At 33.2% G+C, this 258,837-nt stretch overlaps 30 protein-coding genes, 1 long non-coding RNA gene, 2 other non-coding genes and 4 pseudogenes across 51 annotated transcripts; 21 read left to right on the top strand and 16 right to left on the bottom strand.

Annotated features, from left to right (window-relative positions):
* Positions 1-2,627: 2,627 nt before the first annotated feature.
* LOC133688259 (ACT domain-containing protein ACR2-like) lies at positions 2,628-4,564 on the bottom strand. Its single transcript, XM_062107687.1, has 6 exons — positions 4,494-4,564; positions 4,235-4,401; positions 4,062-4,129; positions 3,298-3,969; positions 3,094-3,198; positions 2,628-2,972 (listed from the first exon to the last, which is right to left on the bottom strand). Exons 1-6 carry the CDS (start codon positions 4,562-4,564, stop codon positions 2,628-2,630), a joined length of 1,428 nt encoding a protein of 475 aa, XP_061963671.1.
* A 3,773-nt stretch (positions 4,565-8,337) lies between these two features.
* LOC133688224 (uncharacterized) lies at positions 8,338-17,189 on the bottom strand. Of its 2 annotated transcripts, none has more exons than XM_062107641.1 (10): positions 15,616-17,189; positions 14,579-15,052; positions 14,182-14,483; positions 12,836-13,561; positions 12,471-12,749; positions 12,176-12,337; positions 11,155-12,093; positions 10,855-11,070; positions 9,689-9,949; positions 8,338-9,126 (listed from the first exon to the last, which is right to left on the bottom strand). In XM_062107641.1, exons 1-10 carry the CDS (start codon positions 17,033-17,035, stop codon positions 8,785-8,787), a joined length of 5,121 nt encoding a protein of 1,706 aa, XP_061963625.1. In that variant the 5' UTR covers positions 17,036-17,189; the 3' UTR covers positions 8,338-8,784. The 2 variants fall into 2 exon arrangements, with proteins under 2 accessions (XP_061963625.1, XP_061963624.1); XM_062107640.1 differs by having other exon boundaries at positions 12,471-12,761.
* Positions 17,190-20,110: 2,921 nt separating this feature from the next.
* On the top strand, positions 20,111-22,986 carry LOC133688407 (protein FAR1-RELATED SEQUENCE 6-like). Its single transcript, XM_062107884.1, has 2 exons — positions 20,111-20,348; positions 20,832-22,986. The coding sequence occupies exon 2, from the start codon at positions 20,832-20,834 to the stop codon at positions 22,842-22,844; it is 2,013 nt and encodes a 670-aa protein (XP_061963868.1). The 5' UTR covers positions 20,111-20,348; the 3' UTR covers positions 22,845-22,986.
* Positions 22,987-24,054: 1,068 nt separating this feature from the next.
* On the bottom strand, positions 24,055-26,668 carry LOC133688828 (vesicle-associated membrane protein 711-like). Its single transcript, XM_062108444.1, has 4 exons — positions 26,322-26,668; positions 25,185-25,375; positions 24,620-24,783; positions 24,055-24,478 (listed from the first exon to the last, which is right to left on the bottom strand). The coding sequence occupies exons 1-4, from the start codon at positions 26,536-26,538 to the stop codon at positions 24,388-24,390; spliced, it is 663 nt and encodes a 220-aa protein (XP_061964428.1). The 5' UTR covers positions 26,539-26,668; the 3' UTR covers positions 24,055-24,387.
* Positions 26,669-31,339: 4,671 nt separating this feature from the next.
* Positions 31,340-32,108, top strand: LOC133688886 (14 kDa proline-rich protein DC2.15-like). The gene has a single exon (XM_062108525.1). It carries the CDS (start codon positions 31,414-31,416, stop codon positions 31,807-31,809), a length of 396 nt encoding a protein of 131 aa, XP_061964509.1. The 5' UTR covers positions 31,340-31,413; the 3' UTR covers positions 31,810-32,108.
* Positions 32,109-40,535: 8,427 nt separating this feature from the next.
* On the top strand, positions 40,536-46,801 carry LOC133689326 (PX domain-containing protein EREL1-like). 4 transcript variants are annotated; one of them, XM_062109143.1, is made up of 11 exons: positions 40,542-40,675; positions 40,917-41,086; positions 42,030-42,140; positions 42,642-42,740; positions 42,931-43,017; positions 43,497-43,605; positions 43,763-44,571; positions 44,803-44,967; positions 45,117-45,359; positions 45,812-46,021; positions 46,301-46,801. In XM_062109143.1, the coding sequence occupies exons 2-11, from the start codon at positions 40,991-40,993 to the stop codon at positions 46,520-46,522; spliced, it is 2,151 nt and encodes a 716-aa protein (XP_061965127.1). In that variant the 5' UTR covers positions 40,542-40,675; positions 40,917-40,990; the 3' UTR covers positions 46,523-46,801. The 4 variants fall into 4 exon arrangements, with proteins under 4 accessions (XP_061965126.1, XP_061965127.1, XP_061965129.1 ...); XM_062109142.1 differs by having other exon boundaries at positions 40,536-41,086; XM_062109145.1 differs by lacking the exons at positions 40,542-40,675; positions 40,917-41,086 and having other exon boundaries at positions 42,650-42,740.
* Positions 46,802-47,865: 1,064 nt separating this feature from the next.
* Positions 47,866-50,496, bottom strand: LOC133689327 (adenine phosphoribosyltransferase 5-like). The gene is made up of 7 exons (XM_062109147.1): positions 50,127-50,496; positions 49,933-50,043; positions 49,462-49,554; positions 48,960-49,109; positions 48,780-48,838; positions 48,554-48,631; positions 47,866-48,210 (listed from the first exon to the last, which is right to left on the bottom strand). Exons 1-6 carry the CDS (start codon positions 50,215-50,217, stop codon positions 48,560-48,562), a joined length of 576 nt encoding a protein of 191 aa, XP_061965131.1. The 5' UTR covers positions 50,218-50,496; the 3' UTR covers positions 47,866-48,210; positions 48,554-48,559.
* A 14,727-nt stretch (positions 50,497-65,223) lies between these two features.
* On the top strand, positions 65,224-68,968 carry LOC133690282 (uncharacterized). 2 transcript variants are annotated; one of them, XM_062110514.1, is made up of 3 exons: positions 65,224-65,432; positions 65,516-65,615; positions 66,441-68,968. In XM_062110514.1, exons 2-3 carry the CDS (start codon positions 65,553-65,555, stop codon positions 68,691-68,693), a joined length of 2,316 nt encoding a protein of 771 aa, XP_061966498.1. In that variant the 5' UTR covers positions 65,224-65,432; positions 65,516-65,552; the 3' UTR covers positions 68,694-68,968. The 2 variants fall into 2 exon arrangements, with proteins under 2 accessions (XP_061966498.1, XP_061966499.1); XM_062110515.1 differs by having other exon boundaries at positions 65,520-65,615.
* Positions 68,969-69,114: 146 nt separating this feature from the next.
* On the bottom strand, positions 69,115-73,156 carry LOC133690283 (protein KINASE OF THE OUTER CHLOROPLAST MEMBRANE 1). 8 transcript variants are annotated; one of them, XM_062110522.1, is made up of 6 exons: positions 73,032-73,156; positions 72,841-72,932; positions 71,945-72,308; positions 71,758-71,849; positions 71,202-71,675; positions 69,115-70,299 (listed from the first exon to the last, which is right to left on the bottom strand). In XM_062110522.1, the coding sequence occupies exons 3-6, from the start codon at positions 72,305-72,307 to the stop codon at positions 69,348-69,350; spliced, it is 1,881 nt and encodes a 626-aa protein (XP_061966506.1). In that variant the 5' UTR covers position 72,308; positions 72,841-72,932; positions 73,032-73,156; the 3' UTR covers positions 69,115-69,347. The 8 variants fall into 8 exon arrangements, with proteins under 8 accessions (XP_061966506.1, XP_061966507.1, XP_061966501.1 ...); XM_062110523.1 differs by having other exon boundaries at positions 71,945-72,312; XM_062110517.1 differs by having other exon boundaries at positions 72,837-72,932.
* A 4,440-nt stretch (positions 73,157-77,596) lies between these two features.
* Positions 77,597-78,519, bottom strand: LOC133689954 (ATP synthase subunit b', chloroplastic). The gene has a single exon (XM_062110073.1). The coding sequence runs from the start codon at positions 78,381-78,383 to the stop codon at positions 77,721-77,723; it is 663 nt and encodes a 220-aa protein (XP_061966057.1). The 5' UTR covers positions 78,384-78,519; the 3' UTR covers positions 77,597-77,720.
* A 1,044-nt stretch (positions 78,520-79,563) lies between these two features.
* LOC133689130 (uncharacterized) lies at positions 79,564-82,352 on the bottom strand. The gene is made up of 5 exons (XM_062108889.1): positions 81,938-82,352; positions 81,713-81,812; positions 81,385-81,484; positions 80,815-80,906; positions 79,564-80,066 (listed from the first exon to the last, which is right to left on the bottom strand). The coding sequence occupies exons 1-5, from the start codon at positions 82,206-82,208 to the stop codon at positions 79,751-79,753; spliced, it is 879 nt and encodes a 292-aa protein (XP_061964873.1). The 5' UTR covers positions 82,209-82,352; the 3' UTR covers positions 79,564-79,750.
* A 1,013-nt stretch (positions 82,353-83,365) lies between these two features.
* Positions 83,366-88,188, bottom strand: LOC133687754 (UDP-N-acetylglucosamine transporter UGNT1). Its single transcript, XM_062107062.1, has 10 exons — positions 87,813-88,188; positions 87,113-87,189; positions 86,808-86,969; positions 86,581-86,714; positions 86,046-86,176; positions 85,910-85,954; positions 85,700-85,797; positions 85,110-85,217; positions 84,121-84,177; positions 83,366-84,016 (listed from the first exon to the last, which is right to left on the bottom strand). Exons 1-10 carry the CDS (start codon positions 87,991-87,993, stop codon positions 83,942-83,944), a joined length of 1,068 nt encoding a protein of 355 aa, XP_061963046.1. The 5' UTR covers positions 87,994-88,188; the 3' UTR covers positions 83,366-83,941.
* Positions 88,189-90,400: 2,212 nt separating this feature from the next.
* LOC133688877 (uncharacterized) lies at positions 90,401-92,895 on the top strand (annotated as a pseudogene).
* A 4,516-nt stretch (positions 92,896-97,411) lies between these two features.
* LOC133688262 (probable LRR receptor-like serine/threonine-protein kinase At1g56140) lies at positions 97,412-106,525 on the top strand. The gene is made up of 23 exons (XM_062107690.1): positions 97,412-97,836; positions 97,939-98,204; positions 98,311-98,401; positions 98,551-98,597; positions 101,863-101,997; positions 102,088-102,244; positions 102,328-102,399; positions 102,479-102,550; positions 102,681-102,752; positions 102,859-102,930; positions 103,141-103,212; positions 103,308-103,379; positions 103,484-103,555; positions 103,780-103,851; positions 103,963-104,034; positions 104,117-104,188; positions 104,296-104,364; positions 104,642-104,707; positions 104,850-104,894; positions 105,080-105,144; positions 105,292-105,668; positions 105,793-105,988; positions 106,091-106,525. The coding sequence occupies exons 1-23, from the start codon at positions 97,556-97,558 to the stop codon at positions 106,264-106,266; spliced, it is 2,691 nt and encodes an 896-aa protein (XP_061963674.1). The 5' UTR covers positions 97,412-97,555; the 3' UTR covers positions 106,267-106,525.
* Positions 106,526-106,980: 455 nt separating this feature from the next.
* On the bottom strand, positions 106,981-107,053 carry TRNAR-CCG (transfer RNA arginine (anticodon CCG)). Its single transcript has one exon. It is a non-coding gene; the product is annotated as a tRNA-Arg (tRNA).
* A 3,461-nt stretch (positions 107,054-110,514) lies between these two features.
* LOC133689027 (putative clathrin assembly protein At2g25430) lies at positions 110,515-113,134 on the top strand. Its single transcript, XM_062108729.1, has 2 exons — positions 110,515-110,838; positions 110,911-113,134. Exon 2 carries the CDS (start codon positions 110,930-110,932, stop codon positions 112,904-112,906), a length of 1,977 nt encoding a protein of 658 aa, XP_061964713.1. The 5' UTR covers positions 110,515-110,838; positions 110,911-110,929; the 3' UTR covers positions 112,907-113,134.
* Positions 113,135-118,744: 5,610 nt separating this feature from the next.
* Positions 118,745-128,522, top strand: LOC133689025 (dynamin-like protein ARC5). Its single transcript, XM_062108728.1, has 17 exons — positions 118,745-119,131; positions 119,223-119,387; positions 119,478-119,600; positions 120,005-120,226; positions 121,298-121,431; positions 121,548-121,640; positions 121,843-121,906; positions 122,108-122,156; positions 123,255-123,337; positions 124,553-124,710; positions 124,817-124,877; positions 126,082-126,144; positions 126,246-126,346; positions 126,746-126,803; positions 127,087-127,428; positions 127,878-128,042; positions 128,153-128,522. Exons 1-17 carry the CDS (start codon positions 118,832-118,834, stop codon positions 128,231-128,233), a joined length of 2,262 nt encoding a protein of 753 aa, XP_061964712.1. The 5' UTR covers positions 118,745-118,831; the 3' UTR covers positions 128,234-128,522.
* A 731-nt stretch (positions 128,523-129,253) lies between these two features.
* Positions 129,254-131,396, bottom strand: LOC133688268 (glycosyltransferase BC10). The gene is given in 4 exon segments (XM_062107694.1): positions 129,254-129,364; positions 130,064-130,871; positions 130,873-131,031; positions 131,377-131,396. Coding segments are annotated over 4 exon segments (1,098 nt in total).
* Positions 131,397-134,205: 2,809 nt separating this feature from the next.
* On the top strand, positions 134,206-136,784 carry LOC133689028 (uncharacterized). Its single transcript, XM_062108730.1, has 4 exons — positions 134,206-134,735; positions 134,829-134,943; positions 135,242-135,356; positions 135,663-136,784. Exons 1-4 carry the CDS (start codon positions 134,635-134,637, stop codon positions 136,553-136,555), a joined length of 1,224 nt encoding a protein of 407 aa, XP_061964714.1. The 5' UTR covers positions 134,206-134,634; the 3' UTR covers positions 136,556-136,784.
* Positions 136,785-146,167: 9,383 nt separating this feature from the next.
* On the top strand, positions 146,168-149,756 carry LOC133689024 (G-type lectin S-receptor-like serine/threonine-protein kinase SD2-5). Its single transcript, XM_062108727.1, has one exon. It carries the CDS (start codon positions 147,088-147,090, stop codon positions 149,536-149,538), a length of 2,451 nt encoding a protein of 816 aa, XP_061964711.1. The 5' UTR covers positions 146,168-147,087; the 3' UTR covers positions 149,539-149,756.
* A 281-nt stretch (positions 149,757-150,037) lies between these two features.
* Positions 150,038-153,792, top strand: LOC133689029 (putative L-ascorbate peroxidase 6). Of its 3 annotated transcripts, none has more exons than XM_062108731.1 (10): positions 150,038-150,365; positions 150,494-150,608; positions 150,971-151,098; positions 151,184-151,254; positions 151,457-151,499; positions 151,591-151,687; positions 151,919-152,002; positions 152,170-152,291; positions 152,723-152,789; positions 153,421-153,792. In XM_062108731.1, exons 1-10 carry the CDS (start codon positions 150,182-150,184, stop codon positions 153,521-153,523), a joined length of 1,014 nt encoding a protein of 337 aa, XP_061964715.1. In that variant the 5' UTR covers positions 150,038-150,181; the 3' UTR covers positions 153,524-153,792. The 3 variants fall into 3 exon arrangements, with proteins under 3 accessions (XP_061964715.1, XP_061964718.1, XP_061964717.1); XM_062108734.1 differs by having other exon boundaries at positions 150,038-150,353; positions 150,503-150,608; XM_062108733.1 differs by having other exon boundaries at positions 150,040-150,353.
* A 10,387-nt stretch (positions 153,793-164,179) lies between these two features.
* Positions 164,180-168,784, top strand: LOC133689638 (protein WVD2-like 5). Of its 3 annotated transcripts, XR_009841329.1 has the most exons (10): positions 164,181-164,452; positions 165,238-165,475; positions 165,558-165,809; positions 165,896-165,936; positions 166,174-166,245; positions 166,368-166,467; positions 166,563-166,634; positions 166,719-166,829; positions 167,934-168,439; positions 168,556-168,784. XR_009841329.1 is itself a non-coding variant. In XM_062109586.1 (9 exons), exons 2-9 carry the CDS (start codon positions 165,242-165,244, stop codon positions 168,369-168,371), a joined length of 1,266 nt encoding a protein of 421 aa, XP_061965570.1. In that variant the 5' UTR covers positions 164,180-164,452; positions 165,238-165,241; the 3' UTR covers positions 168,372-168,784. The 3 variants fall into 3 exon arrangements, 2 of the variants coding, with proteins under 2 accessions (XP_061965570.1, XP_061965569.1); XM_062109586.1 differs by having other exon boundaries at positions 164,180-164,452; positions 165,612-165,809; positions 167,934-168,784; XM_062109585.1 differs by having other exon boundaries at positions 167,934-168,784.
* Positions 168,785-169,963: 1,179 nt separating this feature from the next.
* LOC133687986 (uncharacterized) lies at positions 169,964-171,349 on the bottom strand. The gene is made up of 3 exons (XM_062107349.1): positions 170,785-171,349; positions 170,506-170,681; positions 169,964-170,404 (listed from the first exon to the last, which is right to left on the bottom strand). The coding sequence occupies exons 1-3, from the start codon at positions 171,199-171,201 to the stop codon at positions 170,239-170,241; spliced, it is 759 nt and encodes a 252-aa protein (XP_061963333.1). The 5' UTR covers positions 171,202-171,349; the 3' UTR covers positions 169,964-170,238.
* Positions 171,350-177,780: 6,431 nt separating this feature from the next.
* LOC133689991 (photosystem I reaction center subunit psaK, chloroplastic-like) lies at positions 177,781-178,577 on the top strand. The gene is made up of 3 exons (XM_062110119.1): positions 177,781-177,941; positions 178,046-178,126; positions 178,236-178,577. Exons 1-3 carry the CDS (start codon positions 177,858-177,860, stop codon positions 178,461-178,463), a joined length of 393 nt encoding a protein of 130 aa, XP_061966103.1. The 5' UTR covers positions 177,781-177,857; the 3' UTR covers positions 178,464-178,577.
* A 4,335-nt stretch (positions 178,578-182,912) lies between these two features.
* Positions 182,913-186,814, bottom strand: LOC133690230 (EIN3-binding F-box protein 1-like). Its single transcript, XM_062110458.1, has 2 exons — positions 186,565-186,814; positions 182,913-185,599 (listed from the first exon to the last, which is right to left on the bottom strand). The coding sequence occupies exons 1-2, from the start codon at positions 186,587-186,589 to the stop codon at positions 183,684-183,686; spliced, it is 1,941 nt and encodes a 646-aa protein (XP_061966442.1). The 5' UTR covers positions 186,590-186,814; the 3' UTR covers positions 182,913-183,683.
* An 11,623-nt stretch (positions 186,815-198,437) lies between these two features.
* On the bottom strand, positions 198,438-202,111 carry LOC133688725 (uncharacterized). 2 transcript variants are annotated; one of them, XM_062108310.1, is made up of 6 exons: positions 201,825-202,111; positions 201,599-201,721; positions 199,790-200,046; positions 199,376-199,463; positions 198,890-198,956; positions 198,438-198,798 (listed from the first exon to the last, which is right to left on the bottom strand). In XM_062108310.1, exons 2-6 carry the CDS (start codon positions 201,652-201,654, stop codon positions 198,745-198,747), a joined length of 522 nt encoding a protein of 173 aa, XP_061964294.1. In that variant the 5' UTR covers positions 201,655-201,721; positions 201,825-202,111; the 3' UTR covers positions 198,438-198,744. The 2 variants fall into 2 exon arrangements, with proteins under 2 accessions (XP_061964294.1, XP_061964295.1); XM_062108311.1 differs by lacking the exon at positions 201,825-202,111 and having other exon boundaries at positions 199,790-200,051.
* Positions 202,112-204,800: 2,689 nt separating this feature from the next.
* On the bottom strand, positions 204,801-213,183 carry LOC133689990 (phospholipase D alpha 1-like). Of its 2 annotated transcripts, none has more exons than XM_062110117.1 (6): positions 213,042-213,183; positions 212,788-212,927; positions 207,748-207,819; positions 205,770-207,633; positions 205,201-205,635; positions 204,801-205,096 (listed from the first exon to the last, which is right to left on the bottom strand). In XM_062110117.1, exons 2-5 carry the CDS (start codon positions 212,875-212,877, stop codon positions 205,202-205,204), a joined length of 2,460 nt encoding a protein of 819 aa, XP_061966101.1. In that variant the 5' UTR covers positions 212,878-212,927; positions 213,042-213,183; the 3' UTR covers positions 204,801-205,096; position 205,201. The 2 variants fall into 2 exon arrangements, with proteins under 2 accessions (XP_061966101.1, XP_061966102.1); XM_062110118.1 differs by having other exon boundaries at positions 212,788-212,930; positions 213,042-213,169.
* Positions 213,184-218,154: 4,971 nt separating this feature from the next.
* Positions 218,155-219,300, top strand: LOC133690232 (ethylene-responsive transcription factor SHINE 2-like). The gene is made up of 2 exons (XM_062110460.1): positions 218,155-218,370; positions 218,647-219,300. The coding sequence occupies exons 1-2, from the start codon at positions 218,246-218,248 to the stop codon at positions 219,146-219,148; spliced, it is 627 nt and encodes a 208-aa protein (XP_061966444.1). The 5' UTR covers positions 218,155-218,245; the 3' UTR covers positions 219,149-219,300.
* A 4,278-nt stretch (positions 219,301-223,578) lies between these two features.
* Positions 223,579-224,912, top strand: LOC133689374 (uncharacterized; annotated as a pseudogene).
* An 831-nt stretch (positions 224,913-225,743) lies between these two features.
* LOC133689373 (RNA-dependent RNA polymerase 6-like) lies at positions 225,744-231,720 on the bottom strand. Its single transcript, XM_062109215.1, has 3 exons — positions 231,568-231,720; positions 227,592-230,366; positions 225,744-226,822 (listed from the first exon to the last, which is right to left on the bottom strand). Exons 2-3 carry the CDS (start codon positions 230,307-230,309, stop codon positions 225,944-225,946), a joined length of 3,597 nt encoding a protein of 1,198 aa, XP_061965199.1. The 5' UTR covers positions 230,310-230,366; positions 231,568-231,720; the 3' UTR covers positions 225,744-225,943.
* A 4,414-nt stretch (positions 231,721-236,134) lies between these two features.
* LOC133688168 (SPX domain-containing protein 1-like) lies at positions 236,135-238,403 on the top strand. Its single transcript, XM_062107568.1, has 3 exons — positions 236,135-236,637; positions 237,160-237,286; positions 237,727-238,403. The coding sequence occupies exons 1-3, from the start codon at positions 236,341-236,343 to the stop codon at positions 238,164-238,166; spliced, it is 864 nt and encodes a 287-aa protein (XP_061963552.1). The 5' UTR covers positions 236,135-236,340; the 3' UTR covers positions 238,167-238,403.
* A 158-nt stretch (positions 238,404-238,561) lies between these two features.
* On the top strand, positions 238,562-238,634 carry TRNAR-CCU (transfer RNA arginine (anticodon CCU)). The gene has a single exon. It is a non-coding gene; the product is annotated as a tRNA-Arg (tRNA).
* A 1,864-nt stretch (positions 238,635-240,498) lies between these two features.
* Positions 240,499-241,456, top strand: LOC133688270 (probable carboxylesterase 6; annotated as a pseudogene).
* Positions 241,457-241,972: 516 nt separating this feature from the next.
* LOC133688482 (uncharacterized) lies at positions 241,973-242,805 on the bottom strand. The gene is made up of 3 exons (XR_009841160.1): positions 242,638-242,805; positions 242,458-242,566; positions 241,973-242,337 (listed from the first exon to the last, which is right to left on the bottom strand). It is a non-coding gene; the product is annotated as an uncharacterized LOC133688482 (long non-coding RNA).
* A 542-nt stretch (positions 242,806-243,347) lies between these two features.
* Positions 243,348-249,018, top strand: LOC133689543 (DEAD-box ATP-dependent RNA helicase 15). The gene is made up of 12 exons (XM_062109432.1): positions 243,348-243,507; positions 243,650-243,770; positions 243,918-244,018; positions 244,628-244,800; positions 244,898-245,129; positions 245,233-245,351; positions 246,229-246,285; positions 246,765-246,949; positions 247,678-247,822; positions 247,922-248,005; positions 248,090-248,153; positions 248,570-249,018. Exons 2-12 carry the CDS (start codon positions 243,655-243,657, stop codon positions 248,578-248,580), a joined length of 1,287 nt encoding a protein of 428 aa, XP_061965416.1. The 5' UTR covers positions 243,348-243,507; positions 243,650-243,654; the 3' UTR covers positions 248,581-249,018.
* A 1,843-nt stretch (positions 249,019-250,861) lies between these two features.
* Positions 250,862-251,682, top strand: LOC133688271 (uncharacterized; annotated as a pseudogene).
* A 1,801-nt stretch (positions 251,683-253,483) lies between these two features.
* LOC133688272 (probable polygalacturonase At3g15720) lies at positions 253,484-257,334 on the top strand. Its single transcript, XM_062107698.1, has 10 exons — positions 253,484-253,540; positions 253,721-253,849; positions 253,967-254,104; positions 254,193-254,339; positions 254,444-254,470; positions 255,568-255,775; positions 255,978-256,059; positions 256,646-256,754; positions 256,862-256,981; positions 257,077-257,334. The coding sequence occupies exons 1-10, from the start codon at positions 253,484-253,486 to the stop codon at positions 257,332-257,334; spliced, it is 1,275 nt and encodes a 424-aa protein (XP_061963682.1).
* The last annotated feature ends 1,503 nt before the right edge of the window (positions 257,335-258,837 follow it).

Here is a 258,837-nt window from a genome sequence, read left to right on the forward strand (position 1 = left end):
TTAAACTTGATAGTTAGCCACGTTCAAAAAATATGAATGTAACAATCAGTCAAATCCAAAAGAATATGGTTTGACAAATATGTCAGACTCAAGGTATCTGGATTTCACATTCAGCTAAGTTTAAAGTAACGTAGGTCTGACAATATCAGATCTAAGATGGTAGTTAGTTAAGTTCAAGGTAACATGTGCATGACAAAAATGTCAAACCTAAGGTACCTAGACTTAGCGGACAGTCAAGTTCAAAATATGCAGACTTGATAATCAACTAAATCTAAATTAAGTAACGTGGTTCTACCAAACATACAAGCCTAAAAAAACTTAGACATTACCAATTCTAAAACTTTATGTATGATTCTAAATGATCCTTTACATAATATATAAATGTTAAAGATATGATAAACCGTTATATCTCTTATCTAGAATAATTGTTCACATTAAGGTAATGATTCTTCTATACTTATAAGTATGTATAAGGTCTCTTAAAGAGTTCACCATACTTGTTGTCTCATTAATGATATGCATGTAAGAGTTTTTTGTTTTCTATTAATATCGCCGAAAGCAGAGAACTTTCTGGCTTTTTTTTATATATAAAAACAACAAAGTTCAGAGGTATAAATACCCTTTGAACCATCCAGGTAAAAGATTTATAAACTTTTTTTTCTAAAATAAATGTACAAAGACTTTAGAGCATTAATAAACTTGAAGTTATTAAAAAACAAACATCTTTGTCCAAGAAATTTAAAGTTCTTTGAAATTATTTATTACTTTAAATCATTAAATATATTTTCTATAAATATATTGACTTTATTATTGGAGGGTTTTTAAATCCTCCAATTGAGATTATTTTTGCATGTATTCAAGAGATGCAAAATTGATAATTGATGGCAAGTTTGTTTTGGTATTGGATTACAAGTTTATACTGGTTAAGTTCTTTAGACCATAGTTACGGAACCTGATGCAATTCCTAGGAATAGATGCCCCTAAACAGTATAACCTGAAACTTTTGGCAGAATTTGTTTATAATATGCTGGACATGGTAGTTGTTTGCTGGATATTTTCCAAATACTGTGTCATTTCTTTCTGTCATGGGTGAATATTTTTGGATGCTTTGGATGTGTACTGCATAACGTGTTAACTGAGGACTGGGTTCTGTGTCCTGTTTTCTGTTATGTCTGTCATTTTCATTTTCATTTTCATTCTCATTCTCATTAATCAAATCTATGATCTGTTCATCAAAAACTAATGATGAAAAAAATGCCCTGGAGAGGATTTTTTTCCATAACATTGCATAGTTCCAGCAGATGAGATCCAAGCCAATCGCTATTGAAATAGTTACTTCAATTTTTTTTTATGCTCCTGCAGAAATATACTACAGTTTTTATTTGACAATCTGCAATAATATGCCAGCATATTGAGCATTCTGTTGATCTATTTCATGATGCATCTCCCACTTTTTTTCCTTTAAATTCATGTGACAGTTCATATAAACTGCTAGTTGATGAGTGACTTGAGAACTAATGGCGACTTGAAATGTAGATAAATAACAGGAGAAAATAACATTAATATGGGATTTTAATCAGCATCATGCATGCACGCGTTGTTTTTCCATTATTTTCTCCTGTTATTTATCTACATTTCAAGTCGCCATTAGTTCAATTATTCTTTTAATTTCTTTTCATTAGTAATTACAACTGGAGTTTTTTTTTTTTTTCCTCACCACTTTTTGTTGTATATATATCGGGCCGGCCAGCTCAAAATGGAGCCCCAACCTTCAAATTTTCTTTTATTGGGCCATCCATGATGAAGGCCCAACCTTCAAAACTCACCGATCAGTGACGATAAAGGGCTGGTTACTATGAATGAATTGTTGGGAATGGTTTGATTGAGAGGAACAAAGCTTGAATGTAAATGATAAAAAAAAAAAAATATGTAGCTTCAGAGACCCACGAGAGTTAAGAATAAAAACAAAAAAATAGAAATGATATTCTCTTCCCTAAGAGAATGATTTTTCTAATGGCCATGGAAATTTAATACTGCCCCAATTGTAAATGCCATTCCTATCCCAAAAAAAAAAAAAAAACTCCATTTAGTTTTTAAAAGCATGAGATATATAGTTTCCTAAGCAAGATTGACTATTATTTTTATTTTTATTTCCAAATTATCCTTTTTATATTCATTTTTAATTTTATCTGTAATAAGATTGAAAATTTTAATTAAAAATAAAGGATATTTTGGATTAAAAAAATAGTTATGATAAAAACCAACCCAAGAACCCAAGTTAATTACAATCAATTATGAAATCATTGGGACTTAATATTAAGTTTTTTAAAACAAAAATATTAACTAATTACTTCATTATAAACACAATTTAATTTTATTCTAAAACTGTTTAAGAGATAATTTATATATTTGTCTCTCTCTCTTTTATTTTAAAATGTTAATTAATCACAATTCAATCCACCTTGTGTTAACCTACCCAATATATATTTTGAGTCTTGGATCATACAGGGTTTAATAATTTTGTATAAATCTACTCTTGGCTCGGGAAATTCACAATGAAATTTATTTTATATATGTACAAACCCTACAAATATGAACTACTCAATTAATTTTTACATCAAGAATACTTAATTTATTGCAATAAAGTTGTGAGAAAATCGTTCAAGTTGAGATTTGAGCAAGTCTCCAAGAGAGAAATGATGCCTTTCATGTGAGCTAATATTTGTTCTTCTCGTTTTGTTATCATTCTTGACTTCAAGATCAATTAGACCCATTTCTTTCTTCATTGACTTGATGAATCCCATATCAACTTCATTCCCTGAGACGTCTCTTACATAGAAAGCGTTCACTGCGTTCTTTCCTTTTGTTGCTATATCTGCTCGAACGACCGCGAGTCCGTGTTCTCGGAGAACCCTAGTTATGTCCGATAGTAGCCCTACTCTATTTTCTGCGCATAACTTCAGCCAAACACCCTGACACAAGAAGGAAAATCAATATGAATTGATCAAGAAAATTAAGTGGTGATGATCGATAGATATATAGATATTATGGATCAGATTCGAGTGATAATTTTTTGTTTTAACAAGAGCTCACCTCACAAACTCGACGCTCTATGGCAGCCTCTAGGCATTTTATTACCCGTTGTTTCTCACTTTCTGTGTTAAGTGGATATCCATCGTCATGTCGAATAAAGTATTCCTGTATCAGCAAATATTGTGGTTAATTAGTCATTGAGAGAAAAGATTGTGGCATAGGTCATGTTCAACAGCATTAGGATGTTCATATGTTAGAACTCACTTGAAATGCACGGCCATCATGAGAGGCAACTGAAGCATGGAAAATCACATATTGCATGTCAGTTAGTGTGCATACGATATCGAACATGAGTCTTGGCCGATCCTTGCACTCTATGCTAACAATTGAATACCCTTTTTGGTCACAATTCTCGATCGAAACAGCCATCTTCGTCCCTCTTTCGGTGATATTCATTTCGGATGAGCTTCTAGGCCCATCAAAATCCCTTACTGAAAGCATGAGTTGATGCAACCTCCTTTCTACGTTGGTCATGGTGCCTTCCCCTCCAAGAAATCCCCTGGTTTTCACTTCTCGATTCTTGATTTGGAATGGTCCAGTACTAATGCTTGGCTCCATGTTGGCACGGAGCACTGTGATTAGATGATCCTCGATGGAGGCTAAGCGGTGGGGGTCTTCGATTGGGGTGTGAGAGGATTGATCGGAAATGTACGCGACACAAGCTATGCAAGCATTGTGGCTCCAAGCATGGGCTTCCACAATGTTGCAATGAAGATCTGCCAAGGTAGCTGATATCTCGGAGAAGAGTCCAGGCCTATCGGTTCCTGACATTTCAATGGCCGTATGCTCGTTTGAATGGTCGGCTTTGGAAAAATTGTTGGTATATGCTCTTGCTTTAGGGGGACTTTGAGTACTCTCTCTTGTTGTTCCTATAGCCTGTAAGAAGTTTTTAGGTCGAGTGGCTCTTCGTTAATGACAATTACAACGACGCTAATCACGCTAGCTTGATGAAAGACTACATTAATTACCTGCTGGATACAGTTAATAACATTTTGATCTCTAAGTTTCTTGCCTTGCTCATCTTGTACATGAAAAACTGCAAGATCAATGCACAAATTAACCAATTGTTCTTCAACAAGGCTTGATAAGACCCAACAAAATAGTGTAAATAGAATGCAAGCAAATCCACAAAATACCCTACCATCCATGAACCACTCGGCATCAGAGGAAATATAGCTTTTTGAGATGAAGAGATTCAAATCTGTCATAACTTGCACAACCTCCAGGAGGAGGCCCTGCTTATTTACGCTATCCACCTTCACTACCGTGCAATCTTCCATGCTTTCATTGTCAATACAAACTCTACAACTGCAATGCAATGATGAACAACATAAGGTGGCTACATGAGCCTGCAGCTATGGATTGTTATAGGCTTCTGTATTGAAAGGTAAATTACTTACGTGGGCCCGTATATCCTCTCAGACAGATTATCAAAATCAGGATCAAAGTAAGGCCAACAAACATTCTTCATTCTGCCAAAAGAAAGATCGAGAATGTAAGAACTAAAAGACTCCGAGATCTTGGTTTTGTTTCTCCCTTTTACTAGCCTTTGAAAGACTTGTTGGCTCAGTGATGCAACATAAAGCTAGCAAATTGCTAAAAATAATCATAGTAACTGAAAGTTAATGTAGGTACTCTTGGCTTAACAGCTCATCAATACATGAAAACAGATGGTCAAAAAAAATCTACGTTTTTCCAAGAAACTGAAGGTAAAAAGAAAAAAAAAAATAGTACAAGCTTGTACTCAAATTGTAGGTGTTCTTTAATAAATCTAATATTTGTACAACATTGTGTTTTCATCAGTTCATTAAAAAAATCTATGTACTATCAATATTCAATCAATTAAACATTCATATTTTTTTAGTCAGTTAGGTATACTTTATCCAGATTAAAAAAGATAGTACTTCAATTAAACTTGAAAAGAAATTCATATTTTTTTTAGTCAATTGAGTATAATTCATCATAATGGTCTAGCTGGGTGAAACCAACATTCTATATATATATAGTTTATTTAGCCTAGAGACCCCCCTCCCCTCCTCTCTACCTAGCAACTAATGGGCTATATGTAGTGAATTACTGCAATTCAAGTTAAATATGGTGTATATATATCAAGAAGGTTCATGCAAAAACACATAACCAAACCATTGGGCTTGAAATTCAACCGGTTTCCATATTATCCCTCGTCAAAGGCACTTCGGGTATGAAAAGAAATTATATGTTAGCCATGCATAAAATGTAGTTACAAAAGAAGAAATTGATCAGAGATTAAAGAGGACGTCAAGCATAGTAGCTTACATAGATATATATCGCAGTGGTACAGTGGCCCTGCTGATTATGAAGCAACAATGCCCAGAAGAGAGAGCAGAATCAAGAAGCTTTCAGCCTCCCTGTCGAAGAAGATTAATACAAGACGAATTATGCTCTACGTACGTACGTACTCCAATATATGGGGGGAACGAGAGAGGGAAGAATGTTACTAGTTTGAGGTTTGTGCATGAAGTTTGATTAGCTTATATAGAATGTTAAATACTTGTGGAAGAAACTTATTGGAAGAAAAATCATAGAAAAGGGAACACGTACAAAAGTCAAATAATATTTATCGGCCACGTTTGTGTTGATTCCTTCCTCTTGAATGTCTTTGTCTTCATGTCTCACAATCATTTTCCCACATGCTTCCCTATGTTTTTGGCTTTCTTGGTGTGTGGATATACTAGCTAGTCAAATATCCCATGTTTATATATAAGAACAAGTAATTAGTGAAGAAAAATTTACCATCCTCTTTGATCTTCTCACTTAAACAATGGCCAAACACGTCTTTCAAATATGTGATCAGGAGGTAATTTAGGCCAAGATATGTGTCTGCGTGTATGGTAGCTAGCTACCCAGCTAGCAGGTCCTGCCCAGTTTACACATGCAGGAAAATTTTTGCTTTCAAGATATATCGTATCATTCTTTAAAAATACTTTTTATTTGAATCAATTCTCTAGTGTTGAATTTAAATAGAATGGATGAATTCATTTTATTTTTTATATTATTCTCATCGCTTTCATATTATTATTCTTTAAAAATCTTTTTTTAAAAAAAGATTAATAGATAAAAATGCAATTTAATTTACAAGCATCATACATGACTTCCATTTAAGGAATTTGAGGGGTTGGTTAGGGTTTTAGAGAAATTATTATATGGACTTATTGATTATAAATAAAAATTTAATTATAAAAAATAAAAATTTAACAAAATTAATCATATTATAAAGACTCATCGTACGTACGTAATTGTTAATAATTTCTTATTATACATAGTCGAGTCCATATATACCAGCTAATACAAATTATTTTGGTTCAATGAACAAGATAAATGTAAAAACAATTCTAGGGTCTTCGAAACTTAGGTTTTAGAGGAAATCTTGAATTGTGCTACTTGTATAGTGGATTGAACTTCAAGGACAGAAGTAACAAGTTCATGCAAATTACTCCACATGTGGGCTATTCACACCAAGAACAAAAAATTCTTGCCACGGTGAAAATTGCCTCTCACCTTCAACTGCTATATAACTTGTATGAATATGCTTCCGAGACTAATTGAAGCAATGAATTTTTTAATTTTCTCTTTTTAGATAACAGGTTTGCTTACCTTATGTCTAAAAATGGACAAAGAAATGTCCAATTGCCTATCATCAAGCTCTCTATGTACGTACCGGTGCCAAATTTTAGGTTACATCAATGATCTTATCAGCTGTGATGCTGTAAGAACTCCCGTGTTGGAAAAACAGGTGCCGTAACTTCCATAACGTGTTGATTTTCTTGCATGTCCCATCATGGTACGTTGGCAAAAAGGTCAAAGATAACATGGTTGGAATATCTATCCTATGATTAAGGATATTTAAGGATCGATGATGGTGATATGATCTTATCTGGCTGAGTCGTCGTGTTGTAATTTCTTCTGATGGAAGGGAACATTGTGGGTATGTGGTCTTCTCTTGCTGAACGTGTCAGCTGAGGTGGAGATGCAAATGCTGTAATTTCAATTGCAGCATTTGCATCGATCGATGGATGGATGAATGGAGGAATTAACTTCTTCTTACTTGCCTGATTTAGGACATTCATGCTAGGGCTAGAAATCAAAATGTAGATATTGTGTTTAAAAATAAAAATCAAATCATGTTTGGTTGAAAGGATAAAGATGAAATATAAAAATAAATTTATTTTTGAAATGAATTTCATATTTTCAAAACAAAAGATAAAGATGAGACATGTATTTAATAATAGTATTTTTTATTTTTTTGTTTCTAAAATATTTCAATAAAAAAATTTTAATTTTAAAATTAACAGTTTAAAAACCTAATCTAGAAAAAGATTCAAGTCAAATTAGAATGATCATCTCGAGTTAACTTAAAAAAATATATTGTTTTAACTAAATAGAATACATGAACAATCATTTTATCTTGTACGTCATTATCAAATATAATTTTGTTTTCATCTGGTTTTTTGTCTTTATTTTTTATGTATTGAAATAGTAATCAAATATACAGTAAAGAAGACGTCAATATTGCACTTATACTGTCAAGTTACTTATAGTTTAAAACCATAGGGAATTCACATGATGTAGATATCATTTGATGGTTTTTGGTCTTGATGAAATTTATGGCTATGCACCTCTGTGAACACTGATTGATCATTGTCCACCAACCAGGAAGCAACACAAGGATTGTTTTCCCTCCATTTCTGCAGCCGATTCTTTTTTCCTTTTCATTTTTATCCTTATGTGCAATTCAAAAATTCGTATCACTTCTGTTTTCAGAATTAAATTATAGTAAAGAATCGGTGCCAGTCAATCATCTTTGCTTCTATTTGATGCATCACGACATAATCATCACCCACCCAGGCTGGCTGGTGAAAAAAAAAGTTTTTCTTTTTCCACCAAAATGACAAAGCTTGAGGCCATCACTTGCGCCAGTGAACCCGGTCCTGTAACAATGCCTAACAACTAACTAACCATGCTTAAGTTGTTGATGCATTCAAAATATTAGACAAGAAATCTGAGACCCAACAGCTTTACTTTGTGCCAAGATCGAACATGTTCTAGCTCGCAACTGGACTAAAGTAGACACGCTAAACCAGTTCATTATAGTCGAAACCAAGAGATTCCCGCCGAAGGCAATCACATGAACAAGTCGAACTGAGAATCTCTGTAAACTGTCAGTGGACTCAAACGAACGAACCAGCCTCTGCCTATCAAAAGGGCTACCAGAAACACAACTTTACTTCTTGTCAAGTTATAACCCGAGAATCAAACTGGTTTTTCAACTAATTGGACAGTCGAGTTATAACTTATTTTCAACATTAAAAAAGAAGAGGAAAGGCTGTGTAATGAGATATGCCCATGATCGACAAAACTTTTCATGAGCCTTGCAATTAACTTTTATGAAAAGAAACAAAATAAGTATGGCATTTGCAACTGTTAGTCCTATTGCACTCACTTCCAGGCACTGCCCTCCCGTCCCTCTTTCATACGAGAGAGAGATGTGTTATTCACTTCTTTTTTCCTTTTCAGAGTGTTCCAACAGTTCTACCAGTTAAAATGCCAAGTAACTCGAAAAAGGAACATCCCTTCATATTGAGATTTCACCAGGCTGCATAAGGTGAAAAACTGCACCACCATTTGACATTATCAAACCTGTAATTGCGAAATTTATGTAAGGTTAAACCATGGACCAACTGTTCCATTCACGAGTCCATTGTTGTGGATCCCGACACCATTTGGAATCAGTGGAGGCAATCCAACTGCCATTGGAGGTGGAGCAGCAGGATACAATCCATGATTGTGGGGTAAGGTGTGGGGGCTCACATGAGGACTGGAGGCAGGACTCCCCTTGCACTGTTGGAGGGCATGAATCTGCCTGAGACCTTCCTCATGAATACGTGATATAGTCTCCAACTCCTGCATTGATAGAGCTTCCAATCCGGCTCCGTAAAGAGGGGCATGCCGGTTCATTTCATCTTGAACAGAAGCCTCAAGGGTGTGGATATATTGCTGAAAAGGAAAGGATGAGCATTAATCTGACACTGCTGCTTCTAATTCACACAAGGTGGGAAAATAACAAGTCTAACGTTAAAACCTGTTGTATGATTGCAAATGATTAATTCATATGCTATAGGTAAGAGCTTACATCATTCTAAGCTCATGCTGCGTGAAGCAGAAATTAGAGGTTTTATTGGAGGGGGAAAGGAAATAAAAGAAAACAGAGTCTGTCACTTGATAAGGTTATGTAGCAGCTCTGCTCTTGCAGTCAACAAATCAAGCATCAAAAGGGATCCCAAGTTTAATCATGCTTGCCCAAACCATTCGAGGAAAAAAAAAAAAGAAGTCTTATCACCTAAAACACTGACATTGCATAGGGGAGTTCAAATGGCAGATTATTAAGACAATCCTTTTGAAAACAAGGTAATGGTTTTGATTCTCAAAGACAATAATGGAGAACCACAAGCTTGATCAAGTATCATGACCAAGGCAGCTTTCTATGTGAGAACATGATTTGACATGACTGTGATTGTAAAATACTCAGGAGAGGTGTAAATTATGTAAAAGCAAAAACCTGGCAGGCCTGCAATTTTGATTCCATCCCATCAATATATGCTTCACACCTGGCAACCTGCTCTTCCTTCTCCCTCTTCTCTCCTTCAGTTTGCCCAACTGTTTTTGTCAATCTCCGAACCTCATCCTCCAATGACTGACGGATTTCCTCCCTTGTCACATTCTCTGTAGCATACCGTTTCAGTTCTTCATCAAATCTTTTTCGTGCAGCTTCAGCGCTCTTCAGCCTTTCAGCAAGAGCATTTTTCTCTTTTACTACTTTCTGCATGTTCATATATAAAATGCAGCACAACAGCAGTCAGCACCAAAGGGAGAAGAATTTATGCAAACAGCTAAAACTGTTTCCAGAGTACAAACTTTATACAGCAACCCTGACCAAAAAAATATTCTAAATAACATAATTCCATCCACCGATCTCAAGTACAAAGAAGCAAATTCTACAAGAATATATCAACCATGTATATCCACAGTGTTGATCACAAATATCAAGCAACTCACTATTTCCAAAACATTCCTCCATAAGAAAGCAGCATGATCAGATGTAGCACAGTAGAATAATTGCATCTTTGAGAATGTAAGAAATGAAGTTAAAAGCAAAAGACGGTGAATGGAGGGAATTTGTAAACGCCATTCTCTTAAAAAAGTCTCCCCTTGGACTGGGAATAATGGAGGTAGTTATTAACTTCATAACTATTGAAGCCAAACTTCCAATCATAACATTCTAATTAATTTAGGAAACTATACCCTAAGGATATACAAGAAACTTGATAATAACTTCATTTCCCTCCCATTCTCTAACCAAACAAAGAAAATTATTTAACTAGCATTTCCCTAGTGATGAATCGAAACAAGGAAAGAGTCTTTTTCCTTCCCTTTCCTTAATTCCCCCTCCCTTCCACTCCTCCCAAGAATTCCCAGACAGCACGCCAGAAACAACATATATGCCCTTTTCTAATTGTGAATATAAGGCCAGATTGGCAGCTGCAGATCATTTGATTGGAATGAAATTTGGAATGGGTACACAAGACAGAAGGGAGTGGCTACCTACTAGAGCTTCGACCAGACAGCTAAGTTAGTATTTCACTTGAGATAAGAGACAAGTCATAATGGATTGATGTGGTAAAAAGAAGTGGATTCAAAAAAGAAGGCAGTATCTTATTGTCTTACCTTCAATTCATCCCGTTTTCGGGACTTCAATTGGGAGAGCTGTGTCTCAGCATCATGAAGACGGTCTTGAAGAACTTTTTTCTCAACTGTCAGCTTTGTGATTTCATCATCTCTCTCTGAACGTAGCCATTCAAGCTGACTTTCAACTTCTTGTATTTGTTCAGAAAGTTCCTTCTTTTCCCGAGTGAAGCGATCCATCTCAGCCTTCATTTCAGACTGTCATTTGAATAGTGTTATTAACATTAATAAACACCCATATGTAATTCCCCATATGTTTATTAACTGAATTATATGAGGTACCTTTAGCCTATTGTTAGTGGCCTCACAGTCACTCAATTTTTGAGATAGATTTGCCTTCTCCCGAGCCATATTGGAATTTTCTGCTTTCCTCTCATCACGTATACGAATAATTTCATCTTCACTAGCACATAGCTGGTGCCAGAGAGCTGCCCGATCAACATTTGCAAGTTCAGCAACCTCCCGCATCATGCTCAGAACAGGTTTAACAATTTCTTGCTCCTCACAAACTAAAATAGCCAATATATCCAAATCTAAATCTACATCACAACTATTATCAGTAGTACTGGTGGCACGATCAACAAGTCTCTTTAGCATTCTCCCTCTATAGGTCTCATTGGCATACCATTTAAATAGTATTGTGTACAGCATCTTAACAAATCCCTTCACACAAAGGTCTCTAGAAAGAGCCAGTGTCTCAGCAAGACCAAGAACAACAGAAAAATCATCGCGTTGGACTCGCAGCTGTTCACTGGCTTCTTCCTCTATTATAGCATCTGTGTGCTGAAAATTTTCATTAACAAATCTGGCATTAAAATTCAATCTTTGAGCAAGGCGTCTTTCCAAGACCATTGCTACAGATTGAGCCATAATTGCTCCTCGAGCTACAGCCCTCTCAAATGTTTGAGAAGCCTCAACAGCAAGGCAAGGTATGGATAACATCTCAATCAGGATATAAATGTCAGAAAAATGACATCTAAAATGGAATGTCTGCTCATCCACCACATGCAACCTTTCAGCAGCCGATGCATTTTCTCCAAACAAGAAGAGGCCACAAGGCAATGTTGAGCAGCTATCACCAAGGGCATCATCACAATCAATATCTCTTAGTATGGTTTCAGCAACATCTCCCCAACTATTCACAGTTCTGCTCAAAAAATCTAGGACAAAAGGAGACACATCAGCCCCCAAGTTTTTTAACCTAGTGCGAACTGATCTGACCTACAAAAGAAAACAGAGCAGGTTAAATAAGCATTATCATGTCGGACAACAGAATAAGATATTCTGAAAAAGAAATGCATACTGCTTCCGGGAGATGTTGACACTGGGATGCAGCCTTGAATATAAAATCTATGGTAGCAGCAAGAGGCTCATCATTTGAATCAGCCAAAAGATCAAAAGACTGAATTAAAACGTGCTCCCACACATCACTGCCACACTCCAGTTGACTAAGAGCACCAAAAACCTAAGCATGACCATCAAAATCACACAATAAGACAACTGGCAATAGACTTAAAAAAGAATTGCATGTGCAGTTGGTCAGAAATGAGCGGGAATCTTTCAAAAAAGTGTTCTATTGTATTCAACAGTTATCTTACAGGTATCCACAGTGCAGGTTCTGCATCAGGCTTTTTAAGTCTTTCAAGAAGTGCATAAGCCGCCAATGGATGCTCTGCATGCTCAACCAATTTGGGAATCAAAGAAACCAGGTCTGGCTGCAGATGCTTGGGAGCTTTATCCAGTACAAGAGCAATCTTTTGTGCAGACTGAGGTCTTCGTCTTGGCTCTGGGCAGCCTTGTGGAACAGCTCCGTCTAGGGCTCTCAGTGAGTTAACAATCAGTCCCAAGAGCTCCTCAGATTGTTCTGGCCACTTGGTCTGAAAGTTCATCTTCTCCAATTAATTAATATAAACTAAAATATTAGTCAGGAAAAAAAAGTTGCCAGTTACGCAGAAACCCATACCTTAGAGCGAAGAGAAGCATTTTCCAAAGCACCTCCTGCAGTTGTTACTGGTGGATAAATAGGCTGTCCTGGAAGAGCTTGTCCAGGCATATCAGTCCCATTTATGTCAGAGCTTTGTACAGCAGATGCTCTTTTAGAATCATCTAGACCAGAATCCAACCTTTCATGTACAGGAAATTGAGCGGATTCAGTTGCTCCACTTCCCCTGTCAGATTCCAATGGGCTGGCAGCACCACTGCCATCAAGAGAAGGCTTTGAGTGCACATCAGAGGAATCATCATTCGAACTTCCTTCCGAAGGTTGGCAACATTCAACCATTATGTCCAATAGTAAATCTATGATTGCCTGCTGCAAAACTTTAACTCCCATCAACAAATTCATCAAGCTGGGAGAAGATTCATCAGCCTTCGCAGCCTTCTTTCCATCATTGCCACCAGAAAGCTTGGTTGGAAGAAGCAGCTTCTTTACTTTAGCTGGTTCATCAAGATAAACACGTAGTCCAGTCAGAAAACCAGCAATTGCACCGGCATCCATTAGAAGCTTTTCTCTTAAGGTAACCTGAGGCTGTGAAGGATTATCTCCGTATGTGAGGTGAAACCCAGCTCTGGAAAGAAGGTTTCTAAAGATATCTTCTTCATCTCCACTATTTCCTTCACTATCTTCAGAATCAATGAGTTCATCAGGATCAGTTGTTAAAGCATCCTGATCATCCTCGGACGCCAAAACCTAAGGGAAGGCAGAACACACATAAACATCTAGCTAGCATATGAAAAAGAGGACAGAACAAAATAAAACATGTTGCTTCTAATCTCAACAAATTGTACAAAGTACAGGCTATTGAAAATAGGAAGATGCAGAGAAAGAGTAAATCTTTAGAACACAAAAAACACACGCACAAAAGGTAAAAGAACAAAAAATCAGAACCAATGAACTGGTACTAAAGTCATGAATTTTTCTATTGTTACATGCATTTTCCTGATGTGTATTGTGGTGCTTATAAATATAATTACCAACATGTGGGACGGGCTGGTGGGGTTTGGGGATGGAGGACAACTACCCCCATTATGTATTCCAAGGCCTATTGGCCTATAGATGAACCAAAACAAATGATATTCTTATAATTCTGAGATAAAAGAACTTAAAAGAGTGTAAAATCTAAAACGCCTGGCTGATGTAAATACAATAGATTTTAAAAACCTGGACACAAAGCTCTCCGTATACAGAAGGTTAAAAATCATGTAAAAACATAAAGCAAGCACATGAAACAACTGGCATATCACCATACAAGAATCTCAAAGCACAAAAATAGCAGGCAATAATAAGAGAAGAAGGACCATATTTCTAACCTCTAAATCTGAAAACTCGAACCATGGGCAGCAATCTAAAATTTCACATACAAAAACAACAGTATCACGTACGAGGAACCCTGCATCTGTTTCCAACATATCTGACACCTTCATGAATTGCAGGACAGAATTATTCCATGTCTTTGTACAAATAGATGACTCCTTCCACACAGTCTTGGCTGGATTTTTTTGATTCACAACAGCCATCCTGTATCTGACCCAAAAGTTTTTATCTGGATCACTACCAACTGACTGATCACTCTCTAAATATATGCATATGGTGTCAAAGGACTCATACACACCTGCAATGGGAAAAATAACGACCATCAGTTGAATGAAGAAAGAGGCAACCGCAGCCAGAATTTCAGCTGAGAGGGAACCAGAGATAACTACCCACCAATCCGAAGCTCACAGCCACCAGCTTGGAAGAACTTGCTAAATATTTTTCGAGTTTCCATTATTTCTTTGAAGGACAAGAAGTTCTCCACCTTCCATGTAAATGAACTTCTTTTCCCAACCTTGTCAATCTGGGAAGTGCCATTAGTTGACTCAGTATCCTGATCCGTAAAATCTTGCATAATGGATGTTTCTTTCAAAATGAGAACCTCCGCAGAGAATACAACGGTATCTTGAACGAGAAACCCAGAGTCTTGATCAAACAGGCTTGTGAGTGTCACGAATTCACGCCAACCCCAATCTTTTGCAGCTTTGGAATAGCGATTTTGAGATTCCTTTGTGACAGACTTCTCTTCCATCCTCTGGTTGACAACTGACAATCGATGGCTCACAAAACAACTCCAATCGCTAGAAGTATTTCGCAAATCTGTAACTTCAAGAAACACTGAAAGATGGCATGGTGGCTGAGACTGCCCTGATACCATCAAGCATATAGGAAATTCTCATCAGTTCACTCTCCTAGAAAACTGTCAGTTTGGCTTACATATTATCTTGAATCCATAATTCATGTAAGTAAAGATAAGGCTAATTATAAGAACTGTCAGTTTGGTATACATATCTAGCAATTGTACAATTAGCTTAAAAAAATAAAGCATTTGATTCAAGAAATCCTTCTCTTTCCTATTACAGCCTATGAACCAAAATATAAGTAACAAGCTAATTATAAGCAGTAAACAACAATGCATAGTGTGTGGCAACCCCTTAGTCCAGTTAAATGAGTTCATCACTAATTGGAAAAAAAATTATGAATCTACTTCAAATAAGTCCAGCATAACAGACAATTATCAACAATAAGAAATAAACTCTATTATGTTTACACAAGCACGAACTACTACATCTCAACTATCCATATGAGGAATTAACAATTAGGGCAAGATTTTAATAATAAAGTCGAGGCATGCCAAAAGTCCACAACATAAAGATATATGAGTAACTATAAGTTCATAACTAGATATTATTAATGAAAATCTTGCATACCTCGAGGATAAACAATGAGTCGGCAATCCCGGTTCCCAATCTGAAACCTCCTGCTCTTGATGCAAAGACCAGTAATCTTCCTCTTCTTCAAAAGATCCTTTAACCTCATGAAATTCTCAATCCTCCAAGTGAATTTCCCCATATGCCCATCAGACTTCCTTGCTCCACTCCCAATCCTCCCTCCAATTAACCCCCCATTCTTCGAAAAACTACTGAACTCCTTAATCACATGAAATGAAGTACTAAACACCGCAGTATCATCAACCAAAAACCCCGACTCGGCCCCAATAAAATCAGCCATCTTCATATAATCATTCCACCCCAAACTCGTATTATCCCCACTCTTATTATCTGCTGCAAACCGTCCATATGAATCCCTATGCACATGATTACTCCCCCCAGCCTTCTGATTCAAAACAGACATTCTAAACAAACACCAACAACTCCTATCTGAAACAACCGTCTTCTCCGTATCCTTACTCTCCAAACACATAGACAGGTAATCTGTTCCATTCACGGAGCTCTGATACACACTAATCCTCAAATTACATTCCCCTGCTGGAAACACCGGACTCATTATCTTCTGAGTCTTAATCATTTCCTTAAACAAACTAAAATTATGCACTTTCCATGTACATTTCCCACTTAACACATCCGATACCGGTCCCACAGCTACCGAATTGGACGAAATTGATAACGAAACCCCCGTTTGCACCTCATTATTACTAGTGCTGCTGCTACTATTATCACGCATAAAACTAACAGATTCGTTTAAAATCAAAATATCAGCGGTGATTAAAACGCAATCATTATTAAACAAATAGCCTAATTTGGAATCAAATACGGTAGAAGCCGGGGTAAAATCACACCAACCGTGTGATTTTTTCTTACTGGAAAACCGATGCCATGAATCACGGTGTATGGTTTTGGAATCATCAAGTGGATTAACAATTGATAAGCGGTAACTAGCAAAACAATCCCATTTTGACGATGATGTACCGCGAGGGTCCATGATTTGAAGATAGATTGAGATGTACCCAGGCAAAGCTTGGGAGTCACCTTTAGGGTAAATTAATAAACGGCAATCGTAACCTCCTACTTCAAAATATTTACTCCATAATGCCCTAGCTTTAACACGTGGAAAACTCTGTACCGTCCATTTGCAGGTTGCGGAATACTCCCCTCGCCGATCGATTGTCACGGTTTCTGCTGCCGCTCCGTTCGTTCCGTCTAGCGTTGTCCCCACGGTGATATCGTCGATTGTCGAGGTTGTTGTTGTCGTCATTGCTGTCGATGATGAGGTGCCGGGAGAGGATTGGTCGGAGTGAGAAGGTCTAGGGGCAGATGATGAGCAGGTAGAAGAAGTGGCTGCCGCTTCCATTGAAGTGGCGGTGGTGGTGCTGCTGCTGCTGTGTTTCATTGTTTGTTAGGGGTTTTGGTGTTTGGAGTTATTTATTTATTTATTTTTAATTTAATTTTCTCTATATAGTTTTGTTCCCAAAAAAAAATTAGAGAGAGAAAGGAGGTGAAAGAGAGGAGGGATGTGTGGGCGTGAGGGTAAGAGAAGAGCCTTGGGCAGTGAACGGCTCATTGTAGTTAACATGCGCTTCTTCTTTTTTTCGTTTTTTCTCTTTTTTTTTTTTGGGTTTTCTTGCAGTCAGGATCCGGTGTGGCGTGGGTGTAGGTTTTGTTTGTGTGAGGTTGAGGAAAATTTTGAGGTGGGGTCCACGTTATGGGGCCTGGTTATGATGCACATGCGTGGGAGTGTGGACAGTAAGCCATAAAGGCAGCTAACTTTTTTATAAAAATATTTTATGTATTTTATTTCTATGCTATTGATATATTTGTTTTGGGATTTTTGTAAAAAAATAATAATAACAATAATACCAGCACCATTATTTCAATTTTTCAAAGCCACTATCTAATCTTGAAAAAAATTATAGATTGATCCTCAAGTTTTTTGTTTTAAAAATAAATAAGTATTTTTAAAGAAAAAATAAAAAATAAAATAATACTAGATCACTCTTAAAAAATCTATTAGTTTTATAGAAAACTACCCAATCTGATTTTGAAAAAAAAATTATTAATTGATTATCAAGGTTTTTGTTTAATAATAATTAAATATTTTTAAGTAAGATAAAAATATTTATGTGTTCAGTTTTTATTATTTGATTTGGGATTTTTGTAAGCAATAATAATAAAAATAAGAATAACATCAATCTATAACAATTATACCAACACCATTATTTCAATTTTCCAAAGCCACTCTATCTATTTTTTAAAAAAAACTATAGACTGATTCTCAAGCCTTTTGTTTTAAAAATAAATAAGTATTTTAAAAGATAAAATAAATAATAAATAATATTAGATCACTCTTAAAAAATCAATTAGTTTTATAAAACATTACTCTATCTAATTTTGAAAAAAGAAATATCAATATTTTTGTTTTAAAAAATAAATAAGTATTTTTAAAGAGAAAATAAATAATAAATAATATTACATCACTCTTAAAAAATCAATTAGTTTTATAGAAAATTACTCTATCTAATTTTGAAAAGAAGTATCAATATTTTTGTCTCAAAAATAAATAAATACTTTTAAAACAAAATAAAAAGCGAAATAGTATCAGATCACTCTTAAGAAGTCGATTAGTGTGACAGAATTAATTAACAAAACTGTTTAATCATTTACGAATAATCCTTAACAAGATTAGCAGCACAAGAAATCTCTTTATTTCTTGTATATTTTAACAGTGGAATATTATTAGATTCTTCCCGGCCACCATAATTAATCTCCCACTGCATGGTCTAATTCGATTGAAGGATTATGGTTGTGATTTTATTGAAATTTCGAATGTTTGGAATTTTCTAATTAGAGATTGCCTCTTCGAGCAAAAAAATAGAATGATGATCCATTTAAAGGAAGGATACAGAAATTCCATGTTGTTTTTTTCTTCTTCTTTTTTTCATTGGACCACGTCAGGGATTAGCTAATATCAATTTGACTCTATCCATAGGCGATGATGATGATTCTCCTATCCTATCCTATCATATGCGGGTGACGTTAACGGAATGACTGAAAATCATGACGATTCAGTTTTTTCCTTAGCATTCACTAACCGGAGGGAATAGCCTAACCTAAGCGGGCTACAGTTTCTTTAAGTATTTTTTTATCCCTGAAATTAATTTTTTTAGTTTATTTTTTATGTGTATTTTAAATTTTTTTACATGGTTGTGTTAAAAATAAATTTTAAAAATTAAAAAATATTATTTTAATATATTTCTAAATAAAAAATACTTAAAAATTTATTTATATCGCTTTTTTATCTCTTGCTTGTTTGAGAATATAATTGTGGTTGCTTTACAAAGTGTTTTTTACTTAAGAATATATTAAAATAATTTTTTCAAAAAAATTATTTTTGATATCAATACATTAAAATAATTTAAAAATACCAAAAATATTTTAATTTAAAATAAAAAATAAAAAAAAACTAATTTTTTTATAAAGTATTTTTAAAAGAAAAAAACAAATAATATCTTAATCTTTTTTATCGTAATCCAGACCTTATTGACACAGGGCTTATTGGTGATTGGGCTTTGCTAGGCTTTGAGATCGTGTAAAATGAAAGGTTTTTTGAAAAAATACATAAAGTATCATAGGCTAGCTTTCATATTCGAACTTGAGGTATGGAGAGAGCAATCCTCCCAATGCCAAGTAATATCCACTGGACCAACTCTTTAAGATGGTGTTAAATGAAAGCGTTTGCACCAAAAATGGAAATTTATTAGTTGATAGGGATTTAAATAAATATAATAGATACTAACTCTTGCTGATCCGAATAAATAATTTATTTTATATTTATTCTAATGAAAAATAAATATAGAATGAATACTGTTAAATTTAACTTTAAACATGCTTCAAACTTAGCTGAAGGTATAATTTATATCATATATATGCACATGTAAAATATTTATATTTTTAAAATTTAATATAATATATAAATATTTCAATATTAACATATTATATATTTATTATTTATGTTAAACAATAAATAGTATTTAAATGGATCAATACAAATGGTAAAGTGTCATACGATGTATGTTTGTCATTGTAATAGTTTTTAATGTTGCATTTTTAAAAAAATAGGTTTAAAAAAATTATAAATTATAGTTTTTTAACTAAAATTTAAAGTGAAAATTTTTAGTAAATCTCATATAAAACTGTAGTGTATATTGACTAATTAAATATTTTTAAATTTATAATTAAAGTATAATATAGACAGTATCATGCTACACCACATCCAGTGGCAAAACTAGGGGGCAGCAAGATTTTTTTGTTTTTCAATCCCTCTTTGAAAAATTACATTTTTAGCTCTAAAACAAAAAAAGAAGATTAAATTTTGCCCCTCCTAATTTTTTTTTCTCCTGATTTATCCCCAAACTAAAATTTATTAGCTCCGCCACACCACATAAATAAACAAAGGTGGAAACACACACACCCTGCTAATTTGCAAACTACAGGACCGAAAAGCGAAAAAACACAATTACCAGAGAAAAAACACTGGTTGTATATTTATAGCCTTTTCAGGCCCCACGTGTCGTTCTCCAGAGTCGAAAGATCAACGAAACCTCTGTAAGCCCGAGTGTGACTCGCACACTTTCCTTCAACGCCAACTCGGACAGAACTCACTCCTATGTATTCACCGTCGATTGCTGCCTGACTCAGTAATCACTGTAAGATCCTCCAAAATTCCCCTTCAATTTCAATTCGCAGCTCATTTTTTAGAGCTAAAAAATCAATCTTCTTTGCTTTTTAGGGTTTCAATTGATCATATCTGTAAAAAAATTGAGATTATTTAACAAGAATCTTAAATGTGAAGTATGTTTCCTAAGGACTGGATAATACTGCTTGGCATATTTTCTACTAAGCATCTTAAGCATTAAGCATGTTTTGTAATGTAATCCTTTTAACTTGGGCTACACTTGTTACAACAGACCAGATTGTGCTTGGAAAATAAGCAAGCAAAGGATGCTATAATTAGTTTATTGGTGGTAGTTAATATGTTCATTTTGATGAAATTACTGTTTATGGTCCTGTCTGGCCTTTCACTGTGAAGCTTGATATTTAAGGTTTTCAACATTGTTTTTTATCCTATCCATGATACTTGGTATGTATGTTTTGCAAATTAGTGTTTTTGTTTTTTCTTTTGTGTTCAGATGGAAGAAGTTTGTTTGAATAGTGAGCCGGTGTTTGACGAAGGCGATGACTATGAAGTTGAGGGAGACAGCAGTGCAGTGGGATGTGACGACGAAACTGGTGAAAATTGTTCGAAGAAAGAACGACCAGAACCGACTGTGGGTTTGGAGTTTGATTCTTTTGATGAAGCTTATGATTTTTACAATGTTTATGCCAAGGAACAAGGTTTTGGCATTAGAGTGAGCAACTCTTGGTTCAGGTCAAAGAGAAAAGAACGTTATAGAGCGAAACTTAGTTGCAGTAGTGCAGGTTTTAAGAAAAAGAGTGAAGCAAACAATCCAAGACCGGAAACAAGAACTGGCTGTCCTGCAATGGTCGTCATTAGGCTAGTGGACTCTAAAAGATGGAGAATAGTTGATGTTGAGCTTGAACATAATCATCCGGTGAATCCTCAAATCAAAAGGTTTTATAAGTCTCATAAACGGATGATTCTTGCAGCAAAAAAAGCACAACCACCACCAGAGCCTGTCACCGAAGTACACACTATCAGGTTGCATCGTAGAGCTCTCATGAATACTGGGTGTAATGTGTACTTAAATGCTGATGAAAGGGGGCATGTTGATCATGTTGATCACTTCAAACATTTGGAACTCAAAGAAGGAGATGCACTTGCAGTATATAACTACTTCTGTCGCATGAAGTTGACAAATCCTAACTTCTTTTACTTAATGGATCTCGATGACGAGGGGCGCCTGAGGAATGTGTTTTGGGCTGATGCTAGGTCCAGGGTTGCATATGGTTTCTTTTGTGACACGGTAACAATTGACACAACATGCCTGGCAAACAGGTATGAGATACCTCTTATTTCATTTGTTGGTGTGAACCACCATGGACAATCTGTGTTACTGGGATGTGGCTTCCTTGGACACGAGTCTATGGAGTACTTTGTCTGGATTTTCAGGGCATGGATCAAGTGCATGCAAGGGCATCTTCCACAGGTTATCATTACTGACCAAAACAAACCCTTGCAAAGTGCAGTATCTGAGGTTTTCCCAAATGCTCGTCATTGTTACAATGTGTGTTGTATCACCCAGAGAGTTCCAGAGAGGTTGGGAGGGTTGCAGGGATATGAAGCCATCAAAAGACAATTAAATAAAGCTGTCTATAATTCCCTAAAGATAGCTGAGTTTGAAACTTCTTGGGCTGACATGATCAAGTGCCATGGTCTTGGTGATAATAAATGGCTTCAAACGTTGTATAAAGAAAGACAAGCGTGGGTTCCAGTCTACTTAAAGGACATATTTTTTGTGGGAATGATCCCCATCCAAGAAGATGAGAGCTTGAATGCCTTTTTTGATGGTTATGTACATAAGCATACATCGTTTAAGGAATTTGTAGATAAGTATGATCTCGCCCTACACCGTAAACACATGAAAGAAGCCATGGCAGATCTGGAGTCCACAAATTCAAGCTACGAGTTGAAAACAAGATGCAACTTTGAGGTGCAGCTCTCTAAAGTGTATACAAAAGAAATCTTTAGAAAGTTCCAGTCTGAAGTTGAGGGGATGTATTCTTGTTTTAACACAAAACAGCTGAGAGTTAATGGACAAATAGCAACATACATAGTCAAAGAACGAGTTGAAGTTGCAGGAAGTGAGAAGGAGGTTAGGCATTTTGAAGTTTTATATGATACAAGTCAAGCAGATATCCGATGCATATGCAGTTTGTTCAATTACAAAGGTTATCTATGTAGGCACGCCTTGAACGTGCTTAATTATAATGGTGTGGAAGAAGTCCCTTCTCGCTACATTCTGCCACGTTGGGGCAAAGATTATAAGCGCAGGGGTCTTCTAGATCACAATTCCGGTGACGTTGATGTGGATAACCCAATTTACTGGCATAATCTTCTGTATAGGTATGCCATTCCAGTTGTGGAAGTAGGAGCAGAGTCTTCAGATCATTATAAGATTGCATTGCAAGAACTGGAAGAGTTGTTGAACAAATTCAATCTTGCAGAGGACAACTTGGTGTAAATTCCTATATGTAGAAACTAGCTAGAAATTAGAAAACGCCGATTTGTAAAACTTCTTGCGGTGTCTATTATACTGTCTTCTCATGCCACTGGTGGAAGATATGCATCTTATACGAGGTTTCCCGTGTCTTTGATTCTTTGAACTTGTGGCAAGCGTTATTCTAGTTTGGTCATTGAGAATGTTTTTGCCATGTTCTATCGCCTTGGTTCACAATGCAAACAGCACTACACAGTAAGTTCAAGTTCCAGGACATGGTTTTGAACTAGTCCTTCCTATGTTAGTTTTTGTGTTTTGAATGATGTTTTCTCAAAATTTGTATTTTTTTTATTGTTTTGATATACTAATATCAAAAATAAATTTAAAAATATATTATTTTGATGAATTTTCAAATAAAAAATATTTTAAAAAATAATTATTATTACAATGTTAAATAAATTCAAGGCACAACAAAGATGCACCTTCAATTGGCAAACAAGGAAACTTCTTGCAAGACACCAATTACACTTTGTACAACTTCCATTGGTTTGTTATTGTGATTGGATTGTGTTTTTTTTTATTATTATTATTTTAATGTTTTAATATTAAAAATAATTTTTTAAAAAAAAATTGTTATTTTAGTACATTTTCAAATAAAAAATATTCTTTAAACAACAACATAAAATAAATAATATTTTAGCTAATCATCTCCAATTTACTCCACGAATTACCTCCTCCAATTTACTCCACGAATTACCTCTGAAAGGCTTCTTTATATTTTTTTACTTCCACCGAGGAGGCCAAGACGGCACGATTCATTGATATAACGTGGTAATCTTCAGGGATGAATGGCTGGGTATAAATATTTGCAAATGAAGAACATGTGCTGCAAAATTGGTTAGCACATGTACTAGAATTTAGAAGTCTCCCTTGTGATGGGGCAAATACCTTGATGGAGTTTCCAATGTGTTTTCTTATATATTAAGCTCCTGCTTAGTCTCCCTTAGTTTCTTAACGATGGCAAAATATGTCAAGCTTCATTCCACAGAAGATGCATCTTTCTGAATGGAATCAGAGAAGAAAAATAAACAAGATTCTGGAAACTTGACAGGCGCTTCCCCTCTCCCTTCCCGTCGATAATACTGAAAGCAGCACACACATGAAGGGCTTTTTTTGACATAGGAAACAAGAGACATGTATAGTTATACCTTAGCTGAAAAGATTCACAAAAATATTGGTACTCAAATAACTATTATATCAATCACATGCTTCAATAAACATACAGCCTGCATCACTTTGTTTCCACAAGGGCAGTCTGTTAACAAGAAGTGCGAGCACAGGCCCGGATAATTCAAGTATTTCACATTGCCTGAAAGAAGAAATTTAATACAACTCCGAGGAGAGAAATTTCAAACAGAAAAACCGAGAAAAATAAATTAATTAATAAAAAAATGCAAGCACAAAGCACACCAGATCTCACTCAAAAGTTGCTCTTTACTGAGAAAAATAAATTAATTAATAAAAAAATGCAAGCACAAAGCACACCAGATCGCTCAAAAGTTGCTCTTTACTTTCGGCATGTAGGCAGTGTAACTCCATGGCATACAACGGCCAGCACAACGTAGATAATCACTAGAAGTAGTAAAATTAAAGCAACCCTGCGAGACACAAAAAAAATTAGTCGGTGAGCAAGAAATTCAAGTATCTCTGGTTTCAAGTGGGTAAATGCTGAAAGAAACTCTTGAAATACATTCATGCATGTAGTTAGACATCAACAACAATTCATTTGGAGAACATACGTGAGCTTGACATTTCTCCACCATACTGCGCTGCTGAAACGACGAGCTTGCTTTCTGAAACGTAAGGTGTTTCCTTGCATGTTGGCGGTTTTATCTACCAGCAATTCCAAGCGATCACCTCTCTCCAAAACTTTGTCAATGTTCTCAATCATAACATTTCGCACCTATTACAAAACAATTGCAAATTTTGAAATTACAAGTTTGTTTAAAATGAAAAACTCAGACAGGATCCTTCAACTGGAAATTTATAGAATAATTATTAAGTGTTAAGAGTAAGTTTCCATTCTAACTAAGATGATAATAATTGTGTATATCCTTCATATACCATTAATTTCATTATTCAGTACCCAAGTAGGACTCGAGACCACGGAAAAGTCATTCAACCTGACAACACAGTTTGACAGAGCGACTGGACAGCAGAATGTCGAGACCACATTTTAAAGCACAAAATCTAAAATAAAACATTATTCCAGACATCTATCATGAATTGGTAAATAATTAAAAACCATCCTCAAAATTCATAAATCGATCCAAGAGACAGCAATCATGATTCAATCAAGCTCACCTGGCTCATTTCACCTTTCAGTCTATTTATCCTATCTGCATTCGGATCATTAGTGTAGTACTGCATTTGTTGGCTCAAAACTCTTGAGAACTCATCATTCATGGCATAAGCTTGAGCTGTAATAACTGCACGTCCATAAGTCCTGGCAAATCTCTGATGAATGTCCTCAAGAAATGCAAACGGAATTCTTCCTGGACATAAAATCAACATTATCATAACTTTTTCCCATACAATTTACTTCTTATATTCATCCCAAGAATCCAACAATCTAGAGGTGCTAGACCCACTTTAAAATCAAAGGCGAAGCATTCAATTTTATATGTCAAGTAAATAAAGTTATGAACTTTTAAATAAATTCACTCATTCTCCAAACAGGTATAGCTTGACTACTAAGAAAAGCATTAACACAGCTCCCTAAAACATCAAAACGCAGTAATTGTGACAGTGAATGACTTGCCTTCAGCTAAAATATCAGAACTTTCCCGCACGCAATACATTTCCGATCCTCACCTAATCCATCATAAACCTATACCCACCACAAAAATCAAATGTCTAATATTCAAATAATCTGTAGACTTGATAAGTTGCAAATTTTTAATGATTTCACACATCGTAGCTTGCATCCTAAAATCCAGCGATTAATTCCTAGAATAGTTCTGAACCGACCCAGCCTGACGGGTCAATCCGCTGACCCAGGGCTGGAAAAACCCGGATTTTTTCAAGCCAAGTTGTTTCATTTTTATTTTTATTTTTTTAAAGTCTGGGTTGACCTGGCCGACCAGCAACATGGGCCTTGGCCGAGTCGAACTCTAGGTCGGGTTTACTAAATATGATTCCTAGTCTTCGCCTAGACGAGGAGATAAACTTAATTTCAGTTGCCCACAAACAAGTTTGATAATACCACTAAACAAAGCTATGAAATTTCTAACAAATTCAACTAATTCTCCAACATGCGTAGTAGCTCGAGTCCAAAAATCCCATGTTTCTTTAATTGTCATCCATCCAAGGCAATATATAACATAATCACAACGAAGAAATCGTAACTGAGATCCTAAAATCCGTAATTAACAAAAATTAAATTAATTTATGCGAAATTAAGTGGGAAAAAAAAAACAAGGGGATTGAAAAAAATCTTACTGCCGGCGGTTTCATCGGCCATGCAAAGAACGGCGAGGCCATCGGTGCGTTTAACATGAAAAATATAACGATCTTGAGAGTAAGAGACATTGCTATCATCATTGCCAGGTATCTTATCCAGTATTTGCCTAGCAATCGCGCTTGCGTTCGTTGCTGTAGAGCTGAACTCCGCTAGCACCACCGATCCCCTTGCCACTAGCGCGTACAGGATCGCCATTGGGATCTAAACGGAAGCGATGAGCCTGCTTGCTGTAAAAAACAGGAGAAACCGAGGGAAGGGGAAGGGAATTGAGTGGGATAATATTATTAATTAATTATTAATTATTAATTGAGTGAGATCGGATTGCATTTTAATCAGTGTCTCGAAATATATTCGATTAAAAGAATATAGAATATAAAAATAAATTTATTTCTATAATAATTTTTATTTTAAAAAATATATAAATATCTTTGTCTATGATAATGGAAGATTACTATAATGTTACGTCAATTCCATTTATTTATTTTTCCATAACGTTCATAAATGACTAAATTTTACATGAATAATGCAAGATAATGGAACACTGCAACAAATTCTTATACTCAGCAAATTTCAGGTTTGGTTTGTGTGAAGGTGGTTAGGGCATGTGAAAATCATAGAGCCTTCTTGTAATACTTTAATTTAAAAAATAAAATTAATATACATAAATAAAATCATGGTAATTTTCAAGAATATATTTTAGAGGTTCTCCTCGGATTTTTTTACAATTTTTTTGTTATTTTATTAATATAAATAATATAGTTTTTTATATACAAACTCTTTTTAAGCAATGTAAGAGATTATAATTATTTTTTATATTTTCATATATAGTTAACATCATAAATTTAATTTTTTTGTAAATATTTAAATAAATTATTAAAAAATAGTTTTCAACAGATACCAATATAAAAAAATAATTCATATTTTCAGAATCATCTCTCAAATTCACTTCCCGACAAACTATTTTAATGCATCACACGCCATTTTTCCTAGAAAATAAAAGGGACAAGAAAGTTGTAGTGTTCTCTCATGAACTGGACCCACTTGACAAACATTTCTTCTGAACAGAACCATCCCTTGACCTAAATAGGTAACTATTGGGTCAGAGGAACAAGCCAGGACTCATCTGGCTAGGCAACACTATCGAGCTTCGGTTCTGTCAAGTGGAATCAGCTGTCCCAGTAAAGCAGTTGTAATTTTATATATATATATATATATAAATTTTTTTAATATGTATAATCAAATCAACTTGTATATAACTCGACGAATTTTACGAATCATGAAATTATATAATTATAGATACTTGTACTGTTTGGTTGGTGGTTCCATTATTATTATTTTAGGTTAAAATTTAAAAATTTTTTTATTTGTTAGGACTGTTTTTTTATAATGATATAAAAAATAATATTTAAAAAATAATATCATATTGGAAAACTATTATTATCATATTTTTAAATATTTATTTAAATTCAGTCTAACCAGCTTAATTAATTTTAATGATGTTTTTTAAAATAAAACAACATGCTTCAATTATTTTTTATTTTTATTTAAAAATATCATTTCATTAAAAAACAATAAATACAACGTTATTTTATGATTGGTTTAGATTAATTGGATTTGGTACAGAAATAATTATTTCTGAAGGAGTAACAAAAAAAAAAAGAAATTAAAAGTCCAGAAATCTTCAATATATAGGAAAATCCTCCTGTTTCTACTCGAAATTACAGGCAATCCATCATTTTCTAAGCAAGTCTCTTCCCAGGATTGAAAACAAGGGAAATAGCAATTTCCCATTAATGAAAAACGATAAAAATTGAAATCTCTTAGTTCACATCAAAGATAAATGAAGCTTCCTGCATCAGACACAAGCCATGTCACAGCCATTTTACATTTATGGCTATACCATGATCACCACCAGACAAATATGCATAGACAGTGTCTGTGTATACACAATTAATAAGATGCTGACATCTCAGGTTTTTTATTATTTTATAACTGCTTATTTATTTTATTTATTGTTTTTTTTAATGCTCATTTAATGTCTTGTTAATGATGTGGGGATTTCTTTTTATTACTCTGGTTATCTCAGTGAAGTAACACTTTACTTTTATATTTTTTAAAATTACATTTTATATAATAGATACTGGGCTAACACTAAATTTTAATTTTTTTTTAAATAAAATATTTATAACTTGATTTTATTTACCTTCTCTTTTTTCCCTTTCCTTTTCTTTTTTTTTTCTCTCCTCCCTCTGCTTTCTCCTCTCACATTTGCCTTTCCTTTCATCTCTTCAAAACATCTCCCCTTCTTTCCTCTAGTCTTTCTATCTTAATTTAGGTCCATTTCTCCTTAATTAGTATTTTAAAAAAGAATTAATTTTTTTTTATTTCAAATTATTATTTTTCTAGTGTTTTTAAAATATTTTAATGTGCTAATGTAGAAAAACAAATTTAAAAAAAACTTTATTTTGATGCATTTTCAAACAAAAAACACTTTAAAAAGCAACCGTTACCATACTCCAAAATATCTTTGAATGGATTTCGTCCCAGGGTTGCATGATTTGGTTGACTTGTTATTTGTTGTGTTTGAAAATGTAATAGTGATTGAGGTTTAAAGTGTTTTTCACTTAAAAATATATTAAAATAATATTTTTTTATTTTTTAAAAATTATTTTTAATATCAGAACATCAAAAAAAATTGAAAATATAAAAAATTTAATTTTAAACAAAAAAACTTAAAATTTAAAAGAATATAATCTAAACACACCATTAGAGAGAAGTTTCAAACTATCATACTGATGAAATGATATTCATATATATGATTATATTTTGAGATAATTTTGATATTTTTATTGGATTTTTTTTATTTTATTGCTTCAACATAACTTAAAAAATATTCTGCATGGAAGTTTAATAAGGTTTTAGATGACGATGATAAATTAAGTGAAAGTTTTCACATGTTAATATTATGGTACTTGTTTTTTAAATTATTTTTCGCTTGAAAATATATTAAAATAATTATTTTTTTATCTTTAATATTGGTACATCAAAATAATAATAAAAAACATTAAAAAATATTAATTTAAAAATAACAATTAGCATTCCAAACACTAGCCAATCCCTGTTTAAATCTTAAAATACTCATAGTAAAGTTAGGAAAATCAAGAAATATAATCATTTGACTTGATTCGTTTTCAATAAACATAAGATGATCATCTTTAGGGTGATTTTTTTGTCAACAAATCCTTCTTTTGCACTTGTATTCTATGAATGACAAGAAGTAACTATATATGTAGAATATATATTGAGAATATAAATAATAGTAATAACGAATTTGCAAAATGCATATGTTAACTAATAAAGTGTGATTACCTTGGAGTCTCTCTTCTTCATACGTGGATTGGTAGCATCATTGGAACTGCTTCATCCCAGTCAAGATCTATAAGAGAATCTACTAAAATTCTACTTCTTAAAACGTGATTCGAGAGACTTGAATTTAGGCATTGTTTGGAGTATGGTTGAACCATATTTTTTTAAAAAATTTATTTTTGAAAAATTGAATTAATATTTTTTATTGTTTTTAGTGCTATATCAATAACAATAAAAATATTATTTTAATATATTATTTTAATAAAAAAAACACCTCAAATATGATCTTGGTGGTCAATCGAGAAGGAATTTCACAACAACTCTCTTATGCTCTGGTTTTTTTAGCCGAGTATGTGCAAATTATCATAAAAACTGAAAGTAACTAGGAGGTCTTTGAGACCGATAAGAGCTCAAAATAACCCTACCATATGTATTTTTATAAAAGTTTGTTTCTTTTTTTGTTTTAAAAATATTTTTTATAATGAAATATTTTTTATTATTTTCTTTACTTCAAGTTAATTTTTTTTAATATTTTAAAATTATTTTAATATATTAATATTTAAAAAAAAACATATACCACCACCAGCTACAGCAAATAAAAAAAAATAAAAATTGCAGGCGCTAGTATATAGACCTTGGTCCCTAACTCATTTGCCAAATCGAAGTCAACCCCTTCTTGAAATGTCTTCCTCTTGGCATTGTGAATGTGTAGTTCCTTTAAATTCAACTGCGAAAAGAACTGATTCTAGAAAATCAGAAAGTCTCCTAGAGTTTTTTTTTTTTAATCTGGAATGTCCGAACCAGCTTACACATATCATAATTAATTTTTAAATTTACTAAATATTTTTTAAACTTAATAAACATATAAAATACTGCAAAACAAACATAAATAATAACATTAGAATCCATGTGAAAATAAAAGAAACAAGTCCTCTTTATCCGATGGGCCACAACATTATTTGCAAATGAAATACCAAGGTTCATTTTACTGAAAGCGAGAGCCCAAGAGCGACGAAATAAGATTCTAAAAGAAGTGGCACGGTAAGACGAACATCAGCATCCAGGACACAGACCTCTGCACAAGCATTTCAATCACCATTGGCCAGTCCGGCAGCAAATTATCCATTTCATGTGACTTAAAACATGTATAGTATACGGCTTCAATTACTGGAAAAACTGGACGAAATACCACGAGACAAAGAGTGACCCACAAAGGATTCATGTTGTCACAATTCACAACCTGGATTCCACTATACAGCACATAACATCGTCTTGTAGGAGTGCAGCTTTCGTATGATGCCTTGAAAGTAATCTAGCTGCAGCCAGGCACAACACTAATGGAGCTTATAATTATCTTCATTGATCCGTGGGGCAATTTGGATTTTGGTCTTCTCTTGACTGTGATTAGAGTAATCAATTACTAATACTAAATCACTGACCGTGATCTTGAAAATGAAGATTTGACCCAGAACAGGGCTAATTAAAAGCTATTACCTTAGGACCAGAGCAGAAGCATACAGCTTCTTTTCCATATGCAAACAAAAAAATGGCAGGTACATTATCAGCCCTTTCTGCTCTCTTCCACTCATATCAATCTCACAATTCCCACCACACAATTATCCTTTAAAAGAGGCAAGTCTCCCCCAGAATCCCACTGAGCACTTGAAATTCAGAGCAGTACAAGCCAGCACTCTAGCTATAGCCATGGCTTCCAAGAAATTCATTGCCACCATTTTGATCTTCTCCCTTCTTTTTCTCTCAACATTTTCCAGTGCTTGCGATCCTTGCCACCCCAAGCCAAAGCCAAAGCCAAAGCCAAAGCCAAAGCCTTCCCCCCCACCAGCACCAACTTGTCCTAAAGACACGTTGAAGCTAGGGGTCTGTGCTGACCTCCTTGGACCTGTTAATGTTGTTGCTGGAACTCCACCTTACAGCAAGTGCTGCAGTTTGCTTGAAGGCTTGGCTGACATGGAAGTTGCCTTGTGTCTTTGCACTGCTATTAAAGCTAATGTGCTTGGAACCAACTTGAACGTGCCCGTCGCTCTCAGTGCAATTGTTAGTGCATGTGGCAAATCCATCCCTCCTGGTTTCCAATGCTGATGAAGGATGTTTCTGGCACTGGCCCGTATTATTGTTTCTGTTTTGTGCAGCAGCTTGTAAGAGCGGCATGTTGCTTGATGTATGATCTTCTAGCTGGGTTTAAGATCTTAAGGGTTTCTCGTGCATTCCAAAAATGTCTTAGAGGAAGGGCAGGGCTACATTATCTGTGATTTGTTCAAAAAACTAGGCAAGCCCGTTTGCCCAGGCCTCGTGTACTTTTCTCATGTTTGTTGTAACTCCATCAATTTCTTCTGTATTATCTTGAATTAATTAGCCAGTTGGGTTTGGGTGTGCTTTAACTAGACTCCTTCTTCTTCTTCTTCTTTTAATTTTAATTTAATTTAATTTTAATTTTTTTATTTTTATAGAGGAGGCGATGCTTTTACTCTAACCATAATTTTAAAATCTATTTGATTATGAAAAGTATTTATGGAGTTCAAGAACTCAAATTTTGTGTAAAAGACTTGGATTTAGAAATACATTAAATATATAACTTTAAAATTAAAATTGTTTTTTTTTTCCAAACCGCAGCAGCTAGCAGAAGCTATCTAATAATAATAGTTAGGCAGAAATATATATTACTAATATAAAATCTTTATTACATGGAATTAGATATTCTCATTGATGAAAAAGTAAATTACTGGCAGCACAAATTTAATTGGCATGGTAAAAACAAATAATTCACTTATTGCAATACGGCATCTGAGATCTAAATGGAGAAATACCCCTGGACCTGGAGGCTAGATAGCTGCCTACGAAGGCAATATATGGCGTCCTGCTATAAAAAATTATAAATTAAAACCACGTTATTTTGATTTGTCTAGTTAACAAGTTATATAACCTAGGACCAGGTTTAATTGTTATAATCTAAGCATGAAAAACACCTTTGGCGTAGACACATATGAAAGGGCTGTTTGATTTTTACGTAATTTTTTTAAAAAAATTTAATTTTTTTTAAATTAATGTTTTTTTTAGTATTTTTAAATTATTTTAATATGCTGATCTCAAAAATAATATTTTAAAAATAAAAAAATATATTATTTTAATATTTTGTTCAGCAAAAAAAATATTAAAGTGTTTTTAAATTATTTTAATATGCTGATGTTAAAAATAATATTTTAAAAATAAAAAAATATATTATTTTAATATATTTTTAATTAAAAATATATTAAAAAAAATTCTATCATATTTCTAAACACTCGTAAAATTATTCCCAAAATATGTATCATGCTTCTAGATGCTTCGCAATTAAAATCTAAAAGCAACTTCAGGGTGTGTTAAATGAAAAAGTTAGAATAACAATAAAAAAAAATTAACTTTTTCTAAAGAAAATGCTATTAAAATATTTTTCTTTTTAAAAAAATATTATTTCTACATCTCTCAAAAAAATCAAAACAAATAAAATAGAACTATAAAAAAATAAATCAATTAAATATAATAATGTAAAAAAAACATCAAACACATTAAAAAAATATACAAATCATTTGTTTTTTTTCACTTTTAACTTTTCAAATATATAAATAATTTATTTTTTCCATTTTTGACTTTTCAAATAACTTTTTCACGTTGAAATATACATAATTAAAAAAAAACATATTTATACTATACAATTTATCTCTTTGAAATTAACATCTCAGATGGTCCCGTGGTACTCCAGCACATGAATATTACCGCACCAACACCGGACTTATCGGCATGGAACTTTAAAATCCTTTTGACAGGAAGCCATAATTAGCGTGCAAAACGAGGCAGAAGATTTATTACCAAGGCAGTCCAATCTACCTTATGTACTAATTTTGTATTCCGAGCCAAAACAGTTACTCCACAGTTTATATCTTGTTTTTCTTTTTAATTTTAAAAAAAATTTAAGATGTTTTTTATTTTAAATTAGTTTTTTTTTTATTTTTAGATAATTTTAATGTGATGATGTTAAAAATAAAATTTAAAAAACAATAAAATATTATTTCAATATATTTTTAAATAAAAAATATTTTAAAAAACTACTACAATAATAATAATAATAATAAATATACTCTAAGAAATGAGGCAACCACCTGGTACTGAAGTTGGTTCACCACTTTGACTACAACCTTTACTCTTACCAAAATGGCGTCCCCAATCCATCAAGCAATTCCTCTTTACTAGAGCTAAAACCATTAACCTTTCCATCAGTCTTTCAACAAGCAATAACTTGGTAGCTAGCATGGTGAAAAATTGATGTTCAAATTATCAATGTCGGAACATTTATCATGGGAAAAGGCAACACCTAGAGGAGCCCCGTGGTTCCAATCTGGGATTGGAGAGTAATTGTTTTCATTTTGCTATGAAAAGTCTACTTTAAAACTCTATTTTGTGTATTGGATTAAAATAAATTTTGAGCACGAACAAGAACAAAAAATATTGAGGTTAAAAAAAAAACTATTCGATGTTATTATTTAATTTGGCTTAGCATTTAATTTTAAAATCTTTCGACTCAATTCTTTACCTAATCTGAATTTAAAATTAAATCATATGAAGTTGTTATGACATGATTCGATTGACTTGGCTAGTCCAAAGCCAACCCAAACAACTATTAAAAAAAGTTGAGGATGAAATTAAAAAAAAAATGAGAAAAATTAAAAAAAAACAATCTAATTTGAAAAAAAAAGAGCTTTATTGTTCATATAAATAGTTGGCAAACCCAGTCACAATTGGGCTTGACAATATGCCAAGTTCTAGGCGCGTTGGGTTTGGCGTTGACCAAACTCAAAAGATGATTGAATCTAATACCATTAATTCTATAAATTTTTATATAAAATCATATATGAATTATTTCTCAACAAATAAGTGAAATATAACTCACTATATAACTTAAAATATCACAAAGGTAAAATTATATTTAAGTCCCTCATCTACACAAATGACAAGACTTATGAACTATAAATACACCATGGGATCTTCAGAACAAAAATTCACAATCTTCATTCTCTACTGTATATATATTTTCAGAGCATTTATATCTAGAATATTATTGTATTTTTTCTCTAAAAAAAATACTTATTTAAGTATAAAAAAGTTTCTACTTCAACAAAAAAAGACTTTTTGCAGGTATTAGTCACAAGTCACGCTAGTTTATTAAACACCAAGTATAAACTATCAACCATCTTAACCAGAGAGAATGAATGAGATCTTTAGAAACCAATTAATTAATCGATTATTCAATCTAAAAATATTGTTTCTAGACTACTTGAATTTTTAAGACTTTATTAGCAACCAAAAATAAATGATAGTTTTATGGTTAATCTTTGCTTCTGTGAATTTTACGTAGCAAAATTATGTAAATATTATGTGCCTAATTTGTTTTTTTCTTTCTTTTGTTTAGTTTTTATTATACATATTTAAATGCACTATAATTAACCAATAATATATTTTTTTATTGTATTCATATCATGTAAGGGAAAATCTCTCTTTTTTTTCCTTTTCCTTTAAATTATATTAATAAAAAAATTGCATAATTAAAAATTCACTAAGCTAAATATATGTTATAAAAATAGAAATTCTCAATAAAAAAGCAAAAACAAAATTTCACTAATCCCAAAACAACTCGAGGAGTGATAACTAGTATATGAGCGCATTTGAAAGTGTAGTAGCAGTTGTTTTTTAAAGTGTTTTTTACTTAAAGATATATTAAAATAATATTTTTTTATTTTATAAAAATTATTTTTTATATTAACATATTAAAATATTATAAAAACACTTTTAAAATACAAAATAAATTGAAATAGAATATGTTTCTGGTCAAAATCCTTTTTATATATAAAAGCAGCAGCGTGGCTAAACCTATTTAGAGCGTGTTTGGCAGTGTGGTAGTGGTTACTTTTTAAATAGCTTTTCGTGCCAAAATACATGCCAATGATGTTTTTTTTATTTTTTAAAAATTAATTTTGACATCATTACATCAAAACGATTAAAAAAGTACAAACCACACTTAATTTTAATAAAAAAAATATTTTAAAATTTAATCAAACACGGATTCAACCGCAGAGCCAAACAACATGAAAGATAAAATTTGTATGGCGGACATGAAATTTCTGAGATATTGATCTACTTCCTCTGTAGCTTATTAATTTCTTTGAGCCTTCATGTACCTCCCCGAATAATCCCCCCTGGAAACCAACAACATACATGACCATCTATGACTATATAAACATATATCCTTTTGGTAAAAATGAAGACCAGGTACTTGCTGTACTATATATCATGTCAAGGCGAGCACGGCTTGTAGATATATATGGGTCTCTTGGTGATTTTCCACGGCTTTCTTGAACTGTATATATTATCAATGGCTTTTTACAGACTGGAAGATGGTTTCCATGGAGAAGAATTGTCACAAAAACAGTTCAAGAAAGCCCTGAAAAATTATTTAGAGGATCTAGTTTATGTCTATACAATGGCTGGCAGGAACGGCTCTCCAAAATATATATATTTACAACAAAATTCTCTGAATTCCACTGGATGGAATAATATTGATCCCTTCTCTTTGATGGCTTTCTTATTATCTTAATGTAGGCTCTTTGCCCATGTATCTCTCCATCTCTCTCTTTTCTCACCTGCAGAGGTTCTTCTGATGCTGAGAGGTTGGTTACAGTACAGAGCTTTGACAGACAAGCTCCTTTAATTAAATTATTCATTTACGATTCTTTTCTTTCCTTTCCAGTTTCCTCTCTATAAGTTGCAGATCACGAAAGAGAAGACAGATTGCATCCAGCAAATCATAATTCATGGGGTGCATGCATTTCGCTAGCTGGATTTTTGTTGAATGGTAAAGGAACTAGTGTAGTCTGTGTAGATGTGGGCATCTTTACATTCGAATTAGACTTGCGCACACAAGAGTTTATATATACAATAGAAAAACAATATCTTCAATCTAGATTCTAGATTATGGATCCTTCTTGATTAATATACATGTTTTGCTTGACTTACACATTTTGGACTTTAACTTGTTTGCTCATCCATGAGAATCCTATTTATTTAGCTGGAAAAGGAAGGAGAAGAGCGTTTTCCATTTTATTTTTAATGGATATATTTTTTGACTTCAAGTTCTGTCATGGAGAAACGGAGAAACATATTTTTAAAAAAAAATCATCAAAATATGATATTTGAACACAAATTTCATTTTTCTAATTTTCTTGAAAAAAATGAAGTGATATTCCATTAGGCCAAGTATAAATAAGATAAAAATATAATAAAAAAATATAACCCTGTAGAGGATCTCCAAGGATCCAATTGTTTTTGTCAAAAGAATTTATAAATAGCTCAAAATCAACTAACCAGTCTCCTGCTACGTACATTCACATATCAGAAAGCATGCTGCACCTGAAGATCAATAGATATGCAGAAAGCAAATTAAGAGCTCATTACCTTTTCCACGCTTAATTAATCAATAGATTTGACTCATATGTTTAAATGCAGAAAGCAGCTTCCTATGAAGCAAATCCATTGTCCATGGCATTCATCATCTTCGCAGGCAACAAGTTCCAGTACGTATATGATTTTATCTTAGACGTTTGGAATTAATTTCTTCAGAAGAGCAGCTTTGCATATGATCACATAAAGGATGCAGTGAAGTTATAATTAATATAAACCTAACATGTATGTATATAGAACTTATAACATGTACTTTTTTTTTTTTTTTTAGATTCGAGGAAACCCCACCCTCTGAAAAGCGCACTTTGTGGGCCCAGATGAGTGAATAAAACCCCGGCTGTCCCAGGCTCTTATAACATATACTACATACGGTAGTTATGCATATATATATGATAAAAACTCTATTAGGGTTTTGGCATATTTGGGAATGTGTTCTCAATTTGGTTAATTTTATACTTGAATTATCATGATTTATGTAGATATTATTCCTTCGTTTGATTTGAATGTTATTATTGACCAAAACTCCTTTAAAAAATCAATTTTTGATATCTTGACTTGAAACTCATATCATATATATACTAGTAAAAATTCAATCTACTATTAAAAATAAATTTTAAATTTTTTAGGTCTAGAAGCATTTTTTTTTAATGTTTCTTGAACATTAAATATAAAAAATTAAAAAATAATTTATAATGATTTGAAATTTTGTTGGGGGGTTTTAGAAAAATCATATAAAATTTATCTTCTTAGTCTTAGCAAGATTTTCAAAAATATTATTTAAAAAAAAATTCAAGCTTATTTTTGTATTTTTCTAATTTATTGAATCTTTATTGTCTAGAATATATTAAAAAAATACTTCCCAATTTCAATTCAAAGTGGATTGAATTTTCATTAGCATCTATGAAAATATTAATTTAAAAATACCAAAATATGAAAAATTTAAAGGGGGATTTTTTATCATACCAATGGTAATTCAAGAAAAATATTGATCAAATTAATAGTATATATAGTCCTCAATTTACCACAAACTCAATAGTTTAAGGGAAAAAAATATACCGTTAAACCAATAAAAAATAGTTACGAATCCCGGAAAGCTTATTGTTTGTCGTTTTTTTATCAGCAATATTCTATGTATGCTGGATCATTGATACAAGTCTGAGATTAAAAGGGAACTTGAAATTAAACCTTCTTGTGATTTGTAAAAACGATATCAATGTTTAATGCGCCGAAAAATATTTAATTAACTAGTTAGGGTAACCTTGAAAAGATCTCTTTCCATAATTAACTCTTGTGGTTTCTCAATACATATAATGCAAGTGAAATTAACTATACTTCCAGCATGAAAATTTATTAATTCATGGATATATTATTTAAATTTGGGATCAAATAAATATATTATTTAATCAAGATTGTTAATTTATCAAGTATTAATTTATAGAGGTTATATTAATCCTTTGGCTCAACATTACCAAACATCCGGTGTTGTGTTCTTTGAAATGCACCTATGATGATTAATCATGGCAATATTAAACATTCAGCATTGCAATTGAAATTTAAAAGAGATTGAAGTTTATATTCTCATATATATATATATATATATATATATATATATATATATATATATATATCAAACATACACATGAGAATTACAATTATAAAAGATTGACCAATAATAGACTATTTTAGGCTCGAGAATAGTGATATGAAATTCTTGCGTAAAGAAAAGAAAACTATAAATTAGCCCCGTCCAAAAAAATAAAATAAAATGAAAAGGGTAACAGTTTTCTTTTCAATTAAAAAATTGTTAAACTTAATAATTAATTTGAAAACTCGTATTAAAATTGATTTTGAATAAGATATCAACATGATAAAATTAGATGAATTGATAAATTCTATCGTACTAAAAAAAAAATTATTAACTATGTTGGATTCAGTGATCTAATAAGGTTTTTTTTATGCTTGGATCAATAAAAGAGTTTATAATAACAATGTTCGATCCAATGATCTAATAATACAAATTTTTCTGGTAAAATAATATAATTTATTTTTGTTATAATTTTAAAACACGACACATGAAAAAGTTATAATAAAAAAATATAATATTAAATAAATGTTGCATTTTAAATATCAAACTATTAATAAAAAGAATTTAAATTTAATAACATATTGTGATTTAAAATTAAAGCATGATAAATTATCACGCTTCAAAATCTTAACATCGTATAATATCATAGTTAGAAGCTAAAATTATATTATTTTATTATCATTTTCAAACTATGTTTTTCCTTGATTGTTATTATTTTTATTTTTTATATTAAGTAAAAAAATTAATTTTCTAACTTATTTTTATATTTATTTTTTCTAGACATTATAATATAATGTTTGACTTTGTAACAACAATTATTTTTTAAAATGTTAAAAATATATTATAATATTTTTTTATTTTTTAAAATTTAATTTTAATATTGACATACTAAAACGATAAAAAAACTTAAAAAATAAATTTAAAATAAATTTTATTATATAAAAATTACTATATCACCACTAAAAAGAAAGATTTTATTAACTATATTCGATTCAGTGATCTAATAAGGGTTTTTATAATTTTTATACTTGGATCAATAAAAGAGTTTATAATAACAATGTTCGATCTAATGATCTAATAATGCAAATTTTTCTGGTGAAATAATATAATTTATTTTTGTTATAGTTTTAAAACACGATACATGAAGAAGTTATAATAAAAAAATATAATATTAAATAAATGTTGCATTTTAAATATTAAATTATTAATAAAAAGAATTTAAATTTAATAACATATTATGATTTAAAATTAAAGCATGATAAATTATCACGCTTCAAAATCTTAACATAATATAATATCATAGTTAGAAGCTAAAATTATATTTTTTATTATCATTTTTAAACTATGTTTTTCCTTGATTATTATTATTTTTATTTTTTATATTAAGTAAAAAAATTAATTTTCTAACTCATTTTTATATTTATTTTTTCTAGATGTTATAATATAATGTTTGACTTTGTAGCAGTAATTACTTTTTAAGATGTTAAAAAAATATATATTATAATATTTTTTTATTTTTTAAAATTTAATTTTGATATTAATATTATAAAACGATAAAAAAAACTTAAAAAATAAATTTAAAATAAATTTTATTATATAAAAATTACAATATCACCACCAAAACAAATATTTATTTGCCATTATAATTAATCAGCTGTATTTCTATTTTTAGATTTTTTTAACTTCAAATTAGTGTTTAAATATTTTGATGTGCCTGAAAAAGAGACACGAAGAATCTAAATGATACAGCATAGCACCGTACAATTTAGTGAACTCAATACTGACGACTGAGTGTCTTTTCCTTTTCTTTCTCCAGAGAAGAGAGAAGATAAAAGAGACACAACAAACAAAAGAAGAATCGAAGCAGGCAGGCAGGTGTGTATTTCACACGCTACACCACACTCTCTGCTCATTATAGTCACGTTTACCTTGCACCTCAATTATCTCGCGCCGTCTTCGTCGTCTATTTCCAGAAAAAAAATCCGATTCGTGAAATAAAATTGTACGATCACCTTCTGGCGATCTCTCCGGTTCGTGTTTCTCCGATCTCAACCGGAGAGAAACATACTTTTTGAACACTGTAAATTGAAGTTTTTATTGCGTGATTTGTTGATAGAATCAGGGAGATCGTAGTCCATTTCTGCTAATCCCTAGTTTTTAGGGAGGGAAAAAAAATTCTCGAGAGAGAAAATGATGCAGAGGCAGCGGAGTCCACCGAAGCACAGGCACGACGGGACTTCGCCGTTGCCGTTAGGGATGGATTGGAGTCCTCCGCCTCGAAAATGGGTAAAATTGTCAACTACTTCAATTTCTGTATGTTCAATTAGATAATTCGTTTTCATTTGAGTTTAATAATTTCTTTTTTAGTAGACTTGCATGAATTTTATGTTATTTTTTTAATTAAGTATTAGCTCAGGATGGATTGGTTAAGTGGTCGCTGAATTGCGATTTGATCGATTGATCTTGTCAACACCGAGTTCGATTAGGGGGGTAATTAAGGTGCAATTAGAATTAATTTAGCTGTTTTTTGCACATGGAAAATGATGATAAATCATATGGAAGTTAATTTATGCGAAATGGACTGGCATTCTATGTGACATCATGCAGAATCATCTCATTAATTGTATCGTGATTGGAAGAACTCTGCGCATTTGGTATCATTATTGGAACATCTCCGTGCATTTAATTCAGTGCATGATTAATTAGTTGATTTAATTTGGCATGTGTTATATTTTGATCACGTGTATTTAGAATCGCGATCAGAATAACACTGTAGATTTGGTATGGCATTTGAAAGAACTTCATGCATCTATTAAAGCAAATATGATTTCTGGCAATTTATTCGTTTAATTTTGCTGGCCTTTTCATTGTTGGAATCAAGACTCATGCTTCGGCCAGTAGTACAGCATGCATGTGTCAACCAGTCTAGAGATTGTAAATCGAAATGGTTTTTATTAACCACAAATTATGCTTAAATACCTGACGAGAAATATGAAATCTTTAAAGAAATGTTCTTTATGGAGAGAAGGGTAACTATATTTGCATCTCTTATGTAGTTTTTTGTTTTTCACTTTCTTGACTCTGATATATTCATTTCATTTTTTCTCAGGTTTTCTTTCATAATTGCCCTGTCATTTGCTATAACAATGCAATTTAGTAGCTATAATTCTATTTCTGCTAGCAATACAAATTTTCAATACATGGAAGGATAAAAAATGTTCTTTTGCAGAGTGGGCGAGAAACCGTTTGGCCCCATGATCCTAGAACGGGATGGAGTTACTGTGTCACTATACCATCCTGGGCCGTGCTCCCAAAATCAAGAGATTCAGATCCCGTAGTGGTACTCAAATTGCATTACTTTATTTTGTAATGTAAATGTTATTCAGATCCAGTAATGGATTTTTTGTAAAATACTTCAGATTGGTTATTTATTTTTAGGATGTTTCTAACAATATGGACATCTGGTTCCATGGTTTACCTTACTTTAGGGAAAAGCTAGTTGAAGCTTCCAAATTATGCTATTGTAGTGAAAGAGGTTAATAGCATTCCTTGTTTTTCTATTTGCATAATTCATTCCATCAGTGCAAGAATTACTTTATGTTCTTTCTATATCAGTGTGTTATATTCTTCTGGTCAAAATTATCCTCATTAACTTCATTTATCCAATTTTCTTTTTTTGGGAAGTGCATAATATGTAAATATTATTTTTTATTAATTCCTTTGCGAAATGCTCATTTGAGTTTGGATTTGTGTATCTGCATGTTTTGCGCACTCTTCTGTGTATATGGTAATGTCTATGTACCAGTTTCAAACATCTTATGCTAATGTTCTTAAGGGACAGTTTTACAGGGTTCAGGTGGGTGTACAATCACCAGAAGGGGCTACAACCATCCGTGGAGTGTTGAAAAGATTTAATGATTTTATGAAGTTATTCACCGATGTAAGTACAAAATTTTTATTGCATTTTATTACATTAATAATTTTACTTTGTTAATTCAGGGTACTTGAATTAGTTAATGCCGTCAGGCATTCTTTATGGGAACTAAGTCTTGTCTGTTGCCTTGAGTGAGTACCTGTAACTGTATAAAACTGTGAATAAATGCTCTTATATTATTTGCTATCTTTTACAGCTTAAGAAGGCATTTCCCAGGAAAAATATCCCACCAGCTCCACCCAAGGGACTTCTGCGTTTGAAAAGCAGGGCACTCCTGGAAGAGGTACAGAAAATGTTTGGACTTTGTTACTGCATCTGTTGTTTTCTTTCTTTAGTGGTGCAGGTGGCATTTTCTTGTATCGGTTTTTCTATTATTTGGGAAACACAAGAAGATTATGTTTTGAATGCCATTTTGTTTTGTGCAATAATTGCTCTTGAATTTTGCTTATTGTTAATGCCACTTCATTCTACAGAGCAAATTGCCATAACTGTTGTGTAGAAATCTAAGCTGATAAAATCTTAACAAAATTGTTTGGAAGAATTTTGTGTTTAAGTTGCTGATTTTGACATTGTAGAAATCAAAAGGTATATAATTTTTTATACTTGCCATTCTTGCAAAGGAAACACTTATTTTGTAAGCTAAAGTTTTCACTATATTGCAACTATACCAAAATCCAGCTTACAAAATAAGCGTTTAATGAGAACTTTATTTTGTTCACATGTAACTGACTAATATTCTTAAAAGACTTATTTTTGTTGCAGAGAAGATACTCTTTGGAGCAATGGATGACAAAACTGCTGTCTGACATTGATTTATCAAGAAGTGTGGCAGTGGCATCCTATTTTGAATTAGAAGCTGCTGCGAGGTCTTGTATGTGTCATTGTTGTGCAAGAAATTTACCTTAAAACATCTTAACTTCTTTTGTAGTTATGGTGAAAGTGTATAATCGACTTGAATCTCAACTCTTTGAGGGTTTTTTCCCCTTAAGAATTTAATCTTGCTTAGCATTTCCCATCAATTTTTTCAGCATTCCAAGATGGAAATCAGCAGTCATCAGAAGCAAGCCCTACCGGTGATGGTTCAACCTCCTCACTTCAGATACCTCCAAATTTAAGCTCTTCTCTTGCTACCAGTTCATCAATTGCATCAGATTATGGCAGTGATACTGCTTATGATACGTCTGATCTTGGAACACCAAAGCTAGCAAGAGATGGCAATTTTGGAATTGGCTTGGGGGATCTAGCACTGGATGAAGATTTGACCGGTCCTATAGAAAAACTTGTGAAGTATGGTATGACGAATATTGACGAGGGACTGTTTATGGGACAGACTATTCTAGAGCAACTAGAAGGTTTTCCTAGGCATACACCACATGGTGGACATATGAACAATGTTATAGGGAAAGAAGATGGGTTTAATGGAAATGCATCTAAAGATTCATTTCTTACTGGAAATGGGATGGAACTTTTCTCTGAGCCAGAGCCTGGTAAGGTATTTGGTCATGTTAGAAAGTTATCTTGTGATAGTGTTGAAAGTGATGGAAGTTCTCTACGAGGAAGTGAAATATCAAACTCTGGGATACCAAATTCATCTGGTGATGGATATCTTGACCTTCCAGGAGTTGCTGAGATTTCGAGTTCTACAGAAATTCTTGGTAACACGGAGCTGCAGTTTTCAGGTGATGCACACATAGTACTTCCTTTGGATCAGCATCATAAAATGAACAGGGTTCTGTTAACGATGCAACGGAGGCTAGTCACAGTTAAAACAGACATGGAAGACCTCGTATCAAGATTGAACCAGGAAATAGCTGTAAAAGATTACCTGACAACAAAGGTATGTCAGTGTTAATTGAATAAGCTTTCCAGATGCCATCTTTTTTCATTGCATGTTTGAACGGATGCAATTTGGACTTCTTGCTTAATTATGCACGACAGTTTTAGGGTATGCAAGAGTATAATAGCTATTAAACTCTCCAAGATCCAACTTTTGGCATGTCTTTTGATGTTTCACTCCTGCACCAGACTCTGTTATTCTTTATATTACTCGCTGATTGGGTCTCATCAGGTCAAGGATCTGGAAGTGGAATTTGAAACTACAAAACACAAAAATAAAGAAACCATGCAGCAAGCTATTTTAATTGAGAGGGAAAGGCTTACCCAAATGCAGTGGGATATGGAGGAATTGAGACGGAAATCATTGGAAATGGAATTGAAATTGAAGTCAAAAGAGGTTACGAATTAGCCATCATTCTGGTTTCGAAGTTTTTTTTTTTTTGTTTTCTTTTATTTCCTTACTTTCTTTGGAAAGCCCCCACGGCAATGGAAAGACGGTCCTTTCAATGACTTAAATTCAAATTATGATTCATGTAACCGTTACAGGGTGAGCAGCGGAGTACAGAATTTCAAATGGCACCTACTGACCATGAAAAAGACATAGCCCTTGAGGAGTTGGATGCTACTAGAAAGCAACTGGAGGAATTGTCCAAGCGATATGAAGAGCTTGAAGCGAAATCGAAAGCAGATTTTAAATTTCTCGCTAAAGAATTTAAATCCCTCAAAAGTTCCCAGACAACATTGAAGCAAGAGCTTAGTCAATCCCTGAAGGAAAAATCTGAAGTTGAGGTAGTATATCATTTCTGTATATCAAGTTTTTTAAACAAATTTTCTTCTTATGGGAAGCTACATCATATAATAACAACTCACTCAACTAGGTTAAGTCCCAAGTCAAATTTCAAACACATCGCTTACTTCTGCCAGTTATCATGTCCCAAGTCAAATTTCAAACACTCTATTTTTTATTGAATTAAAATATTAACTAATTGATTTTGGAAGTATATCTTGCTTTTGTTTATTTCATGGATATGTTTTACTGCATCATCAGTCATCCCAATAGTCTTGCTGTTATGTTTTTTTATTGTTAATCTTGCTGTTATGTCTATTCCTTTCAGTTGCATTCCTGAAATTTTATCATTTAAAAAAAAATCTTTAGACTCAGAATTGATATTTTGCATTTGAACCCAACTACTAGCAGTGATGTATATTCACTGATTCTTTGCTATGCTTTGTTTTTTCAGAAACTTCTTTACGAGGAAAGAGAAATGAAGGAGCATGAGAAAATTACTCGGAAGAAACTGCTAAATGATTGCAGGATCCTGTATGACCAGCTGCAAGAATGCAACGGCAATTTGTCCAGTGAAGATAATTTTATTGTGAACTCTTCTCTGGGAGATGCTTTAGATTTGCTGACCACATCTGATGATCAAATCAGCCATCTACTAGCAGAGGTGCTTTCTATTTCCCGTCTATATCTCATTGCTAAACAAATCTAGTACATATATATATACACGCACACATGTATATTGGCAATCTACTCTGCGTAGGACCGTTGGCTTTAGGTTCTTGTCATTATTTAAAATGATTCCTAGACTGGATCACCTCTACTAAGACTATCAAAGCTGTGTTAACTATTTGGAAGCGCATTTTGAATATAAATTTAGAAGTAGGTTTCATTGATTCCTTTTCTATGACTTACCTTCAACGTTTTCCCCCAAATTATTGGTTAGGCACAACTATTATTTGAAGATGATAAAACCACTGCTCCTAAGAAGGATACAAGAGCAACAGATGATGAATTGAGGGAGATGCTGGCAAATATCTTCACTGATAATGCTAAGTTGAGGAAACAGCTGAACTCTATTATGCGTCATGCTCTTAAAATGGGCAGCATTTGTAGGAGTGGTAATGACGAGGCTCCTTCAAGCAATAATCATGATGTAGAAAGATAAAAGGTATAGTCGAACACTGTTAACATTTTTATTTTTTTAGTAAAAGGCTTCTTTCGAGACCATACTAGCATTACAGGTAATGGACAATCTGTTTTGAACAGTTCCATCTCGCAAAATCAGCAATTAAATTCGTGTGATTTTGTGGTTTCACAAACAGTGGACTCAAAGAAATTTCCTTTTCCAGTGTTGTATCTTTTATATTTTACTGGAATAATGAGAGTTAGTATTATTCAAGGAGCCAAATAAAGAGATTACATGCCTGTTTTATTACTGTTCAAACTTTCCCTAGTATGAGAATCCCTGTATGCACACCCATTGTCTAGATAAATAAGCTGTGCTTTCGATGCAAAAGTTTTGGTCCAAGCTGTAACGTCTCATTTCTCATGATTGAAGTGAATTTCGCTCCAATTTCACTCCAGATTCTAGAGCACGTGGGTTAGGGGGTTTAAACACGGATCTGACAGGCTAGGAAGGTAAAAATTTCCACCAAGAATGGTGACCGAAGCCTGTATCATAGGCTGGGTCAAATGGGTCAAAACCTAGCATTTGATTACTGTCACAGTATAAGGAGATGGAGCCAGCTCAGTTACCATCGTGGGACAGAAAAGATTGGGGACAAAAGATTGAACGGTGAAGACAGAGGAACATGTCTCTCATGTGCTTCTTGTTTTGAAAGTATATGAAATGACAGCACGTTTTTATTCTCAATGTCTTCTTCCATTTCTTTTCTTTTCCAAAAAACATGTTTTTTATTCTCAATGCCTCTCTCTCTCTCTCTTTTTTTTTAATCCTGAGATGATCAAACAAACATTACCTGGTAGTCATAAACTCCCTAAACCATCACTTTAGCAGGGTACAATAGCAAGAACCGAACCAAGTCAGGACTGGTGACCAAATCTGTAGAGGAGCAGAAACGGGAATTGCATTTTGAGTCACCATGAACAATCTCACGTCTTCAGTCGATTCTAAGATGCTTGATGACCAAAACGGGCATCACATGGCTCTACGAACACAAAAGATGATTCACTCCATCTTTTATCAAGTGGGCGCAAAGGTCTATAAATGGGAGAAAATAGAAGCAAAGAATCTCGACTTTCCATCTAAAGTGAACCCCACACTCCTGTTTCTGATCCATCCTTGTTCTGGCAGGGAACCTCAAAGCATTAACAAGTCAAAATCATATGATAGAAAAGGATGGCCTGGCCTATTTTCTTTCATCTCTTTTGGCTGCCAAGAAAATTTAGAAGTAGAATGGTTCAATTATAGAAAAAGGTATGATAGCTTTTAGAAGCTCAACCTTTTCTGCTGCATCACATGGGAGCACCAAACTAAAGAGCTTGAGATGTCAAATCTAGACCATGTCAAAGTTTCACATATAGATTGCCAGACATCAAATTTCCCATGAGACATAAAGGGGGCTGTAAAGAAAAGCCAGGACAATGAATCATTTAATCATTATTAACTACATCTAAAACAGTCTCTGCTTCTTTTTTTCAAAACTGTCATAGCAGCCTAAATATGATTCAAGATCCCACAATGAAAAAAGAATGATACAGGATGAGCACTGTGAGGGAGGTATGCCCAGCAGCATGAAACTTGGCAGAGAAACATATCAACACATCATCACCTATGGTTCAGGTGTCATCTTTTTCGGCGAAGTCGGCCTGCGCATAGTCATCCTCACAGACCTGCAAATGATTGAAATTAGATTATTATCAAGTTCAAATGCAGAACATTTTGGCAGTGATTAAGAAGACAAAGCTAACAGTGGCCTAAATATTAGATGTTGTTCATTCCATTCCATCCTTGATCTGAAGAAGGTAAGAACTGACAACTTCGGCGGCCAACATCTTTCTCAAAAGAATGAGAAAATATCCATATTCAGTACCCAATATGGCAGTGACCAGAATTTAAGACTAGAGTGTAATTTATTGATTAAAGCTTTTCCTGTCAATACACTCATAAAAAAAAGAATGCAATCTCTGTTCTTAATTTTGTTTATGATTCATGGTAAGGCAAGAGGTATAGTACCTGTCCTTAACAACAATTATCGATTTGGCGTGGCTCCACGAGGATATAAAGTGGCTTGCCATTGAGCCTGCACTGTCCCTGAAAGGCATGTCATGGTATGAAACACATTATCCAGAGATTACTCTACTGAATTTTCTGGGAAAGAATCCGACCAAAACGTTTTTCATTTATCATGGAAGTCTTATTAGGGAAAAAAAAACACAATAGAAAGTACTTCGGCCATTACCTTGATGTCCGGCACCCCAATCACACAAGCACACTCAATTACTTCAGCCCCCACTCGTTCTGCGAAAACATGAACATCAGCACATGAAATACATTATGCAAAGAGTTAACAAGGTCTAAGTAAACATAATTATAGAGGTGGAAATGGTTCTGATAGGATCGAGATGGACGAGGCCAGTACCCAAGAGGCTTATTGCTGCTGACAAGGTCCCTCCTGTAGCAACCAAATCATCAATTACAATTGCACGTTCGCCAGGCTGAACAGCACCAACATGTATTTCTAGACAATCAGTTCCGTATTCCAGCTCATATGCTTCAGAAATCACTTCACCTGCAGACTCAGCATTGTGAAACTCTCAATTATAACAAGATTCCTCGTGTAAACTTCTGAGACAATACATCAATTTACAAACCAATAGATATCAGAGATGTTGATATTAAGGAAATTAGACATGAAATACAGAACTTTACAAAGTGATTTTATATGCAGGAAAAAAAAATAAAAAACTAAATGCTTTGCCTCTGGCATACATGCGCCAATTTTTCTTCCACGAAATTTGCTTCAGAGCGTAATAGCATTGAAGCTGATGGACCAAAACAAGCTACCCCTTTCCTTAATATCAACATATAGACTAAATTACAGCAGAAGCACCATTAGAGCTCCAGATTAAGCACAGTAGTACCTGGCAACTTTCTGGGTTTTCTTAAAGGAACAAACTTTGCGCCAATAGCTAAGGCAATTGCTGGGCCAAACATGAACCCTCTAGCTTCAACTCCTACATGAAAAACAACAGTCATATGGAAACATCATTATCAAGCAGCTTTTTTCCCTGCAGGGCTAGTCAACAAAATTTCTCAGCTAACCATGAAATTTCCAGTTGTACTAGAACTCTTACATGATAAAGACCCTTCAAAAATCCCACCAAAAACTTTTTCTAATAAATCTAGAAACAGCCTTTTATTTATGCAATTTTAGACCAAAGTCAACACCCCAGTGAAGGAGAAAAATTAAATAAAGCCAAAATCCATACATGAAACACGAGAAAATCACCAATTCCCATAATCACATCGTCCTTTGTCCCAGTAATTAACCATTTTCAGAAGACAAGCCATCCCACAAAAAGAAGAAGAAAAAGGGTTGGCTGATAAGTTACCAGCAACAACAGAAATGCTCATGTCTCTATAGCGATCGACAAAGATATCCACTGTGTCCTTGAAAGCTTTATGATCCAGCAACAAAGTTGTTATATCTTGAAACATTATCCCTGTCAAACAACAACAACAAAAGTTAAACGACCAAGCAGAAAAAAGAAAAAAAGAAAACAGAAAACGAGGGAAGAATTCAAACCTTGTTTAGGAAAGTGAGGCACCACCCTGATAGCTTCAGAGATGCCTTGTAATCTTGGGTCACTTTTGAGTCCATTCTCAGCTGCAAACATTGCTTCTTTGCTCTCTCTCTCTCTCTCTCTCTCTCTCTCTCTCTGATTAATTTTCCTCTACTGAAATGGGGCGTTAAAGCTTGTGAAAGGGTGGTTAATATAAGCAACAAAACTCTATAGTTATGGCTTCTCTACCCTGTTTGTCTCTGTATCTGTGAAATGGGATTTTGGTAACCAAAGTAGAATTCTTTACAAACTCTTTTTGCCCTCCTAAACTCTGCTAAAGACCAAATCTTTCTCTCATCAATGCAATCTAATGGAGCAAAAGATGATCAGTGTGTACTAAATTTAAATACAAACTATTTTGTCTATTTCAGCCTGTAAATTCGCGATTGAAATGAATTTTAGAATATTAAATTGAATTTTAAATGAAGTTGAATTTATAAAAAACTTTTAAGAGTAAATCATATATTTTTGTTTTTTACAAGGTATGCTATTAATTTTTGGTTTTTAAAATAAGAATAAAATAATCAAGATTATTAATTCAATTTGTTTTCCCAAATATTCTAAAACAGGATAATTGAATTTAATTATCTATTAAGAATAAAATATCTTTTTTCCCTCCCAGTAACCATTGGCTTTACAATATCTTTTTTTTTCCTAGTAAGATGCTATTATTTTACACGAAACTTTTCTGCTTCTTTTTCTGAAGTAATATTAAAATATTTAAGATTGCTAATTCAATTTATTATCATAAGTATTTCAAGATAATATTATGTAATTTAATATTTTATCAGAAATACAAAGACTATAATACATAATTAATTGAATTTAAAGTTATTTATGAATTGGATTGATTGATAAAGACAAAGTGTTTATGAAGGCCAGTCCATGCACTCTTCTTGTGGTAGGCAAACAAGCGTGTTTGAAGCACGTGCAAAACACTCTTTGTCACCCTCATTTTGAGCCCACATTTCCAGTTGCTTACTCGACTCTTCCATCGTGTTTTTTTTTTCTTTTTTCTTTTTTTTTTCCTGCTGTTGTGTTGTTGATCAGACCACACAGCGGGGTGATAATAATTTTTAATTCTTTTTTCTTGCCAAGCACATAAAAACTATATACTAAAATTTGCATGATCCTTCAATGATACTACTAGGTTTACTCCTTGCGTTTCTTTGGAACATACCAATTGGCGTTTCTTTTCGGGACACATTTTTTAAGGGGAGAAAAGGCTATATTGATGCTTTTTTTTTATGAGTGTATTTTTATAATTTTAATGTTTGTTGTTATGAATAAAAAAAATTACTTTGATATATTTTTAATTAAAAAATATTATTAATACCATGTTATCAGACATATATTTTATAGCTCGAATAAGGTGTTAATATAATGAAATTTAATTGATCTATTTTGATTGTTATTAATCTTGTTGTCTTGATTAAATTCAATCTAAAACCAACAAGCTAACCTTTAATAAAATTAAAATAAATAAATAAAATAGTATTATTTTAATAAAATGGATTGCGCCCAGTAAATATATTGAAAATTAATTTAATAATCCAATAAACATGATAATATATTTTTTTTAATTGAATCCGACAACTATTCTTTTAAGTCTCAATTTCATTTAATGGTAAACCCATAAATAAAAGTATATAACAAAAAATGTTCCTCTCTCGGGTGTAAACGAAATCTTAAAAAATCTATTTGGATTTTAAAAAATCTATTTCGATTTATTGGTTGTAATTTGCTTTGCATGAGGGTTTGTTTCCATGTCTCCACCTGGGCAAAATCTTCATCAATGATAACGCAAATATTTTTTATTTTAAAATATATTAAAATAAAAAAAAATATTTTTTAAAATTTACTTTTAACATTAATATATCAAAATGATTAAAAAATACTAAAAAAAATAATTTGAAGCTAAAAAATTTAAATTTCTACAAAAAAAAGAGTTAAAATTCAATCCCAAACACCTTCTTAATCTATAAAATATTTTTTTCTTGATGATTACACCAATTCAATATTTCCAATATTTATCTAATTATATTTAGTTTTGTGATAATTGTTGTTTTTTAAATTATTATTTTTTAAAATAATATTAAATGATTTTAATATATTGATATTAAATATTTTTTAAAAAAAACACAACATTTTTAATTGAAAAACAAACCATTCTAAAAGAAAACCTAGATTTATCCAAATCTATAAAGGAAGATTCTATGTTGCAGGGACCATTGTATTTATTAAAAGCAGCAATCCTTGCTGTGAACCAATTACCCCTTTCTTGAAAAAATCACTAATTAGTAATCACCTTCCATCCATTTCATGCTAAACTCCATTTATGCTAATCATTAATCCAGAGATCTCAAGATGTTTTGAACACAATCAAACATTTATTTTACAAGACTCGGTTGTTCCGGTCGAGTTTTACCGACTCAATTAACCTAATTAAATCAAACTAGATCGGTACAAAAAAAAATACTATTTAAAAAATAAAAACAGTAAACTTAAATTAACCTGATAATATAGAAATTAATCCGATAATTAAGTAATCCAAAGTTATCCAATCACTATCTCAGGTTACACAAACAGTATTTATTCAGCAGCAAGACTTTTCTCTACTTTTTTCAATACAGTAAAATCCTTTTCCCAATATCGAGGTTAAGACCCATTTTCGTCATTTACCAGAAGTTGACGGCTACTAAATTTTCCAGACAATCAAGTGGGCAGGAGGAGATTTGGGAGATTTTTAGATGGTTGAGGTCCCACCTCGAGTCCCTTTAATTATTATTTTTCCCTCTTCAATGATGATTGGGGTTAGCTACCTTGATGATCAAATTGAATCTAGCCCCTACACGTGGAGCTACGAATTAAATTTACAACTCAAATAAAGTTATTAAACCCGGAACAAGTTTCAGGTCAAACAAGTCAACATAATGAATTAAATCAATTCAAAACAAGTTGTTTTGATATTTTATTTTAAAATACTCGAATAAAAAATTAAATAAGATTTCAGTTAATTTTTTACTAGATCGTAACTAATTCCACTGTATTATCCATGTCAGCCTCCAATTTAGCATGATATAACACCCTACCCAAATCATGTCTTACTAGATTAGGTGAATTACTAAATTAACCCACCAAACTAAATTAGATTTAACATTATTATTATTATTATTATAAAGGTTTGATACATCAAAGAGAGTGGATGATGATGTGGCATGTACATATATATTTATAGATCAGTGATGATGATCTATAAAATTGTCTTTTCCTATTACAAACCATATAATGTTACTTTATTGTCATGGGCCCCAGAGGCAGATACGAATGAGGTCATCGCGCAGCGCAAGCCCAAGCCTCGACTCTGTGTGTGTGAAAACCACACCCAAAGCCTTCGTACTTTCCTCTGGTTTTTTTACCTCCTCGGTGCTGAATGTCTGTGAGCATTCCGTGAAATCAATCCTCCTCCCATCGGATAAAATCCGGGCCAGGTTAATTCTTGGATATATATATATATATATATATATATATATTACTGTAAATTTCATGAATATTTATGAAGAAAAATAAGAAAATATATGAAGTAGAAAACAAGTACTCTCGTCAAATTTAGAGTACACACCTGTCATCTACAGAGCACTCCATGGAATGGTAAATAACCTGTTTCTGAAAAAGGTTGATGCTGATTGAAATAGATGATGCACTTGCTATGGTTCGAGACAAGACCCGAGAGGGTGCAATAATATTTTTCCTTTTTGTAGCTACGAAAAAAATATCATGCTCGCAGTACAAAACTAGTATGGTCTTGTCATTCGGAAGATACGAAATTGAAGGTTACAACTCAGTGAGAACTTCATTAAAAAAAGAAGAAGAAGATATTCATCAGGTTTGTTTTGGAGAGAGTTGCCATTGAACTCATAGATAAAATAAAATAAATAATTATAACTAGTAGAATATAACATGGCTTGATCAGAAGATATTCAATTTATTCATGTTAAACCATTCAAATTCTATGCCCATTATAAGATAAAATTAGTAATAATGAAATTCACCTCACTAGCATAACAAATTATTTTCGCTAGGTTTTGCATTATGTTATTTGACTATTTCTTGATTTTTAGTTGGGTGTCCGGGCCAGATTGCGCGCATCTCGACTAATCTCACGGATCCTGAAGTTAACGACCATGTAAGCTTCCAGTGGCTATCATATTAGTAACCATAAGGTTCGAACTTGAGACTACAGGAAGAGTAAATTTCTTGATCCCAAACTTTTATCAGTGAATTAGTCTCATGTATTGATGCCTGATATACACCGTGTTCTCGAGCCACGCCAAGAATTAGTCTCCTGACCTGGAAGGGGCTACAGAAAACCATATTCATAAAAAAAAAAAAACCTATAAGAATAATTTTTTAAGTATTATATCAACAAGCTTCTCACTTTAAAGTCAAATAAAATAAAAATCAAGTAAGAATATCTCATGTACTTATACCACATCGACCCGTAGAGTTTCTTATACTTATTTTAGAGAGAGATTGATTGCATCAATGATTGCCCTGATTATATCACTGAAAACCTAATTAATTAGTAGACATCAAGAATACAATATAATAATGCAATGAGATATATATTGCTTATAGATATCGAATGAATTAATTAACATATTAATTATATTTAGTATTAATACAGTAAAAGAGCCCATGTTCATTAGGATGAACATTGGTCCCAACAACGTAGAATCAATCGTTTTTTTTTTTCAAAATTTAGAATCGAATAAAATTGAATAATCAAACCAAACAAATTGGTTCCATTTATATTTTTTGAGAATTGAACGGGCCGGCCTTTAAATTACTTTTTATATAAATTTTGATTTAATGAATCTTTATTTTACAACGAGCCTTTAGTTTACAATAAGTTTTTTTTATTTAACTTGCTTAGATTCAATCTTTACTATTCTAGTTCTTGAAACTAAAACCGAACAAGAACAAAAAAAAATTAAACATCTTCAAGTACCAAATTTATTAAAAAAATAAAAATCATCCAAATCAGTTAATTTTAAATTAATTTTTATGAATATTCCAAATAATTTGTGAAATGTATCTATCTCTAAGATCCATGTTATACATAAGGGTGTTAGAGATTATAATATATATATACAATGTTTTTTAAATAATTTTTAAATTTAAAATATATTAAAATAATTTTTTTATTTTCACCCCAGCATACTAAAACAAAAAAAAAACAGTTAAAAAAATTAATTTAAAGATTTTCCAAGCTAAAAATAAATATAAAAAACAAAAAGGCTATGTATATATATCAAAGAACGCGTGGTGGCATAGACATGGACGATGGGCCTACAAAATAAAATCCACGGCACCAAGTTACTGCTCATGCGCACGCGAATTGTACTGAGAAAAAACACTCTAACATGATGATCATTCACAGCCCTTTACCTCTCACTATCTCTTAGATTCACAATATCCTCTTGTTTCTTCTTTTTTCGTGTCTGGACGCCCTATATCAGCGGTCTAGATCATCAAGAACAGCCGAACTCCAGATCTCGACCCTTCAATCTTGATGCCTCCTTTTGCCTTTTTGTTAATTATTCAGGTAAAGTCAAAGACATGGGCAAGAGAGAGAGTCATCACTCTATCATCCCCCCTGCCAGGTGTCAGAAGATGGATAGTCTTACGCGTGATAAATGATAAGAACAGAAAATTCCATGTAGTAACCTAGTGATTGCTGTAATCTTATTTTAAAGATTTTAGACAAATGTACAAACAATTCAATTGAGAGATTAGTGTGTTCTAGTGAAGATCTTGGCTATCCTATATAGACACACACACAAAGAACAGTGTGATGCATGTGAGCATTGGGATGGGTTTAGTGAATTTAGTTATTCAATGCTATGATAAAAAAAAATAAAGATAAGGATTTTAGGGTTCCTAGGAGGAAGGAAGTCTGGGATTCAAATTATGTTAAGGATTGGTGTGAATTTAGAGATTCATAGAGAATTATCTTTCATTCTAAAGAGTATGTTTGGGAGAATGATTAATATTTTTTTTCAAAGCCTTTTTTAATTGGAAATGCATCAAAATAATATTTTTTTATTTTTTAAAATTTATTTTTAACACCATTATATTAAAACAATAAAAAAATAATTTGAAGCAAAATAATTCAAATCTTCATGAAAAATAGATTGAACCGCAGCCCCAAACAGGCACAAAATGTAAGATATTTTGCACCTTTTCAAAAAAAAAAAAAAGAAAGAAATTTCACTTGCATTAGAAAGTCGTGGGAGGAATCAAATGTGAGAATAGTAATTCTATTTCTTATATTACTTATAAAACCCTTTATGACTTCACAAGTTAAATTAGTAATTGATTGATATAAAATATAACTGATATTAGATTCTATTTCAAATAAGATTTTTTTTATCAAATAAATATCATCTTTTTAAAATAAAATTTGATATGGTCCGAACAAGTTAAATTAGTAATGGATGGAATTGAAATATAACCTATATATATATATCAGGTTTGATTATGAACCATGTTTGTTTTTAACCAAACCAACTTTCTCTTATTAATTTTTTTTATTGGCTGGTAAAAAAAAATGGATTGATATGTGGATTGACCCAACCAACATACAATCTAGTAAAAAAACAACAACAAGGATTTGTTTAAAAAACAACATTGCATTATATATCTCATTGCATTATTATAATATATTCTTGATGTCTACTAATTAATTACGGTTTTTGTTGATATAATCCATTTATAAAAAAACAATAATTAATCGGGGTGTTCATTGATGTTGATGTGACCGATCTCTAAAAAAAATAAGAAACTATACAAGTTGCGATTTGATGAGGTATATTATGTCAAATAATCATCTCGACCTAAAAGTTTAAATTATTAGGTGAGATTTCAATAAATGATTTATATTATTATCTAACATATTTCCTCTCAAGTAAAAGTCCTTCAAGCTTGAAACTTGCACATGTTCATATTATTTTACGCTTAATTTTTATCAAATATAATAGGAGATGTGAGTTTCGAACTCATGGTCACTTGATCAACAAGTTTCTGGTACCATGTCAAAGAATCTTCTCAATCAAGGTTGTCAAAAATGCATTTTTGACATGACACGAAAAATATAAAATAAACTCGGATCGTAAAAATAGATCGTAAAATCATAAGGAAATTTGAAATTTTTACAGAAAAAATTCTCAATAAATTGTTTTCTAATACAAGCTGAAATCATTCCTAATATCTTTGTATTTCACACATCAGGGAGAAATGTGTGCAAAAAATGAGAGATATTTTTTAAAAAATTTTCGAGTCCATTAATCGATCTCTCAAACAAACCATTGTAGCAAATTTCTCTTCACTGGAAAAGAGAATTGTCTTGCTTTCTCGATAGTCACTGAGAGATCAGAAGAAAGAAAAGATATAGCTTTTACTCTTCACCACTATTAACTTTTTTTCTCACATTTTCTCCATCAAAACACAATCTTCTCTCTTCAATCTTACCAAAAGCCCACCATAGAATCACAAAGATTGTCGATAACTCATTGCTCCATAAACCAGAATAACAACAAAACTCTCAGAATATGCAAGTATTGTAAAACCTAGTTCGACCCTTCCCTTAACCACCCTCGAGCTTGTCGCTTCCACACTGCTCATTTTAGAGGTACCTTTTTGTTCAATTTCTTTTATTCTTTGATAAGGTTTTTCCATTGTGAGGTGTTTTGATTTTGATTAGATTATTACTTCAAGATAGAATTTTGATTGTCAATTCATTATAAAGAATTTCAACATCAGAGAGTAATTTTTGCCTAACACTTTCTAAACAAGTTTAAAATAGAAGCCTACATATTCTTCTTATTTATTTTTCCAAACCAAAGAACTACTTTAATCTCTTTCCCGTGCATAAAGCCATCAAGAAAAAACTTATAATTCTCAATCATAAGCCTACAGGCTACATCCATCACTCCCATAGCTTACAAATATATATATAATCTGTGTAGTGTTTATATGCAAGAATATATACAAAAATTACAGCACAACATAACCACATGACCTATCAACAAAAAAAACTTCAAAGTTACAGATCACTCACCGGTAGGTTGCAATTTGCAAATATAATTCTTTGCCACCCAGATTAATTGATTTGCTTCTAGGAGTACAAGTAAGTGGAGATTTAGATTTTGAAGAATAGTTAAAAAAAGAAAAGAGAAAGGGTTGAACTCTGAATGTGAAAGAGAGGCAGATTGCAGAGATGGTTCGTTACTTTGTTTTGAATTTGGAGATTTGAAACGCTGGAACTGGAGGCACTTTGAGAAAGGAGGCAAGCAGTCGGCACTTTGAGAAAGAGAACGTTTTTGACCTTTTGGTGCAACCATGCTGTTACTGCATAGTATATAATATATTCCTTATAAACTCGGCAAACCGGATTTAAAATCGTGATTTTACACGATTTCAATTGGTTTCACGATTTTGATACGATTTTGTCATTTTCTGAGTTTTTAAGCCGATTTAATACGATAACATATATTAACTCGTAAAATCTTATAATTTTACGAGTTAAATCGTGATTTTAACAACCATGTTCTCAATCAAAAATCTTAAATTGTTAAATGAGATTTCAAGATATGGTTTATATTATTTTATAATATGCAAAACCTAATGAAAACAATTTGTTTTGTTAGTGAAGTGAATTTCATTATTACTAATTTTATTTTATAATGGGCATAGAATTTGAATGGTTTAGCATGAATAAATCGAATATTTTCTCATCAAACCATGTTATTTTCTAATAGTAATAATTATTTATTTTATTACTTATGAGTTCACTGGCAACTTTCCATTAAAGAAACCTTATGAATATCTTCTTCTTTTTTAAATGAAATTCTCAGTAATTTAATATAATAATTAGTCGACATCAAGATTATAATATAATAATGCAATGAGATATATATTGCCTATAACCATGGCTTAAAAACAACAAGGATTTTTTTTTGAAAAAAACTTTTTTAATAACAATGATTACTTTGGGTTCAAAATAAAAATAAATAAAAGACAAGTAGATGATTTCAAATCCTCGAAAACATACACATCATGTATGCAATACTTTATGCATTTGAAAACACTCCATCACACCTTAATTAAAATTGAAACTCAAAATATCTATTTAGATGGGATCAAATGAAACCTGATTGTATGAGAAACTAAGTCATTAGTTTGGATCTATTCCAGCAGAAATTGAAGGCAAATAACCAATATATAAATAAATAAATAAGCTGGGAAGATCAAAGAAAATCTAAGATGTTCCTAATTTGTTGATATTGTAGGAGCAATTCACACATGGAAGATCCAAGATTTTCCAGCCATGAAGCTCGATCAAGATAATGTTGCCATTTCAAACGTATTGGAGCCGCAAGTGAAGAGCCACTGAATGTTTTTTCTTCTTATTTATCAAAAGACAACTCTACAATCATGAGCATTACGAAAATTATACAAGATACAGGAGACCATATCTCCATCTCTTCTTTTTCTAATGGAAGGTTTTTGGACAGAGGCGGGGGAGATAAAACCCTAAATCTTTCTACAATTGGGACCCGAGTAGAAAAGGAGCGATGGTATTTTTTTTTCTTTTCTTTTCTTTTTTATTGGCGCCCATGGACCTCGTACTGTTGTGTTATCATTGATAGCATCTGTACATGGTCACATCTTGCTCAAACCTAACCTCAACTACAACTTTATCCTTCACTTTACAGCTTATGATCACCAGACAGGTACTTTGGATGTTATTTTCACTAATTATTTCTCTTTATCCACTGCTCATATTATATTAGATTTGTTAATGATGAAGTCGTCGGGGGGAGAGATAATTAGTTTATTAGGTCTCCGTTTGTTTGTTTAAGCGATAAGAGTGAGAGACTGTTGCTTTTTTTAACCCCCTTTTTTTTTCCTTCTTTTTTCCTTATGACAAGACAGAGATCAGTACATTGGTTAAGAAGGCATAGGTTATCAGTATAAAACGAATTTCTGTTGTATGAAATGGGCGGCATCGGCCTTGGATCATCCATCAATCCTGTGACTAATTTTTTTCAATGGGGACATTCGATTGTACCTCCCTTTGATTTGATAGAGAAGACTGTCAGGCTTCAAAACTAGGGGTAACCTAAGACTCAAATGCAGCGCTATCAAGGCTGAAGATCAGTGTTGTCAAACAATATCCAGTAGGGTAACTCGGGATCCAAACCTAATCTAAGCTAGGTTCTACAATAGTAAAGTGGAATTTAAATCTGATAAAATCAAATGACCTAGCGACTTGTAAGCGACCTCGGAGATTCGGTTTAAAATATTGAAGTAAAGTTATTTTGACCCAAGTTAATTTATTTAATTTACAATTCATGTCTTGGATTAGATGGATCAAAATGAAATGAATTTAATAATTTTGATAATCTAGTAATTAATAAAACCGATAAAGAAAAAACAGAAATTAATACATGGGAAATCCACTATCCACTGTCTATTTACAAGTTGGTGTGAGATTTCAATATGATTTTTACTCGCACATACAGTATTTTCTATTTTAGACTACTTTTTTCGCATCATGATTAAGTTCATATCAGAGTTATCATCGCATCAAAACTGAAGACGAACTATTCATATTGCGATACAGAAATTCCACTTCTCATAATTTGATACATGATTAAGGCAGCCTCTCTATCAAGACTTGGAACATCGAAGAGGATTTAGATATGACTACTAAATATTGGTGGATTTTCTTGCATGCGTGTTGATTAGCAGATGCAATTATGGACTTTGAGGCTGAGAGAAAAAGTCTCAGTTTAGATTTCAACGAAGGTGGAATATTCATGACACCTTGGCCCATTTATTGCTTATTTTCCTGAATGTGTTGGCCATCCATGCGGTCTAAATCTAGTGCATTTATGCTTATCTCATTTATTTAATCTATCTATTATTTTAAAACTTGATTGGACTGGCAAGTTAATCTATCATCCATGAGTTTGGAGATCTACAACTAGCTGAGTTTTAATAAAAATAAAAAGATAATTAACATGATATAATCCAATAAAAAATTTAAGTTGACTTACAAAATAACTCAGTCAAAACCCATTAATTTTTTTTTCAAAATGATGTGATTTTTATTTTTTTTATAAAATAAATAAAATTGAATTTACTGAGACAATTCAGGTCAATTCATTGACTCGTGATCTAAGATTTGCCTGTATCAACTTCTAACTAGATTAAGTTTAAAAATTATGAATTTATTGGCTATTGTTATGCGGTGCTGCTGGGATAGCAATTTGATCATGTCAAAATAGAATGTATGTTGTTAAATTTGAGATAAATAGACTTAGGATAGAAAGAGGAATGGAAGTCAATAGCATTTAAACCTTAAGACAAAATTCAAATGGAGAGAAAAGAAAAGGCATTAATTATAAGTTTTTGATATTAGCTTATTTTCTTAAGATTTTAGAAAAATTGTGAAATAGTCTAGTACCTTTTCATCTTGCTTAGAGAAATAAATAAATATTTTTAATATTTATTAAATTTCATTCATTTCTCCTTCTCCCAATTCATTTCTCCCCTCCTATCACAAAATTGTCCCAAACGTTAAATAATTGATTTTATTTCTATATATTGTATTGTAATTTTTATGATCACACAGAAATAAAAGGCTCGACTCAGTCTCAAACCCAACAAGGATTAAATCCAATCCAAACACAAACCAATCTCAAGCAAAAATAGAAGAAAGTCGGGCATATCGCTACCCCCTTTTGTCATCTGTTCTTGCACACTGAAAAAATAAATAAATAAAAATATTACATACAAGAGATGAGATGAGTGGAGTCCATGCAAGAGAGATTGACCTCTAATACAAACCACCATCATATGAAATTATTTCTTGGATGATTTATTCTAAGCTAAAAGTGGACATTATCGACGATCAAGTCGAGCCCTTCAATCACTAAGGAATTTGAAGGCCCTTACGCTTAAACCAAAGCAGGATAATGACAAGGGAGGTTTATCATGGGTGGCACCCTTCCTTCCACGCAACGCAAGCTAAATCAATCGCCTAAAGTACCTACAAGAAAAGGGCATCGAGGGCAGGCCATCATGAAACCGTGACTCTACTTGTCTTCGGTGCAAGTTTTATCACAAAAAAAAGGTGTAAAAATCTCCTCAACCAAGCTCTTTTTCGATGTATTTGTCAAGAGTATGTTTGGTAAACAATTATGGATGAAAGTGATTTTGAAAAAAATTATTTTTTGTGCAGTTGTTTTATCTAAAATATGTATTTAGTAAAAATTATGAATGAAATTGCTTTTCCATCAGAAGCATGCCAATAGGAGGGTTGAAAGGCGAGCATGGCCCTCCAGGGGCTACAAAATGGCTGTAGCCTACCCAGCAATAATGACCTTCCAAGTAGAATTGTAATTCTGTATTTAAATAGAATCGAAGTTGTATCTGGACTGTCGTAATTCATTCAAAATATGCTAGAGCACTTAAATTTCTAAATTCCAACAAAATTTCATGTGTTGATTGCATTCTTTGTATGTATTAAATCCGCCCGACCCGAGAAACGTTTCAAAATCCAACCAACCCATTTTTTGAGTGAGCCGAGTTGTAAAATTAAATCAAACACAAAGTTAATCCAATTTGATGTAGTAAATCTGCAATCCTGCAGTTTCTTAGGGTTTGTAATAGGTTTTTTTTTTTCCATCACCTTTTCCTTTCTCAATCGATTCAACAGATTGGAGATCATTGTGAGGTTCTCAATAAGAAGCCTCTTTTTTTTTTTCTGACAGTTGATATCTGGCATGGACAGCAGTGCTGCTCCTTACCTTAGAAAAATTATGGTGAGCAGCTTTGATTTGCAAGGCTTGTTTTCATGAAAAACGGCTCTTGAAAATCTGAAAAGAAGCATCTCTGTGGACCGTGGTGATGATTCTATAGTATCTGCTAGGCATAAAACAACCATCAGAACAGGCCAAAACAAACCTCGCCAGGTTCAATAACAAGAAACACATTAAAGAATCAATATTAATTTGTATAATTTAAACAGAAATTAACTTTTATTACTTAACAAAAATAAAAAAAACAAACTAAACATTTACTGACTGCATGCAACTAAACCATAAACAATCCTTCTCTGACATCAATCAATCTCTATGACAGAAGCCACTGCCTGTTTTTTTTGTTTTTTTTTGAAGGGCTCAATGATTACATGATATCCAACAATCAACAGCACCCTCAACAAGACCAGAAATCCATGTATAGTTCCCAGGAAGTTGATCACTTTAGTACAACCTTAATCAGCTGCTGCAAAAGACCGCATGGGATTGAAGTAGATGTCAGCGAAATAAGATAAGGTGAGACCAAATCCAGTTAAAACAATAAAATAAATCCTATCTTTGGAAGTTAATGCAGCAGTAAGAAGAAAAACGCATGGAAATTGTTGCAGCTAATATCAAAAGATTTTTTACGAACTACAACTTCACCAATCACCTCCTCCATCTTCATTCAACCTTCATTATACTGTGCGAAATTATACTTTAGTATAATTTGTTTATTTGAGAATTCATATCCACTTCTTTTTAATTACAGACAATCGTGAGGGTAATCCACTATTTGTTAGTGGAAAGTGAAGTCATAATCACCACTTGATCTTCTCTCACGAAAAGTATAAAGCATGTTGTGTCATCCACACGAGCTAAAGCGAAGAGAGTCACGTGCAATTTATCGAAAAGGCCATGAATTTTACCAATTAAACCAGTTAATATCCATTTTAATGTTTCCTTTTAATTTGGTCCTTACATATCTGAAGCAGCCTAAGGAGCAAGTTCAGTGGCAAACGTTTGCCTCCCTTTAGACTTGGGTTCAGGTCTTGTCCAAAAAATAATCAACAGGATTACATGTCTAAATATCTTATTTTTGGATGAATAGCTCTTCATCATTTTCTTTTTCAAAAAATAAAAAATCACCCTGGCTATTCTATAGTTTAGTTATTTTTACACTTACCCTCTATATTTTTTAAAATTATAATTTACATTTTTGGTGAGTATAAAACAAGCTAAATTATAAAATGATTTATGATGTAAACTGTTATGCGACAACATGTAAATTATAATTTTTAAAATCATTCAAGGTAAGTGTAAAAACGACTAAATTATACAATGATTAAGTTGATTTTTTCTAAAAAATTAAAGATTTTTTATAGGTTTTTGGTATTGTAGTGTATGATCTCTTTTGCTTAGAAATACATAAAAAAAAAATTTAAATTTTTTTTATCTTTGATATTAAAATCATAAAAAAAACACTGAAAAAACATTAATTTAACAATTTTTTTTTAAATAAAATGACAAAAACAAAGTAGGGTGGACAATTATTATCCAACGTGCAAACAAAAGGGTGGTCTAAAATCAAAGGATCTGGCCTCTGGAAGGCTGTTGCTTTCCTTATTCGAAGCCTTCATTTACCACTTCCCAAACAGACAAAGCCCTTAACCAGTCACTCGTGGACCAGCTCGAATGGGCCCAACAATGGTGAAGTTCTTGCCTGCCGTACTTTTTTGTTCTTTTCTTCATCTTCTTCTTTTTATAACGGAGCGCAAGGCTATGTTACAAGAGTTATAGCTTCAATTGAATTTGATAAAACATGACAACTTGAGATGCAAATTCATTCTTGATCAATCAAGATTATAATTATTGTGTGATAAATTTATATATATATAATATAAATGAAAAATAAATCTATATATAAAAAATATATATATCATTATAGCTTCCATAAAATTAAAATTTAAAATGCAATTATCTGAACAGTGAAAAGAACATCTAACTAACCAAATTATTATTTTTATATGTAGTTGGGAAAAAACAAAAATTATTAAAATATCAAAGATATCAAAGGGCTTTATAGTATCGGTGTTGAAAGTTGATACGAGAATATCTTTAAACTCGAACAAATAAGCCCAACCCTAGCACTCCACGTAAGATAATGTTTTCCTTATCCAATGCCTTCACTTCACCTTGATAAAGCCCTTCAACCAAAAAAGGCCAAATAACGGTGAAGCTTGTGCTTCATGTTAATGTGACCCTCCCTCTTTATTTTCTCCCTTTCGTGTTGTCTCGGTCGTTTCATTTCCCTCCGAAGAAAGAATCCATGGTCCCAGATGATTCTTCTCCTTCACTTCTTGACTCTCAAGCCTGCCAAATCTTGAGTCTTGATCAGTAAGATTTATTAGCTGTTTTCTTTTCTTGTGAGAGTACTGGATAGATTCTTGATGGTTTATTGATTAGTGATTTAATGGCAGCTAGGTAGATAGACAGAGAGCATCGTGGCCTTGTCAAATGGGGTTTTCAGTTGCCCTTCGCTGTTATCTACCAGTCGAATCTTCTCTCCATTCCTCCAAGGTTTCTCCCTTTCTCTATTTGTATCTCAAGAATGAGCTTGCTTTTGTTTTCTTTTTGTTTTTGCAAGTGTTGTTTGTTGGTTTACTTTTTTTTTGTGCATGTTGATTCCTAAATTATTGGGGAAACTGAGGGGTTGTGTATTGGTTCTTGTTTTCTTTAGGCATCTATTGACAAATTGGAGAGATGGGTTAGTGCATGCTAAATCTTGGTAGAGAGCGGTATATGAATTTCAGAAGAATTTGTTCTTCACATGCATTAGGCTCATGCCAATGTGATAGTAACAAAAAAATTTACCATGAAATCTTGGTGCTTTCTGTAAATGAATCAAGAATTTTATTTTGGGACTTAAAGATGGTGAACTTATAATTCGGGTCTGGAGATTGAAGTATTCTTTTGTGTGTTTGTGTGTGTATAAGTTGGGAAAAGAATTCAAGGAAAAGATAGAGATTAGAGAATGTGGAATCTCAGTGCATGCTTCAATTTGGTTACATTGGGGAAATTGATATTGAAGCATGGTAATTGTAAATTCTATATATATATATATATATATTGGTGAAATTCGTTGTATGAATTCCAAGTTAACAGCCCCCCGCCCATTCTCTTGTCTTATTTTGTAAGTGCTTTCGTGTGTGGCCTGCAGTAAAATTTCAAATTTAGGTGATTTCTAAATTTTTCTCAAAATCTCTAGCTGAGTTGTAGCCAAATACTGGCAAAAATGGAAAGAGATGTCATAAAAAGAATGCTCATTTATCTTGATTAATTGCTGATTGTCATTAATATCCATTTCCTATACAGTATGTGATATGGTGAATTATTTTGCTGCAGTTTTCACCGAGGTTCAACTTGAAGCAGAACAGACTGGCTTTCATAACAACATCAAAAATAGAAAGCCCTTCACTGCAGATTGTCAAATCAATCTCAAACAACATGAATTCGAGCATCAATGAAAATGGGGCTACTAAACCTGCAAGGGTTCTTCTTGAGAGATTGTTTGCACAGACTCTGAAACTCGAAGAACAGATGAGTAGGAGCTCTCGCCTTCCCGAGGATGTTCAACCAGTGGTTAATCTTGAAATTCTGGAATCTGATCTTCTTGCTCTTTTGAAAGCCTTGAAGAAGAAGGAAGAAGAACTTCAAGATGCTGAAAGAAATGTTTTCTTGGAACACAGCAGATTAAATCAGGCAAAGGAGGAGTTGGAAAAACGGGAAAATGTAATTACAGCTGCTTTTTCTAAGCATGAAAAACTTGAAGGGGAGCTAAAGCAAGCAAATCTTAATCTAGCTTCTCAAGCCAGGGAGATTGAAGAATTAAAGCTTCAACTCAAGGAGAAAGAACAGGATATTGCTTCTGCATGTTCTGCACTTTCTCTCAAAGAAGATGAAATGGATAAAATGAAAACTGATTTGCTGAAGAAAAGTGAGGAAGTTGCTAGGATTGACTCTGAACTGAAATACAAGGCTCAACTGCTGAACCAAGCCAGTGAGGTTGTGAAGCGACAAGAAATCGAACTTCAAGGACTGCAAATGCTTATTCGAGAGAAAGAAGAAGAACTGGAAGTTTCTACGAATCTGAGGAAATTTGAGGAAGAAAAGTTAAAAGTTGTGGAGTCCAATTTGGAGGATCGGACAAGGGAATGGTTACTAATCCAGGAAGGACTGAACAAATTGGCAAAGGAAGCATCTAAACAAGTCAGAGACACTAATGAGGCTTTAGAGGATTTTGGAAGGGTGTATAAGCTTCTTGAAGACGTGAGATCTGAACTGATCTCTTCACAAAAATCTCTAGCATTCTCTAGAAAGCAAATGGAAGAACAAGAGCAGCTATTAAAAACGCAACTAGCAGAACTTGAAGAACAGAGGAAAAGTGTTATGTCTTACCTGAATAGTTTGAAAAATGCCAAAATAGAAGTGGAGAGTGAGAGAGTAAAGCTTAGGACTGCAGAGGCTCGAAATAAGGAGCTTGAACGAGACTTGTCCATGGAGAAGGAGCTGGTGGAAGAATTACAGAAGGAGTTAGAGAAGGAGAAATCTTCTCTGCAGCAGGAAATTGAGAAGACGTCTTTTCTACAACAGGAACTGCATCAGAAAAATATTGAATTTGGAGAAATGCAGCATCTTCTTCAAGCTAAAGAATCAGATTTGGTGGAAGCTAAACTAGATATCCAGAATTTAAAATCTGAGCAGGCTTCTCTTCAGCTTATACTGGAGGATAAAGATTTGCAACTCTTTGACGCGAGGAAGAATTTGGATGAAGTAAATCAGGAGGTCGCAGAGCTAAGGATGCTAATGAGCAGTAAAGAAGAACAACTTGTCCAAGCCACCACCATGATAAAGGAGAAAGAGGAGCATGTTCAGGTTATGCAAGATGAATTGAACAATACAAGGGTGAAAGTCTCTGAAGCGGAATCTGTAGTGGAAAGGATCGTAGAGCTTACAAACGAATTGGTTATCTCCATTAAAGATCAGAATGAACTAAGGCAATCCAACAATATGACCTTGGAATTCTTTCAACAACCGTTGGATGAACTAAGTGATGATTTTAGGTTGCAGAAGAAGCAGTATGAAACAGAACTCAAGTTTAGCAGAGAAAGCTTAAGAGTGAAAGAAATGGAAGTTCTAGCAGCAAAGAGAGCTCTCGCAATCAAAGATGAAGAGCTTAAAACAGTTCTCGAGAGATTGGATACAAAGGAGAAAGAACTGAGAAAATTGAAGGAAGAGGCAGTTGAAGATGCTAATGATCTGAGGAAGCTTTATTCTTTAGCGCAAGAGAGAATCGGTGAGAGTAGTGCTGGAGACTTGGCTATTGAGAAACTCAAACTAGAGGCCGCTCAACTTGAAGTTGAAGCTGCCACCAGCGCTCTGCAAAAACTTGCAGAAATGAGTCGAGAACTTTTAAATAAAGCAAGCTTGAGCATTGAGGCTGATACTGATATTTTCATGCCAAACGGCTCTGGTCCTGGCCTTGTTCTGTTAGAGAACAATGAATGTTTCAAGGAGGTTAAAACAGAAGTTGCTCGGCTGTCATCTTTGACTGAACAGCTTTTGCAAGATGCTGGTATTACTGTTGGTGCAGACTGATAGATTCTGAAGCTTAAATAGATTGTGTATAGGTATCTAACTTCCATTGTTGTGTTGCCAAAATCTGTAGTATGATGAGTTGTACACTGTGAGCATGTTTCTGTTGCACAGTTGTTAACCCGATCAGTAAGAGATTGCCACTATAATTTGGTACATATTGGATCTGGGCAACATGTCTTAGCTTGGTATCAAGCATCTACTGGACAGCATAGTAGCTGGCAGTATGTATGGCTGTGGGCTCATGCCATTAATTTTCTCCGAGTTTGGGTTTCCTATGTTTCGATTTTTGTTAAGTTCTGTATCTGGGTTTACATGGATGGTATAGAGCATGGCCACCAACTTCTTCCATGAATGGGTGTCCTAATTTTGCTTCCATTATCATGCAAGTCAAATGGAGAAAACATGAATAAAACATGAAACAAAACAAGAAACACTATCGAAATAGTGCTGGCTTTCAGAAACTGCACAAGCATACGTGCATCTTTGCATTACATATATCAAGAGCAAGCTTGACTTCATCGAAAGTAAATAATCACCAGCAGTAGTGCCAGTTCCTACCACGACTTGGAAGAAAGACGCTAAAAAGGATTTAAACACGATGCAGATAGTTAAAATGAATTATGTACAGGTTTTTGTGAACTTGAAAAAGCTCAGCTACCGCGCAGCAGGGCTAACACCAAGGATATTTTTAACGGATGGCGGAAACCATTGGTTGCTACCATTGCCGCTAGTCTGGTCATCCACATGTTGGCCATTACTTTGCACTGCACTACCCTGTCGCTTCTTTGATCTCCCTATTTTCTTCCCGACAAAAAATCCAACCTTCATGGCTGTAAATATACCCAATGCTATCACAAGAGGTCTCACAGCCCAATGAAAATCCTCAAAGTGTTGATATTTTTTGACGACCCCAGGACAGGAATTAAAAGAAACTACTTCCACTTCAGCTGGATCAGCCAAGAAACTGCTATTTTCTTGTCCGATTGTCAATCTTCCAGGAAACTTTACAATGAGGCACCCATTGGGCAGGATCCACCAAATCCTCCCAGTAGCCCAGGCCCCTCCTGTTTTACGAGGCCATTCAAATCGGGGGCTAAGAACATTAGCTCTCGGCCTCACAAACTGACCGACAAAGTAAGGTTCAGCCATTTGCAGCTCTGAAGAATTTCCTTTCCAGAGAGTTTCCACACCTATAAATCCAACAGCCACACTTCCATCACGTTTTATGGAATGAAGAATGCCCACTGGTGAGTGCCTTCTGTCTTCCTCCTTCAGATGTACCCAATCCCCAGCTGCAAGACCAAAAGTGACTCGTTCCAAGGTTGAGACAGGAAGTCTTAATGGGTCATGGATGCCGTGAACTCTCACCAAAACAAAACCATCTCGATCTGGGTCACGTTCTAAACCCACTACGGTTCCTTCCGGGACATCCATATTTTCAGGTTTGCAAGAGTTAGGTGGCCTCCTGGAACGCACCATGTCTCCCACTTGCAGATGATCCTTAGACAGAAACCACTCTGTGTAACCAGTGCCACTAAATTTCTCCAGTGTAGTTCTGCTGCCAAACCCTGTCCAGCCTCCATCTACAAAAACTGCATTCTGCGAGCTGCAAATTTTGTTGCAAGGAAAAACACAAAAGTACAAGGAGTGAACAAGAGAACTTCCATTCCAAAATAAGAAGCAAATACTCATAATGATCAATGAAGGGGAAAATCACAAGTCAAAGGAAAATACAGAGGGGGATTGTAAGATCAGACATGGTAATGCAATCCACCAGCACATGTCAATATCTATGAAGGTTGAGCAAAGAAAAACAACAAGTGGAAATCAGTGTATAAGTGTATTTATGACCAAAGGGGTGTCTAACCAAACCACGAGCGAATGTCAACTAACTCTGGAAAAACATCTGTTCCCTTGAGCATAAATTAGTCTCTTAAACTTACTGTGATTAGTTTGTATATATACAAAATAGATAGCATGGTGGAAGGAGGGAGGGAGCTAGTGAGAGAGTAGCATCAGAATTGTCTAATCCATAGGAGTAAGAACGAGAAATCACAGTATCCCACAGAATCCGTCTCCTCTTCATGTCATAGAAATGGACAATAAGGAAACAACATATACAGTGAACACAAAATTTTTTATCCTAAATGCTGTGCCATCTAGATTTGTGGCAAGGAGGCAAAATTTTCTGTACAAACATAAAATTGAAATTTTTTGGGAATAAAAGGTAATCAAATAAAAAGAACTAAGATACATATACAAGCATAGTTTGATGTCCAACAGGTATGCTTATCCAAACAGGCCATTTGTAAAGCTAAATCTAATGACACATTTACTATACGGCCTAAGTACCCATTTTATTGCATTCATCAGCATTTCCAAGGCAAGTGATGTCTAGAAGAAAGTAATGAAAGACCTAATTTTCATTTTACAAAAGATAGCAACATATGTTTGTCAGCATATAACAGGATTAGCATACCAAAGATCTACTTATAATGCAAGACCTACCTTTTAAATACACGTACTATGTCTGTCATCAAGGGCCGACTCCTCAAGTCATATTCAAAGCAGCCAAGAAGAACATTTTCAACTGGAGGAGGGAGGCCCTCAGGGATACGTGGTTTCTCTTGTTTCCTAACCACCAAGTCGTAAATTTCTTCAACTGACTTCCCACGCCAAGGCTGAACACCAGTCAACATCTCCACAACGCTGCACCCAAATCCCCATGAATCTGTCTCAAAGGATACTGGACCTCTTATTTCTGGCTGCCATTGTTCTGGAGCCATGTAGTTTGGGGTTCCAAGCCTCCGAGACATATCTGCACTTGGCAATGGAATTCCAAATAGCAGGAAAGGAATACCAACATCGCCCAGAACTGCTTGATCATTCTCATTAAGAAGGAAGCTACAAGGTTTAAGGTTAAAAACTAGGATTTCTTTAGCATGCAACTGTGCAATTCCCTGAGCCAACACTATCCCATACCTGCAAACATAAGTAAGCACTGAGGCTAGACTGCTCTTTGCTAATTTAATCATTCAGATTTTATGGGGAAAAACCAATTCACCTCAAAACATCAGGTAATGAGAGCTTCCCTCCTTTAAGGCGAGCCATTTTGTCCCCAACGGATCCCTCATAAAACTTCATCACGATGCATATCTATAATGAAATACAGGCATTAGTACTAATGATCTAATAACTAGCCAGAAATGTAATCTAATCATTGTATATCACACATAAAGGCATCAGCTCACCTTTCCATTTATAACTGAAATCCCATGTAGAAAACACACATTTTCTATGCCCTGACACTTTGAAAACAAATTATCAAACTTATCCAGCACAACCCTCATATGTTCCTCCTTAATGGGATGCAACATCTTGACAGCCACTTCATGACACTCATCATAATCTTCAGTTGATTGATGATGAGTAGCCAACCAAACATCACCAAAAGGTCCCCTCCCAATTCTATGTCTAAGTTTCAATTTCGCAGGATCAATCCTAGGAGTTGGCTGGCTTGACGAGGCCACCACAGTTCTAAGGTGATCAGGATCTTCATAAAGCTCAAACTCGAAAGGAGTCACGGGTTGAGCAGGAACAACTTTGCTGGCCATTCTATCTTATACAAAAAAGAAAAAATATGTCGAGTTAATTTCAAAAGGAAGACAAATTGACAAAAACCCATCAAACAAAATAATTGAATTGCAATAATATATACTGGAAAACAAGTATCTGCAACAAATCGATACAATCAACAATAAACATGCGAAGATAAAAGATCACAAAATATATCGTAATTATGCAGAACAAGCAAACTTCACAATAAATTCACAGACTTTATGCTCTTTATGTTTGGTAATGAAATGATCACTAAAAAAAAAAAACTCTTTTTCTCGGAACCCAAACAGTTCCTTAAGGACCCTGTTGGCTTCCATTAAAGGAAAGGAAAAAAAGCTGCAGTCTTTGAATATTACGCTCTCAACCCTTTACTTTTTGCTTCACTTGAACAGCAAAAGAACACAAAAAACATTGAAACCCAGAATTCATATTTTCATTCTCTAATTAATTCCTAACAATTTCTAAGCAATCAACCAAAGTTTCTCTCTTTAACAAACATAATCTTAAATTAAAGAAGAGAAATACCTACTCTGGAAGAACTGATTAAAGAGAGGCTTGAAGAGAAAATATATAGAGAGAGAGGCTTTAAAAAGCCTCAGAAATTTCGACGAATTGATTGAGCTGAATTAGGAAAAATAAAAGGTAAACTTGTTAATAATAACAATAATAATCTAGAAGAGTAAAGGACAGAAAGATTGAGAGTGAGAGAGAGGGAACAACCAAAGAAACAAAACAGTGATTTGCAAATGGAAGCAAATTTTGACACCACTAACAACAACAACTTAGGAGAGACTGTCTCTATCTCTCTCTTTAACATGGAAGGTTTGAGATTTTTATTTTTTATTTTAAAAGTATTTTTTAGAAATTTTTTTATATATACTTTAAATTAATATTTTTTTTTAGTATTTTCATCTTAATATAAAAAATAATTTTTTTTAAAAAAAAATTATTTTTATATATTTTCAAATAAAAAAACTTTACAAAATAATTATTTCCATACTTTAAAAGTAAAATAAAAATAAAATCTAATATACTCTTGATTATAATTGAGATTTTGCATCTAAAATGACAATTCAGTTCCAAAATTGGGGTCATTGCCTTTTCTTTTTTTTCCCACCTTTTTCTTTTAATATTTTGGGTCACTTGAATTATTGAAACATAGTTTGGAAAAATTGAGGAGATATCTCTTTAACTGGGAAAAAAGAGTTTGATAGACAATTATTTAATCATAATCGTTAGAACTGGTTTAGAGAGTAGTTTAAAAAAGAGGCTGGATCTATAGGCTATCAGGTCAACTCGACTATAAACAATTCTTTGTGTTGGCTTGTAATGTTTGAGTTATTGAAAACTGGACCTATTTAACTAAATTTTTTTTTTTTTTTTTTATGTTTGAGCGTGTTTGATAGTGTGGTTGTAGGTGTTTTTTAAATAACTTTTCGTGCTGAAATACATGTCAATGATATTCTTTTATTTTTAAAAAATTATTTTTGACATAAGCACATCAAAACAATTCAAAAAGTACAAACCACACTCAATTTTAGCAAAAAAAAAATCAAATTTTGATGAAACGCAGTTACAAACGCAATATCGAACGATACCTTAATATGTTTTTTTGAAATTGTGGTTGTGTTTACTTGGAATTGTGGTTATGTTTGCTTTTTAAAGTAATTTTTGTATTAAAATACATCAAAATAATATATTTTTTATTTTTTATAAATTATTTTTTAGATTAATATATCAAAATATGTTAAAAAATTAATTTTTAATAACTTTTTTAATTTTTAAAAAACATGGTTTGCACCATTAAACTAAACTACTATCACACTCATATACGAAATCCTCTGATTGACACGAACATATCCTTCACCCTAATTATTAATATTTACTGATCAGATACTAAATTTTAGATGGATTAATCACACTCAAATTAGCCAATACAGAGATATTTCATATATATATATATATATATATTCCGGGTTTCGTGTAATAGTAGCTTAATGAGGTGTAGTTGAAATTGCTAGTGTGTTTTTGTGGTTTGATTTGATTTTTAAAATGTTTTTAATTAAAAAAAGACTTTATAAAACATTATTAAACAAACGACTTGATGAGACAAAGGAAAGGCCAAAAGTGCCCTTTATTTATGATGCGACATGCATTCATTGGACGTTACGAAGCTAAGATAGCTGCAGTAGCAAACATGATATTGTAAAATAGCAGTCAATTTCCTTGTGAAGTGAAGAGATCAAGAACTTGCACCGCAAGACTGGCTCTGTTTTCTCAATCGAAAGACATGACAAAACACAAGCAAACTAAACCCAACAAGTCTAAGAAACCTAGCGTAATGGCCATGGACATGTGCAAGATGCGTCTAACCTCGGCGCAAGCCATCATGTAATAATCCAGCAAGCAATCCTTGTCCAGATCCCAACCCCCGTTCAAAAAACTGATATGAAATGCCAAGTAGGAATTCTGTTGTTGGTGATTACAGAGTCAGGTTATGGTTCTTATTAGTCGATTTAAGTTTTTTATTTTTTGACTTCAAAAAGTCGCAAGTGTTTTTTATTACAAATAATTTTTAATTTAAATCTTGTTTTAATTAGAAGTTGGGATTCTTTCCTTTTGTTTGAATTATGAATTAAAACTAAAAATTATAATTCAAAAGTCGTATACACACACACACACACAAATCTTAATTGTCAAACACAAGCGACCTTGATCAGCTATGGTCACCATGGATCTTTCTACATGGTTTTCAGTCACTGCATGTAGAGTGAGTTCCAAGTTCCTACCACATGTTTATGAATGCTCCCTGGAACTGGGTGCAGCCGGCCGATTACTTTGATCATCTGGTCTAGACGATGGTGTCCTTTCTCTTCAAATCATGCTTTGCACTCAAGTAGTTTAAGAATATGTCTTTTTCCTATCATTCATCCATCACTAAACCTTTGTTTATGTATAATATATGATGGCCGAAGCTAGCTCGGCAGCTTCTATTTGATATGTAGTGGTTAACACTAAATTTTGCTGGATAATCCGATGAGTTCATCAATGGTTAGCAAGTATGATGGTTCTAACAATGATCTTGCATGTATTTCATGCGCATCACACTAAAAATTGTAACAGTTGTGCTTGTTTAAAATGCTTGTATTTATTTGTGTTAGTTATTATTATTATTATTTTGTTAAAATCAAGGCTAAAAAATTAAATTAAATTAAACACGATAAAGTTGATCCAATCAGATCATAATATAAATGATAATAAAGATCCACATGAAAGTCATTAAAAAAAATAGAAAATCTATCAAAAAAGTATCCTAATTAAACCATAATTGGTTAGCCAATCTACCACTAAATTTATTTCTCTATAGACATAGATCACCTGTATATCTCAATCCTTTATTAATAAATCTCTAGCTTGTATAATTAGATTATAATTTTTGTCAATGATAATATTTATGTTGGTTATCCGGTTAGGCTTAGTCTATCCACTAGAGATGAATCTAGTTTAAATATTTAGAAGAGTTACTAGAAAAAGTAATCGTTTTTTCTACTTTATATATATATATATATATATATGAATGAGAATAACTCATTAGAAAATATAAGTTTTTTTACTTTGAAAGAAAATAATTCCTTTTCTCCTCTCTTTTCTTTAACTCTTAAATTTAACTTGATAAGATTTTTTTGTCACTTAAACACAATTGATCTAAGAACCAAAAAAGCAAATTCTCACTTCATCATTAAATTTCCTTTAAATCTACAATCTGGAAGCTACTACTAATCACTTACAAATGAAATTGCGCACCCTCACTATAAGATTTCTGCTTCTATTTGTTATTCAATTGCACAATGGTTTCTTCGTTAGGTAGAAAGCTCGAGGGTCATCTGTCGAATTGTTGCCTTACAAATACTCCAGTTTCAGATCAAAGAAACTGAATTGATTTCAAATCCCATTATTTTTCTACTGGTTACTAGAAAAGAACTGTGAGAGTAGTGTTTGAGAGTGTGGTTGTAGTTGTTTTTTAAAGTGTTTTTTACTCGGAAAAATGTGTCAATAATATTTTTTTTATTTTTTAAAAATTATTTTTAAGATCAGCACTTCAAAATAATTTAAAAATATCAAAAATATATTACTTCAAAGTAAAAAAACAAATTTCAAAATTTTTTGAAAACACTTTTGAAAAACACTCCCAAACAGGTTCATCTGAAAGAAATAAGTGTAGTTTGGTGTGTTTAGAATTGTGATAGCAGTGGCGGTTTAAAATGTTTTTCACTTAGAAATGAATCAAAATAATTTTTTTTTATTTTTTAAAATTATTTTTAATGTTAATACATTGAAACGAAATGAAAATATATATAAAAAATTATTTTATATATATATAAAAAAAGAATTTTGAGAAACACCGCGTTCCAAACACTCTTTCACAAATTCACCACCCTCTTGGATGTCTGGTGACACCTAACCAAAGATCAACGTTTCCAAATTACCTTTTATGCTTTGCTCAAGTCTCACCATTGGCAATCAGCATATAGCCAAATAAAATTAACATCCATTAAACCACAAAACAAGATCACGAGCACCACCACATCATCTTTAGAGGCCAAGGCAGTGAAGGTGCCAGAACAGATTCAAATGATCAGAAGAGGCTGTCAGATACTCTTATAAGGCAACTTTATACTGCCAGCTTGCTACAAATTTCTAGTTTATAGAGCAATTTAACCCAGTTGCCAAATTTTCATTTAAACATGGTAAACAACAAAACCTAAGAAACAAAGCATGTTAACCTAATTTTCATTGCCTACGTTCTTCATTAATGATGTTGCTTATCAAACTCAAATTTGTGTGATGACTTCAACCCATGCCATCTTTATTTACCTCTCCTCTCCAATTCCTACAACCTAAAGTTGTAATTACCTTCTCAAGTTTAGCAATGCCAGTTCACATATTGAAATAAGGCACACACAAAAGAAAACCACAAGCATCCGTTTTAGAGGCAAACTGACCAAAACTGACCAAAACGGGATGGTCACAAAGGTGAGAAAAGAGCTCTCTAAACTCCATCCTAATCTCCAAAACACACTTGCGTCCTTTTTTGAATGATAGCGCACCTATGCTTTTAGTGTTAAGGATCTCCCTAAACTCCATCCTAATATCTGAACACAAGTTTATACTGCTATTTCACAAACAACTCTAGCTCACAGAGCAACTTAACTCAGTATTTCCATAAAACAAGGAGGGGGAAAGAGCAACGGAAACTAAGCAACAAGAAGGAAAGAAAGAAAAAGTTTTACAATCCACTCCTTTCATTGCATACCATCAGTGTAATTCAAAGAACATATACATTAAGAAACGGAATTCATTTCCAATCTCACAAAATATAAGCACATACTAAACCACAAAGTATTAACTTCATTGAACAGGAAGCACCTTCTTAACAATCCCATCACTGAGAGCAGCAATTTGTGAATCAAGTGCTTTCATAGTCTCCTCTTTTTGAGTCTCCAATTTAGCCAATGCTTCTTGCAAGTCAGCCTCAATTTTCTTCCTTCCTTCAGCCAACTTCTGCTCCACTTCACCCTGTGTTTCCTTCTTCATTTTATTCAGTGCAGCCGATATCTCAGCCCTAGCTGCTCTCATAACAGCAGCAGCCTGTTCTTCAAGTTGCTTAACTTCTTCAGATGTATCTTTAACGCTGCTCAGCTTCTCTTTTATAGCCGCATCTCTCCCATCCATGAAATTACCAAGTGGGGTGAACCAGATTTTGTCCAAAGCAACCATGAGGACCAAGAACTCAACCATGATTATAGGAAGTGTTAAGTTGAAGTCAAAGAGTGCAGCTTTTTCTATTTCTTCAGCCAAAGAAGGTGGTGCGAAGGTTAAGGAAGTGGCAGCAATGAGAGAGAGGGATTTGAGGGTGGAGGTGGAGAGAGACAGGAGTTGGGGTTTGGTGATCTTGAGGATTTTAGGGAAGGAAAGTTGTGGGATTTGGAATTTGGGTTTGGTGTTGGTGGGGAGGTAAGAGGAGGAGAGGGTGATGAGAGGTTTGGAAGAGGCCATGATCATGTTGGCCATGGCTGATGACTAAAGATGCAAAATTTAGAGTTGAGGTGTCCTTCGGGGTGTGAGAGGTGATGACTGATGGTGGTGGGAATGGTAGATTTTGTGTGGAAATGGGGAGGGGATTTTTGGAAGGGGGTTATCTCTTTCTTTGCCACACAAATTGCTGAGGTTTGTAATGGGCAAGGGGAAGGAGTGGAGCGGAGAGGGATTGCTATGCACGTGTGATTTGTGTGTTCTTGACCCTGGTCCGTATTGATCCGACCCGCCCGGAATTCATAGAGACAGCCCTGCCTATCTGACCTCTGGGACCCAAGGTTAGCAAAAAGAAACCGTTTACCACCCTACCGGTCATTCTTTGGGCCTTTGATTAATCGACCGAGTGTCAAAACATCCCTTGTAAGATTTTATTGACGATGATCGGATGATGGCATGGCTTGATCTGATTTCCTATTATATCCGTTGCCAGATTGGTTGATAGGATGTGTAATATCCCTGTTAACCCTGATTTATGTATCATCAGTGGTAATTATTTTTTAAAATATTTTTTTTATAAATATATTAAATTATATATATTTTTAAAAATTATTTTTTATGTTAACACAAAAAAAATAGTTTTAAATAAACTAAATTTAAATTTTTAACAAACAGTTTTTTTTTTTTACTATCAAAAACACTTGTCTGACTTGGCCTGGCCAGCGATACAATCCATGACTTGTGCTACGTTGAATGGTTTTTTAAAGAAAAACTTGTGAAAATTAACCTGTCAAATTAAAACAACCCTAGTTAAAACAAGTCTAACTTTTTAATTTGTTTTTCTTAAAATAACTTTGTCTTTTAACTTCTTTAGAAAAAAACTGAAACGAAACGGGCTAATCCATGCAATCAGTGATCCCAACCTTGCCCATGTTAAATAGCCTTGCGGAAATACTCACTGTAGAAAGTTATCAATGCTTTTACGTTTTCTATTGCTCTCGTCAAAATATTCAATTACGCTGTGGGAAGAGAGAATATACAGTGACAGGAAAATCGAGGAAAGGACATAATTTTATATGTAATTTTGAATTCTTAAACTCATCCATTGCATTGCAGTAGGTTTGGGAAAAGAAAGGGAGAATGGTGTAGTGCGCCACTACCTGTATCAGTGCATGTATTTGTCCACTGTCCATTGGGCATTGGATAATCATGGCTAGTGTTGTAAACCGAAATCATTGAGCAATTCAGATTTGTAAGCTACACTTGTACAAAAACATGGTTTCCGCAGCATGTTAAGAGACTAGGGGCAGCTTACATTCAAGGCTATCACGGCATGTCTCTGTAGGCTCGAGGTAAAGGTTCAATAACAGAAAGAAGCCGCATTTGTAATGCATTTCAGCCGATCACTAATCCTCTCTAAGTGTACCTTTTCGGGAATAACTATTGTTACCGTAAAACTGCAGTATCCTTCTAAAACTGCCCAAGAAACCACAGGCAGATCTAGATGGAGAAGTCTTCCAGCCAATTGTCCTATCCATGGTTGACAGCCTGGAGTACATGAACCACTGTCTGAAGCAACAACTCCATCTGGCCTCGTCTTGTGTAATAATGCCGTCATTTTTTTCTTGAAAATGCTGGCACTTCCCATTCTCTAAGTCATCATAACCTTTGTCTTCGTAATTCTGTCCTTTCTCTTCAGAGCGATTTGATGGTGACAGTGAGCTGCGCACATGCACATTCCCAGTAATGTCATATATGGTTCCGATAGATGAATTGTAAACAAAGACAGATTCCTGAAGTCACTAGAGAATTAACACTTTTTAAAGCAACCCATGCCAGATGCAAGTGGACTGGAACCTTTTAATAGACATTTACAAATGACGAGTGGTAACATCAAAGTTGCAACTATAATAATGTTTTAAAGGGCTTCAAGAGGTTCCGAAGACCGAAACCCTTCTTATCTCTTTCTCATAGATTGTCCACGAGTTCATTCAATCTCACTAAGCCGTACATGTCAAAGGAAATTATTAATTATGCTTACCAAAGCATTTCAGAAATTGAATTGCCATATCTTAAATACACTCCGGTTTCTGCAATCTAATTTGTTTTTAGTTTCAAGGTAGCCTAAAGCATGTGTCGATTTCAGAAATAGGGGAAAATCATGCCTACCCAAAGCCTCTCATAATTGAATTGCCATATCTTAAGTACACAACAATTTCCGCGGAGCCTATTTTTTTCTTATAGTTGCACTATAGCATAAAACATGTGTTTGTTTATGCAAAATTGCAAAGGTAAAATGGAGAGACTAAGTAGTTCAACATAGCTTAAGAAATGACAAACTTGCCTATGTTGGCAAGCAAGCATGTTTATCTGTGACTGAAAGCTAGTAAGTAAACTGAAACAAAATACTTGACACAATGATAATATCTAAAGAAATCAAAGAAAGATATGGTCAGGCGCAGATCCTTACATTTTTGGTGTTTCTGACCCAGCAATCTTTTTCAATGAACGCTTCTTTTTCAAACTGTAGTAGTTGCCTGAGACATGCCGAATAAATTGAAGCTGCAAATACCAAACAAGAAACTGTGAGCATCAAGTAATTCCAGCGTAAACTCTTTGCAGTTCCTTAAACTAGTAACAAAACTGGAAACTAATAGCCTTTATCAACAAACAACTCCAGGGACACCCAATATCATTTACTGAATTTGATTCTTCGAGATTTCATAGACATCAGTTAGAGCTCTAGTAAACAAGCAAAGCAATACTAACTCCCGGCAGTACCAAGACCAGATACTCCGGGAACTTAGCCATTCTCATCTCAGTTTATAAAGACCAGAATCATCAAAATCCATTACATCTACACGACTACACCTATCTTTATATATGCATCATGCACGCACCAAACCCATGAATGCAGCTGTTTTCATCTGCAATGCAGCGATCATCCATCCAACAAACAAATAAAAAAAAAAAACCTACAGGAGCATAGGAAATAACCAAAATATCTTCTAAACCCACAAAAGAAAAACGTGCCACGTACCTGATCACCATCCTTGATGCCATAGTTCTTAATATAATCTGTCTCCATAAGCAACTTCTGATCACCATAACACAAGCAAAAATGCCCCCACAAATGTGGCCTACACAAAACCAAAAATTCACACAACAAAGCATCATATATCAATAACCCCAAACCCTAACATTCTCTTCCACATCTTGCAAACCAACACAAACTACACGATTTCCAAATCACAATTCACTTCTCCCCTCATTAATAATATATCTCAACAAAACACAACTCAAAATCCAAAGCATCAACAAACACGAATTGCATTTGTAATTTTCGTGTTAATTTAATTGAATTTTACCATGAGATCTTTCCCGGCCCTTCCTGCGGCATGTAACTAAACGCAGCCTCAACCGCTTGCCTTAGTTCTTCAACTGTAGCTGACTTCATTACTTCAATCTCTGTAAACACACAAATTAACCCCAACTTCTTAAAAACTTTTCTCATTTTCCTGCATTTTCTCAGCAACCAAGCAGAACAGAACGAAAAACAATAAAAAAAAAGAAAAGAAACATAAGGTACGAACCGAAGGAGGAGGCGTCTAATTTGAGAACAGAGAGTCTGAGAGGTTCTTCAGGAAGTTTATTATAAGAATAAAAAAGAGTCTTGGTGACGTTCCCGAAACTTGAACGTCGGCCATCGAGAGTCATTAAGGACGGTAATGAAGTAGACCGGCGGTGAAGGTGTCGACCAGAAGAAGAAGAAGAAGAAGTTGGAGGTGAATAAGAACCGTCGATTCTGAAATCAGCCAGCTGAATCAGAGAGCTCTCCTCTTCCTTCTCCTCTTCCTCCTTCATTTATGTATTGATTTTGAGAAGATTCTTAGGTGAAAGAGACACGCATTGTGGAGTGAAAATGTGGAGAGAGAGTTAGGGTTTCGCTTTTGGGAGATTCTGGAATATGGAATTGCTTGTTTTAGGAGGGGAGGGGAGGGGAGGGGAGGGGAGAGGAGGGGAGGGAAAGAGGGTCAAGGGTGACAGTTGGGTTTTTTTTTTTGAAGAATAACGGTTTCTTTGGGCACCAGCTCAGCTCATGCAACAAAATAGAGATTACTATTATTATTACTATTATTATTAGCTTGATAATTTCGAAATTATAGAAAATCTCCATGCAAAAGCCAATGAGGTTTTATTAATTAACTTGGTTTGATATTTCATTCCTAAGGATTAATTATTACCCAAGAAATATTTTTAAAGAGTAAATGTGAGCCCTTAAGGAAAGGAAATTAATCTATTCTATAATTACCTAAAAAATATTTTTAAAAGGGTAAAGGTGAGCCCTTAAAGAAAGGAAAATAATACATGTTCATAAGGATTAATTATTACCTGAGAAAGATTTTTAAAAAAGTAAAGGTGAACCCTTAAGGAAAATAAATTAATCTATATTCGCATGAGAATAATTTCATTGTCGAATAAAAAATAATGTTTAGTGTGTTAATAAAATAGAGGTTTAAATGTTAATAACAAATTAAAGAGAGAAAATAAGTAATTATTTATTATTAATGGATTTGTTTATTAGAAATATTAGTAATAGAAATTAAGAATTATTAATGTTTAGTGTGTTTGGAGATGTGACACCAAAAAACGAGGAAGATGTGTAACCTTGAGAACGAAGAAGACCCTTCGCATGAAACAAAGAAGTCCCTTTACAGCAGGCAAGGAACCTCTGATGGTTATGTTAACCGATGAGGGAGTCGAAAAGTGGTGGCTGTAGACGAGCTACAGGGGAAAAGTGTTGTGAAGAAGATGAAGTCTCCCACCCTGAAGCTTAAAGATAAATATTTATAAAAATATATACATGACAGCCAAACAAATCTTCAATAAAAGGAAAATCGAAGACAAAGTTGTTAAACCCAAAATAACCCGACGAGTTAATTTGAAAAATCTAAGGCGTGAATTGACTTGACAGGTCATCCAGCTAGCTCAATACAAGAATATAAAAAAAAACAAATTGGTTTTAATAAAAAAGTTAATCCAAGATTTCTCTCATTACTGGTTTTCTTCCATGAGAAAAAGAAATGGAGCAGAAGTTTACAAGTACTGGTCTTATTCCTTGTCCCTTGAAAGTGCTTTCCTAATTTTTGCTCCAATGCTGGCTCCGGTTAATAGCAAAACTGCAAACGAAAATAACAGAATTCTCTCAAGCATAAGGCGTTCTATGAACTCTGAAGTCAAGCTCCATTACAAACTGCAATCATATACACGGACTTCGACAGGTTGAAGTCACTGGAACATGCAAGTCTTTTACAAGGAAAAATGGCTAGGTAGGATAGTATCATAAGCATATTTCAACATCATCAGAGGTCCGGCTGATACACCGAGACACTTGCAATGTTGCCGAGAAAAGATAAATAAAAGCTCTAAAAATGGTGGTCAGTTTTGGAGTCGGGGCCTGGTGGTTCCCAGAATATGCTTTTTGAATCAGTGACCTTCTATCGAACAAAAACCTCCTCGACATAGTTAGGTCTCTTCCAGGAACCTATAGCAGGCGGGAACATCCTGTGAAGCAAGGGTCTCTATAGTTTGTGCATTTACCTCCCTATGAGCTTATAGTAGGCATACAAACCGGAGCCAGCAAAACCAAGGCATTGCCCAATGACATTGAACTGTAAGGAAGCAAAATAATATTCAATCAGAGAGTGAAATCACAAATGCAGAACAGATATTAGTAGTGCGTGTAGAGAACAGATATAAGAAGGTTTTTACTCACAAAATCATAAGGAAGCCCACCAAAAATAGTCCAGCCAAGTGCAATGGTAAAAAGATCCTACATGAACATGATACCAAAAGATTTGATAAAAGTATCCATAATGTCTGTGGCAAGGATGGAATATTCAGTATAGCCATGGATCACTAGATGTGCTGAATTAACTTGGGAATTTTACCAATAACTAATGAAGATAATAGTTGATGTTCATCATCTAGAATTTCCACTTCTTTAACCCCAAATATGTCAAATTATCACCATTTCATAGCAAAATTTGCAACCATGGATGATATTTGAAAAATTCCAACCTCCTCAAAAATTCATGCAAAATCTGCAATGATGCTAAGAGTAGCTGAAAAGCCCTTCATTTTTCCGCATTTATAATACACAAATATAAATGACCACAAACACTTTTTCAAAACTCGAAAATGTACCAAACATGGCCAGATTTTCAACTCCCGTCAAGATTAAAAACTTGTTCTTTAATTTATTTACTTCTAACCTGGTTTCACAGCATCTGCAATGATCCTGACAGAGGCCAACATAGCCCCCCCCCCCCCTCCTTTTTTTGTTTTGTTTACTGCAATACAAACAGGTCCAGCCATGGCTACACTCTCTCTCCCTCACACACACACAAGCATCCACTTGTAAGTTTAAGATAAATGTATTGTGTAAATCTGGGAAACTGGGTGACTAGCACCATTGGCTAGGTCCTTATTCGATATGATGATCCTAAAATTTATAGTTAATGCAGCTTGGTATTCAAAATCAGACAATAGTAAAAGAAGTCTGTTGGTCAGACAAGTTGAATAATTTATGTAATTCGTTTCAGATTTAGGAGTGCCATGCCTCCATTACCAGAGATTGACAAAGATGACTCGGACACACACTAGAATATCATTCCCAAGAAAGATAGAACTCTTATCATCAACAAGTTGCCCAATTCCATGCATTACAGTAGCAAGACATTAAAGAGTGATTAGTTAACTAACCTTAAGGTTACCGCAAATTGTTTGTGTGAGTGCTGAATTGAGAGTTGTGTTCAGGAAGATACTGTAATTCAAGAAGAAAGCCAGGATACATGAAAGAAGCAATACAGCCTGCTCAAGAGAGAAGCAGAGTTATCACCACTTTTGTCAAAACCCTCTACAAAAATAAGTGCACTAAAACAAGAAAATGACAGAATTAAAACAGCTTTATGCGTCAAGTGATTCATGCTGGTAGAAAGACAAGATACCATAGTGCTTGCAACACCAGTACATAAGAGGGAGAATTTTAAAATTCATTAACACCCAAATAAAATGTAAGAACTGAATTGCAGTGGGTTGTCAGAACATCCCCATCAATACTAGTAATGAATTGGAACCAGGCATGGGCAAAGACACACGTGACCATTGGTGCCTAAGAATGTAGATTTTTTCCAATTAATTCCTAACTAATTCAGTACAGATTTGTACAGAGAATTAGATGTTATAGCATAAGGGCAGCTACACTAAATGTACATTTAAGACTTACAAAGTGCCAGTGGACTAAGCTACCATGCTTGGTTAAAACAAGGGGAAAAAGGGACTTTAAGAATTACCAAGAAACCCGGGGAAAACAGATAAGGGAAATTCATTGTCATCCCCAAATCGCCACGGATAAATGTCCAAAATAACAAAACCGGTCCGCATATAATTCCTGTAATAGGAAAAGCAACACAATGTACAATTTCAGGTAAAGGACAGAAAAGTCTGGAGCACATGAAAATAAATTCAACAGATTACAAATTAATTTAAACATCTTCACTTACCATTGCACCACATAAGGCCAAAGCTATTTAGGCCACTGGATTTCCCTGGGAAAAAGAACATGTTAGCCACTATACAAAGAGAGATGTCAAGCTAATGAAGAGAAATTCCAAGAAGAAAAACAAGTGTGAGTACTACCAATACGGCTTATGGTTGCCAGATATATAGCCGTTGTAAAATTGGCTGCGAAGACAACAGCATAGCCATAGAAGTCAAATGACAAGTCCCGTGCTCCAGCAATAAATGCACCAAGAACTATCAACCCAACACTGGTAACATCCTTAACCTTTTCAGTTAAATGAAGCAATAAAAAATTACAATGGAACAGTAGCTATTTCCAGCAGCAAAATCTATATTGAAGTTCCTATCAAATTAGATATTTCGATGCAGAAACAGGACTATCAAAATGAAAGGAGAAATTAAAATGAAGAAAAAAAAAGTCAGTTCTATTCCTTCAAGCTCTTTCTTTTCTGTTCTGTTCTTTTTCCTACAAAATACACACATTAATCAAGCTCGTGCAAATCCAGGGAGATTTTGTAAGTGTAACACAACCTTAATGGAGACGTCAACTTAAATTTTTGGACAAAGTCATAACAGTGGATGCAGAATATTACAATTTAAATTGCTCGCAAATAATATTTTGATAGAATAGCTACAATAAAGGACCATTTACCTTCCAAAAATTGGACGTGTATATCTTTGCCCTGCCAGAATATACTCCATTATCATTGTAAATACCACTGTTGTCCGCCTTAGGGTGGTATACATGGGAACATTTACCCCACGGACAGACTCCATTGTAACTAGCTTTCATGGGGAAACAGTAGAAGAGGTAGAAATTAATAATAAGTGAAAATTCAACAAGGTAAGAAACCTATTCGATGTTACACACTAACATACCATGTAAAGCAAATAAGTCAATGCAAGAGGTAGGGTGTGCATCAATGTCTCCAGTGGTACAAAAGTAGCGTTGACATCAGAAGTAGTTAAAGATCCACCATCAGTGAAAGATATAATTCTCCAGCGTCTCAATGCATACAGAAAGGAGCACGAGCATATCATCTGCGTGGAACCAAAACGAGAGTGAGAAATGTGGCTATAATGTTGCCAAGACAGCCATTGACAATAAAGGCATAAAATACATAAAACATTCTGATTAAAATGGCAAATAATAAAATGCAACATGTTAGCTCAGGAAGATCTACCTGAAATAATGTTATGACATTTGCACTAGGGAAGTTATAAGAAGAAAGAGCTGCTTTATTGAACAATACCAAAAGCACTGCAAAACATACAACAGAAACCGTAAGTAGCTGAAAATAATTACAACAAAAAACTCAGAAATGACAGTCTATATAAGACTATCATCCTGCTATTTCATCGATGTCGTTTCTTTTTTTTTTCCCTTTCCAATTGATTCATTTCCCTACAAATTATTAAAAATAAAAAAAAAATTCCTCATTCTCCTCATCCGTGCGCTTTTCTGGAAGGATACAAGAAAAAATGAAGCCATAATATTCAATAAGTTCCACGTTATTACTTCATTTAAAATCTCCAAAATATCTCAAACATAATAAGCCATCCAACTTCAGGAATCACATAAACAAATAACAAACAATCCGGTAAAATATCCAATCTAATCACTCTAAACCTCAAATTAACACCAGTAACCACATTCCTAATCACCAAATCCACAATTCACAAAATCTAATAACACAATCCTCTCTATGAGGAGAAAAAACTAACAAAAAATCAGCTATACAAAATTCCTTTCCCTATAAAAAAACCACACGCAGATAATTTAATAATAGATATCAACATTCAAAGATATCAGACCGAATCGAACAACAGAAATAAAAATTAAAAAAAATGATCAGTGTAAATTGTTCAAGAATTGATTTATACCTGCACACGACATGTAAGAAATAGCAGCATAAGCTCCTCTCTTAGTCATTGAAGATCCTCTGAAGGCCTTCTCGTCGCCCTTGATCAGTCTCTCTTTCTCTCTTTGCCTCTCATCGTCGAGTGGAGATACGGAGACTGGAAGGATTGAATTAGAAGAGGAACTTGAAGCCATCGTAGACATCAATTAGAGATCGGTTTGGACTGAAATGGTGATCACTGAGGATTTACGGTCAACTCAACGAGGTGAGTGAGTCGTTGACTCGAACTCGTACGCACACGCGAGAGCCGAGGCCAGTTTCGGGGCTGGCGATTTTTTTATTGCGCCGAATTTGTACAATGGAGTTTCCTTAATTTCGATTTTTTTTCAAATTTGTACATAATTTCTTTTTTATTTTGCTAAAGGGTTTCACACGAATTTGAAATGTCAATAAAATAAGTACCACGATATTTTATTTTATTTTTGACGATAAAGGAGAAAAATAAAGGAGAAAAAATTAGTGATCTACAATAAATCAGCTATGTTTTGACTACGCACCATCTATTTTGAAAAAGAAGATGATAAGAAATAAAATAATATGGCACAAGTGTAATTTTAATTATTAAGATCTGCCGAGTATAGTTATTAGACCTGCGACAGGATAACCTGAGATTTGGAGTTTTAGCCGGGTTTATTTTATTCAAAACTCAGGGCGGCAATTAACTTGGAGAAAATCATCTGATTTGTTAAATTAACTTGAAATCTAATTTACCTGATAAAATCTAGTTACAATATGTTTTTTTAAAAGAATATTTTTTTTAATTAGAGATTTTTATATATATATTTTTCAATTAATTATTAATTAATTTCAAAGTTCATCATATAAATACTAGAAAAATACTTTATTTTTTTAATATAAAATTTGAAACCTTTTATTATATATATTCTATGTTCACAATAAATAAAAATTATTTTTTAATGTGGGATTTGAAGTTATTTAATATATATACTTTATGTTTACAATAAAAAAGTTATATTTTTTTAATATGGAATAAAAAATATTTGTAATTTAAATACTTTAATTTAAAATGACAGGATAATATATTTTCAATATGGAATAAAAACTATTTTGAAATAATCTTTTAAACTTTATTATTTACAACATTTATAATCTATATTCACATGAATTGTTTTTAAATTTTTTTATATGAAATATTAAAATTTCAAATATTTTTTTAAAATATTTTTGGGTTGATTCGGGTTGATCCAAGTCAACCAATATAACCTGAAATCCAGTCTCTTAACCAAATTACTCCCTGAATCAGGGTTTAATAACTATGCTGTCAGGTGCCCATACACACCTTAAGGTATATCTACCATGTTGGTTTTTAATTTTCATTATAAAAAATCACATTTTAATTATTTATTTTCCATGATCAGTTTATGCACTAATCAATGCTAATTCAATTCTTATACAATTGTACGTTAAGATAAATAAAATATTCTTAACTATTGATCTCGAAATTTGAATTTAAGAAATTAAAAAATAAAGTAAATCGTGAATGAAATTACATTTCAATTATTGACGAGCATGTCTTCTCTTAAGATTGAAATATTCATAAACAATAAAGGTAAGAATTTTATTTTTAAATTTACATTAAATGCAAAATTATTATCCTAAGATAAAACTTATTTATTCATAAAACTTATTTTAAATTTAACATAATACCTAGTTCAAGATTAAAATTAAAATGAGTGAGTGTTCATTTGGTCAAATTTAACTGATTTAAATAATTAAAAATTAATTTTTTTAAAATAATATTTATTTTAAATTGATTTGATTTAACCTATTAATTTTATAACTTATATTAAATATTTTAAATTTTATTTATCTAGTGAATTTTAGTTATCACTTTAATAATAAAAAAGTAAAACGCAAATTAAATTTTCAAACAACCCATGATGTTTGAATTATTCAGTTTGATAAATCCAAGTACCATTAAATACCTTTTTTTAAAAAAAAAATAGACTCTTTGCATAGCTATAGGTTTTGAAAATTCACATATCTAATTTAGTAATTGATATATTTATTACTTAAAATCTTTTATTTTTTTCTTAATTCTCAGGTTTAAATTTTAATTAATGCTAAACTAATATAAATATATTTTTATCTTCCATTAAAAACAAGATTTATATTATTTAATTAAAAAAGATACATGTTCTCATCATCAAAAATATATATTAAAAAATCAAATAAAAGTGTCATATTAAAAAAAAATATTAAAGACCAGATGGGCCCTTTTGCTAGGTGATGAGTAGGGAATGGGCCTTAATAGTTTATACGGGCTTGAATTACATAAACCCTCTTTCCTCCTGCAAAAGGCAAAAAAATCCTAACACGACGACTTCTCGAGTTCTCGTAACTGGGTAAAGACTCGTCGCCTGACTCACAGTCACAGCACCGCAATTCATCGGCAATGGCAACTTCTTTCAAACGGAGAAGGAGACTCTGCAAGTCGTCGTTTTGAAGCCCTTCCATTGCTCAATTCTCAATCTACCCTGATCAAATCCATTACCAACCACTTCTCTGCACAAACATTAAAGGTTAGCCTCTTAAATTTTCCTTTTCTGCTTGTGATCTTAAAATAAATGCGAGGAAATGAAAAATTATTTTTTTTGTTAAGAATTTAGATTTTTTAAAGTAATATAAACTGTTTGATTTAGTTTCTGTTTTTTTTTTTGTTGATATATTGTTGCTGTTATTTTTTTTTAATGCGGGTGTAACTGAATAATTAACTATTCATGATTTAAATTATAAAAAATGACCGATTTTTCGATGGTTAACCGGAGATACAGTTACTTGCATGAATGCAAGTGGCCTTTAGAAGCAATTGATATGCACCATGTTGTGGTGAGGAAGTGTCATGCAAAGGGTTTCTCATTGTTGTCGCAAATGCCGCGTCGTATCTTTTCCTAGTTAAGGTAAAAGAATTGTCTTTGCTGTGATTTAATTTTTCACCGTTCAATGTGATACAGTTTGATATCCATGCTTTCTTCAAGACCACGTAATATTGAAGGAATGGATAAGTGGGATTTGTTTAGTTCTTGTAAATTGTCACCTTGTTCTTGGAAATGCGTTGATGTCTCTTCCTAATTGAGATTAAGAATTGTTGAGTTCTAGCGTGATAAAGCTGATTTATTAGTTTGGCATTTGTGTTTTTGTTAGTACTGGGATTCGTGTGAAATTGAGCTGCATTATGCTAACCTTCTATAAAAACATTGGGTTAATGTGAGAAACAATAACTAGGTTCTGTTTAGTCATTGTAATCCTGGACCTTCTCTTCATATCTTTGCAAGAAGGATACATCTGGTTTCATTTGTTGAGTAAATAAGCTGGTTTACTCTAGTGCTTTGAGCAATTTGTGGGGTGAACTAATGTAATGGCCATCAACTAACAGGATAAATCAATCACCATTCTTTTGTGGGGCTTTCTTCTGAGTGTGCTCCTTGTCAAAGTAATGTTTTGGAATCATGTCATGAAAGGTAAGAACTGGTGAAGTTGGGTTCTCAATTTTTTTTAGAGTATTATAGTTCGCTAGCTTCCAATGGTGGGATAGGATAGAGTGCATTATGTGATTTGATGTCGGATAATTATGTTTGCTTTCTGTACTTATTTTTATGCTTGAATGAGTCCGTTGTGGTTATACCAACTTTCGGAGTTCAACTTGAAACACACGATGTAAGGTACATTTCTTCTTCTTTTTATTTGAATTTCATTCTTTTGTGTAAATTTCATCTCTGTACAAGCATATATAAATACACTAAAACACATTCTAATTTTGTCTAATCTAGCAATACAAAAATGTCATGCAATTATACTGCTATGACTACATAAGTGGTTTGGGTGCATTTTATTGATAGTGGTGATAAAAGCTACCTATTTACGGAAGCTTACCATCTGACTGTGATATGAAGTCTGAACAAGTGATTGTACTGAAATGAGATGATTGTTTTCTGTAGCCATGTGTTTTGTATGTTGGCACCAAAATGATGAATATGCTGTAACCTATCACTTTGATGTGGTTCCAAATTGTATTTTAGGGGAATATTTAGGTTCTGAATTCATGTTTCCAGCAATTCTGTATTTTCATTCTCTGGGACCAAATTTCTCTACCATTTTTTCATCTCCGGGATCAACTATATTTCTCACATGTTTCTATCATAGAAAAAAATGGTCATTGTCCTACCTAGCCTTTTCCATTGCAGGTCATTTTGCAAGGGGTTATAGGGTCGAGTTCTCCCTTTGAAAAATACTTTACCATCATTTTTCTCTTCCTTTAAAACATTTTTTTTGTCTATGCAGTGGAAGAATTGTCCATCGCTTTATTCCAATTGGCAAGATTTTGAAACCGGTGCTGCTGGAATGTGTATCTCCAGTTACTTGTTACTGGAGCTTGTCTCTGCTTCTGCGTGGAGAAGCAGAACTAATGTTGGTTTTTAAGGTATACAAATATTTCGCATTTCAGACTTGAATTTCAAAGAAAAGATTTGACTGATTAAATGACTTTAGGAGGCATGAATTACATGAAATTGCAGGTCGTGGGGTATTACAAATAAAACAGGATCATGTATGGCTTTTAAAAACTAAAGATGGTCGACGATTGAGGATTTTTGTTGTGCTGTTTCTTAATTATAGTCTTAAACTTCACCAACATGATTTCCATGTTCAGGAATTACGGCCTCCCGTGAAGATGTTGATCCCTATCTGGAAGGCCTTGTGTGATGCTTCTGGCATTAAAGAAGGTTCAGACACCTGGAAGGATGCCAACTAAAGAGATGAGATGCACCTGGAAGTCAGCAGAGTACCATTTGCAGAAAAGCAGGCCTTAAGAGATAATGTTTATCTTATCCTCTTAACACCAAAAAAAATAAAATTAATCATTAGCCATTCCTGCTCACAATTTACATCATCAATACACCATCATTTCATGAGGGCCATTTTTCTCTCGGAATAGATTGGTGCTTACTTTTGAAGCCACCTTGAGAAATTCTGTACATGGAGATATCATCAGATTCAATAAAGCTTATTCTTTCATACTGGGTAAAGGAACAGAAATTACCAACTTTGACTGATGGTTAACCTAATGCTATGTAAAACAAAACAAAATCATCATTTTTCACTGGCGTCCCAGCACTCACCCTCACAGAAAATGACCTTTTGCGGCTTGTAGCGCTGGATTGAAGGAACAAATGATGAAATTGAAGCTAGTTATCAAACATGATTATGATGGAGCATGTTAATCTTGACTTCAAACTGAACATAATCTAGAGCAAACTTGAAACCTAGCACAAGATCCGTGAAGATGGTGGGTCTCCTCTGTAGACTGCTGACGATGTTCGTAATCGTCTGAATACGGTTGCCCACGATAGACCCACCGATCAGGCGGTACTGACCCTAGCATCAGAGAAAATGTCCTTCAGTTGAACCCCCACCCTCTCACGTGTGCCGCGCAGATATAGACACCAAGTATGGAAATTTACAGACACCTTCCCATGAATGTCCTGGCATTGGAGATAATCGTATTTTGTGAGAACGAGTGTTGATCTTTCAGTGAATGTGACGCGAAACTACAAGTACTTTGAATAGAAATATGGCAGTCTCCATCCATCAAGGGTGTCTTATCCTCGATGTTGCCAAGGGAGAAGAGCTTCCTTTGTCAATTATGTTGTTGGCGTTTTGTTTTTTCAATTTAAACGATATGTTTTGGTTCTGAAGTATTTTGATTTGTTGTTTTGGAGTTGTATTGTTTATATATATAATTTAAAATATTAATTTAATAAAAATAATTTTAATTTTAATTTAAAGATAAATTAATTTAAAATTATATAATTAAAATTTCAAGCACAGATAATAAAATATAAGAGTTAAATTGATATGACGTGATTGATTCGATGAGTTTTGACGATTGGATGACTAGTAAAAATATAATTTAAATAAAAAATTAAAAATAATATTTAAAAAAAAAATTATTGAGACGACAACATATTGGATCGACTCAAATCAACCAGGGTTAACCTTTTAAATCCATGACTTGAGTTAGAAACAATAATAACCCAAAATAAAATAAATCAAAATAAATTATGAAACTTAATTCTCAATGAATCTACTGTTGAATGATAAAATTGAGAAAAAAATCAACTAAAAGACCACAAAACAAAAATTTCAAAACAAAATTATAAAAATATCATTGACAGTCTCACAAGACCTTTCTAAACTTCGATTTCCCTCTAAACTTTGATTTCTCTAAAAAATTAACTGGAAATATAACAATTTGTCTTCATTTTAATTCAGCAATCAAATTAAAAATATGATTAATATTATTTAACTAAATAATATTTTTTAAAACAATATTATTTGATCATAACAAAATAGCCAGAATAGAACCAAAACATTCTAGCCAGAATTTAAGTAAGATTTATGAAACGAACTGATATTCTAAATGAGATAAAATATATTTTAATATAATTTATTTTTTAAACTGAAACAAGATATACTAATCATTCCAAATAAAATATAAAATATCACAGATTTGACAACATTCCTTTAAATAATTATTATTGCTTAGGATGCTTACCTTATCGTCCCTCCCTCTCTGTAGGGACCCTGTTGAGAGATTGAGAGATAAGAACATGAATGCTTTTGAACTACCCACTTGCTTTAAAAGCATGTAGACATCCATTAGTAAATAGACCAAGGATGGATGTTAGCATATTAGCATAATTGGCAAAAAAAAAAAAAAAAAAACTTATTTCGAGGACTGTTTTTTTTTTTTTTCATTTGATATTTAAAAGCATGGGGTATCCGCACAATATGCTGCTGCTATTAGATGGTAATCTTAAATGGTAATTTCATGAGAATTAAGATATCTTAAACTCGAGTGAGTTGGTTTAGATAAAAAAAAAGTATGTTATTTGTAAAGTTTGTCTCGGTGTTGATTTAGTTTAAAGTTTAAGTTATAAATTTCCTGAGTTAATTTAATTTTGTTTAATTTTAAAATACTTTAAAATAATATTGTTTAGATTAAAAAATACAAAGTTTTTTCGTTAACTCAAGCCAAACTTCTAGTTCACGGGTCACCAAGTTGACTCTACAAGCCAAGCAGAATCATACCACTATACTTCTATTTATTTGAATTCAGAATTCAAATCATATAATAGAGTAAAAAAATAATGAATTTTATAATTCTAGCATGGACATGTTTCTATGGGATAATAAGATAAATTTAGTTTTAATAAGCAGAAATTGAAAGAGGAAGCAGGGAGTTTCCAGCACAATGAAAATTGCTAATCTTGCACTACATGCACGTACGTTTGCTTAATATATACATGTTTCAAACTCTCATAGCTAGGTACGTGTGATCACACGACTCCCTCCAATATTTTATTTCCTTTCAACTGTAGATGTGGAATGTGATGCAAACTAATGGCTAAATTAGGGATATTCTTGTTTGAAATTGTAAAACCATTGTTTTGACAGACTTGGCAATGTCCATATGGGTTTACTTACCTCGTCTATGTATGGCTAAACATACAAAGCCTAGAGATAAAATTCTTTGTTTTTGTTAGGGCGCAAAAGCATGGAGTTAGTGTCAGATATTTGACTATGGAATTGGTATGCTATCAAATCCTTCAACAAACCCAACAAAAAACGAAGATCTTTCGGAGAAGTGACTGCAAGTGACAACGATTACTGACCATAAAGTCCCAATTAACCATGTGGGGTGGCTTGATTTGTGAAGGTTAGCTTAGCTTAGCTTCCTCCATAATTTCTTGCCACCCCACCTGCAGCTGTAACTCTTTGCCTCGTCCCATAGTACAGTTTTTCATCTCTAGGAACTAATCGAATCCATCATTGTCAAAATCCATCCATGCCAGCAAACTGTACCATAGTTTGGACTTGTGAGGAGAAAGCTAAATGAGCAACAAACGCTATGTACAATTTGTTTGCAACTTTGAGTACACACACCTGTAATTGGGTTCCACCACCACACGAGCATGATCCAAGCACATTAATTGATTGGACTGGTCATAAAAGAATTAACCCTAGTTGGTTTTGATGGTGTCAATCTACACTAGCCAGTACTGTAGACTCTTGGGGCATGCTAGCATGCTCGTGACCATGCTGGCCATCACGTGAACTTCACATGGTATACCTTCTCTGTGTTCAAAACATCAAAGACGAACTACTTCATGGGGGAATATTAGAACCCCACCCTGCCCTTCTATGGTGACCAATTACCAAAGAAACATGCACCAAACCCTATATTATATTAGTGGGGTACCGTGCTTTGTCTAGCTAGCTAAGATCACTCTCCTCTCTCTCTAACATTATTGACCTTAGCAATGTAGAACTAAACTCCGACAAAAAGAATCCTTATTATTGTAATAAGAAAGTAGAAGAGAGTGTTATGGTTTTTTCGATCATCATAATCAAGAGAATCAAGAGAATGTTTTCTAAGTAGTAGTAGAACTACCCCCCATTATTATGGAGGTTCTTGAATGATAGAGAGTTCATGCATCATGATATGTTTGACGAACTTCTTGCCGACATGCTGGACATGTGTATTGATGAAATCATGTGCACAATCCTACAAAATATATTCTGTATGTTACAAGAGGCAAATGCCAATTGTCAATGATCATAAATGATGAAGTTTTTTGTTTACTTAACACCAATTTGTAGTAAGGTAGAGACATGTATATGCAAATTGCACTGCCGTGCGTTACTACAAATTAATAATTCGATTCTTTTAATTAGATAGTTATAATTAATTTCACTAAAACATAATGCCTTTTTGTTAAATATATTTTCTTATTACTTTAGAGTGTTTTTATAAAAACATTTTTATTTATTTTATTTTTTTATTAGTATATTAAAATCATTCAAAAACATTTATTTTGATATTTTTCAGACGAAAATCAATTTAAAAAGCAGGTTAAAACATAAAAACAAGTATTATTTAAGTAACTTTGAGATTAAATATCTATAAAAACTAGAATATTTAGAATTCATACATACTTTTATTCGAATCCAAAGACTAACTCTCTACGAGGAAAATGGTAACATTTTTACTCACAAAGTTGAAATGGACCTTGGTGGTTAAGGTCAATCCAGTCAAGAAAAGCTCATGCTTGCCCAAGTTGCATGGTGCAATTTGCTTTCAATCTAATACTATATAAATCAATAAACTGTCCTCATACCATACAGAAGCCTGTTGTATTTTCCAGAAATCATCAGGCTATGCTGTACTAACTAAAAGTCATATTGATTTAGATTGTCTGTGGGTCATGTACCATAACCAAATTTAAGAAAGGGGGGCCTCGAGTTGTTGAACGTATGGACACAAGAACAAGCTGGGGTTCAGACTTGAGAGTTAAGACGATGACGAGAGCTCCCCGGGCTAACTGGTCCTAGCACGTTAGTGCACCCTTTCCTTACCTGTCGTATCAATGCTAAGCTTTTGCCCGACCTAACTTCCATGTTGTCCCTGACTCACTCTCTCTTACAGGACAAGATGGCCAACTTCGTATGCCTTTAATTCTCTCTCCCACTTGTATATATATACATGTTTCACACTTTCAAGCAAGAAGTATCCATCAGCCAACTCACCCCGTTTCTTGCTTCATCTGTTCATATTTTATTACTACTACCTTAAAGCATTTTGTGCTACCTTGCTTGCTTGTTAATCAATATCTAGAGGGTATCATGGAGCTTCAACTAGGTCTTTCCCTTCCAACCTACAATTTTATTGAAAACTTTGACCTGAACAATGGTGGGTTTGAGCCCAAAGATCAGATGCTTGGTTCGAAACCATGGATCAGCTGTGAAGATGGTAATTACTTGGACAACAAACGTAGCTTTGAAGTAGCCTTTGAAAAGAATATCAAAGATGCATCTCAAGAATTGCCTTTACTTTTATGGAGTGGCCAACCAAATGATGAAGATGATTGGAATGGAGAGAAGAAAATCTCTCGTAGCATTAACAAGTGAGTTGTGAATTGTAATTAGTATGATCAGACCCTTTTCTTGTTTACAAGTCTTAGCCAGGCATGCATAATCTGACTACAATATTTATCATGATTTTACAGGGATGATGAAGAGGAAAATCAAGTTGTGGGGTGGCCACCTATTAAGTCATGGAGGAAGAAGGTGCTTCATCACCAGCATCAAGCTGGTCATGTTGTGAATAGTACTAGAATGGCAACAGCTGGGAATAATGAATATGGTACTGGATCAAACTCCAAGTATGTCAAGGTGAAGATGGAAGGAGTAGCAATAACAAGAAAGATTGATTTAAGGCTCTACAACTCTTATCAGACACTCACAAAATCCTTGATCAGCATGTTTGCTAAATGTAAGTGGTAACTGCAGTTAATATTCATCAGCACATACAAACGTCAGTGCCAAATTCCTCAAAGAAAATGTTGTAATAATTGTTTGATTTCTGGTTTTGGGTTCAGGCAAAAACCTTGAAAAAGATGCTGCACGTTACAGTCTGACATACCAAGACAAAGATGGGGACTGGCTAGTTGCAGGAGATGTTCCATGGCAGTAAGTACCAATACTTCTTGATCTCTTCAATTTATTTATTTCTTACGTACTTCCATTATATATGTTCATTGAACTTGAATTAGCAGCAAGGTTAAGCAATGTGTGAATTAATTAGCCACAAATTTGAAATTTATGGTATAATTTTGCAGGACTTTCATGGAGTCTGTGCAGCGTTTGAAGATAGTAAGGAATGCTGGTTAAATTGGTTTGGATTGATGATCAATTACTGTGTCCTTGTGTTACAGTGTACTATAAGAGATCGCATGTATTTATACCCCTAGTGTTAGAGGAAGAGCATAATTAATTAGATTATTAATTAAGCCTTTAATTATATGTTGTATTGGATGTAATTGAAGTAATTTAGCATTGTAAGTTTGTAATCTTTGTTGTTAATTCCATCATATAATTATTTGTCTTGCTTTTGAGAGTGAAAATGTTGATATATGTCAATGCCATATCTTACGAGAATTCGGACTTTGTAAATCATCTTTAGAAAATTATGATCTTCATCATGGAAATAATACGATAGAAATACTACAGAAAATATAAAATTATGTTTAATTGAAAAAATTAAAACAATGATATAAATTAAATTTTTTACGAAATACAAAATCATTTTTAATTGAAAAGACAAAAACATGAAATAAATTTGTTATGTTTATATTGTTACAATTTTTGGATGATTTCCTATATTAATTTTAAAATAAAAAATATAGAAAAATATGTCATTTATCTTTACCCATTTATTCTCAAACAGTTAAAATGTTATCCAACTAATGACTTATAATCGCTGACAATTTAAACTTTTTTTTATATTGAAATTCAACATTTATTTGATCAAATTGCAATTTCTGAATATATATATATATATATATTTTCCATGGGATCAGAGAGTGAGCATAATAATATCATTGCAAATCTCCTGTAAGAATTATAATTCTATCATCAAAAACACATTTTAACTTTCATCTTACTCATTTTTTTCCTTACATATGAGTAATTGGTATGGCATTGATTGAAATTAATTAAAAACAAACCATATTAACTTATTAAATTCATTAAAAAATTATCTGATGATTGATTTTTTTTACTGTTCATTTTTTAAAAATAATTTCCTATAAAATAAAGGGTATGCTCAATAATAAATAAAAAAAAGTACATCCCATCTCTACTCTTATTTTTCTTCTTCATTTTTAGTTTTTCTTTTTCCAAAGAATAATTAAAAAACATGTCCATTTACCCCAAAAGTCTAATTGCCCTCATATGATCATCATCATATATAATTTGAATTCAAAATGCCGAACCTAAGTACTATATATATCTTTGTATAATTATTTAAAAAACATGCATAGATAAAAATTTCACTAACATTAGAAAATAACAACAATTAATGTGATTTAGTTCTTAACATTTAGTGTTTTAGTGTTCATATAATTAAAAATAAAAAAAATATCGGAATGCTTTGATAGCCGATGTGAAATACTTTACAAAATATAAAGGAAAAGCTATGTTTTTTACTCTCTTTTTTCCATTATTACCTAAGAAATAATGATTAATTAAAAAAAATGTAAAGCAATCCTTTTTTTTTCTTTTTTTGTAAGCCTCCTTTATTTACCGTGTTTTGGGCTTGGTCCAGTTTACAAAGCCCGCTTCAAAGACTAAAATAGCCTAGTCAACAAATGCAATACAAGCCCAGGACATGGGACATGGCCCAGATGTGACTCATCGCCTAGAAGGTGTTCAAATGTTCAATGACCGAATTGTTGAGTTTCTCTTCAAGTCACATCCCTGCCGTTTCAATAATCAATCATAGTTTTCAGTCTTGATCCGGAAATTAATTTGAAAAGGACCATGGATTACTGGTTTATTGGATTGCTTGTAAGTCATTAATTTAACGCCCTGTCTTTTTTTTTTTTGAATCTTAACTCTATTAAATCTGACTGAGTTAAACAAATCATTTAAAATCAAGTTAGGTTAACAAAATTTTACCCGATTAATATCTTGAATAATTCAGTTAAAAATCCAACTCAAAACAAAGTTCAAATCATGAATTAATTTGTTAATCCGAATCAAGTTTAACTATTATGATTTTAATGTTTGTACAACCAATGTCGTCGGCTTAAGATTTGCTGATGATAGTGTTAAATGATTTATTATAACCTTGCATTGGCTACTAGGATGTTTCTGCGGTTTTTTTTTTTAAAGGAGGTGTGTAAGACTATAATAACGGTTATTTTTAAAATATTTTTTTTATTTTAAAATATATTAAAATAATATTTTTTTTATTTTTAAAAAATTATTTTTGATATTAACACATCAAAATGATTTAAAAATACAAAAAAATAATAAATAAAAACAAAAAAAATTAAAAACTAATTTTAAAAAAAACACTTTTAAACACACAAAAACAAGCATACCTGCGTATTCTTGTGTTTCCATTTCCCAACTTGCTAGCACATATCCCATTTGCCTTATTTTTTTCATATGATGACAGTTACACCAGTCCAAAAAGGGATCCAATGGATTATCTATGTATTTAATTCATTAATAATTGAAATTATTTGGAATTTCTTACTCGGAAAGAAGACTTCATAGTCTACTCTCCCCCTTTTTTGGGGGGATAATTAACGAGGATGAGAGGAGGATTTCTAACTTTTTGTTGTTGTTGTTGTTAAAGTGTTTATCATCATGTTTTTGGTTTTGCATGAATGATTGGAAAAAATCTCTCTCTACGAAATTAAATGCTTCTAAATCTCGCGCCCGAGTCTCTTTCCTTCTTCTTTTTTTTTATCGATGCTGTCAGGCTTTGTTTGTTCATGTAGTGTGGTGTTGAGTTTTGCGTTTCTCTTTCACCATATATTTTAAAAAAATTAATTAATTAATATATATCATAATAAAATCTAGCTAAATAAACTATAATTTATAATTTAATTTAAATTTATTTTTTTAAACCACAATTACAAAAACTATCACAAAACCAAACACTTAATAATCCACTTATTTAATCTCTTATTCTAGATGACTAATTCAAGCTGTATTATGTTGAATCTCAATTAGTCAATTATATTTAAATTTTTAAGGAACAAGATGCCTAGGATAAGCAATTCACTGTGCAAATGTCTACCTCTGGACAGGGAGAGGAAACAAACTAGTCATTGTCTCTTCTGTACATGTCATTAGCAAAGAAACTATTATTGAACTAGAGTACCAGAAATTACTTTTGGCTGGCAGCGGAGAAAACCCTCGTATACTTGATAAAGTCCATGCATCTTGCGTATATTTGAATATCTAGCAGAGTCAAGAGTAGACTCCTCGTAATATTCTAACATGTTTAAGATATATATTTGATTATCTGACCCTCATGTCTCTATTTTTTGTTCTTGTTGTTACACTAGCGAATGAATCTTCAACGAAACAATATCTAAAATTCTCTGCGGGGTTCTCAAGTACTGCTTTATAAATTTTGCAGCCAGCTAGTCCCTCTCTCACTCTCCCTTCCTGTGTGTGCTTTGTAATGGGGGTCTTGAGCTTCTTTTTCTTTGTTTTTTTGGTGTCTCAGGTTGGTTTTGGACAGCAAACTACTGATCCTAAAGAAGGTCTTGATCACTTCATTTCTATACCTGTATGGTGTTATGAAAATTTAACTTTTGTTTCTGTTATGTGATAATTCTGTCTTTGTTGTTCAGTGGATGCTCTAAACAAATTGATAGATTACTGGAATTTGAGAGACAGGTTGAATATTACTGATGACCCCTGCATCCAGAATGCAACATGGGCTAATGAAATAGCAAATCCTAGAGTTGCTTGTGATTGCAGCGGCAACACCTGCCATATCACTCACCTGTCAGTATATAATCATCATCATTTCTTTGCTATAGTTGTTACTTGATGCTGAGGGTTTTGTTTTCATTTATATAATGATTCAGGAAGATTTATGCTTTAGACATTTCTGGTGAGATACCAAGTGAACTGTTTGTCCTTAAGGAGCTGATGGACTTGTAAGAAATTAAATTTTATTTAGAACTTCTACTTTTCCCTTGTTGATTTAAAGAGCCTGAATTATGTATTATGATGCAGGAATCTTGGTCAAAATGTACTAAATGGTTCCATCCCAGCAGAAATCGAACAGCTGTCGAATATGCAATACCTGTAATTTCCTGACAATCTCGAAGGATCTTATATTTTCAGAGTTGCTGTTTTTATTTTTCTTTATGAAAAAGTTGAATTTTAAATGTTGAGATACTCAAAATTGTTATTCCTCATGTTTGACAATGAGCAGTAGCCTCGGCATCAACAACTTCACGGGTCCAGTGCCTCAAGAACTTGGAAATCTAACCAAGTTGATTATCCTGTTAAGTACTATCAGCTAGTTTTTATATATTTTTTTGGTTTCAAGTCATGACTTCTACTCAATCGACTGAAGCTAATATTTTTTATGAGTTTATATCGTGTCGCAGAAGTTTTAGCTCGAACAATTTCGTTGGACCACTGCCTACATCCCTTGGAAAGTTGACCTCCTTGCAGGAGCTGTAAGTTGTTCATGACTAATTGATCATAATACATATTGAGGGACCTTAGGCCAGTTACTTTGATAATATGGTGGATGCAAATGTTTGGTTGATGAGGATCATTGGACTAATTGAGTTCGGGTGTTCTCAGTTGGGAACTGCAGAACTGCATGTTGCCTCATCTTGCTTGCTAGCTGAACAATCTGATTAGAAATTAACACTTTCTTTCAGGTATATTGATAGCAGTGGAGTCAGTGGACCGATCCCGCAAGAATTTGCAAATCTGAAATCTCTTCAAATTCTGTACCCTCTCAGTTTCTGTAAATTATAGTGAAGTGTTTGAAGATTCACATGATGGATTGCAAGATAATTTTTGGATTTTGTATCCTTCATTTCAGCTGGGCATCTGATAACCAGTTCACCGGAAAGCTTCCAGACTTCTTTGGAACTCTGACAGAACTCAGGACCCTGTATGCATGATTTTCCTTCTGCTATAATGCTAAAGTTTTGAGAGAAAGATTTTTAACTAGTTATATTATCTTCGTTCTTCACTACCATGTCTTATCATCTGCAGGCGGCTTCAAGGGACATTGCTTGAAGGTCCAATTCCAAACAGTTTTAGTGCTCTAAACAAGCTGGAAGACCTGTAAGGCCTTCAAATAAGAGTTGGAATATATTGCATCATAAAGCATGCTGTTTTCTATTACTCTCAGAACAAGAATGTTCGGAACAAAGTGTGGCAGGCCATATACTAGTAGTAGTTGAATGTTTGCAGATCCACGTGTTTTTTCCTTGACCTCACTATTTTTGGATACTTTTCAATCATTATATGGAAAATCAGAATGTTTGATATCAGTCTATTCTTTATAGGAGAATCGGCGATCTTAGCGGTGAAGATTCTTCCCTTGAGTTCTTGCAAAACCAAAAAACTTTGTCTATATTGTAAGATTTTGTAATGTGAAATCTCTAATAACTTTCTTCCTATAGCAGTTTCTACCTTTTTTTTTCTTTTTAATATTCTCCAATGAGTTCCATTACCTGTATCTTTTGCAGGATCTTGAGAAACTGTCTACTGTCAGGAAAAATTCCAGACCAACTGGGGGAATTTTCTAAGTTGCAAGAACTGTAAGTCACTTAGACATCAACAGATGTGCATTGTGAAGCTTCTTAATTCTAAGCTGTGCATAAAACAAATTTTTCCTGGCAGGGATTTGAGTTTCAACAAATTAACAGGTCAAATTCCAGAATCATTTCAAGATTTAGTTTCGTTACAGTATCTGTAAGTTTTATAGTCTCCATTTTATTATGATTCGATCGGTGAAGCTGATTCCTGACCATCAAATAACCTATTCCTCATTCATAATGCTTATAATGAACCATGATCAGGTATCTTGGAAGCAACAACTTGAATGGACAGCTCCCTGCAAATATCCTAGGTCCAAATATAATTGCAATGTGAGTGCCGCCCTGAATTCAAATACAAGGAGATTAAAATATTCATACGATAACAAAACAAATTAATAAAAATATTTTTATACAATGATAAGAGTCCATTATCCTTTAATCCTCCATCTACTACATTTGAAAACTTGTAGCAGATGAGACTGAGAAAAAAGATATGCTCAAGGAATGTCAAGTAACCGGAGCATTGATCATTTTTGTACTGTGAATTCTGATAAATCCCAGCATGCTTCTAGATGAGGCTAAATTTTTATTGGATACTTCATGGCAGAGATGTCTCATTCAATCCCCTTTCTGGAAGTTTGCCACAAAACTTTGCCAAGGCTGGATTATCGATGTAAGCTAAACTTTGTATCCTTCTCATTCAATCCCCTTTTTGATCATGCACTCTTGGAAGTAGTTCTTACTTCTTACAAGTTTTTGTCAAGTGATCATGCTGCAGTTTTTAAGCAAGATCCAACTTTTTTTTTCTTTTTCAGGAATGTTGTCGGAACTTCCATTGATGCAAACAATTTACAGGACAAGTAAGTTTTTCTGGAGATTACTATGTCACTGAGATTTGTTGCTCTTAAGGTGTCACTTTTCAGATATTGCACTCATAATGTATTCTGCTTAAGAATATTTATGTTAGGAAGACAACTTTTGCCACTGTTATGGTTTTGACACCCTTATAAATTTTCCCTGATCGAGTGAATAAAAATGAACACAGGAAGGCTTCTGGGATGTTGCAGTGCCTCCAAGCTGATTTCAAGTGCAGCAACAAAGTTCCATCAAGTATAGCTTTCGAATTTCAGCATGCTTAAAACTGTTTTGTGCATCCTTTGAAAAATGGAACATAAGAATTTTTTCAAGACTTTTTGAGGATTGTTTATTGCACAAGTTCATCTTCCAATCCCACTTGCATTTCCACTATCATTGCAGAATCATTTTCTGTCAAATGTGGAGGCACAGGCCAAACGTCTGCATCTGGGGTTGAATATGAAGGTGATTTTGAGTCAATGGGATCTGCTTCACTATACACAAGCTCAGAAAATCTATGGGCGGTAAGCAATACTGGAAATTTCATTTCGAACCCAAACGGACCCCAATACATAGCACAGACAGGCTCTCAGATCACAGGAACTTTGGACTCTGAGCTATATAAGACAGCAAGGATTTCGCCGAGCTCGTTGAGGTACTATGGCCTTGGTCTAAAGAATGGCATATACAGTGTTGAGCTTCACTTTGCAGAGATAGGAATGGTTGACTCTCACTCTTGGAAAGGTCTCGGAAGGCGCATATTCGACGTTTACATTCAGGTATGCTGAAAACTTCCATTTACATTAAGAAATTTCGAAAAACTTGTGCAAGAGACAGAGACGGTCTTTGCCGTCAGACATCTATGTGCTTGCTTGATGGTCATAAATGCATGTTTGGCTTTAGGGAGAGAGAGTTCTCAAGGACTTCAACATAAAAGAAGCAGCTGGTGGATCCAAGAAAGCCTTGATTAAAGCATTTGAAGCAAACGTGACAAACACAATCATGGACATTCACTTCTTTTGGGCTGGTAAAGGCACTTGCTGCATTCCATATCAATCCACATATGGACCTTTAGTATCAGCCATTCATGTTTCTCGAGGTTGAACCATCCTTCAAATTTTCTTTTTCAAGTACAGAATTCCTCCATTTGCAGACTTCCTTTTGCTTTCCTGACTTGCTCTACTGTGCTTAATCTTTGTAGCATCTGATGCTGCCGGCTCTTCCAAAAGGGACAAGAAACGTATAGGAAAACTCATCGGGATATCAGTGGCATGCGTAGCTGGGCTTGTGATCATCTCTTCTGTATTTTATCTATGGTGGATAAAGGAGGATTCACCTAAGCACAAGAGAATTTACACAGATTCACCCAGGAAATGATCAATGCCAGGAACTTGAGCCCTAAAAGGATCCTGCAAAGGACCATGTGGATAATCAATTTTCAGGCAAGAATGCCTTAAGCAATATAATCGTGAAACAATGTATCACCAGTATATGCTATGTATTTCAGGCCAGGTTTTTACTTTGCTTTACAAGAATCCTAATCAACGTGAAGGTTAGGGTACCAGTTTCCATGCTTCCTTGTTAGATTTATGTACTAGAACTGTATATAGTCAATAAAGTTGGTTGAGTGCAATCATGTTTCGACGATGTTTATCCACTACATAGCTAGCCCCACTATCTCAAGAAAACCCATGGCAAGAAGTCCAACTTTCATGCATACCTCCTGTTAGTTCCCTTTCGTCTTTCTCTTTTAAAGGGCTTGCTTGGATGTACGCGTTCAAAGAGATTCACAGCAAATCAAATCCATCAACTGACATGATTGAAAAGAAGTAAAATGCTTCACATTTTCTTCCTAGTGGAAAAGGGTTTTCCTTAATGTTATTGCATCTTTCATTCTTCCCATGCTGTTGTTGGATAAGATATGTTGGGATATCCGCGTTGAAACACATCGAAAGTATTCAAAGTTTTTTGTTGTCTGTAGACAGCGTTTTGCTAGATGTTACTTACCATTGTTGTTGAATGGTTTTTAGCTGGGAGGCATTTACGGAGAGAGCCATCAATCTCTAAAAAGAAAAGAGCTGTGATAAAAAGCGATCACGGTGGGACTCGAACCCACAATCTCCCGCTCCGGAGGCGAGCGCCTTATCCATTAGGCCACGCGATCCACTTGTGGTAGCGGTTTGAGATTCTAAGTATTACTAGTTTACAAACTAATCCTTTCTTTAATTTTGAAAGAAGAAGATGAGAGCAAGTGTTTGTTCTTCTTTGACCACGGAGCACGAGGACTCCAGACCCGAGAAATCGTAATAGGATGTTTTTGTTTTGGTGGTCATGTTTTTAAGAAATTTTAATTTTAAAAAAATTAATTTTTTGATATTTTTTATTGTTTTGATATATTAATATGAAAAATAAATTTAAAAAATATTATTTTAATATATATTAAAAAAATGATTTAAAAATTAATCTTTATCGTAATTTTAAACACGCTATTAATATATAGGATAATAAAGTGTTTAAAACTATCTAATTCAAATTTTGAATTTAATATTTAAAAATATTTATTAAGTTATTTTAAATACAGTAAGTAAATAAATGGAGTGTATCTTTAAGAATTTATAATATTAACTTAACATTCTTGCTCGAGTTTTAATGAGGATATGGTTGTTTGTTTGGGATTTCTTTAATCTTTTTTTTTAAGTTGTTTTTCATTTTTAATTTCTATTTAAAAAATATAAATAAAAAAATAAAAACAAAGAAAATGGTTAAAATAATTATTTTCTAGCCAGCTAAATAAAAAACAATGTTTACTTGAGATAATTTTGTGTCTTCCCTATCCCAGAAGAAAAGGCTGGATCAGGGATCTAAAAAGCTCGAAGAACCCTAAGTGCATCACGTCAAGTTATGTATCCTTATAATTTTATTTTTTTTAATATTGAATTCATTTTCCAACTTATGTTTTATAATTTAGTTAAAATATGGAAAATTATTCAATTGTATAAAAAAATGCTTTCTGCCATGAAAATTGTTTTCAGGCAAACAAATATAACCTTGATTAATAGCCATGCTGTCAATTGAGATTGTTTAACACAATATATTCGTAAAATTAAAAATTTAGACATAAAAATCTTCAAACTATATATTTCTTTGTTTTAATTTCACATAATCCCAATCTGTCTAAATCAAAATGTTTAAATGTAAAATAAATAAATCAAGTGAAATTTTTCTTATTTCGCTCACTCATGCATCATGATTAGGGGTGAGAAAAAAAACAAAAAAAAACCAATTAAACCGGAAAAAAATAACTGAAAAAATCAAATCATAAAAAAAAACCTGATTAAACTGATTAGAATTAAAAAAAAACAGACCAGTTTGGTTTTAGTTTTATAGGCATGAAATCAGACAAAAAACCGAATCAAACTGAAAAAAAACTAGTTTTTGTTCTAAAATAATTGAACTGAAACTGGTTGGTTTGAACCAATTTTTATTTTTAAAAAAATTTAATTTAATTATTTTTTTAATAAAAAAAATCAAACAAAAAATAATCACCCTTAATCATCAACATTTCACTCTCTTTTCTTCATTCATTTGACAACTACAAAGCAATTAAAGTGAGTGGTGACTGTTGGCTTTTCATCTTTATATCCCTTTTCCAATCCAATTTGTTTTCATGCATTTTATCATCCCATCCAAAAATAAAAAGCCATTTAGTGAAATTAATTATGCTTCCCATTTTAGCAATCTACTCCATGGATCAAGGAGGTCAAAATTTAACAAAGGGAGTGATCAGTGAGGTTTATTTTATCCCAAAATATAAATTCCAAATTAATTTCCCAATAATAATTATTGATGGGATCAACCCACCAATAAGGATCATCTAGCAATCAATTGTGAAAAAGGAAGTCAAACTTGAATTAAATAACATTACCTGTATTTAAATTATATATTTCAAAGTTATTTCTTTTTTAAATATCAATTGTTGATAAATTAATATGATAGCTCGATCTAAAAGACACTAATTATTAAGTGGCTAATGTTATTATTAAAAAAAAAACCTAATTAGAGATAGGCGTGGGAAAAGTTAATCTTTATATTTATTGATTTAATTTTGAACTCCAATTCGAGAAATAAGTGATAATAAAAAAACAATCTTAATTGACTAATATACAAATTGATATAAAAATATTTATATTTGTCAAATAAAAAAACAAAAAGAATTTTATTCAAGTAGGCGTAGGAAAAGTATAATATACAGTTCATGCTACATGTGTAATTATCCTCTTGTAGGATACGGGCAACCCTCTAAGGGCAAGTTGCCAGCCTATTTATTCTCCATGCCTGATCCTGTCATTATAAAACTCAATCTGACCTGATAGATTAACATAACAAGCTATTAATTTAAAACTCGATTTTCAAATTAGGTTTTATATTAAGTCAAGTTAAAATTGACATTGTCAAATATAATTAACTTGCTACTTGTTAAAACTCTAAATGAAAATTGATTTTATTTAAATAATAATATTTTTTTATCCTATAAAATAATATTTTTTTAAATTAATTTGAGTCGATTTAACTGTAACTTAGTTATCAGAATAAGTTATGAGCTGGGCTGAATTTTAATAAATATAATAGTATTTAAAAATGTGATAACGATTATTTTTTGAAGTATTTTTTTCAGAAAATAATTAAAATAAAATATTTTTTATTTTTTTTAATTTATTTTTAACAACTACATCAAAACTATTAAAAAATATTAAAAAATTAATTTAAAAAAAAAAGTTCGAAGCTTACTCCCAAGGTGCCTACATCTCTATTCCTGAACAAATATAACTATCCACCGCCTGCAATTAATTACCTGAGACCTATTATGCACATCTGACTTCGTATATTTAATGATTAATTAATACTTTAATTAGTCCCCAGACTTGGCCATCAGTCACCTGCCCATTGGTCCACTCCTCTTCTTGTGGGACCAGACCACCGGATCAGCCGCCACGTCAATAATTCCGAAACGCTAAATTGCACAAAAAGAGAAAATCAACATCACCGGATATCGTACGCGTAATAACAAATCATGTTTATGTCCTCTTTATGTAATTTGCGTGAACTTAATTTATTTAGTCCCCGAACTTTCAAATTATCCTCTTTTACTCCTTTATTTCTCACAAGACAACCCTTCAAGGACTAAATAGTAGCTTTTCTATAATCAAGATGCAAAAACTCTTTTTCATCAAATCCTCGTGAAAAATAATAAATAATGATTTTGCGTAATTTATATTTAGGATTCCATCAAATAATTAATTTATATGATTTTCCTCTCCATTCATACAAAATAAATATTAAAGGGTGTGGCCTAAACATCAAATTATTTTCTTCTAAAAAATATGCATTTTACGTGCTCGAATCACATTATTTGAGCTAGTCACACAACGGTGGACTCTCTTTTTTTTGGCATAGAAATAAATCACAATCATTTGAAGAAAAATTATTGAGTCTTTTAAGAAATAATTAAAGAAAATTATTTTCATTATTAAAAAAATTAAAAAAATATTATTTTAATTAATCTAAATTAATTTATATAAGTCGTGATATAGGCTATGATCGGGTTATGTACCAGATCGGGTTTCTTAGTCCTTTCGAAGCTGCTCGGGCACTTCCGCTATTATTGCTGTCTCTCCTCGACTTCTCAGATCAACGCCTCTCCTTCCTCCACGTCCTCTCCGGATCCCAACTCCCTCTTTATATCAACCTTTTCTTGATTTTTATTACAGCTGACTACATTCTCGCTCACTAAACAGTTTCCTTTTATCTCTCCTCTTCCATCTCTCTCTCTCTCTGTCTCCGCTGCTCTTGACACCGAGATTGTAATAAAACACAGTAGATCCGACGCCGTTTTCAGCAGTTTCCACCCTTCTCGTCCCAGATCCAACAACCTCGAAATCCGACACACCGGTAAACTTAACTTTTTAAACTACTAAAACCTCGAACTGAATTCCTTACTTATTGTCCGCTTGCCTCTTCCAGCTCAGCATCAACGGTCGATATGGCGCCGAGCACGATTCGAAAAGCGATCGGGACCGTTAAAGATCAAACAAGCATTAGTATAGCCAAAGTAGCGAGTAATATGGCGCCGGAGCTTGAAGTAGCAATTGTGAAAGCAACGAGCCACGACGATGAACCGCCAAATCAGAAGTATATTCAGGAGATATTGAGTTTGACATCGTCTTCTCGGGGTTATGTGAATGCGTGTGTATCTTTGGTTTCGAGAAGATTAGGGAAAACGCGGGATTGGATCGTGGCGTTGAAAGCATTGATGGTCATCCATAGGTTGTTGAATGAAGGAGATCCGGTGTTTCAAGAGGAGATTTTGTATGCTACGAGGAAAGGAACTAGGTTGTTGAATATGAGTGATTTTAGAGATGAAGCACATTCAAGTTCCTGGGATCATTCCGCTTTTATTAGGACTTTCGCCATGTATTTGGATCAAAGACTTGAACTGATCTTGTTTGAAAGAAAAGGAGGTGATGGTGGTGGCCGTGTCTGTGGGGGGAGTGCTAATGGTGGTGAAATTGAGAGGTATGATGGAGGAAGGGGTGATTTTAGGTCGCCGCAGCAGCAGAGAGGTTATGAGTATAGTGATCAGTATAATGGGGAGTATAATAGAGGGGAGAGTGGGTATGGGATGCCGAGGAGGACGAGGTCTTATGGGGATATGAGTGAGATGGGGGGAAGAGAAGGCAGGGAAGAGAAGAAGACAGTGACGCCGCTGAGGGAAATGAAGCCAGAGAGGATTTTTGGGAAGATGGGACATTTGCAGAGGTTGTTGGATAGGTTCTTGTCGTGTAGGCCGACAGGGTTGGCGAAGAATAATAGGATGATATTGATTGCCTTGTATCCTGTTGTGAAAGAGAGTTTTAAGTTGTATGCTGATATATGTGAGGTTTTGGCTGTTTTGCTTGATAAATTTTTCGATATGGAGTATCCTGACTGTGTGAAGGCATTTGATGCTTATGCTAGTGCGGCGAAGCAGATTGATGAGTTGATTGCGCTATATAATTGGTGTAAGGATACTGGTGTTGCTAGATCGTCTGAATACCCCGAAGTGCAGAGGATTACGGGTAAATTGTTGGAGACTTTGGAGGAGTTTTTGAGGGATAGGTCTAAGAGACCTAAAAGTCCAGAGAGGAGAGAGGAGGCACCTCCTGTGCCTCAAGAGGAGGAGCCTGTGCCTGATATGAATGAAATTAAGGCCCTGCCTCCACCGGAGAATTACACTCCTCCACCTCCCGAGCCAGAGCCCAAGCCTCAGCAGCCACAATTTGCCGAGGATTTGGTGAATTTGAGGGACGACGCTGTCACGGCTGACGATCAAGGGAATAGGTTCGCTTTGGCTTTGTTTGCTGGTCCGCCTGCCAATAATGGGAATGGATCGTGGGAAGCATTCCCATCTAATGGAGAACCGCAATTGACCTCAGCTTGGCAGACTCCAGCCGCTGAACCTGGCAAGGCAGATTGGGAATTGGCATTGGTTGAGACAGCTAGTAATTTATCGAAGCAGAAAGCAACTTTGGGTGGTGGGTTTGATTCATTGTTGTTAAATGGAATGTATGATCAGGGAATGGTGAGGCAACATGTTGGCACTGCTCAATTAAGTGGAGGTAGTGCTAGTAGTGTGGCGTTGCCAGGGTCTGGAAAGAGTACAACGCCTGTTTTAGCTCTTCCTGCTCCAGATGGAACAGTCCAGGCTGTTAATCAGGACCCTTTTGCCGCATCTTTGAGCGTTCCACCTCCTTCATATGTCCAAATGGCTGATATGGAGAAGAAACAAAACTTGCTTGTTCAGGAGCAGGTGACATGGCAACAATATGCCAGGGAGGGGATGCAAGGCCAAGCTAGTTTGGTCAAGATCAGTGGTACTGGTCACTACAATGGAGGTCCTACGCCAATGATGCCTTATGGGATGCCACCTGTCAATGGAATGGGGCTACCACCGGCCGGGTATTACCATGCTCCCTACTGATTTGAATGCCATTTATCTAATAATTTTGTTCATGTTAATGCTCGTGTTTATTTTTGTAGTGTTTTGTTTCTCTTAAAAAGATATGATGCCATGTTATTCCTGGGGGGGGACTGAGTTCGAGAGATAAACGATGCTGGGAAATTGTGATGTTTGGGAGACCTGTAATTGGAATTGTGATGTCTCTTTGTGCTTTGTAATATTAGAATTTTCAGACACTTTTATTCTTTATTCTTTATTATTACTATTTTTTTATCTTTTGTTTGAGACCTCAGAGAAACTACATTTAACACAATTTAAACTGCAACTTCTTGTGATTGGTTGTAAAACAACCGTTCCTTTTTATTTCCAATTGTGATGATCCATGTATCTGCATCCTTACGAGTTAGGTATCTGGATGGACGGTTCTGTAATACCTCTAGTAATGTTTATATGCGTTGTGTTCAAGGACTTGAAAACGTAGTTTCTAAGTTCCTTGCTGTGCTTCATGTCCCTTTCTTCCCTTCTAACTTATTCTGGAAGAAGAGTTGCTCCTGAGGTTTCCCCCACCAGATGATTGATCTTCATCTGGCATAAGCTGATACTACCAGGATACTTCACCCACCACTGTGTTTTAAGCATGGAGGCCGGCAATAGGATCTTCAGTAGCTCAACACCGTAACAGTTGGGTTATCGTTACATACCATAATGGAACTTTTGTCGTGGAAATATAGCTTTGTTATTGACTTGGAGAACTATTTCTACTAGGAGGTGCTTTGTTATTATCAAATAGGTGGATAATGACCAGTTTAATACGACAACCAAGTCATGCATTTTAGACCGAATGTGCGTAATTCTAATTTGCCCTGGGATGTTTAGCCATGTAAATAGTGGGTGTCAGGAGGCAACTTCTTTAAACTTTGAGAGGATCTTGTGTCTTTGGCAAAGTGACGTGATCAATATGAAACCAGACCTGGACACATTCTCTCTCGATATTTTTGGCAGAGGATATGTTTGGAAAATTTAGGCGGATGTAGATATGGACTTGTGAATTGACCTTTCAATTTATTAGAAGGTGAAACCAATGGGGTCAAGAAAGTGCCTGATTTGAAAGAATTTGAAATCACTTATAAATGATATGAGATAATTGGAGCTGATATTAAGAGTGTGTTTGGAGCTGATATTAAGAGTGTCAGTGGCGGATGCCGACGTCGATAACAATGGAGTATAATTCAATGCAGACAGATTGAAAGGTTCAAAGTGAACAAGGTAGTAACGAAAACGACTGTATGTCTGTAATGATATCATATGTATTTGGTGTTTTGTTTTGCTTTTCCTGTTAAGGTTGCTATGTTGATCCAAACTGGAATCATACGACTCTAGTTATCTGGGAAAAAGATGACCTTGTCAATCCAAAGTTAAAAATTCTGCTGCAACCTGGAAGGGTTTCGGCAATTCAGAATCTTTTAGCTCCGAGCTAGCATAATCCTGAAATGGCTTAACTTGCTGGTATTAAAAGATTGGCACTAGATTCCATGGATGTTTAAACCCTGCCTGTAATTTCTTATTCCTTGTCATAATTAAGCACCCTTATATCCTGTGGTGGCTCACCAATATGAAGGTGGCAGCGTGGACCACCGCCATTAAGACCATGGTGTTTACTTTTATTGTTGACATGAGATCCAAAGGACGTGATGGGGTAGATCATGAATACATAACTTGGTTGAGATTAAGTTTATTAACATGATTTTTACCAGCAAGTAAAATATATAATTGCAAATCAAAATTTAATGTTTACATATAATAAAATATAGTGAAAACATGTAAGATTTTAAGCTAATTTTTAAAGTAGTAGAAAAATAAGATAATATTGCAATTGCTATGTTTCTTTTAACAATTTTTCAAAAATATAGTTTAAAGAAAAATACACAATTAAAAAACAAATTACAAAAAAAAAGGATTAGAATAAAAAATAATGATATAAATAGTTTAAATGTATAGTGATAAATATTCAAGATAAAGAATAAAAAATAATATTTTTAAAAAAAAATGTAAAGAAAAAACTAAAAAATATTTTAAAAAATAATAAATAGATCAAGTGTAAAATAATAAAAATATCAAGTATAAATATCAAGTATAAAAAAAAATAAAAGAAAAAAAACTAAAAACTATAGATTTATCATTATTATAATATCAGCAACAATAAAAAAAATTAATTATATCATTTCTACACTATCTTATAATAAAAATTAATGATAATTTTAAAGGATGAAACTTAACTGGTTAGGTCATAGATTTGTTTTTTAAAGATCACCAGTTCGAGATTTATAAACTTTAGGATCGCTGTAAGTTTATATAATTATTAATTTTAAAATTTATAAAATTAATTAGTTAATAAAAAAAATAAAGATTATTGGCAAAATAATTATTGGTGGCGGCCCATTTATATTTGCTAGGCATGAATCCGAGTGAAAAGAACTTTATTGTCTTCTTTGAAAACGTGTACACTGATTCCACACAAGGAGTTCTTAGCACAGAAACTTCACAGCTTTTCTTGGGTGGACCGACCTTCTAGACTATCATTACATTTCGTGCCATGTTTACTCTTCTTCTTTTTTGACTGGTCTGCTGGTTCCTGAGCCACGGTGTAGTTGACTCTGACCACCAGTCCTGGTCCTCCTGGGTGGCTTGGGTAGGTGAATACAATATCACTAGCATAAGATCAGCAATAGTGCGCGGTGGGCCGGTAGGATCAAGGACAAATTAGCTGGTAATTAGGCAAACAGTGGTGGAGATTACGGGGCAAAATGTTGAATTTAAATGAAGATGCACATTTTATCGAAAGGATAATGTTTTTATTTTTTTTAGTTTAACATAGATGTTTGTGCCAGATTGTGCGCACATTGACTAATTTTACAGGTTCTGCAGTTAACGATCATATAAGTCTCTAGTAGCCATCATATGAATAACAATAAGGCTCGAACCTGAGACCACAAAAAATACAAACTTTTTAATCTCAAATTTTTACCATTTGATCACCACCTAGATAGTTGATAATTAAAATGCCAACTGCTGGTGGGCTGGTTGTGCATGAGCAAGAAAAACTACCAGCTGTGTTGTGGGTCCTTTGGAATCGAGGAAGGTCATCAATCCCACCGTTCCTCTATGTTTGTTGTAAGAAAATTAAGATAGCTTTTTAAAAAATAAAGATATAAATATATTTTGTGAGATGATTTTAAAATAAATTTTTATATTTTTTAAACAATAGTTATAGGGGACAGGTATTTAGGGATAATATTCATTATTTTTTTATTAATAAAATATATTTATAAAAAACTATCAATTTTAAAATTATCAAATTAAAACGAGTAAAGATAAAAATAGTTATGATTATAATTTTAAAATCAAACTCGGGAGTCGAGCTGGAGCAAAGCTTGGGTGGTTGGGTTGACCTGTAATTTTAAAACCTAACTTAAAGGTCAATATGAGGCAAAGCTCGGGTCACAGGTCGAAGCCCGAGTCACGAGTCGATCCAAATTAATGTAAGAATAAAAGTGGTTATTATTATAATTTTAAAACTCAATTCAGGAGTCAATCTGGGGCAAGACTCGAACATGAGTGGGGTTGACCGTCAACCCGGGTCAACATAAGAACAAAAATGGTTATTATTATAGTTTTAAAACCCGATTTGAGAGTTAACAGGTGATAAAGCCTCAGTCACATTTTAGAAGGGTCAACCCTAATCAACATAAAATAAAAATAGTTATTATTATATTTTTAAAAATTAATTTGTGAGTTAACCTAGGGCAAAGCCTAGGCTACGAATCAAGATGGTCAACTTGCTTTGACCCATGCTAATGTAAAAATTAAAATTGTTATTAACATAATTTTAAAATCCGACTTGAAACTCAACCGAGGTAAGACCTAAGTCACAAGTCGGGATGGTCAACACGGGTTTACATAAGTCAATATATGGATAACAATGATTATTATTATAGTTTTAAAACCCGATTCGAGAGTCGACCTGAAGCAATGTTTAGGTCATGGGTCGGGAGGGTCAACTCGACTAACCTTACAAAAAAAATAATTTATTCTTCAAAGAAGTCAACAAGTTTTTGACCCGAGTTTTATCCTAGTATGACCTAGGTTGCTAACTGGGTCAAGTCAAGTCAATCATTTCTTTATTTTTTTTTAAACTCGGATCATTCTAAGCCCCAAATCAACTTGTGAAGTCAGTCCTGATCTTATAACTAGGGTTTTTATAATATTATTAATTCCAACACAATAAAAAATAAAATAAAAAATATATATCGAATTATTATTTTAAAATATATAAGTTTGACAATAAAAGTAGAATATATTTTTTCATAATTTACTTATCTTGTCCACTATAATCTAACTAGATATAAAAATGATCACTTTATTTTATATATCAACACGGTTTTATCTCAATTTTTTATTTATTTATCTTTTTTGTTTTTATTGTTTATGTCTCTTCCCGGGACATCAACTAAATGATATCTAAAAAAGTACATAAATTGCCTTTTCTTTTTCTCCCGAAATCTCTTGACGAATATAATGTTAGATCTACATGTCAATGGTCTGTCTAAGGTCGTCCAATTGAAAAAAGACTTTAGTTTTAACGTGTCAAAACTGAATTTAAGAATTATTTAAGACATAATCCAGTCTAAGACTTAGGCTAAGGGTTAGACAACTCAATCTAGAAAGATTTTAAAAGGATAAAAATAATATTATTTTAATTTTTTTAAAAATTGAAATATCATTCTTTTAGAAAAAATTATTCTAATAAGTCAAACCAGGTTCATTTGAATTTTAATTGACCAGATCAATTTCTAAAATAATTTAATATGAAATTCAAGTTTAAATCCTAAATTAATAATGATGAAGCTACTTGAAAAGTAAGTCGGTTTTTATAACCATGTACTCAATTATTATAAAAAAAACACAAGAACTCAATTCGAAGAAGAATTATCTGTACATCCAATTAATTCCGTTCTTATATATATATATATATATATATATATATATATATAAAAGGAAGTAAGAAATTACAAGGCAACTTGTTTAGACTTTGTCGAGTCGATCTACCAACGTTAAAGCAAAGACAAGTAGTCCAAAGCGAAGACTAAACTGCTCAGTCCGGGTCCAAATTGTCGAAGAAATTATTACTGGGCCTGTTTATGGGCCGACATCTTCACTATGAAAAATCTACTCGACAATTGTTTTTCGAAAAATCAAAGATAAATGCACGATGATATCATCATTTTTTTTTAAGAATACATTTAGCATTGATTATTTTAATAGCAGTTATTTTTTTAAAAAAAATTATTTAAAAATATATGAAATTAATATTTTTTTAAAAAATTATTTTTAATATTAATATATTAAAACAATCAAAATACATAAAAAAAAATTAATTTGAACTAAAAAAATTAAATTTCTGCAAAAACAAACACTTGGCACCGCAAAAACACATCAAATTTCTGCAAAAGAATAATTTAAACCTACATGGACTATTTAATTATTCGTCATACAAAATGGACTGATTTATTCTCTTTGAAACAATACAGGGACTAACATATAGTTAACTCAATGCTACAGAACAGTGAAGACACTGTTAACAAAAACCCACAACCCCGACTTCGGGACCGTTTGGGAACGCGGCTGCGGCTGCGTTTCTAAAAAATTTGAAATTTTTTTGTTTTTTTTTTTGTTAAAATTTAATATGACTTGTATGTTTTAGATCGTTTTGATGTTTTGATGTCAAAAATAATTTTTAAAAAATAAAAAAATATCGTTGACATGTATTTTGACATGAAAAATTATTTGAAAAGTACCCGCAACCACACTGCCAATCAAGTGGATAAGTAACAGCAAGAGTCGGTGAGCCAGGTAAAATCTTTAGTTTCAGTTTGGAGAAAACTAGATATGGAGGAGCAATGGAGGCTGTATGAAGCTTATAATGAGCTACATGGGTTAGCACAGGAACTGAAGACTCCATTCGACGCACCGGCTGTGTTAGTGGTGGGCCACCAAACCGATGGAAAGAGTGCACTGGTGGAAGGTCTAATGGGCTTTCAATTCAACCATGTAGGCGGCGGCACCAAGACTCGTCGCCCCATTACTCTCCATATGAAATATGATCCTGAATGTGAGGTCCCTACTTGCCATCTTGTCTCTGATGATGACCCCTCTTTTGCTCAGGAGAAATCCCTCCATGAAATTCAGGTTTGCTTTAACTTTGATTTAATTGTTCGCCGAAAAAGTTTTCTCTCTCTCGAATTTTCGTTTTGATTGAGGATGGAATCATATTCTCCAGGCATACATCGAGTCTGAAAACATGAGGTTAGAGAAGGAGTCGTTTCAATTTTCAGCTAAGGAGATAATTATAAGAGTGGAATACAAGCATTGCCCGAATCTTACTATTATAGATACTCCTGGACTTATTGCTCCTGCCCCGGGCCGGAAAAATCAAGCATTACAGGTCCGAAAAAGGAATTTATGATTTAGCATTGTGATTGTGAATTTTGATTTTTTATTCTGAATTTTTAATGTGTTATATTTGTTTATTCAGAGTCAAGCTCATGCGGTGGAGTCACTTGTGAGAGCAAAAATGCAGCATAAAGAATTCATTATATTGTGTCTTGAAGATTGTAGTGACTGGAGTAATGCAACTACTCGAAGAGTTGTAATGCAAGTATGTTTCTTTTGATCACTTGAGTGTGTAAAGCTTTTTGTTGGATTCACATTGTAGGGAGGATAATTTGAGGACCTTTTTGGAAACTTCTCATTAAGGAACTATATGTGCTTCTTTTCACAGGACAGTGGGAGTGATCTTACTTGAGATAGCAATGGGGTGAATATTAGGATAATCTTTGAATAGCATCAAAGCCAACATGTGTTTGCTTCTCCCAAATTTTGTTTTTGATAAATCTCTATACCCGGGAAGAATATTTTGGCTGTTATTCTCCTTAACAACCGGATTGAAGTTTTAAGTTTTTTTGATTCATAGTGATTCAAAGTCTGTCTCATGAATGAATAATTGCTTGTAAATCTTTACTGCTATTTGTAAACCATCAATTCTTTTTTGATTGCTTACAGATTGATCCTGAGCTCTCAAGGACTATTGTTGTCTCAACAAAGCTTGACACTAGAATACCTCAGTTTGCTCGCTCATCTGATGTTGAAGTGTTCCTTTCACCACCAGCGCATACACTTGATGGTTTCATATTAGGTGACTCTCCCTTCTTCACATCAGTTCCTTCTGGAAGAGTTGGTTCTGGCCATGATTCAGTTTATAGCTCCAATGATGAATTTAAGCAGGTTTGAATCTCCAATCATCAAATTAATATTGACTTAATGAAGTAGATCGGGAACTTTTACAACTGCAACGTGCTCCTTGTTATATGATCAATATTTAATCTATCATTCAAATTCATAATTCTGTGTTCCTCTAAGCTTAAGTTGTAAAGTTGCAGCTATATAATAGATGAATAGTGATGCAGCCTAGGGATTTAACTGTGACTTTGGTGAATATTTAGGGCAAATCTGTAATTTCAGTAGATTTCCTACTAAAGATGCATTCAGGAAATATCAAGCGTGTTTTTAGTAAGAAGATTTAGATTTCTTATTTATGTTTCCATTTGCTAGTTAAAATTGGAGCATTATGCTATTTAGTAATCGTAGTCTATTTTGGATTAGGAATAACTCAAGCCTACACATATGCTTGTAGCTTATCAATTTCAGTATGATGAAGTTTATTATAAATAAAATGCAGCCTTAGCTTTATATGTTGTGAAAATGTGATGTTTCCATTAAGTAGTGATTCTCCCATGTGTGATGGTTTGGTTTTTATGCGAGTGATTCGTTGAACTATTAGTGTGAGGCTAATCTACCTAACTTCTTTTATTTGCATAACTTTCAGCCCTATGTTTTCAATTTCTAAGCAACAATAAACTTTCGCCAGACTTTTCCTGCATCCTGTAGTTATCTGAAAAGGCTGAGTTAAGTTCTTGTGCATCAAATGTTGCTCGAACCATGCACACCATGAAATGCTCATGTTTTATGTTAGAAATTGCATATCTTATTTGGTTGATGCTGATGGTTGTCACAATCTCATGAACCTGGTGCTCTTAAATTACAATTGTTAGAGCCAACAAAGTTAACAATACATTGCATCTTTGGAATTAATTTTGATAAAACTAGAGTCATTTAACAAGAAGTTCATGTATGTTGTTGTTCCTGTAGTGTAGCTAAACAAGGAGGCTTTATTTAGTGCAAATATTAGATGCACACTACTGTAATATTGTAACCCCTATTTTATGTTATACAGTTAGAGGGTTGTTTTTTCCAGCATTATTCTGTTGCAAAATTTGTTAATCAAACTACATGCAGGCCATATCCTTGAGAGAGGTGGAAGACATTGCATCTTTGGAGGAAAAGCTGTGCCGCCCATTATCAATGCAAGAAAGAAATAGAATAGGTGTTAGCAAGTTAAGGTCCTTTTTGGAAGAATTGCTACAGAAGAGGTATAGCTGATATATAAATATATATTATCTTTTTGCATAAGTTCTGACCACGATACGTCTCCGCGCTAACCAGCTATCTACCATGACTAAAATTTGAGAATTTATGTTCCTGTCAGGTATATGGATAGTGTTCCATTGATCATTCCGCTTCTTGAAAAGGAGTATCGCACTGCAACAAGAAAGCTGAATGAAATAAACAAAGAACTCAGGTTTGTTGTTGAAGTTATAACAAAGGTCGTTTTGAGGCAATAGGGGTCTAACCTATAGCCTTTTCATTTTTCAGTTTCTGATAAACTTGGTTAGGGGCTTGAGTACTTTCATTTTTTACCTCCTGTTTTCATTGTGATGGGTATCTTTTAACTTCTTTCCTTGCCACTAGTTACTTTACCATATTCTTTGTTAAGCATGCAGCACTTTGGATGAAGTAAAATTGAAGGAGAAAGGGAGAAAATTTCACGATCTATTCATAACCAAGGTTTCTATCGACTTTCACCTTTTGTCAATATTTTAATATCTCTTCTAGCCTATTAAGTGGTTCCTTGACCTCGAGCAATGTATATATAATCACACTGACACGGATACTCCACCACCACCCACAGTTACTGATGATTCTCAATAGTTTTTTCCTATGCTTTTGACTCATTTATGCATTCTAACTAAATCTTTACATGTTCAGCTGTCATTGTTGTTGAAAGGGACAGTTGTTGCTCCTCCAGATAAGTTTGGTAAATCATTTGATTGATATTGCACACCACAGACAACTTTACCATTGTTTAAATATTATTTTATTATCTTCTCCTCTAGCATGAATTAGTTGAATATTATGTCACATGGTTCCAGTAGTAGATCTGTCTTAGTAGTAGATCCAAGGCTCTCCAAAAACTGAGAAAAGTGCTGCTCAAATTTTTAAGGATATGCTTGATAGAGGGCTCTAAGGCAGTGAAAAAATCACTAGTAAACCTTTTCACCATATTCTTTAGTTTTGCAAGCCAAACATTCATTAGATAATAATAAAAATGGGCAACATTTTGTCCCAAACCCTCATCCTAAGGGTACTGTGGCCCTCCCATTTTCATTTGTCAATGTCGTGAATTCCACCAATATTGTTTGTCTTTAATCTGTGAGTCCCATCATTATCCTTCATTTACATTCTTAACTTTCCACATCCACCAAATATCATCCCTCATAAAAAAGTTATACACTTATGTTTGTACCATGACATTTACTCCTGTGATTTTTCAGCCCCCATTTTCTCACCTTGAATCATATGTAGCTTTATATGAGTGGACTTAAAAGGGAAAGGATCCATGTAGCATTTCAACTAGTTTTTGGTAGAGGTCAAGAATTGCTTTGTTACATTGTCAGCACTCAAAGAAATGAACTTGCGATCTTTGAACTCCCATCTAGTTTAAGTTTTAGGCCAAATTGTAAAAGACTGGACTTTATTTTGAAGTCCCCCTGAACTAAAAAAAAAATCCCTAGAATTGAAGCCTCAAAGCAAAATGTCATTGCAATGTGATCCAATTGTTAGAAAAATGTGGTATTTTGTCAATTTTGACCTCCTTCAACTTTAAAAAGGGCCCCACATAACCCATAATCGGAGGATGTCAAAATCAACAGAAACTTACATTTTACTAGTGGTCGGACCAAACTGCAATAGGGTCTTAGTACAAGGCTTAAATTTTTGTGGTTTTTCAGTTCAGAGGAGCTTTAAGAATCGCTAAAGTTCAGGGTTTTTTTTTTTTTATAACTTGGCCCAATTTTTATTATTGTCTTACTATTTTAATATGCCAGTATACTCAGTGCTGTAGTGTTTATTGCAGGCGAAACACTGCAAGATGAGAGAAGTAATGGAGGGGCATTTGTTGGCACTGATGGTCTTCAATTCCCACTCAAGCTAATACCTGTAAGCTGTATATGTTATATTTTTGTCAACAATTTCTTTATGCCTTTGTAGTAGGTGTGTATGATTTTCCAATGTCATTATAAAGCATTCTCATTGCTTTACTGAGAGGAATATAGGAAATGCTACCATAATGGTGTGTGACAATGAGATGGTTGAGGTTGTTTTGGACTGTAAGGCTAGAGAACTCTTAAGAGGGTGCTTGGTTGGAAGGGCATGGACATTTGATTCTCAACCACTAAATATACCGAGAGTGAGGTGGTGCGCTGTGAAACAATGGAAATCATGGGCTACATGTCACTGATTTCATTGATGGCTGTTCAAAACAAAGTTTTGGCAAAACTTGGGTCGATGGGATTGAGTGCTGTTTCTTCCAAATCATTCCTTTCTCTCCTTGCCTTTACTTTAAATATAATTGTTTTTCTCTCTTGCCAATTGTCTTGGTAAGTTAGGGTTTTCATTTTTGCTGGTGGGTGCTTAATTTGGGGAACAAACACTTTGATTTTATGGGTAAAGTAGGTGGTTCTGCATAAGGTAGATGACATGGTCCTCTACTAGAACTTTTTGTTGGCTTTGGGAATGAGAGAAACCATAATATCTTATGGACATATGCTGTAGTCTTGGTGATTTGGATAATTTAGTGCAATGCAATTTCTGAATCTTCAAGAACTACTTCTTTTATAGCAATTCTCGTGGACCATTTTTTTTTGGACATCTTTATTGTGTTTTGCTATGGAACTTCACCATGAGTGTCTTTAGCGGATCCACAATGAGATCAGATTTCCTGTTATATGATTTTGAGTCTTTCTTTAATTTCTTCTTTTATTTGTTCTGTATTCTTTACTCCTGCAATTTTCCTTCTTCCCTCCTTTTGTGAATTCATTTCAAAAGATTCTCATTGCCTTCTGCAAATGTTGCGTTGCGTGTAGCTCCTAGACTTCCAGGCTCAATGCTGGGATGTTTTTCTTTTCCTCCTCTTTCAAGTCATTGAGTGTCTTAAGGTTTTCTTGTCTGTTTCTCTCTGTAAGTTGCATTCCATATTTGTTTGGCCTATATTGACTGGTCAAGTCTACTTGATATGAGGAGATTTTTCTTCTTGTGACTAGTATTAGCACAAAGAAAAAAAATGTTAGCCAATTACCACAACCAACTAATATTAAATATTGGACAGTTCAATAATCTCTATGGAAGGTTGACATTTTTGCAATTTACATGTAGAATGCAGGGATGCGTCTTTATGGGGGTGCACAATATCATCGTGCAATGGCTGAATTCCGTTTTGTTGTTGGGGGAATCAAATGCCCTCAAATTACACGTGAAGAAATTGTGAATGCATGTGGAGTTGAAGATATCCATGACGGAACTAACTACTCTAGGTATCCTTGAGATTTGATTGAACAGCTACCAATGCTTTCTGAGATGGGAAACATTTGTTTCTTTCAGTTATCTGATCTCCCTTTTCTCTACAATTTTGTGGATCAGGACGGCTTGTGTAATAGCTGTAGCCAAGGCTCGTGATACATTCGAACCTTTTCTTCATCAGGTGAGCTGATGTATGCTCTTGTTTACCCCTCTAGGTGGCAGTACATGTAATTTATTGTTACAAATGATTTATACGACCAATTTTGGGATTATACCAAATCCTTTTCTTTTGCTGCTTTTAAGTGCATCCTATCTGTTTTGAGGTGCAGCCTAGAGATTAGATAGCCAGCTGAATGCAACTTCCCTGTCAACTTGTTCTGCATCTTCTTTAAACCTTGCAACGCAAATTTTGAGCAAAAACACCAGGGTTACATTACGGGCCATGTCCAAGCAAAAGCCTGCTTCTAAAGAAGCATGTCTCTTAACAGGGAAACTTTATCCGCTTGATGCTTTCAAGTTGTCAACAAAAGTTTTAACTGAAATTCTGGCATTCCTAGAGCCTCTCCTGTGTTCTACCCTTCATGTTCCTGGCATGCCTCCCCTGTTGCTTAAGGAACAAATAATCGATTGAACATATTTCAATTTAAGATATTTATGCTAAATGCATCTCATGATAATGTCAGTGATTATCTCATAATTTTAGAAACATAATTTTGGAAAACAGTTTGTGATATGTTAGGGATTGTAGAGTTATGGTCCCGCTCAAGCAGAATTCTATAAGGGGAGCACAAGAAAATATACTTCGAAGTTACTAGAGTGTTAATGAATTATGAAATACCAATCAATTTCTTACAATAGAATGATTCATGTTATATCATGTTCTTAATGATAAATCTGTCCAATTATGAAATCCCAAACAATTTCTCGCAAAAGAATGATTTGTGTTCTATCATGTTCTTAATGATAAAACTGTCCTGTTTTCTTAATCATTGGGAGAATGTTGAGCTTTTCAGAAAATTCTGGTTGCTTGTCTTATTGTCATTTACTTTTTTCCTATCATGCCATCTTTTCAGAAGCTTTAGAGAATTGAGCAGTATGATGCTTACGCTCTTCATCTTTTACTGATAAACAGGACGGGATTATGCAATAGTGTTTTAGAATCTCACTCATGTAATTAATTTTAATTTGATTTACTCGCATGACTTTCAATCAATATATTGGTCATTCTGCCATTATGATTTTTGTGAACATAAATTTTGGACTATGAAAGTAGTAGTCCTGTTTTTGGTTTGCTTCATGCTATATGTTGCAAAATTTGGACACTTCTTCTCCTGGTATAGTTGAATTTGTACTTCAAAACTAATAACTATCCTCCTTTGGTACAGTTAGGTTGTAGGCTCTTGTACGTCTTAAAGAGATTACTTCCAATCTCGGTCTATCTTCTTCAGGTGCAGGTTCTATTTTGGTCGTTTTCCTTTATATCTGTAGGACCTTCTGAATAGTTGTGTTATTCGTTCATTTATCTCATACCTGAAATTGTTTGTAACAGAAAGATGGTGAGTATCTAAGTGGTCATGATGTATTCCTCAAGCGTGTTGATTCCGCCTTCAGCAACTTCGCCGAATCTACAGAAAGGGCATGCCGTGAAAAGTATTCTTCTTGTTCCTTACACTGGTTATTTTATTTTTATGATTTTTTAAGGAGAAAAAAAACTGCTAACTTTGGATTTAGTTCTCTGAGATATTTTTCTACCATGGAGGGCTGAAGGAAAGTGAGTGCATCAAAATTCAAATTTCCCAATGTACGACTGCCGAAGGAGCACCATCACATAGATATGGATAGGCATGCAAACTGCATCAAATAAGAGAGAATAGTATACAAACAAGATTTTTTCAAAACAACACTTGGATAAATCCATGATTTTCCTAGGCAAAAAGCGACACTTCATAGCTGGTGTTCAACAGAGTTTATCAGTCTCGTGCAAAATTCTTCCTCAACAAATCATAACTTGCACTCATACTTACCGTTCTTGTTTAATATTTGCTGCAGATGCATGGAGGACTTAGAAAGCACCACACGTTATGTAACATGGTCCCTCCACAATAAGGTTAGTCATAGTTGATTAACAAGGGATGTTTATGAAATAAATAGATTCCTAATTATCACTTTTGACATGACTCTTTAATTTGATAAGCATCATGCTTTGCATAATAGTGCTATTGTTAATAATGGCTGTAACTGCTCCTTCAGAAGCCTGCAAAGTAACTACTTTGGCATCTATAATGATTACGTATAAAACTTTCCATCCACTCTTAAGATAAATGAACTTGTGGATGTGCTATTCAGATTATTTGTGGTTTAAGTTCTTATTTTTTATGTTCCATATATAGAACCGGGCTGGGTTACGCCAATTCTTAGACTCCTTTGGTGGAACGGAGCAGTCTGCTATGGGAGTTAATCCTATATCTGCTAGTCTGGAGTCATCCATGGTTTCAGCTGCCAATGAGAAGCATGACAATAGACCAAGGGCTGATGTCAAACTCAGTCATTTGGCTTCAGGCATTGACTCAAGCTCTGCAGTTCAGACAACAGAAACACGCCTTGCAGATCTTCTTGACAAAACCCTTTGGAATCGAAGACTTGCCCCTTCATCTGAAAGAATTGTTTATGGTCTAGTTCAACAGATATTCCATGGCATAAGAGAGTATTTCTTAGCCTCTGCTGAGTTGAAGGTTTGGCATCCTCTACATTTGCAGTTTGGTCGAAATGTCCGTGTGTGGTTGATTGGCTCTACCCTCATTTTTCCTACTTCTTTCCAAAGATCATGTCTTGTTAGGATATTTTCCAATTTGAAAAAAAGAAGGAACCAAAACTTACGGTGAACATCAACTTCTAGAAAATTACCCTCTCCCCCACAGAAAAAAAAAAAAACTCCACAAGTGAAAAATATATTTTGATTGTGGATTCAAAAAAATAATTTTTTTCCGTTTTCTGAACATAAACATACTTGACCATGGAGGGGACAACAGCAGTTAATCAATTTTCTTTTTCGTGACACACTATTGCTTCCTCCTTTTTAATCAAGAATTTTTGTTTTCAATTGCTTTGAATATTTGTCCAACTTTTTTGTTACTAGCTTTTTATGTGTGAGCTTTTCACAGTTTGCATGTGTCCTTTGCAGTTCAACTGTTTTCTTTTGATGCCGGTTGTAGACAAGTTGCCAGCACTTCTTCTGCAGGACCTAGAATCAGCATTTGTAGATGATTTAGATAACGTTTTTGACATCACCAACTTGCGACACTCTTTCAGCCAACGGAAGCTAGAAACAGAGATGGACCTTAAAAGGGTTTTTATTTTCTTTATTTCCATTTCTTTTTTTGATCCTTTCTGTAGGAAATCTGTCAATCCTGGCATTCTCTAGTTTGCTTGTTTAACTAAATGACTCTTTTTTTGCAGATCAAGAGACTCAAAGAGAAATTTAGGCTGATAAATGAGCAGCTTACTTTGCATCAACTCAAGGCCGTCCCCATTGAATGAGCCCTATACCAGAGCGACACTTGAAAGGTTTAAAGCAGTTGTGGATGCATGAGCTAATCAAGCTATCTGCACCTTCAATATCGTATACGTACATTTTGTCAGTCTTTGTTCTGCACGATGATGTTTTGAGCGTGATCTCATTATAACCATAGAAGATATGATGCAAAATTCTCTGTTCAAGATTTCAAATTAGTGTGTATTGTAATCCTACATATCTTGTGTCGTAGTCTTTTGTTTTGTTGTTGATTGATGACAATAAGAGAATTTATCCTAATTACTTTGTTCTTTTTCCCGTGTTTCGATGACTAACTCGAACCTTCCAATATCAAGATGACAATAAGTTCATCCTTCATCTTTGATACGACAGTAAACTTTTTTTTATCAGTTAAACTAATATTTTCCAATTCATGAATCCTGAATCCTTCTTTCTTTCTTGTCTTTCAAGGTATATAATAGTGTGTGCTAATGGAGGGGAGACAGTAGTGGCTTGAACCTGATCATGCCCCCCAGGGGTGGGGATGGCAATCTCTCTCAGCTTTGAGTCAATGCATTGAGTTTATCCATTAGAATTGTTGGAGTATTAGCTCAGGTAGGCAGTGAGTGCACCTCTAGTTATTTTCTTGTCCAGATTGAAGTGGGCCAAGAAAAGTAGATTCGTTCTGGATCAACCAAATCTCTTGAAGAAGGATTGAAGCTCTAACGAACAAGTGGTCGAAAGTGATTCTAAAATGGACCTGCCGTCCAATTCCATTCCAAATTGTTCTTCATATATATATATATATATATATATATATATATATAACTATGGTTAAAAAAAACTTTGAAATGATATTATTTAAGAATTCTCTGTTTTTTTTCCTTAAAAAAAAGGAGAAAAAACAGAGCTAGAAGTGAAACTTTACCTGGATTTGTAACGCCATCATAAATTCTCTCATCTGGAAACTTGAGCGAGCAACCCCCTCTCCCTCCATCATCTCCTTCGATGGGTCAACAACAACAGATAATTAATCCAATCAGCCATCAATTCATGGTGCTAGTTGGCCCCATCAGGAAAGTGAAAACACATAAAACCATCACCATGGGATGGGAAGCTGCATAGCAGCCAGCAGTGACGACATGAAGGCACAGCCCCTAATGGACAGTACATAGCTTGATGACAACACAGAGGTCTTTAACTCTTTGAAAACACACTCTCACGTGTTCTCTTTAAGGAACAACAACTCAATGCTTGCCTGTCCTCAACACTGTGTCAGTGAGCGAGGCCACATTTACAACCATGACAGCTCAAGTCTAGTTAATTGATAAACACGCAGTATTTTATTGGGTTTTGTTTTTAAATTAGCACTATTAATTAAAAATACTGCCAGAATAGCATTTTTGCATTAATCGCAGCTCAAAAATGCATAATTCCATAAAAATCATGATTCCAAAGGGTGGTAACTTACCATATGAGGATTTAAATTTTATTAATCGCAACTTCTATATATTTTTTTTAGTGTTTATAAATGGCAACAAATATAAAATTATATGATTTCGTTAATATTCGTGCCAAGAAACTTTACTTTTTATGCTAATATATTTTATTTCTCAATGCAACAATCTACAAGCCCAAACATAAATTATCAGATCATAAAAAATATTGTTTTAGAAATTAAAGAATCAACTTGAATCTCACTCGAGTTTTAATTTAATCGGATTTAAGTAACATTAGTTTTTTAAAGGGGAAAAAATGTTTTGCACTTTTAATATTAAGTTTGTAATTTGTAAATAGCACTGGGTTTTTCCCAGCTTCTTTTCTATACAATTGCCCGTAAAAACCATTAATTTTACAACAACGCCATTATCCTAATCATTCAAGATGATATCCTTCGCTATACTGATTAACGGCTGGATCGAATCAGGAGAAAATTTCCTCGCAAACAAGAACGGGTCATTTCGTTTCATCACTGACAAATCAGAGCCGTTTATTCCCTCGTAACCATACCTCGGCCTTCTGTTTCTCAAGCTCAATATAAAATCTGGGCCCACCTCAGGCGCCTTATACTTACGTGGGTGACCACCAGCACTAATAATACTCCAGTCAACGCTTGTCAGGGTGGCAGAAACTGACCCGCGCGGGTCCTGCATATGGATATGGGTAGGGAAGTAATTCTCTTCAGGATAACATGTGTCCTCCCTCAAGCAAGTTTGGTTAAATTTGGGCCAAATCCTCATGTCCCTCACTACCATCCTCGCATGCTTACGTGTTGATACCCAAAACTGGGACTCGATACGAAAATCTTTAAACCCCACCTCCGGGAGCATCGACTCTTCACCACGCGCCGCCCATCTATCATGAGCACCACCGTCATTGTCAAGTATCTCAATAAAACTCTTCCCCGAGTTGGTCAAGAATTTGAATGTGAAGTTGAACGAATGTAGAGGAATACAAGAAGGGGATAAAAGGGCAAAAATGGAAGTGGAAGGGTCATGAAGAAGCGCGTAGGATAGTAACCGACGCACCGCCGATATGAGAGTGGGGGTTGATCTTTTAGCTGGTTTTGAGTGGATAACATTGTCTGTGAAAACCCCTGTAAATGGCGGGTCGTGCTTGTAAGTTGGGTCTGCATGGATATAGATGTTAAAGAGAGTACTTCTACTTAATTTGGTTAAAGTAGAGTTCCCATGGAGGTGCAAAGGGAAGAGGTGTAGTCGTCAAAAACAAGAAAGCTAGTTTCTTTGGTGATTTAGGTCTTCGATTGACTTGGGAAGCAAGATGTAGAAGTGAGTCGTCATCTTGAGAGGTATTGGTGGTGACCCTGGTGGGGATGGAGGATGAGGTGGTGGTTGTGGTGAAATGGGGGTTTTGATTTTGAGTTTAGGGAGGTTTTTTGTTGAAAAGATTGTAACTTTGTCTTCTTTACAATCACTAATGGTGGTGGTGGATGTGGGCGTGGTGATGGTGAAGAGTGAAGACAACGGCCAAGGGTAAGCACAGGATCAAAGCACATAAAAGAGAGAGTGGGGTTGGAGAAAGCATTTCTTCGAAAAAATTTGCAAAATTCAAGATGATTGGATTTTTGGATTTGGTGGGGAAGAGGGGTTTAAGGTTTTATGGGTTGAATTGTAAGATGCTAAATTGACTGCGGGTGTAATTAACTAACCATTTAAGTAGAGATTTCATATTATTAATCCAATTATATATTAACACTCTATTTATAAATAAATAGATATTTAAAACATAGAAGAAAATAAACAAAAAAAGAAAAATAGGAGAGAATATATATATATATATATATATATATATATATATATATATATATATATATATTTCAACACCTTAGAATATTAGCTAAAATAGAGTAGTGTTTGTGTCATTTGATTGTGTTACTTTTCATGTGGCTTGTTGGGAAATTGAATCACAGCCCTAGAGCGTGTTTACTGGGATCAAAAATCTAGAGATAAACGGTGATGATGTCTTCGTACTTTTCACGTGAGAGTTTCCTTTTTTGGCAAGTGGAAAAAAGAATTTTGTTGGATATCAAGAAAGATGAACACGTGGCCAGCATGGAACTTTTTGTGGGCCTTACCGTTATGTAACGGGAGGGCATAGTGCGTGGGCCGTGGGGGCCTCACATGTATATTCCATCGCTATGCCTTATTTTGTGTGCCCTCATTAAGATCTTGTCCTCCCCGCCAGCGCCGTTGAGTCCTCAGGCTCAGGCTGTTAAAAGATTAAGAATAAAGTAGCTTATCAAATCATCGTACCATTGATCTAGTTAAATAAATTGTTATTTGGCTTGCACTGTGACATAAATATATTTTGCAACATTTCAAGTATAATTTTTATTTAAAAAAAAACAACTTTGACTAGGTTTTGTTGGGTTTGACCACGTCTCTTACAAATGCAGCCTATTCCAGATTTAATAACATCAATATTTAGCTTATTGCTAATGATTTATTGTGCTTTAATTTGTTTATAAATGTTTAAATACCTTGAGCGGTGTAGGGTTAAATTTTAGAAACACTACCCCAGTCTCAGACTCTCAGTCATCATGCATCCACATCAAGCAAAAAGCTGCAGAAAATAAAAGAAAAGAGCTGTGGCCTTGTTCTTATTCCCTGTCCTGTAAAATAACCCATCTATCTTCATCATGGTATCAGAAATCAGGATTCAATCATATTTGTCTGTGCACATCTAATTATCGAAACAGTGAGGCTATCTGACACCACTGCAGCGGAGGCACTGAGCACTGACACACACACACACGCATGCATGCAGCCTGCTCAGCAAAACCCTGTCAAGGAGGGGATCCAGTATCGTGTATGGCTGCTGTAGGCTTGGGCTAGCGACGGAGTACTACTTAACCTTCTTTCTTCCTGGGTCATCTGTCCTTTTCTTCTCCCCCTTTCAAGTACTGGTCACATAATGGAGGCAGTAATAACTAGCTGCCATCTCTTTTTATACGAACATGCATGCAAAACATGTAGGAAATCCATCACAAGTTGAAGAGAAGATCCATCGTAATGAATCCTTCGTATTTATTCCCCGTAAATAAATAAACGTATCCTCTTTTCTACTGTTTTAATAACAGTGTGGTATTTGCAGACTTTTTTTCCCCCATTAAATCTTAAATAAATTATATACATAAAGTACTGATGTATCTAGCTAATCTTAATAATATCTCATTTATAAGATAGTTTGCGGGGAAAAAAAAGCAACCTCACCTTTAGCGCCGGTCAGTTTTTTTAAAAAAATCTGTATTTAATTAACGATAATTAAGATTTGTTTAAAAAATGCATGTTTTTATCCAATAATTGTGTACCCGTTGACTTTACTAAGTAAACTAAGTTTTTTTTCCCAGTAATTGCATTTTTTTTTCTTCACTATATATTATGTAACAAATAAAGGGAGAGATTTATTTTTAGGGTTTAGGTTTAAAAGAAAAGCATATGTGCTAGACCGAGAGCAACTCAGTTAAAAAGGTTTGTCTTCTTCTTTGATTATATGGATTCGAGTCTTAAATCCAATATTTAAAAAAATTCTTTTAAATATCTTTAATTGTGAAATAATAATAATGATAATTACAATTATCATGATGTTGGATATGTCCAAGCCATCACTTGTAAATCGCAGTGCTTGAATTTTGCCTTCTAAGACAATTACAATATTGTCCTTAATCAAAGGCAATTGTTTCCCTGATACCATCAACCATGGATTTATGAACAGAACATGGTACTCTGTAAATGCAATCATAAGCAATCACAGCAAGAGATTGCTGGAGAAGAGGAGACATCAATGAAAAGGAAGAAATTCTTAGGAAAATATTGGCCCGCGCGCCTTAATTCTTGCCATTTTACACTAACTAGTCAACAGTTTTTTTTTCTTGATTAAACTATGAATTTTCTTTTTGATGTTCTTAAGAATAGAATCAAGTTCTCATGTAAATAAATAATATTTTCCCATCAACTAATTGGTTGTCCACAATCATCCATAAATGATCCCCTTTTTTTTTGTTTAAAAAGATTTAATTTGATAAAAAAAGAAATAAATAGATAAAAACGTTAGTCTCAAAGAAAAAGCTCTGCCTTCGGCTCCTGGACATGGTGATAATGGTGAAATGCATGATCAAAGCTAATTTCCTGGGGATTAAAGTAGGAAAATTTCAATCCTTTCTTGGTTTATCTTGACACATTTGACGACCCAAAAAAGAGACTTTTATTTTCTAGTAATTGAATGGGGCACACTTTCCAGATAATTCAGCAAGAGGCTTGCTTGCATGGTAAGGACATGAGGCCACCCTTCCTCACACCAGTGACCATCCATGTTGTGGTGGGGGAGAGAAGAACGGATAATATTGTCACTGTCGGTGGTATCTATGCAACCCCAGCCCCAGCATCTACTAGTACTGTAAAAGGTCCACAAGACACTGGCAGGAAAATATTTAAAGAGAGGGATAAAGTTGAATGGCGAGAAAGAAAGAGAAAAGGCCAAAACCAATGGGCAATGGGGGGGAAATAGAGAGGGGGACTCTTGGGTTTAGGGGAAGCAGGCATGTGGACGTGTGGGGGACACACCGAAACTCAACCCTCTTGAAATAATTGAGTTTGTGACAGAAAAGAGAGAAAAAGTAAGGCAAAGCCCTTAAAAAAAAATATACTAAAATCTGAAAAGCCTTTGCTTCTCTCACCACGTCTTGCATTTTGGGACTCCTCTACTGTGTTGTTGTTGTTGTTCTGTTCAGTGTTTGTGTGTGATTTTAAAGACTTGATAAAGTCACTAGCAAGAGTAAAAAGACAGGAAACCAAAAACTGATGCTACCCTTTACTTCCTAGTCACAGCTTAATTTGTCATCATCTTGGTCCTTCTTTCTCTCTTTCTTCCTCTCAAGGGATTAGTGCTAGTGAAGGTGAAGAAGAAGATGCCTAGACCAGGACCAAGACCTTATGAATGTGTTAGGAGAGCTTGGCACAGTGATAGACACCTACCCATCAGAGGTTCTCTGATTCAAGAAATTTTCCGGTGCCCCTCTCCCTCTGTCTTTGTTTCTGTGCATGTTCATATCTGATATAAATTCTGTCTTTTTCACTGATTTTGGCTATGTATTTTGCTTAGACTTGTTAATGAGGCTCATAGCTCAACAAGTAAGAAGAACAAGGAATGGCAAGAGAAGCTCCCAGTTGTTGTCCTGAAAGCAGAAGAAATTATGTACTCGAAAGCGAATTCTGAGGTTAAAGCCTTCTCCTTTTTGATCCTCTCACTGTCAATTGAAATCTGCACACCTCTACCCTTTGTGTATTGTTAATTGAAAGCAGAGTTAAAGTGTCGACGAACTAAGATTTTTTAAAGAAGTTTTGAGCTTGAGTTCATACTGCTTGGGCGCTGAGAATTCATGAATTAAAGATTGAAAATTAACATTTATTATGCTTTCTATGTTTTCTCAGCATAGTCCATAGTTTTTTCTGGTTTAGTAGATTTCGATCCTGTCTTCTTATAGAGCTTCCTTTTGGATTCTAATTCTTGCATAGGCTGAATACATGGAGCTTAAGACACTTTGGGACAGAACAAATGATGCCATTAATACCATAATTCGGCGTGATGAGAGTACGGAAACTGGAGAGCTTCTTCAACCTTGCATTGAAGGTACCGTCTTCGATTTCTGCATGTCTTGAATAAAGATTTTGTTACTTTGGAGTTTAGAATGGTTTTGGTCCAATTTTTAGTGCTTGAAGTCAATTACAATGAGTGCTACTTTGAAATTTAGATTTAGTGTGTGCGCGCCTGTCATCGTACTTGATTCAACCATTATAATTATTTCTCACATGGTGCCATTTTTACTGTAAGTCCTATATTGTGTGATTCTCCACTTTGTTTGATACGTTGTACGGACAATATTCTGCATGTAAATGCTATGTGTAATCTTTCTCACTCAATTTCATTACTGTTCAGCTGCCCTTAATTTGGGCTGCACACCGAGAAGAGCCTCAAGGAGCCAACGGAATTGCAATCCGAGCTTTTACCTTGGTCCTAGCACTCAGGAACCAAACACTTTGTCCTCTGGTTCTGTGCACAGTGCCATTCAGGCTAATCGTACATCCAACTCGCATGTCCTCCCTAATTATTCAAGCATGGTAAAACCCATAATCATGAATTCCACCCCTCCAGGCTCAGAATCACAAGACTTTGTTGGCCAAAGCAATGGCACTTCTAACAGATTTCTTTTTATAGATGATAGCATTCCTCTATCTAACGCTAACCAATGTTTACCCTTGGGAAATTACCGTATGCCAAGCTTGTGCTCGGTTTACCCTTTATACTATGGTAGTTGCCTAGAACCACAGCGAGGTTGTGGAGCTCTTCCTGAGACTTTTCCTGGCACCATGGAGCCTGTCAAGGTGGCTGTTATGCAAAACTTCTTCCCTTGTAACGAGGACACTCCTGTTAAAACCTGCCATGCTGATCACAAGGACAGTCCTTTGCAACCACAAGAAATTGGGTGCGATCTATCATTGAGGTTGGGTTCTCTCCCAGCTCCAATGATGAGTGTGAAGACCAAGTCCCTCAAAGATGCCAAAGACGGTGGTCATGAATGTTCTCAAGAGGGGGGTAAGGTTGATGATTGGATGCCCCAAGCGGACAAGGAGTTACCTTTCTTCACTAGGGTCAATGTGGCTGACCCGTTAGTTTCACATTCAAGCAAATCGAGGGAACATGTAAATATAGATGAGAGAAAGAAAAAACGCAAGGCGGTATTGGATCACCATGTTGAGGATCAATTTTGCTGGCAGCCAAAGCTTCATTGTAATCAGTTAACTTGCAGAATGAAAAGTGCCGGTTCGTAGGTTGACTGTCACCTGGTACGTTGCTTGAAACTCATGATATGCCTTTGTAAGAAAATCTTGCTGGGGCTCTTTTTGGCAATGTAGTGTTTGTTATTTTTGTTTGACAATGATGAGTTGTTAGCTGCGGTGATGTAAGAATGTTAGATGTAAATATTGATCCAGTTTACATTAGAACTAACAGCAGAGGCTCGTGGTTTAAATTCACAAAAAAAAAAAATGTTTGATGTAACATGGTGTTGCTTTTGGAAACTAGACCAGTACTTGCATATCATCATATCCCTTTATCTGGTTGAAGGAATTTGATTTTAAGAAAATAACTTGGTGTAAAAGAGAGGAGGCTGGGAGTAGTTTTAAAGGGTAATCTATGCGTAGAGCTGGTAGGATAATCTATGCCACTGTATGTCCATCAGCTGAAATTTGGAAATCACAGATCCAAATGGAATTCCCTGGTTGCACTTTGGATGTATTATAGATTATGGTATCAAGGTGGAAAGGTGGGGGCAAAGACGTGTCTCTTCAACAAACCTTAAACTCAGCCATCAGAAGAAGTAATCCTGATCATTAGATCTGAGGTCACTGGCCCCCATTCTGATAGTTTTGGCTAAAAAGTGGGCAAGAAATGATTAATGAATAACTGGATAGGGCTTTTTGTTTGTGTTAGTGGGGAACAAGAAGGTCTATCTTGCCATAGCTGACTAGTTACTACTATTATCATGAGTCAATATGCTCTCTGGCTGTTCCCTTGTGTATTTGGTGGCCCAGTTAGGAAGAGGATAAGACCTTTTGCTTGCATGAATGATGATTAATATCTGTAGGGAATGGGTGGTTATCAGCCATCTCTAGGGTCAGAGTCTAACTCTAAATGACTTTAATATTCATCAAAGGTCATCATGGTGGAGAATGTGGGCCATATGGTTTTGATAAACTTGATATGTGGTAGGAGGTGAAAAGGGTGGATGGAGGGAGGGAGGGTCGGTCACCGGGTACTAAAGAATGGCTTGTATTTGGAGGCGGTGGCGCCGGTAACTAGACTTGAGGTACCGGTTGCCTGTAGGGAAAGATCTCTAGATGCATAAACATCAAGGATCGCTAGCTATGAAAGAAGGAAAAACCCTTGCACGCAGTTACAAAAAGAAGAACATTTTATTCATTACATTTATCTACGGGCAAGAGATCACTTGTTTTTGCAGGAAAACATCATGGATTACCAGCCAAAGTCCAACTTAAACAAAAAATTCTTCAAAGCTCATCAAACAGCCATTTTAAGGCTTTTCCGACTTCGTCAGTCTCCGTTGCTGCGAAGCTTCCACCGTTCCTGTGAACCTTCTGTTGCGAGGTTCACTGTGACAATGTTGGCATGAATTCTTGGTTCGAGTGAAGCCAATCGGCAATGACAACAACTATTGCCGTGCAGGCACTCTCTCCGGTGATCAAAGGAAGCAAGAAACACTTTTTGAGTTTTGCTTGACCGTCTCTGCTGGCTATTCTTTGACCCCCCCCCCCCCCCCCCCAATCTTTTCGCGAGAGTAGTCAGTACCAATTATATCACAAACTTCCTTTTCCCAGAAATTTCAAAAGCCAATGATTTTGTCTTGGCAAATGATAAAATCTGCTTCTCATCAGAATGATGGACATTGTGTCGATGATGAATTTCCTGGGGTCCATCATGCCATTACGCTCCAGGGCAAGTTCTCTCATCATTTCAATAGCAACTAAAAATTCTGCCGATTGTTCTTACCATCCACTTATTTCGGATATATCTTGAATTATGAGGTTTTAACTTTTGAAAATGAAACCGATGTGACCCTACTATATATATGGGGCATGTCTACGGGTTTTGCCGACACATCAATATATATTAGTTTGATTACACGCGATATGCTATGGGTAAAACATATACAGTTATGGTTAATTGGACAGGTTCTGAGTTTATCAGTTTAAATTCTATAAATTTCAAGACCACTGGAAACTTACATAGTCATTAACTTCAAAACCCGCAGGATTAGTCGAGGTGCATGTAAGCTGACCCAGACACCCACATTAATAAACAAAAAAACATATATAAATATTACACATGCACTTAATAAAATAAATCAAGAATTATATGTGTTAATAAATTATTATAAATATTTTTATTTCAAATATTGAGTCCAAAAGCTAACATAAAAATATTGTTTCTAAAAAAAAATTTAAATATTTATTTCAGTTTAAAATGAGATTTTTAAAGTTTTTATTAGTTTTAATTAATAAAATAAAATTTTATTTTAATAACCATACAATTTAGAGATTGAATTCTATCACTTTCATTTTAATTACTTGTTTGATATTGTAGTGCATGGTTTTTTTGCACAGAAATACATTAAAATAATATTTTTATTTTATTTTTAACATTAACACATCAAAATTATTGGAAAGCATATAAAAACATTAATTTAATATTTTTTTCAATGCAAAGACATTTTTAAAACTCATCTAAATATACTCCTAAATATATATTAATTAAATTAATAAAAATTAAACACAAGATAATACATGCACAAAACCCCCTATCAAGGAATAATATAAAATCATTCTTGAATTCTTATCAAATAACTTAATTTTAATCTTAATATTGCGGGTTAAAACACTCTTACACGGTTAAATTTGTGTAGTTGTGTGGAAAAATGGCGCCGGCGTTAGTCTTCTCAATAAGTGGCTCAGCTCTCCTCCAAGTCCTGGACAAACTGAAGCACACACCCTCACCCCTTATGCTAGCTCTAAGGTTTAGGGTTTTTTTTTTTATTATTATTATTTTTTTTGTCCTAGTCGCTGGAAAGTACTAATATATACTGTAAAGGGCAGCAGGGGTTTGAATAGCAGTCGATGTCCCATGATATCTGTCTTTTAGGACCAAGAAGGAAAGATCAATTAGGGCATAGTACTAATTGGGCCGTTTTGGGTTATGGCTTGGGCCGTGCTTAGCTTACAAAGGTAATAGGGCTCAATTTCACTTCTTCTCATTAATTTGTGGAAATCCAGATGCATGCAAAAAAAACTCGAAACTTTGAAAGGATCTCCAGTTGCCAATTTCAATGCTTTTATTAATTTATTTTTTTATTTTCACGTGAGTATCCAGTTAGCTTTCGCGCACCTCGACTAATCCCACGGATCCTGAAGTTAACGATCATGTAAGCCTCCAGTGGCCATCATATAAGCAACCATAAGGTTTGAACCTGAAATTATAAAGGAAACAAACCTTTTAATTCCAAACTTTTACCACTGAGACACCATCTAAATTGTTACCTTTATTAATTTATTTTAGAGGGATGGTTAGTCTATTGATATTCTCTCTTTAATTCAAAGAAAATGGCATGGGGAGGGACTCTAGAAATAGGATCCCATGTTCTTGATTCTAGATCATATGTGAGAGAGAGATTCCTAGACAATAATTTCAGATCTCTTATAATTTTATATATCTCAGACGACAATAGAAAACTATTCGATCCTTGAGGATCTTTTTCCAAGTTTTCCCATTGCTTCAAAACCAGCAACTTTGAGCTTTCCTTGTTGAAAATCACAAGCTCTTGAAGGCAACCCTAATGCATTTTGTTTATGAAAAAGTTGATCATAATTGGTTTCCAGTTTGGAATGAGTAAAAATATTTCTTAATTAATTTCCCAAAAACCGAGGACTTTAGTCAAACATAAATCAGTGCTTTATATAACTAAATATATACTACTGGAAGTACTTTTCTCTTATTTCTCTTGTGGTAGATCAAGGGCCGGGCTTGCATTAATGTGTACATGTGTTCGTACAATGCTTAGTGTAATACCATTTAGCTAGTCAAATGTAAGGGTCTTGTGAAATATAATGCTTCCATGCTTACTCGATTAATTTCATGCAGTCCATTTTGAAGAAACAATTTACTTAATTAATTTTGTCTCCATGCATGCTGCCTTGATTCGATATTCCATTTGATCCACCCAGCATCTTCTTTTTTTAATAGCATCTCCATGTTAATTAATAGATTTTTGTACTCAATATAATTAAGATATATTATTGTTAGATTTAATTATAATTAATCCATCACATGCATCCGCAATTTCGAAAACATTGATCTCAGTGAGCATGGAGGAAATTAAGCTTGTAGCGAAGATCATAGAACAAGATAAGATCTATATTTATTTTCACTCGTCATCTTAATTACATGGTACAGTAGTGCTGATGCAGACTTTAATTCGACTGAATATTTAATGTATTTGATTCAGAGATATTTTCAACCACTTGAAGATTATAACAAGAACTCATTGCTAAATTTGAAGTTAGATTTACTCACCTTACTCTAACCTAGTTTTCTTTCTTTCTTTCTTTCTTATATAAGAAAATTATTGATTTTATTTTATTGTATGGATAATTACCACCTAAATATAAATAATTTACGTGTAAATATTTTCCTTTTCTATTCATTATAAAATTTATTGCTCACTACTTTATTTGTATTGCAATGCACCAATTAAATCACAATATATATATATATATATGTATATATGTGTGTGTGTGTATATATATATATATATATATATATATATATATATATATATGTATGTAGGTATGACAAGCCATGTGACCAAGCCATGGGATCCTGTCTCTTCGCCATCTGGATCAGCACCAAATTCATGCATGTCCCTCGTCTTGGTAAATGGTGATGCAAATAAATACCTGCTGGCCTGTTGGGTTTAAATTTTCCATGTAGCCATGTTAGTTAGCAGAGGTAATTAAGAAAGAAGAAGAAGAAGAAGAAGAATGAATCTTCCTGTTAATTTACTGATTCTTTAACGAAGAGAAATCAAGAGAGGACTGATCAATCGATCTGTAGATAGCAAGTTTCTGATCTGAGAATCCTTTGGAATTCTTTGTGCTTGGAGATTCAATTAAATCTTTAATTACATGCATGGGTTGTAAAACTTATATTGTTATCTTGTTTTTCAAACCATCTCTTTCAGGTCTCAATCTATGCAACGGTATATTAATTATTAGCTGCCGAATAAAATTAATGTAAGTGATAAAAAACAAACATAAGAAGATATATAGCCAAAAAGAGGATAGTAAAATGCATGTCCTTTTCATGACCTACTTCTTTTTGTCCGTATTCGATCTGGGTCAACTAAACAAGATCTGGGTTATAATAAAAAAAATTATTAAATTTTTTTAAAATTAAAATGATATTATTTTAATAAAAAAAATTCAAGAGGTTAAGGGTCGAATTTTCACTGAGATAGATCTAAGTCGATCGAGTTAATTAGATTTTTTTTGTTTTTTTTTCAATTTAAACTAATTCAAACCTTGTATTGATCGGTTGCAACTCAACCCCCTATGCTATTCCAGGTTTTACAACCGTGCTTACATGTAACACAAAAACAATAAAAGATTTTGGTTATTTTATTAAACAAGCAAAAATTAGTAACGAAAACAACATCAACAATAAGAAATAGGACAGGCTGGGTAACGTAATTTCTCAATAACATCTTAGTTTTAATGAGATTAATAGAAAGATTATCAAGAACTCTTCAATATTAACGTTAATTTCTGAGTAAATTAATTATACAATATCCTTAATGTTATGTTAATGATTTATAAATCAAATTATTTATAAAAGAGCTATCTGGCTGGGGAAATCAAATTAATGTTAAAACCTTGCTTGTTGAATCCATGGCATACTCAGTCGTTCGACTTTTTGAATCAACATAAATACACATACACATATTCATTTTCTTGGAATTATAAAAATATAACATGATACGAGGATCTTGTCTCCACCTATTGATGTCTCATCATGTTTAACAGAAACTAATAGATTAATTACATATATCATTACCATTAGCTTAAGGTTCTACTTCTAGTTCTAGAATCAGTCTAGAAGATTAGGGTTAATATTCCCACAAGTACGGCTTAGTTGTATAAAGAGCATGTTTGGGAACACGGTTCAAGCTGTATTTTTAAAAAAATTTAAAAAAAAATTTTGTTTTTTTTGTTAAAATTTAATATGATTTATATATTTTGGATTGTTTTGATATACTGATATCAAAAATAATTTTTAAAAAATAAAAAAAAATCATTAACATGTATTTTAATATAAAAAAATTATTTAAAAAACATACGAAACCACACTGTTAACACAAACTCATGGCTGCTGGAGCTGCATGTGTTTGTCGATTTGTCCAAATCTCCCTGTAAATATTTATTCATATATATATGCACATCCTTTTAGGTCACATTGGCCTTCCAATTTTTGGAACTCTGTGTTACAGAGAAAGGGAAGCATCGGTCACAGAGACCTGATCCGAACAATTCAAAGTTTGGATCGTTGGTTGTTTAGATTAATCCGTGGATTATCGAATCAATTCAATTTTATTAGTTAAAATAATATGATTTTAATGAAAAATCTGATTTAAAATGAATCAACAAATCATCTCTAATTTTAAAAAGTAAAAAAATATATTATTTTGATGCATTTTTTACCAAAACATTTTGAAAATTAATATTAATTTACCATAAAATCATAAAAAAATATTAATTTAATATTTTATTAAAATAAAAACAATTTAAAAAAAAAACATTAAAAGAAGAAGAAGCAAGATGATAATGGAGTTGAACAACCTGATCCTATGGGGCATGAGTTGGTGGCAGGTAGCTTTACTCCTTCTCTCCACTTTCTTCAAACTTTGCATTAAATTATCCCACAACAGTCATTAATGTTGAAGAACCCCATCCTCATGCCTAATCGGCCAAGACAATTAAATACGATATTAAATTAAATTATTAAAAAAAAGAAGATCATACACTAGCACCAGACCATTGCAGCAACTTGGTAAATAAAAAATTGCAAAAAAATGAGTGTGGAGAAGCATGGCCGTGAACTGATCACAGGACTTTCCTTTTTTATTTAAAGTTATGAGTCATCAGATTATTAGGTCAACTTACACTAATTTTAATTAAAGCTTTTTTCGCACCTTAATCAATACTTAGAGAAAGAAAAATGCATCGTATTATTTTGTGCCTTCTTTGTTTCTTTCTAATTATTTTTAACGAATTAGAACCGGATTTATTCAAGTTAATTTAATCATTAAAAACCTGACGAATCGAATCGTATTATTATTTTATTTGATTTAACTAGAAACTCAACCCCCATCAAGATTTGAATCCCAGATTTCTCTGATTCAAGCCAAACAAGATTTGAATATAATGCAGATAGACACAACAACAGGGAAAAAAAAAAAAAAAACTCATCATCGTTTAGCAAATCTTAGCTCACCTTTATTTGCTCCAGCAAAGAAGCATTGCCGGGGGGGGGCATTTTGCAGGCTGAAAGAGTAGAGATTAATCCCAGGACTGCACCAGTGTCAAAAATTCTTGGAACTCTATACCGGTCAAAAATCATAAGTAATTTAGTCCTTCAACACATTAATCTCACATTTTTTTTCCCCTTCATAAAAAGCACTTGATGTTTGATCATTAATGATTCAACATTTTGATTGGTAATACATTTTACAACTGTAAGTTATTTTTTTTATAAAAAAATAGATATTTTTATTTTAAAAAATATTTTTTTTAATTTATTTTTTCTTCAATGTTATTAAGATTTTCTATATATATATATATATATATATAGAGAGAGAGAGAGAGAGAGAGAGAGAGAGAGAGAGGTGTAATTAATAGCTTTTTAGCAAATAAAGACATAAACAAACAAAAATAAATATTTTAAGAGTCTCTATGGTATTTTTAATTTTAGAAAGTTTTGACATGTAACATAGTCTTTTATGCGAAATTTTTAAGAGTCTTTTATCCTTCGCTCTTGTATGCGAAAGTTAGATTTATCGAGTTAAATGAAAAAATATATAAAATAATATTAAAGTAGTTAATTAGAATATCAATGCTCTGAAATTCAGTTTTTTCCTAAAGATCTTAAGATCAATGGATGAACCTATTTTAACCCTAGAAGAAAATTGGCAATAAAAAAAATTATAGTTTATTAGGTTTTAAAATTATAAATATATAGAAAACTCTGATTTGATAAAAAATTTTAATATTAATAAATTTTAGCTATTAATCACTTTAAATTGGTTGAAAATAACATACAAGTTTATTTAAATAAAAATTAAACCAACCCGCGGAATAAAATCTTGAAATTTAATTAACAAAAATGATCTAAAAGAACTAGAAAAATTTAAAACAATATATATATAAAAGCAAATTCTAGTTTTAATTTGGATATCACCAGATGATTGACTCGTGTTATATTATAAGTCAAGTTAAATTTTTCTTATAAACGATGAAATTTAAAATAATATATATAGATTATTAAAAGAATAGCAACCAAACAAATGAATATGATGAAGAATTCCATCCCATTCCCTTATATTTCACATGTTACATAAAGTTTTATTTTCAATCGCTTTTGTTGAATTTAATGTTGAACGATGAAATTTATAAAAATATTAATTAATTAAAAAATAATATAAAAAATAAGTCAAGTCAATCCGAGTTAATCATTAAGTACTATTCTCAGGTCATAAGACTAAAATAACCTAATGAAAAATAAATCGAAACAAATCATGAAGTCCAATTCTCAATTAAGTACAATATTAAATGATGAAATTGAAAAACAAATCAATTAAAAAATAAGTCCATTGAGTTAACCCGTCAAACCCGCAACCCGGGTCATGAGACGGAGATAACTCAATAAAAAGTTAGTCCAATGTTGAAGGACATGTGACCCGAGTCATGAGACCTATATAACTTCCTAGAAATAAAATAAAAAAAATGATCTGATTTAATTGGTGTTAAAATATCAAAAACCATGACCTGGATTGTGAGACCAAGATATTCTCATAAAATGCAAATCAAAATAGAACATGAAACTCAATTTACTAATCTAATGGTGAATGATAAAATTGAAAAAAAAATCAATTAAATAAATATACAAAAAAACAATCTGAGTCAACTCGAGTTAACCTGTTAAGTATTATTCTTAGATCATGAGATTAGGATAACCTAATAAAAAGTAAATAAAATAAATTATAAAGTTTAATTCTCAATCAAATCAATATTAAAGGATGAAATTAAAAAAAATAAAAAAAAATCTAAGTTAATCAGATTAACCTGTATATGAGATATATGTTATGAAAGAATGATAACTAAATAAAAATATTTAATATTAAAAAATAAAATTAAAAAATAAAATATTGATTAAAAATATATTCTAATAAATAATAATTTGTGAGAATAGATGCAGCAAAACATCTCTCTTTTAGTTCATAGTTAATTAATAATTAATCTTGACTTCAACCGGCATTAAACAGTAACCCTGCAGGCAATAGGGTTGGCAGAACGTGTTTTCAAAATTTTAACCAGATCGAAATAATCAAATTGAAAATTATATCGATTTTCATTTAAAAAAAAAATCTCATTTGACTCGTCAAACCTTCTTCGAAAACAAAAATCACTCGATAGCCATACCACGTAAAAAACATAGGAGTCCTTCTACTGGAAGCTGTCAAACCACGTGAAACCGTACAAAGGTTTTGACAGTCCGGAACTTAGAAGATATAACCCCGCCTCAGATCTCTTCAAGACTCTTTGATGACACAAGCAAAGCTATAAACAAAGCATAGCAGTTTGTTTATAGAAATAAGCCAAACAGAAAGACCCATGTTTGCATATCCACTTGTTTCTGCCACAACAACGACAAAAAATGAGGTGAGAGCTTCACCTACAAGACAAACTTGTCTGTTTCTCTATCACCTTAACTTCCTCTTCCTCTTCCTCTCCTTCCTTCTTGCTTTCATTTATTGCACAGCAAAAGAGCTCGGCTTTCTTTGAATCTGCCTCTTTTTGCATATATATCACAGACTGTTTCCACAACAAGTTGGTCAAAATTTATATATGGTCTACATGAAGAGTACCCATCAATTCAAATTGATGGTTCTCTTCTTCCTTTTCTAGTATTTGTCATCAGTGAAAGGTACCCATTAATAAGCTGTCATTCTTGATTATGAATTTGCTGTTTATCAGGAGTGGTTTTGGGGTTGAAGTTGTTTGTCCACCGTGTTCTTGAGGTACATGCATGACTCTGTCTGTTGGTTTGCTTCCTTGACTCGCCATTTTGTTTCTCTTCAGTTTTGTCCAAATTGTGGTGTCTCAATTGAAGGGAAGAAAGATTAAAACAGGGGTCCTTTTTTCTTTCACATTTATTCATGGTCAATTGTTTTATACTTTATTAGTCTATGCTTTGGAATTCGATAGCCTGTTATCCTTTTCTTCTCTCTTACCTGGAATTTTCCTGAATCTGGGAATTGTTAGCTTTAGATGTATAGCAACCTGCTTTTATAGTTCAACTTGTGAGTACTGATTCAAGAGTGATCGCAGAATGTAGAGTTTGTCATTGGTTTGTTCATATAAACTGTCCATCAAAGCCCTTTTCTTCGTGTCCTGGATTTTGTAGCAGAATTTCGTTCTTTTGTTTAGTTTGTTTGTCCTTCTCTTCTTGAGTGTTCATGGACCGATGGGGTTTGATTCGCTTTATGAGGTCCATTTCATTGTTTGTCCTCCTCCTTCCTGAAGCCTGTAAGGCTGGTCTCCAATATGTAGGAACGATCAATCCAGGGTTTCAAGGGTCTCAAATGACTTGGATCAATCTTAATGGGTTGTTTCTTATATCTAACAACTCGAATTTCGCATTTGGCTTCTCAACTACTCAAGATGTTACACAATTTCTGTTAGTCGTTGTCCACATGGGTAGCTCGAAGGTCATTTGGTCTGCAAATAGAGGCTCCCCAGTTTCAAATTCTGATAAATTTATCTTCGGTGGAGATGGGAAGGTTTCTTTGCAAAAAGGGGAAGCTGTGGTTTGGACAGCTGATACCGGTGGCAAGAGGGTTTCTGCGATAGAAATGCAGGATTCAGGAAATTTGGTTTTGCTTGGGAATGGTGGTAGTGTACTTTGGCAGAGTTTTAGCCATCCTACCGATACACTTATATCGAACCAGGATTTTGTTGATGGAATGAAACTTGTAAGTGATCCTAACTCCAACAAGCTGACCCATATCCTTGAAATCAAGTCCGGAGACATGATGCTTTCTGCAGGTTTCCAAACTCCCCAGCCTTATTGGTCCATCCAAAAGGAGAGGCGGATGACCATCGATAAAGGTGGTGGGAAAGTTGCTGTGGCATCTCTCAGTGGAAATTCATGGAAGTTCTATGATGGAAACAAAGTGTTCCTGTCACAATTTATTTTCTCAGATAGTACTGATGCAAATGGCACTTCGATTGCAGTTCTAGGAAATGATGGTTTTATATCTTTCTACAATCTTGATGATGGAGGCAGTGATTCACAAACAAAAATACCAAGTGATCCATGCAGCAGACCAGAACCTTGCGATGCACATTATGTTTGTTCTGGTAACAATGTATGCCAGTGCCCTTCTGGTCTTAGTAATCGCCTGAATTGCCAGACAGAGGTCGTCTCTTCCTGTGATGGTTCAAATGGTTCTACAGAGCTTGTGAGTGCTGGGGATCGGCTCAATTATTTTGCTCTGGGGTTTGTTCCACCCTCTTCAAGAACTGATTTGGAAGGTTGCAAATCCGCTTGCCATGGTAATTGCTCATGCCTTGCGTTTTTCTTCAATAACAGTACTGGAAACTGCTTCCTGTTCAGCGACATAGGAAGTTTCCAGAACTCTAATGCAGGCTCTAGCTTTGTTGCATACATTAAAGTTTCAAGTGATGGAGGCAGTGGTTCCAATGCTGGAGGGGATGGGAGCGGCGAAAAAAGCTTTCCAATTGTTGTGATAATAGTCATTGGAACGTTGATTGTCATCTGTGGTCTACTTTATATGGCATTTCGCTATCACAGGAAAAAGAAGAAGATGCTAGAATCTCCTCCCAACACCTCAGAAGATGATAACTTCCTAGAGACTTTATCTGGGATGCCAATCCGTTTTAGTTACAGAGATCTTCAGACAGCTACTAATAACTTCTCGGTGAAGCTTGGACAAGGAGGGTTTGGCTCAGTTTATCAAGGAGCTCTCCCAGATGGAACCCAACTAGCTGTGAAGAAGTTGGAAGGCATGGGTCAGGGAAAGAAAGAATTTCGAGCTGAAGTTAGCATAATTGGCAGTATCCATCATCACCACTTGGTCAGGATAAAAGGCTTCTGTGCTGAAGGAACTCATCGCCTTCTTGCTTATGAGTTCATGGCAAATGGCTCTTTGGATAAATGGATCTTCAAGAGAAACAAAGAAGAATTCCTGCTGGATTGGGAAACAAGATTCAATATTGCTGTGGGAACAGCAAAAGGACTAGCTTACCTCCACGAAGACTGTGATGTTAAGATCATTCATTGTGACATAAAACCAGAAAACGTGCTTCTTGATGGTCAATTCCTTGCTAAAGTCTCAGATTTCGGCTTGGCTAAGTTAATGAATCGAGAGCAAAGCCATGTTTTCACAACATTAAGAGGCACCAGAGGGTACCTTGCACCAGAATGGATCACAAATTATGCCATATCAGAGAAAAGTGATGTTTATAGCTATGGCATGTTGTTGCTTGAAATCATTGGTGGAAGAAAAAACTTTGATCCAGCTGAATCTTCGGAGAAGTCCCATTTCCCTTCTTATGCATTCAAGATGATGGAAGAAGGGAAACTGAAGGAAATCCTTGATTCGAAGCTGAGGTTAGACAATGACGACGATAGGGTTTCCACGTCTATTAAAGTTGCATTATGGTGTATACAGGAAGATATGAATATCAGGCCATCAATGACCAAAGTAGTCCAAATGCTTGAAGGTCTCTCCCCAGTTCCACTGCCACCAACTTCATCACCATTGGGTTCCCGCCTTTATTCAAGTTTCTTCAAATCAACAAGTGAGGAGGGCACTTCCTCAGGACCATCGGACTGCAATAGTGATGCCTACCTCTCTGCAGTGCGACTTTCCGGCCCTAGATAACATTTGCTGAGGGGAATTCTTATGTTTAGATGTAGAGTTGAGCCATTTCTGCATATGTTTCCCATAATGTTCCTGTATATTTGTTATATTACTTTATAGTTTTGCCGCACTAGCCATTAGTAAAGCTTGATCGCTTTTGTACACCCACTGATTTGAGATGTAAATTAAGAGTGTCGATTGTGACAAATTGATAAAGCATAGAGATTTTCGACATGAAACATTGAAATCGCGTCTTATTTTCGACTAGATTCCAAGATTTAAAAAAGGGACTAGCTGTGAATGATAAAGTTATGATAAAATGATTGCCTAATTCCTTGCTGGAAATACACAGCCATAAAATCATCCTTCTTGTTGGCATGAAGACTCATTTCCACCAGAATTTTTCTTCTATTTTGGTCAAGTAGCTCTTTGTATTCCTTTATTTCCTAAGTTCTAAATGCTCTTGTCGCTATTTCAAACCAAGAGGCAATAAAAAACAGAAGCCCTCCACTTGTTGAAGAAACTAGCCAATAGGATAGGGTCTTTTGGTTCCACTACTCCGTGACTCAACTTCGTCCAATCACTACCTCTCCAACTTAAAAAAACCTCCCTACCCTCCATAGAGCAAAAACAAAAGCACTATCTTAACACAATCCATTAAAACATGGCTTCTTTAACTATCCTCAGCACCACCAAACCCTCCTCACTTCTCTCCTCCACTTCTCCTCAAGAATTCAAATTTCCCGCCAAATCACAACGACCCTTTTCCTCAACTGTCAAATTTCGGGCCCTGCCCTTCAAAGCCTGCGCTTTTCCCTCCAACAACAATGATAACGGTTCTGATAATCGTAGCTTAATTATCCTTTTTTCTGCATAAGCAAATTCTCTTCTTGGTGTTGTTATTTTGTTTTCAAGTGTTTCTTAGTGGATTAATGAATTCAAAATAGAATCTTGATTGAGTTTTATTCCTTTATAGGAGAAACAGATGATTGCTTTTCAACTAGAAGGAGTTTATTTGTCTGTATATCAACATTGCCTTTTCTATTTGGTTTGCATGAATTTCTGGAGGATCTTAGCGCTAAAGCATTGCAGTAAGTTAAATAAACATACCCAGTTGTTGCTTTGGTTTTGGATTTGCATTTTCTTTTGTGAATTCTGGATTATTTAGGTATATAACTCCTGTGGCTTCACTAGGTTCCATCATTAGAGGTTGCTTGATGTTGCTACTTAAGTTTGCTAGGTGGGAATTATTGGTTTTTTGACCAGTGTGAGCACTATCTTCATAGATGATCCTTTAATTTGTCAATGCCACATGCCTATGGATACTTTTACATCAGAAAAAATTGGGTTAGATTATGTAGTGTGTTTTTATGTTAATTTAGTGCCTGTCTTTAGATGCTGTACTTGTTGATGTTTGGTTTTTATAAGCTTATTCTTTTCATTGATTCTAAAGGTCGGATACAAACACGTATATGCTCATAAAGGAAGAAGTGAGGAAGGTAGTATCCAAAGGCAAGGCTGCTGGTGTACTTCGTCTTGTTTTTCATGATGCAGGAACCTTTGAAATGGATGGGAATTCAGGTGTTTATTTTGACTAAATGATATTAGTTAAAAGTTTTCAATTTCTGATTCCTTTCTCATTTGTATACCATTGAAATTAATGCAGGCGGGATGAATGGATCAATAGTTTATGAACTTGAAAGGCCTGAAAATGCTGGTTTAAAGAAATCACTGAAGGCATGCACTCAGTCTCTCATGCTTTTCTTGTTATAAACAGAAATTTGAACTTGCAGAAGTGTATTTGCAATTATGTTTGCAGATACTTGTTCTATATTAGATTTTTTGCTTTGGCTAAATTTCCTTTTATCTAAATCCAGACTGGTCAATCTTAATACGATCTCCTGCCAGCTAACTCCAGAGTGGGTGCATTGTTGTTTAGATTCTTGACAAAGCAAAGGGTGAAGTGGATGCAATACAACAAGGTGGTTATCTGAAATGTCACTATTTAATGGCTTCAAGAATAATGGACAGTGTGGTGCCTGGCTCATATGTTTTAGATTTTTCCACTATTAGTATCCTGGGCAGACATGATAGCTGTGGCGGGAGCAGAAGCAGTTTCAGTTTGTGGAGGTCCAACAATACCTGTTCAGTTAGGCAGACTAGATTCACTGTAAGAGGCTAGCCTTTAACCTTACTATTTAGCAAATAATAAGACTTGACTTGAAGTGAACGGGATCATCTTATAGTTCATGAAAATATTTTCTACTAGCCATGTATTTGAGTTTGAAATTCATGGGAAAAATACTGTTCAATTTAATGTAGAATTTTGTAAGTAGAAATTTGAGTGTTATCTACTTAAAATTCTTGGCCCACATTATTAACAGCTGTTTTATCTTTGTAGGGAGCCCGATACTGAAGGCAAACTTCCTCGAGAATCTTTGGATGCACCTGGTTTGAAGCAGAACTTTAAAAGAAAAGGCTTATCGTGGGTTCTTATCCTTTTCCCATAGACTCAATTGTTGTCATATTCTTCCTGGGCTAAGTCAATTTGTAGTGAGGAATGTTAGGAAGATATTTTCAGCATATTTATCATGCTCAAGTTTAATTTTTACTATCTTGTCTGCGGAAAATATAACTTTCCTTTTTTGGCAGAACACAGGAACTTGTCGCGTTGTCTGGAGCGCATACTCTTGGAAGTAAAGGATTTGGAAGTCCGTTTGTTTTTGACAATTCTTACTATAAAATTCTTCTAGAAAAGCCATGGAAATCTTCAGGTAAAAAAAAGCTAACATGAATATCATTTTTTTACAACTTTTCTTAAGACTAGCTGCACTGCATAATCACTGCACAATCTCATATTATCTAGTAATGTCTTGTGACATCTCAGTGCACTGTTGGTTTAAGCCACATGCTTGAGTTGAGTCTATACTATTCCGAAATGATAATGTACATGAGGAATTATAAGAGGTTAATAAAACCTAATCCAAAACCATGGAAGATTACTTTTTTCTCACCCAATAATTTTTCAAGCCAAACTTTCTGTTAGATAAATCAAAATTGAGACAGAAGTATGAACATCTATTAATCTAATTTGTCCCTTTTTTGCTTCAAAATTTTCTGTTTTCATATTGGCATTTGCGAAACTGATATTTTGATCTGATGTACTTACATGATCTGCTTTATCATTTCTGTTTTTTGAATGTAGGTGGTATGTCAAGCATGATTGGTCTTCCTTCAGATCATGCTCTTGTTGAGGATGATGAATGTTTAAGGTTTGCCATTTTCAAAGATCTCTCAATCGAAGCATGTTATCTCTTAAGTCTTGTCTGCGTTGTCTTTGCAAAGCAGTTCTGAGTTGTACCCTCAATGAGTGAAGCATATAGCCTAGCCAGGGATAATGAGTAGTTCGGAATTCAAAAACAAGGAACCTAGCAGACGATAGCCATAATAGTTGTGAAAATTCAGACACAATAACACGTATGCATGTGAAAATGCATTTTACACCTGCTGGAAGACACAAGCATAATCAAGACTGAAAAATTAAAGTATTTTACTGAACTACAATTCGACAGTACATCGGAGTTTTTGCAGTCATTTTACAAAGGCTGGACTATGAACACATGCTATGTAATTCTTATCATGTAATGAGTGTTTAGTTTGTCATCCAATGCATGTGTTATGGTTTTTTCTGGGACATGCATCTCTTGTCTTAAAGACATCCAAAGAGACGTGGACATGGATTCTATTTCCTAAACTGGTCACAGCTAGCTCTTCAAATAATTTCTTGCCTTATCTTATAAATGCTTAACCTGAACTAAACTTGTTTAACTTTGATACATTGTAGTATAGATTTGAATTTTGATTACCTTTTCCTTTCATTGCTTAAACCTGTGTTCTGTGCAGATGGATCAAAAAGTATGCTGACAATCAGAACATGTTCTTCAACGATTTTAAGAACGCATACATCAAACTTGTCAATTCTGGTGCAAGATGGAAAAGCTTGTAATTGTATCAAGAGTTTTACTTTTGTTTACTTATATTCATAACTGAGCCCTTGTAGCATTCACCAAGAAAGAACACACACGATACATACACGAAACGGCTGCTTCAATGGTTCAGTGCTCTTGGATGTGGTGTAGTGGGGTATATTATGCTTGAAACTTTTAGTTAGGGCAAGAGACATATGGGAGATCTAACAGCTAGGTTGTCCAAAAAGCACGAAAAACCGAGTAATTAATAAATATAACATGGATGGTAGCCAGGTTGTTGAGAACATCCTTTTTGTAACCTGTTATGCAGGGTCTTAACAGGGCTTGTACTTGGAGGTTAAAACCTTAAATTATGGCTGTAATATTTATGCAAGATGGATTGATAAATGATAATCACACAGGCTCAGCCCCTGTTACATGGCCAGCCCCTTGTTGATGCAAGGGTGATTGCTATATTTTCATGAAAATGGAAAGCTAGCCAGCAGGTGCTTGTGAATAATGCGATACGTAATGGAACGAAAAGGAAAACTTAGTCAAGTGGTTAGCAACTCCTTGTCATAGGACACTGATGCGTTTGTCGTTCATCGTTGTTCTTGTAGAAAGAGAAGTGAGATCCTGAGTTCAATTTCCATTATATATTAATTCACTCAGAGAATAGCTAATTTGACGTGTCTGAAATCTGATATGAATTCAAGGTAAAAGAAGGTGGTGTGATTGTAATCTCTAATTTATTATGACCCGATAAAGAAATAATAGATTAAAGTATCTTAAAAAATGTTTTCATCATTACACTTTACAACAAAAACAAAATGAGTGAAATAACTATCAGCATGTAAAATAGGTTGGAGTTCATGTTCTAATGTATAATATTTTAAAATAATATTTTTTATTTTAAAATAATTTTTTACTTTTTATATTAGTATATTAAAATCATTAAAAAATACTAAAAAAATTAATTTAATATTTTTTCTAAATAAATACAATTTTAAAAAATACTAAAAAAACATAAACTATTGCTCTGGCAAACATAGTACAATCATTGCTTTGATTGATTTCTTTTTGCATGCTGTGTTGTTGCTGTTCCTGCTTGATCTTTATATATCAAGCCATGAACAATTAGGGAAAAAAAGGCATACATTAACACAATAAAATCATAGATTCGGAAGGTCAGAATAGCAAGATGGATTGATAATCACCCATGGTCAACCCTGAGTGCATGGACAATCTCTTGTGCAGCATTTAGTTATTGTTATAGGATAGAAATGATGGAGATACCAGAGATAAAAATATATTTAGTTGAAGAGATAAAGATAAAAATATACAAAAAAAATAAAACCCAGTTTAGAAATCGATTCGAGCAAGGCCCTAGTTATAGTGGAGTTGATTGTTGAATTGAATCACTATAAGGATAAAAATTAACATTATTACAGTTTTAAAACCCGGCTTGAAAGTCAATGTAAGACAAGATTTAGATCATAGATAGAGAGGATCAACCCGACTAACCCAATTTAAAAAATAAAATAAAATAAGTCAATGAGTTTTTGAATTGTGTTTTATCCAAGGTTGACCGAGGTTTTTAACCAAGTTAGGTCGAGTCAATTCTTTTTCTATTTTTTCTTAAACTCGGACCAGTCCAAGCCTCCGGCAAATCCGTCACGTCATTTCTGATTTTATAATTAAGGTTATTGTAATATTATTAATTACAACGCCCAGTATAAACTAAAAAAAAAATCTAATTGTTTTTTAAATATGTAATTTTGATAATAATACATATTAAATATAAAATAAAATTTTTTATATTTTATCAACTATTCACTTATGATAATGTCTGTTTGGGATTGTGGTAGAGGTTGTGGTTCAAGGTGCTTTTTGCTTAAAAATACATCAAAATAAAATTTTTTTATTTTTTAAAAATTATTTTTTATATTAGCACGTCAAAATAATCTGAAAGCATAAAAAAAATTTAAATAAAAAAATCAAAATTTTTAAAAATATAATTTTAATTTTCATCGCATTTCCAGACACTTCCAGGACACTATAAAAAAATAATCAGTTTTATATATCATTACCAAACTCTTTTTTTATGTTTTTTCGATCTTGTCTTCGGTGTCTGCAAGTCTTCTGCCTCGGAAAACAAACTTGTTTGTTGGCAAGGTGAGCGCTATAAAGCTATCAAGTAGATGTTTGTGGATCATTTGATACGTAATGGAACGAAAACGAAAACTCGGTCAAGTGGCTAGCAATTCCTTGTCTCAGGACACTGCTGCGTTTGTCGTCCAACGTTATTCTCGTGGAAAGAGAAGTTCTATTTTATATTATTTCACGCGAAAATATCTCTCAGACTGTAGCTTTATAATAGAGAGAAAATTCTGAATTCAAAAATCTTGAATAATCATTCTTTACTATTTTTTTAAAAAGCTACTACTTGTTTAACTAGCGGTTAAACTGACTTATGGTGTATTTGATATTGCGGTAGCTGTTGTGGTTATAGTTTGAAAAAAATTGTTCTATAAAAAGTACTTTTAATTGAGGTTGGTTTGAAAAAATAGGTGTTTGGTTAAAACTGTGGTTGAAATTGAGATTGAAAAAAAATAGTTTAATGTGTTTGGTTAATAATGCTTTTGAAATTGAGGTTATAAAATAATTTTAAAAAATATATATTAATATTGATAGTTTTTAATTTAAATATTGTAGATTTAACTTCTGTTATTACATCATGAAATAAATAATACTTTATATAAAATATTTTTTATTGTTCAATTAAAATATCTACAATTCCATTACGTATGAAATATATCCGACAAGGACTACAGTTTTTTTGGTTTTTAAGAGCGCAATAACATCAGGTAAAATATAATCAAGAACAAAATTGGAATTGCGATCAAATTCTGCAAATGCTACTTTATCAAGCGATATCTGTCTAATTTATATATTGCCATTAAATAATGTTAAACACTAGTTTTTCAAATAAAAAAAAATTAAAAAATTAAAAATAATTTTTATTTTACTGGGTTGGACCTGGTTCAATGTATTTTAAGTTTTGAACCGGAACCGGTCCGACCGAAACTGTTGTTCATGCTAATTAATTAGCATGAACAGTGTAACATGCATACAGTAGACAGTGTATGCAAGTTACACTGTAATTAGCATGCACAGTGTGTAAATATGTTGCCCATTGTTTACTGTTGAAACAAAAGCAGCCTCCTGCTGCTTCGCGATTGCTGAGTTTGCAACGCAGTAAAAGGTGGGACCCATGAACAGTTAACGACGTTTTTTTCTGTAACCAAACATATATTTGCTGCGTTTTATTTCAGCCGCAGCCGCGTACGCATAGACAAACGCCCTCTTAATTAAATAGAACCAAATTAAATTAAAGCGATGAAACCTAATTGGGAAAGGAATAAAAAAATAATTAGGAAAAAAAACTTGAACATCAATATCTAGGTCTAATATAAACATAAAAACGATATAGTTGGTTATGATAAGTTGATAGAATATGATGATTAAATTTCATCTTGATTTAATATTTGAATTAAAAATTATATATATATTTTAAAAAAACTTGTTTTATGTATATCAAATTTTGTATGAATTTAAGGTAAAAGAAGTTAGGATGATTGTAATTTTTAGAGTTTTTAAACTTGGCCTGCTGAAAGACCATACCCAAGACCTGGATCATGAGTTTTGTCCAGGTCAACATTAATTGTTTTATAAATGAAAGCGATGTTGTTTTTATTTAAAAAAAAAATTAATGGATTATAATCGGATTCTTGATCGAGTCTTATCAGGTCAACTCGTTGGGTCAGCCGGGATTGCCAGAGTGTTTGACTTTCCTTCTTTTTTTTTTAAACCTTGTCCGGTTCCAGCTTCAAGTCAGCTGAGTCTCAAGTCGATCTATCCAGCCGGGTCGAGTTTTAAAACTACAGTAATTTCTAATGTATCAAAACCTGATTAAAAAAAATAAGAAATTAGAGTCTCTATAATATAAAAAAAAATATATGTTATCATTATACTTAAAAATAAAAACAAAATGCGTGAAATAACTATTAATATGCAAAATAGGTTGGCATGCGTGTTTGACAGTGTAGTATAAAATATTTTTTAAAATTGTTTTTTATTTAAAAATATATTAAAATAATTTTTTAAGTTTTTTTATAAATATATCAAAATCATCAAAAAAAATTTACTAAAAAATATTTTTTTAAACGAACATATTTTTAAAAAACACCAATATACAAAAGCCACAACACTCCCGAACAGAGTTGAATCATTGCTTTGATTGATTGCTTTTTGCATGCTGTGTTCTTGCTGGTCCTGCATGATCTTCAGCATGCCATAAACAATTAGGAAAAAAAAAAGGCATACATTAACACAATTAAATCATATATTCGCGAGGGCAGTCTTGCAAAATCCTCCCTCCATCTACAAAATCCTCATGAAGTTGCTAGACAACAATGCATGTCCAAAGATATATGCTTGTGGGTCAACCCTTAAAGTTCAATCTTATGTCCTAATCTACCACTTTATTCCATGCTTATCTGGCCAAAAATTAAACAAATAATAATTAAATAAAAGGAGAACTAAAAAACTATAAGCTAAAGGTTCTCTATTCCATTTTATTGCTAATTAATAAGGAAATTCTAACCAATTATTCTCTCAATTGTCCCCGTAATGCTCATCACCAACCAATTCAATATTTTGCTCGTGGGAATCATAGTAATCCAGCATACATACATTTATATACAATAATGTTTAACATGTCGTATGAAATTCCATGTTTAAAATAAATAATAAATAAAAAGCATAGAATATAGATTATATTTTGGTATTATGTGAGTTTGGCCATTAATTAAGTGACAAAATAATATTTTCTATGTGTATTATTGCCAATGGATTATTTTCTTCCCATAAAGAAACAGTCAAGGGGGGCTATCAACTTATATCTCTAACAATAGTGACTCTAACTCTTTGGGATTCGTATGGTTCAATTTATCCTTTAGATGATAAGATGAGCTGATGAGTCCCTTATCCATTTATGAATTTATTTATTTATTTATTTATGTTTTACAAATGAATTAAAATTACCAATTTTAATGGGATGGGAAACATGATTGGATGAGTGAAAAAATTATTTATATACACAAATTATTCATAAAAGAAATGTTCGTTTGTTTTTTGTTTCAAAAATATTTTTTTAATTTTTTTAATGAAATTAACTTTTTTATATTTTTATATTATTTTTATATGTTAATATCAAAAATATTTTTAAAAATAAAAAATAATATTATTTTAATATATTTTAAAATAAAATAATCAATATCAAACTTTCAAACACCATCTAAAGCGATGCCTAGTCGTGTAGAGGTCTATTGCTTCTATAGATGGCGAAAAGATTTTCCTTCTTTGTTTGTGAAAGACAATTGCTTATAAAATTATATTCTACTTTATTGTCTCTTTCAGTCACACTCCACGACTAAAGTTTCTTGGTGTTGATGATGAAATAGAGATTTTTATTTAGAGCTAATCTTAGGTTAAAAGTAAACAATAATTAGAACTTTAAGCCAGGCATGTCGAGAGTCACAAAGAAGAGATTAACCTACTAATTAAGATGAAAAATAAAAGGCACAAATCTTTTAAGATTCAAATATAAAGTGAAAATGAAATTTTAATAAACAAATAATTTTATTATAGTTAATCTATCAGAATTTAAGCAAAGAATAACTTTGTGTTGGTATGAAAAATCATTTATAAGATAATATGTTGTTTATTATCCTGGTATAAAAAAAACAAAGATATTTAATATAAAAATGCATATTATTTTTAACTATTTATTTTGAATGTACACAAATTCTTTTTAAAATTGTCTCAAAAATAAATTTATTTTTATTCTTACAACCAATCATGTTTTTATTTTTTCTACATATTATTTTCATGCCATAAACTATTATTAAGAAACAAAAATCAATATTAAAAAGATTTGTATGGGCGGCAAAAAGTGATTTTTAATCGAGAAATGTTAGGGACGGATTGTGCTGGACGGGTGAAACTTGCATTTGACTTGCGTTGACATGCAAACATGCCACGTGTTGGGACCCAGTCTGGAGTAGTAGGGCCCACCCTACACGTGCAGATGCTAGAGAATGTCCTGGAGGCTGAAATCAGTGGGGACATTGCATTGATCGCTGATTAGCTCATGCTCGGGGTGCGTGCTGCGCGGCCTCTTCATGGGTGCTCGCTCTCTAGATCGCTCACGTGCTCTCACTTCTTTGGAGCACGTGCCATGTGACTTTCAGTTTTTTTTTTTTTTGGAATTACTCGGTAGGACTCCATTTTAAATTGCCGTGGTAGAAGATCAATTCGAAGACTTTAAAATCCACTTTCTCTACATCAAAGGAGACCCGACGCAATCTAAGATTTGGGCCACGTAAACTAACCGGACCAATCTAACTCTTGATTTATTTTTAAAAATACTTAAAATAATATTATTTTAATAAAAAATCAAGTTTTTTTTACTAAATCAAAATTAAATTACTTCCTAATCTTTACCCTGCATATACCAACGAACCCCTTAGATTAAATATCATCAAAAAAAAAAAAATCGAATCATTTGCAATCTTACAATAATAACATGCAAGATCCTTCAAATAGTAATCAAGGAACTGCTTAAGATTTATAATTACGAAATACCCTTCAAGGAGCAACAACCTACGAAGGATTTAACTAATTATCTCAATTAACGTATTCATAATCAGGATCAAAGCACTCTAAATCAAATATTCAATGTATTTTTTTCCTCCAAGCATGTGTATTCTCTAGGAATACATGAGCTGAGGTTAATACAAGAGCATCTGGAGTTGGTATGGTGTGAAAAAAATAGCGATATTCTGGTCAGGCAACCACCCACCACGAGCAACCAGGAATCTGTTATTTGTAACTATCATCGGTAAGTGAGAAAATATTCTGAAGAAGATTGAGACCACGATGACAACATAGGACTCATCATTAAGTAAAAATATAATGTCCAAGGTTGACAAACTCATCATCTTATCTTGTCCTACCAAACTTGGCTTGAAAGTATTTTGTGTCTTGTCATTAAGGTGATGCAAAACGCACTCCATTAAGCAACCCATCATTTCTTTAAATTTGACCGTCAGCATTTTTTTATTTTTTAAATCTAATGATCTATGCGACTGTGATGAGAGTGCGCTGAAAGTCAAGATTCAAGAAAGCAAGCACCTAGACCCCCGATGGAGGATGGACACCGCCAATATTATCATTAATTTTCTCTTAACTCTTTTAATCCAGTAATTTGTGATTAAATTTCTTTAAACTACTGTATATTGGTTCCAATTTATTTGCCTAACCGGCCCTTTTTCTTTCTTTGAATTCTCAACCATCCCGGTGAAGTTCAAGTTTCAAACTAGCATTCTAACATGGCATGTGTGGTCCTTCTTTCACTATGGACAACGCAATTAATAAGTGAAGTGTGTATTTGGAAGGTGATGCGGAGTATTTTTTAATAGAAATTTTATTAAAATTATATATATTTTTAGAATTTTTAATATTATCACGTTAGAATCATAAAAAACATTTAAAAAAATAAATTTAATATTTTTTTAAAAAAAATAATTTAAAAAACACTTGGAAAAACATGTTGGATTACATTAATTTAATTAGTGTTTAGTAGTGCGAGGATTTATATTCTTTAATGCGTGTTTCACTTGAAAAAGTATTTAATTAAAGATTTTTCTAGTACTTTTTGATATGTTGTCTTTGAAAAATAAAATAAAATAAATATATTTTCAAATAAAAAATACTTTTAAAATATATTATGTATTACAATACAAGTTACACTTAATTATTCTAATTGCAGTTGTACCTACACAAAACTAGCATAGAAGAATAATTGATTAAGTTGATATGAATGCATACGAGTATTTGGAATGAAAGAATTCTCACTTAATTTGAGATTGATAACAAAATAAAATAAAATATTAGGATGCTTAATTTTGATACATATATAGGACTAACGAAATGAGGATTAAATGCAAAAAAAAAGAGAGAAGAAGATCTGTCTATCTTATTTCACATAAATACAAAAAACTTGTGCAGCTAAAGTTATTATATTCATATTTTATTTCAGAATGTCGTTCAATCTGTTTAATATTTAATTTTTTAAAATAAAAAAATTAAATTTTTATTTATAAGTTTACACATAAAAAGGTCCACTGAATTTGTGGCTTGAACTTATTTTAGGATTTTAGCAAACCTAACCTCACAGAGAAAAATGTGTTCGGATATAGCCGTGGAACGCTTGGGGCATGCACGCATACAATGACCCACAAGCATGTTGGTTTTGTAACGGTTGAGGAAGAGGCTGGCCGCAAAAAATGGTTGCCTGTCGCCGCACATTGTCACTCCCCGACAACTTAGCCTAACTGGTCGGTCTGTCATCCCCTCCGTTTCCTCCGTTTGCCTTCTCTTCTAGTTACTAATTAGGTCCTCGTCCAAGGATGGCAATAAAAGTCGACACACCTCACCTTCTTGTAAAAGATTCTTCTTCCATGTATGTTTTAACGGCGCGGACATGTAAAACCCTATGGGTTTGTTTGGCAGTATAGTTACGGTTGCTTTTCAAATAGTTTTTCATACCAAAATGCATGCTAATGATGTTTTTTTATTTTTTAAAAATCATTTTTGACATCAGCACATCAAAATAATTTGAAAACACTAAAAACATATTAATTTGAAGTTAATAAAAAAATAAAAAAATTTTAAATTTTATCAAAAGTACTTTTAAAACGCAAAAACAAACAGGCTTATAATTACAGCACATGGTTTGAGTCTAATTCAAAAATGGTTCGGATCATTATATCAATTTATCAGTTTTGAATTAATTATTTTTCTATTAAAATAATATTATTTTTAAAAATTATTATTATTAACTAGTAGGTGTGATAAGATTGATTGTGACATATATCTACCTACTGAATTAACTAGTTTTAACTGAATTTATATTTTTTTCAATTCAACTTGATACAGGTTTCAAGTTATTTTTTTTTTAATTGAGTTTGATAAATACAAAACAATGCTATTTTATTCAACATATAATTTCATTCTCTAAAAGAAATTGCAACTATCTGTGCTTGAGAACTTTAATTTATCTAATTATAGTAATTTTTGCCATCAATTACGAGTTTGTTTTTCCACTAAACAATTAGTTTGATGGGAATTTATATTTTTTTTTGGATTTGAGGAAATCCTATCCTTAAAAAATATATTTTATGAGAAAATATATTTTATGAATTCAGATAAGCAAATAAAATTTTAGTTATTTCAAACTCTTACAAGAGATATGCATCTTAACTAACTACCATACAATCTTAAGTTCTTTACTATCATACCACGTCTCTGGAGATGATGAAAATCTATATCCTCTCAGCTAAAAAGGTTTCATGTGAGGCTTCTTGTAAAAAAATAAAAAATAAAAAAATCAAGCATTTTAGGGGAATCAAGTTAGTAGTGGGCTTTTTTATGAATTTTTAGCCGTTCGGACAAACTGATTTTTGTTTGTAAGAAGTAATTAATTAGTTAACCTAGCTCGAAGATAAACCACCGATTCACTTTAATTGATCTTTGCATCATTAACCCAGATGATTTGACTCAACATGTCAATCTTAACTCACCATTTGGTCTCTGCAAGGAGGGACAAGTGAGAAGAGGACTAGAAGATAGGTTACACGGTATTTGCCCTACCCTCTTGTCCTCATTGTTGGGTGTATGGTCCAAACTAGCGTTTCTTCCAATAATTGTAATGTCCGTTTATAAGGGCACTTTTGTACTAATAGGTTATATCCAGATAATTTTTACAAGTTTTTCATTTTAAATTTAATTTATATAAAAAATTGAATTAAAATGTTTTTCTATTAATTTTATTTTAATTTTTTTTAACCAATTGAATGAGTTATATTAATAGAATTAACCATGATATTTGATGATTAAAAATTCCAACACTATCTATAATTACAAAACTTGGTTTGACTCGATAAATTTACCTAATAAACCTTAACTTAACCTAGTTAAATTTCATATTAAACTAGATTTTTTAACAATAATAAAATTATTTTGATTTTTAAAAATATAAACTTCATCACTTTAATAAAATAAAAGTTTGATTTTATATTTAATGAGTCCAGATTTAAATTGAATTTTATAATTATATCATCTTTTCTAAGGTGAATTTCATAGAAAAACAATAAAAAAATTATTCATTGGACCGAATTTGAAAACGTATGTATTGGCAAATAATGGGACAAAAATACAACCATTCATCACTCCCAACATAACTCCCCATATTTCTTTCCTATCCTCTAGAAAAAAAACCAATCACCAACAAGAGTAAAAATAAAAAATAAAAGTGGCTAATAATAAATCTTATTTTATTCCAAGTACGAGGACTATTTAGCAAAACTAAACAATCACTTGTCTATTAATGATCCAGTTACTTAAAATAACCGCACCAGAACCGCCCTATTTTCCTTCACAAAAAAGAAAGAAATAACAGTATATTTTATTCTTTATCTGTTTATCAGTTACTAAAAAATAACCGTATCTCTCTCCAACTAGTATAATTATACGTACCCCATACCCCACTCTCTCTTATAGACAGACAGTGAGTGACCTGGAAATAAAATGGATTTGAAAGCCTCTGTTTTTTAAATAGCCTTTTAGAGCCTTACAAAACAGAAAAAAACAATAATATAATTTTCATTTTATTTAGAGAATAATCCGAGGAGAGATCGATCTTACTGTTTCCGGTCGGATCCCCCGGTCCACGTAGCCCAGTCTTCTTGTCTCAGATCCTTCGTAGCCTTTGATAAATCTGTTATTACTGTTTTGTAGTGGCTTGATTGATGGAGTTTTGATTTTTTTGCTCGCATCTCGAGGTAAGGAAGTTGTTGAAGTGTTGTTGTTTCTGTTTGGTTGCTGAGAAAACTTTTTCAACTTCTTTCTCTCATTGTGGAGTTAGATTTGAGTAGTTAGTGAACTTGTTGGGTACTGAACGGAGTGTAGATTTTTGCTGTTAGGATTTTTTTTTTACTGTGAGCAGATCAGTGTTGAAGGAGCGATATGACACTTGGAAATGTAGAGATTCTTTTGATTTGCTACGAAATATTCGTTTGGAAGATTTTGTACTGATTTGATTTTTTTTTAGGATTAGAGATTCATTTAGCGGAATCTGTTTTTGTACAGGTCTTGTTTGGTTTCCGAGAAAGTGGAGGGAAAAAATGGTAGAAATTAATCAAATTATGAATTGAATTAATTAGGTTTTTGTTTTTTGTTCACTTAGTCACTGTAAATTTGGTGACGAACCGATGAAGTCTCGCGGTTTGTCAGGCATTTTGTGTGCTATTACTGAAAATTATGTGTTAAGTGAGTGCCTTTTATGGTTTTGGAGTATAACGTAATGGGTGCAGGGCGTGGTTATGTTTTGGAGAACGAAGTATGAGTTTGGGGACTGGTGTGCATAATTAGGAACGGAGTTGAAATGTTTTCAATGTTTAATAGCATTAGTTTCCAAATATAACTCAATTATCATTTGAAAATAGAGAATTGGTTTTGGCGGTTTGAATCTCACTGCCAAGTGTATGTTTTCATGTTTCGTCAAATCATTTTTAGTTGCAAATCTTACATTTGTTTTGTTTGTTTATTTATTTATTCTTATTTGCAGAGTGATGGATTCTGATAATCATCTTTTGCCTGATGGTGGGCTTGAGGCTGGCCATCAAAATGGTGGTCATCAGCAAAGTCCTGCTGCTGGAGAGGATGGTGTTGTTTCAAATAATTTAAATGGGAGTGTGGGGAACACTTTTAAGCTTGATGATGGCACTACTGATAATTTATCTACCGGGGAAGAAGAGGATGAATTAAAGGCATACGTGGGAAGCAATGGACTGCCTGTTTTTAAGGTAAGGAGATGTTCCAGTCTTTGTATTTAGTTCAATGAGTAAAACTAAGCCTGATTTTAAACTTGATGCTTCTATCATAAAGGAAGGAGAAGTAAAAGTAAAAGATGCTGATAATTCAGAAAATGCTAAATCTCAGAAAGGTCCGGGAAAGAGGGGTACTGCAAAGCCCTCGCACCTGAAAAATGCCTCAGCCACTCAGGTGAAGAAAGGTAAGGATGGAAGAGATGCTGAGGTGCAACTCACTGTTTCAAATGGTTCTGTTGCTGTAAATTCACACTTAAAACAGCATTTGAAAAGTAAATCATTCAACGAGAGGCAGGGTCAGGCATCCAAGGTAGAAATTGACATTGCTTTTTGCTTTTGTACCAACAACCACCTTTGCATTTGCTTATCATTTTTCTGCTCGTATTCTTTTAACAGCAATCTGGGACGTCTGATGCAGGACCACCTGAAGGCATTGTGTATGTATTGCTTGCATTGTTTGTGTGTTGCCTTTTCTTTTTTCTTAATGTCATGGAGCTGCATGTCTATCTTTGTTAATTTCACCTCTTCTGTGTAGTGGACTTACTGGTTAATTCGTTAAACTTGATCCAGAATGTCTGATTATTTGAAGTAGCTGTTAGAATTTGTAATTCACATTGTAATTACTATTGCTTTTTCCTCTCGCCATTTGTTAATGGTGGTTTTGCTTTATACAGGGAGAAGACGAAACTGAAACCTTTGAAAAAAGGGCCTGTTGATAAAGCTGAAGCAGATACAGACTCTACTTCGTATCCTTTTTTCTTTGAATGTGTTGTCATTTCTTCTTCTATGAGCAGAGGGCAATCTTCAGCTTATGACTATTTTACCTTTTTCTGTGGCATACACAAGTTTTTCCTTAATTGCACTGTAGAAGTCCCACTGTGGAAGATGCCAAACCTCGCAAGGTGGGTGCACTTCCAAATTATGGTTTCAGCTTTAAGTGTGATGAACGAGCTGAGAAAAGGAAGGAGGTTAGTTCTGTACTCAAAGCTTCTTGATTCTCCATGTAAACTCCCTAGCAGTAATTATGGTGTTAGTGTAATATCTATAATGTTATGCTGTTCAGTTCTATTCAAAGCTCGAGGAAAAGATTCATGCTAAGGAAGTGGAAAAGACTACTCTGCAAGCTAAGTCCAAGGTATAGAAATGTAATGATTTCTATGGGCTTTGATTTCTGTTTGAATTCGTTTCTTGTCCTGGCAATCATTTGATTCTCTCACAGGAAACTCAAGAAGCTGAGATTAAGATGCTTAGGAAGAGTTTGGGTTTTAAAGCAACACCTATGCCCAGCTTTTATCAGGAGCCTGCACCACCTAAGGTGGAGCTAAAGAAGGTAAAATTGTATTTTTTATCACTAAAGTCATGCTTGTTGTCTCTTGCATTCTTGCTTTCATACAAGACTTGTCGCTCCCCCACCCACCCACACTCAAAAAAAAAAAAAAGAGTGGTGCATTTGCTGCCTGTCTAGCTGCTGAACCATTAAGTTTTTAGGAATGCAAAATAGATTAGGTTATGTTATGTTATTCATAGCTTTCGGAACATTTCTTGAATAAATTTCTGCACTCAACCAATCCCTCCATTGCATTCAATTGTCAATATTGGGTTATGTTGTTTGTTGTTTTTTGTTTTTTGTTTTTCTGTTCTCAGTGCTTCATCTATCTTGGATTCATTTATTTGGCATTTTTATAGTTTAAAGTAAAGAAACTATACCAAGTTACTGTCCCTGATCATAATTTTCATATCACGTGCTTTTGTCTTTGCATGTTGTGTTACATCCATCTAATAACATGATTATTTTGCTGTGATTAGCATCTTTGCTCGGTAAGATTCATCCCTTTCACTGCCTATGCTTGTATCATGAGACCTTTTGCTGCGGTGAAATATTAGTGTTAGTGTTGTACCAATGATTCATTGCTTACTTCTGATTACCTGCACTCTGCAGGTTTTTACCATGCCAGGTGTTCAAATTTGGCAACAAACCTTACCTTATGAAATATACTATTATGGTCCTTTTCCATTTAGATACACCAGTGATAGGGTATCATATTCCCCTGTGGAGCAACTTATGGTTGGATAACACTAAAAGCTACATGAAAATCTTTAATTTTCTTTTGTACCAAAACTTTCAGTTAGGATGTTATACGTGGAAAAGTTTTTGGAGAAACCCTCTAATGCTACCAAGATCCCTTAATTAACATGTGACTATTATCAACCTAATTAATTCTACAGGCATGGCTTTGTGTTTATGAGTCCTGTTGAAGTTTGCCTTTGCGTTTTACAATGGGTGCGCGACCATGGGATTTGGATGATCTGATCCTATTTGACAATTTGTCTCTGTGGATGCATTGATGTCTTGGTTAACTTGTTCTTGATGTATCTGGCAGGAATGTTAATCAATTGAAATTACGTTGGTCTTGATGTTGTTACTTTGATGCAGATACCCACAACAAGAGCCAAATCTCCCAAGCTAGGTAGAAGGAAGAGCTCATCCCCTGCAGATACTGAAGGAAACAATAGCCAGAGCTATCGACCAGGTCGGCTAAGTTTGGATGAGAAAGTATCTTCAAACATTCCCATCAAAGGACTTTCCCCCATCCATCCAAAGAAGCCACAGAGGAAGTCCCTTCCCAAACTGCCTTCTGAAAAGACCAAGTTATCCAGTGCAGATGACGAAAAAACTAAATTGCCTAAAGCATCAAATGAGGAAAATCCCACATTATCTAATCAATCAAATGAGGGTTCATCTCCCACCCAAGAGCAGGAAGCTGTTTCAAAGAATGAGGAGAGTGAATTTCTCCCTGGAAAAGATGAGACAGCGGTTAAAGAGGAAGCTCAGGCCACGTTGGCAAAAGATCCAGTAGCATTGGTGGTTTGACCTCAAAAACAAAACAAGAATCGAACGGTGTATGCAAAGCCCTCAAATCCATGTGCGTAAATAAAAAGGTGAAAGACCTGAATTTATTGGACAATGAAGGCGTAAAGGTTTTTGCATGATAGACTGTGATGGTTGTGTCTGTCCTTAGTCAACAGCATTGATTGTTTTGTGTGCATGATTTCAGGTTGCTGGTCTTTTCACTAGGGCTCTACATTCTTGCAGTATTGTATGTTATCACTTGCAAAAGTTATTCTAATTTACATGTTATTTCTTATTTGCCTGCTGTATTGAAAATATTTAGTAAAATTTTGGAGAAGTCTGCTGTTAGATAGGCCATGCCATTCTGTAAACCTGTTATATTTGGACAATTGGATATTGTTGATTAAGGTGACTTTGGTGGTGTGAACTGCGAATCCTTTGTCTCTTGAGCTGTGGTTTTTTTTACTTTTGATCTTTCATATTCCGTTGTAAACTAAGGCAATGTATTGGGAGAGATAAGATGGAGGTAATTTTTAAAAGTAGTCTGTAATTCTATGATATAATCTTTGTTGTATTCTGCTCTTTAATTTATTGCTGAAGAAAAATCCTCCTAGTGGGGTGATAAATTAATGGGCATAAGAGGGTGTCTCCTGCGTGCTACCAATATATTACAATCTCATTTACCATGCGTACATTTTGAATCTCGCAAGCCAGCTTTGGTCTCAATTCTCTGCCCATGAGAAATGAAATGAGTTCGAAGGAAGAGTTTATCCCCTGCATTCTGCAGACTCCGAATGAGAAGTACATCTCACTGACATTTTTACCAAAGCAATTCCCCCGTTTTCTCAAAAGAATCCACAGAGGAAGTCCCTCCCTAAACTGCCATTAGGCCAATTTAACCAGAACTCAGAATGGACAGAGACCTGGTTGAACGTACTGGGTTTTTAGTGATTTGGAGACATGGTCTAAACCAGGTTAGGTTAAAAAAACAGCTATTTTAATCAAAATAGCTGGCCTAATAACTCATGTATTAATCTAAAACCCTTTTTCAGATCATTTCGGTTGTGACAACTATGGGAAACAATTCATTTCCTGAAGCAATAAATTTGGAAAATGCCACTACTAAAATAAATAAAGTTGCGTCTCCTACCCAAGAGCAGGAAGCAGTTCAAAAAGATAGCAAGTAGTGATTGGAGAGGAAGCTCAAGCTACCTTGGCGGGTTGAGCACAAAAACAGTGAAAGATTTTGCACGATGGGTTTTGATTTTTAGTTAATCTTGTCCAGAGTTAGCAGCATTGGATGTTGGCGTTTGCAAAGATATTCTTATTCACATGTTATTTGCTTGCTGTGTTCGCCATATTTTGCAAAAAATTGGAGAAGTCTCCTGTTATTAGATAGGCCAACTCATCAGCATTGGCCTTCATTTTCACATCCCCTTTTTGTCTTCTGTGCCTCAAATTTAACCATTTAATTTGGCAATAAAACTCAGAAGACAGCCCAGGAGAAGAAGAGAGCGCGTGAGTCCTATATTGGACATTAAAGCCCACATAGGAAGTTAAGAATATCTTCAGCAAGACGAGGAAGAGCAAAAGATACTAAAAGCACAGAAATATTTTAACAAGAAGACGAGGTTAATTAGCAACATAAATCCGCAATAACAAGACAAGAACAGTACCAAAATAAACTCTTATCCCTTTCTTTCATTGATGATTTAACATGGTATATTATTGATTCTATCTTCTGCTAGATACTTCCAATAACTTCAACAATTGAGCATAATCATCACCATCCATCTTGACTTGGCATCAGAGATCTCTCTGTTTGGTTCCATTTACAAAACTGAAGGTGTAAGACCAAGATTTACACCACAGACAGGCTGTATCAGCGTTAAGAAGCAGCAGCCAAAGGAGGGAATCCTTGAGGAAGATTATATATCTGTTTATATGTTGGCAAACTATCACATTGAATTTCATTCTGCTTGGTCTCTTCTTCTTCATCATCATCTTCTTCACCAGCATCCCAGAGGAAGTGAGCATAAGAAGCAAGCACATAACTGCATCAACAAAAATATGTAACATCAAACTTGATTAGCTAAACAGATTATATCATCTAACCATCTCTAAACAAGTCAAAAATGTTTATATTTTTCTTTACCAGTCATCGGGAGAGGACTTGACAGCTTGATCAAAGCAAGCCTGAGCACGATTACTGTCCTTGTGGTTATTCCATATTAGATCTCCGTACATTGACAAAACATTCCCATCATCTCTTCCATTTGCCAGAATTGCTTTCTCACAGAACTCCTCTGCCTTCACAACATCACCTCGTACCTAAAAACACATCTCTTATGATTTATAGAAATTTCCCATTTTTCTTAAAAGGAAATCAAGAAACAACAAATACAAACACAGGCACATATTGTTTTACGCTTACCTCTTTCAAGAATTTAGCGTAGTTTGCAAGAAGAAGAGCATCACCAGGATAGGCCTTGATCATGTTCTGGTAATAAAGATTCATGCTCTCATGATCACTTTCATAAGGCTGATGACCCGAGTCCCAGCTCCCACCACCACCACCACCACTGCCACAAATTCCACCACCACCACCACCCCCTGCACAGACCATCTCCTCCTCCTCGACTGCTTCTATGCAAACGCTCATTTCTTCTTTTTCCTTAAGGACTGGTGACATGAAAGAACGTTTAGAGAACATTCGCTCTCTGGTCAAGTAGAGTGGCTTAATATCAGCCTCTGATGCTGTTCTTTGAAGGCACATGGACACTGGCCGGCTTGTTGATGACTGGCAGACAAGTGTCCTTAATACCGGTGTAGAAGTACTTCTAAGAAGCATTTTTTTCTTCTCGTTTCTTTTAAAACCCGAAATGTTGTCTCAAAGATGGACAAAAAAGAAAGAAAAGAAGGCAGCATATATATATATATAGATGGATGGATGGATGGATGGGAGGAGAGGATTTTTAGCTTTTTGACTGAGAGCATGTGGTAATTAAACCCATGCTAATAACTGGAGGTAGAGAAGGTAAAGGCACAGAGGTAGCTAGCTAGGGACGTGAATATTACGAGTCTTTGAGGAGTTACGTCAAGCTGACCTAGGAGTTTTGGTTTTGGTTTTTGGCCACGAGGTTGTCTATTTCTTCTGCTCTCGTCATTGGAGGGCACTAGCTAGGGAGGTAGCTGATGATATTTTGGTTCAATAATATCTCAGTTTATCTTCTAATATGGATTAGAGTTTTGAATTCATTTTTCCTCTTGATGTTTGCTAGCAGCTTGGTGGAGCTCGATTAGAAACTTGTTTTTAGCACATGGTTTTTATTTTTCCTGATGAAGTTGTCATGGTATCGGTGAATTTCTTATCAAACCTCACGTTCATATGATGCAAATCATATAAGTTTTTTTCATTTGTTTTTACGTGGTGGAGTGTCTGAGAGTATAATAACTTATATTTTTATATATTTTTTAATTAAAATTTTCTCGTCCCATATAAGTTCTTTTTCTCTGTTCTTATTCTGTGAGCGTTTGTATATTTTTTTATTAAATTTTATATTAGTGCATCAAGATATTAAAAAAGTATTAAATTAATATATTTTTTTAAAAAATATATTCTTAGAACACTTCTAAAAACAAAAACAATGCATTTCCAACAATCATACGCAGGAAAAAGTTAAAACTCAAACACTAGACGTTGGCTGCGGGGTTTTGCTTTTTGTTGCGTTTTTCAAAGACTTTAACAATTGAAAAATGACAAGTTGTTCCTTTTCTTTTTCCTTGATGAACAACTGGACATGGGGATAAGCCAGGTGATAACTACTACTATGGCCGAAACCCATGCCTGAAAAGGAACAGAGCCTTTCGCCATCAACCCATCAAGATATAATTATCCTTCTTGGACCCACTGCAAGAACACCATGCTTGCTCACAGCAACTTCTTACTGTTGCGACTGAAATCCAGCTTATATGGTGTGAACTTTAGTTCCATTATTTCGATGTGCGCTCAAGATACAAGATATAATCGTGTGAAATGAGACTTTGGTTAATCTTTTTGTTGGCCTTTCGTCTTCTTTTTCTGCATAAAATAAATAAATCACCATGCTTTATTCATTATCTCACTATTAAAAAGAAAACCCGAGTGGGATGGTAAATTATCTATGCACCTAGACACAATGCAATGTGAACGAAAACAGTATAATTACACTCTTTCCCTTCCTAAAAAAAACCATTAAGGTAGCTATCGACGGTGATGTTATAATTTAACAAGTACTGTTGAGGGTGATATTGTAATTGAACAAGGACCAAAAACTCATTATCATATTGATCGACAACAATATGGCCTTTTCATATTTTTTAGCACAATACAATAACTAGAATATCTAAATCTAGCTAATATTCATTTATCTTTTTGCTTTTCGATGCACGATGAATTAACTTAATTACCCTTCAAATTATAATTTTTTAAACTTGTAAACAAGGGTTATTTCATTTTTTTCATTATGATTTTTTTTTTGTAATAAATTGGTCAAGTCAGGTCACGAGCAATTTGATATTTTGACAAGCTTAAAAATTATTTAAAAAGATAAAGTAGCTTGACTGTGTGTTTGCACGCGTCAACATGTCAAGTCACTTCACACGCTTCTAGCGGCGCATGTAATAGAGGAAATTGATTATTTGTGATGACTTTAGAATCCTCCCAGCATCCCCTTTTCGATGAAATGATGCGTGCAATGTTTGGTATGATGTTTTGAATCTGGCCACCTTTTTATTTCTATTTTTTTCTATTTTTTTCTCACTCTTTTACTCGAAAAACAAGTTGCCTGATTAAAAAATCTATGTTGTCCTTTTATTTTGTTTAGATTTCAGATTTCGTTCTCTTGCTTTTGATGGAATGATTTTCATCTTGATTCCTTCTGTAAACTTTAAATTTGTTTTTGATTTTCGCCTTCATTTAAATGTTATTTTTTTCTTATTTTGTTTTTGTTTTAAATTTGATCATTTTTGTTTTTGTTTTGATACCTTTTGTAAAATGTATGATTTTATTTTCAATTTCACCCTCAAATCAAATAATGCTATTTTTCCTCTTGTTTTATTTTTGTTTAACATTTAGTCCTCATTATTTTAAATTGCTAATTTTTTTTCAATTTCATCCTCCAACCTTGTGTTATATTGCAATTAAGGGTCGTGGTATTTTTTAGTTAGGTTACACCGGGCCCATAACTCAAGTCACATATTTGAAAGGCTAACCCATTTGATATCAGCCTTTTTTCTTCTTTTTTTACACTGATTTTTTTTAATTTTATCATTCAATATTTTAAATTTTATCCCTTTTTTAAGTTTCTTTAAAAATTATCATGACTTCATGAATAGGTTACGGGTCTAACAAGTGCACTCAGGTTGACTTGTATCATTTTTTTCTGTTTTTTTTATTTTATTTTTGCCAAGATCGATTAGATTGAAATGTATTTGTCATTTTTCTCCTCTCAATAAACAATAATTTTTTTAAACCATGATCACATTTTTTTTTCTTAATTTGATCAATTTAATATTATATATTATCTATTTTTTGTCATCTTATTGGGTAAGATAAGTTTATTCAACCCAACTGAATTTATAACCCGAATTGCAATTTTTTTTTTACTTTTTTTGAAATATACTTGTGGTTTCTTGACATTGTTTTTTAATGATAAGATTTTTTTTCCCAGCCCGTGTCATAGGCACGTGACTAGTGATCATCTAAAAGGTTATGTGAACTTAGTGATTATCAATTGGTGACCACTATAGATTTTTAGATGGATTTTTTTTTAAGGTGTTATATTTATATTGACTTTGAGTTAAAAACAATTTAATTATCTTATTAGCTGTATTAAATAACTTTTCTTATCATTCAATAACTTAATTAATTATCTCAAACTTTAATTATTTGCTGATATTATTATAGAATTATGAATAAAAAAATATATAATTACTTTCAAAGGAATAATGTATCTTATATTTTTGTAATTTAGTTAATTATTTTATAATTATGATGGTTACAGACAATTAATTATAAATTCAGAGAAAATAGTTTCTGTTATCTTAAAAAAGAAAACAGAATATCATTTAAATTGTAAAGAAATTATTTTTAAGTAATTACAAACTAATAAGTATTTACACGTGTCGCGTCTTAAAATGCAAAAAATTATAATTATAATATTTTGAAATAACTATAGCAAGCATCGATATATATTTCAATATAAAACATAAAAATCAATTAAATAATATTTCTATAAAATATTAATTATGGCTCGTGAACATAGAAGATAAGTTGAATTTGGAGGTGTAACAGTGAATGAATTCTGTTTCTTGAATTGTGGTTTTTTAGCAACCATTTTATTTTATTTTTCAAACTCCATTATGAACTGCGAGTTTCAAAAGCACAAAGATTTTATTTTTATGTTATAATCTGTTTTTTAAAGTAATTTTTAATATTTTTTTAAAATATATTAAATTCATATTTTTAAAATATTTTAGATAATTTTAATATGGTAATATCAAAAATAAAAATATTTTAATATATTTATATTTAAAAAATATTTTAAAACAATATTACATATCATAATACCAACCAAATAAATACTTGAGTTTTCGACAGCCTTCATGGAGAAGAGATTGGATTGGATCATAAGGCTTGGGCTTATTACTTACTTTCAATGACAAAGCTAGTGCCCTTCGGACTTGGGCTTTATTAACCCAATAGGCCTTTACATCTACTAGCCTGTTACATGCACGAGAATATATTTATTCCAAAATTATTATTACATTAAGAAAATAAAATAAAAGTTAAAAATTTACTCATCCAATCTAAGAAAAACATGTTAGGGTACGAATAAAATTACAAAAATCTTGTCAGTGAACAATTGTTTATTAATTGTTACAAAACCATAACGCTTTAAATTATAGACTTGAGTTAAAATAAATAGCTCAATCTATACCAAATTAAATATCAAATAATAAATTTAATTTAATTAAAAAACAAAATTTCCTTTAAAGAAATTAAATTTAACAAAGATTAAAAAAAAATCTAATGCATTCCTTATTTTAAAAGTAAAAATAAACCCCATAAAAAGAGAATAAAAAAAAGGTTAGAGGGAAATTTGAAGGAAAAAAAAAGAGTTTATAAAAAACATTCAAGTGAACCTAATAAAATCAACAATCCTTTAAATTCTTAACTCGAATTCAGTTCAGAAGCTCAACACTTAAAGAATTAAATGTTAGAGAATGAAATTAATTAATTTAATTTAATTTTTAAAAAAAATTCCTTCCAAAAAGCTAAATTTAACAAAAAAATCAAGGCAACTTATGTTATTTTCAAAACGACTAAAAAATACCAGAGAAACTAAATTAAAAATAAGAAAATGATAGAGAATGGAAAAAAGCTTGAAAAAAGGAAAAAAAAAAAAGGAAACTGGTGTCAACTTTGTAAATTAGATTTAATCTCTTAAACCTGTAATCCGTTAAATTTTAGACCCGAACTCAACTAAAAAGCTAAACATCCGACTAATTAAATGTTGGAAGATAAAATAAAAAAATCAATTTAAAAAAATCATGCAAGGTAAAAAAAAATACAATAATAAAAAAAGGATTAGATTTGACATGCAAAATACTAAAGAATGATGAAATTGCAAAAAAAAAAAATTGCAAAAACCATATATATAAAAAATAGGAATCAAAATAATATGAATTAAATCTAATAGATAAAAATATCTATTGGGGATGAAATTGAAAAAATTCTTAATTTAATAAATTATTCTAAATAAAAAAAATTGCAATAAAGAGAACAATGACTAAATTAAAAACAAAACCTTAACTTCGTAAATTATTCTAAAATTTAAAAATTGTAATAAAGAGAATAGAGATAAAATATTAAGTACAACAAACCGTAAGGGTTGATTTAAGTTTTTTAAAAGCAACAATTGGGCTACACGCATCATTTATTTGTGGATGAGACATCAAAATGCTTTGGTTGCCACTCTAGAAACATGGTTTTAGCCACTAGACGACGCTGCATGCGCTGTCCGAAAGCAACAAACACTGTTTACACATTTCTAATTTTTTTTATTTATCAAATTACTTTATTGTCCCCCATAACACTCAATAACTATCAAATCACCACCTTTAAGTGACAAAAAAACCTCTAAATCAAAGATCATTTTTTTTTAATTTCCGAAGGAAATGATGCAACGTATTTATTTAAAAATTGAGTTAAGTTAAAGACTAAAAAATTCATGACCTGGGTTTGTTTTTTCTTTCAAGGGCAATTAAGTGATCACATTGTGCAAACAAAAAGGTAAAAATACTATACAACCCTTTCATTTCTAGTAAAGCCCAATATGTCATGTGAAAAACACCCTTCTATCCCTAAATCCAAGTCCAATTAGTTTGCCCACAAAGGTTAAATCAGTATTTCACCATACAAATCTATAGTGAAATGTCGATCTCTTTTAGTATAGGGTATAATATAACACACATACATATATTTTCTCTATATTATCTTTATCTTTTATGTCTCAAGATATTAACCAAATACTATGTTAATATATATAGTTTTTCCTAAAAAGAAAAAGGAAAAATGGTCAATCAATAGTTCATCATGATTATCTTATCTCAATCTTGTTTTTCCCTTTGTTTTCCTTTTAAATAACAGCAACATCAATTAAAAGATGATTAACCTTATTGCTCTCTTAATATATTATTCGAGAAACTAAGCAAGTGTTTGAAAATATAATAATTTATGTTTATTTTTATATATTTTAAAGATATATTTCAATTGAAAAAACATCAAATTAATATATTATCTTAGTGTTTTTGATAATTTTGATATATTTACATCAAAAATTAAAAAAAAATCTTAATATATTTTCAAACAAAACATAATTTTTAAAACTATTATTCATTTCAATATCATACACACTTTATGTAAAGCAACATGTCCAACCACATAAGCACGTAAACCATCATTAGTTAACACGAGTGAGATTAACTTACAATACCAACTGCTTTCAGAACCAAGATCGAAGAAAAATCAAAGTGGGCAATATGAACAAGAGGACCGTCTCATGCCATTTTAGATCATCCAAAAGGGCCTCAAATCAAAGCTTTATCCATCTGATATCTTGCTATACAGTCAAAGATTCACAGAGCATAATGCCAGGCAACATCAGCTTAAGAGATGATTAACCATTATATTTACATTAACCGTAGGACTAATTTTCCTAGTTTGGGTAAGACAGATATCTTGCCAGCAAGCTCAGCAAGAAACCTTATCCAACTGAGCAGTCCTATAGCCGAATGCCAAGTCAGCTACCTGTATCTAAGTGTATCCATTTCTAACGTTCTGAAGCCACAAGAGCAATTTGTGGCTATGGTCTTTTAGATCCCAAATTGTATTATAAATAAATTATAAAATAAGGGAGGAGAGTGGTTTTCCTGGTTCAATTTTTTTCATTCAAAGAAGCAAAAATGGCAGCCACTACCATGACGACTGCTACTGCTCTCCCACGATTCAGTGGCCTGAGACCCTCAGCTGCCCCTGTAAAATCCCTGGTTAGTGATATATACTAACAAGAGCTAGGGTAATTAAGGCTGTCTTCTCTTGAACATATGTAGACAATATTGATCGAAGTTGAAATTTCTTGTACATCATGCAGGCAGCTGTTCAGCCTACAAGGCGAAAGGGAAATGGAGCCCTGGGTGCTCGTATGGATTTCATTGGTTCGCCCACAAATTTGGTAATGATTTTTACTGATTTATGTATTTGTTATCTTGCAAGAGAATTGAACGTCTTTCTTACAAGGATTAAATAGGGACTGAAACAGTTTATGCTTTCTAAATTGTCAGATAATGGTGACTAGCACAAGCCTCATGCTATTTGCTGGGAGATTTGGGTTAGCCCCATCAGCAAACAGGAAGGCAACTGCAGGATTGAAGCTTGAAGTGAGGGACTCGGGCTTACAAACTGGCGATCCAGCTGGTTTCACTCTTGCTGATACCTTGGCATGTGGGAGTGTTGGTCACATAATTGGTGTTGGAGTTGTTCTTGGTCTTAAGAACATTGGTGCATTGTAAAAATCTTTATAAGCATCTTGATCGAAGTACTTTGCTTTTAATTCTGTCTCTGCCGTTTTCCTCCCCATGTAAATGCTTCTTTGTCTGATATTTTGAGGAACAGCTTGTCGTCAACTATCAAATTTTGTTCAACATCAAGTTAAGAGAACATCCTACATGGCTAAAGAGCGAAGACTAAAGAAAAAAACTGAGAAAAAATGAAGCTGCAAATAGCCTAAAAACTGTTAAAATATAGCTTGTATATTAGTACATTAGGTAGTTAAATAGGCTATTTTTATACAAATGCCCTGGTGGTTCATATACCGTTTATGAATATACTTTCGGTATTATCATCAATTTATAATTTATATATACATCAAATAATGTTTTCCTCTAAATTAGATGAAGATGCCTATACGAAATAACTAGAGGGTTTTGCTTTATCAAAAAATGAGTGAAATAAGTATAGAGTCTGTAAATGGATTAAATCTCTATATTAATTGAAAAAATCACCTAAGCAATGACACACGAAATTTAATTCTGTAATTTTAGAATATGGTTTCAAACATAATAGTGATGATAAATATATTTATTTTAAATTTTATAAATGATTTTGGTGTGATAATATGTTTTTATGTGGATGACATACTTATTATTAGTACTAACATGACTGATACTAAAAAATATATAACCTTGAAATTTAAAATGAAGAACTTAAATGGGTTAGGTATATTTTTGGGTAGCAAAGTAAGAAAACATAGTGGAAGGTTTTGCTCTCTGTCAATCTCATTATATTGATAAAGTCTTAAATAAATTTAATCATTTGAATATCAAAGAAGCAAATACTCCTTATGATATTTCCTTTAATTTGACAGAAAATACTAGTAAATCAATTGCTCAAATTAAATATACTAGTACAATTGATAGCTTAATGTATGTCATGTATTGTACTGGACCAAATATTGCTTTCACAGTATGTGAATTGTCTTGATATACAAGTAATCCTAGTAATGATCATTAGAAGCAATTACAAGAGTGTTTGAGTACTTGAAAACAACTATGAATTTTGGATTATTTTATAATAATTTTCTAGTTGTACTTTAAGGTTATAATGATGTTAGCTGGATAATTAGTGCAGGTGATAATAAATCAATTTCTAAATGAATATTTATTTTAGAAAGCAGTGCTGTTATCTAGATTTCAAAGAAACAAACATGCATAATTCATTCTACAATGTAATCTGAATTCATAACCCTAGCAGTCGCAGGTAAGGAGGCAGAATGATTGAGAAGTATGCTATTGGATATTAAGTTGTGACCACAGCCGATACCATCTATTTCTTTACATTGTGATAATCAAGCAACTATGTCTAAGACATTTAGTAAAATTTACAATGAAAAATCTAGACATCAGTTTGAGACATGAATATATAAGGCAATTAATTTCTGACGATATAATTATCATTATGTATGTCAGATCCTGCAATAATCTAGTAGATCTTTTCATTAAAGGTCTCTCAGGAGATTTAGTTAGAAACACTTCTGCTAGTATGAGATTAAGACCATTTAATTAAACTTACTAATAACACGAAACCAATTTTTACTAGTACCTTTTCTAGTTAGGAGTTTCATGGGTAATAAAAAATTATTAGTAAGAGTGGTGTATACTAATTTGTGTATGAAATCGAGATTTAAAAAATTAGCATTCCAAATAAGTGGGAGGATGAGTGATTAACACTCTTAATGAAATCTTAATGTAAGAAGTAAATTTCACCTATATGAATATATGAAATGGTTCCGCTTTAACAAAAATTTGGAAAATTTTGTAAATGTTTATGAATTCAAGAAGTAGCACAAGACCATATTAGTGCTAAAATAATGATGAATTTCTGTTTTGGATTAATTGGATCATGTGTGTAGTATTTCCAATTCTATTGAATGAAATCCTAATTTTAGCTTTTTTGCCATCATAATTTCATTAGAGTATTGAAATGCTTACCCTAGGGAGATATTTAAATCTAAAGATATTTTCTTTTATGCATGAAACATGGTGCCATCTAATATTACAAGCTAAGTGGAGGATTGTTGTTAAAATATAACTTATATATTAGATAGTTAAAGAAAACTTTATCCCATGTTAAAAATGTAAAAGATTTCGTTATACCTTGTAATACGAGGAACATTAAATCAATAGATTTGGACGTTGAAGGGAAGATTTGAAGGAAAAGCCAAAATTGACACACACACACACACACACTGGTCTGAAGAGGTGTGCCTCTAAATTTTATAGATATATTAATATGAAAGAGTATTATTTTCTTTATAAATACTAGTTTGATGTTGACAAAAATTAATTAGAAACACTTTTTTTTTCTCCATAATTTTTCTCCACAAACTTTCTGTTTATGTTTATCAGAAACAAAACATAACTTCTTAACAAACTTATAGAATTTATTGTGTATAAATTTAAGATTTTATTGTATTCTGAAGATATATTGATTTAACTCTGCAGTAAATATAATAAAGGCAATTAATAATACCTTAAAAATAATGATTTTCACGCCTTAAAACTTATTTGTTATACTCACTGGCATTACAAAATCGAGATCCAATAAGCAATTTAAAAAAGAAAAAATTGATATTTGAAGAATACCAAAATGTATTTTCATGATTCCTTTTGCTCTTTCTTATCAAACTTGGTACAATTAGCTGACTAGTTTCTCGGGTTGTTTTTAAACTTGAATGATTCAACAAGTCAACCCGCTACTTGACTTGGCTAAACTTGAGTAGATTTTGGCTAGGTTAACTTTGATGATATATATATTTTTTTATTTTTATCTAAAATGATATCTTTTCATTTTTTTTTATATTTTTTGTCAAGATAATTTTTTTTTCATTTAAAAATAATCAAAGCATTGTCGTGTCATTTTGACATTTTTCCTTTGAGCTGGGTTACATCCTAAATTGGATGCTATAGCTATGGTTTGGACACCATTAAGTGTTATTTCTTGCATAACCACAACTTTAAACATCAAATGCAAGGTCCAAAATCAATACTTTTCTCATTTTAAACCTAATTAAGTCTCTGAATCTTTCGTTTTTTAATCCATAATTTCTAGTGAATGCATTAATTAAAGCTACAAATATCCCATTTAAGACTTAACTAAAAAGAAATTTGATCTTGATACACAAAAAGTCTAAAAAATACTTCAACTGTTGGAGGGGAAGAAAAAAGTCTACACAAAACAGGCAAAAACTATCAGATTAGCCCTCATTAAGCAGCCCTAGGAAGTTTCAACTAAATTTGTCAAACTTGGAAGGCCCAGTTCCAAGCTCCTTCTCTCATGTGACAAGATTTGTCAAATCCATGGTGGGATTTGTACATTGCCAATTTCACAATCACATGGGGACATGAGATATCGTGTAGTGATGATGAGATCTTTTGAATATAGCACTGCTTAATTTATTTTTAATGGATTTTTGTGATTGATTTGAGAACTCCAATCGGTAACCAAGCACAAAAATGAGATTCCCAAGTCAAAAGTTCAGTAATGAGATGGTGAAAGAAAGCTGGCAAAAAGATGGGTTTCCACTAAGTTGGATTCTTATGCTAACCACTACAGATTTTTCTATGATCAGCTTCTTGAATTATGCTGCCCTTGCACATCTCGCCATGATCATCTGAGAGATTATGTAGCTAACCACTCTAGATTTTTCAGATCCATGCTTGATTATATTACATGCTTCAACATAATCATCAACATCAAACTAGAACTTTTTTCTTGGATAAGGATACAAAACTAAAACTTGCTTCTCCAAGTGATCAACCACGTTTTAAACTGCAATTGGCATGATGCTTTTTACGGTGAACCGCAGTTTAAAAGTGCTTGTCTTGATTAGTTTTAAAAAATTAACTATTCTACTCGGTGGGTGTGAACCTTCTTTTTCATAGTGTATTGTTGAGTTTTTTTTTTTTTTTATCATATAGTTATCAGCTTAGGTAGCCATCTTGTCAACAGTTTCAGCTGAAAACTTCCATTTCCTAGCACTTTCCCAGACATTGTACAAGGACAAAGACAGCTATGAAGCTTCCTATAAAAGTCTAGACACCACAGAAGAAAAATCAGTAGCAAATTCAATTCACCTGCTGGATACATTGAACCCAACTCAGCATGAAGTCACACCTAACAAATCGAAACCAGATTTCAAGTCAAGCAACATGTGACCCCACATGAACCACCATGTCTCCCGTAAATTCATGTGTCACAAACAAGCCTTCATCAACCATTGGCTTGCTTGACCCCACAATGATACCAGAAGCAAAGGATACTGTTTTGAGATAGGATTTGTTGAAAAGGGCTCCCCTGTAATTCTTTCTTATGTAATGACTTCCTGTTATCATCAGAAGAAAAATTATGATAGATTGATGCAGAAGCTTTTATTTATAATCATTTCCATTAAGATAAAAACATACATCACAAAAAGGGTGGATATCTATTTCATTACATGATAAAAAAAGGTTGCAAGATACAGTTCATGAAGAAATGGAGCCTGTAAAAAACTAGGGCTTGGATAAAAAAGCAACCCCTCATGAAAGAGGAGGTTGTCATGGCAGACTGTATAACTTGCTGCCACGGCCAAAACCCTAGACGACGAGGCACCGAAAAGTCAAACTGCCAAAAGCAACCAGAAAGACAGACCAGTATTGGTAACCCACCCTTCGAGGAAAACAGCGACCCAACCATCACGTTCAGAAACATGATTACAAAAACAAAGGAACTGAAAGCCTGATATGGACAGACTTGACACTGGGACTTCACGAAAAAGCTTCAGCCAACCATGGTAGTCATGATGCTGAACTAAAACACCGAGTGATAACACCCTGAAACATTAAGGGAAAAAAGAAAAAAGAAAAAAAGAAAAGAAACCTGGAACCAGAACTTGGCTACTGTATTCTCAGGGAACGGTGGCCACGAAGAAACTAGCACTTCTAACAGATTCCCAGTGAACGGAAACCTGAGAAAAAAAGAGGGTAAATGGCCACATTCCCGGGAAAAGGGAACCCAAGTTCTGATGGTAGTGGAAAGACCCATAGCTGATGGGCCCAAAAACTAAACAAAGCTGCAGCGGGCGCTGCTGCTCACAAAAGCTGACTATTATCTGAGGCTTCCTGCTTTCTCTGAACCCCCGACCTTTACATCTGCAACCCTAATCTTGGATTAAGTTTTTAACCTTTCCCCAATTAGGAAAGAATATCGCACCTCCATAACCTCTCCACAAGCACATCAACAGTGCTGCTGCTAATAGCATTGCAGTGCTGGAGATTCAACCCCAAGAGGGTCCGACCCAGTTTTATGAGGGCAAGCAAGCTCTTATCTGATATCATAGAGCAACCTGACATAGAGAGGACCTGCAGATTGAGCTGGTTTGAGCGAGCCATGGCTGCAATACCAGAATCAGTGGTTGCACACTTTGAGACATCAAGGTCAGATAGCAAGAAACAGTTTTCTGCTATTGCCACCAAACTTGCATCGGTTATCCTCCTGCATCCATCAAGATTTAGCACTTCAAGAGTCCAACCATGCTGCTCAGTCATCATTGACACCACTTTGTCGGACAAATTGACACAACCACTGAGGTTAACCTTCACCAGGCCAGCCTCACAGTTCTCAAGCACTGGGAGAAACCCAGCATCAGTTACTCCCTGAAGCCCACTCAATTCCACATTCTGCAGTTGTGGGCACAACTTACCCAACAAAGCAAGACTACCATCACCAAAACCAGGGCAGTTGCGGATGGACAATGATCGCAGGGATTTGCAAGGAGACAGCTCAGGCAAGTCTAGCTTTAAGTCCTTAATCCCAAAGCAGTTCACGAGAGAAGCAGCCTTCAGATTTGCACCACAGTTTAAAAGGGAACCAAAAAACCCAAATTGGGTGATCCTGTGGCACTCCTCTAAAAGCAGGCTCTCGAGTGACACTGCAGATTTTGCAAATGAGACGAGTCCATTGTCAGATAAGAAGGAACACTTGTGGAGGTTGAACTGTTTCAAATTTGGGCAACCCTTTCCCACAGCTTCAAGTCCAGTATCTGTCAATCCCACACAGGATGCAATTGTCATGGACTTCAACTTCTGCAACCCTTGGCCATTACCCATGACCCAAAAACCCCTCTCGCTGACATTTGAGAGGCTTGTCAGAAAAAGATCAGTTACTGCCTTGCCATAGTGTCCAACAACAGCCAGGGACACGTCAGTGATGTTCAAAGCTTGGAGCTTCACCTTTGTCAAAACATTTGTGGCGGAAGATACTAGGGCTGCAATTCCTTGATCCCCAATAGCTGGGCAGTTTTTAATTGAAATGGACTTCAGATTGGTGCAATGTTGGCCAACAGCTTGCAGACCTTCATTACCAATGTTTGTGCAAGATTCTATCACTAGATCAGTCAGATTGGGGCAGCTCTTTGCGATTGCAAGCAAACCCTTGTCAGTAATTGCAGGGCATTGGAAAAGATCTAGCTTCTCTAGCTGGTGACAGCCATTTGCAATCTCTGATAGACCTTCATCCCCAACAGATGGCAAATTCCACAGGGAAAGAACCTTCAGAGATGGGCATCCCCGAGCAATTGCTCTCAGGCCTACCTTTGTCACTCCTTGACTGGAATTGCTTCCACGGATAAAAAGCTTGCCCAATCCTCCCCGACTAGCAGTTCCAACAGCAATGGCTGCAAGTCTAATATCTGTGGCCTTTTTCCCCTCCAGGCTCCTGGACAGATATCCATCACCCTCAATTTCCTCATCTTCAACCTCACTTTTCACTTGAGTGTTCTTTTTAGCTGATTCGTTCTGCCTGCAAAGCTCATCCTTGCAGATATTGCTTAGAAGACTAAGCCAACGCTTTGAAACACATGCACAGGCACCTCTCTCATCGCCTCCAGGCAAGCGTCTGAAGATTTCAAAGAGGCATTCATCTGGCAAAACTTCAATAGAAGCTTGCTTTTTCTGCTCAAATCTCTCTTCGGTGAAGACAAATGGAGCACTGATGCGAGACCTCTTGCGTGAAGTAAAGTACACGTCCACAGGACGGCCGATAGCCAAAAAGAGGTTCTGCTCCTTATGGTTTGTGTAAATTGGCCCCCCAGGGCAAAAATCATTTTCACCTAAAAAACCAAAACCAATATCCTCCATTAATAAAGTAAATCCAGCTAGAACTTATCAAACAAATACAATAAATTTACTGCAATCATTATCCTCCAAAATCCAAAAGCAAGAATGTTTTAAGTTGATAATTAATTCCTTTTAACAACTACAAAACAGGTTCTTTATGAGTTCCAAGACTAAAGATACTACAAGTAACTAATAAACTTACAAGAAACGCAAGTTAAAACAGATTACTACCAATAATTATCAAAATGATTATTGGTCAAACAACAACATGCACATATCTCATACGAAACTTTCCAATCTTGATCTTATGTGCAAATTCCGATCAACAATTATTCATTGATTAAGATCTGAAAGGCTTCATCTTTTTCCACCAGTAAATTGTTTATACAAGTCAACAAGCCGTAGTGAATTCGAATCTCAATAATAAGATTACAGATTTCATCTGCTTATTATGTGCCCAAAACAACAACATACAGTTTAAGCAATATCTGATTTTCTTAGACAATATCAAACCCCCTAGATCCATAAACAGACAGCATCATCAAATCTCAAAGAACAATTTCTCTCACAACAAACCCTCAGGTCAATCCTAACATATACAGCTATAGACCAAAAACCAAAATAAACCCCAATAAATATATTTGAAGGCAAACAACAAGCCTTCATCTTCAAGATCTATCTTCAAACATAGCACCTATCCTATAAAACCTATAACTTTTAAAAAAACTCCAAATTAAGCTCTAAAAATAAACTCTCCAATAACAAAATTCATTAAAACCCATACGGTCAACAGAAAAAAAAATCCCAAAAAAGAAACCCTTATGTATCAGACATCAACAATTCCATATGATCAAAAGCAAGGATTATATCAAAGCTAACTAGACATATAATTCAGCAGAGAAAACAAAACAAAAAAAACATGGAATTTAAGAACATAAAAGAAAAATTCAGTCTTTACCAGCAAATCCAAAGACCTTAGACATGGAAGCAGCTCAAAAAACCCTGAGAGGTAAAATCCACCCAAAAACCCTCCAAAGAGAGAAAAAAAGAGAGAGCCCGAGAAGATAAACACCAGAAAAAAACTGTATATATCAGAAAAACAAGAATTCATGAGAGATGTTTGAGCTACAAGGACATGGGAACCCTATTAGATAGGGGAAAAAGGGAAGATAAATGAATGAAGAATGTGTGTTTTAGGTAATGAGAGGCTTTTATTACAAAAAGTGAACGGGGGGTTATGGTACATGACAATACACACCAGTACACCCCACATGCAATGAATTTGCACATGAGAGGAGGTGGGGTTGCTTTGTTATGTTAATATTCTCTCGCCACTTTTTGATTCATTGAATACAGATAGTGGTTTTGCTTTTTCCTTTTTATTTTAAATTTAAGGTTTTCCAAAATAAAAATAAAAAATATTATTTGAGAATAGTTATGTCTACGAGGCTGTCTAGTTTGGGTAATTAGTTATAAAACCTAACTTGTAGCTCAATCGAGCCTGAGTTTCAGTCAAGGGTTAATCTTGAATTGATTAAGATTAATTTAATTTTTTTTAAATAAAATAATATTATTTTAATAAAAATAAATGTTTTTTTTATAAAAAAGATGAGTATTATTCTTCATTATTATTATGGATTGTGGAGGAAAAAATTATATGAGGAACATATTTTATTAATAAAAAAAAAATTTGTTTTGGTTGAAAAAGTTTTGCATATTGACACAGTTATATGAAAAAAAATTGTAAAAAAATATTTTTTATTTATTTAAAATTAATATTTTTTTAGTATTTTTAAATTGTTTTAATACGCTAATATCAAAAATAATTTTAAAAAAATAAATATATATATATATATATATATATTATTTTAATGCATTTTCAAGTGAAAAACACTTTAAAAATGAATCGCAATTAAATTCTCAAATACTCTCTAAATAATATTTGGTGCTATAATGTACTGTAATGTAAATTTTAGATTTTTTTTATGGATAAGTAATTATTTAAATTCACAAGACTTGTATTTCACTAATTATATATAAATTCAGTATGAAAAATGTATTCATAAATTTTTTCATAGATTATATCACATCCCTGTGTGAATTGCTCTGGGGATTCTTCTGCGTGATTTCTTTTCTATAGAATAGTTTTTTTCACAGCATCTAGAATTATCTAGAATTAATCATGAACAAGGATGAGATTAAGAAATAGATCTTGATTTTCAAAGGGAAATAAAATCAAGAAACTTTGAACGTGTGTGAGTTAATAAATTGCTACTTAATTATGCTGCAGCAACTGCAGACAAAATTAAGAAGTATTAATTGGTCTATAAAATACAAAATAAAAGGAAAGAAATACAAGTCCATGTACGTATTTTGAAACCCTACTTGTGCTTCCATGCATTGTATTTGTGGATTATATATATATATATATATATATATATATATATGGTAAGATAAATTAATCCTATTCACATGATTTTTGAAGAGGGAGGAATGATTTTATGGCATGTGAGATTTTTTTTCATAGATAATTTATAGCAAAAATGGGGAGTTTTTCGCACATAATTTCTTCCCATTTATGGACAGGCAGCGAGCAATGGATTCTTTACAAGATGGAAGGGAGAAAATCGATAGTCACCGTCGCATCTCGGTAACCCTACCACTGCAGTCTGTCACTCTGCCACCAAGCTTTGATCATATATAAATTATATAATTATAAATTGTTTTTTTAATATTTTTTATAATAAAATTATGAAAAAATATATATATTTTCACGGAACGCGCTTGCAACACGATTCAAAACGGCATCTTGAAGGCAAATTGAAAGGCATTCAACATGGACATTAATTGCATGAAGTCTCCCTTGTCCACACAACTTGAATCATAACAGAAAAGCAGCCATCGATCCCTTCTTGCTAGATTTTAATGGAATTGCTTTTGGTCAGCGCCCCATGTTCACAACTTTTAAAATCATTCAACCTAACAAACAAGTTTTAATCAACATTAAATTAAAAAAAAAAACAAAGAAAATATTGCTTTTTTTTTTTTGATACGTTTACGAGAGAGGCGTTGTAACTTTGTTTTAAATTTGGACCGACTTGAGAGATCGATCAACTTGATATCTATATTGGTCTGATAAAAAAAAGATTTATTATTAGTCTTGATAAAAGCTCAAGAAAATTTAATGAGTTGATCCAAGTATGACCATCCATCTATATAATTTGTTTTCTAGAAAAAAAACAATTTTATTTTAATTATTTTCACTACCAGAAAACCGATAAATACAAACGGAAATACCGAGGGAATATTTTCGTCAGTAAATTTCCAAGGGATTTTACCGACGGACATATTCCCTCGGTATATACCGAGGGAATTACGGAGGGACAAAAAAATTAAAACAAAGCAAAAAAAAATGATGACGTGTCAGGATTTACCAACGGAATTACTGACGGAATAAATTCCGTCGGTAAATCCGTTGGTAAACTTGTTTACACTGTTCATCGTGTCAATTACAAAGGGAATCACCGACGGACAAAATCCGTCGGTATTTTCCAGATAGCTCCAGAACTGTTCACTTTTCAATTGCACTGTTAATTGTTGTTCTTTACAGATAAAATCACCGACGGATTGAAAAGTCGTCGGTGTTATTTGGCGGTTTTCTGAAAAAATTCAATTGATTTAAAATTTTTATTTAAATATTACAGACGGAATCACCGACGGACTGAAAAATCATCGGTAATTGTTAGCGGTTTCTGAAAACTTTTTACGAAATTGAAAATTTAAATTAAATATTACCGACGGAATAATTAAAAAATATTAATATTCAATTATCCATCAGTAAATCTGTCGCTAACGCGCCCCAATAAAAAGCCTGAATCCCTTATTTCACAAGAGACAGACTTATTTCTTCTTCTTCTTCTTCTTCTTCTACTTCTTCTTCTTATTCTTCTACTTCTACTTCTTCTTCTTCTTCTTCTTCACTATATGTAAAAAACATCAATATCTATTTCTTTCTCTTCTTTTCTCTCCTCATCTCCTTCTCTTTTTCTCCATGCTCGGGTATGTCTTCTTCTTCTTTCTTCTTTTATCCTCTTAGTTTTTTTTAATTAATATGCTTTACGAAAAAAAATTTCTCTCCCTAACTTCACTTGCAATTTTTCTTCTTTTTTCATATTTTTTAACCCTTTATATTTGTTTTTTATTTTATTTTTAATTGTTTTTGTTCTTAATAATTGTATAAATGTTGTTGTGAGATTTGTTTTTTCATATGAGATTAATTTTTAATTGATTTATTTATAGGATTTTTAAATTTTTAGCAATTGCAACTTCATTTTTTTCATATGAATTTTTTTTAGTTGAATTTATTTTTTCATTTTATTTATTTGTTGCAAATTTATTTGAGTTGATTTTCTTATTTTTTTTTGAAGCATTTTGAGTATATATTATACAGTGTTGATTTATGTTAATTTAATTATTTTATAAATTTATAAAATGATTTTTTTAAAATAATTACCGATGGAATTTCCATCGGTAATTCCATCGGTAAATCCGTTGGTAATAAAAAAATATTATTACCGAGGGATATACTGACGAAATGAAGTGAGTAATTTTATTATTTTATTTTCGATGGATTTACCGACGGATAAAAAATTACCGATGAAGGATTCATCGACGGAGCATTTCCGTCGGTGATGTCGTTGGTAAATTAATTACCGATGGAATACGTGTTTTACGCTGACGGAAAAATTCTATCAGTAAAACTGTTAAATCTTGTAGTGTTTTTCAATAAATAATAAATCGATCTAAATTAACTATCTTAATTCGTAACTCTACCTTGCTTCAAGTTGCATGGGAGTTGGGTTTTAAAACTAGCAAGCTTACAGAAGCTAAAATGGGAAAACACGTTTTGAGAGACGGCAAGGAAAATTGCTGGGGCTTTCATTAAGATTGTGGTCGAGGAAGTTCAAACCACATGGAATGGAAAGATTAATTACCCGTGAAGACGTGACCAGTTCTGGTCTTAGGAACGCGTAATTGATTTTAAAGTGGACGTTGAATCTTCTTAGATTCGTGTTTAGTCTCTCCTTTTCTTTTTCTTTTTTTTTTAAGAATGAGAGTGTGTTCTACTTATAATTATGTTTTTATCGTGTTTTATAACATGGTAAAAGTATTTTTTTTAAAGTATTTTTTGTTAAAAATATATTAAAATAATATATATTTTAGTTTTTATTTTATTTTTAACATCAATATATTAAAATTATATAAAAAAACTTCAATTTAATATTTTTTTTATGTAAAAAATTATATTTTAAAAAACATTTTAAAAAAATAAAAAGTCACTACAATCTCAAACACGCTCTCCACTTGTTGTGGTTCAAGATATGAATTGCCAGTATGTCTCATAATTTGAATCTTATAAGAAAAAACAACAATGCTAACTGTCTCCTTTTAAAAAAATAAAGATTTAATTTTAAAAAAAACTCAAACAACTTCATTTTAAATAAAAAAAATAATTCATTTAAGATGACTTTGATTTAATACAAGTTTGATCAAGTTAAAATAAAATAACATTTATTTTAATAAGATATTAGTCAAATTTAATTTTGATGTATTAAAAGCTCCATACTCATTTTACTTTGGAAAAAAATCCATACTTAACATATATTTATATAGGAGAAAACACATGAAAGGGCTACTTGAAGGCCTTTTTTATGTTTTATATTTTGGTATTGTAGTTCAATTATATTTTTAAAAATATTTATTTTTTTAATATTTTTAGATTGTTTTAATATATTGATTATAAAAATAAAAAATAAAAATCAATTTAATATTTTTTTAAAACAACATTTACTTCAGTCTAAAATATAAACTCAGTAAATATGGCAATTGCAAATTACCTCACGATGAACGAGAGTGTTTTCAATTTGGAAGGTAGGTAGAAAACCAATTAAGCAAAAGTTAAAATGATAACAATGATGATAGCTTTGAAAAAAATGATCCATGTCTAAATCACTAATTGCTTTCTTTATGTTTAAACTTTGACTAATGACCCAGAAAGGTTAAAATACAGTAGAAGAATATTAATCACTCGCAACAAATGGATGTTTACAAAGGAGAAAGCAACAAACTTGTAGCTATTTCTTCTTCAAAGTCTTGGATTATACAATGGAGAATAGTTCTCCCTATTCTCCTACACTTTTCTGCAATTAATCTTGAAACATTCAAGATGTGGAAGTCCTAGTTATTTATTTAAGTTCAATTAAGAACATGTTTGGGAACGCGGTGCAAACCGCGTTCCCAAAAAAATTATTTTTTTTTGTTAAAATTCAATATGATTTCTACGTTTTGGATCGTTTTGATGTGCTGATGTCAAAAATAAATTTTTAAAAATAAAAAAAATCATTAACATGCATTTCAGCACAAAAAGTTATTTGAAAAGCAACCACTACCACACTGCCAAGCACCCTCTAAGTCAGTCGCGTGATGATGAAGCCAGGTTAAAATAATATTTTATCTCAATTACAATCTTAACAGTATTTGATTAATTGATATATACTATAATTTTGCATGAGTCTGGTAAAAAAATCTTTTTTAAAATCCTAGTTATGAAAAAGCTATAATTTATAGTTTTTTTAATTTTAATTTTTAAATCGTGATCACGAAAACTACTACGATGACAGAATAAATGTGTCTTTATGTATTTTATATTTTAAGAGTATAGAAATTCACTACAAAATTATTAATACATTTCTAACCAGCTATACTCTTATCTTTTATGTATTTATAACTTATATTAAACGAGACATTATGTTTAAATAAAGTTTTTGCCTAGAAGAGATATAAATAATAAAAGAATAAATATATATGACTGAAGAAACAAAAAGAGAAATATAAAATAAATAAGTTTTTAAAATAAATTTACGTATTCTTGAAACATAAAGTGTAACAAAATATATCTTTTTTCTATTTTTACTGTTTTGCTTTCTTCTACCCCAAAATACCATTCAAAATCTAACGAAACGCAAGCTTGCTACACACAGCAGCAAACTTCGAAAAGTTAAAAAAAAAAACACGGTGGAATATCAAGTTGAAGTACCCTCTTGAGAGGATCTTGACTAATAGTATGCAAATAAGCAATAATTGATGCATTGATGAGATGTCAGGACAGGTTCTAGGAATCTGACTGCTGAGGCCCCCAATTTATTTATCTTCATAAACAAGCAGCCTTACACCTCTCTCTCTCTCTCTCTACCTCATCTTGTGTTCTTGCCGTGATTAAAAACAACCATCACCACAAACATAAATAATATCTAATAATAATAATAATAATAATAATCAACAACTTGTGTTCTTGCTTCATGATTTTCCCAGTACATGCCATGATCCAACCTCGTAATCTCCTAATGTATCTCTTCTAGGCATCCTATCTATCTTGGTTGAATGAATCAATGCATGGTTTTCCTTGATAAAACAAAAATATGTCTCCAACTCGCACAATTTAGAAATCCTATGCATGCATCCATGCGAAGAACTCCATCCGGTCAAATCCTGTGCTTTTTCCTAACCCAAATTGCTAGTAATTAAATCCAACTTGAGCTTATTATAATTAGCTTAACAGATCCAGTTGTATCTGTACACTGATCATGTCATGGGATCGAAATCCAGGCATCCTGACAGGAACTTCAAAATAGAAATCATATCTATATATATTCTGCAGAGCTAGAGCATGCATGTGAGCTTGTTCTATTAGATTACGTTGCATTACTTGATAATACAGAACAATATTGCTCTTGACAGAGTGTATTATTATACTGTATTTCACGGGCATTCTTTTCTCTTCTAGCAATCTATTTTCTGGGCTTATGTTATTTTATTATACGTATGACTTGTTTAAGAAGAGGTCAAGGAGGTCTCTGATACGTGAAAGCTGGCTAGTGGGTTCCCGACTACTAAGAGTTTTTTTAAAATATATTATACACGTACGTACATATATATAATTATTAGGTTTTTAATTGCTGTTTTTAAAATATATAATTTTAATTTAATTATGAGAAATTGTCAATAAAAAAAAGTACAAAGGTAAGAAAATGTTATGGGGCTTGATGAGGACCTCCATGCCCCCATTTATTAACCCGTTCTAGGAAAGCGGACACACGGAGATGATGATGACAGCATGGATGCATTATCTGATGTGAACTGAAATTCCAGCACCCAATGTTCTTGTACATGCATGTATAATTATTTTATATATAAATACCCATTTGCAATTTGATACTATAAAGTAGGAGAGATTTCAAGAACATCTCTTGATACATTTATAGTCGACGAGATGCCAACTTATCTTCTTCGTTGTTCATGTGAATATGGAAGGAGGTGACTTTCTTTTCTTTCTTCTTTTTTTTGTATTTTTCCTTTTTCTTTTTCTTCTTTTTTTCTCCTTCCATTTCCATCTTTATTTTTTATATATTTTTATTTTTATTAACATAAATATTTTATATATTTCCATCTTTTTTTCTCCTTTCATTTCCATCTTTTTCTCCACGGTTTGTGTTTAATTTTATATATTTTTATTTTTATTAACATATAGTTAAGTAAAAAATAGTTAAAAAAACAAAATTTTTAAACTCAGTGGAGTCCATTATATAAATCACAAATTTGATGATTTAAGTTGTGAAGTTAGGTTGATCAAATATGCCGTCGTCTTAATGTTTTTTTGAAAAAGATCATCTTGTTTGTTTTTTTTTAATTCAAACCACTTTGTTAATTCGTCGCCCATGTTATCTCTAAACCCATCAAGTCGATTGGGTTATATCAAGATAACTTATACATGATTTAATTTTAAATCGAGAGGTTTGAAGATTCATCTACTATTGAACTGAAATTAATAATAACACCAAATAGTTCCTTGCAAGTTTTTACGTTCATTTTTTTTTTTAATTTCAGCCACAGCATAACACGGCCCTATGAACTAGTATCTTGGATCATATCCAGCTCCCCCTTGAAACATACTTCTCTAATCACTAACCCTAGCCCTTAAAATGTGAGCACTGGAATATTTGGATTCATGACCAAGCCAAGAAAAGGGTCATCAATGTTGAGTTTAGCCAAGGCATGATCATGGATTCTCTGTTATCCAGCTCTCTTGACTAAAGCTAGCCAGGGGATCCATACATTCCCTTCCCTTTCTATAAAAGCAAAGCAGGCACTTGCCTTTGTTTATGCTTTCTTTCCCGTCTACTTGGTCTTTCCCCTTCCTTAAATTAAGAATCCACCTGAAAATATTTTTTTTCTCTTATCATATGCATTGCCATGGAATCCACGAGCCCAATATTATAAAAGCATTTCTGCCCCTCTCCCACACACCCAAGATCATGAACTATTTGGTGTCACCAACTCATCAGATTTGCAAGTGCATGCACTCGCTCAATTTGACTGTTTGGTTCCAATCCTCCATGCATATTTTATATTTTCTTTTCCTGGGCGGCCCCTTCCTTCACGCGTGGCTTCATCACTGGTCAAATGAATGACACGTGTCTCTTAGTGTCAATACACTAGACCACATAGAATTCTTTTTTTTTGGCAGAAAAATAGTTTTTTTAAAAAAAATTGATTGTCTTGAAAAATAGATTTATGAAAAGTGTATTATTTTTTGAATGAATGGCATGGAAAATAACTTATTAATATTTTTTTCAAGTTTATTAAAATAATAAGAAAGAAGTCTTATAAATTAAAAAGTTGAATAAGAATAAAATTGAAAAAAATTAATTTCATAAGTTATCTCAAATAAAATAAATAAAAATCAAAATAATGAAGATCAAATCTAATAGATAAAAAAATTAAAAGATAATGAAATTAAAATAATAATAATAATAATTTTATAAATTATTTCAAATAAAATAAGTAACAATAAAAAAAATGATGATCAAATTTGATAGATAAAAAATTTCAATTAAAATAATAATAATAAAAAAATAAATAACAATCATAAAAATAAGGACAAAAATTAATATAAAAATTAAATTAAATCAAATTCTAAAAAACAAAATTCAAAATAAATTCAAAATAAAATATATAACAATAAAAAAAACAACTTTCTGCCAAACAGCTGATACTGAAATCTCAATTTCCCGAAGGAGTAGTCTCTCAATGAATTTTTTCGTGCTTTAATATTTTTTTTTACTTAAAATGATTAATTTAATTTCAGGGAATTAAAATATTAACAAGCATGATTTTTTCAACGAGGAACTTTGCATGTTTGGGTTTTTACTACAAAGGCAACACTCGATATAATTTAGGATTTAAAATTTAGATTTTAAATAAAAATAAGAGATAACATTTGGTTACGGTGTAAAATAAAAAATATAAAAATAGCAGAAAACATATCTTACTATATTTTTTTTAAAAAAATACAAAATTCTAAAATTATTATAAAAACAAATTTATTTTCTATTTACTCCATCAAATATATTTTTAATTATATATATAATTTTGCTGTCATGTGGTGTTTTTAGAATAGCTTGCTTTAATTATAAAAATATATTAAAATAATATTTTTTTATTTTTTTAAAATTATTTTTAAAATCATAATATTAAAATAATTTGAAAACATAAAAAAGATATTAATTAAAATAACAAAATAAATAAAATTAAATTTTTTTAAAAAATATTTTTCAAACACAAGAACCAACACACCGAAAGAATCAAAAGTTGACCAGAAGAATCAATGGCGTCGACCCCATCTGGAGAGCATGCGAGGCTCTTTTGAAGAATATTGTCGTGGACAAATGCAAATCACAAGTGTTCAGGCCTCTTTCATCCCTATCCATCCAAAGACAACCACATGAGTTTCATACTTGTCCAAAACGTTGTTCTCCCTCTCAACCTTTTCGCTTAAGATTTAATGGTACCTGTCTGCTTGCAGAAATTGAATCCTTCGATCTTGACTCCAAAATCAAAATTATTTTCCAAATGTTAGTTACTGTTTATGAGGCGGGGCCTCCCACGATGTTTATGGACAAAAAAGCTGTGTGTCGAAGAAAAAAGAAGGAAAATTTTATTATTTTAAAAAAAAAACAGATTTTACCATCTAAAATTATTAATTTGAGAAGTTAAACAGTGAAGAGACGGGATGCCTTCCATTCCATCAAAAAAAGAAGATTAGGTTAAACAAGGGTGCTCCACACCCACTTTCTCTGCTGGAGGACATGATTTCTTGTCAAGATTCAATGTCTGCATGTGTTTGAAGAGGGCGTTTAATTTTGTTGAGTAGAAAAGCAGAGCGTTTCCACGCGCGCTCTCAATTATTAGGTCAGAGTTAGGTCAGTTATTACCTGGGAAGAAACACATGCTCATAAAACCCTGGATAATCTTTGATAATAAACCATTACAGAGAATTGTGAATCACATGGCTAATCAGAGCCATGAGACGAGGTCCATTCAGGAGGCTAAGCTACATGCAAATGGGAGTCAATAGGCAACAAGATATTTATCTTTGTTTTTTGTTTGATTATCAATGATGCAACACTCCCACGCTTGAAGATCCTAACACTGGAGAATTTAGTTTTGTTGCTCGTTATATGAGAATTGATTCTAGTTTAGATGTTCGAAAACGAGATTACCAGGTGATTATAAAATTTAAAAGATATCAGTTTAGAATGCATGCCTCTGTTCTTTATTTTGAATCATAGTTTTTACACTTGGAAAGATGATCCGGCAAGCTTCGGACTCGAAATTTGATCCGGACTTCATAAATCTTAGTTAAACTAATCCGGTTTGTAGTAGTTTAGTTAACATGATTAAATACAACTCAAATTTAGTCGAGTCAACATAGCAAAAAAAAAAAAAACTTTATCATTTTGATAAAAAAATAAAATTGATCTAATGACTCGAGATGGATATAATAATGATGCATTACATAGACAAGTAATTCATTATTTTGTGGTTCATGAATAACAAGAAGAAAATGGACCTTAAATTACCTAAAACATCCATTCTTGAGCATGCTTGTCTGAGCTTTCAACCTAATTTTTGGACAAAAACCATGTTAAAAGGCTAAAACAAAACACTTAGGTGTTTGCGAAGAAATCTGAAAATATAAAAATATAATTTTAAACGATTTGTTTTTGAATTTTAACCTATCTCAGCTTGCAGAACTTCCCATATTCCTTGAAGTTGGATCTGAAGTTTCAAATTTCTTCCCATGAAGAAAGTGTTTGGTTGGTACAAAAGCTAGCACATTGGAGCATATATACACACTTCTTATCACACCAATAATAGAATGGTCTATACGTTTCAGTCTACTAGGAGTGGAGAGTCTGCAGAAGATAAGCGATCATCAATTTTAAGAATTCTTGAAGAACACAAGGGAAGGCAGTTACAAAACAGGCCGAGAATTGGTCCAGGGCTTCATTTTTTTACCACTTAAACTAGAGTGGAATTTCTTGTTTCCCTTTTTCTTCTTTATAATCAATGTCAGAATGTGTTAATTTTTAGAGAATACGGGGGGGGGGGGGGGGGGGGGAGACGAAAAAACCTAGAGAGAAAACTTCACTTAGGGTTTCAATATAATGAGTAGTCGCATAGAGATAATTGTAATTTTGAGGTTGATGTGGTCTTCAGCCCAGATCATTATGCCACACTTTGTAAACTTGTATCAATCCTACAGTGATCTGGGATCAGGCACAATCCCTCTCCAAGAAGACCCTCTACAGAAAAAAGGCAAGTCATGAACCTGGAACAAGACTGATCATCGAAAATTAAAATCAATAATATACTGATACTGGAACAAGAACAATGCAACATTTTTCCAGTTGCAAGCAATTTATAACGTGGTTGTTCAAGAAAAAAAAGCAATCCATAAATTAGATCAAAGTTTGCCACATGAATGCTGGAGCCGTACAATGGTGATGCCTTGATAGGTTTCAGGAGAACTGTTACTAGTAAGTAATGGTTCTCTGGCAGAAGGCAGATGAGCTCGTTGAAAATACTAACAGTTATACATTTTCTTTTCTGGGCAACCCAGAAGGTTTCAAAACAACAAAAGAACAAAAATAAGCACCTGTAAATATATTTGCACTGAAGAACTATATGGGAATCAAAAGAGTAAAGAAAAAGGATCCGTAAGAATATCCAAGCTTATTCAGTCATACAAGCCTTCCTGTTCCCAGACATCAACAAGAAAATCCACCATTTCCTGGCATTTGAATCCAATGAGCAACGAGGAATAGTGAACTAGATTTCCAAATGATAAAGCAGAAACCTGGGCAGGAAGATTTTTGACTTACAGCAAGAGGGACAGGTCGAGAAAAAGGCCTGTTACTCCCAAGTAGACTCTCATAGGTGGCACTCCAACTGCAAAACATAGAGTTAAAGAACATGAATTAACAAAAAACAAAAATGAATGCCATAACATAATTGCAGACAACAAAGTGTTCTTAAAACATAAAAAACACTACTATTGCAGGGATGTTTGATAGGCAAATTCCACAAGGGTGTTGTTGCATTTGCGATAGATAAGCCTCATGTGGACATCGTATTTTGCAGGAAAAAATCAGTTCTAAGCCCTAGGATGTGGTTAACTAAAAACTTTAAAGTCAAGCAATTGTCCAAACTTGGAAATTTGTGTCCATATTTTGAAATTCAAATAGTTAACTTGGAGCATCGACCAAACAAACTAAGAAGACTTGCAAGAACATTTGGTATTTAAATGGCTCCATGCCAACCAGGTGCTTCACATATTTGAAGTATCCAAACAAGGGAAGATATTTCACCTTATCATGGGCTCCCGAACTTGAGTCCTGTTCTGAGTTTTTTTATTTCCAAGCCATTGCTGCCTTGTTTGATTCCAGAGAAGAAGACCTACAACCAATACTGCTTCTGTTATTTGGATACTTCACCTCACAGATGCATCAGTAAAGAGAATGGCGGAATGAAACGAAAAAGGAGAAAGACTTGCAAAATTCTTATATTTTACCAAGAAGAAACTCCTGAACACATACACAACAGAAAAACTCATGCAAAGACTCTAACAGCCTGTAGCCTTGTTGCAATTAATCCAAGCTCCAAGTGGAAAAACGTTAAAGTGGCATGTTAACTGAGGACTCCACAAAAGCAAACAGTTACACACAGAACAGGCAGCAGTCAGCTTAAGCATAACATTTACTCAGTTAAAGACTTGAACTTGCCACGATTAACAAATTCAGGAGGGTTGCTAGTGCTTCCAGCATTACAGCAGGGATCAAGCGACTGGTTTAATGTGCTAATTGATGAAAGGCTTCCCTGGGAATGCACTGCGCTATTCTCCATTTCACCAGCACTAGTGCTCCAGAAATCGTCCGATATGCTAGAATTTTTTATGAATCGTTCTTGAACTCTCAGTCCCTTTGATGTTGCATCAGCCTCACTAATGGTGGGGGGTTTAGCACAGCATCCAAAACAACCTCTGCTCTGTTACAAATCAGGTTTCACCACAGATTTGATTAGCACCAACTATCAACAATTTGATGCTCAAATATTTCAGCAGAGGTAAAAAACATTGAAGCACCGAAAATGGAAGAAATGTGAGAGGATTATAAATGAACCATCCCCTCCCTAACAAGCAATATACAGAAGACAACCTTCACCAATTTTTTTAAGAAATCAGTTTCAGAGTTGCAAGTGTATCACCCAATAGGGGTCAATAATTCACTCGAAGTATAAGCAAAGCTTCATGGGATAAATAGCAATCAGAAAGGGAGGACTAGTCAAGCTACAAAGGATAATGTGCAATTGCTGCAAATTGATTGGCAGAAAAGAGCAATGCCATCAAATTGTTTTAATTGTTCACCTGATGGTGAGCACAAATACCAAGCCAGGTAGAATTCTAAAAACAATAAAACTTTTGTATTTGAAATGCACGACCATTGATCTTGCAAACCCAGTAACATATATATTGCAATAAAATTGAATCAACACAACAACTTGCAATATACAAAGTACCATTCAGCATTTATAAAAACCTGTCAGGATAGAAAGCTCTCAACATCATAATTTCCTAATTCCTTTTCTGAAACCAAAAAAAAAGGAGAAAAAGAAAAAGAAATCACAGATATAGAAATGTACTCAATTCCATTAAAACAAACATCCATTAAAACAAACAGAGATCATTCATCAGAAAAGATGCAAATTTAACCACTCACATGCCCTTGATACAATATCAGTTCACGCCATTCCTAAACATAGAATATGAGTGTACTGCTAATAATACAAGCTACGCGTTCTTTAAAATTAAATCATCAGTTCATTTCTTAGCTAATACCCAAACAAAACAAACAGATAAAAGAAACAATGAAAAAAATCTCCTTACACTGAAAACAAACTTGCATTTTCTCTTAAACGATTTCATCCCCAAAAGCAATAGAGCCCGAAAACAAGCTCCGGAAAACAATACAAATGAACAAAAAGGTTTCTTCCCGAAGCTTTTCCCAGTTTGAGTCAAGAAAGAACACCTAGAATACATACCTCCTACAAGGAAAAAAAAATCCTATTCAAAAGAATAAACCTATGTATAGTATATCCAATTAGCCATTACTTCAAGGAAAGAATGGCAAATCAGAAAAACCAATACAGGATTCTCTTGTTCACTCCACATAAAGCTGGCTTACAAGACAAGCAAACACAAGAACATGAGATTCCAAATCTTAGAAAAAAGACAACTTAAACCACACAAAGAAACCTTAAAATCCTTCTATTCAACACAGTATTCAAAAAAAGCAACTACCCCATCAATCGTGTCAATTTTTAAAAAAAAAACTTCAGCTTTTACTAATAAACACAGTATTCAACAGTTTTTTTTTTCATTTAATTTTCTTGAAAGTCTTCAAGAAAACTGAATTTCTCCATAAGTAAACAAAATAGATGTAACGTGTAACAAAAAACCAAATTTTTGCAAAAAGTGAAAAAAAAAATTCACAAGTAAACAACAGGCCCTGTATTAAGGGAATCAAAAAGCTTACCCCATGCATGCAAAAAGATGAGAGATCCAGGGAGGAAGGAGTCCACACAATTGCATTTACAAGCGTGACAAGATATATTTTTGCAGAGAAAAACTAAATCCAGGAAGTAGAGGAATATCAATCCTGCACTCAAAATTAAAAATAAAACCAAATCAATAATCATAACAAAAAAAAAACTGATCTGAACATTAACATGACATGAAAAAGGTGGGTGTTTTACGATTACCTAAAAAATGACATGATTGAATTAGATAAGGATAATTGATTGATGGGTTTTACTCTCCTTCCTGGAAGAAATCGACCACCCTCTGGTTAGTGATTCGACCAAAGGGCTCTCTGTCTATGCCTCTGTTTCTTCTTCTTCTACTACTACTTTGTTTTTCCCCTAGAAAAAAACAATTATGAACGGATTATTATTTTTTATTTTTGTAAAAAGAGGGCTGGTTTTAACTTTTAAGCACCGTTTAGATTTTGAGGATTTAAGGGGGTCCCCAGTTGAGATGCTGCTAATCGGCTGCTACTCCATGCAGCAAGCAATCCCGTATTGTATTATTTATCGTTTAATTGTGTTTTTTAATTCTTTTATATATATTTTTGAATTTTAATTATTATTTTTATATTTTTAGATTATTTAAATATACTGATATAAAAATTTAAAAAATATTATTTTAAAATATTTTAAAAAAATACTTAAAAAATAATTTCAATCTCCTTTTCAAACAAGTTTGAAGAATGTCTTCTTTGGTTAGGTAGAAAAATTGTCTTATTTGGTTAGGTAGAAAAAGTGTTGTTGCAAAATTTATTTTTTAAAAAAATAAAAAAATTATTATTTTATTTTTAAATAAAATTATATTTTAATAAAATTATAGCTTAACTCGTTAAATTAATTAGATTTAATCAAATTAATTTTTATATAATTTAATTTAAAATCTAGTTTGAAATAGATAAATTCATTTGTCACGTAAAATAAAATAATGATAATTCAATAAAAATTGATGAAAAATAAAATAAATTTTAGAGGTTAGGATGGCATTGTTTCATGTAGTATAATAGGATTATCAATTGGAGATTGCAGCTAATTTATATGCAAAAAAATAAAAATAAAAATATTATTTTAAAGGTAAGTTTCGTATGTGATATAATTTTGATGATGTTAACTTTATCACTAAGATTTTTGACAAATATTTACCTATATGATACCACTTGTGAATTTATGTTGATATTGGCTCTTAATATAATCAATTCAAATGTTAACCTCATTGTTATAAGCTATAGTTTTTAGATTTGGTTTGGTGGTTGGTCCAGTTTTAATATCTGGATTTTAAGTTTTAATCAGGTTATTTTTTTAAAATTAAAACGACATCATTTTAGTAAAAAAACAAAAGTTAATGGGTTGCAGCCCGGTTTTTTACCAGGTCTTGTCGGGTCATACTGGATTTTTTCTTGCCCTGTTTTTTTTCCAATCTGGCCCAATTCCAACCCCAGATCGGTCTAGTCCCGGATCGATCCGCCAGACCGGACCGGGTTCTAAAACTATAACACAGGCTTTCATTCTCACTACATTCAATGGGCAATTCCATTATATTCTATTCTTTAACACAAAAAATGTTTTTTTTCTTTATGTTTGTTTCTTATAGAAAAATTGTTAGCTAAAATATTTTGTCATTAATCTTTAAACTTAGTTTATCTAATAAAAGAATATTTACAATTTATAAAACTCTAAAATATTTTATGGATAATATTCAATTATCAATATCATTATCTTATCACTATGATACATTATCATCGTTCTATTAACTTATTTTTTTCAACTATTAGCATCAAATGCCGTAAAATGGCATGAAAAATTTAAGGGAAACTTCACTTTGGTGCTAAACCTATATATCTAATCACAATAAGTCCTAAAACTATAAATTTTATCAATTAGATCCTAATATTCCTTACAAGTCTCAATTGGATACTTTTATTAAATTTTTAAGATTTTAATCCTAATGTGCATATTTTAATAATTCACTAGAATGATCTCGATTCAAAGAAAATTCACAGAAAAGTTTATAAGAACTAAAATTTTCAATTAATTAAGTTTATTTTTTTTTCATAATCAGTTTAAATATTTTAAATATTTTTTTACACTATCAGTTTATTTATTTTTCCCATAATCAGTTCCAATACACCACTCATGAGCTCAATCTAATTATATATATAATCCCTAAAAATGCTATCAATTTCCATTGTCAATTAGATTTGAACATCCTGCTTTTCCATGTGGGGTTTACAATTAGTGGATTCATCATTCATTAATCACAAGTGGATACCTTTCTTCTCTCTTTCTTCTTTTCTTGTTATTAATGAGATTTAATACGAGAAAAGTGATGCCCCACCAGACACTATAATCAAAAGTGATATATTATTGTTATTAATTATATTATGACCCAACAAGTTAATTAGAAAGAATTGACTCATTTAAACTGAATTTTTTTTTTAAAAAAATAACATCATTTTTATTGATTTATATTAATTTAATTTAACTCACTCAATTCATAATCCGATAACTAACCATGTTTGATTTTTATCACTTCATTACAAAACATCATCAAAGAGAGCGATGAGATTAGCAAGAAACTTAGAATTTGTAGTGAACAAAATTTCATCTCATTGAATATGTTAATACACCCTTTTAGTTTTGCCCTAGGTGATCAGGATTTTTTGTTTCACTCATAACCTGGCCAGTGGAAAATTGTGAAAAAAGGGTATTTTTTTTTCCAAGGTGTTAAATGTACCTTGCCTGAATGAACTTGTGGCCCTAGCACTAGCAGGGACCTCATGGCTTCAGGGCCTGTTTGTTTAAGGTCAATGATAAACCATGACCCTATCTATCACGACAAGACATTTTTCTATGAAACTAAGCTGTATGAATGTGGCTTCTGGGCCAGTAACATAGTATTTTCTGCACCTTCACATGTAATAATAGTACAAGTACCGAGGTCCAGACAGTGCCAACATGAAGAGAGACCCACCAGGACAATAACAGTGCAGGAAGAATAATGTTACTACAGTGATGATGGAGGTAGTGCTGCTAGAAGTGGAAGAGGGAGGGCATGGCAAGCATCACTGTTCACTGCCATTATAACTTGTAAACAGTTGCATTTGCCAAATTGAAGTCATGGCAAATAGCTGCTCAAGCAACGTATTCTCATTCAACAGAGAAGCAATGTAAAAGCATGTTGTAATTAATCTAAGAGAAGAATAATCATTAGCAGAGTTACATCTATAGGTTCTTTAACATTAACACACCATATAGGTCACGCATTTGACAGGGATTTTACATTGTCAAGAATTTATGTTGAAGTTCTTGAGTTTTTTGTTCTCTGTACTAGATAAATCATAAACTGGAAGACGTTATTGGCAGAAAAACAAAAAATGATTTTCAAGTCCCCCCCCCCCCTTTTTTTTTGCGTGTGTGTACATTCCTGAGCAAGAGAAATTATCACCAATATTCTGCAAGATGAAACGTAGACAGATTCAGAACAAGAAGGAAATATTGCAATGCCTCTGGGGAGATGTTATAACTATATGAAAATGTGATTGATTTTATAACGTACCCTAGGTGGTGAGGATTGGAGGGAAGTAGTCAGATTTGGTGCCCAGGACATTAGCCTTGGTGTCAGGGAAATGATTAACCCCTGGTAAAGTTGTAACAATTCCATTGTTACCAACTTGAATGGGATACCTGAGCAGGTGAGACATCAGATCCTGTTCGAGAGTTTCGCTGGCGTATTTCTCCCAGTTTTCATTGGCAACTTGATTCACTAGCTGGATACATGGAACACTTTCAGGGTGTTGGAAGGTAGGGTCAAGCATTCCAAGGTGCTCATACCATAATGCCATTCGAAAACCGTATATCTGACCCCTTGCTGGCTGGCTAGTTGCCAAATGATGTGGTTGGTATCCTCCCATTGCAATCTCAGAATCTCGAGACCCATCCATTGATCTCTGGTTGATGTTTGCCGATCCAATGATTATATACTCATCATCAACTGAAAAGGCAACATGATTATGGAGTTAAATCCTATTTCCATTTGTTGTCACTAAAGGAATGACATTAGCACAGATCCTTGCTAAATTTAACACAATGGAAGATGCAAGAATAAGTTCATAACTCATGACTTACCGATCATCATCTTTGCATGAACGTAGATCATGAAGCGACGAGCCTGCTGAGCTCTACTATAATCAGTATCAGGCTCTGGTACCTCTGGAGGTGCATATTCTCCAATTTTCTTAGTCTCTCGGTTTCCAAGGCAGAAAAATGCCAAATACTCCCTAGGATCTGTGTTGAGCCCCTTTTTCACGAGTGCTTCAGTGATGTCAGAATACATCATGTCCATTGTTCTTCTCTGCCAATCTAATATTGCTTGGACAGAGCCACTCTCAGGTAGACCTTCTGGCCACATTGGGATCACAATATAGACAGTGAACCTTTCTCCTGCCTCAATCTTGCTGACTATCTTAAGTGATAGTTCCTTTGGAATAAGATGCAAGGCAGCGATATCCGGGACATTGATATCTGTTGACTTCCAGCCAAATGAGCTTCCAAGGAAATACTGATTTTCGATGTAAATAAAATTCCTGGCCCTCCTAATGGCATTGATATAAGCATCTTGAATGCTTCGGTCAATGACGCTGTTCTTCCCACTAACAAGGCCTGCTGCAGCTGCTTTGTCAGGTTTCTGTGGAAAGCCAACAACAGCTCCATCATCAATAGAACGGAATAGCTGAACATTCCATGTTTCAGTGTCATTTGGCTGCAACACTGGCAATGGGCGAACTGTAGTTGCTTCAAGCTGTTTTTGTGAGATTAGAAGTTTATCCCCAACTTGCTTCGTCCACCTTTGCTCAAAATTGTAAAGGACATCCCATGCCACAGGACCCTCTAATTTGCAATGAATATCATGCCAAGGTTCTCTTGGACCACCTTTCTTGATTGAGGAGCCTGTAAAGTTAGGCTGGTGGAAATCATCATAATGGACTGAGTCCAGAGTCTTGAATAAGGGATGGTCTTGTGTATCATACCTCCCATCACAAAGATCAATGCCTCCAATGAAACTCACAATCCCCCTCTTTCCAGATACAGTATCAAGCATTTCGGAATCAACAACTACTGTCTTTTGGTGGTGAGTAAACATGGTGGAGACTTGAAAGCCCTGAATCATGCTTCTGCCAACATCGGGATTGCGAGGGCACAAAATGCAATGCACCTTGGAGCCCCTGAAGTACTTTTCAGTTTCTTCATCGTGGGTTGCCATGAGTCCATCCTTCTTAAAATCCAAAACAGAAGTTCGGTCATCCCAAACAAGCATAAGAACTGTCACACCTTCTTCAGCCTTTTTTTTAAGCAGCTCCCCGAGTTTAAGTTCACCTCCCGGTTTTCGTCTATTGGGATCCCTTATCAAGGTAATTTCAGTATACACAGACCATCCAGTTATGTAAATTAGGTGTTTTGCATGGCTTATGGCATCAAAGATGTCCTCCCAGCATCTGTGAGCTTCATAAAGCTTTCCTGCCAAAGAAATCTTTGGGGAAAAACTGTCTGGAACATGAGCATCTTGATATAAAGTAACCCGGCAACCTTGTCGTTGATTGAAGAACACGTAGGGAACACCCTCGTATTGCGGACTTTTGATTCCCTGAGACCAATGTCTGTCTTGGTTAACATCAAAGAATTGCAGCTTGATGTGGACTCTAGAACCTCCTGGTATAGGTTTACGATCTTCATCCTCTATCTCAACCCATCGTTCGAGTATGTTCCCGTTAGTGATATCCTCAACTGGAAGATAAGCTCTTCCAATCAATGTTGCCCCAATAGCGTCGTCATCTTTGATTGTGAATACAACATGTGAGATTGAATGGGCACAGTATATGTGGAAGGACTCATTCCACCGGGGATTATGAGGCTCATTTCCTACCATTCTGGTCCTTGCAACTCTTGCCTTGTCCAAATCTACTGTTGCATAGAGTCTAGAACCAACAACATTCTGTTCCAAATATTACAACAACGTAGAAAACATAAGATTTAATGCATAGCAAAAGTCAACTAAGAAATCTCTGAAAAACTGAAGCTGTTTTGCTGCAAAACAAGAAAGGAATACCTCCGATAGGCAAGACATTGATCTTTTTACATTGGCTAGACATCGCTTCCCAAACTTCAGAAATCCCTCCGTCTCCAGATTTTAAGAACACAAAGCATAATGGTGGGAGGAGTTAGTGTCAAAAGATACTAGGTACAATAGATTATTAGCGAGTTCATGTTCTAAATCTATAATAATGTGATAACAAATTTCATCATCTATCCAATAACTGGCTAGGAAGTTAAATTTCTCATGCAAACATCCTGACTATATAAAACATGCAGATGTTTCAAAGGCTTTTTCATATAAGAAACCTGAAATGAGAACTGATGCATGACTTCTGATGTCCTTCAGCACTCATTTCCTGAACTAAAGTTACACAACTGAGAACCCATCTAGAATTTCAAAAGCCACCAACCCCTCTCCGATCTTTCGATTCAGATTATTAAAATGTTGCAAGTAGAGCAGCCTAGTTAACTGAACTAACTCAGTAACCGGCTTCAAAGCAGTGAAAAGTAACATGGCAATAATAGCAATGAAGATCAAGAATTTCAGGAGAATTTTCTCATTGCCAATCACTTACTCAAACTAGACATGAATTCAAAACACTCTGTCCATTGACAAAAATCTCAATTAAAGCAAATGAAATGCACTCCATTCTGTAAATCAAAGTTGTACTGCCTCTAATCAGCTCCTAGTTTATGGAATGAAAGAGAAAACAATGAGCAACTCAGTATTCTATCTCTTTTCATTATATTCCTATCCAAGTGAAGAACATGGGAGGGCTAATGAATTTTAAGGAGAAGCAACACTGCAATTGTTTCACATCAGCATCAAGAACCTCATTCAGCCTAATTGCGTTTATTTCAAGTTCTATTAATTTAGTAGCATGTAAGTTTTATATGACACCCCACTAAAAAAATAATAATAATCTATAACATATAAAGGAACCGAGAAGAAAAGCTTATGTATGAACAAAATTATTTCTAGATTTTGTAATAAGCTATATTTATAATAAGGTTGAATGAGTACTGCAGCTTAAATTCATATAAATTTGGATAATTTTTTCTATATCCATCTACATCATTTAATCTTTTTTAGGGCTAATTCATTTATAATCATCCATACTCATTTATAATGGTAGCTAGGTAAATGGCTATTGATGGATAGAAAGAAATTGGAGAAAGCTTTAGGCTTTCCTTTGGGTTTAGACTAGGTTTTATTCCTTTAATTAACTTGGCTTCTTCGTCTCTCATCTACCTGGGCACCAGCCTGCTTCATTGGAAATTGATGCCTCCTAGGTCTATTAAGATTTAGCAATTCACTAGAATGGTGACCGCGCTACACTGTCTATCTCTTTTATTTTTCCAGTAACGTATTTAGGTATTATAAACGTGTATTTTTCTAATAACTTGGGTGTTATTGTCCTGACTACTTTATTTGAATCATATATATATATATATATATATATATATATATATATATATATATATATTAAAAAAAAACAACGATACAAACAAGAAATATATATATCATAAAAAATAAATATTTAATTTACAAAAAATAAAAATAAAATATTGATAAATCCTACTAACTTCTTAAAAAATTAAACACATTCAATATAATTAAAACATAATTAATATTTAAAAATGTTAAATAAGCCAAAAAAATTCAAGGAAAGATGTACTAATTAAAACATAAATTTTAAAAAAAACATATGAAAAAGTATTAATAAAAAGATGAAAATTACAAAAAAAAAAGGAACAAAAAATTGACATCAGGCGTTGTGGGTCTAGGAAACCAAGCCAAACGCCTGGCCCATAAAAAAATGACGCGTCGTTTATAATTCCTCAAATTTCAACCATCGTGGTGGCCAAAAAAACAAGATTCCAAAATACCTATTTTCAAGCTAATTTTTAACCAATTGCCTTCAAAAACACAAAAAAACCGCCTTTGAACAAAAAAGTTTCCCAAACTCAAATATGTTTTTTTAGGTGCATCCAAGGTAAAGAATAAAAACATAATCTTAACTTCTCTCATTATATGAACCATTTGACATAAAACTTAACCGTTTAGCGACCAAAATTGTCTCCAACAGAAACTTTCTCTCACTACACTGGAATTAAATAATTCCTTTTCTCTCTTCTCCACCAAAATAAAAAACAAAAAAAAAGAGAAAAATAAGGTTTGGTATCAAAATTGAATTTTTTAAATTAAAGGGATTAGTTACCGAATAGCTAAAAAATATAGAGGACTAAAATGAACTTGTCAAATAAATTTCAAAGCTACCACCAATTTTACCTATTCTTTTCACTCAATTTCTCTATTTTTCAATTCAATCCTACCTCCCAAAACAATATGCAATTGGATGCTAATTTGGACTTAAAAAAAGCTATTATGCAAAATAAAAGTCCAAGGATCAAATAAAAAATAATTAAAAATACATTATTAAAATCCATGGTAATATATGAGAGAATGAACAGTAAAATAACTACAATACAACATCTATTTTAGTTTATATTTTAATGCTAAGTTTGAGACTCTCGACTTTAATATTTCAAGCACTCTGAGATTCTGTCAACTCGCCCTCAAACAAGATTGAGTGTCAATCAAGTAAAAGTAGAGTTAACTTGCAGCCCAATTAAGATTCGTTGATTCTTTTTATATAAAAATTTCAAAACAACATTTTAATCTTTTTAAAAAAATTGGATTGACTCAAGATAACCCGTCCACTTGTAATCCGAGCCTTAAACCAGGTCAATTTTCAAGTCAGATTAAATAATTATGATTCTAGATTTCTACATGTTTGTTAAAAATTATTGGAAGCTTAAATAGTCCTATATCTGCGGGGCTTAGACATTTATTTCATATATACATATTATTGTCTCAAATATCATAACACCATGCATTTTGGTATGTGATTTTATATTTTTAGTATTAAGTTATAATTTAGCCTAGATAATTTTGTTTTTATGCTTTTTTTTTATTGCAAAATAGATGTGTTCGTTCAATTAATATCATGCCACCAATTTAGAAGAACCACTGCATTGCTTTCTATAAGATGTTCCACTTGTTTGTTAGAATTTTGTTTTTTAAAGTAGTTTTTATAAAAAGTAAGTTATTTTTTGATGTTCGGTATTGTCATAAAAAATAAATTAGAAAATAATTTTCAGTATTTAACTATGTCATGGAAAATAAGCTGAAAAATAATTTTTAATAATTTAATTTTTTTTCAAGTTTATTAAGATAATAGAGATCAAATCTGATAGATAAAAAATTAAAAGATATTGAATTTGAAAAAAAAAATCACTTTCATAAATTATTTTAAATAAAAAAAATAACAATAAAAATAACGAAGGCAAGTTTGATAGATAAAAAAGTTGAAAGATAATTAAATTGAAAACAAATTCTAGTTTCATAAATTATTTCAAATAAAATAAATAGTAATAAGAAAATAGAGACCAAATATGATAGATATAAAATTTCAATTAAGAAAATGATAAGAGAAAAACAAATAATAGTCAAAAGAATGAAGATCAAAGTTGATATAAAAATCAAATTAAATCAAATTTTAAGGGAAGAAATTGAAAAAAAAATAAAAAAAGGATTCAAAATAAAATATATAACAATAAAAAGAATGAAGATCAAATTTGATATAATCAACAAATAATAAGATATTTTTTTATTTTTTTTGCAACTTATAAAAAGTATTTTCTGCCCAAAATAAAAAGAAAATATTTTTCTGAAAATCAAGTCAAATTTTTCTAGAAATCAAAACAAAATATGTAGCAATCAAAAGATTGGAGATCAAATTTGATATAATCAATAAAAAACAAGATATTTTTAAATTTTTAACAACATATAAAAAGTATTTTCTATCTTAAATAAAAGAAAAACACTTTTCTAAAAATCAAGTTAAATTTTTCTTTGACTAGAAAATACTTTTTATTAATTAGTTTTTTTAATGATAAATAAATACTAAAAAATTTAAAAATTACTTTCCATAAAATAAATAGTCCTTAGTATCATCAAAGTTTATATTCAAACATTGGTTCCTTCAATATGATTTTCTTCAAAAAAACTAAATTCATCTCTTTATTTGGTTCATATTTCAGGATTGGATTGATAATGAGGTTAAATCTATTTGAAGCTAAGGTTGCACCGCAATTGTGTTTTAAAAATATTTTAAAAAAATTTTAAATTTTTTTAATTTTTAAAAATTAAAAAAATATTATTTTAATATATTTCTAAATAAAAAATATTTTAAAAAATAATTATTAATAAATACTTTTAATCTAAGATTTGAAGCTAAAAGCATACTTAACGATTGGCCCAACTTCCTTGCACGAGCACAGCTACAGCATAGCTGGGCCATGGCATCATTAGATTTTGATAAAAAATTTATTTTCGTCCTAAAATTTTTAGCCTGTGTATATATATATATATATACTCTTGAATTTAAGGTTTATTTAATAGAAAATATGCATTTTCCCCTCCAAATAATTATTTATTATCATTTAACCATTATTTATTTATTTTATTTTCAAATACATCCTAGCTGTAGCTGATTATACCTAAATCTTTTTTTTCACGCTTTTTACATATATAAATATAATCTCTTAATATAAAAGTTAAATATAACTTAATTCAGTAAATAAATAAATTGAATTTAGTTCAATGTTTTTAAATTTGACATAGAAAAACATTGTTGACAATTTTTTTCATTCTAGTCCTAAATAATTAAAAACTTATTTAAAAAAAATGCATTTTACCCCCTCCAAAGAATTACTTATTATTATCCAACCATTATCTGTTTATTTTATTATCAAATAAATCCTAACATGTTTTCTATATATCCAAGATCCTATTTTAGCCTCGCCCTCCTCCTCAAATATAATTACTTCATCAAGTAAATCAAAAGAGACTTTAATCTAATGGTTTTAAATTTAACACAGAAAATCAATATTTATTTCATAAAGCTAATTAACAAGGAAAAACAAAAAATGCTAAGAACTTCAAAAACCTTACAGCTTCAAATGGCATATATATATATATACTTACCTTCAACAAACTGAATCCACATCCATATTGCAGATTATCAACCCCATACACTGTTACATCAAGTGTCCCATGAAGCAATCGTTGCGTCATTTTCACCTTTTCCCCTCTCAAGAATCACTCAAGCACAAGAACTTGTGTGCCTGCTAAACCAAGAACAAGAGCATGGTTAGGGTTAATCAGGCCAACCACTTCAAGAAACAAGTCTAGAGAAACAGAGATCTGTAATTACTGCAATGTTAAAGACTAGGCAATACCTGGAGATGGATGGAATCTATCACAGCCCTTGAAGAAAAAACTGAAGGAAATGCTTATAACAGAAGGAAGGGTTTGGAAAATATATAGGGAGACAGGAAGCTTAAAGGAATCTTGTGCATTCCTAGGAGGCAATGGGAAGGAAGAGATATATGTTTCTCAAATAGGCAAATATGGATTTCAAGTTAGAATCAATGCCAGCCTTTGTCTGTTAATGAAGCAAGGCATTCTGCTACAATACGGGTCCCTATCTTAGATTATTTACTTGATGAAACTTCAGGCATATAGCTAGCTCGAAGATAGATGACAAGCTTTCACCAAACAAGAATCAATGAATATTCACATCAACAAATAGAAATAAAGTTTCATGTAATTAATAAACCCACACCATTTTTTATAAAGGGATATTAGAAAAAATTATTAATACTTCTTGGATTTTTGGGCAGCTAGGTTTTTTTCGTGCGATATAGAATTTACTATAAATATATACCATGTAAGCATATTGTTGAACCATGTTAAATCTTGTGTTTTTTCTAATTTTTTTTTTAAAATTAAATAATATTGTTTTGATAAAAAAAAATTTAACAAGTTTAGTGTCATGTTTAGACTAGGTCAAGTTTAAGTTGGTCACGTCAGTTAATAACTTGAGTTTTTAATTGAATGAGCTGAGTTTTTATTATTATTTTTTTTTCTTCACTCCGACTAGTCTAAGCCCTAAAACAACCCATCAAGTTAATTTAAATTTTACAACTATGATCATAAAAATATTTTTTTAGCTGATTTTTTCATTTCAAGATTAAATATTTTTTGTTGGAATTTTAAACTTGTGATATATACAAAAAACTTTCTCATCAATCAAAACTAAATGTTTTTTTATGTAAATAATCTTAAAATTATATCTATTTCGATTTGGTTCAATATTTAAACAAATAAATTTCTCTATATAAATACCAGTTTTAAGGTTTAATCTCTCAAAACTTAAACAAAGAAAACAAACTCTCTTGTCCACTAAACATAATCTTCAGGATTAGATTCTCATATATATAATTTATAAGTGTATGGAATTGCAGTTTCTTTCACGTTTTTGTGCTTTTTTTTTAAAAAAAAAAACTTCTTATTATTCATGAGTGGGTTTCGAAAATTGGGCTTATAATATAAACACAGCTTTTAGATGTGGTCCGCCATAACCAAGCTTACATGGAAGGAGACTGCTAGGATCGGTCCAATTACTTAGACTGGGCCACAAAAAAAAACCATGGGTTTCACTAATATTCTTTATAAATATAGAAATGGCAATATAAATTGATGGTTTTCTTAAAGGGCATGGCAACAAAAAATATTGATCAATTGATCGCCAAAATTAGTACTCTAATTCAACAAAAGAAGTAGATTAGATCATAGTTATTCAACTATGTCCGGCTTAATAGATTGATTTAGAATCTCACTCGAGATAAATTTTAATTTAAATAAAAAAATATGTTAATTCAAGCAAATTTGATAATTTAATAGGTTTATTTATAGTTAAATTGACATCAAATCCGATTTAAATTTAATTGGATCAATATTGAGAGGTTTTAAAAAATAATATTTTAAAAAAATCAGAATGGATTCGTTGACCCGAGTTAGGTAAGTGATCCAATAAACCGAAGCTAAGTTTTACAACTGTAAACCATATCATTGATTTGTTAATTGAAGCAGACATTAGTTTCCTCTTGAACATGCTTAGCCATAATGTTTGACAATATTCGCCAGCAAATCCAACAAGTTCCAACCACGCCATTTTTATTTTATTTTTAATCATTTATAAAGACACACTTATAACTACAAGACCAAGAAGAGGACTTGGTCCCCTCCCACAAATTAATTAATTTATTTATTAAACTACTGGCTGCACCGATTCTTAATGCCAATTAATCAACTCCCAGCTGAATTAATTAAACCAGCGGCTGCTGCTGCTGCTGCTGCTGCTGCTGCAATCCATTCCTTCGGCCGGCATGCATGGCTAGGTGCAATAAAGTCATGCCACATTGTTCAAGTGCGATGGGTGCTTGTAGAGCTGAAACAATTTCATTCTAATCCTAATAATACCTAGTGTTTAAGTCATAGATTTGCAGTCATCGAGTCCGAATATTGGAATTTTTAAAGATTTTTTTATTTAATTACGTCAAGGTGCTGGGAGGATGTCTTAAGATTGCTTCTGTATATAGACATAAATGTAAACTACCACTGCAACATTTAATAGTTTTATTGATGGAGAATTTTTTTGTCGGCATAAGATATATATTTTATTAGTAATTAATTTACCAATGAAATCACCAATAAAAATATTCCGTTGATGAATCTTTCATTGATTATTTCCTGTCCGTCGGTAAATCCGTTGGTAATACAAAAAATATTATTACCGACAGAATTACTGACGGAACAGACGCGTCGGTAATAATATTTTTTTATTACCAACAGATTTACCGAGGGATATACCAACGAAAATTCCATCGGTAATTCCGTCAGTAATTATTTAAAAACATTTTAAAAAAATTCGTTTTATAAAATAATTAAATTAACATAAATCAACACTCTATAATATATGCTCAAAATGCTTAGAAAAAAATAAGAAAATCAACTCAAACAAATTTGCAACAAAAAAATAAAACAAAAAAATAAATTCAACAAAAAAAATTCATATGAAAAAAATGAAGTTGCAATTGCTAAAAATTTAAAAACCCTATAAATAAATCAACTAAAAATTGATCTCATATGAAAAAAAAAACAACAATATTTATACAATTATTAAGAACAAAAACAATAAAAAATAAAATAAAAAACAAATATAGAGAAAAAATCATGAAAAAAAAAGAAAAAAAAAATCTTACCTTAATGTAGTTGCAAGTGAAGCTAAGGAGAGAAAAAAATTTCGTAAAGCATATTAATTAAAAAAAACTAAAAGGATAAAAGAAGAAATAAGAAGAAGGCACACCCGAGCATGGAAGAAAAGAGAAGGAGATGAAGAGAGAAAAAAAAATAGATATTAATGTTTTTTACATATAGTGAAGAAGAAGAAGAAGTAGAAGAAGAATAAGAATAAGAAATGAGTCTGTCTTTTGTGAAATAAGAGGATTCAGGCTTTTTATTGGTACGCGTTAGCAACGGATTTATCGATGGATAATTGAATATTAATATTTTTTAATTATTTTATCGGTAATTTCATCGGTAATATTTAATTTAAATTTTTAATTTTGTAAAAAGTTTTCAGAAACTGCCAACAATTACCAACGATTTTTCAATCCGTCAGTGATTTTGTCCTTAAAGAACAACAATTAACAGTGCAATTGGAAAGTGAACAGTTTTGGAGCTCTTTGAAAAATACTGACGGAAAATTCCGTCGGTGATTCCCTTTGTAATTGACATGATGAACAGTGTTCACAGTTTACCAATGAATTTACTGACGGATTTTATCGACAGAATAAATTTCGTCGGTAATTTCGTTGGTAAAAATGACACGTCATCATTTTATTTTTTTAATTTTTTTCTACTGTAATTCCCTCGGTATATACCGAGGGAATATTTCCATCAGTAAAATTCATCATAAATTTATTGATGGAAATATTCCCCGGTATTTCCATATATATATATATATATATATATATATATATATATATATATATATATATATATTTCACCATCAAAATCAAGAGAAGATGAAACAAATTAAAAGCCATATATGGATTATTTTAGAATCTCCATTGACTTTATTTAAAGTGTATGGACATAAATGTTAGGAAGGGTCGACACCACATGATCATTATGTGGCCAACTCTTTATGTGAAAGCTGCTGGCTCCGGTTGGAAGGATGCATAAACATTTAACAGTAATTAAAATTCAAGTCTAAAGTAGTGGCTCAAGTGCTAGGTATATAATTTTATCTTATTATTTTTGTTCAAATTTAAAAATAAATTATAAGATATTTATTTTTATCATAGATGCATCAATTATGTTAGAGTAATCTATCTAAGAACAATGGCAAATATATTTTGTCTCGAGATGAGAAAATTGATCGAAAATACTTCATTTAAAAAAAATAGAAAGTTAATTTTATTATATATGATATACCCATCTAGATGATTTAATTTGTCATTAAAAATGCCATTTAAACGTACACTGCCATATTTTTAATTTCTAGCAAAAATTGGAAAGGAGAAAAGTAAAAAAGGAGGGGCATCAAATCAATGGAGGGCATGCTTGCTTTTCAGGAACAGGTGCCTCACAAACTTAAATGCGCACCCGTACCCTTTCACATGTAAATATAATAATATTTCAATACTTTTTAACATAAAAAAAAATATATAAAAAAAATTATGTATTAGACAATTATATATATATATACACACACACACACACACTTTCCATCAATGTAGCAGCATTCAAGTAACTAGTTTTTCATGTACAAGTATAAATAATTAAAACGTAAACCATCATTTATTTTTTAAAAAAAATTAAGGGGAAAGATGACAACTGGTTAAAACTCCGGGATCCGATCTATTCAGGAAAAACCCTGTAAAAATCTATTTTTTTAAAACGATTTATTCTGATTTTTTAAAAAAAAATGGATTAACCCATTTAATCTTTTAACCCTTCTCCTGAGCTGAGTGAAGTTTAATAATTATGAATGTATTTATATAAAACAATATTATTTTCATACTCTTGAAAGTATGTATATATATATATTACATTACACAGATTCATCATTACAGCAATCAATAATTATAATATTGTGTCAATCAGTCAAATATTTTTGATCCATGTAATTAACCCGATCATTATAATATTTTTGATCGTGTGGACATACAGAATACGATGTAGACTTGCATGCAAGATCCTTTAACTCCTATGGTTTTGATTGGTCGAACATGTTAGAGGTTACTTGGTTTATCCTTTTTAGCTGGGCAAAAGCAAATATACACATGCTATCATTTATTCTAGTTGTTATGAAGCTAGCTAGCTAGCCAGCCAGCGTTTTGATTTCTGCATCACCAATACCTGTTTAGGTGAAATCTTTATTGCAACTTTAGACTTTTCCCATCCAATTCACATAAATCTGTCTACATATTTAGTGCATTGTCTGCTTCTCATTACCTCTTCTCTACAAAGTCTCTCACTGATCTCTCTGATCACTCTCGTACTTGCATGAATTATATTATTGTTATTATATATGATCTTAATTTGCAGTGTTTTTATAAGTTTTCTTTCCCAAATCATGGTACAGTCCAAGAAATTCAGAGGCGTCAGGCAACGCCAGTGGGGCTCTTGGGTGTCTGAAATTCGCCACCCTTTACTGTAAGCCTTACCTTCACCTACTCCCTTCATTAATAATTAAGATCATCTGCCTCCTTAGGAAAATATAAAGAACGTTAGGGTGTAAGAATCTGCGTGTTTTTGTACCTTGATAGCAAGCCACATTATAATGTTCTGGCTAGATCTCTTGTTATTTATGATCCCTCATTCTCTTTTGCATTTCTCTTGAATTAATGTAGAGAGAGGAGAGTGTGATATGGGCTAGCTAGGGATGTTTCAATGATTTTTAGCTCTTAATTTCTTAATGTTTGTGTGTAGGAAGAGGAGGGTATGGCTAGGGACATTTGAGACAGCTGAGGCAGCAGCAAGAGCATATGATCAAGCAGCTATATTGATGAATGGACAGAATGCCAAGACCAATTTCCCAGCAAGTCATCTTGATCAAGACACTAAGCTCGGCGGCAAAGATAACAACTCTCCCTTGCCTGCCAAGGCACTGGCTGAGCTTCTCTACTCAAAGCTAAGGAAGTGTTGTGGAAAAGACCCTTCTCCTTCACTCACTTGTCTAAGGCTTGACAATGATAACTCTCATATTGGCGTGTGGCAAAAGAAAGCTGGCTCTTGTTCAAGCTCGAATTGGGTCATGAGGGTCGAGCTTGGAAATAGCAACAGGAAGAGCACACAAGTTATGGAGGAATTACGACCTTCATTGTCATCAGAATCATCGTCAAGAGTTGAGATTGAACCTGAGATTGATGGTACGGATGAAGAGGATAAAATTGCTATGCAAATGATAGACGAGCTACTTAATTGTAATTAAGTGACCTTCATGGAACCTCTATTTCTTGTGGGGTCTAGACACCGGACCTTCCTTGACCCCTGTTCGTGCCCTACACAGTAGCTAGCTAGATAGCTAGTATGTGAATCCCTATATCTCCAGACCATCACCTCATATATATATATATATATATATATATATATATATATATATATATATATATATATACACATGCATTTGCCAATTTCCTCACAGATAAACAGTTGCCAATCATAGAATCCAATCTCATTCCTCCATGGCTTTAGGAACTTAGTCTTCGTGATTGGTGACTGGAAAATATATATTCTACAAACCAATAAACACCTGCTTTAAGCCCAGACACCATTTCTCAATGCAAGCTGTGTTGATTAGACGCCGCAAGCCTAGGTATTATTACTTGCGGAGTACTGTATATAAAGCCAGTTTGCCTGATGTGCAAGGAGAATCAGCCAACATGGTGAATTCTCATGATGTATATCATCTCTTATTTACAGCTGCAGAACTATCTGTGGAAAGGGAATAAATATATACATATAAGATCCTTTCCTTTTCTTTCAGTTCTAATTAAGAGTGGCTTGAGTTTTAATTTGATGAGCAAGACGTGGGGTACACATACCTACCTCCTTGTTTACAGGTGTGCCAATTTACTCATAAAAATGTAAGGACTTGAATACTATATATATAAATGTGTTTTTATTTAATTATGTGCCACATAATATAATTAATGCCGTTAATATATATATATATATATATATATATATATATATATTAATAGGGTTAAAAAAAATGAGACAAGATTCGGCTTATGATATTGATGATGTACTAACCTGCATCGGAAAATTAATACATGCATGCTACAAAATAAGTACAAACACGCACAAAAAAAAAAAAAACCTTCGTGAAACAATTATAGTGACAACAGTCCACTTGATTGTGTATTTTAAAGAGAAATCCAGCCAAAATAACCTGTATTTATATCCTACCAAGCACATTTGAGGGTCCGTACACTACACTACGAGCCAGGACATTGAAAAAGTAAATAAAAAATTGGCTCGAGTTATATATTCAACTAAAAAATTATAATCTAATCAGATAATAATAGTTAATGACTAACATACACAACAAAAGAATCATCGAAACCTGCACACACAAAAAAAAAACAGTCACCGAAACAAAAAAAATAACAAAGCTAGGGTTAAAAAAAAAAACTTAGGTAACGTATGTAAGCATGCATTGTAAATCAAGTGAGACCAGGATAAAACAACATAGAGCAAATAAAAAAATCAAAGTTCAATTCCAAACAAATCAAAAGTAGATGGATGAAATTAAAAAAATCGATTAAAAAATTAAAAAATAACTAGATAATCAGTTAAGCCAACCAAACTCTGCAACCTAGATCATGTAAGTAAAATAACTTAGTAGAAGATAAACTATAAAAGATTATGAATTAAAAAAATCCTAAATTGAAAAGTAATTGTAATTTTATAAATTATTTCAAATAAAATAAATAGAAACAAAATGAATAGAGACCATATATGAAGGAATAACAAATTGAAGGAATGTTTTAGAGTTTTGAAGGGGCATATATATAAATCAATGAGAGATAAAAGAAATGGAAAACAAAAGAAAAGGTTGTTGTTAGTGCCAAATGAAAGAAATGTTAGATTTACACGCCGCCTCATCATAGATGAGATATCGAGATGAATCCAACACCGTCATGAAAGGTGGTGTTTGGTCATCGGACAACACTGCACACGCTGCTTTAATGGCTCGAAGGATACCTACTTGCTGACACGTTTGCTACGCACGTCATTAGATTTTTTAATAATATTTAATATTTAGTCAAATATAAAAATGCTTCGAGTCAGCTTAATATTTATCAAAAAAAACCCTGATGAAAAGATAAAAAAGCCCCTGAAAGATAGTTTAATAGATTTTTTTTTAAGGGTAATTAAATAATTTTATTGTGCTAAAAAAATAATAAAAAGCCCATGAACATTATTTTTTATTTTAGGGGTTGCTAAGTCATTTTACTGTGTTAAAAAAGTAGAAAGACTAATATACCCCTTCACAATTTAAAAATAACAATTGAATCATGGTGGGAACAGCGCGTGAATAGTATCCTAAGTATGAGGGTACATGAGTAACTTCCTGACAGTTTTACTTTGAGTTTTCTTTTAATTTTAATTCAAGATGGATGCAATCAAGGCAGACATTGGCTAATTTTAAAAAGAATGCTTTGTGTGTTTTAATCTTAGCTAAAAGCCGATATTTTATAGTAGTGGTTATATCGTTGATGGTTTTAGATTTTTCAAAATAATAATTTTAATAATAATAATAATAATAATTCCTGCGAATTCCTCCTGGTCGTTCGGGTACTTCTAGCCATTTGGGCCACAGGATCCAAACAACCAAGATTTTTAATTGTTTGAGCCCGAGGCCCAATCAGCCACTCTCTCCTTTCTCTCCCTCTCCCTCTCACAGACTTTCGAGTTCCGAGAAGCTTGAACGTGGCGCTGCATATGGCCACGCGCGCATCAAATTTTCTACACAGAGCAATCACGTTCTTTCCCGCCATTTGAAATGCCCTGCCTACGTGTCACCTCACAAGACATTATCAATCATCGTCAACCTCTTCGTCAATGTAGAGTTAGAAACTACCACCTATGGCGAGAAAGAATTTCTCCGGCAATCAATTTTACTGCAACCTCATTCAAGAATTATAATAAATACATCAGGTCAACAAGCAAGTTCAACAATCCAAGAGTACATGTATTTTTTTTACATATACTACCTTAATATTAAGGGATTTCTCGTTGATAAAAAAAAAAAAAAACTTATTTTTTTCAGGAATATAAAGCTCATATTCAAGCTCTGACAAGCTTCGGTCTAAAATGGCATCACATGAGAAGCTCAATTTATGCAGGGAGTTCATCAATTATATGAGCTTTTTTCTACAGAACAATGACTTGATGCATGACAGAAAAGCATTTTTCAGACAGCTAATTAATCAAAATGTACCATCACCGTTGTAATAATGCTATATAATACTGTACTTGTGCTTTAATTTCCACAAAATATTAATTATTAACACTTTGAAAAAAGAAAGAATGTAGCTTGACGTATTAACTACAGGAGGAGATGTATGTGGACTAATAAGTTTTGGAAATCATTTTTGCCTAATATAAAAACGTGTGATATATAGGCCTATAGGGTGTAGAAATTAATTATTTTTTTTTTATTGATATGGGTGTTCGGCCAGTTTGCGCGTATCTTGATTAATTCTATTAGCTCTAAAATTAACAATTATATAAGCGTTTAGTGGTCATCATATTAGTAATTGTAGATATCAAACCTAAAATTGCAAAAAAAATAAATCTTTTAGTCTCTAACACCTTTTTTTTTTGGTATTTTAGAATATCCGAGCTAACTTCGACGCACCACAGCTATTAATACTTCTTACTTGATTACGTACTAGATGGTTCCAAGTGTAGAAAGTAGCTCGACGTGTCAATAAATGTTATATCAAGTTAGAACTTCTTCTGTTTCGTATGATAAAAGTCGTGAGGTCTAGATTAATTTCACAGCAGCTTGAATCACGATCCCAGAAGCTCTAGCAAAGTAATAAAGATGAATTTGACAATGGGAAGGGACAAATCTTATAGAAGTAGTTGGAAGATCATAAATGAATAATGCTCCATATCTCCTTCTGCCGGCAACGTCAACAAAGAACAATATATGGCATTGCTGCTTGTTAATTAGGGTTTTCAAAGAAAAATGGGTGGGTGGGTGGGTGGGTGGGTGTTAATAAAGAAGCAAGCCATTGATGTAGATTGTAGACTTGTATTTTGTAATAAAGTTCAAGTGTTCGTCGCTTCTTGTCAATCGATCCTTCTCCCAAAATGCTTGTCCAGGAGACCCCTCCCTCTTTATGATCCCATTTAATTTGTAGGGCACATCACTTTTGTTGGTGCCTATATATATATATATATATAATCGTGGACACTGTTTAGCTGTAAAACAGAAAATTATGAAGTATTTTAGAAAATTAACATTGGAAACAAATATTTTCTTGTTAACCCTAAGAGAAAAATGAAAAGGAAAAGTTAGAAAACAAAAACTAGGGTTGAGAAAAAAAATAATCAAAAAAATTGAACCGTTAAAAAAAATCAATTAAACCAATTAGAATTTTGAAAAAACTGAACGGTTCGGTTTTATAAACCTGAAACTGAAAAAATCAAACACATCCAAACCAGAAAAAAACCGAGTCAAACATGGTTTTTTCTAAAATAACTGGATCAAAACCGATTGGTTTGAACCGATTCTGATTTAATTTTGGTTTTTTTAAAAAGAACTAATTTAGTTATTTTCTTTTATAAAAATCAAACCAAATTAAAAATAATCACCGAACAAATAAATAATTCGAAATAGAAATGTTGCTGGCCGTTCTCATCTCCAATTCTGAGGGAAACATTCTTATCGAATTACGGTACCATTTTTAATGTACATGAATTTGTGTATTCTCATCTGTGTTGTGAAGACCACATTATTTGTCTATTTCTCCCTGTAATTTCATTGAACATGTAGTGATAAATATTGCAGATATCAATGAACAAAATCATAAATTCTATTTTTTAAATCAAAATTGATTTATAAAATGGGTTATTTTGTAGATTTAATTAAGCTAATGAAGATATATTCATGTGGGAAATAGGATTTGTTGGTATTTGATAAATGTTAAAAGTAGATCTCCTTTAAGCATAATTAAATTGCAGATTTAATGGCGTTCCGGCTGAGGAAAGATGACATTGGAGAGTTTTTTTTTAGTTAAATTGGGTGCCGACAATCTTAAAGGAGCAAGAAATGAAGAGCTCTTTGTTGCTTCACATAAGTACGTAAAATTTATATATATATATATATATACACACACACACACACACACACCTTCTTACAAATCTTTTTTAAAAAAAAATTTTGATCAGGTTAGTTTATGTTATTTATACCGTGATTGGAGATGTTTGTCTTTACGTTGTTGGCAAAGATGAGTACAATAAGCTTGCTTGTAAATATATTTTAGCCTACTTATAAGACTAGCTTGACAGAATTAATATGGAGTTTTACCTCCACCGAATCAATGGAAAACTGAATTTTTTAATAAAAAAAAATATTATTTCATAATTTTTTTAAAAAAAGATTAAATTTACTCGAATTGATTTCTAAATCAAGTTTTATAACTGTATATTTTAGCATCTTAATACAAGAAAATGCTAAGCACAATCATTTCTATCATAACCGAGAAACATTAATTTATTTGATTAAATGGTACTATTTAATATGAAAAAAATTAAATATATGATTGAAACCAAAGTAATTCCTTCTTTTTTCTATGATTGAAATTTGTGTGTAAGTTGAACATTTTTACTCATGGTGCGTTTGCTGTCCTCTAGTGGCTGAAGTGATTTTCATCATCACCGCATCAATCAGGGATGTATGCCAAAAACCTCCAAGTGAGAGGTTGTTTCCTGACAAGTATGGAAGGATTTGTTTATGACTGGAAGAAATTGTTTGGAAGGTATGATTTGTTCTTGTACACTTTAAAGATGGTTTGCATGATTGCAAGACACCATGTTCTCTGTCACTGTTTTGTTGCAGTGTGTTTCTTGATTTTGCATCGATATGTTTTTTTTTTATGTGAAGGGAGTCCTGGAGAACACAGAAAGAACGAATCAACAGGCTGATAAGGTTGAAGCCTCCCACCAATATCTGATCCGAAACCTGATTGAAGTGCTTTTTGCAATCTCAGTTATGTTCATCCCCTGGAGCCTGAACCAGCAGTGGTTTCTATTCAAGTTTGAAACTTGAAACCAAAAGGCTCAGCTGAGAAATAATATAATGGTGAGTACTTTCTTTTTATGTTTTGGACAAGAGATTATCGTGTAATAAGAAGAGAGACTTCTGGTTTTTGGTTTCCCGCCACCCTTCAGCATCATGCACAGTTGGTAACTCATCTGCATTTTAGGTTGAGACCTGCACCACAGCATAGATCAGATTGGCATCAACTGCACACGTTATCAGTCCTGATTCAGGACAAGAAGCTACACTGCACACTGACCATTTGATCAGTATTCTCTTCTTGCTCCATAACTCTAAGGATTATAGCAGGGCAACAAACATACAGACACGAAGATCTCTAAACGAGAGCTGAATGATCCTTCTTTTACTTTGTACTATTATGAGTTGTTTCTGGCTTCCTGCAGAAGACCCAAATGCCTAAATTCAAGAGCTTGCTGGTAAACTTAACCAGGCAACTAAGAAATTATAAACCCCGAACAACAGCAATCCACATCACATGCAATACAAACTTATGAGAAACTAAGTTTCACTAATTAAAACGAGTTCCATTGAGACCAGATGCGGTCCTTGACAACCGCGGGAACCCTAATGGCTACATGGAAGATTGTTGCAGTTCAACCCTACTGCTCCATGTTGTCGACTGAATCAACATGACTTTCTTGAGCCAAATATTCATGCCTGGACAAAATATGTCAACCAGACTTTCTGACCTGACCTTAGGAAAATAAACCACCAGATCATTCCATACAGAGAAACCAGCTGAAAAGACTATTATTGCAAGAGGAACACTATTAACAAAAGTGATAATGCCAGTTCAAAATCCATCATCTTATACCACAATAAAAACATGGCACCTTGCTATTAACGATATTATGGCAGAGTGGCCCTGCAGCCAAAAAGTACGACCGCTACAAAATATAACTCAATAACACCTTCAGATGCTGGTCACATCCTATCAGCAAGATACTTGGCTAGTGAATTCACAGGCTTAGCAGAGTCAACATTTCCTATTCTGCTATGCTGAATCTTGATCCGAGCAAGGTAATCAGCTGCAATCCAAGCAAAGCTCAGCATAACTGAAATACCAGCACCATCTGAATCTTGCAACTCCAGTGACTTCTGAATCCAATGAGGATGGTAGGTAACCTGATACCAAGCGGACGCCTTCCGCTCATAAAGCATGTTCTTTTCATCATCGTCGAGTTTCCCAAAGTCCAAATCCATTTTCTCAAAGACTTGCCTAAATTCTCTCTTTAAGCAATTGTAAGAGTGTTTGAGCCTCTCTTTCAGGTCCCCTTGCTTCCTACTGCTGCCTTTCGGCATTGACCATACATGCCCTGTTACAACCTCTTCTTCCCTCTTCACTTTATACTGAGCAAGAAGGCCATTCAGCTGCCCATCGTATGAGCACTTCCGATCCCATGCATCACTGATATAATCAGTAGCTCCCAGAACTTCAAGATCCAAATCATACGGGATGTCACCAGGAACAAAATTAAGCTCAGAAGATGCAGCCACATCATCGTCATCATAAGCATCTTTTATCTGGCGATATAGCCTTCCCAAAATTTTCTTTGATTTATAGGACTGGTGATCCTCTTTCCCCATAAAATCTGGATAAATTTTGGGTTTCAAATCCGAAGGCATGGAAACAATTTTCCCAGTCTTGGGAAAATCAACAGCTGTGGCCGCTAACTCTGCTAGAGTTAGGCACTTCTCATCCAAAGCACCATACTCACTCAAATCAGCACGAACTACATGTGCATTGCAAATTGCCCCTAAATTCTCGTTCGCCATGTTTTTTGCAAAGAATTCTACAATGTCCTGTGTGCCAAACATACAATCATTAGTAATTTACTCAGTGGCAAGCATGTAATTCTACATGGTTTATCCCCCAGGTGTAGAATTAATAAAATGAACTACAATTGAGAAAGTGTATACTACAGGTAATACATTAATTAATCCAATAGAACTTTGTAGACACAACAGAAAATATATACCCTTCTTTAAAGTATGCTTTTCCCCTCATATCTAATATTCCAGTTCAACAATATAGTAGAATTATGCAGCAATGCTTCTTTTTTTTCTGTGTTTTTTTTTTAAGAAAAAGGCTGATACCCAGTTATCGCATGCCTACCCAGTTATCGCATGCCTATCCACAGAGTAATTGCTATTAAAATCCGAACCTGCACTGCTATAATGCCTAAAACTTCAAACATTACATGAACCAATGGCCCCTGATGATTGGTGCATGCATTTGATTAAGAAAAAAAAGTAAAAATGATTGGAGCGGTGCCATCTAAGGTGCAGTTAGAACACTTGTAATTCAGAAAGTTAGATGATATATTAAACTTGAGAACTGCATTCACATATCCAGGATTAAAAGAGGAAAAGGAAGAAAAGGCATTCAAGAATGTTCACGAATGTTAAAACTGACATTAAGGTTTTCAAGAGCCACATGTCAATTTACAAAGGAGGTGAGGAAAGTCTTTCTCAAGGGTAACACGATTAACAAAGTTTTTCAGATATCATAACGAGCACCACAACATTCCACAAACTTCATAGAGGAAATTTGAATAAAGCACATGGCTACCTGATGATTCACAGGCCGAGTAAGCTGTTTGGCTTCTGCAGCATCATACTGCATGGGTATCCAGCTCCTCTTACTAGGAGGAATAAGGTTTTCATCCCAAGTGACAAAGTAGAGGTCCCCATCAAGGTCACTTCCAGAAGCTTCATTTGCATGGGGCCTTTCACCTTTCTGTGGGAAGACAAGGCAATCATACAAGTGATGAAGTCCTGGGGCATCAACCGCTTCCAGAATCCTTATATCTCCAGGATGAAGACAAGGATTCTTAGCTATTACCACAGTCCCTTTGACGACTTGAAGATTTTTCTTGGTCTCACTAAACTTTGAGCCATGCTTCACAAAACAGTTTTCCAAATATGAGTTGGAGACTTGGATAAAGCACTGACCTTGTTCAAGCACCCCTAGCTCATCCAAGCAGCCCATCAACCATCTCCCAGATGGAACAAAAATTCGAGCCTTTTCTCTGAGGCCCCAAAGCTGTGCAGCTCTTACACAAGTTAGCATGCCTCGCAAATGAGGTTCCTTCTGAGGCTTGAAACCTGCACTCAACATTATAGCAGCAACATTCCCTTGCTCAGCACATGATGCAGTGAGGACATCAAATGCGACATCCGAGTCCACAAGCATTTGATTTAGCTTGGAGACCATAAGTTCCTGCATCTTCCAGAAGACTGCATCAGGAACGTTGAGAGCTGAGAGCAATGTAATTATCTGCCTGTTTAAGAAACCAGGTTGAAACCTAGTCCAAGAGCAGATTTCCAAAATAGTATGGTTTGATTGGAACTTGTTCATGCTCGACCTCAAAGATAGGCGGATGCCATCACCTTGCTCTGGCCAACAAGCCACGACTCCTTTGCAACCAGCATATCTGATTTGGTAAGCACAGGGGGGGTCAAAATCAAATTTAAGTTTCTCTGCAACTTCCCTGGCAAGATCTGGAGTGATCATGCCAATGCCATCGGAGAAATCATAGCCATTCCTCTTAATATCAGGAAGATCAGAATTAACCTCCTCTGGTGGAACTTCTATAGTTGCATAAGTAGAGGAGAAACACTGACCCATTCTTGCAGCACACTTTGCAATGTTCTTATTGGTGAACTTTCCCATCCAACTTTTAATAGCCATCACATTTATGTTTCTGTCTTCAGCAAAAAACCAAGCAGAACGGTCCCTCAATTGATTGGATGAGAAAGCCAAAAAGGAGTATCTCCGACCACATAAATAAAACCCTTCAGTCAAAATGCTCCTCACTCTTTTGAAGATTCTTGTTTTTTGAGGGAAGGAATAAGAAGTGATGGCTCTGACAATAGGAGCAGCAAAATAGTTTAGAGCATTTGAGTTCATTGTCTGCAAGCCCTCATCCATGAAGGTAACTCTGAGAAACCGATCAGCAACATCCTTGTATTTCCTCAAAACCCTGTTCGAGAGTTCAACTTCAGGTGGAAGGCAGTAAGCTTTAGTTGGAGTGATGACCAACCTTCTAATTTCTGCAATATCATCCAATTTTTTCTGATTTTTAAAATTTTTTGGGTTCTTCAGCAACCATTCTTGAGCAACTTTCAGCTTCTTATAAGCATCAAACACTGGGCGTCTGTAAGGATAAATGTGCTTCAGTGCAGCCACATTGACTTCAGTAGGTTGATTTCTCAATAAGTCAAAGAAGTCATTTGATAATTGATGCTGATTGAATATGCCTTTATGCATGACAGCATTCACTAAAAACAATACATCAAAAGCTATTCCCTCCTTGTGATGAATACAAAAGAAAGGATCTGTCATGGGCATTCCAAAGTCTGGTTCATCCCGAATCCTGATCGGTCGTCTGAGGTATTCCTCCTGCACCCTCCTTTCCTTGAGAAAATCCACAGCTTTTCTCAACTTTGGACCATGACGAGGTGGGATTGAAACTCTATAAGAATGGCACCGACCAATAGCCCCACTGGCTGTAAAATCTGTGGTTCGGATCCAAGGATCGTCATCATCCAACAAATCAAAAGGAACTGATACTTTGATATCATCATCTGCAGTTCTATACCAGACCCGAGGTGCAGAAGCCAGCTGCAGCAAGAGAACTAGACATGATGTTTCTGTGTACTGTTTGATCTCATTAATGTCTCTCACTAGGAACTCGACTTTAAAATCACATTTTATAACAGCATGTTCAGCTGTACTTTTGAAGGAGAAAGCAGTATTTCTAGAGAAACAAAACCTGCATGTTCCGTCAAAAGGATCCACTAGAAAATCAACACCAGTAGGAGGTCCTCTCCAACCAACAAAGAACTCGTCACGACTAACCAAGGTCCCTATCTCAACACCCACATCAGATAGCTTAAAGGGAGTTGTTTTCCTCCTCCTCTGATTCAAAGTGAAAGGATTTTCAGGCCCCAAACTAGCCTTCAATCCTTTGTTATTCAAGAAGAGCTCACATCGGTCTGCAGCATCAATAGCCCAAGTTGCTGATTGAGGCAACGCAAAATGCACAAATGCATGGGGCTCCACTCTCCTATAATCTTCTGTTCTTGTGATCTTTGTGATGTCAGTAATCTCAAAGTTGGGATAGGACTCAGGAGGGGTCCATGATGTTTTCAATCTACACCGCCAAACAAGTCCAATCTCTCTTTCCAAGTATTCCAAAAGATCTTTTGCAGTGACATGAATGTCAAACCCACCAAGACTAACTTGGGTGACCACTGTTTCCTTTGCACTTCCTTCTGTCTCCATTCTATTGTTAAAGATTCACCGCTGCTAAAGATTATAGGAAGATCTTCTAACAAGAACCTGTTAAGGAAAACATGACAAACAGAACGAAGATATTAAAACATATGATTTCTTGTAAAACGCTGGCAACATCAATCCCACAGATTCTCCCAAATAAACAAATCAAAGAACAAATTCACAAGTGGCAACAACTAAACAAAATAAATCTTGAGATTGGCAATTTTTCAAGACAGAATTTTGGAAATGTGATAACCAGCAAAGGCATGTGCCATGTCATTAATCACTTACAACACAGAACATCAAAATTTCACAAGTGGCAACAACTAAACAAAATAAATCTTGAGATTGGCAATGTTTCAAGACAGAATTTTGGAAATGTAATAACCAGCAAAGGCATGTGCCATGTCATTAATCACTTACAACACAGAACATCAAAATTTCATTCTTTGGCCGTAAAAGAAAGTATTCAACTTCCCATACAAACAACCATGTAATGCACAGACATGGTCTCTAATACTTGTCAAAATCACCAAATAGAAACAGCGCATTTGAAAGTTCGGGGATTTAATCTATAACACTACCTAATTCCATTGTCATTCCACTTTCTCAGAAACCATAGAGACTTTCAAATGAACCGCATCAATCCACTTCACAAAAAGCCCCAAACTAGTTAACACATAAACAATATAAACCAAACGTATCACATATCATACATTTCAGAATAACAAAATAAAAGCACTTTCTTTTTAAGCAAAATCATTGTCGCAAATTTACGAAAAAGAAACAACCCATTTAAGAAAGTTTGGGGTTTAGCATAAAACAACATCCAAATTCCAGTTTTCTTACAATTTATTAGTAACCAAACAGAATTTCAATAAACCTCATAAACTCATTACATAAAAAAGGCCCAATGTTTCCATAGCAACACCCAGGACAAACAAATTAACATATAAACAATCTAAAACATTGTATGACATGATCATATGTTATTAAAATAACAAAATAAAAAAACTCATTCTCGTAACAAATTTACCAAATAGAAACAACCCATTTGCGAAAGTTTTTAGCTTTACCCCAAAAAAAATAATTCCATTTTCTTTACTCTTTCTCAGCAACCAAGCAGAATTTAACAAACCCCATAAACCCATTTCATACAAAAGCCCCATTTTTCCATAGAAAAAACCAGGACATACTACTTTACAAGTGCACGATCTAAACGATGCATCACATAATCATAGATCATCAGAATAAAAGTACTGACCTTTCGGTTTTCCTCTTTCGATGTTTTGATCCTGATCAAGCTAGAATTGAGACGATCTTCATGGGTTTTGAGTGAGCAGAGAGTAAGGAATGTGCGAGTTGGCAAGCAAACAAAGCATTGGTTGGGAGTTACTGTGGCGGTTATTTTAAAAAATAAATATTTTTAAGATTAATATATTAAAATTATTTTTTTAAAAAAACATGATTTTAATTATTATTTATAATTATTTCAGATTTTTCAATTTATTTTTTTCAACGAGATCATGTTGGTTTTGAATTTGAACTTCATAATATTTTTATTTTATTCGGAGTTATTTCGTTAGTATAGTTAAGTACCAGGGGCTTACCCAGGCTTACAAATGTCTTTTTTTTTAATTTATTTTTATTGGTTTATTTTATCTGCACTGGTTAGAGATTTGATATACTAACTTAGTTAATTTAAATTTTTTTATATATTTTTTTAATTTTATTATCTGCATGGGTTATTTTATATATATTGATTAATTTTGACACCAAATCAATTGGTTTTGGTTCAAGCTTGGAGCCAAAGAATAATAACAAAAATGATCTTTTTACCCGAGGTTCTTTATATTTGTGTTGATGGTTTAAAAATTAAAAATGTTTATTTGCATGTTAGACAATAGAAAGGGGATCTTGAAATAAATTCTGATGTTGTTTTAAGTGAAATTAAATTATTATATAACTGAATATTACTCATATTTAATATATAGTATCAACAGTGATTGTCATATATTCTCAAGTCAATTTATTTATCCTAATTTTTTTTAGTAATTTTAAAAATGCATCTCTGTATTGATATTGAATTGATGCAGCATGTAAGTTATCCTGCCTGTATATTAATTCCAAAATTGAATATATATATATATATATATAAAAGAAAAAACACTAATCAAGTGTTCTTAACCATTAGGTCAACTATTTAAGTTGATATAGACCTCATTTGTCCTAGTTACTTAAAGAGATAATAGTATAATAAATGTGTATAATTTGAGGATTTTTATAATAAAGTTGATACAGTTTATATTAAAAATCTATTAAACCCGGTTAGATTCAAGATATTCTCGACTTAATCAAGTCAATTTAGATTTAGTTTGATTCTAATCTTATAGTTTGAGCTTTATCTTAGATTGGTCATGGGGCTTAATTATTTGTATGGGATTTGGCAGCAAAGGCTCCTAGTTTGGCAAGGAGTAATTAATTTCCAAAGTCTTTTCTTTTTATCATAAGAATTTCTTAAGTATCCTAACTATATATAAAAGAAAGGGGGTTGGCGGTAATATTTATGTGCTTATTTTTTAGAAGTTTCCATGCGGTAAAAGGATAGCAATAAAGGCAACGACAAAAAAGAAGATTCTTTGTTATTGTTTTTCCATGTTTTGGGATTTCATTATATCTAAGGAAGCTAAATGGATTTCATTTTTAGGACATCAACGGCAGCTTCAACAATCTTAGACCTTTTTAGGATATTGATCTTGGTCACGAGGAGTTTTAAAGCAAACTAGTTACATCATCCGCGCGATGCGGTGGGTTAATTTTTTTTATATAAATAAAATAAAAAAAACTAAGATTTAAAAATATTATGTATTTTTATAAAGTTATATCCAAAAATCTTGAGTTTAACGACAACATCTGACCCAAAAGTAATATTTATAATATTAATAATAACATTAAACTTGCATAACCTAAGTTTAAGTGAGTTTGGCTGCAACACCAGACTTAATAACCTTGGATGTGGGTCTAGCTGCAAAGTCGTGTCATAAAAGTGTGATAATTAAATAGATTAATGAAAAAGAAAAAAACAAAGAAAAAAAACCAACAGGAAGAAAAAAAATCAATGAAGAAAAAGAAAAAAAAATCTAAATTGACTGGGTTAACCCTTCAACGCAGGTTACCCCGTCAAACATGAGATTCGTGTCATAAAAGTTTGATAACTAAATAGAAAAAAAAAATTGACGGGTTAATTGGGTTAAATCGTCAAACCAGGTTAACCCGTTAAGCCCGAGATACATGTCATGAAAGTCTGATAATTAAATAGAAAGAAATTTAACATTAACAAACTAAACTAAATAAAAAAAGTAAAAAAAAAAAATTATGGGTTAACCCGTCAAACTCGGGATCCGTGTCATGAAAATCTGATAACTAAATAAAAAAATTTAACATTAACAACTAAATTTAAAAAATATTAAAAGAAAAAAACACAGAGAAAAAAGCAAAAAAAAATTAAATAAAAATTGCGAAAAAACAAAAAACAAAACGAAAAAGAAAAAAAAAGACAGCTCAAAGTATTTTAGTATATGTTATTATTATTATATTATTATTATAAGTATAATTATAATATATAAGTTATATTATTATAATTATTATTATAATATATAAGTACAGGCGCAGGGAAAACACTACCTAAGTTTAAGTGAGTGTAACTACAACACCAGACCTAATAGCCTTGGATATGGGTCTGACTGTAAGGTCGTGTCATAAAAATTTGATAATTAATTAGATTAATGAAAAAGAAAAAAACCAACAGGAAAAAAATAAACTAATGAAGAAAAGGAAAAAAATCTGAATTAACTGGGTTAACGCTTTAACCCAGGTTAACCCGTCAAACCTAAGATTTGCGTTATGAAAATTTGATAACTAAATAGAAAAAAACATTGGCAGGTTAAATGGGTTAAACTAGGTTAACCCATCAAACCCGGGATACGTGTCATGAAAGTATGATAATTAAATAGAAAGAAATTTAACATCAACAAACTAAACTAAACTAAATGAAAAAAATTAATTAAAAAGAAAAAAAGTACAAAAAAAACTCACAACTACTAAATTATATATTATAAGTATAATTACAATACATAAATTATATTATTATAATTATAATTATAATTATATAAGTTATCAAGTATAATTATAAAGTGGAGAGCGCGGGGAAAGCTACAATGCTTCCCTCATGTCTTTTAGAGTATTACTTAGTAGGATATTTATTTTGTGTTATTTAAATTGTTCCATACAAAACTAAGTTGTTTCGTGACATTTAAATTTTAGTTTTAGATGGGTTTTGTTTTAGGTCTCTGGTTTATGATCCGACATGGGTTTATTAGGGTTGTCTAATGATACTATTTAAATATCTATGTGCTGGAAATTTTGACATCTTTGTTATTTGAATAAAATTAGAGTGTTTGCTTAAAAGCAACATCTATCTTTTTGTTTATAAAAGAACAATTAAAGCTATCAAGGTTCCTAGCATTCTTTGTATACTTGTGGTTCGTGGTTCACATAGTCAATTTTTTTTCACAATTTAATTTATAGTTTTTTAAGTTTGTTATTTACTTCATTGTAGATTCAAGAGTCTTTATTATTTAGGTTTGTGATTTTTTTCAAATGGACTCGTGAACCCTTAAAATTAAAACAATTAGGTAAATTTTGAAAAAGTGATGTGTATGATATATAAATATCGTTGAAGTATCATTTAAGTGATGAGATAACAATTATAATATTGATATTAAACGATGACATGACACTACTAACATGAAAATCAATCTTGGAGGGCAATTTCCCTTTATTTATTTATTTATTTTTAATTTTTTAAAATAAATATAAAATTCAATTAAAAAAATAGTCTAGCCTAACCTAATAAACCAATAGTTCTCTTATTATATAGTCTAATTTTTTTAATTTATATTTTTCAAAAAAGCAAAAGAAAGAAAGAATTGTTAGAAAATTTTTATTTTGCTATAAAAAATCAAAACCATAATTGATAATAATCATCTTAATTTTTTATATTTTTGATAAAAATATTGCTTTTATTTTATTTGATCAAAATATCCTTAGCAAATTATATTTACTAACTAAAAATTATATTTATTCCAAAGAAAGAGTTAATATTATTACAAGCTTTAGTTAAACTCGATGCTTGCCATCATAAACAAAATTCAAGGTAAATGTAAATGACAAAAAGTTGACTGCCAAAGTACCCTGGCAGCTGGCGAGCCTTGACGGCTTGATAGGCCCACGCACGAAAGAATATTAACCAATGAAAAGATAAGGGATGATTGTAAATAAATCCCCTTTCCATAATCACATTTTTAATTTACTGATTTTAAAAATAATTTTTTAAAAATAAAAAATATATTATTTTAATATATCTTTAAATATAAAATATTTTAAAGCTATCACAATTTCAAATAACTCTGGATATGACGCCCGCACCATGAATAAATACCTCCAACGTGAGTCATGGCCTGGAGCGTATCTCGAAGAAAGTAAGTGGCTAGAAGCAAGCCGGTGATACATCAAGCTATAAGGTCCTTCATTTTGGTCTGAGTGAAATCACACAACACAAACCCCTCGGACAACCCCCATTGGCAGACATAATTTACTTAAATTTTTCCTGATAACTGATAGGAACAAAATTGATTAAAATCTAATAGTTATAGACTAAAACTGGTTAATCTCGAATGCCGGGGACATTATTGAAACCTAAACTATAGTTTAGGGATCAATATATCGTCTCACTCTGAGGAGAGAGGATATTCGAATTCTTTCGAATATTCTATCCTTCACTATTTGATTCTCACCCGCATTTTCTCTCTCTAACCAATAAGCAGCCACCTCTAATATCTCTCTCATCATTGCCTCTCGTAATCAACAAATCAAATCCCTAATTACAATCACTAATCGGTAATCTCACGAGCAATTAACGATAATTCGACGATCTTGTCTTCTCCGGCCGCGGTGATCAGGTGCGGTGAGGAGCAGAATGAAGTTCTGGAAGAGCTTAAGTAATTTAATAGAAGAAACGGTGCCGGATTGGAGAGATGAGTTTTTATCTTATAAAGACTTGAAGAAACAGTTGAAGTTAATTTATCCTAAAGATGGGGATAAGCCGCTGAATAAACGGCCCAGATTGGATGATGATCAAATGGACGGTGGGGATGGCGATGGCGGTGAGGTGGAGAAGGAGGTGATTGATTTTGTTAGGGTTTTGGAGGATGAGATGGAAAAGTTTAATGCTTTTATTGTTGAGAAAGAAGAGGATTCTGTTATCAAATGGAAGGTATAAATTTTTATTTTTTTTTCTTCTCTGTTTTTTTTTTTTTTAAATTAATTTTGTTTTATTTTTTTGGTCTTGATTTTTATTGATATCAGATGCTTAATTTTTGTTTATCTTTTATTCGAATAATGTGTTGAATTTTGGGTAGAAATTAGAATTGTGTTTTTTTTTTCGATTTTTATGGATTTGCCAAAGGTTATTTGCAAAAATGAAATGCAAAATTATTTAATGAGGCTGGATTATACTCCCTCCTTTGCTAGTGGGAGCGAGTAATCAGGAATATTGAATAAATTTTTGGGGTTTTGAATTGGATTTTAGAAGATGAGGAATCGTGTGTTCTGTGGTTGATGTGGAATTGAAAGTGATTCGTTGACATGAACATAAATAAGAGAATTTTATGAACTAGAAATGCATTGTTTTTTTACGGAAGTGGTTGGATTTGGGAAAACGTGGCTGGAATTGATTTTATTCTAATTGAATTGTGTTTTTTTTTTTTTTTTGGTTTTGGTTGTGCTTGTCATGCAGGAGCTACAAGATGGAGTAGAGAAGGCGAAGGATTCGAATGAAGAGCTGATGAGAGTAGGGAGGGAGATAGTGGATTTTCATGGAGAGATGGTGTTGTTGGAGAATTACAGTGCCCTTAACTACACAGGTACTTGTTTCCTTTTTCTGTGGTTGGTGAAGCCCCATGATCTGTGTGGATTAAACACGATGGGCAGTTTTTTCGGTGACATGGTTAATGCTATGATAAATGGCTTACAAAATGACTGTCTATGGCTAATAAGAACACGTATGTTATAATAGTAGCAACCATTTTGTTGAGTTGACATGATTATGGAGTGCCATTTGATAGAAATTGATTAGGGTGGATGCAAGCTGCTGATGGCAAAATTGTGACCCAACTTTACCCAAACTTATATAGAAGTCTCTAATATTTGCGTGGATGAGGGTCGCTTAATTAATTGGAGGGAACAAAGAAACTTACTACCGAGGCAGCTACATATCGTAAACCGGGCTTAAGTTGGCGAATTGAATGGAAGTTTTTCTGATTCAACAACTTGAAATTATTCTTATGAAGTATTCTGTGTGCAGGGCTAGTGAAGATATTGAAAAAATATGATAAGAGAAGTGGAGCTCTGGTTCGCATGCCCTTCATCCAAAGGGTAATGCAACAGCCATTCTACACAACTCATGTACTTACCAAGCTTATTAAGGAGTGTGAGGCGATGCTTGATCGAGTTTTCTCTAGAAATGAACCATCAGTCTCACCTCATGCAACTGAGGTAGAGAGCTGTGACAACAAAACTTCAAATGCAATTGCAGAGAGGTCACTCAGAGTTCCCAACGAACTCCCAGAAATAGAATATACGGAGAGCATGTACGTGAAACCAACACTGTCAGCACTTCGTGTCTTGAAGGAGATTCGGAGTGGAAGTTCGACTGTAAACGTGTATTCATTACCCCCTTTGCAAAGCAATACTCAGGATGGGGATTGGAAGAAAGTTACTGTCTTGGAACAAACGGCCAAATAGACTTTGTTCTGTTTTCGAGAAAATCAGAATTGCTAACTCGTTAATTTTTCCTTACCTATATTGTACACATGGATTGGCAGTGGTGTGCTTAAGCCATAGCTCTCTGTATCACTCCGTTTTATTTTTGTAAATTCTTGAATGTTGGAATGATGCCCTATTAGTTCTTCTTTATGGAATATAAATGTGGCTGTGACTGTTATGTTCTTGACAACGAAATAATCATATCATTTTTATCCATCCTGTACTTCATATCTCAGAGACGATGGCTGTTTCTTTTAAGAACAACAATGTGAATCTCTTATCGGTGGCATCTGTCAAGACTTGTATGGTATTGGTTGTTTTGATTGTGTGTGTGTGTGTATATCCATATATTGTACTGAGGGTATTCACAAGCTGCGCCTGTAGCTCAGTGGATAGAGCGTCTGTTTCCTAAGCAGAAGGTCATAGGTTCGACCCCTATCTGGCGCGAGCGTTTGTTTCTTTTATAAACCTAATCAGTTTCTACCAAAAATACATATTGTAAATATTTGAGGAGTGTGGATCTACTGTTAAATATGTTTTTAATGATATTATAACTGAATTTAAAATATTTTATAGAATTTTATGTGTTAAAATGTTTTATAGTAAATAAATCAAATTTAAAAATTTACTGTAAAATATATTTTATTGATTTTTTTTTTAAAATAATTTAGAGTTCTTTTTTAGTTAACTTGTTGTTTTAAGACTTATTAATTTGTATGATGCTATTGAGGATCAAAATTTTTTAAATGTAAAAAAAAAATTAGATTTAATAAAATTTTTTGACATTGTTATTAAATTTAAAAATATAATCACTTTGAAAATTTTATTAATTCATTAAGATATATATTTTTATTAATGTATCTCTTATTTATCTTAGTGAATATAAAATTTCTAACTAGATTTATTGTTTCTATTAAAAAATATATATTTTATGATTGTTAAAGTAAATTAATAAAAATATCAAAATAGTTTGTCCATAATTTATGTATAATTGAAAACTAAAAAAATAGTAAATGTAATAAAATTATTTTTAAAATCTATTTTATTAAAAAAAAGTTTTGAATTGATTTTTCATGAGCAATTTATTATTTTCACATCAGATACATAATAATTGAAAAAAATATTAAAATTTAAATAAAAACTTATAATAGTACTCAAGAATCATATCAAAACTAAAACACAAATTCTAGTATATTTTTTCTGAGTGTGAGAAAAAAAACAAGAAAAAAAAGAAAAGAAGAAATAATAAGTTAGAAAAAGGGCTAGGCTTATCGCCTGCTCAGTAGTAGTACGTCAGGTGCGCACGTCTAGCATCGCTTACTTTTTTTTTAATTATTAATATTAAGAATTAAAATACAACGGTATCTTATTAAACAAAAGTGTGATATTGTTTTTTTATTAATATTTTTTTATTATTTTTGAGAAGTATCATGGTCATCCGATAAAAAGGGTTTTTATTTTTTTAAATGAACAATTTTAAAACCTAAAGGTTATGATATTTAATTGCAGAGTTCATCATTTAGACCTTCAACTTAACGTACATGCATATTAGACCTATAAATGGGGATATTCCCACTCACAAGGAAAAAAGGAAGGGAGTTGGACAAAAAAAAGAAGAAACTTGAACAAAAATTAAAAAGGAAATGAATTGACAAATCTTTTTTTTTTTCAATAACCTCATACAAACTAATCAATCAAATATTGATTAATAAGTAATTAAAAAAGAAAACTGCTCTTCTGCTCATAATAATAAGCTTGTTTAGAACGCTCAATGTCTCAAAATCTGTAATGAACATATTAGGTTTTACCCAGATTTAGTTTGTGTGAATTTCATTCAAAGGCAATCTTCAAAATATTCTATGTTCTTGAAATCTCAACCTCAAAGGTAAGAAACATGTTAATGAATTTGGCTCTTGTTAATGCCCTTTAGATGACCAACCTAATATATATATATATATATATATATATTTTTTTTTTTTTGGTGTTAGCAGACATGACAGTGATGACACCTTCTAGTCACCTCAGAGCTTGATGCTCTTCAACGGTTTTTGTCTGAAAAAACAGGTTGAGAAGCAATACCAAGTAGAGCCTTAGGCAGACCATACACATCTGAATAACACTGACTTTTCCTATTTATTTTTTGAAAAAAGCAATCTGAACTACCTAATCCTAGACCCAATTTTAATTTCACGAGAATGCATATTTCAATGAATTTTTTAAGCATAGTTTCAACATCATGATATCAGCTTATATGTCATTAGTTTTCTGTTAACCAATGCCTCTACATGTGACCAACCTATTCCTCCTGACTCTGACTTTGCACTTTACTATTACTTATCAGCATAGCCATATGATCCTTTATATCCCAACACTAGTTCTCCATTGCTTTGTGTGAAACATCAGGGCTTAATCACCTATAACCAAGATGCTCATTGTTGCAGAAATACCTGGCTTCTTGCAAGTTTTTTCTGATGGGATGGTAAAACGGTTTGCCCCAGAAATAGTGCCTGCCTCGGCGGAGGAATCGTATTCCAATGGATTAAAGTTCAAGGACGTGGTCATTGACTCGTCTAAGCCGATAACTGCAAGGCTATTCCTTCCTGATACTCGGGGTTCTGCGAGTCAGCTTCCTGTTGTGGTTTATTTTCATGGTGGTTGCTTTTGCTTTTGCTCAACCACATGGTTTGGGTTCCATCATTTTCTTGGAGACCTATCTAAGGCATCTCAGTCCATTGTCCTATCTGTTGACTATCGTTTGGCACCGGAGAATCGCCTTCCAATAGCTTATGATGACTGTTCCAGCTCACTTGAATGGCTAAGTAACAACGCGAGCTCTCAACCTTGGCTTAAGCAGGCTGATCTTTCTCGAGTGTTTCTCTCTGGAGACAATGCTGGAGGGAACATTACACACCATGTTGCTATCAGAGAAATGAGGAGTAATACTTGTCAGGTTAAAATCAAAGGATTGATGTTGATTCATCCTTGTTTCGGGAGTGAGAAAAGGACCATGAAAGAGACGGCTGAAGGGGCAGCAAGAGATGGTCATGAATGATATGTACATCTGGGGTCTAAGTATACCTGAAGGATCAAATCGTGATTACTTTGGCTGTAATTTTGAGATGCAAGATGTATCTGCAGCTGAATGGAGTGAGTTTCCAGCGGTTATAGTTTTTGTGGCTGGCTTGGATTTCTTGAATGAAAGGGGAGCAATGTATGCACACTTTTTGGCAAAAAAAGGGGTGAAAGAAGTGAAGTTGAAAAAGGGGTGAAAGAAGTGAAGTTGGTTGAAGCTGAGGGGCAACAGCATGAGCGAGTTCATGAAGAGCCACTAGCATCTCAGACGGGTGTCACATATCATATGTGCCTGCTGTCAGCAGCCAGGAAGCAAATCATAGAAATTGCAAAAATACTAGTATAGTTTGGAGTTGGTAGCCATGTAAGAAGTTTCAGCATGAAGGATTCTCTATTACTGCTGTAATGCTATCGTAATAAATATTGCGATCAAATGTATACCGATAAAATGTGATTCTAACGATGTAATCATTGTAAATAACTGAATTCCAAAATGGTTTTTGACGCATCGTATTAGAAAGAATTAAGGTTTTTCAAATCCTAAAATCTTTGTTTCAATACATTCTGAAATTCAATAATTTTTAAATATATTTATGAAAATAAATTGCAAACTGCCAGAACTAATTTAGTTATGAAAACAACCTCCTAGTTATATCCTGTTGATTGAACTGGGTTTGTAGACTACATTAACAAAATTTTAGTCCGATTCAAATCGATCAAAAGTTTTGTCTATTTAAAAAAAAAAAAAACTTATCAGCAGTTTCAAGAAATACCAGAAGATCTCATGCAAATTAACAACTATGGACCTCGATATAGAAAAACAAGATATCTGCAGACATCCTCATCCACAGCTGAACGAACCGATACAGAAACAGTCAGGGAGAGCCAATGCTGGACTAATCTTAACCATATGAACAAATTCAATACATGACTGCATGCATATATATATATATATATATACATGAATACCTCCATCCAATTGTATCACACACGTTGCTTCTGCTCATCGAAAGTGCTCATGACACCACCAATGAAGTCAGCTCCATTGTAATTCCCACACAACAGTTCCTTTCTGCCTCTGCAAGATAACTCAGTAGTTAAAAAGTGATCCATGCATTTGTTCCCATGATCAAGAACTAATAAAATTATACGACGGCCCTTGACCTGCAATGAGCGTTGGAATCAAGCAGTTACCTACCCACAAAGCCACCATGAATCAGCAGCTTTAAATTGACCATTGGAAAGATCAGCAGAGTTCGCTCCACTACCTTTGCACTGAGAGCACAGAGAAGATCCTGCTAATTGGACTTCAAAACAAAAGTATTAATCACTAACTACATATTCTTTTCCACTACAATTCTAAGATAGGCTAGCTTACCATTTCCATCACAGTCAGCACAAATCACACTGTTCGGTTTCGAGTTTCCATTGCTTGGTGCAGCCTGTCATCAAGCATTAATAATCAGACCAGCCGATACAAGTAAGCTATGCAAATTTTCCCTACACAGTCTGACTAATATTCCATCATGGAAACTTTAGAGTGGTATATAAGCGAGGCTTTTGATTTCTAAACAGGAAGAAGGGTCTAACCTTGACTACAACACTGCAATGTCTAGCAGTAGAAAAGATGGTGGGCCTTCGTGCCATAAAATGAGAACTCTAAGCCCATTTTCTTTGCAAAGAGATAAAACAGAAATCGGTTTTCTTGATGGGTTGGGCTTCTTTAAATTCAAAAATTAGCTTTGTATAAGAAGATAATTTCTGAGATTGTGATGCCTTGCTTTTAAAATATATATTTTTAATATACTAAAATATTTTTTTTTAATTTTATTTTTGAAGGTAATACATTAAAATGATCCAAAATTATAAGAAAAAATTAATTAAAAGTAAGTGTGGTATAGATAATAATTTTAAAATATAGACAATAATTTTTCAAAAAAAAAAACAAGTGTAAAAAGATTATAAAAGGAGGATAATTTCGAGAAAAAAGCTCAATCGAAATTAACTACAAGTCACAGGGTCACTGTAGTCAACGCAAAAAATCTCCCTCCCACTCTCCCTCCACAGTATAAAGACACTCAGAACCACAGAACCCTAATCACTCTCTCCTGCCGAGGTCTCCGCTTTGGTCTTCATTTTCCATCTCTCGAAAGGAAATTCTTTTCTTTAAATTTCTCGCTAACCTTTTTCCTTTGCAGCAAACCCTAACCCTAAACCCCAAATCCTCTTATTTATTTTACTTTCACAGGTACTTCCTCTTTCCTTCACTCTATCTAACTCTCTACTCAATTTCACTGCAAAACCGTAATTAATCACTTCAATTTTAGTTTTCTTTCAAAAACCCTAATTTTCTTATCACTAACTTTGAGATCTATATTTGTTTGCTATAGATATCATGGGAGAAACAAGAGACAACGACACTTACGAGGAGGAGCTTCTAGATTATGAAGAAGAAGACGAGAAAGCACCTGACTCCGTCGGCGCTAAAGTTAACGGCGAAGCCGTTAAGAAGTGAGTATTCATTTTGTGTTTAAAGGCTGTTTTTTGTGGATTTTCCTGGAGATTGTTAGATCTGTAGTAAAAGTTTTTGTCTGTGTATTTGAGCTGGATTGTTTATGGGTTTTGACATATGTGGTTGTTTTATTTTTGGGTGTATAGAGGATATGTTGGGATTCACAGTTCGGGATTCAGAGATTTCCTTTTGAAGCCAGAGCTTCTTCGGTCTATTGTCGACTCGGGTTTTGAGCATCCTTCTGAAGGTAGTCTATTGCTTTGTACTTCTATTTTGTTTTTAATGTACCGTTTTATTTTCTAGTTTTAAAGATTTTTTTAAAATTATGTTTATGTTTATTTTTCAACAAGTTTGAAAAGTAAAATGTAAATATTTTGGTGGTACGCATGGTTTCAACACCTCAGAAACTCTAATGGTGCAAGGTTTGTTGTCTATGTTTTTTTGGAGGATTTGGAGTAACTTACAAGTAGATAGATTTCAGTAATTTTCTGAAGTTGCATATCTCTTCATGTAACTTTGTTTTTCCTGTAGTCTAATAAATGTAACTGTGTCCGTGGATGAAGTCCATGTTTTGTAAATTCAAGCATGCATAGCTTCAAATTTTAATTTTCTTGCTTTTATCTTAATGCTGAGCACTTTTCTTTACTGAATTTGTAGCTTTGCAAAAGTTATTTGATGTTTTTTTTGCCCACCTAAGTCATTGTGGTGTTTAACTTTTCAGGTAATATACAATTATCACACTCTTGATTTTGGAGCTGTATTCTGCTATGGTAAACCTTTCAATTAAAGGATCCGAAAGGTTATGTTTTACTTACCAAGGGTTCCTTCCGTACAATTTTCTTTGGTAATTCATCAGTGCAACATGAATGTATCCCCCAAGCCATCTTGGGGATGGATGTCATCTGCCAAGCTAAATCTGGAATGGGAAAGACTGCTGTTTTTGTTCTTTCTACTCTTCAGCAAATTGAGCCTACCTCTGGACAAGTTATTGCCCTTGTTCTATGTCACACTAGAGAGTTGGCTTACCAGGTATCTTTAAGTTACCAGTGTATTACTTAACCTTTGCTCCATATTGGAATATATGAAGATGTTTTCCCTCATTTTTTGGCTATTCTTTTCTTTATAGATCTGCCACGAGTTCGAGAGGTTCAGCACTTACTTGCCTGACACCAAGGTTGCTGTTTTCTATGGTGGGGTCAATATCAAAACTCACAAGGATCTACTGAAAAATGAATGCCCTCATATTGTTGTTGGAACACCTGGAAGAATCCTGGCACTTGCTAGAGATAAGGACCTTTCTTTGAAGAACGTCAGACATTTTATCCTTGATGAATGTGACAAAATGCTTGAATCACTCGGTAAGTTTTTATCCTAAGACCTTCACCCAAGATTCTTGCTCTCTCCATGTTTGATTGGATATTGATATCAAGCTTGCGGATGTTTCTTGTGATCTTTTTGCAGACATGAGGAGAGATGTTCAGGAGATTTTCAAGATGACTCCTCATGATAAGCAGGTTATGATGTTTTCTGCAACGCTTAGCAAAGAAATCCGCCCAGTTTGCAAGAAATTTATGCAAGATGTAATGTCCTATGACCAGTTATTCTTGAATTTAGAAGTTTTTCTTTTTTAATAATGCCAGATGTCACTGTGAGTCTTCCAGTTATTTAGATCCAGTCGTCCATCTAGAAGGTCAATAAGTGGTCACTTTTTCTGAAAATTGTGTTTTGATGTCTGCTGGGGCAGGTATCAAAGATGGGTGTGGCTATATGTCACGTTTTTATTTTTGAGTCTTTTTACATTTGTTAGGACATTGCTCCTTTTTTATTTTAGACTTTTTTTTTGGGGGGGGAGGGGGTTGCTGGGGAATGGGATTAGGTGTTGGGGGGGGGGGTCTCCTTTCTCTATGGTGATGTCTGTTGTCAAATAGAGTTGTATCGAGCTGCGGTGGCACTTCCTTGTTATGACTAAAAAAAGTATCTTCAAGGAGACTATTCAGATGGACAGGAATCTCAATTGAGGGGATGCGAATCCATCATTCATTTCCTTCTGGATATCATTATCTTCATGAAGGCTCCTAATATGATTCACAATGATATTTGTTGCTTTCTAAGAGGGGTGTGGCTATATGTTGTTTTTTTATTTTTATTTTTGTGTCTTTTTACATTTGTTAGGATATTGCTCCTTTTTTATTTTTGGGGGTTGCTGAGGAATGGAAATGCCATGGGATTGGGTGGGGGGGTCTCCATTCTCTGTGGTGACGTCTGTTGTCAAATAGAGTTGTATCGACCTGCGGTGGCTCTTGCTTGTTATGACTAGAAAAGTATCCGCAAGGAGACTATTCAGATGGACAGGAATCTCAATTGAAGGGATGTGAATCCATCATTCATGTCCTTCTGGATATCATTAGCTTCATGAAGGCTCCTAATATGATTTACAATGATATTTGTTCCTTTCAGCCAATGGAAATTTATGTCGATGATGAAGCCAAGTTGACCCTCCATGGTCTTGTGCAGGTATGCATTCAGATTTTATATGATGTTTTACATTGTTGTTAAAGGAGCAAGGCAACTCCAGGTTATAATGCTAGGGATGGGGTTTGAGTGGGAAGCTAGTGATGAGAGAGATGTGTTGAGAGATGAGATAGAGGTTAGGGAGGAGATCGAGGGGCTGGACAGAGCGGATGCTATGGAAAGAGGGGGTGGACAGAGCAGATGCTAGGGGGAGATGTAGAATGAGTGAAAAAGATGGGAAGAGGAGCCGAAGGCTTACCTTATGGAGAGAAAAGAAGGGTTTAGGTATTAAAGAAAGATAATGCACCCGTTCTGGCTTGTCACTGCTGACAGGCCGGGCTCTTTGTTAAGAGTTGTGTTCACCCTTTGCTTCTTTAGAACAGTTGCTCCACATGGACAACATCATTGTACCATAGCTCTCGTGACAACATTATTGTACCAGTTTATGGGGCATCTATCTGACTATCAAAATTGAAATGCAGCACTACATCAAACTGACTGAGCTGGAGAAAAACAGAAAGTTAAATGATCTTCTTGATGCACTGGACTTCAATCAAGTTGTTATCTTTGTTAAAAGTGTGAGCAGAGCAGCTGAGCTGAACAAGTTACTCGTGGAGTGTAATTTCCCCTCCATTTGCATACATTCTGGCATGTCACAGGAAGAAAGGTATGTATATCCTTCATCTGATATCATTAGCAACACTTCTTCAGTTGTTCGGAGTTGTTTATTTCCTTTCATTGTTGTATCTTACTGTGCTTTGCCTTTGGTTAGCTAGGTCTTCTGGTAACTATCTGGACTATGATAGTTGCTTTAATTGGTTTATTGGTCCTTTATTTTAATGTTGCTCTAGGGCCATTTGAGATTGGGCATGTTTTGACAGGAACAGCTTTGTTGCTTGAATCATTTTTTGGTGTTCAATTACATCTCGGTACCATTGTTGGGGATTATCCAGTATGATTTGTAAATGTAGTGTTGTTGGTTGCCTTTTCAAACACGGGGTGTGTAGTTTTGGGTGCATCATTTGAGCATCTAGATTATGCATAGATAACTTATTATTCTGTATGTGTTTGGTTGGTATTCTATACCATTTCTTTGGAAATGATTTGATTGTTTTATGGAATCTTCGTGGTTGACATGGAATTGAAATTTGCCTTGTTTTTCTCCCCTTCCATGGGTGGTATGTTTTCTTTTTAAAGGCCGTTTTGGTTTTATGACTTAGTTGAAAGTGATTCTTGCAGTTTTTGAATTAGAAACGAATTAGTTTGAGGGCATCCTACTTTCAATAATGTAATGCACTTCTGTTATAGCAGGTGGAAGATTTTTAGCATGTATAGTGTAGTTATAGTATACCTTTAGCAGTGATAAGCTATATGCTGAATGTATGCCATTTGCAGGTTGATGCGCTACAAGGGTTTCAAGGAGGGTCATAAAAGGATTCTTGTTGCCACTGACTTGGTTGGCAGGGGTATTGATATTGAACGTGTCAACATTGTCATTAACTATGACATGCCAGACTCAGCTGACACTTACTTGCACAGGGTAAAATCAATGGAATTTGCTTAACAAATTTGCTCAACATTGTCTTTGGTGAAATGTCACACTGGTCTCACTGTTGCTTTCTTGTCAAATCCATGACAGGTTGGCAGAGCTGGTAGGTTTGGCACAAAAGGCCTTGCAATTACCTTTGTATCATCAGCTTCGGATTCTGATGTTCTCAACCAGGTCTTACTATTTATCTTTTTTCATCAAATCTGTATTGTTTTCTTAAATTTCTTGCCTGTTCTAATTCTTGTTGGCTGATTGCAGGTTCAAGAGAGGTTTGAGGTGGATATAAAGGAGCTTCCTGAGCAAATTGATACATCTACATATAGTAAGTTTCCCATTTTATTATAAGTTATTAATACAGCCTCCCTGTTTCTTTCGATTTTCACTTTCATTTCCTGCTATTCTGAATTTTGACAACCGAAAGGACCTCAAGATTTTTTTTCTCTAGTGAATTTGTTTAATTTTTCAATGATTAACCAAAAGCAAATAAGAATTGACCTTGCTTGCCAGTAATCTTTTTTCCTGTTCATGTATTTTTTTGGATGGGGTCACAGCATGTAGTTCCTATTTCTTGTTTTGCCAATTGGTATTTTTTTAAAAATAAAATCCCCAAATTTCTGTGGGTGAATAGATATTCATGGCAGTGTGTTTACTTTTATTGCTTTCATCATAGAAACCTTTTATGGCTTAAGTGGAAGATGGCATTATTTGCTGATTGTTTTCAACCATTTTCTTTTGCAGTGCCATCTTAATGGAGATTCAATCCGCATGTAGATTTTGATGTGCTAGAGTCCCCCTTTCTATCCTATATGTTCTGCAAACTATGCTCTGCCTAATGCTCTTGTATTGGTGGATCTTACCCAATGATGTATGCAGCTTTTGAATTGTTGTAGCTTTCTGGGCTCTGGTTATTGGAGAATTAAGTAGAGTTTGCTATTATGGTGCATGAAACATCGTTACAACGGTATCTATATGCAGTATAACTAGTTTAGTTTTACAGGTGGCCATTTTATCATGTATCAATGTTCTAGATGCTAAAATTGAAGTATTTTTAGCACTGAATGCCTCATTTTGTCCAAGTGGTTTTGCTGTTTGTGTATTAGTCGAGCCTGGAAGGCTTTTGGTCGTTATGTTGAGGTTCGATTTATCCTGATCTAATTTTTATCAATGGCTCCTTATTTTAAAGGCAATTGTTGGAAGTTGTTAAAAATAGTAATTGTATAATTAAGAAGGGCTAACTTTTATTATGGAGTTAGCAATGCCTGCGTAATCAAAGTAGGTAAATGTGAGATGCGCCAGTAGATGTTCCTGAATTTGAATAGATGCATGATTCCTTGATAGATGAAGATTCCTGAATTTGAAATTGTCGTCTTGCATCACTGGGTTTTCTAGACATCTGATTTTACAGCAGACATTCATGGTCCGTGTGGTGATGTGCCTGCCTTCCTATCAGGGAGTGGATGTTTTTATCTTGTTCATATCAATATTTCTTGAATATTCCTGTCCCTGTATTTTCATCCAATCCAGATACAGTTTTCCATGGTAATTTGAAGGCCGCCTGTCAAACGAAGATTTGGTTTTGAACTCTTGAATGGTCCACACTCCCATCTGGAAATAATTATTACAGATTCGGCTTTCCCCGTCACTCTTAAAAGCTAGAACGTGGACAGGCTGTGGAGCATTAAGCACGGAACGTGATTGTGATTGAACTTGAGTATATTTTTAAAAGAATTTTTAGATTGTATTGGTGTGTTAATTTTAAAAATAATTTTTAAAAATTTAAAAAAATATTATTTTGATATATTTTTAAATAATTATATTTCTTAAGAACATGGAAGGTAAGAGGGTAAAAACAATCCAAAATACCATAATGAGATTTAGAACATCACCGCTCAAGGTCCAAAGCTAGAAATGAAGGCACTGAAATCTCCCTATTGCACATGGCTGCAGTTAACTATTACCATGTCTCATTGGTATTATAACGGAATTTCTTGTCCTGCATTCATTTGCTTGTAAAAGTTATGATTTTACATTCTATTGTCACATTCAGCAAGGTTATGTTCCAAGTTGCCTCTTTGCAATCATAATTATTAAATCTGGTATGAAAAATTTCAAAACTTGATGACCCAAGTTGAGTGTTTAGTCAAATTGACTGAACCCGAGTTGAGTTTTTTTTGTTAAACCGAACAAATCATAGCTGTTTTAATAAAAAAAAAGGCTTGTTATAACATCAGACTATTTTTAGTATTATATCCATGGCTAGTGCATCCATCTCAATTAGAATCTCCTCTCCAGCTCTACATATCAAGTTCATGGCCGATGCCATAACTCACATCAAATATCGCCTTATGAAGAAAACATTGAGAAAAAAAAGAAGAAGAAAATTACAACATATTAGTGTTTGATGTATCCAATGAAATCAAGGAATGGAATTTCCCCTTTTTTTCTCTTGTTTTTATGAATCAGGCATGAAATTTCCTAAGAATCTTTGATGTATAATGAGGTAAATCTAGGATAAAGAACAAAATTCAGGGGAAAAAATTCAATATCACCATGTATATATTGATGAGGCTATTCCATGATATTTGCCTCTTTTATTTTTTATGAATTAGGCATGAAATTTTCTAAGAATCTTTGATATATAATTAATGAAGTGTAACTAGGAGAAAGAACCGAAATCTGGAGTTATACATTGTCCAGTAATAATTTATTTCTGTACTCAGGATACCAAGCATATATATCCATGCACATATATAGCATAATAGTTATATTGATTCATAAAAAATCATGAAATTAAATTAATTAGGTATATACAAAATACATTAATGAGATAGTTTGTCCACTGCTTACAGAAGATCTAAAAAAGCTGTTGCCCATCAGATTACTGCTGCATTTACTTTAGTCCCTTCATTAATTAGTTAGAAAGATACATGATGGCAAGAAGTTCTTAATTTCAATACCATAATCAAGGAGCAGTAACCTTCATTTTCTATTCTTGTTTTCCCATGGAAGCTACTGTTATTTTTTTCACAAATGCAAGCTTTAGAACTTGAAATGCAAGCTACTGTTTTTATCAGCTTTTTTATCCTATGCATCGCTGTGTCTAGTTTCGGCATTGGACATAGCCAGAAAGCTTTTGATGTGGTTCTTTTTGGTGCCGTAGGAAATGGGCAGACTGATGACTCTGATGTAAATACTTCAGCTCTTTTTACATGCCTGCACTATGTTCTTAACACTCCTTCGCCCCTTGTTCTTGCTAATTAATTGAGGGGATTTCTCAGTCAGGATCGATTAACTATCGATTATGTGCATATTCAGGCCTTTTTAAAGGCATGGCAAGCTCTGTGAGGAGATCATGGAGCTCCTGGGGGATAAATATTTTTATTGAAGCCCGTGAAATTCCAGGGTCCTTGCAACTCCAGAAATATTATAGTCCAGGCAAGAAATTGTGAGGTCACACTGCCTGTGAAATTGACCTTGCTGTTTTAACCTGCATCAGGATTTGAGTTTTTTGTAATTTCTCAACTCTTGAGGACAGGTTCAAGGGAAAATCATCGCGCCCACCACCTTTCAGGCATGGAACAACTGTCACGCAGCTTACTGGATAGGCTTTGTAGGCGTGGCCAGTCTCAATATGCATGGGATCAGGAACCATTGATGGCCAGGGTTCGGCATGGTGGCCGAATAAGCAAGCTAACAACTTAGATGTGCTGTTTGCAAAATCTTTCCTGCTATTCTTTTCCCAGTTCATCAAGATGTTTATCACTACAAACTACTATAAACTCATTATTCTGTTAATCTTCAGGCCAATAAGATACCGTGCCAGAGCCCCGTTATCGTTTTTCAATTTCTAAACATCTTCATGTCGTGCAGCTCTTCATGTCCTGAGACGAGCTGACGGGACTGATATCTATAAACATCTTGGATCTCCCGGTAAACTTTATGAAATTCTCATATTCAACAATTAAAACACAACACATTTTTTATTTTTGTTCTTCACGTCATTTCTCTTATATATATATTTTTTTCATTTCTTTCATACATTGACTAACTTAAGCTTCAAAATTTTCTGTGTTAGAAAATAATATAAATCAATACTTGAAATCTTGTCTAATTATTTAAACTTTTGAGTTTGAAATGGTTTTTTGACATATCAGAATCTTATTTACTAATTGATCACAAGTTTAAATATCACTATCCTTATTTTTTTTGATAAAATTAAGTACAAGATAATAATGAATCTATGTAAATTTTAAGTTTAAAGAGCTTTCACTTAAAAATATATATTAGAGAATAATATAAATTTTATTTTAAAACCTCATCTAAAAACTTAATTTTTGGGTTTAAATAGTTTTTTAACACCTCGTTCCACAAAGAATTTATTATTTTAAAAACAACTAAGCTTAGACACAAAGCCCGTATTCAAGCCCACATATCTTGATCCAAAATCATAACTTATAAAAACCTAATTTTTATATAAAGTTTTTTAACGAATTTATAACTTCAATTATGAATAATGCTGAATTAATTATACAATGATGCCCAAAAGTAGGAATACTAGAATTAGAAGGGAAACTAAAATTCAATCAAGATTTTGCATGCAGATTTTCAAATTAAATATCTACGTGGATGAAAAAATATAACTCAAGTCATACATGTTCATGTTAGGAAATATTATACATAATATTCGTTTCTTTATCAAGTTCAAGTTACTTAAAATCCGCATATAAGATCTGTTCATCTTGAATTGTGCTCCCCTCTAATTAGTGATAATTAATATGATGTATTGTGTTAGTTTAATTTTAATCCTTTAGATTCTAATTATAGATGGTTAGGATGATTTCATATAGTTAATTGACTTTAAAATTAATTAAATTTATGTAATTTAATCATACTATATTTTTTTGATAATGTTAATCATTCTATATATATGCTAAATGAGAAACTTTTCCTTTAAATCAAACTGGATGTGTTAAAAAAGATTTCAAATTTATATAATCCCTTTTAAGTCACAACAACTATAGATTTTTTTCCTTTGGAACAAGATTCATTTCTTTAACTTTTATTTTTTTGTCGGTAAAATTTTTTAATTAGTCACCTTCTTCAAGATTTATCAATAAATTAAGAAGGGATGATGTCTTGAGATATATAATTCAAAAAGGGTTTTCAATCTTTTCATATAAATTATAAATTTACTACCGTTTTTCTCTTTAAATTAAAAACTCAAATCTTGTTTCCTAGTTACACCATTGTTAAAAAAAAGAAAAAAGAAATAATTAATAAAGGTACTTGTATTATATATAAGATGAACATGTAACCCAACAATCTGGGCTTTTAGGTTAAAAGTGGTGTCCATCCTCATGTAAGATCTCACAGATACAGACCCAAGGTGTCATGAGTCCAAGAGCGTCTTCCCGCTGCAGATCTCCCCAGCAATAACGTTATTACCTTCTGCGCTCAGGCTCTGAAAATCCATGCAAACATCATAAAAATCAGAGCGTACCTTACATAAACGGAAAATATCTGTCATTGGTAAAAAAGTAATAGAGTTGTGGTTGCATGCCTTGAACAAAATCCCGCTATAAAAAGAATCTGTTTACAGTAAGGTAAGATTGATCTTTAGTTGTTGGCCCGAAATATCCCTATATATAGAACATGAAGAAGTATACTGGGTATTCACTCTTGAGAGATGGTATAACAGTGTTACATTCAGTCAAGTTGATTCTATAAAATGGTGAGAAATTGCTGTTCTGTTGTTACGAATTACAAATGTTCTACAGGCATTAATAATTCCCACTTGTTTTTTTTTTAAATATATTCAGCTATACATATGAATCTATGATCATCTGTATACTTTTTTATACATGAGCTGAAACTTTTTTCCTTGAGCAGGAGTTGTTGCTCGCCACCGTTTTTATCTTTGGTATTGCTACATCTAATATTGGCTTCGGAGATGCCTCGAAGCCCTTCAATGTGTTGAGTTTTGGTGCCGTTGGAGACGGCAAAACTGATGATTCCCCAGTAAACACTCTAATCCCAATCTCTCTCTCTCTCTCTCTCAAAAAAAAAAAAAAAACTATCTTTTTTAATAAATGAAGAAGAGAACTTTCATTAACTATGACTGCGTGCATGGAAAAGGCTTTTACAAAAGCATGGGGAGCTCTGTGTGGAGCGAGTGGAGGCACACCAACACTTGTAATACCACCTGGCCGTGCATTTTCATTGAAACCTGTAAAATTTGAAGGTCCTTGCAAGTCCAACAGTGTTCACATTCAGGTATAAATGATACTTTACTTGAAAATCCTATCCTCAATTTACAGATTAATATAATTAGCTTATAGTTCTATATATATAATTGTCACAGGTAGCAGGGAACATTGTAGCTCCGAGCACCGTTGCCGCATGGGGTGGCTGTGGAATTCTGTTCTGGCTATGTTTCTCTAACGTAAACGGCCTGGTCCTGGATGGATCAGGCCATATTGATGGTCGGGGCTCACAGTGGTGGAATCATGTAATGTATCCTTTTCCAGTTTTATGTATGTATTATACTATCTTAATCTCAATTTTTAAGGTTTTCATAGAATTAATCAAGAATTAAGTTTTGCCTTTTTCCAGGGACAGCAGTGCAAGGCACCAGAAAAGGTACTCAATATTAATTTCACGAGGAAGAAACTCATGATATATTCAAGTAAAATTCATATTGAAAAATACTTATTTTAACCATAATTATAAGACTCCGTCGATTCATGGTCGGTCAGCAACCTAACCCCATTATTTTTACAAAAACAAAGGGTTTTTTTTTTAAATAAAAATAATGAAATGAAGTATGTTTTGTTTAAATTCAAAATGATGATAAAAAAAAACTACTATAAAATGAAATCTTATTTGGACTAAGCTGCACATCACCAAATTAACTCATTTTAACTAGATTAAAATAAACATAGTAACAAGAAATCTAAATCATGTGAGAAAACTATTATGCGTGACCACCGTAGATCAAGACACACGGTTTATTGTGTATTGTGTAGTAGATTTTTACATTTTTGAAGGCTTGAGTTGAGGGTATTTTTATCTTCATACATGAAGTGACACTATCATTTTGTTCTTTTATTGAAAAAAATAAAAGCCTTTGATGTAAGGATATTTTGATTTTTTTATATGTTTATTGGTAATTTTTTATATGTTTATTGGTAATTGAAAAATTGAACGGGGCACATTAGTCATTTTAATTTTAATTGTATAGTAATAAAACATAATCAATTAAATTTTTTATTTTATGCGATTGAATAACTTGATTTGCATTTATATCTTGATTTTTTTAATTTTGCTTTTGGTTATTATTAATGATTTTGTTTCATTTATTTATGTAAATGATTATCGATTTATTTAGTCGGGTATTAACTTTTTAATTTACACTTTAAATTTTTTTATGTTAAAAAAATATATTAAAACAATTTGCATATCTAATATTTTTTTATAAAAAAAATTACGGGTTAAATGTATAGTAAGTATTAAATTATGTGCAAAAATGGGTTAAATGTATAGTAAGTATTAAATTATGTGCAAAAATGGGTTAAATATATAGTAAGTATTAAATACTTCTCATTGTTGTTGGCTAAAAACAACTAATGCATGCACCCTCCCTCAGTAATTATTGAAGCCCGCCTGGTGTTGATTTTAAAGTTCTTAGTTTCTTACCGCAATACAGCCTAATTAATTACTGACAATTAATGTTGCAGGCTCTGCTCTTCAACAACAACAATAACCTTAAATTAAGTGGACTTAATGTTGTCAACAGTCCGAGGAGCCATGTCAACTTGAACGATTGCAAGGGTGTCTCTATCTCCGGCCTTAAAATCACTGCACCTGGAAACAGTCCTAACACTGATGGGATCGACGTGTCTTGTTCAAGCCATGTCAGCATAGTCGACTCTACCATAGGAACAGGTCATTTGAATTCTTCATTTCCTTACCTTGTTTTGTTTTATTTATTTATTATTATTATTATTATTATTATTATAGCATATAATTACAGGCACACACTTATGCATAAATTCAGATAAAGAAGTTATATTGTCCACGTATACTTGAAATATTAATTATTTCGTTACTTATAATATATTATTATTATTATTATTATTATATATAGGTGATGATTGTATTGCTATAAAGGGGGGCTGCTCCAACATCAATATTACTGGCATCAACTGCGGACCAGGTCATGGAATTAGGTTTGTAAAAAACCTGAATTTTATTTTGGAATTAACAAAATAAAAAATATCCTTTTAATCACGAAATGATAATTAACTTAACTATATATACATCTTTGAAAGAGGCATTCCAATAACTCAATTAGAATGTACAAAACGTTTAAAAACATAGTAATTAAACACTGCTAATGATGGTTGATCTGGTTAACTCAGGTTAGTTTAATTAAAATGATATTATTTTATATTTTTAAAAATTAAAATGATATTATTTTATAAAAAAAATAAAATCAGTTTTTATGAATTACAAATTCACATGTCGATTCTAAACTTATTTTTTTTTAAAATTATTTTAATTTATAAGAAAAACAAGTTAGCTGGATTCTGAATCAATCAACCGAACTAAATAGAAAATTTGATAACCGTGGTTAAAAGTACTAAAAACGTTGTTATCCTCCTATCTAGTAGCATGTTATCAGCCCCTTTTCCTTTCGTGTTTCCCCTGCTGTAAGAATTCTACCAAAATTAAATGTCATTTCATCCATAGATAATTAATCAGAGTTTGTATATAATTAACTACGTGACCTTTGCGATATGCATATGTTTTTAGCATAGGAAGTATAGGAGAGAATGGAGCTACTGAACAAGTGGAGGAAGTCCATGTGCGAAATTGTAACTTCACCGGAACTGAGAATGGAGCGAGAATCAAGACAGTCCCGGTATATAGCATCATCATCAACAACAATAATGCAAGAAATAAATAAATGATAGAGAAAATTCTTAACACAAAATATCTTGTTGATGTATTATGATTATTATTTTCCAGGGGGGATCAGGGTATGTTAGGAGGATCACATTCGAGCAAATAACGCTTAATGCAGCTGGAAGCCCTATTATAATTGACCAGCACTACTGCGATGGGAAGAAAGAGGGCTGCCCCGACCAGGTAAACTGATTCGCATTTTGAAGTTTTTGTATGTTTCCATTGGAGTTTTAAGAGAAATGCAAGCTTACACTCATGGAAAAACTGATGATCAACAGCCAAAGGCAGTAGCGGTGAGCGACGTGACATTCACCGGTGTCCGAGGAACATCTTCTGATGAGCAAGTAATCACGTTGGATTGTGCAGCAATAGGTTGCAATAACATTAGAATGGTTCAAGTCGCAATCACATCATCAGTTGCTGGGAAGCGAAGAACAGCATTTTGCCGCAATGCTCATGGAACATCCGTCTCCACAGCACCCGCGGTTCCGTGCCTCTCAGGGAGAGCATTTGCTAGGAAGTTCTTGACACATTGATATACAATTGATTGTTATTTGATGTATAGCTAATGTGGCTACTAAGCTATTTCTTTGGAAAGCTCCTACTGAGATGAGAAATCTTTGCTTTGATAGATAAAGGGAATGCTACCGAGCACCGACCAAATCTGGAAATTTGTTGCAGTCCCAAAACAAAACAAATAATTAATTTCTTTACAATTCTGATCACACGATGAACTATTGAACAAATCCCCACATTCTTTTTAGATGTTTCTATGTCATGATCAAATCAACAACAAGAAAAAAAACACCCCTTGTCTTTGTTTCAAATATTCAATCAAGTCCCTCAATATTTATTCAATTAAAAGTTGAGTTCTCTAATTTTGATCAATGATACATGACTCCCTTTCTATCATTGACGAATGCTTGCCAATAAAATCATGAAAAATTTTACACAGGTTGGGTTTTCAATGACCTGCAATTCTAGGTCAAGACGTCTGGGTTTAAATATTAGTTCGGTGTTGGACTTGGTTATCAGCTTAATCGTTACTACAAAAACAAATTTTTGAGATTGTTTGATGTTTAAGGCAACAAATATATAAAACAAATAAAAAAATAAATTGTTTCTGAGAAATTTCAAGTAATGACTCGAGGTATTTATAAAAGTTTGTTACATCAAGTCATATTGATGATTAATTAATGAAAATATTAACGTTTATTAATAATTGATGATTATCAGTAATATGTTAGGTAAAAATAATTATTTTTTGAGAAATGAGATATGTGATTTACATAGAATATTATAATATATATTTGTATCGTCAATAATTGGATAGAAATTATCTTAGTTAATCTTCCATAAAAGTTTATAATTATAAAGAATCCATCAATAAAAAAAAATTGTGGTATTAGTTGTAGGCATTTGGGCTAGAATCCAAACAGTATGAACGTGCCTTACTATTTAACCCAAACAACAAGGATGGTAACTTGTCATTTGAGTCTTGCCTAATGATGATAAGAGTGTTAAATTTTTTTTAAAAAAATTGTAGTTAAATTGAGTTAATTTTTAAAACTAGTAATTATGGTTATAGAAAAATAGAATAAAAAATATAAAATATAAAAAAAACAATTAAAAAAATAAAAACCAAAATTGGATGAAAAAAATGAAATAAAATGTTGAGGAGCAAAATTAAAAGATAAAAAAAATAAAGCAAATGATAATTAAAAAAAATAATTAAAAAATGAGAACTAAATCTGAAAAAAAAAGAAATAAAATAAAATATTGAGGGGAAAAATTAAAAAAAGAAACACGAAAAGGATAAAAAGCAACAATTAAGAGAATAAGTACTATATTTAATATAAAAACAAAACAAAATAAAATGGAAAGTGACAAAATTGGAAAAAAAAAATCTTAACAAGAATACAAAACGAAGAAAGACCGATAAAAAAAAAGATCACAATTGAATTTTTTTCTACATTATTTTTTTATCAAAATAATATCATTTTTACTTTTTAGCTTAATAAAAAATCAAGCAATTAGTT

This window comes from Populus nigra, chromosome 3 (genome assembly GCF_951802175.1).
Source record: "Populus nigra chromosome 3, ddPopNigr1.1, whole genome shotgun sequence".
Classification (NCBI taxonomy): domain Eukaryota; kingdom Viridiplantae; phylum Streptophyta; class Magnoliopsida; order Malpighiales; family Salicaceae; genus Populus; species Populus nigra.

Bases quoted from the DNA above. Each gene is read 5' to 3' on its own strand.
- LOC133689130 (XM_062108889.1), bottom strand. From the start codon at position 82,208: ATGAAGGAGGAAGAGGAGAAGGAAGAGGAGAGCTCTCTGATTCAGCTG. The intron at 81,813-81,937 runs GTTCGTACCTTA...GTGTGTTTACAG, and splicing joins ATTAGACGCCTCCTCCTTCG to AGATTGAAGTAATGAAGTCA. The intron at 81,485-81,712 runs GTAAAATTCAAT...GGTTTTGTGTAG, and splicing joins GGGCCGGGAAAGATCTCATG to GCCACATTTGTGGGGGCATT.
- LOC133690230 (XM_062110458.1), bottom strand. From the start codon at position 186,589: ATGTCTAAGGTCTTTGGATTTGCTG. The intron at 185,600-186,564 runs GTAAAGACTGAA...TTGGTTTTTTAG, and splicing joins TAAGGTCTTTGGATTTGCTG to GTGAAAATGATTTTTGCCCT.
- LOC133688828 (XM_062108444.1), bottom strand. From the start codon at position 26,538: ATGGCGATCCTGTACGCGCTAGTGGCAAGGGGATCGGTGGTGCTAGCG. The intron at 25,376-26,321 runs GTAAGATTTTTT...TTTTATGTCCAG, and splicing joins GGCCGATGAAACCGCCGGCA to GAAGAATTCCGTTTGCATTT. The intron at 24,784-25,184 runs GTGAGCTTGATT...GTTTTGTAATAG, and splicing joins TGAAAGGTGAAATGAGCCAG to GTGCGAAATGTTATGATTGA.
- LOC133688262 (XM_062107690.1), top strand. From the start codon at position 97,556: ATGGAGCTTCAACTAGGTCTTTCCCTTCCAACCTACAATTTTATTGAA. The intron at 102,753-102,858 runs GTTAAGTACTAT...ATCGTGTCGCAG, and splicing joins CTAACCAAGTTGATTATCCT to AAGTTTTAGCTCGAACAATT. The intron at 105,145-105,291 runs GTATAGCTTTCG...CTATCATTGCAG, and splicing joins CAGCAACAAAGTTCCATCAA to AATCATTTTCTGTCAAATGT.
- LOC133689024 (XM_062108727.1), top strand. From the start codon at position 147,088: ATGGACCGATGGGGTTTGATTCGCTTTATGAGGTCCATTTCATTGTTT.
- LOC133688725 (XM_062108310.1), bottom strand. From the start codon at position 201,654: ATGCAATTGTGTGGACTCCTTCCTCCCTGGATCTCTCATCTTTTTGCA. The intron at 200,047-201,598 runs GTAAGCTTTTTG...GTAACAGAGCAG, and splicing joins CATCTTTTTGCATGCATGGG to AGGTTGTTTTGGATGCTGTG. The intron at 198,799-198,889 runs GTAAGTCAAAAA...TTCAAATGCCAG, and splicing joins CTCGACCTGTCCCTCTTGCT to GAAATGGTGGATTTTCTTGT.
- LOC133688168 (XM_062107568.1), top strand. From the start codon at position 236,341: ATGAAGTTCTGGAAGAGCTTAAGTAATTTAATAGAAGAAACGGTGCCG. The intron at 236,638-237,159 runs GTATAAATTTTT...CTTGTCATGCAG, and splicing joins ATTCTGTTATCAAATGGAAG to GAGCTACAAGATGGAGTAGA. The intron at 237,287-237,726 runs GTACTTGTTTCC...TTCTGTGTGCAG, and splicing joins CAGTGCCCTTAACTACACAG to GGCTAGTGAAGATATTGAAA.
- LOC133688224 (XM_062107640.1), bottom strand. From the start codon at position 17,035: ATGAAACACAGCAGCAGCAGCACCACCACCGCCACTTCAATGGAAGCG. The intron at 13,562-14,181 runs GTTAGAAATATG...GCCTTCCCTTAG, and splicing joins TCGAGTTTTCAGATTTAGAG to GTTTTGGCGTCCGAGGATGA. The intron at 11,071-11,154 runs GTACCTCATATA...TTCAAATGACAG, and splicing joins CCACTAACAATAGGCTAAAG to TCTGAAATGAAGGCTGAGAT.
- LOC133689027 (XM_062108729.1), top strand. From the start codon at position 110,930: ATGGCGCCGAGCACGATTCGAAAAGCGATCGGGACCGTTAAAGATCAA.
- LOC133687754 (XM_062107062.1), bottom strand. From the start codon at position 87,993: ATGTCTACGATGGCTTCAAGTTCCTCTTCTAATTCAATCCTTCCAGTC. The intron at 86,970-87,112 runs GTAGATCTTCCT...GGTTCCACGCAG, and splicing joins ATGTCATAACATTATTTCAG to ATGATATGCTCGTGCTCCTT. The intron at 85,798-85,909 runs GTAAGTGAAGAT...TTCCTATTACAG, and splicing joins TGGCCTTATGTGGTGCAATG to GAATTATATGCGGACCGGTT.
- LOC133689638 (XM_062109585.1), top strand. From the start codon at position 165,242: ATGGATTCTGATAATCATCTTTTGCCTGATGGTGGGCTTGAGGCTGGC. The intron at 166,246-166,367 runs GTATCCTTTTTT...ATTGCACTGTAG, and splicing joins GCAGATACAGACTCTACTTC to AAGTCCCACTGTGGAAGATG. The intron at 166,635-166,718 runs GTATAGAAATGT...ATTCTCTCACAG, and splicing joins CTCTGCAAGCTAAGTCCAAG to GAAACTCAAGAAGCTGAGAT.
- LOC133689029 (XM_062108731.1), top strand. From the start codon at position 150,182: ATGGCTTCTTTAACTATCCTCAGCACCACCAAACCCTCCTCACTTCTC. The intron at 150,609-150,970 runs GTAAGTTAAATA...TTGATTCTAAAG, and splicing joins CTTAGCGCTAAAGCATTGCA to GTCGGATACAAACACGTATA. The intron at 151,099-151,183 runs GTGTTTATTTTG...AAATTAATGCAG, and splicing joins TGAAATGGATGGGAATTCAG to GCGGGATGAATGGATCAATA.
- LOC133688886 (XM_062108525.1), top strand. From the start codon at position 31,414: ATGGCTTCCAAGAAATTCATTGCCACCATTTTGATCTTCTCCCTTCTT.
- LOC133690283 (XM_062110522.1), bottom strand. From the start codon at position 72,307: ATGGCCAGCAAAGTTGTTCCTGCTCAACCCGTGACTCCTTTCGAGTTT. The intron at 71,676-71,757 runs GTGAATTGGTTT...TTATGTTTGCAG, and splicing joins TCATTACCTGATGTTTTGAG to GTATGGGATAGTGTTGGCTC. The intron at 70,300-71,201 runs GTAGGTCTTGCA...CAAAATTTGCAG, and splicing joins ATAGTACGTGTATTTAAAAG to CTCGCAGAATGCAGTTTTTG.
- LOC133687986 (XM_062107349.1), bottom strand. From the start codon at position 171,201: ATGCTTCTTAGAAGTACTTCTACACCGGTATTAAGGACACTTGTCTGC. The intron at 170,682-170,784 runs GTAAGCGTAAAA...ATGTGTTTTTAG, and splicing joins ACGCTAAATTCTTGAAAGAG to GTACGAGGTGATGTTGTGAA. The intron at 170,405-170,505 runs GTAAAGAAAAAT...TTGTTGATGCAG, and splicing joins AAGTCCTCTCCCGATGACTG to TTATGTGCTTGCTTCTTATG.
- LOC133689954 (XM_062110073.1), bottom strand. From the start codon at position 78,383: ATGGCCAACATGATCATGGCCTCTTCCAAACCTCTCATCACCCTCTCC.
- LOC133688407 (XM_062107884.1), top strand. From the start codon at position 20,832: ATGGAAGAAGTTTGTTTGAATAGTGAGCCGGTGTTTGACGAAGGCGAT.
- LOC133689326 (XM_062109142.1), top strand. From the start codon at position 40,991: ATGATGCAGAGGCAGCGGAGTCCACCGAAGCACAGGCACGACGGGACT. The intron at 42,141-42,641 runs GTACTCAAATTG...CTTAAGGGACAG, and splicing joins GAGATTCAGATCCCGTAGTG to TTTTACAGGGTTCAGGTGGG. The intron at 46,022-46,300 runs GTGCTTTCTATT...ATTATTGGTTAG, and splicing joins TCAGCCATCTACTAGCAGAG to GCACAACTATTATTTGAAGA.
- LOC133689028 (XM_062108730.1), top strand. From the start codon at position 134,635: ATGCCTAGACCAGGACCAAGACCTTATGAATGTGTTAGGAGAGCTTGG. The intron at 134,736-134,828 runs GTGCCCCTCTCC...TATTTTGCTTAG, and splicing joins CTGATTCAAGAAATTTTCCG to ACTTGTTAATGAGGCTCATA. The intron at 135,357-135,662 runs GTACCGTCTTCG...ATTACTGTTCAG, and splicing joins TCTTCAACCTTGCATTGAAG to CTGCCCTTAATTTGGGCTGC.
- LOC133689990 (XM_062110117.1), bottom strand. From the start codon at position 212,877: ATGACGCAACGATTGCTTCATGGGACACTTGATGTAACAGTGTATGGG. The intron at 207,634-207,747 runs GTATTCCTTTCT...TATTTGGAACAG, and splicing joins CAATGTCTTGCCTATCGGAG to AATGTTGTTGGTTCTAGACT. The intron at 205,636-205,769 runs GTAAGTCATGAG...TTGCCTTTTCAG, and splicing joins TCATGCAAAGATGATGATCG to TTGATGATGAGTATATAATC.
- LOC133688259 (XM_062107687.1), bottom strand. From the start codon at position 4,564: ATGAAGAATGTTTGTTGGCCTTACTTTGATCCTGATTTTGATAATCTG. The intron at 4,402-4,493 runs GTAAGTAATTTA...ATTGCATTGCAG, and splicing joins GAGAGGATATACGGGCCCAC to TTGTAGAGTTTGTATTGACA. The intron at 3,970-4,061 runs GTAATTAATGTA...AACTTCTTACAG, and splicing joins TTATTAACTGTATCCAGCAG to GCTATAGGAACAACAAGAGA.
- LOC133690232 (XM_062110460.1), top strand. From the start codon at position 218,246: ATGATCTTAATTTGCAGTGTTTTTATAAGTTTTCTTTCCCAAATCATG. The intron at 218,371-218,646 runs GTAAGCCTTACC...GTTTGTGTGTAG, and splicing joins GAAATTCGCCACCCTTTACT to GAAGAGGAGGGTATGGCTAG.
- LOC133689327 (XM_062109147.1), bottom strand. From the start codon at position 50,217: ATGTTTGCAGCTGAGAATGGACTCAAAAGTGACCCAAGATTACAAGGC. The intron at 49,555-49,932 runs GTAACTTATCAG...TTTTTCATGTAG, and splicing joins GAGCATTTCTGTTGTTGCTG to GAGTTGAAGCTAGAGGGTTC. The intron at 48,632-48,779 runs GTAATGGCCGAA...CATGCCTTTCAG, and splicing joins TTGGGGTGCCGGACATCAAG to GGACAGTGCAGGCTCAATGG.
- LOC133688272 (XM_062107698.1), top strand. From the start codon at position 253,484: ATGAAGAAGTATACTGGGTATTCACTCTTGAGAGATGGTATAACAGTG. The intron at 256,755-256,861 runs GTATATAGCATC...ATTATTTTCCAG, and splicing joins CGAGAATCAAGACAGTCCCG to GGGGGATCAGGGTATGTTAG. The intron at 256,982-257,076 runs GTAAACTGATTC...GATGATCAACAG, and splicing joins AAGAGGGCTGCCCCGACCAG to CCAAAGGCAGTAGCGGTGAG.
- LOC133690282 (XM_062110514.1), top strand. From the start codon at position 65,553: ATGGGGTTTTCAGTTGCCCTTCGCTGTTATCTACCAGTCGAATCTTCT. The intron at 65,616-66,440 runs GTTTCTCCCTTT...ATTTTGCTGCAG, and splicing joins CTTCTCTCCATTCCTCCAAG to TTTTCACCGAGGTTCAACTT.
- LOC133689991 (XM_062110119.1), top strand. From the start codon at position 177,858: ATGGCAGCCACTACCATGACGACTGCTACTGCTCTCCCACGATTCAGT. The intron at 177,942-178,045 runs GTTAGTGATATA...TACATCATGCAG, and splicing joins CTGCCCCTGTAAAATCCCTG to GCAGCTGTTCAGCCTACAAG. The intron at 178,127-178,235 runs GTAATGATTTTT...CTAAATTGTCAG, and splicing joins TTGGTTCGCCCACAAATTTG to ATAATGGTGACTAGCACAAG.
- LOC133689373 (XM_062109215.1), bottom strand. From the start codon at position 230,309: ATGGAGACAGAAGGAAGTGCAAAGGAAACAGTGGTCACCCAAGTTAGT. The intron at 226,823-227,591 runs GTAGCCATGTGC...TTTGGCACACAG, and splicing joins CTCGGCCTGTGAATCATCAG to GACATTGTAGAATTCTTTGC.
- LOC133689543 (XM_062109432.1), top strand. From the start codon at position 243,655: ATGGGAGAAACAAGAGACAACGACACTTACGAGGAGGAGCTTCTAGAT. The intron at 246,286-246,764 runs GTATGCATTCAG...ATTGAAATGCAG, and splicing joins CCCTCCATGGTCTTGTGCAG to CACTACATCAAACTGACTGA. The intron at 247,823-247,921 runs GTAAAATCAATG...AATCCATGACAG, and splicing joins CTGACACTTACTTGCACAGG to GTTGGCAGAGCTGGTAGGTT.
- LOC133689025 (XM_062108728.1), top strand. From the start codon at position 118,832: ATGGAGGAGCAATGGAGGCTGTATGAAGCTTATAATGAGCTACATGGG. The intron at 120,227-121,297 runs GTTTGAATCTCC...AACTACATGCAG, and splicing joins CCAATGATGAATTTAAGCAG to GCCATATCCTTGAGAGAGGT. The intron at 127,429-127,877 runs GTTTGGCATCCT...TGTCCTTTGCAG, and splicing joins TAGCCTCTGCTGAGTTGAAG to TTCAACTGTTTTCTTTTGAT.